The 288,358-nt window shown below is 41.0% G+C and overlaps 2 protein-coding genes across 2 annotated transcripts; one reads left to right on the top strand and one right to left on the bottom strand.

The window, feature by feature from the left end:
- Nucleotides 1–116,792: 116,792 nt before the first annotated feature.
- snd1 (staphylococcal nuclease and tudor domain containing 1) lies at nucleotides 116,793–282,967 on the bottom strand. The gene is made up of 24 exons (XM_051392438.1): nucleotides 282,706–282,967; nucleotides 280,150–280,299; nucleotides 278,719–278,839; nucleotides 278,045–278,126; nucleotides 273,530–273,690; nucleotides 271,768–271,859; nucleotides 270,707–270,865; nucleotides 270,497–270,603; nucleotides 269,964–270,054; nucleotides 264,366–264,470; nucleotides 254,755–254,856; nucleotides 246,450–246,550; nucleotides 244,705–244,815; nucleotides 243,081–243,153; nucleotides 238,955–239,096; nucleotides 228,398–228,507; nucleotides 178,215–178,403; nucleotides 154,498–154,639; nucleotides 141,769–141,892; nucleotides 139,886–139,955; nucleotides 137,410–137,523; nucleotides 133,284–133,487; nucleotides 119,755–119,799; nucleotides 116,793–117,811 (listed from the first exon to the last, which is right to left on the bottom strand). Exons 1-24 carry the CDS (start codon nucleotides 282,778–282,780, stop codon nucleotides 117,746–117,748), a joined length of 2,736 nt encoding a protein of 911 aa, XP_051248398.1. The 5' UTR covers nucleotides 282,781–282,967; the 3' UTR covers nucleotides 116,793–117,745.
- On the top strand, nucleotides 203,091–208,357 carry lrrc4.1 (leucine rich repeat containing 4.1). Its single transcript, XM_051392437.1, has 2 exons — nucleotides 203,091–204,514; nucleotides 204,640–208,357. Exon 2 carries the CDS (start codon nucleotides 204,926–204,928, stop codon nucleotides 207,788–207,790), a length of 2,865 nt encoding a protein of 954 aa, XP_051248397.1. The 5' UTR covers nucleotides 203,091–204,514; nucleotides 204,640–204,925; the 3' UTR covers nucleotides 207,791–208,357.
- Nucleotides 282,968–288,358: the final 5,391 nt, after the last annotated feature.

The following is a 288,358-nucleotide window of genomic DNA, read 5'->3' as shown; positions in this document are numbered from 1 at the left end:
GCACCCCATGGTTCTGGGTGCAGCAAGTAACAATCTGTTTCAATTGACAGCAACCACTTAGTACCTGGCCAGGCAGGAGGGAGAAACAAATTGGAGACAAAGAGCGAGAGGAAAGGAAAATAGAAGTTAAAGAATGCATAGAGCAGTTTCTGTGGCCCCTTGGTTTAGAATTACTTGGCTTTTGCAGTAGGAGGTACAGGCAGACCATAATAAATTTTAGAAGAAGGGGTTGCTGTGACGACAGCCCCAGGGTGAAATGTCCAATAGAAACAACAGCCTAGTGTGTTTACTTCCTCCGCCTCTCAATTCAGCGTCATTACTCATCCTTCTCAGCGTGTGCCTGCCAGCCTCACCACCTCCAAACTCACACAAAAAAAAATGCAGATGCTCATGAAATTTTAACCAGTGATTTATCAGACCCCTGGAAACGTCTATATACTGCTTCTGTTATTTAATTTCAATAAGATAAATTGATCATGGAGTGTAAAGGGCATAATCATGTGTTTCTGCAGATATGGTAGATAAACGTGTTACTGTTCTGTGAAGGTGCAATGTTTTATCTGTTACTGAAATGTCTCTATTAGCAGCTTAATTGACCCTAGACTCTGAACATCAGGGCTGCAGTCTACAGAGTAGCACAGGTTTCAACATATACTAATGTGGGCAGTGGCTGCATGCAAGCAGAATGCTACCAAAGATTTATTCATTACAAATAAATCAAGTCAATGACAGTTCCTTGTGTCTTTATGGTGCTTTTTAATAATCCTTTTAATTAAAACACCATCCCAGATTAGCTCCTCAAAAATAATTGATGCATGTATGTACATGAACTAGAGCACACATCAGTGTCTATTCACATTCATCATATGCATTCATGATTATGCAGGCTTTTGTTGACATGTAGCCTTCTGAAATGTAATGATTTCATGTGTGTGCATGTTTGCCGCACATTGATCAGGGGTAACAAAGACATCTTTTTTCTTTGCACTGGTTAAATAAATGCTGCATAATCAAAGTGAATGTTTCATTATTCAATGTTGCATTCTAAAATTATTTGTCCCTCACAAACTAATTACTATTATCCAGACCACTTGAGATGTTAAGGACAGTCCTCCAGGCAATGCCTTTACTTGTGTCCTTATGCCAAGGTCTACAGGTGCTTGAACTAAGATATGACAGCTAATGCTTGCTTGTTAGTACTGCAGAGTCAATATAGCAGGGGCTAAGTGTGTCCCAAAACAGCAGAAAGGAATCAGCGAAAAACCAAGCAGCAACCTCAGTCATGTAGCATCAGTGTGCACGGTGAAGTGAGGCCACCAGGTGATCATGAATAGCTAATGAGGTCTGCGGTGGAACCTTGTAGCAAACTTAACAAGTTGCTGCCAGACTCACTGGGGGCTCAGCATGCTGCCACTCACTGCTGCAGGAAGGATGAAAGAATCTGCAGGGAGACCAAAGATGGCAGCATAGTCTTTGTGTACAAGTCCTAATGAATAGAAAAATACAGCAAACAGAATAGGGAAGATAAGAGCCCCAAAGACACTGTATATGCATTACAGAGTGCACGTGTGCAAATGTTACAAACATATTATCATCAAACTATGATATCATTTATTTTTGTTTTCAAAATACTGCTACTGCTTCATTTATCAATTAAAAAACAGTTACCTAAACCTAACTCTAATTTGTTAGTTTGTTTGTTGTATTTGTTATTTTAGGAGTCTTATACAGATACATTATTATTTAATGTTGAATTATAGTTTTATGTAGTTTGTACCATGCTAAAATACTACTAACCTTGACCAACAGAGGTCAGACCTGACCTTAGGCTTATAGATATATTGTATCAACCTAACTTTCAAAGTTTTATACTTGCTCCTCCTAACACTGACATGTCAAAATAATGGATTTGAAACTGTGGGGCCCATTGCAAAAATCTAAAGGCCTCTCTGCACCTGGAATGAGCTCTATATTCCACACAAGCTTATTGTAGCAAGGACACAACATTTTCTTGCACTCACCAGGCACAATGGCAGGAAACTGCTGAGAGCTGGTTTAGTTTCTTCCATCAACAGCAGCCTACCAGCATAGCCAGGGGTGGGAGAGAGTCAACACGGAGCCTCACATTGAACTGCTACTCTGGCTTGATTGTACTGGAATAGCACCTGGATTATCCAAACCTGCTGATCTATAGGTGCATGAAATGCCTTAACACAGCCAATGACCATGTAGTTGTTTTTGCATACACCTGTTGTGAGCTGTATAGGTACATGCCAGACACAAACAATCCAGGCCCTCCACCATCTACCCCACGGGGCAAAAAAAACAAACAAACAAAACATTGGGCTCCACAATCCTTGACCTAAAAGTTAGTTTCTTCTGCCCAACATACAAGGTCATGTTGGGCCAGATTAACAGACGTTTTCAGCCGAGGTCAAAATGTGTGAGAAGGAACAACTTCAAGACTTTGGCACACAAAAAAGGAAAAGAAAATGCAATGTTCTTATGTACTGTACAAAGAAGGGGCTTAGCTGAAACATTTTGCCACTTTGGTTCTAAAACGAGCAGCCTGAGTAGACTAACAGGGCACCTAAATCACTCACCCACTTAACTAAAGTCAGTGGCAGCAACAATGCTATCTTCAAACACAGCAGATTAAGGAGATCCCCTCAATGGACTCATACAGCTCATGGGAGAGAGTCCTGAGCACCACAGGAGGCTTCTGTTGAGGCACAGCTAGACAGCTGGTGTGGATCATCATGGTGATTCAGGACAATCTGTAGGGAAGTGAATGTTCTGCACTGAGGAGAATAGATCCACTTCCACTCGCCTGATTCGTGCTCTAGATCAGACACTACTCATTTGAGGGTGTTCTGCCTCTGTACAAAATGCCATTACTGACCTAAGAGCCTGAACCCCCCCAAATGTAATCACTCAGAACCTGAATGAAATCCAGGAAACTGACAGATTTGAAGCTTTAACCTATGAGCTTGTCTGTCAGTGGCCTGAGGCACCTACAATCAGGGGGTTTGGTCTTAGTGGAGAACTGGGCAGCAGCACAGGGAGGCTTTGTGTCAGACTTGAACATTTGATATGAGGATTATTTAAACACAAGGAAGAGACTGCACTTTCAGAATTGGGTTGATGTTGGACAAGGTTAGATGCCTAGAAAAGCTAATTCATGGATGGATAACTGGCCAGCCACCAAATCATTTAGTTCATATCCAGCCTTGTTTATCCTTTGCTGTTTTGTCTCAGATGCTCTTGTTTTTCACACGACTACTCAATTTCCTGGCAATACCAGCACAATGAGGAGAAAAAAAGCGTGTGCCAAAACAATATGAATCCTCACAGGATTAATTTGCAGCTGATCATGTCTCTAGCTTGGCAAATGGTCACATAATCTTCCAACTTCCAAACAAAAAACGAACATAATTGACTTTGCTGACTTGGCAGGCATTGGATCATGCTTTGCATATACAGGCTACGTCATTTGAAGGAGGACAGGGAGAGTAGTAAATAGTCAACATCAGCCACAAATAAAACTACAAACAGACGGCGGTTGTCAAACCGTAGTGACCGCTGTTAATGGACACTCTTGTGCACCATTGAGGCTGTTGGTTAATATTAATGAAAGGCGCATGCTATGCAAAAGGCCATATTTATTCTCATATTTGCTCAGTGAACCAGGCAACCGCAGACAAGCCTCCATCAATATCACTTTGCCCCACCCGCAGGGCTCCGCTCTCTTCTTATTGGATGTTAACGATGTCTACACCTGCGCCTGTGGCGGCAGACCCCCGCTTTGGACCGCGGCCATCGCTCATGATGGTGCAGGCCCACAGGCCGGGACGCAACTGGCAGGCCAAACCAGCCGGCATCTGTTGGGGGTCGGCTGGGCCATGGCTCTGAAGAGCCCGGCTGCCTGCAGCGATTTATTACTGGACACAAGTCGCTTCTTTTCCTCCGCACCTCTCCCCTCACCCAGGAACTCTATTCTCCAGGCTGAGTGCAGGCTTAATCAGAGCTGACATGCTGAGTGTCCTTGGGTAGACTGACATAGCTATTGCAGGTGTGTGTGTGTGTGTGTAGGTTGCTGTGGCACTCTGGAGGCAGTGAAAGACGCATTCTGTATTATAAGCAGCAGAGTGAAAAGATGCAGCAACAAATGCCTTTATGCAATCCTCACAAAGTCCCTTGACTGGGCCAGGAATACAGCAAGTTGAGCAATGACAGGAAGATAACGTAATGCAAATGAGACAGCTTTTTGTGTCTGTGTTTGTGTGAATAACCCATCTTTGGGCTCATATATATAAACATGTATGCAAATGTGTTTACATCTGCGAGCCAGATTAACATAAATACGTGCACTTCATTGATAGCTGAGCTCTGCCTCCATCTATGTATTTCTTGTCTGTGTCTGTTATCGTTGTACTTTCTCTCTCTGCTTGGTATGGGAGAATCACACACTGCAGCAAAGAGAATACTTCTGGGACATCTTCTAACATCTGCCTGCATTTCTCTGACCTTCCCCTCAGTGCTCGAGGACTTTGTCTCGCTCTCCATGTCTCTCTTTCCTTCCCCCTTTCTCTCCTTCAATGGCCATAATTGAATGTTCCGTCAGTTATGCCTTAAAAATCATACAAATTCTTTTTGCATCCAATTCCTCCATTTTGTCCATCCAATTTAATCTTCAAATCATGTTTTTATTGTCAAACGAAAAGTCTGATTCTTTTCTGAAACTTTTTTCCACTCACCTCATAAGATATAGAAAATGTGTCTATGTGAGTTTTATGTCTTATGACCGTGGTCCCTGAGGTGTTTTTCTAGAGTCTAAGGTGCAGGGATGCTGTTGTTGTTGTTGCTCTGAACAAGACCTGAATCTGGCATTAAGTCAAGCACGTTGAATGTGGGCTCCGCACTCCAACAAGGGTGTACCCCTTGTCACCTTTTTATGTTTGGTATATTTATGCACAGGATATCAAAATGTTGCAGGGGTTTGGACATTGTCCAGTTGGATGACATTAAGGTGGCATCTCTGTTGTTTGCTGATGATGTTGTCCTTCTGGCTTTGTCATATCGTCACCTCCAATATGCACTGAAGTGGCTTACAGCTTGTATGTGATGCAGTCAGCATTAGAACTAGCCCCTGAATGTCTGAGGCCATGGTTCTCTCATCTGAAAAAGGTGGATAACCTCATCCAGATCAGAGGGAAGTAGCTTCCCTGTTGGAGATGTTCAATTACTGTTGATTAAGACTAATGTGGTTGTAAGGGGAACATATGTATTTTCCCAGGGTCCTAAGTTACCTAACCTCGTAACTCTGACTGTATCTCTAACCATAGAATTGGGGAACATGGAACAGTGGGAACAAAAGACCCATAATGTTCCCTTTATGTGTCATATAAATCTGGAAAACTTTGGTCCCTGGGAACATAGAAATTACTCCTTTCCTTTATTTCTTGTTTTTTTTCCTTGTTCATCACTATTGGATGTGTGTTCTTTTCTTCAGCTATCAAATTAATTAGTTTCAACTTAACAGCCTGCAGTGCTTGTGTTCTCAAGTCTTTGGGGATATTACTTAGCCTGATGGGCAGAAAACTGCTTCTCATTTGGACATTTATTTCACAGCCATTTCAGTCTAGAAACAACCACACTTTTTTTTAAATTCTGTCAATTGAAGTGTTTGTGGTAGCTCTACTGGCAGGTTTGTAATATGCAAGCCTTGCTTGCTGCCCAGGTAACTATCTTTTGGACTCCAAATAGCAAAATTCTGTTAGACCTTTTTTATGAGACAGTGACTTGAAAGACTTGAAAATGTATGAATGAGAAAATTATCTCACTGCAGATGGCAGATTTTTTTCCCACTTTATTTAATTTTATTTAAATAACACTCCCTCCTTTATGCCTTAACCTTCTTTTCTGAGTTGAGTGAGTTAAAATTGTCTAGTCCCTTTTATTAAAGTATTTCATTGTTTCCTCTGTTTCCCCAACATATTTTCTCCCCAGTGCCCCTCTGCTCTCTCTACACTGCTTTCTCTACACTCTTGCAGTATTTTGCTGATGTTGCACGTGTTTCCTGCCAATATGGGGCATAGCTATCAGCACAGCTTGATTGCACTCATCTGTTGTTTTTTTACTAAGATCTCCAAGATGTGGACAGAACATATCCAGTGTAAGTGTTCAGTGTAAAAAGTGAATATATACAAACCCTTCCTAGCTACTGCTTTGGGTTGTCAAGACTCTTATATAATAGCTCCCAGATGACGTGAACGCAGCATTTGTTTTCTAAGTGGTGGCTTCCTCACTTCTTTCATTAAGATAGATCAGCTTTCACTGGAAGGTCATTCCTTAGGGGCGTTACTCACTAACTCTGGGTAGGAAGGTTGGAGGGAAGGAAGGAGAAAGATAGAGGAGGAGTGACTGAGAGGTAGTGACAGGGGGGTGGCTCTGAGATTTTGCCACATCAGCCCCCTGGTTGTTAGTTTCATGTTCTTGCTGTAATGAGGCAACCGAAAGCTTGGTGGCCATTGAAGGACCACAATTAACATGTATGAGCATGCTGGTCCTGACGAGACGGGTGTCAAACTGAAAGACGCTAATTGGCTCTCTGGCGAAATAGAACAGCATCTTGCAAGCACATAGAGAAACACACACACACACACACACAGAGTGACACTGGCAATAACACACACATTCACAGACATTCACATAATGCACAGACGCATAACATCTCAGAACTCATTTTCAGGCCTGTGGGTGACCACTGCAACTAAACTGTGCCTCATATCAGTCAGCATTGTAGAATTAAAGAAAAGTGGTTATAGTCATTCTGTAAGCTTCTGTAGCTTTGTGCATGCCCAAAGTGTACTGAAATTTTGGTTGTGTGTGTTTCTACTTTGTGTATGTGCATTTGTGTGCACCAGTTGAGGGAGTCTCCCTCACCCACCTCCGCTCATATTTATGGCACCGGGCAATCCTCCATTAATTAGAAAGAGTGTATCACCAAGATTAATGCCGCTGATAAAGAAGTTAAGCTGATGACTCTGTGCACAAGGGAGGCAACGTGGGTTTACACGGGGCTTGAACTACACCCCTGAGATAAATGAGTATTACCAGGACCAAGATCTAAAGATGCCAGCAGTAACAAATCAAGGCAGTTCTTATTTAGCCTATTTTGGGAGATTACTGAATCTGGGAAAAAGTAGAAACAGCTTCAACTGCGATGAAAAGCTGGTGTGACATGAAACTAGTAGCTTCAGGTTACTGTGACAATCCTTTATTAATAATAATATTAATATATAAACTTTATTTATATAGCACCTTTCAACAACACAAACAACAGAACACTAAAGACCATAGCAGCATCAGTAACAATATATAGAGATATATAAGATAACACAATAAAAGAGTAAAACCACAGTGAATATAAGGTTAGAAAAAGGGTCACAGGAAAGCAAGAGTGTGTTTTAAGAAGAGACTTAAAAGAAGTGATCGAATTTGCCATCCTGATCACCTCTGGAAAGCTATTCCACAGTTTGGGGGCTCTGGTGGCAAATGCTCTGTCATCTTTGTTTTTTAATCTTGTTTTGGGAACCACCAGGAGAGCTCATGGCCCATGGAGCCACATGGGGAATAAAAGGCCAGAGATATAGCTTGGGGCCAGCCCATTACGTGCCTTAAAAGTGATAATTAAAATTTTTAAATCTACTCTAAAACTAACAGGCAGCCAGTGCAGAGACGAAAGGATAGGTGTAATATGCTCTCTTTTTCCAGGACTTGTTAAAAGTCTGGCGGCTGCATTTTGAATCAGCTGTAAGGAGGAGAGAGACTGTTTGCTGTAGACAAAGAAAAGGGAGTTGCAGTAATCTAAGGGAGATGAAATAAAAGCATGAATGACTGTTTCCACAGAGAAATGGCTTAATCTTGCAGATTTTCCTCAGTTGAAAGAAGCATGACTGTGAAAGATTTGATGTGGCTGCTCAATGAGAGACTGCTGTCGAGAAGAACACCAAGGTTTCTGCACTGTGAAGTAATAAAACTGGGAAATGAACCCAGCATGTTTCTTATGTCCGCGTTGGATGAGTCAGTACCAAAAAGCAGAATCTCAGTCTTTTTTGAGTTTAGTTGGAGGAAGTTCTGGGCCATCCATTTATGGATGTCCTTGGGACAGTTTATGAGTGAATGAATGTCACTGAAGTTATTGGGATCACAGCTGAGGTAGATCTGGGTGTCGTCCACATAAAAATAAAAATGATCAGATAGCCTAATGGCAGCATGTAAATGGTAAATAAAATCGGGCCAATTACAGAACCCTAAGGAACCCCACAATGTAGCGTAGAGGTTGAAGACCAGGATTCACCAAAAGGGACAGAGAAAGTCATCTCTGTCAGTGAGGGCTTACACCATTCAAGGGCTGTGCCTCTCCAGACGAGGCAGGAGGATGGTGTAGTCAACTGTGTTAAACACTGCACTGAGATTTAAAAGAACTAAAACAGAGTGACACCCAGTGTCAGCAGCTAAAAGCAGATCATTCATTACTTTAAGGAGGGCAGTTTCTGTAAATGCTGAGTGAAAGGATTCAAACATTCAATTATTGTTCATAAAAGCTAAAGGTTGATTGGCAGCAATCTTCTCCAGGACTTTAGCTAAAAATGGAAGCTTAGAGATGGGTGTAAAATTGTTAAAATCATTTCGGGTTAAATCAGTCCGGGTTTCTTTAGCAGGGGGTGAACAAGGTCATTCTTGAAATAATAGGGTACAGCACCAGAAGAAAGGGAGTAATTTAAAATGTTCAATATAAAAGGAGAGACTGTATTAAAAACTGTGAGTGTGGAGTCAAAAGAGCAGTAAGAGGGATTAATTTTGTTAACAATATCTAATAGTGTATGATGGGAGACAGAATGGAAGGAAGTAAGACAATTCTCAGGCCTGGCAGGTAAACCGACTGACAGAGAAGAGAGACACTGTGCCTATCATGGATGTTTGCACTCCACTCTCTGTATACAGTGTTCAAAAAACATACTGGTGTTTTTTTTACTGGCTAAAAAATGTTCAGTTTGTGTTTTCATAAGTTTTTGGAAAGTCTCCAGTTTGAGTTTCAGAGCAGGGCGGTGCACTGAAAAGTCAGGGTGGCGTAAACAGACTTGACTCTTTCTGACTTTTTCTTCCATGTTTGTTTTCATTTCAACCTGAATGTTTATCCTTTTGTCAAGTTTATTTTTATTCTTAGCTGTGTCATAAGGTCAGACTTTCAAATTACTAGTTCATACTGGAAAATTTTATGGACAAGGCAGCATGTGGGAAATGGACTATCTCTGCACACAGATTGTGCTTACTATTTATGTGTGTACGTGTGTATTCATGTTTGTGGGTGTGAAGAAAAGGCGGAGCGGCAGTAAATACAGTATCTGTGTATGGTGTATAGTGTGTGTGTGTGTGCTTGCACATCTATAAAAGAGACAGATGGCATGGTAAAGAGAGCTGGGGAAATGAAAAGTGGCCTATCAAATGTTTCAGTCATCCATTTCCAAAATGCTGCATGCTTTGATGCCTCATCCCAAAAAAAACACGCAGTTTCCACTAAAATTCAACATTTACTTTTATGGAACCCATTACAAGTCGATACATTTTTGTGACTTAGCAAGGCAATAACTTGTCTTCTAAGATGTGCTGCTGTGTGATGTATTGTTTTATTTCCTATTGTACTTCTCTCTTGCTTTTGTGTTCTCAGCTGCCCAACACGTCTGCACTTATCTAATCTTTACTCTCCTTCTCTTCATCTTTTTTTCTCCCCCTTGTTCCCTCCTGAAGCCGAGCGACCTACTCCTACTTCTATGTCTCTGCAGAGTTTTAAACAGATAGCTACGGAAAAGTTTAGTGTGCCTTTAAGGGATAATTATCAAACAGTAAAACTCCCACACAGCTCTCACTGGGTAATTACATTTCCCCAATCTCTCCTGTTTTTTTCCTCAAATGAAACCATCACTTTTTAAAGCCTTGGCAATCAACAATTCCCCTGCGCTGTAGCCCCTCAGACTTCTGAATGAACACTGTGAGAAGTAAGTGTTGCCCATTATGCCGGCGCTTAAAGGTTTTCCTCCACTCGCATATTATGTTTTTCTTTCTCTTTTTCTCTCTCTCTCGCACTCTTCTTTCGCTTGGTCTCACATTCACACAAACAACAGCCCAGCCCATTTGCATTCTGGGCAATTACATTCAATTTGTAAACCGGCGCTGAACTTTAGTAGAATTAGATTTTGCTAACAGGCCTAATGACATTTAATGGAGCATGATTTATTCATTTCTCTTTCATCGGGTCAAGATATGGCACAACTGGGAATTGAATAATAGCAGATGTTTTTGTTTGTAGTATTTTCCCTGCTGTCAAATGCTCTGCCTGTTGTTCAGGGACCTGCAAACTTGTTACTAAGACTTTACCCAGGTTGCACCCTAATAACCTCCCGTTGTTTATTGATTTGACAATCCAATATGCAATAATTAATTCACTGCAAAATGAATCTCATTCTTGGGCATCTAATGCGGCATGGAAGCCTTGAGGGGAAAGACTTAAAAGACTCTGCCAGTCAAACCCACAGATTATTTCTTACTTTCATTCTGTAGCCAAGAACTATGAGTAGGCTATTGTGTGTTACACTGTATGTGTTACTGGCAACTTTCATTTTTTTGAGTACTCACACACATGCACTTGCTTCTCTGTTCTGTCCTTACTGTAGATATCAATCTGGCCCATTCAGCACAACAACAAAGTTATTTGAATTTTAAAAAAGTGTGTGACTGATCCTCAGTGTGTCATTATTCATATGAATTGTGATCTATCATTCTCTCTGAAGATGTTTTCTCTTTCACACACTGTCATATTGTCTTTGTCCTTGTGGAATTGTTCAATTACTCTTGCAAAGACAATCGGTAGACTCAGCCAGCTACACATATATTAATCTCTACATCCCAATACTGCTTCCTTAAGCACATTTTACCTCAGGAGTGAGAAAGCTAACAGACAAACAAAAACAAAGTGTTGTTTAAAAAGGAACTGCACACTAAAACATGCTTTTTGAGCTGTAAATTCTTTTACATGTACTGTTTGGGACTACTTTATGTCACAACATTTATATAGAAAAACGTTAATGCCCTCTAATCAGAGGAGGGTGGCCCACCTTCCCATCAGTGGGAGTACTCATTTTCAAATGTATTCTGATCGAGACAATCATTCACAAGAGTTTATGCTTGTGTTTGCTAACCCTTTACTTAGTAATTTGATATTTTGGCACAGTGGTTTGGACTTGTGCTTTAAACGGCTGTAGTCTTTACTGCAGTCTTTTCTTTGATCCCAAACACTGACAGCACACACACAAGACAGCTACCAACTTAGCTACAACACAGGTACCACAACTTTTACAAACCACCTGCGAATGTGCTTCTAGTAAATGTAAAAAACTCCAGCGGACTCTGACATCATCTGCTCATTGCTGGTTAGCTCTCACTGCCAGCTTGCTGTTCATGCTATACAGCTGTAGTCAGTCTGTCACTCACTCGGGTCAGTGTCAAGGCAGCTCCTGGTCAAGGCCCGCAGGCTGTCCTTTGCAGGGTGATGCATTTTTTTCAATTTGCTGAGAAGGAGGGAGGTAGCAGAATTGAAAGGTATAGTTAGATTTAAAGAAACAAAAAAACATAACAGATTGACGGTGGCTGACAGAGTGGAATAAAAAAAACGTAATGATCAGGACGGGGACTCTGTGCTTGGCCAGCAACAAGTGCCAGCTTGCTCGTCTGCCAGGCCAGTCAGCACCCAAGTACATTCAAATGATATTCTAGCATCTGTCTTTGAGATTTTCCAGCACAAATCAAGTATATTAAAGACGGATAGGCCTCCTTCACTTACTGTTTTGGCTTTGTGAGTCTCTCCCTGCACACACACACACAGACACACACACACACACACACACGCACACACACACACACACACACACACACACACATTCTCCCTCTCTGGTGTTTTGTGTACACATTTCAATTTAGTGAAGCTGCTTTCTCTCTGAAACAATAGACTCTTTCAGATATGTTTCTTTTCTCCTAGCAGCATCCCTGCTCCCCCAGCCTCGTCCTTCATTTTCAGAGGTGTTCTTATTTAGGGAGACGATTGCACCTTGGGACACAGACAGGCTGGGAGATAGAACACGTGTTTTTTTCCCTCCTTCTCTCTTTCTATCTCTTACTTTCTACTAAAGTGAGTGAAGTTCCTCCCCACATATCATCACAGCACCTGTCAGCGTCATACGGATGATGAAGAGGCGTCAGGTTGTGTCTGCAGTTTGCTATCTCTATTGTGTTTTCTGGCTGTTTGTGGAACTTGTGCTTATCAGATCCGCAAACAGTACCTGGCCAACATCTGAGGCGGCAGTCCAAAACTCAAATTGATAGCCATCATAACAGAAAGTGCAAACTCCAACAGTGGAAATGGTGCACTTACTTTAAAGGGACATTTGTTTTCTTGTTTTTACTGATCGAATTTGGTTTTCTTTTTATTCATGGGGCTTCACGCAGATACCTTCAGTTCGCTCATACACTCTTGACTTCACTTGCATTCTGTTTCCATGTTCTTTCCCTCTTTCTCTCTCTTAACACCCACACATACACTTACATGCACACCATTAATGCACATACATTAATTCACTTCAGACCTTATCCCTGTAGCCTCTCATGCAGCAGTGCAGAACATTCATCTACATTGATCAAGGCAGTCTATCTGCACCACTGTTCGTCCTTCCCCTCTCATGCTGCTTAATGAACTTGCTGGGGCTTAATGCAGCTGAACAGACCCCTATGCTCATACCAATGAGCCACCTCAGGCCCCTCCGCCATCAACTTTTGATGTAGTTATTTCTTGATATGCGCAGGTAGAGTCCTTCTGGCCAAGGATTCAGGGTCTTAAGGCAGCATGATTGGCAGACGAATTTAAAGCCGCTCATTAAGTCCACATCAACGTGATTGGGACAGTTTAGCTTCGCCCCATTCTGCGGGATTCAGCGGACCTCCGTGGAGGGAATATTTGATCGTGGCTAAACTATTTTATCTCTGCCTTTTTCTATCTGATTGTCTTGTCTGAAATAGAGATGCCATCACAGACAGATTTTAGGCTGTAGGTTTAGATAACACCTGTTTCTCAAGGATCTGTGTTCTCATCACCGCACAGGTGCACAAGTTTTTTAAGTAATTTACAAGAGTATTCGTGTAAATTATGGAGACCAGTAGGGTTTTTCACAATTTTGTCATTTTATTACAAAACAATTAATTGAATAATTGAAAAAATATGATGAAGTTGGAAATGAAGTTACAACTTTATGTGAGCTATTGTGTAAAATCAATAAGCACAGCTACTTTAAGACAATATTGAATGAACATAACTTTACCAGTCCATTTTTAAGTTCTTAAGAAAAACTGTTATTTTTATCAATTATGGATTATAAAGAGGCAAAGTTCTGATAGTTTAGTTTTAGTAGTTTTAGCTTTCTAAACCTTCAAGGGCAAATTACTGATTTGTCATCAATGCGATAATGCACCTTGAGTTGTTTTTAATATTTTTAATATTTGTTTTTTTATTAATCTAAATCACCAATAACAACAATTTCAATGTAGTTATTTGATGTAGAAACTGTCACCCCTGGAGTCCCGCCACCTTAGCAGCATCAAATGCCAATGACCTTCACTGACATCAGGCAAAGCCAGCAGGAGTCGATTTGTCTGATTGAGGAATGTCGGTAGGAAGGTGAGACCCATAGCACCTCATCACTAAACCAGTGACATAATTACAACATATCTCTATTGCTCCCAAGGCAGTGGCAGTGTCCATTCACTTTAGTTATGCAGTTGTCAGACTTCTTAATGTGTGGCCTTACCTAAGCATTTGTTATCTCTGACATATTGCAATTAGCTGTGTCCACCACAGTCATATTAATGCTGCATGCAGATGGAGAAGGCTGTGTTTTTTCTTCGGTCGTCCACCTGCACACACAGACAGATTGTACACGTGCACACAAATAACGCATACAAACTGTGCTGTCATTCTGTGGGCAGTAACTGCAGTGGATGATGGGTCTTTCTTTCTCCCACTGTCTGCCTGTCCATTTATATCTCCCTCCAAGACCACCTCATCCATCCATCTTTGACTTCTTTTCTCTCTGTCTTCTACTCTGTCACTTTCTTTTCTCGGCCAACATGTAATAAGTCCAGCACCCATGTGTTACTGCGTAACTGTGGCAAAATAAATTTTGCACGTGTGTGCACATGCATCTGGTTCAGTGGTGTTTGTCTGTGGGGGATTCTGTGGGTTAAAAAAGAAGGGAGATTCACTCTGTTCCTTTTCCATTATCGCCTCATTACAAAACTGTGGGGTACTCTGAGTGTACGGATGAACAGCGGCGAGTATTCCATTTGAAAATGGAACTAATGCCCTGACTCAGACTACAAATTACCCTGCAGATTCTCATCACTGCTGCCTAGCAGCCAGATTTGAACCAGTGAACTCTGGCCAGTTGGAGGAGTTCACATTCCTGTCTTGTTTTAAGATACACTGACATTTGATACTGGAAAAAATGCAGGAAAAAATAGACAATCTCACATGGTCCCAGTCTAGTTAGGATACAACTCTATACACAGAGTTTTATGGACAGACCTCTGCTGCAGATTTCTGATACAAATGTATCTTTAGTTATGAGCCAAATACTTGACCAAGAAAAATGAAAATCAACATGTGTTTTCATCTGCAACTCATTGTTATTATAATATAATACATTATATTCTTGATTGCTGGGCATTCAAAATTAAGAAAATAGGTATTGTTGTCAGTAGGAATGCTTTTTCTATTTTTTATTTCTGTTTATTTGGTCATTTATGTTAAACCCTTTTTAAGCTGATATTATAACTAATAATTATAATATATTCCAGTGATTGCAGTTCTCAGACAAAAATTGTATGCCCTCTTTTAGATCTGTGCTTATTTATTTCCATGCTGTATCTATTCTTTTCAGTGGTAAGGACCCAATTTACCCACAGGGATCATTAGAGTTTAATCTAATCTCAGCGAATGCAGCCATTTAGAGCCAAGGTATTTAGTCCTAAACCGTTTTGGTCTCATCACATGTTTTTCAATTGTAATTGTGTGGAATAAATACACTGAACAAATTTTCATTAAAAAAAAAGGCTTAGCCATTTTACTATGTGCTAAATAATCATGGAGTGCAAACAGTGGTGCACATTTTCTCCTTAAACTTAGGACCATCTCAGGTGCTTTTGCTCACACCCAAAGCACAACTGATTTTACCACCCAGACTGCTGTCTTTGTTCCACACTCCACTGGAAGCAGGAGGAGGACTAAAACGTAGAGTGGGAGAAAGACAAGAAATAATGCCAAAGACAGCGAGTTAAAGTGCACGACTGCAAGAGAGAGCAAGAGGAAGATATGTGAGATAAGGACAACTTGAAATGGTGCTGGAGACCAACAGAAAGAGAGTGATGGAAAAGTGTATAACAAGCAGAGTGGAGCAGAGATAAGGGAAGAGACAGTGAGATTGTGAAGGGGGAGAAAAGCAGGCAGGTATGAAAAAAAATGGACAAAAAAGGGGAAGGAGGGGCAAGAGGGAACAACAGTGAAATTCTGATTGGGTCAGAGACTTTTGACACAGGGAGGGCGGAGTGGTGGGGATGGCTGTGGGGAGTTAGCAGGTGATTTATAGGTAGGTGGCCGGGCGCTCACAGTCAAGAAGCCTTATTCATTCCTCCTCTAATCTAGCTCACACCAGCCAGACATGCTTAAGGTAATGGGCACAGCTAGCTGTCTGCAAGGCCACCGGCACCGACTCAGCCAGGCGAGACCACAGCGTAACAAGGCAAGGGGAGAAGGGATGAGAAACATCTGGGGGAAAGAGGACAATAAAACCATGTAAATAATTGTTTCAAAATCAATAGTAACCAAAAATATTCTAAAAGCATATTCTATATGAATGTAATTTGCACGTACAAATGGAATAAATCTCCTCTCACAGATCTTTAAAGGTATTTTGATGTGTGTACATGAAATGTGTTTTGTGCAGTAGGGAGGTAACTGTTAGAAAGGAGACAAGAGAGGTGATCAAGGAGAATGGCTCAGGAGAGAGGGAACCAATTTGAAGAATGGGGGTTAGGATGGCAGAAGAAGAGGGCGACGGAGTGAGAGAGAAATTGACGGTGGATAGATAATCAGAGTTGGAGGAGGAGTGTTGGTAGGAGAGGTTGCTCAGAGATGAATGCAGTGAGAAAGGGATTTGCTTTTAAAGGTGCATGCAGACAGTAGAGAAGATTTCAGGCACCTAACTCTGCAGCTGAGATCTCATAAATGATGATTCTTTGGCTTTTTTATTCAAGCCTTTCACTTTAGTTCAGTGTGTTTTCCGTTCACCTGATTGAAGAGGTTGGCAAAAGGAGTCCCACTGCTTTTCCTCTTTGTTCTGCTTTCCACCTTTTTTTTCTTCTTGCTCTCCATTTGTCCTCTTGTTTGTTTGATTTGCTTCCTGCCAGAAGGAGAGACAATATTCTGGATGAGCCCAGTGCTGATAAATTGATGCCAGCGGCCGCCCTGTAGCGCATACTCTTGTTCAGAGTGGCAGATCATTTTGTGCCACAGAGAGTGTGTGTGGAGGAAGAGAGAGAAAGAGATGTTGGCTGCCTGTCTGTCCTTGCTTGTGGCATCTGTGATTGCAACAGCGAGCCATTTGCATCGATCCACTTCAGAGAAAGTCTGGCATCTGGGTGGTTACGTTGTCCAAATACTGCTGGAAAGACAAACCACAAATGTCCAGACGCAAACACACGTACAGTACAATATACATACATTTTTGTAGTGCCTTTTATTACAAAAACTTTCCTAAAACCAATTAATGTTTTTGATATTCCTATGAACCCAGCAGTTTTTTGTTTTTAACAGGCTGTGGGAGACAATAATGGATATGCAATTTAGGGCTCGCAGTCAGAGATGAAGCTTGGTATTTCGATTACTTTGATTTTAGAAGGCTAGAACAATACCACTGTCTGAATATTATTTATTGCACAGCAGTGCTCATTATACAGATTCTGAAGTGAAAAATAACAGTCTTTTCACAACAATGGAGCCGACACTAAATTTGCACCTCCATTGTCTTCTTAATTATTATTTAACACAATTAACAACTAGAGATTGCATTAACACGTTGCTGCTGTGTAGACAAATTATTGTGCTTAATCATTTGTAGCTGTGTGTGATTCATATTTTACAATCTGTGATTTGCACATTTGATAAATCATGTGTGGAAACACATTTAGGAATTTGCATTTGGACCATAATTGTAATTTGTGGATGTCAAATAAATTGCCTGGCAGACCTTTTGTGTGAGGTCAGTAAAAGATGGAGTTTGTACATCATTTAGTCCAAATGTATTGTTTTCCAATTTGGTCACTGATAGGTAAATACTACAATAATACCTAACAATAATATAATCTGTGCTTGAACAAATCCAAATAAGAAAAACATAACTGATTGTTGCTCAAAATAATAATAATACAAATAAATGATGTGTGATGAAGCTATGTTAAGCTTTGGTCTCTGTGTGTGGTTAGGAAGACAAGAAAGGAGACTAATTCATTGTCTCTGTTGCTAAAAACCTGGGATCCTTTTGAAGGGCTTCCTGCCTCTGTGTCATGCATTATTAAAAGCACATCTCATTGAGTATTATCCCTTAGAGTCCACTTATGAAGCACCATGTCTTTAAGTATTACCAAGGAGCAATTAGGAAATTGTTAAAAAAAAGTTAAGGTTTTATCTTGCATGCCAATTTTTACAACACAGCTGTAACGCACAGAAAGTGTTTTAGGAACTCACCACCATAAAAACATGGCAAGGCACTTGGTAAATGGACGTGTACTTGTATAGCGCATTTCTAGTCTTCCGACCACTCAAAGCTCTTTTACACTGCGTGCCACATTCACCCTTTCACACAGTGATGGCAAAGCCCATCGAACAGAAACTAATGCATTCATACACATTCACACACCGATGCATGGTATCGGGAGCAATTCGGGGTTCAGTATCTTGCTCAAGGATACTTCGACATGTGGCACCAGGAGCCGGAGATCGAACCAACAACCTTCCGATAAGGGGACTACCCGCTTTGCCTCTGCGCCACAGCCGCCCTACTTCCTGACCTTTACATATGATCTAGTTAAACGGGGGTACCCTGTGTGGGAGAAAGTTTTAAATAAAAATCACTACCTAAATTAAATAAAGTAAATTAATTTATCAATTAAAAACCTCACCACCATCCTGCTACCAAAGCTTGATTAATCAACCTTTCATTCATGAGACAAAAACAAAGTGCAACACTGTACACTTAAAACAAGGGCTGGCGAATAAATCATGTTTTCATAATCATCGCGATATGAACATTCGCCAAAGACTGCCTGAAACACAATGAATCAGAAAAAAAGATTTTATATAAGGATAGGCACGGAAATCCGGCATTAAACTGGCCCCAGAGCTACCGGAGTGTTTATAATAGCAGCTGTAGCTTCTCTTTCTGCTCTCTGTTGGGGCTGAGCAAATGACAAATGGAGCGAAAACAGCTGATCAGAGAGTCCGCGTCGAGACACTTAAATTAACAAAGTGAAGTGAAGTGAAGTGATGACAACTACGCTTGTTACTGGGAGCGCAATAAAACTGTCGCTAGTAAAAAGCCACTTTATCAATACACTGTTCATCAAGCATCAACATGTAAACCTGTAGGTAGGCGATATCTGCTCTGTTCTCTTTCTCTCATCCACCTCTGCTATGTTCTACACAAGCTCGGCTAATAGCAAATTGCTGTCTGTATGTTGTCTGTTTAGTTTGCCGTGTATTTTAAAATCTGGCAAATTAAGACAAACCAGCCCCTCGCCTCTCTACCCACGGTACCTGCAGGCAGAGAGTCACATCAGAGGAGGACAGAGGACAGGATGACTGATACTGATACTCAGTTTTCTGATGTCAGGAATATGATTTCTTTTTTCATTTTAGATTTGTTTACAGTGAGATAGTGAGTTTCTATAGTGACTTTGCTGCTGTAAACATTACTTTTGCTGCTCTACAAACATCTAGTTTTATTTAAAATATTCTTATCCAGTTCTGAATTTAAAGACAAACTAAACATGTGTAATGTCACAGTACTTAAAGTCAGTAGAGACCATTGTAATACCCTACAATTAAATATAATGTACTTCAAGTGTTTTCTGATCTAATGTCCCTACTGGCAGGACATCATTTGTTTGTAACTTCCAAAACCATTACAAGCTACTGTTGAAAAAAACATCTGTTTTATGGTGTGACAACGCCATGATCAAGGTTTGGTTTAGGGCACTTGCTGAAACAACTCTTCTTTCATTCTTTTTGGGAGGACAGTGTCTGCATCCCTACAGCCTCTTAGTTCAGATCTTGTATTGACCCTGGTTTAGTGCCTGGATTGAACCACAGGAGTATCTGCCTTGCTCAGTCACAAACTGCTGCACAATGAAACCCATTGTACCACAGGACCTGAGGCAGTGTTCATTAAGTCAATAACTTCAGAGTGATAGAAAAAAGAAGGATGGGAACGTGTGCGCAAGCATCACACTAAGTTGTAAGGGCTTGGGGTAGGAGCTGAAGTTATTGTTTTTGTCGGTCTGTCACAGTGCTTTTGACATTTTCAAATCCTAGACACAGACAAAGTCTTGAGTGCCTGGAGTGACATATGGACAGATATTGTCTTAATACACTGTAGAAAGACCAAAAAGTGCAATAAAAAATGTCTATCATTCAAGTTGTATATTTAGAAGTTCTAAGTGAAAAGTAACTGGGCAACATCTCCACTGACTAATTGGGAAGTCCCAGACATTTTGTATGAGGTCACATAGCAGTTCATGTGAGTCATCGGAGTTACATGAATGAAGGTGTGAATTGGTGTGAAACCACCTGGGAAGCGATGATAGGACAGCAGTCTAAGTTGGTGATAAGTGGTGTTGCAGCCTCCTTCTGCTGAGGAGTCTTTTAACATAGATGACATTTATTCCTTCAAACTAGCCTTTTATTAACTTCTTTGACTTTGTATACTACATTGCTCTACTTATTGGTGGAGAATGATCTTTAGAGTGGATGAGTTTCGGTCTTAGTGGGTGTTCAGACTGAGAACAGCTCTGCATTCCAAAAAGAGCTGGTTGTGCTGTGTTGTTTCCGGTACTGGAGAGACCATAAAGTATGATCCAGGAAGTACAGTTTGAGTAACAGATAAATAAGTTTGAGGGCTTATTAGAAGACAAAAGACTGCACAGCAGTTTATACAAGGAAAAATTCTCTAGAAATTTTGCACAGAGAGAAAAATTGTATCTTTCTGTTGTGGTATTGAAGTTAAGAGCAACTACTTGGACTGGGTATCGTTTACATTTTTCGATATTGGTTCCCTGACTTTGATACTGGCTCCTAAAAAATACTTTTTAATACCAATTTTATAAATTTAATTTTAACCAAAGAAAATGATGTTACACATTATGGTATAATTACTCACTTAAAGGAGGAAGCTGTTCAAAGAACTAGGAAATGAAGGAACTGATTATTTGAATATTAACTGAATATCTGTACAGTATTGGACTATATAAAAAATATAAAAACTGTAAGGTAACATTAATAACAAACAGTAATGGCAAGATGCCATCGTGGTGTCTAGTTTGCTTAGTCCAAAGAAGAACAACTGGTTGTACTGTGATAGTGAGTGAGACTTATTTTCCCTGCACTGAAGAGCAACTTGCCTTACATTTACTCCTAAAGTATTGAAATTTGTCACAGAATGCATTTTCTGATACCTGGTACCCCATCTGGAAACAATTTGGTCGGTGCAATAAAAGTAGTTTGGTACCCAGCCCTATCAACCATATAGTGTTTTTGCAAGTATTTGATTGGCCAACATACCGCTAGACGTTCCATTGGATTATGGTGAAAATTGAGCCAGTTCCAACTTTTTTGCACCCCAACTGTTCTTGTCACCACCCACTGAGAACAACATACAGCCATGAATGGGATGACTACATTTTTGTGTCTCCTTTGGTTCCCTTGTCTTGTCAACTCTCATGTGAGATCAAGGGGTGAATAACACCAGAGGTTGAAACCTGGGACTCCCAACCAGTTTGTAGAACTGATGTAGAATGTTGTGTTGGGTATTTTTTTGCCTCTGTGTCATCCATTATAATCTTGTACAACGATTATCCCTTACATACCACATTTTCAGTCACTATGCAGTGTCATTGCAGTAGCGGGGGTTCGGTTTTTCCACTTGCGTTTATCAAGCACTATTCATTCACTCCCTGAACTCAGACTTTCTAGGTTGAATAAGACCGTCATTCTTACAATACACCATTTCTATAATCTTTCTTTCTTTTCTCTAAGGCACAGTACAGTAACTACAGCATTTGTGCTTTTGCGTATTCATTGTCATGCCAGTGTTCCTCATACTGGATATTCCATGAATGCGTTGATTCTTCCAATTATTTAATGTGTGTTGAAGACTCATGTATCAGCCTTTATTGGGAAAGCAATAATGCTCACTGTATGTACACATAAAGTGACAAGCATTTAGTATTACTAACATTATAGAGAGAACACTAAAAACCTTTTATGTAGCCTATGCATATATCTATGTCCATCAAATGTAAACCAAACTCATCTCTCTACTGGAGAATGATCTCTGTTGACATTTGCCCTTAGCTATGAATAATCCCTTTAAACATCACATATTTCCCACTTTAACAGTCATCCAAACTTCTGAAAACTTCTTTACTCAAATGAACAATAGTAATTTCTGGAATGATGGTGAACTTTTTTCCTCTCCTGGCTATTGCTATTGCTTAACATTGCAAAACAGTTGCTCTGTCATCTAAACTGTCAAACTACTCTTTTCCCCATTAGCTTCACATGTCAATACCTCTCAGCATGGTTTATATCAATTGTTCCTAAATTAGCTTTCTAAATCTTCTTGGTCTGATTTATTATTTGAACAAAAGCTTGTTTATGAGGAAAAAAAGTTGTGCAAGCCTTGCAATGAAGGTAATGAATCTGAGATGTGTTTTTGTTAATAATAAACTTTAGAGGATTTGATGATTAGCAAGCACCCTGCAGAGCAAAAGCTCACAATCCAGACAAAAGCAAAGATGCATTAGGTTTATATCCAGACAAGTCAGCTGCAAAGCCTTTATACCTATTTTCTCATTTTTCTGCTTTATTATGAGGGACTGATTTTGTGTTCCGCTTTGAAAGAGAGGCTTGCTGCGGATTGAACCTTGTTTGATAGTGAGCCACGAAGCTCAAAGAAGTCATTTCAAAACTTGTTTCCATGGCATCCTTATCATAGGAAGACAAGGGAAGCAAAGGTGGATAATGGAACAGGGCGGAAACAAAATAAGAGTCATTCTATATAGGACATGAAGGTCCAGTGTGTAACATTAAGGACTCTATTGGCAGAAATATAATATTCATAGGTATGTTTTCAGTAGTCTAGAATCACCTGAATATAGAATTGTTTTTGTTACCTTAGAGCTAAAAAAGACTAGTTAAAGGTTTGTTTATGCTTTTACTGACAGGTCAGTCTTCTCTGTGTTAACCAGCATACAACTGACAATCTTAATTTACATAATCATATGATTTACATCCTAGCAGACACTGGCTTATATTTAGCTAAAGCATCTCCTCTCATCCTGTTCTGCACAATTAGATGAGCAAGTAAAATGTATTTACTGTATAAGTATCTCTTTCTGGGTCATAGATAAAAAGTGATGGTGGCTAATTAAACAGGACACGATTTTAGCATTACTGCTTCTTCGACATAAAACTGTTGAATATGACCGTAAAAAGATTTCACTGGAGAAATGAAGCAATAGAGACTGTTTCAGGTCTGACTGAGTCGACGATCCACATTTAGGAGAAGTTATACAATTTAATTAATTTGATTAATCTCATTAATTTTTACTTTAAGGCTCTCTATCTGCGGGCTGCAAAACTGAATGTGACATCAGACTTATCAGGTGTGCCATTAAGGAGATCATTTTGGAGGGAAATGATTAATCATGGAAATTACAGGGTACAGATGAAGATGCTGTGTGTATTAGTGTGAACTTTTGTGTGGTTTACAAAAAGAGACAGAGAATCTTAGATATTTACTGGCCAGTGTGCTGCTTGAATAATCACAAACATGTTTACCGTTGCTGAGAGTTGCATGGTGCAGTGTTGCACCATGTCCTATTTTCAGACACATAGTGAGTATTATTATTATTATAACAGCCATGGCATCCTTCACAACCCAAGGGGCTCTCATTTTGTCATAGGTACACAGCACATTCCATTACCTCCCTCAGCGCTGGCACAAACACACTATCCATGTTTCCCCATAGAGCATGCTGCCGATGCGTTAGCCTGCCTGAGTGTAACCTAGCCGGCCCGCTATCGCGCGTCTCATCCGTTACACTCTGCTCCCATTCAATCAGAGCCCCACGCCTCAGAGGAGCTGCAGATAAAATTCTCATTATCTTAGCTCACAGAATTAAAGGGACCAGGACCGAGGGGAGGGGCAGGGGGAGGGGGGGTTGGGGGGGACACACATACAAACATACACACATACACACACTCAACTCTCAAGAATGCAAATCTCACACAAAGAAGTACAGTAGACTGCTATCTCACTCATGCATACACACAAGCACACATATGCTATAAACAGGAACTTCTAACTCATGCTGAGTCTCTTATCCTAATTTGTGCACCAAGGGAGGCTTTATTGCAGGAACAGTTTGTTTCCATCTCAGTGCTCTCTTAAGGAAAGTCTGCTTCAAATAGATTGTAACAAAGATCTCTGCAGTGGTGTACTTTCAGGCTGTTTGCGTTTCGCACTGTGTGTATGTGTGTATTTTTGTGTAAGACCATTATCCAAATTTGTGTTCACAGCAGTTTTTACTGTGACACTATACTCTGCTGTGAGCAAATAATTTTGTGCTCCCTATCACCACCCATAAAACTATGTGGTTGCCAAAGTCTGTGAGACAGCATGTGTGTTTGTGAGTGTGTGTGTGTGTGTGTGTGTGTGTGGGTGTGTGTGTGGGTGTGCGTGCGAGTGTGCATGTGAATGAAATCCAGCCAAAAAAATTTTTCCATTTTACTTTATATGTGTCACAGTATCTCTGTAAGGGAAAGTTAGAGATTTGAGATATTGTGTGGGCACAGATATCTCGCATTATGTCAGTGTTTATGAGACCAAATATCTGTATCAGGATCCGTTCCACAGAGCCCGTGTGTGTCCCACAGACTGAGCGTGAGTTCCACATGTGTGCAAGAGTATCGGCTATAGAGTGTGTGAGTGAATGTCGCCAGGGGAAATTTCTGCAGCACATAGAAACCCCATTGTTTATTCATGCTTTCTAAATTGAAGTGTGCATCCCTGTATTCTCCAGGCTGTGCTCTCTTGTGTATAACAGACAGTGAAGGAGGGAGCAAGAGGAAGGCAAAGGAGGGAAGAGATGGAGAGCCCTCTTGAATCAGATTTCCTTTCTTAAAGGCCTACTCCAGTAACTGGTATTCAATAGAGAAGAAGATAATGAGAGTCATTTGTCCATATTAAAGGTGATTCAGGGAGGTTCTCTCTACTCCAAATAAGAATCCATTGCAGGCTCCAATTCAGCCCCGCTGCACTTTTCTTATAAGCCCTCTATAGCTGCAGGTATTGAATTGACACATACCTCAATAGCAATCTGAGCTAGACTGTGCATTGGAGTACTTTCTCTCATGACCCCTCTTTCCAGAATGTTACGTGATATTGATTGTTTCCATTTACAATCGTATTGATGCCTTGCCTTCCATTGTCTCTATCCGACGTCATCTCTGAATTGTCAATATTCATGCTGTGCTGAGCCCTTGATTTCAAGCCAGCCTTTTTTCCACTTGAATGTTCAATCAATTGATGATAGCTGCACTCATCAGTGGTTCAGCGATGGAGCTTTCAGAAGGTGTTAGGTGATGAAAATGTTCATCGGAATACCATAATATGATTAGGGTTATAAACATCGTTTGGTGTGACAGGGAAGCAAACTTAGCTTGTTCACTGTGTGGAATGCAAATCAGGTGCTTATGATGAATGCCTTTGTTACCGTAGCTGACATGGGAATTGAATAAATCAGCATCAGCGTAATTTAAAAGCATTGCTTTCACCTGGGGATGCCGAGGGCTCTGAAATATTTGTATCACACTATCTACTGAAGGCACAGCAAGGACAAATGGTACTCTTTGGCAAGGCACCCTTTTAAACCCTCCTCACATCCTCCCATTCCTCTATTCATTAAAACAGAAGTAGGTCACCTACAAAATGGCCGCCACTTGGCCACCCTCTCTGTCCCCCATCCTGTCAGCATATGTTTCTCTCAGGCCTCAGCCAACAAGAGGCTCCTAAATAATACACTCAAACAAAGCACCCTAAAGACAGACAGGCAGGAGATTTATTGCCCATATTTGGGGCTCTTTTCAATATTCATTCCTCAGCCAATTTTCCTTTGCGCCGCTTTTAATTACCTGTCTTAATAGGATCCCTGTAAGAGTGGCGGGATGTCTTCACTAATGTCTACTTTAGAACGGAGGGATAATTACACAGCCCTGAAATTCGCAGAGATGCCTTTCAAGAGCAAGAGGAGTGCAGCGAAAGGGAGGGGTGTAGGACGGCGAACACGTCCTTTTTTTTTTTGTCCTCACAATTTGCATTGTCCAATTTGCTGAGCGTAGCTTTTAATTAGGTAAGTCATATTGCCATTGTTTTGTCCTGTGGTGCGAGTGCTCTTGGATTTGTGTAGTGTGTGTATGCATGTGTGTGTTACTTTATTTGTGTTTGTGTGTCTCAATGTGTGCATGTGTGTGCCTGCGTACTATCAAGGATCTCTTATAGCTCATTCTTTGTTCCCCCTCAAGCAATAACCTAAATTCAGACTCTAAGTAGCAGAAACATGGCACAAAGGCCTTCATTTTTTTTTCATAAAATAAGATAATTTTTATTTTATCGATATTTACTTTTTTGACTGAGCCATGTGCTTAAACTGTCTCTTCTACCATATAAATGACCCACACATGGGAAACTACAACGTTATGCTCTGGAAGTACTGTGTAGTTAATTCACGGACCATATGGACTTTCTTTCTATGAGCTCATACTCTACAGATCTGATATAAAGTGTCTTCAGATTGCACACTTTGATGTAATAAGAGTCAAAACTGTGGCCCATGAAGTCAGACACCCCCAAAGGGAAGTCTGTGGCACAGTGGCAGGGCTCTGTCGGCACACAGAAAGACAAAGGCAGCCTGTTCCCCTCATCCTGACACATTTTGGTTTTGTCATGGCTGTGACAAGCCCCAACATCCCCTTGCCAGTATGATCAGACCATGGCAGGCCTGACCTATGTCTGACTGCTCTACCCACTGGCTGGCTGACTGACTGCCTGGCTACCCTCTGAAACTTATTTTACCTTTTTGTTTATTTACACCAGTAGACTCCCACATCCAGCAACACAGCATGCAGAAATGCAAGGTGTGGGTACCTGTGCTACTGTATGTTTTTTTTCTATTTTCTACAGTAGATTAAAGGCAAATACGGCATAGTGAGTATTTAAATATATGAAAAAACCTCCATGACCCTCATGAAAATATTTACACATATAGTAATACAAAATCAGGCATAAGAATGTTGAGTTTTTTCAGTGCAAGTAATTTCTCTTCAAGTCTCACACTTGGAAAAAGCATCTCATCTGCTTGTGCATAATCACCCTGTCCTCTCCGCATATGCTCTACACATTAACGCAGAGATTCAACGTAACCAGCCAGCCTGCAGACAGGTGCCATGTTCCTCCTGCAGCATGAATATGTATAAGACACTGTTGCGGCACTCAACCAATTTGCATAAAAGATGATGGCCGCATAACGTAAGCATGATTTGCAATGCATAGGGAGCATATGAAGGTTGCGTGCCTCATCTCTCTTCTGCACACCCAACATCATTCTCATTTTGTTATTGTCTTTCTTTGCCCAGGCTTACTTTTCCTTGCCCCCCACCCCCTCTTTCTCCTTTCCACTCTAACATGTTAGTAATGACAGAACAGATGGACAGGAGATTCAGTCTTGAAATGCATTGTTGTTACATTTTCAATTTGTTGCACCTTGCATGCCGTGTCATGACTTTCCCCCATATAGCTGTGGAAGTATGGAGTGTTTTTTTATTTTATTTTTTATCTCTCTTAAATATGGAAGGAAGTAGTTTAAAAAATTGAGAGAACAGCTGGTAATTCACAATAAATCTGGGGTTGAAGAAAGCCAGCTGGGTAATAAATGAATGTATGTATGTATGTATGTATGTCTTTATGTATGCATGTATGTGGAGCTGACCAAAGGTCCCCACTGGTCAGTGACTGATCTGCACTCTGCCATATCAGGAGTAGATGCACACTGAGGTGGAAGTGTGTATGAGTGTCTCAGTTTGCTGGGGTTTGATTTCTACTTTAGATGTATTGATTCTGTCAGTGCTCCAGAGGCATGCAGAGACTTGCTAGGATCACACCTCAGCTTTACAAAATAATCGCCTGTATCTGGAGCCTTTGCTGAGTGCCGTCAGCAACTGTGAAGCCCCCTGTTGAAGGTATACACGCAAACACCAATACAACACTCTTAAAACAGCCTTAGAACTCCCTCTATCTACCCAAACCACAAACAACTAAAGCAAAGACTAATATCGACAATCGACAATAATATTTGCCACCTAATGAAGATGGAAGGGGGACACAAATGTTTCGTAGAAAGAGGAATGGCATAAAGTATGACTGTTGTATAATGTATATCGGGACAGCTGTTAGTTGTAACTAGTAACTTCTTTTTTCAAATTTTTCTATCCTGCCTTATTTCTTCTTTCTAATCCTGCTTTTGCCCAATTTTGAGTCATAAAGAGGTCATATTTAAATGTCCTTGTTCCCCAACTTCACTGGTTGGCGGAGGCATACAGCTGTGGGGCAGTAATACTAGTTTACATTTAATGAAAACAAATCCTCAGGCTTGCCACATATTTTCTGCGAGAGAAACAACCAAGACAACTTCTTCAGCCTTACCACCTGGGCGCATAACAATGATTTACGTGATTCATTTCCTGTATTCCCTTCCAGTCCTGATAGTTGTCACTTCCTTCCTGTACTGATGAATGTCAATTGTTAGGACCACACACATAATTGACACAATCTGACAGTTTAATAGATCAATCTAATAGAAGACAAATAATCAAAGGCAGAAGAATATGAGTCTTTAAAAGCTGCTTCTAAAGTTGCCTGTTAATAGACATGCCACATTATCAGAGTTGGACTCGGATGAACCTGAACACATTCATATAAATGTCAACAGTAAACCACAGGGCTGCAGGGACACAAAGGGATGTTGCTAAGCATCAGGCAGCTTTTTTTCTTCAGCAGATGACCTAAATAACAAGAATAATGTGTTTAAAGGAAATCCTAACCTTTTTAACCTAAACCTAACAGTTTTCAGGGGTAGAATGTAACTGATTAGATGTAACTTTACTCTAGTATTGTACTACTTTTCAGATCAAGATTTTACATACATGTTTTCAAATTACAGTGCATTGTTAAAGATTAATGCAGTGGCTCCCAGCCCTTTAAGGTCTGTCATATTTGAGATGGAGGAGTTTGTTAGCAGTTCCACAAAAGAGACATTTCCCTGCTGAAGTTGGGTTCATTTAAATGCTTATCTGATGCCCAAAGATGTACCATCATCTAGCATTTCACCAATAAAGCACAGATCAGAAAAATAGTCCAAAAAAAGAATACAAAGTGGTGTCGCATACCTTTGTTTTTCTAGTGAGTTAGCAATAACAATAAATATTTTAGCTATTTCTTTCTGTTAGGAGCCAGGGGTTTGTCCCATCCTGACACAGCACATCATTTCTTTATAAGAAAATATGTCAAATCATCGTCTCCATTTGGATTGTGGCCAGAAGGTTTTCTGTGGTTCCCCTCAGCAGCAGATGAGCTCCCTGTGGGAAACAAATTTAGTGCTCACACGGTACATAGACGGTCTCCCACCAGGCTATCTATATTATTGGTTGTATTTTCTCTCCCTCACTCACTCTCTTTTCTCTCACATGCTTCAGTGGTCTCCAATCTGTCTGTTTCATTCTTCTCTAGCTTTTTGTCTTCTGTTCTTGTCATGGCATATTGCAATCTCTTCATCTTGATTAGAATAAGTATTTTTAAAGCTATACTTATCAACACTTTTCGCTCTTTTGTCAAACTGAAGTATTTATGTCTTACTTCACTCGTCTCGTCACTTCTTTATGTCTCTCTTCATCTCTCTGGTTCTTATTTTTTCCGTCCCGCAGTGGCTCCACCCACCATCTCTCTCCCCCCGTTTCTCTCACTTACTCAGTAAGCAGCTTGGATTTTTAAACTCTAGGCTATGGCAATAGCACACTGTCCATCTGTCACGGCAGAGAGTTGCCATGAAATGGCCAACTCCTCAGCATCGCCGTGTGATCTTCTTATATGCTGTGAGCATGGCACTCACCCATCTCCCTCTGGGAAGAGTGAAAAAAATTCCCCTCCTCACCCTGTAAGGCAAAGAGAGAGTGTCAGATTTAGACTGAGCAGTGAAGAGATGGGCTTTCTCATCCTCTCAGGCTCATACTAGAGGGCACAGCTTAAGGGGAGCAGGCAGCCCACGGTTATGGAATTATAAGAGAGACACCCAGCACATCAGGTTAAGTCTTTGGCAGAGGATTATTGGTAAACAGGAAGTGTCCCTTTTCCACAGCAACCAGTGCACAGTTTCATTTCCTGGCCGGTAAGCAAACCCAACTCTAACCCATAAAGAACTGCATACATAAATAATCTCAAAGTACATGCAGATACACAACGCACAAACACCCATTTCAATCCAAGATGTGACAAATCTCACTGCAGATAAACCGCCGGGTTTTTCCCCATGTGAATAAATCTGACTAACATGCAACGATTTATGGTTTATGACTTTTAAAGTTAACTTCAACTCTCTGCTCACATGGCTAAGAAAACACGATTACCCACTTGTGTATCTCGACTGGAATAAATTGAAGTAGTTTTATGTGCATGTGGAGAAAACGATTCAGAATCAAATTTGCGCCCTGATTTTTCTCCGTTGGATACAGTACAAACACGATTCCCAGCTGGATTTCTACTCCTTTAGATGAGATGATTATTCGGTTCCTACTTGTCCTAGTTGCTTTTGTTCAATTTGAGTGGGCACCTGGGAAAGAATGGAAATGGCCTTGTGTGATAGGAGAAGGAAACTGAAATGTAGGTGACATCAAAATTATTGGCAATGAGTCAGTCAGTAAATACAACAAAAGATAATTGCCTATTTGAGGCATGGATAGTTCCCAGAGTTCAGAGTTGGCATGTTTGCAAGGGCCCACTTTCCATTTTCCATCTCTGCAACCATACCCGGTGGAGTGTAAATTGTTTGTCCAGAGAAAATTGATATAAACATATTCAGTTAGCTCTGAATTGTGTTCACATGGCATTATATGCACTATTTTAGGGAGGTAACCTGGAATACTGGTAATGTGGCTAGAGCAAAATTACCACTTCACTTTAGCACAAATATCCATATTTTTGAATAATTTAATTCAAGCTGGTATTTACACAAGGTCAATAATATCCCAGCTCCATGCTCTGGATGCCATTGACCTTTACATCAGTTTAAACTGTACATTGAATTCTACCATTAGGTGCATTGCAAGTCTGCCCAGGAGATGCAGTCTTCATCTGTTAGCTACTCCATAATTTATAACACTTGTCTTGTCGTGAACTGTGGCTGCATCTGATGTGTAATCTAGGGAGGATCGATGCCTGACAGCTGAAGTTGGGACAGAATACCTGTCCTGTCTAACCTCAAATGTCCAGTGGGAAATACGGAGGAGACATTTTGAAACCGCAAATAAAATTTGTTGGCACCTTAATCAAAATGTCAGCTCGTTCCTCTCTGTCTGTCTTCTCTGTCCTTCTATCCCTCCCTCTAATTCTCTGCAATAAAATTCTCTGCAATAAAATTGGGCATACTGTAAGTGATGTTTAGCACGTACACCTGAGAATCAGACACAAGTCTTATAGTAAGTATCTGTATTGTATGTCACAAGGTTATATAAGCTGCTTGTAGGTATTTTTGTATGCTCTAGTTGACACAGTTTAAAGAGGAAGATATGCACCACTCAAGGACAGATGTACTTACAGTACTGGGCCAGGCTATTGGTTTTAAAGACAATAGTTCTACAATAGATATACAGTACAAACCTTGAGCACATGGTGTGCCCAGATGATACACTTTTCTGTGTTTTTTCACTGTTAAAAGGAAATAAAATATAACTAGGGCATTGGAATTTCTTACCGTAGCCCTTCTGTGGCGTTTTCCCCTGTGACATAATTTGGTTCTGATGAAATACAAAGGGCTTGTGTGTCTCCACCCTTTGTTTGCATTGTTCAAAAGCAAAGTTTATCAGGTGGACCGGCAAGTTTGGGGAATTGGAGCACTGCTTCTGCAGCTTCCAAACTCACGAAGAAAGCAGTACCTTGAAGCTAGAACCCATACGCTCAGCCTCCTCGCTTTGTAGATGTATTCATATGTTAATCCATATTTGCCTTTTGTTTTTTCTACCTGTGCAAATGTGTGCTGATGCCCAGTTTGAGTGCTTTCCAAGGGAGAATTCTGGAAAATGTCCAGACAAGTTTGTACAGTTTTCTCTATTCAAAGTCAGAGCTGTGTGTAGAAATGTCCTATGAGGTGGTACAGTTGGTGTACTATAATGCTTCCAAGCTTGGCAATGGTAATTCGTGCAGGCCTGGAAAAATATAGCATGTAAAGTTGCAGACACAATATTGAAAGATGTACTAAAACCCCAAATATGCCTGAGTTATGTGATCTAATTAAGTGATATTATTGAATATATCATGTACTACCATAATAATTTTGTAACCAAAGTTCTGTAGTTTTTACTGTACAGTTTTGTATGGCTTTCGCAACACACTCTCCAACATAATCCATACTTACACTGCTCTAGAAGCTGTGCCTCTGCCATAAATGCTGTCTTTCGACACAATAACATATGAGAATGTTTTTTGTTTGTAGCAGGATTGTCCGATTTTCTATCTCAAAAGACCCTTAATGCTTTCCACCATGTCTCTGTTTCAGCCCTTGTTGGCAAAGGGCTCGCACTCATAGCTTCAGGCCTCACCACAGTACAGCCGTAATCTCCACAGTTGCTTGATCAGGCCCAATTTCAAACACACCACGTTCTAAGATGCCACTTAATCATTGCCAATTGTCTGTCCTGGGCACAGAGCTTCTGATGTGACGGAAATGAGAGGAGCGTTGCCAGTAGGTTGCCGAATATGTCTCCTGATGCTTCCTGTTGTTGCTCAAGTGTATATTTCCTGCCCAAATTTAAAACGTTTATGTAATTTCTCTTTATTTTATGGGTTTGAGCTTTAGTCAAACATATATGACAAAAAAGAAATCTTTCTGTCTAGGAGGGCTGTCCCCAACGATTCAAAGCTTCAAAGCTTCTACTGTCGTCGTGATAATCCATGTCCAAATCAGTATTCAAATGCTGTATTTTTTTTGTTGGGTTTTTAAAAGACAGGTCGAAACCGGATCCCAGTCCTCTTGAGTGGTGGAGACAAAATGTGGACTGTTATCCGTGGCTGGCACCTGTAGCAATGTGCTTCCTTTTCATCCTTGCCTCATCAACCCTGTCAGAGCACATATTTTTCAAAACACATATTTTTCTCATATCCAGACAATGTCTGGAGAATCAGGTCGGAATATTGTCCAGAGTTACCATTTTGCAGCTTAAATTCTCTGTTTGGTTAAGGTGAGGGGTAGAACTTTAGTAGAGTGTACACAGGTACACGTATCTACATTATCAACAAAAGAGTGGAAAGCAATATATAGGCAAGCAGAAAAAGTACAAAGCATCAGTTATTCGCAGGTCATTCTCACTGAAGCTTCAAAGCCCCAAAAATTGTATTCTAGACAGCCCTACTGTTTAGTACCCATTCTAAATACTGGTCCAATATACAGTAGAATCTGTATACTGTAACACCTTTGCAGTAACACTGCGAGGACCCTATTGAAACTAAAGGAATTATTATTTTGTCACCAACATGCCCCAAAACAAAAAATTCAATGGTAGGAGAAATTTACATATGATATGCGATGGCAAAATAGCTCGATAGTGCCCCCTAAGGTTCAGCCACTGCGGCACGTTTCACCGATATGCATGAAAATCAGTACATGCGTAGATCATGTCCAGACATACAAAAAAGCATCTTTGACCCATATCACAAAGTCAACAGGAAGTCAACCATTTTGGATTTAGCAGTTACACTTACATTTTTGTTGTTATATCTGAAGGACACATTGTCCAATCTCTTCAAACAACTTCACATGTCTGATAAGAATCCCGCATTGAACACATCTTTATGCCAATATTTAGTCATACTCATAGCGTTACCTACTGGAAAGAGGAAATTGTTATAACTTCAGTGTACATGGTCCAATCTCAACAGAACTTCATATGTCTGATAACACTCCTGAACACATCACCATGCCAATATTCAGTCATACTCATAACACCCCTTACTGGAAACAGTGGTCTGCACATGATAATAGCGCATGAAGTGACCCCAACATACCCCAGTGCACACGGACTTCGAGGACCCATTCATCACAGCCTGCAGCTTTAATTTACTTGTTTTTTGTGATTCAGTAACAGCCATACTCTCCAAGCAGTACTACCTCTGAACCTTCTTATCTTTTACTTTGCACCTTCCAGTGTTACTGTAGCAAGGGGTAACTGACCATGCCCTGTCTTACATGTGTGCCTCCTCACTCTACAGTACCTCCTCTCCCTCTTGTCTCTTCTGGTTACTCTGCTCTCCAGTCCTCCTCCCTCTCCCTCCAAGCTAAACTTCCACACCTCCCTATTCTCTCCCTCTCTATCTCTCTCCTGTCTGCCATGCTTGGGTAGCTACTTGCGTCCCCATGGGGTGGTCCATCAGCTTGCACTGCTGAGCCCTGACTGGGCATCAGTGCATGGATTCCTCACCAGTAGAGTTCAGGTATCATCTGTTAGCACATCAGAGCCAGAGTCACCCCCTCCAGTCCCACAGCTGCCGGCCCAGTGAATCAATAAGGAGACCATGTCCTGGATCTGCTTTACAGAGCCTATGAGCTCACACCAATGCCAAACCAAGGTAGATGAAGTCTGAAATAATATTTTGGAGATTCATTAACTGATGACTTTAGATTGGTGAAATTATGTGACTTTGTAGGGCTTTTAGTTAACATAGGACAGAATTTGATGATGAGATTTAAAGTTGTGTGCTGAGCCAACTTCATTCTTTTTTTTTTAACAAATTAGGTATTCATAATGAAAAGGGCATGGGTTTTGTGCTTTTGAATAGTTTATGGTTGCACGTTTACTCCTAGTGACACAAATATGCCGAATGGGAAGAGATGTTATAAGGACATCTAAACTTCAACATGGTTTATAATTTCTTGCATGTGATGTGACTCCCATTCTTTACGTTGATGACAGTCAGTTAAATGACCCAATTTCCCAATAAATTATTCCACCCACATATTGTTCACACACAACTTGTCATCCAGGTGAAGTATGTACCCCACAAATATGCTAAGAAACCCATCCAGCTAAGCCTTGCTTTTGATAAAACCTACCAATAGAATGTGTTGCAATTCATCTGCCACAGCTCCCTGCTCTTGACCCAGAGCTAAAACCTAACAGGGTTGCCAATACTTCTAACCTTGCAGCGCAGGTGGAAATTCCAAATAAGCAGTGTAGTAGAAAGGTCTTAATCAAAAGCTGCCCTTCCTCAGACCTTGTCTGGTACCTTTCACTTTTCCCACAGTGCTCATACCATCCTGCTGTGCCCAGCTCCCCTTGACCCACTAAATCCACAGAGGCAGCACTAACACAGATCTGAAGGACTCTTGGATGTCTTTCACACTATTTGGCTGGGCTAAGTTGACCTGAATTGCATCAAATTTGCATTTTTAGTTTAGGAGAAAAAACATTTTAAAATGTAATTATTTTATGTTGACATTTTAAAATGTACTTACACAAAATGTGCTCATGACTCATATTTTGAAATAATCCTTTATCTGAGATTATCAGCAATATCCTAGACTTTCTATGTGATCATTCATGTTATCCCCTGATTGATTCCTACACGACTGTGTGTTCTGATAAAACATTCAACATGGTCCATAAATTTCTTTCACATTTGCATGATTTCAGCTAACATATCTGTCATTTTGGTTAAACCGCCACATGCCATTACTCTATGCCCATTAAAGAAACGTAGCAACAAAACAAATCACTTAAAAAAATTGGAAATGATCCAAACAAATGCATTCTTTGCTCTTTTCTCTCCTCTCGCCATCCTGATAAATTATATTTCATGCATGATAAGCTCCAGCAAATGATATTATGTTTGTATATCATGTGTTTCTGGCGTGTGCTCAGATCATAATGACAGATAGCTCCTTAGGAATGCCAAGGCTCTCTCTGCTCGCCTATTCTCCAGGCTAAGGGATTTTTCTAACAGATTCATCTGCGGGTGTCAGTTTGTTGGCATTGATTGGGCCTAACGGGCTTTACGTGGAGATAGAAGTTTGTTTGGTAAAATTGCAAATGCAGGCTGACAGTTTATGTTTACTGCTTGCTATAAGAGTGTGAAGTAGTTTCCTTGGGGAGATGAAAACAAGAAGAAATCATGGATGGTGTAATTTTCTCAAAGTCATTTACATCATTTTGACTTCACAAAACATTCATACGTCTCAAAATGTTTCACAGATTCTGCCTTTAAATGATGCTCAACATCATTCAGAAATCCTGTATATATATTTAGCTATGCTCATTCCAATCTTCAACCTCCTGAGATGAAAATGCTTCTTCCTTCAAAATTACCAGTGCAAATCATCTCACCTGACTTAATGTGCAGAGCTCAGCTCCATTAAGGGTGCATCCCATTTACCACATTAACCACATAGTATACCTCCCTGCTTATGAGAGGTCATTAAAACATTCACCTTCACAGGTCAATAAAGATTTTAAAGCCCTGTAAGAATGCTGAAGGCTGGTCTCCGCTGACTTGCCACTCACTTACCCTGGGCTTCATTTAAACATTCTTACCCAAACAACAAACACGGAGGCACAAGATGATTATTCTGGTCTTGCTGGGATCAAACTCAACTATTCCAGTTCTCCATGGGAGGCTGTCCATTACGCGAACAGGTTGATCTCATTAATTCTGCTGGGATCAATGAAGTGTACGATTGGTGGCTATAATGACTTGACTTCTCATCTGCAATGCAGTAAATGATGGCAGACCTGATTTAAAGGCACAGGCTGCAGAAAATTTAGATTGACTCCCTCATACTGACAGTGTGAAAAATGTAACAGAGCTCCTCGCCTTCAAACATCTCTTCCATAATTCACTCAGTGTGTCGCAATGTATTTTTTATTTTTATTGCAATTTTGAATAATCACTAATGCTGATGAATGGCCTCCCATAAACATATTTAAGATTATGAGAAAATCATTGCATGTATTACATTTTTTTTTTTGATGACTTACAGTGCTAGGTTATCTTCTCGACAGTAATGCAGGCGTGCATTTTTCATCTCCCTCCACAATGCCAAATAATAACCATCACGGGATAATAAGCAGCTTTACAAGTCTTCTGTCTAGTGTGATATTAAAATTCTCAATATTGGCAGGATGCAGGACTGCAGGGGAATGTGCATGTGGGCATTAGTGTGTGTTAATTCACATTCATACCGCCTGTGATTATTTTTGTGCAGGGATATAATATTAGAACAGGGATGTATACAGGTACGTTGATAACTAATCAGTATTTTTTTTTTCTTTCTTCCATCTGTCTGTCTGTCTGTCTGTCTGTCCACATGCTCCATATATGCTAAGCTTGCTTGCATAAGTCTTTATGTGAACATAAATGTTTTCAGTCCCGCCAGGTTGCGACACCGGGGAATCCATCATGCTTCTTTGTTTGTTTTGTGCGGCTGGACTCGACTAATCATTCACCCCTACCTTTGTTGTCTAACCTTGGTGCAATTGCCACGCTTCCCATGGGAAGCATTTAATTGATCTGACGATATCAAAGAGAGATTGTGACAGCACTCCAAAAAGGTCAAAGGTCATCAGCTTTGATCCCCTGACAAAAATGCAGATCATGTAGGGTATTCAGTTGGGTCAATGATTCACCCCTTAATATCATCTCATGTGTGTTAATTAGCATTAGACTATAGCAATGCTCTTTTCATTTTCTTACATTTGAACAGATGACCGAACAAACAATTCACTACAGTGTAACATAAGGACGTGCTAACTGCAATGCTCGATGTTAATCAGCTCATATAAGGTATATCACACATTAATAAACCAGACAAGAACTTGATATTGGGAGATTCTGCAAGACCTTAAATTCAGTCCTAACGGCTACTAAAGCACTTTATAAAAACATATATTAATTAATTAATTGCAAGTCTGAGACAGGACACAAACTCTTGCATTAAAGTCAGACATTCTACATGTCCATCAATCACCCTGAACTCCACACATTTTTCGCCTTGTTAAAGGCACACTACTTCCAGCTTTGGCACTGAACATTGGATTTGGATATTAGATTTTTAAAAAACAAATTCGACTGATTTACAAAAAACCTTGAAACTAAGTTTCAAGACTGATTTTTAATTAACCAGTAACCATGACATGTGACACATTTTCAAGACGAAAAGTGAAAACAATATTTGAAATGAGACATTTTTTGTCATGCCTCCTTCTACTCTTCTTAGAGCTCTCTTTCACGGTTTGGACTCCTGTCCAATGGGCCTGACAGGGCCTGAAAAGAGACCCTGCTAATCTCTCCTCTAGTGTCAGTTCCCTCCTCTGTTCTCCTTCTGAAAAGATGCTGTTTATCTGACCAAAGCCCTTCGCAGTGCCATTTGCGCTGTGGGGTGCTTATCGACCATGAGATAATTCAAAAAGCCCCTCAGCTAGCTTCTTGTTCATTAAAAGTTTCCTCAGACTCCTCTTCAAAAGTGCATCCATCTGTCTGGTAGGAGAGACGATGGAAGAGAATGTGAAGAAGGATGTGTGTGTGTGGGGAGGGGGTGTGGACATTATCTCTCTATCTGAGTCCTTGTGTTGTTCCCTTTGATTTAATTTCCTTTGACGCTCCTCCTCTCGTCCTGTTTGGATCCCTGATGGATTGGGTCTAGGCCCTTGGTTTAAGATTTGTTTCCCTCCTGCTTGAGTTGGCTCGTTATTTGATCAGCTTTGTTAACTCTGATCAAATAACGATGGTGGATGTTAAAAGGGTGTCTGTGACCTACATAGGCAGTTCTGCCACTAATTTGCTGCGGTAGACCTGACCAGTTTTTACAGTCAAAACTTTGACTTTAAGGACATTCTTTGGCATTAATTTCACTTAGATCCACTGGGTTACATTTGATTCCAGTGAACCAAGACATCAAAGTGAACTAAACATTGGCTCTGAATTTAACAAGAAGTTCCAGTCCAGTGACTCAGTGAACTTTGAAAGGCTTGGGTTTTTTGCAACCTTGAATTGCTGCCGAATTCTAATCCCAAACTGATACTTGTAGACACCAGTAAAACAAACACAGACTGAGAAGCTTCCAAAGTGACAGTACTTCATACCACCACTTCAGATTAGCTCTGAGGAATGCTCAAGGATGGAAAAAGCGAGGATGGTAGTTGAGAGATTTATGCTTTTCATGTGGCCATCTGTTTAATTTATCAATAAAGCTGTCAGTCCTCCACTAACCTGGGCGGGTGTGCCTTGGCATTAATCAACACAACAGCATCAATCTGTGGGTCCAGAGCTGCTGGCCGGCACTCCATTACATTGACCGTAGCAAGGTTGTCCCTAAGCCAAAGTTTGATGACTGATGCCTGAACAAGACACAATGAGGGGGAGCATTCAAGGGCTGTATCTATAGCAAGAGGTGGGCATAACAGAGACTAAAAAGCATGTTCCAGTGTAGGGACTTCCTCCCTTGGTCCACTGTGTTCTCTCTCCTGTTAACAAGCAGGTAATTATGGATAGTGGTTTGGGCCATCCGTCAGGGGCAGGCAGCAGGCAGATTGATACCAGCAGAGTCCCATCCTGTTTTCATCCCCCTTGCTTTTAAGATCCTCAGGACGTGATTTGGGAAATGGCAAGTTCCAGCCCACTCATCCATCAATTTCCTGCTTTTTTTCCCCCAGTGGAGTGAACCAACATAACCCTCTCTGGGAAGACTGTGTGGAAGTGGAGGAAATAGTTAAAATGTGGAAAGTGGGAAAGAAGGAGTTGTTGTATTGTGATAGAATGTACAGCACAGCATCTATGAAGGATTTAGGGCAAGAAAGGGGACAGTTACAGTACATAGACGGAAGAAAAGGATGCTGCTGATGGTGCTACCAGAGTAGAGGGGGAGATGAATACTGACTTAGACTTAATAAGAAGATAATAGCCAGTTGCAATTTGCTTTACTTAATTACTAGCAGTACAGTAGCATGATAATGACTTCCCCTATCTTTCATAAGTGGATTTGGCCCAAGTTGACAGCCTTCCAGTTAGCTCTAATTGAATGTCCAAGGTGCTGCTTTTAAACAATAATTTGGCCATCACACAGCTGTAGACAGTGAGATGTTAAGCAATGGCCAATGTCAAGATAATGTTTGCATGACAGGATAAGCTTCTTACCTGTCAAAGCGTTCATGTGAAAAACAATTAAGTCTCAGTGAATCAGGAAACAAACACAGCTTTGGTACAGTTTTCAATTAACAGAAATGAAACATCCGTCCGTCTGCTTATTACTGCCTTAATGCTACAGTTTTGGGGCTCTACTGTCTCCAAGGCAACAGGATGCAGCAGAGCCTCACCATGGAGGCTGCAGGGACACAAGGGAGTGAGGGTTGATGAATAAACTACACTTGAAAGCCATCATGTTTGTGGATTATCCGCCACAATCATTTGCAGGTTTTGATTTTTTTTCTGATTCAAAATTATTTTCAGTTTTGATGAGATACTTGTTTACCTAATTTATTCAACATCCTTCATTTCGGAGTATTAATTTCCCTGTCAAATAATGCAGATACTGGGACAACATTGTTTACTGGCATGGCTTGTTAGCTCACTGTGAGTCTTGGCATTCTCTCACATTTCACGCCTTTGTTGAATGTCCTTTTTGTCCTTGTCAGTGTTGCTCGATTGATGACCAAGACAATTATAAGCCAGTCAATCACCAACTTGCACATGAAACCCATCTGAGAAGCTCCTGAGATCTATCTCATGAATATTGTATGTGCATTTCTGTCACCATGTTAAATCTCCTTTGCACAAATATTACCGCGGGTGAATTGTTTTGACACCGGCCTGTCATTTTCTGACTGTTTTTTTTTTTTCTGTTTTTTTGACATCTCTTTCATTCTGGAATCTTTCCTCAAGCAAGAAAACTGTGGGAGGAGGATGAGCGAATGAGAGACAGTAAGGAAGATGGACTCTGTTTTTCCACCCCATGAATCACCAGTGAGGAAAGGAGGTAAAAGACTGACGGCATGACGAAAATTTAATTAATCGCAATATCTGGAGCTTCATAAACGAGTATTGGATTTTCAATTTAGGGCAGAAGTCCGTGGTTGATAGACAGGAATGCATTGCAGCTCAAGCCGAGGCCCAGTTTCTCTGCAAGTGCTGGCAGGTATCGATCAGTTATCATTTACATATGCCCTTAACTTTGCCAGCCATCAAAACAAGTCAACAACACAGCATTGACACTGGAGAGTGAAAAAATGCCAAAATCTGTGGATGTCACGACGGCCCCCGCATGTCTCGTTAACATCACACTCATTTTCACAGTTTTCTATGTCTGTGTGGGGCCCTCCTCTGCCAAGTGGATTTGATGCAAAAGCTCTATAAACTTAACTAAGCCCTGACAGAAGTGTTGGCCTACACCCAGGAGAGTCATGTCCAATTTTGCACTTCATAGCCAGTAAGCTTCACAGATAAGGCTGTATTCAGTATATCTAATCGTCTGTCAAGAAATGACTTTGTACTTTATGAAAACAACAAGCTGTAATAAGAAAAGCATGAAAAATCAAGACAAATACAACATGGTGTAATCCAAAGAAATATGGCAATAGTTTGAGAAACAATTGACAGTTTTTTTATGGATGCTCAATCTGTTTGGTTTAATGGTTTAATCATTTTATTTATGGCAGTTGGTAGTGAAAGAAAAAATGCTATAAAAACCTTGAGAAAATCATGAACAGTTAATCAAGCCCAGTGAACACAGATTCTATCTATCTTCTCTCCCAAAAGTAGACCAAGGTTTGATATGGAGTCCTCATAGCAGTGGCCAGCTCACCTGTCAAAGACCTAAGTGGAACTGAAGGCATCTTGTGTTTTTATTTGATTATAGTTGAGGTTATTTCCCAATGGCTAGTCTCCTTGCACTTGTCAAACGCTTCATGAAATCTGCATTTAGAGTGGATGTAAAAAGTAACTTCGCTGATGACAACAATCCTTATTCCATGAACACAGCATTCCTCCTAATGGCCACCAAATAATTCACATACCTTGGAGTACAGGAAGTGCTTGGTATATGACTGCATTTGCAGTGATGATGAGGCATGACAGGAAAGTTCAAAGCAGGAATCATGTCAGAGGGCTCCAATGTACAGAGGCTATCTTGTGTGATGACGATGTGCACTGCTTTTATTTTTACTCCTCATGGTGGGTGACTGAAACAGATATTTCTGGAAATATGACCACAACATGAGTGCGTGGACTCATTCTCCTACGGGCATGTGATGAGTCTTGCATTGCTACAAATGACTGGACACCAAATGCAATATTTCCCCCAAAAATCGGAACAAATTGCTGTTGAATTGCTGTCAATTCTCTCCTGGGCTTCTTTTGTGGGGATGCCACTCACAGCGGGTGACTCACTTTTCAGATGTCAGTAGCTGGACAAAATGCCATCATAAATTTGGGCACAGAGTCCTTTCACTGTTTAGGAGTGTCTCCCCTCATGCTGCGGAGTCCTTCCCTGCTAACTTTTGCTCCAGTGTGTTCCTTTTATAGAATACGACTCTGGTTATGCAAGAGTGCTGCAGAATTGGTACAACTTAGAGGAACTGATTGGCATGTTCTATGGCTTTCATAACCTCACAAAGTAGAATAAAAAATAATGATGTACTGCATTATAGACTACTTACCATAGTGCGAGGGTATCAGCTCCACTCGCCCGATTAATGAAAACCAAATGCACACATGGGGGATGTATGTATAGCAGCCATTTTGTAGCACAGCACGTAGTATATGATTATGCAAATTAATCTTGATCCCTACAATGAAATTACAACTTCATGTTATTTGAGCTCTCCTAATCAATAAAGGAGACATCATTTTCATTCACAATGCAGCCAAAGTCACCCATGCATAACTGACACTCAACCACAAATTTTCAGCACTCCTCTGAACTTCCCACTGTAAAATGGCTGTCGTTCATTTTCATTAACTGTCATAAATGAGGCTGACATCTGCTGTATTAAAAATGTAATTATCAGAATACATAAATATGTAATTGCTGCCACCTGCATAATTGATGTGCACTAATGCACAATGTTGAAGGTATAAACCTCCACTTAGCAGGCGCATGCCACCTGAACAATAGGTGGGCTCCTGAGTGATAATTGAACCCACAGACAATTCCCGGGCCTGGGAAAATGTTAATCACAGAAGATGGATCCTTCATTAGCCGGCTCATCCATAAAAGCACCATTCATATCTGTGAAGTAGAGAGAAATGGAGGTAGAGAGAGAGAGAGAGAGAGACACTCCCAGTAGAAGAGGTGAGGGATAGCCCCTAACATTTCCCCAAGCACACATTCCTGCTGGGGGATCAGAAGAGAGAGATGACCTCAAATTCACACTGAGGAAGCGAAATCAGGCATGCACTGGGGGAAAAATCTAATTATATTTGAGTCATCTTTATGGTGATTAATATGTTAGCTAATGCATGATACATGACATTGCAACCAAAGGACAGCCAGTTCATACTGAAGAGATGTGTCTCTGTGTCTAAATGCAACTAAGAACTGGGCCACAGTCTCTCCGGTTCTCAATTAATCATGCCTTGCATTAAACTAATATCACTTCATGTGCTTGATGGTTGTGCTGGTAAGCATTTCTGAGGCTTTTGCAGAAATCTGCAAGGAGCCCAAGGTTATGAATGTATGCATGCTTGCAAGATGATATTATTGAGTAAGGAGAAGGCCATGTACTGGGAATAAGACCAAGGTAAATGTGTATCTACAGTATGTTTTTTTTTAATTTTTTTATATTAATTTAAAAAAGTAGATATTTATGGGCACGGATGACATGCTGGACTTAGAAAACCTTCCTGAAAACATGGACATGCATAAATGCATTCATACATACACAAACACACACTGCCACTGTTGCTGTTACACTGCTGAGTTTAAGTTTTTTTTTTGTGAATGTGTCTAATGACTGTATTTGATGCCTTCACATAATGATGTTACTCAAGGAAAGTGTTGTGTTTTTAAAATTTCCATGGAGATGATTTTATGTGTTTATTCCCTGAATACAGTGAGTGCTTTTTGTTCAGAGTACATGCCTACACCCGTCGACTGTATATTCCTGCAAAAACCTCCTTAGATAATTTGATGACCTTAAGTGAAATAGTAAGATTTTGTAGTGAGATAAAAGATAGAGGGTGTCTGTGTGGATACAGAAGACAAGATCTTGTTCAATTTTAGTGCAGGAATGGAACCATGATATCGCCTGCTGTTGATAAATGCTGTGTAGCTTAGTTTCCGCTGCTTATCGACCTTAGTCTGAGGGCAAACCTACATAGGCTGAAATCTCACAGGCTGCCTCCAGAAACACTGCATCCAATCAGAAACCTCCGTCATGACCCATCCCTCCTGTGAGCTTGTCGGCCCAATCAGGGCAGCCAGTCAGGGGGCCACTGAGCTGTGGCATGTCGGACCGCATTACCCAAAATTCCCTGTGTGTTCCCCTAAGGCTCTGCTGTGTTGGGAGTGTGGTGTTGTCTGAGGCCTGTCTGCTAGGAAGCCTCATTTTTCATCTGGTGCTCTCTTGCTCTCTCTCTCTCTCTCTCTCTCTCTCTCTCTCTCTCTCTCTCTCTCTCTCTCTCTCTCTCCCCCTCCATCCCTCTTTTTACCCCCTCTCTCTCTCTCTCTCTCTCTCTCTCTCTCTCTCTCTCTCTCTCATTGTGACCTCTCAGCCTGCATCTCTCTTGCTAAATTTGGCCTATATCCATTTTCTGTATGTGTTTGTCTGTGGCCTGTTGTCCTTTCGCTTTCCCCTACAGTACCTTTCTCCTTTTCCGTCTGACCCCCCACGGGAAACCATTTTTAGGGCATGTGCGCATGTACATAAACACCCCCACCCCACCCCCACTTCCATTTCCCAATTATCTCTATGTCTTAATTAGACCCTCATACTTTGCGGAGACGCTCCCTGGTGACTGTGTGTAGGACTGCGACTGTGTATGTTTGCAGGAGTAGCTTCCCTGGTCTAATTCAGCTGTAGTTGTCCTCACTTGCCATGGGATGTTCTGTCAGGCTGACTAATTACTAACTGGAACGTGTGTGTGTGTGTGTGTGTGTGTGTGTGTGTGTGTGTGTGTGTGTGTGTGTGTGTGTTCTTGTCTATGTTTTTTTGCATCTGCTGTGCAATAATGTAATTCAAGGCACCTATTCTGTATTAGTGAGCTCTGCTCTCACTGTAGCTTGGGACATCCATATTGATCACTGTCCTGTCAACACACCCAGTCAACTTGGCCACGGTCAATGATTTCTTATTTTTGAGGAATCGATACATGGAAGAAAGTGCGTGTGAGAGTTTGTGACATGCAAGTTTATTAGTACACGTGTGCACAGCGTGTGAATGTCTTTGTATGCGTGTCACTTTGTGGTTTTGCTCTTCGGATACAGCTCTCCTCCAGGCAGCTGATTGACAGCAAGTCGCCTTCGTGGCAGAAAATCTATTTTTTTGTAGGCCTTCTACCCTCACCTTTACTCTGACGGCTGTCTCTCTACTGCTGATTTATTGTGATGCTAATTTGATTTTGGTTCCCTGGCCTCCCAATCCTTCTGCTATCACCTTCAGGAGGCTTCGATGAGGCTTGTTAGGCCAGTCTAGGTATTATACTCATACAGGACAGCCTGACAGTTTTGGGAAAGTGACATGTTTTTGACATGTTGGTTCTGTACTTAAGTGCATTTGATTTGATATTAAACAATAACTTGAAGTGCAATTGCAGTTCTTTTATGCATGAGTAATTTGATGAATTACCATAAAGTTAAGTAAAGAGAATTAATGGTAGAATGACATTCAACAAAGTCACACCAGACATAAACCAGGGATGTTGCAGTTTACGTCTGCACTTTAGACCATAGGTTACAGGTTGACCCAAAGTGATTATATTTAATATTTGGTTACAAATCCTTGTCTGATGTCCCAATACATTAGCAGATAATTAGTGTGTTGCTGGGTGAGGCTCTACCAGGCCAGAAATGTTGCCATTTTCAACTATTGTGTTAAGTTTAGACTTCAACAAGTGAAACACATGCCCAAAATTACTTGGCTAGTAAAAAAACATTCTAATGAATGAGCCTGAATATTTGCTTTGGCATTTTTTCAGGATAATTGTTCTGCTGCTTTGTCCCTACAGTGGGAGACAATGTATATAAATGCCCAACAGTCCAAGAGTTGTCATCCAATATGGATGTGAACACTCTGAAACACCCTCAAAGCTAAAAGTCAGCACCTCCTTGTCATTGTTTCATTCCAATTCCAATGTGGTGGAGTAAAGCCAAAATAATGAAAGGAAGAAAAATGTTTAGCTGTCCAAATACTTACAGACTGCACTATAAATCGAACACATCAGGAAATAACAAAAAAACGATTGTGTTGTTAGTGGGCTACAAAATCACTTTGTTGTAGTGACTCGTGTTTTGAGAGGTTCTCTTTTTTTGGGTTACATGTAACAAGTGATATACAAAACTCCCTGCTTGGGAAACTTGCCGCTTTTTTGCCCTCCATGCACTACTAGTTTGTTACATCATGTAGCTCGAATGGAAAATCCCAGTGGGTGATAGACCTGCAAAAGATTACTGCATGATATTATTCATGTCTGTCCACATTTGTATTCTGTACCATCTGAGCTATGCTAGCATTACTGTTTTCAGATAAGGACATCTATGATGGGGGGCCAGTATAAGAGGCAAGTACAGGGTTCCTCCTCTTCCTCTCCATCACCCAGTATCTCTCTCAATCTTTCTCCCATCCTCTTTGTCAGTCCTCCAGTGGTTTGATGGGTGTAGCTGACAGATGACAATCTCATTTCCATTCAGGCGTGGTTCCCTGCTATCTGGGGGCTAAGCCATGCAATAGCTATAAGTGTCACATTAAATCCCAGCCAGGGAGATGGGAATGGCAGAGTGACAGAGGAGCCATTCACAACTGCCATTATCTATGTCTCTGTGGGTGACACCCACATATAGAAATGTGCAGCTGCAGTGTGCCTATGCAGAAGCTAAGACATGTTTAGGTAGCCATGATCTTTACAATGTCCCAAAGCAATCTCCTGCCTGACACTGACTCTGATTCGCTTCACAAGTTTAAAGTGATGTGAGTCCCGCACGCGACAGCAGCAGCAATGGTGACAGTGGTGATGAAGACAATGATTACGATGGTCATACTTATACCAATATCAATGATGATGATTACAGTAAAAATTATGATGATGACGATGGCAATGATGATCAGTGTTGGTCGCCATGCTGAAAAGATGATGATGACCACAACGATGTATGTACAATCGTGATGGATTTGTCAACGAAATTGCCCCAACTATCAAGGGAGTGAAAATGAATTTGAATATGTGCAGTCCAAGTCCATTACATTAACAGCAGGGTGTGATTACCTTTGCTCAAATGCACAGATATGGGAGGAAACAAGAATTTGAATGTTCACACAATGGGCAGCTTGGTTGGCAGTGATTAAATCCGCCATCCAAGTGAAGAAACTGAAGGACTCCTATAATTATTCCAGCCAGTACACATAGAAATCCAAGTCCTATCACTCATCCACTTACAGACTGCAAGCATTAGGTTTCAGACCTCTAATAGGCCCCATAATAGCCATGGGGATAAATAGCATGACACCCTCGTTGTCTGGCACCCATACACTCAACGGCCAAAGGCTCCTTCTCCTTCCTAAATTAACCAGCCCAAAAGAACAATACCAGCACCTGGAAAAGGGCAGCAAAAACTTCACATGGCAGTCGAAGACAATTACCTCAAGAAGAATGCTCTCCTCTGCATTTAGCTGATGAGATTTTGGTGAGGTGCAAAAAGAAGAAGTGGAGGGGAAAGAAAAAAATCCCAGTCCAATTACTGTGACCCTGAAGAGATTTGGAAGCTCTTTCGATAGCGAGGAGTTGTTTGAATGGAACGGTGGCAGAAAAGGGGAAAATGAATTATCGATTCTAATTACACAGGCCTGCGATTCTCTGCTCTCTGTTTGACAGGCCTCTTTTCGGTTCTGTCATTGTAGACCCTGTTTATGGGAAAGGCTGAGACATTAACATTGTGCACTGATTGGGGTTGTTAAGTGACTCAAGTTGTTAACATTGATTATTTGGTTAGTGTTTGAGTTGCATGATGGTTCATGGTTTTTAAGGGTAACTTTCAAGAGCATTTTGTAGTGCCTCAATATCAAATACTGTCACAGTTGCTATTTTAACCAAAGCTTAACACTGTTAGTACAGTACATGTCCCAGCACGTACTACTTGTGAAGAATACAGCATTTCTGCAAATAACTGGTTAAAGTTATAGTAACGGCTTGAGTATCACTGTACTGTTGAGTTTTACAGCTGAGTTCAGCTGTGTCTGCCTTGCCTAGGTTATTAGCATATGTATAGAACATATTTGCATGCAGTGCCTTTCAAAAAGTTCACCAACAAACTGCCGGAGAAACTACCTGGATCTGCGTTATATAATCCTCAGGCTGAATCTGAAAGCAAGAAATTTAAATGCAGTCCACTACAGCTTTCTCATTCATTCAACGTAAAAACTTAAACACAAGGATTATTTTGTATATTAATAGCAGAAATCAAATGCAAAACATTGACTTTCCTAAATGTATTAGTATAAATTGCAATTCTGGTACAAATTATAGTTACTATATACTTTGGGCTTTTATTGTTGTCAACATCTTGTTGTAGGACACACACATGCTTTGCATCAAGGAGACGGGAATGTAGGGTGGGCATGAGGTGTCTGATGGAAACAGGACACACTCATTCAGAATACTGATGAGATGCAGTGCAGATTCCTCAGATGCACAAGTCAGACACATACACAGCCAACTGCACATATACACAACCTCCACCTTTGTGAGCCCTGTCATGACTTGCTCTCTCTTGCATTTATCGCTAATATACTTTGACATAAAGTTGTTTGTGTCATATGAATGCAGACTAAACTCAGAATGTCTGTAGTAGTCTCCTATACTGAGATAGCAGAGAAGAAGACAGTTTTACTCGATTTACTCACCATAGCGTGATAGAGCTTTCACCGCTTTCTTTAAATAGGGGTAGTAATATTTTATAAGCCAATAGAAGTTATCCTCACTACATACATTATTTTTAAATCTTGATACCATTTCCTTCCACAGAGAGCAGTGTTTTAGAGCAGTTGAATAATATAAACCCGTTAATAATATCTTTAGTGGTGATGTATCTGCCTCTTCAGAAGTTGTATAGTAAATCTCAGACCTCTTTTTCTTCCTTATAAGTGCCAAACATTTGACCAAGCTTCTGTGTTTGCTACACAACCACAGTTTTTTTTTACATATGTAAGTGAAACTGTATGGAAAATGCAAGACCTCTAAATGATAGTATGCAGCAATAAGATATTAACAGTATATTCCTCTTGCCACATTCTTTGTATATGTTGGTATCTAACCCTTTTCCACAGGAACTATATATGTTTCTTTTAGTGATATACAGGTCTAAAAAGTCCCTGCTCTGGGACGAAATTTTGATTTCAGAGGTGGGGGTGACACGTCCGTGCACACACACACACACACACACACACACACACACACACACACGCACACACGCACATACGCACATGGACACCGATTCAAACGTTAATGTAACGTTAATGTAAATGAAACCTCTGATATTACAATCCTTCTAGCTGACGTGACCCAGGCAGAACAAACGTCCAATTTACAGTGGCAGATTAATAAGGACTCCTGGGCAACTAGCAGACCGGTGTGCAAGCAAGATGGAGTGACAGCGGGGGCGGCCAATCACACAAGAAATGGCAGAGCCAATCGAGGAGCTTGTGGGCCGTCTAAACTTAGGGAAACAGGCTTCAGCTTGAGTGGCCGTTTTCCGCTTGGTCCTAGTGCTTGATGTGTCTCTGTTTACTAACATTGTTTTTGGACGGTAAAAACTGCAGGGGACCAAAACGGCCTTTTGAAAAAGTGCAAGGGACATCTCCCCTGCCCCCCCCCCACAAATTACGTCCGTGTGCAGCGCTGAACGTCACCAAATGGGCTAATACAAATGTTGGTGGTACAGTTTGTGTACAGCCTTCATTCACAAAGTAGACAAGGACTGGGTGCCAATACTATTCTTATCAGGATTGGAAATTGTAATTTCGTTCAATGTTTATTGATGTTTAAACAAAGTTGTAGTAGACTTTTCAACAACTATATGGAAAAAAGTGCTGATTGTCAGTATTCCTGTAAGTCACTAAACATATACTGGTATCTTTACGATATTCAGTATATATATTTTGGGGGGATTTATTATGATTAATTAGATCATGATAATCACCTGCTGTAGAAGGAAGTGGAGAGACAGAGTTGACTTGAATAAGCAAGTTTATTGTCTGTGTAGAACATTGCATTGGTAAAGTCTTGGACCCCAGGTTACCTCTCCATTGTTGCCATGCCTTTTTGTTTGTTAAAAGTGAAAGAAATTAACCAAAATGAATGTAATAGTATCTGAGACTCTGGTGATGTGATTTGGATTGTTTCAGGTGTGAGTCAAGGAGCAGAACCCCATTGCGGTGGCGAAGATAGGCCAACATGCTGGTTTTTCCAATCTCTTTTCCTGCCTCTGTCCAACACTGCAAGCTACAGTAAATAACAATGGGGTGTGTATCTCTCCCACTCAGATCATTCAAAATCTATCTAGATTCAAAGTCTGCAATGTACCATACAAAAAACGCTTCAGATAAAGTTTTAACGATACAATGCACTCACACATACAATCAGAGCCAGGGAGCCGATGGGAGGTTGGTGTCAATAAAATCTTTTACTTTTTAAATAATAAGAGTGTGACTAATTTCAACAAATTTTCTTTTTTCCAATACATGTCAGTTAATCTCTACACTACTACAATACAACAATTCAGTGAGGTTGTCCCTTCATGTTAAAATAGTATTTGATGGTCTAATTTATCTTATCATTCCTGTATTTAGAAAAAGGGGACAGGCCTGACGAATTTCAATACAGACCAACATCACAAATCACAATTTGCCACAAGGTGCTTTACAATATGTACTGTGTACAACACCTTCTGCACTCAGACCCAAGATTTTGATAAGGAAAAATTCCCACCAAAAAAACAATAAACCCCCCCTTCTATCAGGGGAAAAAAAACTCCAGGAAGAGCCAAAGACTAGGGATTCCTCTCCCAGGATGGACAGACATGCAATAAATGTTGCATATACAGAAAATACTAACAAAATGACAGTATATGGTCTCTGCTGTCCTGATGTAATAATGTTGATTGTAATAATTTGGTCACAGGTGCTCAGTTGTATGCATGTGCTCTGATGTATGTGTGAGCGTGTGTTTCTGTATCTGTGTTTGATTTCTAGTCAATGAATAGGGAAGCAGAAACAGCAAATATAGCATGGAATGTGTGTGTGTGTGTGTGTGTGTGTGTGTGTGTGTGTGTGTGTGTGTGTGTGTGTGTGTGTGTGTGTATGTATGTGAGACAAGGAGCCATAATGCAGGACACCATGCAATGATAGGGGAAAACGTGTGTGTGTGTGTGTGTGTGTGTGTTGAGGGGTGTATGATGGGATAGGGTGGATAAGATCTCATTTCTATTTCTTGGCAGAGCATTGTTCGAGATTGAGCAGAGCAAGCAGTGCGGGGATGTTGCCAGGGGTTTGTCAGGTCGCCAAGCACAATTCCAATCCCATATTTACTGTACCAGCTGATTCATTACATCACATGCAGTACTGTATAATCCTAGAATGAGAAAGGGAGGAGAAGGAGGTAAAGGGAGATATGACTGAGGAAAAGCAGCCCTTCTGTGTTTCTGATGGCCCTTTGAAATGGGAAAAGAAGATAATACTTTAAAAGCATTAAAGAAATTTTGAATATCAGCAGCACATGCTTTATATTGTCAGATTTAATGTTTATTATTTCATTTTCTGTCTCCTTTCTCTCAGTCTGTCTGTCCTCACATGTCAATTCCCTTAAGAAATGTGCAGAAGGGGGGCATATGAAAAGAAATCAAACATCCCCTGTGCCAGCACGCTTACATGAACAGATTTACTAGTTTCATGACCCCCCACCCCTCACCACCTACTGCCTGCTCTCTCTTGCTCTCTCAATCTTTCTATCTATCTCTCTGCCCCTTCCCCTTCTCTACCCCAAAATTCAATCTTGTATTTGCTAGTGATGGAGAGGAGCTCGGCAGTTTTATGCCAGGCGCAGTAGAATATATTAAACTGCAGGAAAAATATAAATAAATAAAAGGGGGGATCTATCTGTCCTAGTTTCTCTTCATTGAATGAGCATGATTTGGTCGAGCAGGCGGTTTCATTTACTTATTTATTTATTTTCCACTGAATGCAATGCGGTGTTCAGTACAGTTTGTAGCCGAATATTGATATTGACTGCCTGAGGCTCATGTGGAAGGTGATGATGGGGGGAGGGAGAAAAGTGGGTTCACTATGCTGTCAGGTAAGAAAACTTTAAGTTATGTAACATAATCTATGCTTCTTTGGAAATATTGGGTTCATTTTAGGTGTGACAGACTAAGTAAGCTCCTAGAACATCAGGTCAGTCAGTGACTAAATGTGGTCATCCCTAGAGAGATATATTCTTGTACCTTTTGTAAGGTGGGGAAGTGTTGGTCATACCTCACTCTATTATCAGAAAACCCAGGTTTATGTTAAATTACATTCTTTTTTGTTTTTTTTGTTTCTGTAACTTCGCTTGGTGTAGCTGTATGGAAAATGTATTATTACTGATTCTTTTTATTATTGATTAATTTGGCAATTATTTTTTGCCAGATTAATCAATCAGTCATTTAGTCTATACAATGGTGGAATACAGGGAACAATGCCCATCACAATTTCCCCTAGAGCCCAATTTTTTTATATTTTTCTTGACGGACTAGCAGTTCAAAACCCCAAAATATTGATTTTACGATTAGTCCTCACATTTAAGACACTGGAACCGGTCTGTCTTTGACATTTTTCCTGTCTGTTATTTTTCTAATTTTCCACAAATCCCATAAAAAGACCTAAACCAACAATTAATCGATCCCACAAGCATTGCCTGTGTAGCCAAAGCCTGATATGGCACATTCCTCTGTGCCACAGACCTCCATTGTTCGTCAAAAACACATCAATGAATTGATTGATTGCAGATTGTTGTATAAGCCTATAAAACCAAACCTGTGTGTGTGGCACTAACTAGTTTGCACAGCACAACACTTCTCTAAACAAGACCCACACAGATACCTCTGATGAATGAGCTTTTAACCCTTGCTCCCACAGTAAAGTTACAAAAGATCACCTTGACTGGAGAGTGTAGCAGGAAACGTGTGCCCACTTTGTGTGTGAGTGTGTCTTTATGTGTTTGAGGCTTTCAGAGAATTTAGTTTGCACAATACGATGTTCTTCTCACTCTTTATTTGAATAGCAGGATATAAGGCATGAATGAACAGGTCACTTTTGCGTGGGCCGCTGTCTCTCTGGCAACAAATATTGAGCTGTGTAGAATCTTTTGCTGTGGATTGGACCAGCGGATACAGTGATGGAAAGATGAAAAGAGGAGGAGGGAGAGCAGGAGAGGAAGAGATTGAATAAGGGTGTGAAAGCCAGGCAGCAAGGGGAGATGAAAAGAAGCTTCTGAAGCAAGAGAAGCCACTGAAAATCCGGTACGGGTGTCTGAAATGTGTTACAGAAGATGGAGAGAGCATGTGAAAGGAAGAAAGGGAGAAAGAAAAAAAAGAAGCAAGATGGAAAGGCCAAAACAAACAAACACGGAAAACCACAAACACGGCTGACAGATCTGATTGATGGAGACGAGCTAGAGGGAGATGGGTAGCGGTTATTGAAGGAGAGTGCAGCCAATAACCTCCCGTGGGTCCGTTGTGTCAAGTCCACATCCACAGCCAGCAAGGCAGCAACTGTAATAGGCATTCCCTATTGACGGGTAGATAGGAAGCAGGTGGGAGGCCGGGGATCTATTCTCCTAGCCCTGGTAGAAGGAGAGCACCAGCTGACAGCAGCTGCATTTATCAGATTTTCCCATCTTGCTTTCTTTTTTTCCTTTACTCTTCCTCCTAGTCATCCCTTTTTACTTTTTTCCCTTGCTCTTCCTCCCTGTCATCCCCTTTCTTCATTTCCCTTGCTGTTCCTCGCTGTCATCATTTCCTTGTTTCCCTTCCGTTCTTACCCCTGACATCCCCACTCCTTCTTTCTTTTCCCTCCTTGTCTTTCTCTCCCCCCTCAACTGTCTGTTTCCCTGCCGAGATGCTGCTATGTTGAGATTCTATGATCAATACCTCATGTGTCTTTTACCGCCTTGACATTACTGCAAAATGGGGGAAGCAGCAAGACAGTCAAAAGCTGCCGGTTGTTTTGATTCAGGTGAAGAGTTGAGAGTGTCGTGGGTATCTATAAAAGGTGTCACAGCTTTGAATAATACTTCAGAGTTTGATCTACCTCCATTCCTGAAAACCCACCTTTTTTTTTGCACTGCATCCACCTGAATGTTTCATGATTCCCTCAAGTCGAGTGTCAGTCAGACGTCAATGTGTGCCCACTCACTTCCTCCCTCTCAGGTTTTCTCTTCTCTGCCTGCAAACACACCTTCCCCTCTGTGTGTATACATGCGCACGGAACCTTTTGTTGTTCATCTTGTGTATTTGATAGCTTTTCTGAAAAGTCCACCAAACTTCCGGCACTCCCAACAGGGAGATGCATTACCTCCAGTGTCATCTCTCCCTGTTGCCGTGGCACCCAGACGCAGCCTAGAGATTGTTGATTGACGCACCGGCAGTATCATGGCTGACATGACAAGACAAGTGATGGGTGTGACACTCTTGACATCCAAGTCTCACGCCAGCATTGACAGCACCTCATGGATGACAACACACTCTCCCTTTTTTACTCGATATGACACATACACAAATGTAAATTTTTTAATATAAGAGTATAGATCATCACGGGTCATACACATACTACACACACATACACCGAGCCCATTTCTCTTAGTGGAAACGTCTCTGATGCTCATATGCACAAGTCATCTCTCTCCTATACTCTCATGCGCACACACATACACACACACACAAACACCATCCCATCTTCCAAATCCGTCTTTTCCACGGCTCATTTCCTCCCTCCTCTCCTCTAAAAATGACAGTGGCAGATATTTCCACTCACTCGGAAGGAAAAAGAGCAGATATATCTAGTTGAGTCACAAAATTGGGTTCAAATTATATTGCTCTGTCAAGGCAGCCTTGACTTCTTCTTACCAGACCTGACATTTGGAGTGTATCCGCAGGATACCAATTTTGCTCTCTTCCTCCCATTCAACACTGGACTGACTCACTTTGTTGTGTATTTGGATGCACTCATGGCCTGTTAGATATTGTTTTACTGGCAGGATGTTTCCTTTGAGCCGATACTACTGTTTCACACCTCTCCTGAGGTCATAGGTAGTACATTTGATAGACTGCGGATTACTACAGCACTAAACAATCTATTTTATACTTTTGTCAGTCTATCAAGGTGTTGGTCATATTGTGACCTTTACATACAACATTTGAAAAGATTGGATTTGCTGAAACCTCATTGATCCTTGTGGGTTATTGCTGCAGCAAAAGCAAGGATTTAATACAGTAGCTATATCACCCAGCCGTAGGTGCTTTTTTTTCAAGCTTGGGGAATATATTAAGAGCTTAATTTGTTTTTGTTCTGTGAAATGCAGAAAGACCACATGCATCATTGTAATGCACATTCATGATATCAGCCTGATAGCCAGCAGGTAGGGACAAACTGAACAAAGCAGAAACTGCACATTGCTTCACTAGAGACGTTGCCGTGGCAATAAACACAAACCAGGAACACAGATAAGTGTGCAGTCTTTTTTCAGGCTGTGTCTCTCATAGAAGTGACCTTTAGATTCACTAATAGATAGCAAAAGCTAGCCATCCTCCTGGAGTCGTGACAGTCCTTTAAACGTCAGCAGGTGCACATATAGGCAAACTACTCACCTCGCAGTTTCATGGTACTCTTGTAGATTAAGGTAATGTAGCCAACTAATATCTACATTATTTTATGACTAAAAATAATAAAATTATACATTTTGTTCTTTTTCCCAATGCAGACATACACATTGTGCAAAAACAAAAACTGATCAGCCAGCCCTAGTTATGATATAGGAACAAACTACTATAGTCTAGATATAACTTAAACAATACATTTTGATAATATAAGAATGAAGAAAAAATACTTGAATTCACAACTTTTGGAAATATAGATCTTTTATTATGCTGCATATGTTTAAAAGTAATGTATGCCAACCACTAATATACGTACTTTTGGCTGTTTATGCAAGAATACATATTGCTGACACTGACAAGCCAAAGTAGAAACTCTTGGAATGACTCTGCAAATATCCCAAATATCCAAACATATCAGATTCTCTCCACAACAAGTGTTGTTTATTGCTCTACAGACTTTCAACATGTTGTCACACACAGTCATTGTGGAATATCCTGCCTGCCAACCTGCAGTGCTACACCATGTCACCAACTTTTCACCAACTTTCTGCCAGTTCAAAACCACTGCTAAATGCTCTTTTCCTAAGCTAAGATTAGTGTCAGTGACACTTCTGAGCCTGGTTGACAACACCTAAAGGAAGGAGCCTAAGAAAGACAAGCTAATTGAGAAATAGTAGATCCCCTCCTCAGGATAGGCTAATGCTAATTCTTGCAGTTTGAGTTCAAAAAGGAATAGATGACATTACAGAACTGATTCCACCTATCTTTTACCCCTACTACCACTCCTCTAGCTCTTGTTGGACTTTCTGTAATTAGTATTATGTGATGATGGTGAACTGCACCTAATTTAAACTATAATAATCATGTTTTAGTGTCAACTGAGTGACATTGAAAGAGGTGGGAAAGGAAACAGAGAAATGTTTTGCAAATATTAACCTGATCAAATTTGATTCTTGAACTTGTAATTAATAAACCCTGAAAGACAAAATGTATCCACACATGCACGCTGAACTGCACATGCACACACAGAGAAGCTTCTTTTTTTCCAAGGACGAAAAGCAAAACAAGGTGCTGAAGTGGTGAAAACCACCTTATATAAAATCCCCAGGCTTTGACCTGGTATTGAGAGGCTGCAGGGACTTACTGTACGGCGCCAAGGCTGTAGGCTAAAACGTACAAGCCTCTTTTGATTTTGGATCTGCTCCACATAAAAACAAACTTAGAGTTAAGTAGGTAAAGGGTTTAAAGCATTCTTCTCACTATTACCTTCAGATGAAATACAGATAGAGAAAGTAAGGTTCTGCACTGTATTTCCAAACGTTTAGTCCTCCTCCTCCTGTGGAAACAACCAGTTGCAATATAAGAACAATTCAAATGTTCCTCCTACAAAGCAGCCTTAGGGACACAGGACAAAATGCTGGTTGTGACTGGTGTAACACAAATCTCTGCCCTGTATAGTGTTTTGTATCTTAGCAAACCACTGTTTCACTGCCTTTCATGACCTTAACAGATTTCTGAGGTCAAAGCATTGAACACATGATGGAAAATTTCAACGGCTCTATTTGCCTTTGAATGTTACTCTATTTTTGCATCCCACAGAGATGACAATGTTTCGCCTGTCCGACACAGTTGTGCCTTTGAACTCTCTCTGGTACTGACTCCAGCTAAGGAGAAACTGCTGACTCTTCGAGACCAGTAAACACTGTGTCTGTGTGTGTGTGTGTGTGTGTGTGTGTGTGTGTGTGTGTGTGCGTGATCTAAAACTGATGTGTGTGTGTGACAGCAGAGGAGGCTGTTGGACAGCAAGGACGTGGCATAATGACAGCTCCATTAGTGGTCCTCCTGGGGCTCTATAGGGGCCTTCTGATCAATCTGGCCCCTGCTTGGCCCTTGGCCTTGCTCTATCTGTGGCCCTCGACTCACCGCTGTGCACACACACGCTGTATTGGCAAGCGTTATTGATACAAGGGCAAACACACATATACACAAGGATATAGATGCATTATGCATTCATAGACACACACTTGAAGGCACCTGTATATGTGCAGACATAATGGGTATCATGAATATGCACATATACATTTCCATGGTAATTATCATGTGCAAATATAGGCCTTTAGGTGTACACACACACACACACACACACAAACACACAAACATCTGCACACATAGAAACACAAAAAAATAGAGCACAGAATTCCCAGCTGGCTGAACTAGTATGCTGGAAGGTTATTCACACTCTTGCACATTGTTTCAGACACACACACGCCTTTTACATCTGTCAGTATGAGGCATTCACAAATGAAATGTAGATGAATCATTTGCATTGTAGATGATTCACTTACAGGGCTGTTGTTGAAGGGAACTTGCGGGGGATTCACTTACAAACACTTTTTGTATGAATTGTACTAACCAACCACCAGGTGCAGTTACCCCTGTAAGTAGTTTTATTATTCTCTAGCCATCCATCCATCTATCCATCCATTGTACATATCTGTCTTTGTAGAAATTACTTTTTATAAGTATTCAGGTTCTTTACTTAAGTAACACTAGCAATACCACACTGTAAAAATTCTGCATTGAAAATCTTACCCAAGTAAAAGTGTTATTCTTGAGTTTCATAAGAAAGGCACCATATTTTATAAACTCATTGTATGTTTTGTATGTAAAATCTTGATTTGTAAAGTAACTAGCACCTTATTAGCTGTCAAATGAGTGTAATCCATCCATCCATTTTCTGCTGCTTATCCACAAGGTATTTTTTCCAGATTTGTCAAGCTGCACTTTGTAATAACAAGGTCAAAATGTACAGTTCAGAGGTTAGCTGGATCAATAACCATGTGGTTTCCTGTCCCTCTCTGATTGTTTTGCCCATGTACGGCTGCCCTGTGTGTGGCACATTGTGCTCCAGAAAATGTGAAGTTGTCAACTACTGTGTCCATCAAATTGCCTGTTAGAGCCATTTGTCTTGTTTATTCATGTCAACAGGGGACACTTGTAGACTAGCCAAACCCACAGTCTTTGACGTGCTTGAGTTCTGGGATCTCCTGTGGTGGACAGTTGTTTGCCGATGTCTTTTTATTGATCATTCTTGCACTCGGAATGGCCAGTGTATATGAGTGATATAACTGAGTCAATGAATAATTACTTGCAGGAAAGGTATAATGCTCTCAACAGGTATATGCGTAATATATTTGCAACTTAATCACATCTATCAAACACCCAAAACTTGGCTGTTCGTGCACTAAATCTCTTGTGGGCTTAGTATCTCATTACATTTGCTTCCCCCATTTCCACGACTTTCCCAGGTTATGGGGCTAATTCCTCACGTCTCCTCCTATATCTCCAATCTCCTTCCCCGGGTGTTAAATTATGGATGAAACTTACCTGACAAGGCACCGAGTTACATAAGCCTCCCTCCGTCCTCTCACCTGGATCCCAGCGGCTTCATTATTCTGTGTGAGGATCATTTGCCTGTGAGTAAGCCCTGCCCCGCCACATGGGAGCTGACATTAATATTTATTAGAAAGGCTTTTTGGAGAGAGGAGATACTGGGGTAAAGAGAGAATGGATGGGCAGAAAAAGAGAGAAAGAAAAAGATATAATGTGTGTAAAAGAGAGAGAGAGAGAGAGAGAGAGAGAGAGATTTTCAGTGTATGAGTTTTTGTGTGTGGCATGCAATTGTGAAAGGTTCAGGCCACAGCCAAAGGTTGTGAGAGCTGGACAGACCTGACATATAGAGGACGATGCAGCCATCTGTTTCGGGCAATGGTGAATAACAGTTTTTTTTATTATTATTCTTTTTTTTGGGATAGGGGTGGGGCTGGGGGGTGCTAATAGTGTGTGTTTTATCCCCAGGCTAACAGCATGTTGGGTTATTTATTCATAATTTGATACAGAGTGCCAAGAGTGTACCCTATTTTTTTCTGCAGAGGCTGGCACTCTCTTGGCTTCTCTCCTTGAACTGAGCATATGGAATAAATACATGGAAATTTGGTGCTGCAAGATTAAAAAGTAAAGTTACATTCAATTGAAATAAAATAAAATGGAATATGAGAGAAAAAAGAAATGAATTTTCCTCTTGCAGAATGTACATTATAAAACTATAAATCTTCTTTTGTCTTTAAATTATTTAACCTAGCTCATAATGAATGCTTTCATCTCCTTTATACATTATCGTAAAGATGTATAAATAGGAATCCCATTACTTTAAAATGTATATTATATTTATGTATTTTCTTTATAGCAGTCTTAGAAAAGAAGCTGTGCCCAGGGATCAGGTCTTGTTTCATCTTGTCTGAGCAGAGGTTTTCATTGAGGTCTTGGATGACAAGTTATCATGGGCAATCACTTTAGCTCTCTCACCCTGGCTTCTCAGTGATTCATAATCACCTCATGTTGGGAGGCGTAATCATATGTTTAACCGCAATGGCATTGAGTTTGGTTCCAATGTGTTTACAGTGTCTCCAGACCGTATAATCTCATTTGTTGTTTGGGCCTATCAGCTCTCCGGCCGGTACATATTCAAAGCAGACCTCTTTTTAGTCCTGTTGCGCTCCCTTTGCACTAACAAGATTCAATTACTGTGCACAGAGAGCATGATTACATTTTAGTATGTTAGTTAGGAGCTCCTGCTGTGGCTGCATCCCAACCAGGTACATATGTTCATGTAGCGCTGTAATGTGCAGTCTAGGTGTAGAGCAAAGCTTCTGTAACCTTCAATAGGATCATCACATGAATGCAGACTCGAAGTGGGTGGGACATTAGTTGGAAAACAGGAGCCTGTTAACCACAATGTATTTAACAAAGGAATAGTACAACAAGCGTACATTCTGTGACCAATTTTAATTCTAACATATTCCCAAGTTCTAAAATTGTATTTATTAAAGAAAATCTATTGCAGGCTTTTTGCTAATAAACATTGATACTTCAGTTTAAATTTTTCCCAATTTCCCAGTTTTCTGGCCAGCAGCTTTACTGCTCTGGTTCATTCTCATCGTTCTCATAGCTTTATTTTTTGGCGGCAATAGGCAGCTGTTTTCAGCAAGAGCTGTAAAAATTCACTGTACACTACATGTCCATCCCCAAACAACATACAGAAGTTTGCAATTAGCTGAACATAGAGATTTAAGTTAACATTTTTAAGAAGTTTTAGTTCAATCTTGCCAACTTTACTTCAGTTCTCATCAATTATAACCTTGATGAATAAATCTAAAAACACCACAATTCCCCACTTGGATCACAAGACCTCTGAATATACTCTAAATGCAAGTGATGACTCATTGGAAAACCAAAGGGGGGCACGCCAGGACAGCTTTTAAATTAAGTCTCTGGACCAAACTCTGGCAGCAGTTTTGAACAGAGTGTAGGGTATACCTAAAATTTATACGACACGTCCGACCCTGCTGGTGTAATATTTATATCAAAACAACATTAAAAATTCATGACATAAACTATTGGATGTAAGTTTTAAGAGCATCATGGAATAATTATGTTGAAAATTCAAATGTGATGTATTTAAAAACATAAAAACTAATTTGTAAAAGAGCAAGCAATCTGTGTTGGAAAAAGATTTTTTTTTACAAAAAAGAGAGAATTGGTTATTGGGATTTATTTTGTCATACACAGAAGCATTCATCCTCAGTCACAGATGCTGAGGCATATGTGCGACCCAAGCAACAGCCATCTTTTCTCAAGAGTGATGTGTTTCTTCTCTCCCAGCTGCTTGGCATAGCACCCTCCCTAAAACTGCGCATGGAGATGACAACAAATCAACACTGAATCGGCTCTTATGGAACAACCCTTGTCACACAGCCTTCAAAGAGAGTGTTGAAAAGTCATTTTACCACTTTGCCTATAATTCCAGGTCCATTTAGGCTCACCTTTTTAAATTCTGACACTCGAAAACAGATAATTACATTTCAAAAGTTTATTTTTTCTCTACGTGAGTCACAGAAGGTACAACAACAAGCACTCAGGTTTGTGGATACTGATGCGTGACTCATAGTTTTAGAGGGTGATTTGCTTAATAATTAGTTGGATATCCACCTGTCAGATGTCTTTTAGCGCACAACCTGGCAGAGAAAACGAGCTTGTTCTACATACATTTCATTAGCATCACCTTCTCTCTCTTTTCTTTGAAAGTGACAGTTGTAGATGTAATTCGGTTTGTTAACCGATAATGTTCTACATGTCCTGCACTAACAAGGTAGAAATGATGACTTATTTGTACAGTATTATAAATACCCCCTGTCTTTAGCTAAGAACTTAATGGTTTTTAAATGATTCATTCAGTCATGTAGTCAGAAAAACCTTTGGTTAGGTTGAGACTATGCAGCTAAGTGAGAAGTGTTTTAAAGTAAAGCATTGAAACGCTCACTTGCTCTTTTCACTATACTCAGAGGTTTTGCTGCTAGTCTTTTTTTGGTATGGTATTAGCTGTAGCTTATGCTGGCTAACAAACTCTAAAAGAATTGTCCCACTGGGGATTAATGAAGTTTATCATTGTCATCTTCTTCTACTGCAGTGCAACTGTTCGCAATGCAATGCTATGTTTTATCATGTCGCAGATAAACATTTCAATGGTTTTTACCTCAAGAAATAGACACCTTCTTTACTGAAATGTATTGACTTGAGCAATTGCGCAATTTATTGCTTGTAAATTCAACTTTAAATTTGTAAGAGGAATAATGTGTTATTTCTCCATATAAAAATTGCATAGTCTTGCTTTAAGAGACATTTTCAGGCATATCTCATACTGTACAATATTCTCAGCCCATCAGTACCATAAGAAAGTTTGTAAATAATTCATATGCTCAGTGCTTTAATAGTTCTATAATATATAAAGAGCTGTACCACCTGGGGTTTAACCCATATTTATGCAATATGATGAAGAGAAATTAATATGGATTTGACACCAACCTGACAGATTGAGGTTAGACCTTAAGCTATGGCTGAGCTAAAGACTTCTGCAAAACTTGCAGTTCAATTACTCGTATATAATGACACTGTCACAGATGAAAATAGGATTGCCAAGAAGTGTTTACATTACTGAATAGACTCCGCTGTGCTACATGTTGATATAATGTATGCTGCCTATTGCATAAAATCCCTGGAGCAAGTGGGGAGTAAATGGAATATGCACTCAAACACCTTTGCCAGGTTGAAATGAATACAAATGCAATGTGGTGTGTTGGTTCAAAGGTCCTCTGTTGATACCTTGTGGCTTGTGTCAGTGCACCTTGCAAAGCCTTTGCTGCACGTTTGTCAAACTGGAAAACTCTATCCCCTCCAGCCATCAGCCTGGAGGCCTGTAACACTCAGAGTCTCATTAAAAAGATATAGTAGGTTCATGCCACAGGGGTTAGGGGAGCACTCTCTCCACTTTAGGACTATAAACCTCCAGCTCTTCCCTATGACCACTCTGCCGATGCTTGAAGGTAGCCTGGGGACATTTGTGCCAGGCTTTGACTATGGTTACCTTCTAAAACACTGCCAAACACTGGCAAGTGGTTGTGTGGAAAGAACTACAGTAAGTTTAAAGGAGGCAAAATAAAACGAAAAGAAATAAACATGTTTTTGTGATCAATCAGGCCTCTGGTGAGTGCGAGCAGAGCTTAAAAGGAAAAGTTATTTCTCCAAAGGGACTCAAACAATCCTCTGAAATAAAACGAAACCACACACACACACAGTGAAACAGAGCGAAACAAGCACACCCGAGTTCATATATGTACTGCACAAACACACAGCCATACTTCACTCAAACTGATGAGCTTACCAAGTGGTAATTTGTGGCTTTCTATCAAGCTGCTCATCATAACACCTGTGGGTTTATTATGCAAGCACTTTCCTCTGTAACTACAGACTCCAGTCAGTTCTCTTCCTGTCAGATATCCTGTGCAAGTGTTTATTTCTACCGAGGATAAATTAACTGGTAATTATTCAACATTTTTGTCTGTCACTATGGAGGCTATACAAAAAGTGCACAGTTTTACCTGGAGGAAAGATCACTAGTAAAAAGAAAATGTAAACACAAGTATTTGAATTGACAAGATGTAAATGTGTATGCCTTCTGTCCTTTTTTCTATTAAGGTTCTTTTTATTTCAAACAACTGACCATGAAAGCTTTATGAAAGCCTTATATACTCTACTGTGCCAAAGCCAAAAAAGCACCTTATTGTTGTTCATCAGCATGTAGATGAGAGGTAAATGTATTCATCTCCTACCGAGAGGAAGCCTGATCTGTATTCATATCCTCATTTGCATATTTCCCAATGATCTCTCTTCATCTAAAACACTCTCTCTCTCTCTGTCTCTCTCTCTCTCTGTTTGTTTTATCACAGAGGACTGACAGCAAATTTACTTTTTCCTCATTTTATCCTATTTAAAATGGAATAAAGTTTAATATCCAGGGGGCATGGAGTTTCTTTGATAGAATACATGTTAATTAAAGTGGTAACAGTTGTAGCCCAACAGTGCTATTGAATATGGAGAGATGAAGGTGTCACAGTTTCTACCTTATAATTTTAGTATGCATGAAAGTTTGATCAGGCATCTGTCAAAGAGAAAATGTAACATTACAGCCAACTCAGGAATATCGATTTACACCCCAAGGTCTGATTTATGCATCATTACTTATATACAGTATTTCCTTTATGTTCCCTTTTTAGATATTGGATGGAAGTAAGCCATTCCTACTGAATGGACCTATTCAATAGCCACTTTCTCCAGTTCCACACTAGCCCCCCTCCTTTACTCCACTTTGAGTTACAGTAAGGCCTCATTATACATTTATGTGGGCTCCTTATCCCTATTATTTTACTTTTAATAAATGTACACTTTCAGGTGACACTACAAAATTCCCACCGCTCCCACATCTGTGATTTCTTTTTTTTACAGATCTGAGGCTCTGGATTCACATCAAAGATTGCCACTGTGCCTGACAATGGGAGCTCCACCACCATAGTAAATGTATCTGATTCCGTTACATTATTCAAGACTCAATCCTATACATATTCACCAATCTGGAGTCAATTGAGCTGCAAGCCTACAATTGCAGGGATTTTCCCAGTCAACCAAATGAAGTATATACAGGCTATTGGAGACAAGCTGCTGAGAACAGTCAAACAGTGAAATGTTTGACTGTTGCGTAAAATTCTATTCAGAAGAAGTTAGTTTTTTTTTCCTGTGTAAGGCTTTTTTAAACTACTGGCAATGGAATATTTTCATTTTCCAAAGCTACTAAAGTTTCAGTTATGAAGTCAGGAACTGCGTTTATAATTTGTCCTTGAAGGCATTTGTCTATTCTACACTTTTTCTTTGGAGGATCATTCACGTCTGTGTACAACACAAGATACAATGCGGTTTGGATGAATAGGCGTATCATAAATAATTGTCAGTTATGAGACTGTAGCACGCTTTAATGAAAAGTTTCCACCTTAAAAAGATCCGCTGACTGCAGTTTGTTCCCATTTTGCACCCTCTACCTCACACTTCAAGTCGTCGTGTGTATATGCGCTTCACTTCCCAGCATAAATCAATATACTTTGAGCCAAATGTCAACATTGGTTAGAGAGAAAGCAACGGGCAGAGGAGACAAAAATACAGAGAAGGTGCATTGATTCATTATATAAGGTGGTTTGTGACATTATATAGTGTATCTCTGGTCAAAAGTGTAAGTCTCCAAAAGGGCATTCCAATTCATTTACCTGTACGCTAGGAAAAGTTTTGGTTATTTTGGTCTGTGTGTTTCATACATCATATATCACATATCACATCCATCTGTCATTTTAGCATGACTCTTTTTAACTTATATATCTCAGACCAAACTGATACTGGGCTCTGGCTTATTGATAACTTAGTGTTCAGCAGACTTCATTAGAGCACTTCTTACTAGTGGCAGCGTGTTTTGTTTGATCAGTCATTAGCAACTAATCATTAATGTATCTGGACATTTCCCTTTTATCTTTTGGACAGACTTATCTGGGGAGGCATTCAATAAGTTGAATCTGGCAAGGTTGAAGAATACACTTGCACTTTTTGTGATCAAAACATACTATCTTCCATCCAGCCGAGTGTGTTCTTGCAGTATAGCTTTTGAGCAGGTTGAGATAGAGCAAGTCAATGGAAAGGTGTTGAGAATCAAAGATTATTTAGTCAGGAGTGGAAGAGACTGAGGCTCTTTGTGCCTCTTATCAGTAGAGGATGAAATCTGTTTCATATGCCATCAGATTTTCCAAATGGTACTTCTAAGCCAGACAATTGATTTGTATCATAAACCTTTTCTCTTTGTTGTACACAGCATATCGCAGATCAGTTATGCATGGTTTCTGCTCCATATGTGTTAAATGTTCTTTTGTATTAATCAGTTTGCATACATATGAGGTGAGGCAGAGAAAGACGTGGAGATAATTGATTGGATCTCAGTTGTTGACATTGACACACAGTAAAACTCAGCATTAGTAATGTGACATTTTACATCTGTAAGTAGGATCATGCATGCATTATTACATGTTGACTACAGCTACCTCACCTTAATTGGCTTATGTCTCAAAATGACAGCATCTGGAGCACTGTGTTGTATTAAATGCATTCACAAATTGCTTCCTTTAATGATTTTTCTCTCCGGCTATTTCTGTCTTCTGTTCTTTCTTCTGTTTCGTTCTTCACTCCAAACATTGTCTTTCCTCTGCAATCCTTCTTCCTCTCTTGCAGCTCTTTCTCCACACCTACTTTCATCATCTTTCTTCCTCATGTGTTCAGATATTTTCCAGATATTTACATCCCTCTTACATACCCATTTACTTCATCACATCTTTCTCCATTTTTAGAAAAGCACAGGCAGTCTAAGTGAGCAAAAGCTGCAGCCAGAGACTCTGTGATTGATAAATCCCTCCTTGCCAGTGACAGGGGGCTCCTCAGATCCAATCACTGTACAAATTGGCTAAAATGCCTGCTGGTGTTCATGCACAGCCACAGTTTGTAGTCTGCTCTCTGGCTTGACAAAAAACAGAAACCATCAGAGGGTAAGAGTGAATGGAAACGTTGAAAACCTGAGCCGGTTATGTCAACATTTTTATTTTATTTGTCTAGTTAGAAATATTACATTCAGCATCTCCATTCAAAAATGGCTAACACTAACTGCATGGTTAACTCATGGTCGAATGCTGATAAGCGTGCAATCATAGTGCAATATGTTTGATGGGGCATCATTAATAAGGCCACAGCAACACAAAGGACCCACATTTTCCATAGTGAGTGTGCCTGTACCAGAACAATTGCTACGCATCCATAAACTGGCATGTTAACAGAAAGCCCTCTGCTCTGCCACACAATGATAGGCTTTATGGAAAATTTAATAAGCCCCTATCCGTGTATTGCCCACATGCCTTATCACTGCCAATAGAAAAATATCCATTTGGCCTCTGACATCTTCAGAATTATGAGCCCTTGCTATTTATGAGCCCATCCCTATTCTTTACCCCACATCCTGCACTGCCACACATCCAACTCACATTGTGACTTATTGCATCTGTGTTTCCAAACCATTTTTTCCCTGCCTCTTCTCCTCCCTTCTTGCTGTAAGGGCCAAATGTGAGCATTAGCAATACAGCCAGTTAAGCCGAGGGCCTCAAAGTGGGGTGCCTCTGATCTGGATCTGCTTTAGAGAAGAGGTTAATAATATCTTTGAGAACAGTCGCTTGCAACAGGACCTGGCATGGCTTTCTCTACTGATCAGTGTTGTAGGGGGGTGCGGTTGGGGCAGGGTGAAGCGGGCATAAGCACAGGCAGGGAAGCAGCATTTACATACTTGTGTGCCAAGAGCTGATATTTAATTACCAGCCTGCCAAGATGGTGGGATCAGTTTGCGTGTTGTTCCATTTCTGATCATTGCCTTCTCATGAGACTGTTGCCTTGCAGGAAGGGCCAAGGACATTGGCAACAGAATACCACAGCAGACATGGGTTACTGGTGTGCACATGTGTACGTACCCAACACAGTGATTTTGTAGTGTTATATAATTATGAATCACACCAGACCCAAGTTTTCAGTTCTGTTCCATTATTGAAGCACTGGTCTTTATTTCTTTCCTCTTATGTGTCACTACACATTTTGTCCCTCAGTCCTGAAAAAGTAATGAAAATAGTCTCTGGTATTTTGAATACAATTTCCCCAGCTCTATGTCATTGTCAGTTCATCAAATCAGGTCTCATTGTTTATATGTGACAGCAGCAGGTTTGAGCTGTTGCCTTTAGGGCGGAGTCTCTTTGGATGAAAATACACACACACACACACACACACACACACACACTCACTCACTCACTCACTCACTCACTCTTCCCTCTGTCTTGCTCAGCTCCTTTGCTTGTGCAATGACGCACAGAGCAAAATACCAAGAATAGAACAGATCAGTTGCATTCTCACACAGTCCTTCCAGGATTAATGGACTCAATAGGGCAAAAAAAACCAAAACAATCACGTTATATATTTCACGTTAGCTAGCAAGCTAGCAGGCTCACACAGAACCATGAACTTAATGACTTCAGTGGCAGTCATTAGAAAAGAAAATTGATGAAGGGTTTAAAAACATGATGATAACAGACAGCATGGGGTCTTCAGTTATTTAGTGCTAATTGCTCCTTCTACCTGAGTAAGGCATCAATCCAAACTTACCTTCAAGCTAAACTGTTTCCTGAATGAAGTAGTCATGATACTCTTTAAAGTGTTAAATGTTTTCCTTTCTATTTTCTATTTCTATTTTTTTTTTTTTCTATTAATACCCATATCCTGAAATTTGACTTCTGAATTACCGCCCAACTGCTCAACATTAATTGACATTGGGCCAATCACTTCAAAATCAATTCTGGTGCTGTGCCCATTGACTCCTGTTTCCCACAACTGGAGAAACAGTAAATCATTCAGAGCTTTGCACAGTAGGTGGTGGGATCAAGAATGGGGAAAATCTTGGATAAGACACTACTCTTAAATTTGCATGTGTTTGACATCATACAAAAACATTGAGTTGACTGCTCCTAGCAACCATTCATTCAATTCAATTCAATTTTATTTGTATAGTGCCAATTCATAACAGAAGTTATCTCAGGACACTTTTCAAATGGAGCAGGTCTAGACCGAACTCCTTATAACATTTACAGAGACCCAACAGTACCACCATGAGCAAGCACTTGGCAACGGGGGCAAGGAAAAACTGCCTGTTAAGAGGCAGAAACCTAGGACAGACCCTTTGGCTCTAGGTGGGTGGTCGTCTGCCTGTCTAAGGTTAAGCTAAGCTAAGCTTAAATCAAAATGTCACCGGAGGAATATGTAACTTATCACTGATTGGTTTGGCCAACAAGAAATCAGTTCACACAATCACAGTGTCAAGCTGAATGAATGGAATGAAACACTGCTTCCTGTCCTGCAGATTTGCATTACCTCAATTAGATTAAAACCATTAAAAATGCTTTCAGAGATGTAATGCTGCCTGAGTAATAAAACATGTGCAAAACTTGCATCTTCGCTTTGGTGAGCTTTGACCGGCGGAGCTGCAGCCTCAACCAATAGCAAAGAAGTATGTGTGGCTGACAGTGTGCATTTGCCTCAGCAGGGGATAGTCACTTACCTGCATTCATGAAATGTGTGATCATGCCCTTACAGGGCTGCAGGTACTACTCCTCCATTTTTTCAGGTAAAGAAAAAAACATTTTTAAATCATCTGAAGTGAAGATAGGACAGTAAGGACTTTTTTCCTGATCTCCCCTCAGGTGCCAACAAGCCATAGCCCCAGGAATAGACAATACATTTTTGGGCCGGAGCTAATGCATTTTGGAAGCGAAGAGGGTCAAGGTCTGTAATCATGCAATAAAATCTCTCAAACATGACAAGATGGAAGAACAGTGAGAAGAGTTGCTGGGTTAGAAGGGTCAGGAGGATGGGAGGCAGGCAAGCTGGCATTGACATCTTGAGTCTCATTATACCAAGGGGAGTTTTTCTTTTTTCATCCAGTGACATTAGTGACTCCCTAAAGTCAAAGTGAGAAATTCAATTAAAGTAATTTTAATTTAGCAATTAAATGGAGATGTAAGCAGAACTGGGTGTAATTTGACAGACGAGTGAAACTTCAGTCGAGAACCCAAAGCATGACATTTAGGACTCGCAGGTTCATACTCGGTGGGATGCAGAGGGGGTCTGAGATGAAAATGCGAGGTGGCTGGGGAATTGTCCACATTAAGCAACATTTATCATGATCAAAGTGAAATATCTGTCATTAGTGTACTGAGTTGAATCTGCTTAGCTTTCACTCATTTGCTTTGACATGTTTTATTTATTTTTTGTAACTGAAATCTGATGCCTTTTTAGTGAAAAGAAATATATATGTAACATACATTGTCCTTTTATGTAGAAAATTGATTTGCTTTAAATTACTTCAGTTATAATTAAAAAAAGGTTTTTTTTTTTCTTTAAGTAGGCAGAACAATTTTTGTTAAAGGAACAGTGCATAGGATTTAGTGTTATCTAGCAGTGTGCTTATAGATTACAACCCTCTTGCCTCACCCTCCCATTCTAAGCGTGTAAGAGAAACTACAGTGGGCGTGAAACTGGCGCAAAAGACCATATCTAGAGCTAGTGTTTAGTTTGTCCATTCTATATTGCACCAACACTGTGAAAGATTCTACAGGAAGTAGTTTAAGTATATGAAAGCACTCACATAATTTTGACATGTTTTTGTTGTAGGGCATTTCTACACTGCAAGCTAACATTAACAAAATCACATATACTCACTATACTACATTGCTTTCTGTCCGTTGATTAGTTCACTGATTAGTTGTGTGAGGACAGACGCATAACATGCTTAAAAGTGTCAAGCCTTAGAGAGAAGAGCATCAGTAGTTTTCCTGATTAATTTGCACTTTACACATGGTTAGCATCATATTCTATATTTCTTTGCTTATCATATTTCCCTTCTCCCTCCAATATGATGGCGGTAGAAACAGTTGGAAAAATGTATTGGTATTGATTTCAGCCCCTAAAACCCACATGGGTTAGATGCTACTGCTCATTGATTTTGTGTATGTTTATTACACCAGCTCTGACTTTTTTTTGGAATTTGTGTGTACGCACACATGCAGATGTCTGCCCATCTCTACATCTCTTGTGTATGTGCCATCTCCTGATTTGCGCTCTTTCTGTTATTTCTTCTGAATAAACGTGAGTAGGCAGATCTGACAGGGCCGGACAGAGCTGGCAGCTAGCCCGTGTATCTTAGTTAAAGGGCAGTGTGTGCATAATGCTGGCGCGGCGGAGTATCAGGGTCTATAATCTCTTCTGGAGCAGTGTCATCATGGCGGGGTCAGAGTCCCCTCTCTCCAGCGCAGAGGGAGAAGGAGAGCGGAGTGGAGTTGACAGTCTGGACACTATGGGTCATACTCAGTGGAGCTGCAGGCCAGCTAGGCACAAGGACAAATGACATATTGCAGCACACATTAGCATTTTTAGTCTGGCATAGCATTTAGTGTTAGAGTTAGGAAATGATGCAAATGTCCTATATGCATGTGATTGGTGCGGTAGAATTAGCATATTAGCTTTGTGTGCATCAGGGTACATTTCCTCAAAGGCCACGGTGACTAACCCTTAGCACAGTGACAGGCACTTTTCAAAGTATCAAAAAGAATCAGTGAATTTCCGCTATCTGCAAATGTGGGCCTATTGTGAGTGTTAAACCATTACACTGCTTAGGGTTGCATTGAATAGGCTACTGTTACACAGCTTACTCCAGCAGCTTACTCTAGCACTTAGCTCAGCGCAACCAAGAAAGTGTTCTGGAAATAGAACTGCAACAACTGCAGATGTTGTAACAATGTCGAGAAACCGGCCCCCGGTTGCCATATTTGTATTTTCTCTTCTTCAGATGATTGCCCCAATAAGCTGATGGTGCACTCCACCAGGCAGGGGGAAATGTACACAGAGGCAGGCTTCAACAGATGCCGCCTGCTTATGTACACCAAAAAAACTCCCCTTTTTGCAAGTCAACAGTTTGAACCGTCGCTACTAGAGCTGCTTGTCTTTATTCTTACTCTTACTCATCTCTCTCCTCCTTGAGAGAGCTTGCATCTTAAAATATTCATCCCCTTTTTTCCCCCTCTTACTTCTCAACTAACTTTTTGTCAGGAGAACAATTTTTAGAGACCCTTTTTCTCTGTCTTTACAGCTCTCTCTATCTCTCTCTCTCTCTCCTTCTCCCTCTCTCTTTCTCTCTCTCTCTCTCTCTATCTTTCTCTCTCTCTCTCTCTCTCTCTCTGTGTGTGGACTGTTTTGTTTGCCCCTCCAGACTTCAGCTTTTTGTTGTTCTTATCTGGGTCAGTTTTGCGATCGGAGTTTCTCCTTGGCTTTTTCTTTCTTTATTTTTTCCCCCAAAAACAAAAGGGGGCTACATCTATTCTTGGAGCTACACCAGTGACAGGGGTTGTCCTCCTTTCATTGTGCTAGGTGACATGAATATTGCAAACAAGAGGACTTACTTTGTGGGAAATGAATTAGTGCTATTTTTCCACATGAAAAAGGCCTGTCACTCTCTGTTACACATGTGCACCTGATTTTCTCGCGCTCCTTTTCTCCTTCCCGCTCTCTCTTTCCCTTTTTCTTCAACCTCAGCATTACAAAATGAATGATGAATGTTTTATTATATTATTTTCCTGTTCCCATAGTTGCCAGGAGGTATATGCAGGAGGCATTTCGACAGTGCCTTTGTGACATTCCCCCAGGGTTCTACAGAGGATTGAAGCATAGCAGACAAGATTAACGCTTGCATGTTTTGTATTATTCCTCTAAACCCTGGAAGGTGAATGTGGAAGGTCACTATTGTATACAGTATAATATAAAGTACGCCTGCCATTGTTAAGGATTAAGGCTTGTCCAATGGAATTATAATGGCTGCCACAGTGTAACATACTCCGGGATGTCTCAAACAGAGACCATAGCCATAAGGTTATGTTGGAACATAATATGCAAGTTAGTTGTGCTATTTTTGTATATATTGAAAGTGATAAAGGCTTCATTGAAGTGTTCATTTTGTTAAGTTAATGGCATTTCAATCAAGGGAATTGGAAAGTGATTTAAAAACAGTTTTATCATCAGGCCTTGTAATAACTTAAAACCTTTGCATATCTCTTGAATTACCTTAATGAAAGGTCAAACTTCAAGGTCAAACAATCTTAGATTAATTCCACTCTGTTTCAGTGTTTCGCCTATACTGTAGTTGATCAAACTCACATCCAATGCACAGCACCTAAACCCGGGGTGACGCTGTCCGATTGATTGTGCTTATCTCTCTTTTTTTTTTACTCCAACACCCTCCCTTATTGCCTGATTGCTTTGCCTCACTTGATAGGTTCTGTGTACGTCAATATTTTAGTCAGAGATTAATTTCACCACCGAATCTAGGCATTGGAAAGCTCTCAGCAATCAGATAACATTTATAAAGCCATGCTTGACCCTGAATGTGGAGGATGAAGGGAGAGAGACAGAGAGGGCAGGAGAGTTAGGGGGGGAACATTATTGAGTCTCGCAGCTCATCACATTCACCTCAGAATTTTTCAAGCTAATGGGATCCTCATCCTCTGGTTTGACAGAATGACCTCGCTCGTCCATGTTAACTCATTACAGCCACATTTCCAACCTGTCTGGCCCCAAAGTTCTTGTCATGCAGATCCCTGAGCACCCTCCCCTAAGGGTTCCTATTTCACCTCTGTTACATACCTATAAGCATAATGTTGTAATAACTTCTCTTGTTTGCAGGGAGCATACGGACAACATCGCGTTAATCCGTTGCTAAGACTGCACGGTCAATCATATTAAAACCTAATACTTTCAAGGTGACCCTGTGAATGGATTCAGTGGGCATATGGTCTCATTTTAAGCCTTGAAACAGCAATGTGCCTCGGAAGAGAGGGGGATGGAGGGGGACTTTTATCTTTTCATTAAATATACATCAACACAATTTATTAACTTAGAGCTGAAGACCATTGTGAACATTTTTTTCCCCTTTTTCTCTCTCTCACACTGATTGTGAAAAATGGTGGCTCTAGTCCAGGACTCTACTCCCTGTGTTTTTGCCCTTTATACTTCTTTTGTTAATTTTTTTCCCCCAAATTAAGCAGCGCTTGGATGAACTCAAAGATCACACAATATGTCGGTTGACAAAAAAACAGTAAGCCAATAAACGAACACACCCTTCCAGCCACCATCAGCCTCAATTAGTTTGCTTTGAAATTGAGATTTTCCTCAATTAGGGCTTTATTTGTCAACCTGGAGCGGAATAAATGGGATTTCAAAGAGACCTATTATGACAAGAGAGTGCATATCCAAACAGGCGAGCAAAATATACTCCCATTACTGTTCTTTGACTCATTTGTAGTGGCTACGGTGTTCGTAGCACACTTTACCCAACGAAAATGCTATATGGCACTGCTAAGAAATATTGATTGCATAGGCACCTATATATCATCTAGTTTCATTATTGACAATTGTTCAAGGAGAATTGTCCATATTTGTGGAGTGTAAGGCCCAGTGTGGGGTCTTTATCCCATCGCGATGTGGATGATTGAGGTGTTTTTCTGTACACAGTACAGATGAAGCCCAGGGTGCTCCTATTGGCTGTGACTAAGATGGTATGGTGTTGCCGAACCCACTGTACCGTTGCTGTATTTATTGATTTACGAACATGATTTATGCTCATTCTGCCTTACATAACCGTTAGGAGACACTTGAACATTCACAGCCTTTCAGGCTCAGTAAATTAGTTCTCTTAGCAAGCTGCAACATAAGCCTGGTGTTATTCTCCTTTCACAATATGTCATTGATGGTGTTGCTAGGCAAATTGTGTTCCAAGAGCACATTTTAAATGTTACAATAATTCCATTGCATTCAACATCTTTTTCTACAAAGATGAACATAGTTGTTGTTGTTCACATGACCAGGGCTTACAGCCGTAGCCACTCAATGTCATATGTGCATTAAAAATGGACAGGCTCAACCAATCAGGAGGAGCTTATTTCACATTATGGGCACTGCACCTATAAAACAGCACTCCACAGATCCAGATAAAGATAAAGAAATACTTTAAATAATCATCAATTTCTACTAAAGAGAAAAATTACATTGGTCTTTAATGGTCATCAGGCAGCATTGCAGTTGCACTGACACATCTTCAACAACATGAGCAGATATGGACATTGAATCAATACTCAGTTGAACACATCAGAATGCTGTCCCACTTATAAATCAATCGATGGCCTACAAAAGGCCATCACAGAGAGCTTCCACTGTATAACAATTCCCAGTCAACTTTCAGTAGACTGACTAATCAATCACTTCCCTGCAGATGGTAGCAATGACCATTGAGAGGATGGCATTTGTTGTCCCAACAAACCACATTAGAGGAATTGAGTTGAGAGGCTCAAAAATGCATTATTCCAAACTATTGATGCACAGCTGACAACTAGGCCAGAGGTTATGATTTCACATCATCACACCACCGTCACACAGGTTCTGTCACTTGCGTATTGCTCTGTTTTTATGTGCTGCCAGTTGTTAAATGTGAATACCTACCTGTATCTTAGTCTGCATTAAGTAGGGTTAGTTTCCACTGATGATAACGGAGGGGACTTAGTGAGATTGTACTGCAGAAACACTCTCTCTTATTATATTTAGCCTGAACCATAATCCTGTTTATCTGATTTTCCAAACCCCCCTTTTTCCTGAATGTCATTCAAACTTTACCCAACTTATTTACCTGATGAAATCAGGACTCACTGAGCAGAAAGCGCTTGACATTTTGTTTCTTCAAAATCAATGAAGATTAGAAGGAGATAAGTAAAATGGCCCAGTTTGACTACAGTATGGTCGGATGGGGAAAGGAATTTCTCACGTTCACATTTCTAGTCCAGAAACTCTAGTTGATGGTTGATGTTGCAGGACTTTTTAGTGCTTGTTCCAAAAATTCTTTTGGAATTGAATGGTTGACTGACATCTATCAGAAGCTATAATGATTAGCCTGGTAACTGGGAAATTAAACACTAATTATTAAGTGTTAAATTTCATTAATTAGTTTCAGCTGTTAGCTCTATGAACTGTCTCCAGAACGAATGCAGGGCGGATTCAGTCTAAATGCTTAATAGGGGACAATTAAAATGTCTACATCTGCACGTAGTCCTGTAATTCTTCAAAAATGGACCAGGAATGATTGCATAGGTGCACTGAAGTTTGGTCTGGGGGATTCTCAGGAGACCTTTTAATTATGTGCATGCATATACACACACACACACACACACACACACACACACACACACAGACACACACACACACACACAGACTAATAGAATAATCTACACCAGCAAGTAGATGACTGATTGGCCTTCCCATCACCCCATCAAGCTTTAACAACAGCCCATAACTCAAAAATCTCATATACATCGCCTAAATAGCAGATATGCATGACCATGATACATTAGACAACCATTAATGATTACTGACCCACAGTGATTTAGATCACCGAAAGAGTGATGACTCATCACACTGCTATGATTGATTAACTAGTTGCATTTAGATCAGTACATTGTTTGGCACTTAGAATACACACACCTTATGTTGATATATTTAAACGCTATGTAATTTAGTATTAAAGTAGTAATTACAGTAAGTAAAAAATGTGATGCAATTATTTTTTAAATGCCTTTAAGGATTTATCATCCATGTGTGATAGGAAGCTCAGAATTGTCTATGGGATAAAAATGGGACCATTAGCTGTTTGTTACTGATATTTCATGGGGTAGTTTTGTTCTCCACAGTGTTATTTATGCGGCCGGAATTAAGGCAAAATTGCCATCACTCAAGTGACTTGAATGAATCACACTGTGAAGCCAATAATGCCCTGTGGTTGTAGCAAACTATAGCAATAGAAAACAGAAAGCTTTAGAATCACACAGTTGGCAAGGAACCCGCCATCACTATGACTGGGCCGCCGCTGCTCCCCTCTCACTATGAAACGCCTAAGATTGATGTGTTCATTTAACATTAGCCTCCAGCACCACAAAGAGGATAAGCACCTGGGCTCTAAAAATACCTCCTTTTCAGATTATGTGAGGAAGAGAAAATCAGATGAGTGAAATTACACTCCAAATTGAACCCCATTCATATTACACTGTTCTCCTTGCCAGCAATCCACTGTATTCACAGTAACGCCTCGCTTGCTACTGAAATATTGATATTCATATGGAAATGCTACCCTTTATTAACATAATAACATAAACAAATTGGGGATTTGATTTGGGTCCAAGGAAAGAGGCGGTGGGGCACTTTTGGCAAGCTTACTAATCAACAGCTGTGCGTCTCAACCCAACATGATGTATGCTTATACAGCTTCAGTAGAGAAGCTTTTTAAACTGCCTTTTTGTCTATAAGAGAATGAATGTATGTGTGTGTGTTGGTGGTTTCTTGTGGGGGTGAGTGGAGTGTGATTATATATCTATAAGCTTGTTGTCATAGTAACAGTGCCAGGCAGGGCTTACTCTATTTTTTTCTTTTATAGTCTAAGAAAAACAGCCCCTGGGAATCAAAAGCCAACAATTAACTGAGCTGCGTCAGCCATTTAAGGCTTTTCAAAATTGCATGTTAATGAAAATAGTATCACAGGGGGGTAAAAAAATGGCTACTGTTCAAGACTTTCCTTTTTTCTGCAAGGGATTTGCATTTATGCAGATAATCCTTCTCTAACGTCACTTCATTTACATTAAAAGTGTGCATGTGTGTATATACACAAATCCATGTGTGGGTGATTGTGGTACATACAGTAGTTTCACCGCAATTCAACAAGAGTACAAGTAGCTACTATTTTGCTCAATAACCCTCGATTCCACTCGCTCCACTAGAGATGAGGTAGCTGGTAAAGGTCACACACTTAAAATAGATCTTACCTAGTATGGGCAAATCGTGGTACAAGTTAGAAAAAAAGAAAAGGTATAACGAGTCTAGTGTCACTCCTTCAAACAGCATGTTTTTATCTTTTTATGGACATATTATTCAGCAGCCATGTCCCCTCTCATCACTCAGTGCTTCTCTCCATGTAAGTGAGATGGAAAGAATGGGGATGTGGTCAGTCAGTCATGTCTAAGAAGACCTTGGAGGACCAGAGAGCTTTGCCGCCGGGACTTGACAGCACGAAGCTGATAGATTGGTTCGCCCAGCGGACAAGCTCAGGCAAAAAAAGCAAGACACCATGACCACACCTGGGACATTAAATCACACTGGAATATCATTAGGTTGATTCCTCTTGGGGACGGGCACTAATAGGTCCATTTCACACTAAAACAACTTGGCGAGAAGAGTATATCATATCAAGGTAAAATCAGAGGGAATTGCAAATGCATGTCATGTGCATTCCTGAAAGAAAAGTGTTGAAATGCAGTCAGACTGAAGATGCACTCCAGGAGGAACATATGTAGAGAAAGCAACTGCATGTCTATACGACAATGCTATGATAAATGTGCAGTCCCACTGAAACTAGGAAAATAATTAGAATAAAGCGGTGAGGTTTCAGACTAGCTCTCTCTATTAGGGCTGCAACTCCCAATATTTTTTGTTAATGATTGATTTGTCAGTGTTTTAATTGATTTATAGCTTCATCTTTTTCTGTAAAATGTCAGAAATGTATGAAATATGTCAGTAATCACTGAGCCAGTAGTGACAGATTAACATTGCTTGTTTTGTCCGAGCACCAGAAAAAATTCACAAGGGAGAAGCTGGAACCACACAATGTTTGACTGGCCTGAGCCAATTAATTGATTTTCTGTTATATGACTGAGTGACTCATCATACATAAAGTATGTATCTTAGTATGTCGTAGTATGTCATGTTTCATGTCAAGAATTACCTGTAAAATTTAAATCACCAAAAAAATAAATATTAGTTTTTAATTTTCAAAGAGCGTTCATTTCTTTGTTGCACATATGAAATGACACCAGTGACTTTGTAGTCAAGCCACCCCGCAGCTTCTTCTGTGTTCCCATCATTCTTGCATACGATTATTCGGCGACCATCAAACAGGCAGCAGCAGACGCAATTCCATCTGCCCGATGTGAAGGACAAATCACAGGGGTGTGTTTGATTCATGTACCCTCTGGTGAGAGAAGCCCCTGCCGTTCCACCATTTATCCTGTATCATGAGCTCCAGGGGTACCACTACCTCTGCAGTACTCATCAGTGCCCCGTGGCATCTAATAGGAGGAAGAAAAGCAAGAGATCAGATTTGCTAATTAGGCCGATTTTTGTGTGTTCGTTCTAATCCAAGCAAGTGCCGTGCTGCACGCTCCACAAGCTCAATGACCTGTGCGGAGGTATTAATTGCAATCTCTTAGTTATACATCTTAATTAACCTCCACCTCATCGTGCACCACCACCAAAATAGACCCTGTTTCCTGATAAGATTGAATTTATAGCTGAAAGTGCCTCTTTTGTACTGTGGGTGAGCATGTTTTCTAGTTAATTGGGAAATGTTTGAGAGAGACACCGCATCAAAAGTAATAAATATAACAGCAGGGAAGGGTTTACTCTATCCTGAAGGATCATAATGAATATGTAAACTAATTTGGCTATTGCAATGATTTTGCTCTTAATCTGTCTGATTACTTTCTAATAAAGCATAAAATCTACTTCCTCGATCACAAAATTCAAAACATACTTTGTATTCACTATTTATTCACTATATGTATTCTAAACTCAATAGGCGTGGTTGCTGAAAGAAGTTCTACAACACTAGTATGTGTTGATATAAATCACTTCATATATTCTTGTTGACTGCACATAATCCTTGTAGTAGTGTAGAGTCTTGATACTTCTTTAGCACCTTCAACGTAAGTTTTAGTACCAAATCTGGACCCATTACTCTAGTTAGGAGTTGGCAATGCTAGAGCCATGTCGTTTTTCTGATTTGGAGGATAATCAAAGGGCTGACGAGATTAAGGATTCACTAACCTAACCTAATTATTCCTGACACAGACAAGCAAGACGAGGACTTAAGATTTGGGAGGAGAACAACAGAGTTACGCTGTGCGATTGCAAAAGAGATGTTTCCTCATGCAGCTGTGTGGACAGGTCAAGGCTCCTGTCAGAAAAGAATGCCAGGACTGGTATTCAGGCTGACAATATGAAGTCCTCTTGACATTTCTGATGGATCTGTGTTGTTCCCTGAATGTTTAATCACTCACCCCCCGTGTGGCACAAAGTAGATGGATGACAGTCTTACATTTTATTGAAGCCTCTGTAGTTAAATAATAAAAGATTGATTCAAGAGTTGCGCTTGAAAATAATTAATTTTTAAAAGAAAACGGCACTGTGGAGCTGAATGACAAGTACCACACGGGTTTTTTTTTTTTGTTTTTTCTAGTTGTCACAAGTATAGTACTGCAATTTATTACGTTAAATTGGAATTTATCAATCCTCCCCAAAAAAATTTAATTAAAACAGATTGCACACAGTGACAGTGGAAGCATCTTAAGATAAATATTTGACAAATGGCAATGATTTATATGGTTCCAAAGAAAAAGTAAATGACTCATGAGAAGAAGGGAGTATGTTTTGCAGGGACCTAAACCTGTAGAAAATCGAAACACGGCAGAGGGCAAAACTCAGAGGCACCAACTAAACATTCCAATGTTAAAACGCTTTCAACCAATCATATATATAAACAGTGCCGTATGATCTTCACTTTGCTGTTGTTAACTGAAGTTGAGTTAGCTTTACAAAGCAAGCCTTGCATTGAAAAGTGTATGTACTGTATGTAAGTATTATTAGCATAATGTAGTAAAGTATCAAAATTAGTAAAAAGTAGAATGTTTTTGAGTGGCATAAAATTTAAATACTCAAATAAAGTTAAAGTACTTGGAAAGAATCCATGTGACAAGCGTAACTTTACAATAACAGATGAGATTAAACGTTCAGAAAAGAAAACAAAATGCAGCATTCACAAGAAGCACATAGCGTGTAAAAACAGGAACTTAAAACCTATATCAGGCAACCAATGTTACATATGATATATAGCAGCTGGATTTGATACAGATGTGATATAGAGTATCATATTAGGGTGTAAATCAGGCTAAATCTAAATGGCGATACTACTGTAAAATTTACAAATCTAGGTGGTAGTTATTATTCAGATGACTTCTATTGGTGCAGCAGGCTTTTTCGGTTCAACCCATGTTGGCGTGCATCATTCCTGCTTATGTGTCCTTGAGCAAGATACTGAATACCAGGACTGATTTTGTACAGCTGAAGCTAGCCTCTAAAATCCCTATGCAGGGAGAAAGTGGAAAAAGACTTTCTCTGTAGGATCAATAAAGTATCACTTTTTATGAAAGTTGCCCTGGGCTTTTACACTGGCAACTTGTTTTCAGCATCAGTTGTAATAGAATGTTTGCTTGGTCGCCCACATTTCTCTGGCATGTAACAGCAGTATGCACGGTAAACTCCTCAATATAAATGCTTTAATCAATTTCCTCTCTATTGCTGTAGACCTTTTGCTTAAAGACTGCACAAACGCACTGTTGTCAGCCAACGTTTACCAAGTACATTATTGTGAAAGAAAGTGAAGTGGAGAGTTAGAGGGAATATACTGTGGGACTGTCTCTGTAAAACCAGATCACTATTTGTAAATGGTAACAGCTTTCCAATGGTAAAGTACAAAACAACAGCCCTGGCAACACTTTTTGATGTTGGGCCAGTTTCAGCCCACAGAGAGCAGTGCAGTTATTTTCCTACCATATAAGTGAAGGCAGGACTTAGAGGCATAATTTGGCTTTTAGGGAATTGTGTTGTTTTTCTGAAGCTGTAGTTTAAATAGGTGGGATGTTTTTTTGTTTTTGTTTTTTAAAACAGGGTTTTCTTTGAATGAGTTTGCAATGAACAGTCAAATCTATACTAAAACTGTGTTATGTGAAGTAATTACAATCCTTAATGTTTTTAGATACACTTTTTCATTTACACCCTTTATGTGTTTCATGTATGTTGACGTATAATTATGCCCTAATTAATGCATGGGCAAGGTAGATTGCCTTAATTGACCTCATTAGTATAAATGGTTACGTTTAATGATGATTATGGCAGCAGATCAGGCAGGTCAAGTGCCCCTGTTTCATTTTTGTGAGTCATACCCTGAAGATTCTGCCTTGCAGAAAGTGTTTATTATTCGAGGGAGCTCAGATTACTCTCAACGACACCTGAAACTGGAATAGATGACAGTCGTGACTGCTGTATTTTGAAGAAAAATAAAGAATAATTATGTTCTCTGATGATACAGGCTGGAGCATAATAGGCATTTCAAATAGTATTTATCTTCGGGGCACTTTTTCCGTGTGTGTTTGGGCACCGGTGTTATGTGCAAAAAATGTGGGCGGATGCATGACTGTGTGCGTCCCTGACTTTTTTTGCCTGTTTTTCAAAAGTGTGAGATTATATGTGTGAGAGTCCTCATATCAGGCTGTAACTCAAGTTTAATAAATCGACCTTCTCTTTCAGACTTATTTCCCGAGTAGGCACAGGTTGCATTGACAGTCATCATTCTATCTGTATGGAGGGATACACATATGCACATGGTTGAGTGTGTTGAAACGAGGACTCCTTGTCCCCTCAGCGGATTGTCGCTCCTGCTTAGACCACATTTGAGCTCAATCCAAAGGGAGCAGTGCTGGCCGATTCTGCAGCCTCAGTTCCTCTGGTAAATGGCTGGCTGAGTGGCGGTAATTGCCTCCCACCCTGCCAGTTCACGCTTGGAGCAACCGTACAGAATGCAGCGCTGAGATTCGAAACCATAGCTCCCATTGGATTACACTAAGCAAGGTGGGGTGTCCCGGCTACCACCCCATACCTCGCTCTCGCAGTCTGAGGCTCAGTATCCTAATACGTGGAGACACAGGGCTGCAGACATCAGGCAAGGTCACTTTGCAATGAGACGCAGAGTTAGGAGAGAGATGTTTACTTATTTAAACAGAAAGGTCATTAGCAGCAGACATAAAGAAGCTCAGACAAATGAAGTCAAGCCCAGTTAATGTTCTTTTCTTGGAAAGAGGAGGAGGTAGCTAAAAGAAGATGAAAAAATAAATGGAAAATTGCCCTAACTCTATCTCAATTCCCTCAGTAAGACTGGAGCTCCTGAACCAGAGCAGGCATCTTGAGAATGAAGGAAATAAACAGAAGTATATAGTGTATATACACAATATTTTCCTTTCATATGCCTCAAACTGCCAGCATATCTCAAACAGCCCTCAGGCAACAACTCATTTGATTTCTAACCAATATTGTATTCTCAATATATGATGGTATTATGTGTCTTTCTTGCAATTCCAGCTCAGACATCTGTTTGTATGGATGAACAGATGGGGGGAGAATACTCAAGAGGGTCTTGGCTATTGAGAAAAATGCTTGCGTGACTTCCCATCCCCCTAACACTTTTGCTTTCTCAGTACATCTTGCCCTGGAGGACACAAGTGCATAACTGGCACATGTGGCTATCCCACCTACCGTGTTACACTATAACACACACACCCTCTCAAATATGCATATGCATACACATACATGGCTATACGCATGGACACACATACACAGGCCGCAGGCCAAATTCACATGCTAGCTGGTGGCACACGGTCACATGTGTGGGTCAAAGATGTGTAAAAGCACACGTGCATATGTCAGGGTGATTTCTTAATTCATGCAAAAAAATCTGAAACTGTGTGACCGCGGGGAAAGACAGGGAGATGGACAGGACGATGAAGAACCTAAGTACACCAAAATGAGGCATGCATGATCCTGTTAATGTGCAGATCTGCAGTATAGAAGTTTCTGCTAACCACATGTCTTAGTATATAAGAAAGCTGAGAGGAGATGATTTGTGTGTGTGTGTGTGTGTGTGTGTGTGTGTGTGTGTGTGTGTGTGTGTGTGTGTGGTCTCAGGGGAGTCCCCCCCACCACAAGCTCATCAAAGTAGCATATTAAAATGAGATGACTCAGACTGATGATGACGCTGTGAGATCCGCTGCGCCAGCAGTGTAGCAAAGGATAACATGTTTGTCTCATTCTTGTCTCCCTCCACCCTGCTGTCATTCTTGGTCAAATGAGGAGAGGACATTTTTTCTAGTCTGAACTTACACACTAATACCATACTCACACAGAGATAACAGGATATTCTGACCATATGCGACACAGACCTGGCCTTTTGCTGCTTGGGGTCAAATGTGCCTTTATTTTAGCTTTCAGTGAAAATACAGCCAAAGTTTAGATTGTATATTTTTGCCATGATGGGAAGGAGCAAATAATCATCTATATTTACAGATGCTGTCATTGAATGGGCTACAGACAGTTTATTGTTGACAGTTGACAGTTTATTCCCACTATTATTATCAGTATTTTAAGTAAGGGATAATACCATAATAAGGAATTATTGGATAAAAATTTCTACAGTTTGACCATTTCTTTTTCACACGTACCATATTTTCCGGACTATAAGTCGCTCCAGAGTATAAGTCGCATCAGTCAAAAAATGCCTCATGAAGAGGAAAAAAACATATATAAGTCGCACCGGACTATAAGTCGCATTTATTTAGAAATGTATTTCACAAAATCCATGACCAAGAACAGACAGAGACTATGTCACTGGACACATAGAGGCCAAAAAGATTGAGAATTCTACCGGGAATGTTAATGAAGACGAAAGAGTGAAATGAGGTGAGCTGGGCGATATGAAGGCGGCCACTTTACAAAAAATTCACTGAACAAAAATGCTGACGTGGTACATGAAAATTAAGCTAAAAATGTGGAGAATGCAATGCAATCAAGCATTTTGGGCGATGTCTAGGCAAACGCCGGTAGCAGAGCAAATACTCGAAAGGCTACCTTATTTAGAAATTTATTTTACAGCATCCAAGACCAAGAACAGAATGGAACAGGAAATGCAAGTTAAACACATGGTTTCGGTTGTCACTGAAGTCCATGCTGTGTCGACCCATCCAATGACTTGCTGGAAAGTTGCATGGCGCATCCTCCCGGTTGCCATGAAGCTGTGCTCTCCATCCACCATCCACTCCTCCCACAGGCAACGCAAGACTGCCTTAAAGCTCCGGTTCACTGAGATGTCGAGTGGCTGGAGTACTTTGGTTAAGCCTTAAAACATGTTAAATTTCATATATAAGTCACACCTGACTATAAGTCGCAGGACCAGCCAAACTATAAAAAAAAGTGCGACTTATAGTCCGGAAAATGACCAACCATTTAAACAACCGACCAGCCCTAGGTGCTTAATGCAGCCAGTGGTGTCAATTGGTCACAATAGCTCTAATACATGAGCTAATTGCTTTTCGTTGCACAATAACCAATTTTCTAAAATTTCTACACATTACATACACAATATACATTGCGTGAAGACTGATGTTGTCCAAAGGCACCTTTGATGCAAGCTAGTTGTGTCTTGCTGCTTCCAGTACGTGTAGGACCAATCTGTACTGAAAGCGCAGTATAAACTTGGTATTTTCTAATCCGACTTCTGCTAAGATAGCAGACGAGCGTTCCCCAAATGTCAAGTTGTCCTTTAATCGTGTCTCTCATCCCATATTAGAATCTGTGCAAAACACAGAGAGTAATCCACGATTACGTAACGGCAGCTGCATGGCAGATGTTGTGACCCACTTGTTAATTCACTTGAGTGTCACAGAGGTGATTGGTATGGATTTAGAGTGATTATTCAATATTTAATCAGATTTCCATATGTGATCACAGACAGGTGTGAAAGAGAAATGGTCTGCCAACATTGTCCCTGAATGTGGTTCACATGTTAGCAAAAACTGAATTGTGGCAGAATGAGTTGTTGGTCATGCTTTTCTCCCAGAATGAGTCACCTTTTGAACAGCAATGCTATTGAATAACACTGTGCAAAAAGACACCAAATTGTTTGACAGATGCTTGTTAAACTTTTGATGACTCTGGGAAACCTCTAACCATCACCGAGCTGTCACACTGTCATTTTCTCTTGTTAAATCTGCATGCCTCGTAGCATCATCGCTTGGCAGAATGCTAATCTTGCACAAAAGAAAGCATTTCTGATATACAGTCAGAAACATGCCCTTCCAAAGAGAAATTATACTTTTCTTGTGGTCTATAAAGAAAATTGCCCAAGTATTGTGTGTGAGTGTGAAAGATTGCAAAAATATTGTACAAAGGTAATCTTCTAAAAGAAAGCAGGACAGATTTTATGGTTTTGAACTAACCATGGCTGATCAATTTCTTTATATTTACGTTTTTTTTTTCATCATTTTCAACTCATCTAACCTTCTATAAGCGCTTCAAAAATCCACTTTGAAAACTTTATTTTTGCCTGTTTTTCTGCATGACTTCTGATGTTTGCCACCAGCATCGGGAGTCTCTAGCAAAGCCGTCACTGAAATAAATCATTAATGACCTTTAGTGCCTAAGAGGGTTTCCTAAACACGGCCAGGGACCAAGGGTGATAGGCACTGAGAACTGGAGTGAGTGCAGCGGTTCCACACTGATAGTGCTGAATATATATGCCCTTGACATGACAAAGAGAGGTGGAGGGCTGAAAGTGGTCACATTGCATTAGCATCGAGTAGGCTTGACTGGCTGACAGGGCAGTCTGACTGGAGCACAGTGGTGGTAAAGGCAGTGCCGAGGAGGTGAGGGGCAGAGGGTCTACCATCCTTGGGGCATTACACAGGACAGTCAGATGGGGTCAGTCAGCAAAACCAAGCAGCCACCCATCAATAATTAAATCAGTCACAGTCAATATATTTTGGCATGAGCGCCTGAGCACTTTGATCACAAAGAAGACCCCATAACTGGCATAAAATAGGAGAAATCAAGCTGCTTGTCTGACAGAGACTGAACTAGATTCTACATGGATGTAGGGATCTGTGCACCTGCTTTAAGAAATTGGTGTCCATATACACAAGCAAGAAGCCCTTCATCGGTTATCTGCTTTTTCTCATTTCAGAGTGATAGTGTGCACAGCGAGCAGTCCATTGCTCTTTATGGAGAGGATGGCTTTTCAGCAGAGCTGTGGCCCCTCTGTCAAATTAGATTAAGGGCTGCTTACTCATTATTGACAGGATCCGCTTGCAGTAATGACCCATAGTGAGAGAGTCATTTACTTTGATGGTAAGAACACAAGCTACACTGGACATTTCCCACAGCACATCTCTGTAGGGGGAAAAGAGCCCTTTGATGGCCATTAGATTTTTGTGAAATATTCCACATCGCAATGTTCATTCTACGTCTGACCACCTTTGATCTAAAAAGCGTCTGTCTGATATGTTTTTTTTCCCACTCCCTTTCGTTGGCCCACCCTAAAGTCAGTTGACAGGGAGGTTAGACTTCATAAAGGCCCCTCGGAGTGTGTGTTGGCATTTCATTTGTTTGAGTTGGAAAGATGACAGAAGTCACATTTAATTACGGGGTTCCTGTGTCAACTGAAGAGATAAGGGGGTATGTTGTGAATGCATGATGCATACAGAATGAGCACAATCTGTTCTCTTCCATTTTCAAAAATATAATTAACCATTAGGCTGTACTGTATGGCACAGTGTGAGTTTTTGTGCATCAGAATTAATTTCTATTCACCACACTGACTGCAGACACATATGTGTGCATCCATGCTTCATGTGCCATCATGTGTATCTTTACATTATCTGTTTGAATACCTGCTTCAATATGTGTTGTGCATTTCTGGTTGTAGACCATTCCAGAAGCCCCAGAGCTGTGCAGCCACCGTGTATAAACAGCAGGTTGTCCAGTCAGATGCCAAAGAGGAAGCCTGATATTGTGTGCATCACTATGTTATTAACACTAGCCAGTCGGCTATAGGAAGCAGCTATCTGCCTCTGATTAGCTATTACTATTAGAGTGTACTCCTGAAAAATACCAGTCCACTTTTCCATTAGAAGCGACGTGGTAGGCCATTTTTTAGTCATTGTTAAACTCCTATTCAGATCAAGTCTACAGAGAAAATAGTGCAGTATTGGTCCTGACAGTTAAGCAGAAGAAGAAGTTGCTAATCAAGGTCCAGCATCCAGAGCTGACAGTATGCTTTACTACCAGTGACAGAGACTGATCTGTTGCACAGCCTTGGTACCGTGAGTCTCTGCAGCTGTAGATTTAAATGTGAGATTTGAGATGTCCTCCCTGTAAGCCCTTGGTCTGCCCAACCTGTCACCATGACTTCAACTCTGAGACTTGAGTCATGTGCCATCTCTCTTCATATCAGTGCATATGTTACCACTGACCTTTATAGGGCATGTGTGATGGTAACATTTGTCATGACAGCATGGTAACATTTTGCATGATTTATTTGCTTACCCGTAATGTCCATCTTTTTTGCCCCTAAGGTGTATTATTGATAAAATCTAGCATGTACAGTACAGGAATCTTTCCCATAGGATTTTAAAATTGGGGATGGTACTATTTTGCTTGCAGCAAAGCATGTTAAAATACCATGGAAAATGACAAATTGTGAATTAATAGACGCTTTCAGGATTATGCAATCATCTGCTTTACTAACTGCTGATGGGTGTGGCCTGTGTGGTTGCTGTAATCGCTGACCCACTTACATTTACTATTATGATAGTTTCAGGTTCTCATCCCATATTCAACAAAATGTTTTAGTTATTATGTGTATATGTATGTTACATTGAACAAGTTTCCTGTCTGTAGTCTGAGGCGGAAACAGATTCTGCAAAAGTAGGCGGAAAAAAACTGTCAATTGCAGCTATAGAACAAATGACCTGGCCCTGTTTTTTGCCCCCAGCCTCTATAGCTGTATCCGGTTCTACGTGCCCAGTTCAAAGCAATCTGGCAGGTGGAGTTAGAAAAGAGCACAATGTTGTCAAACAGAAATCAGATTTGCTCCACTCTCCATTAGCCTTAGCCCCTTCATTCTCCCCCCTGGAGATCACATTAAATGACATCTGCTATCATCAGGAAAACCTGTGTCAGCTCCGTGACAAGACTGCAGATGCCGGGCCACAGATTGTGAGAGGACGGAGGAAAGAGAATAGCGATAAAGGAGATGCAGCTAACTTAGGAGTCCTCACACTTACATTAGAGCTTGTTAAATCTGTCCCAGGATATAATTAACATATAAATCGATGCTGGTTCATAAACCAGGCATGGTACAGTTGAGAGGAGTTTCATACCACTGGGAGGATAGAAAAGAAGGATGTATTCAGGGTGTATAGCTCGAGCTCATATCGCCACTCTAGTAACGTACTGTAGGACATGGAAAATGTGATCAGCAATCATGCATGTTTCACAGGAGCATCTCTGGGAAATGTAGTGGGTTTCCACAGTCAGGCTTTGCCCGATAAGGGAGTCCACTGAGTGACAGCAGCCTGAGCGGTTGTCAAAAGTAGCGATGCATGACCCGGCTCTGGAGCATCAACCACAACCAAATAGCTCTCCTTATCTTCTGACAGTACCATTTGGAGAGCTCACACTCTTCTATCTGTCTCTCTTTCTAGCTCTTTCGTTGCCATTGCCCCTCCCCTTTCCTCTTGGCAGTGCAAATGGGCCACTTCTGTTGACTCCATAATGAGAAGATGGGTCTCTTTGTCACACAGCTTCTGTAGCTTCCACTTCGTTTTATAAAGCTCCCTTTTTGTACATCTGTTTCCATATTCTGCCTTTCAAAGGACTGTTTATCTCGTGTCACCTTTTTAACAGCAATCTTAGCAATGCAGGTTTTATCTTTGAAACATGTATGCCTTGTGTTTCTGTTGAATCATCAAAGCTGCTAACCTCTTAAAGCCCTCTTTGAACAGTTCTCCTTGCAAACGCTTGCTAATTGTATTTATTGTGCAGTATAGTACGCACGCTTTTTGGCTCACCACTGGATATAACACTACCTCCAGGCTTCTGTCCAAGATGCTCCCATTGAGCACTAATCATCTGGCAGAATGTGAATTCTGCTTTTCTGGAGGAAATCATTATAGAGCCTCACAAAAAAAAGTAGCCTCCAAAAAGCAGGGCCCAGATATTGTTGGACTAAGGCGTCTGCACAGGCGCCTGATTAAAAAAGAAGCATGGGCATTAATTGGCCAGCTGATGTTAGGTTGTCAGCAGTAGCTGATGGCTCATTATGCTGCTTGAGCAGAATAGGAGGATGAGAGATGAGCGCGCCCCCTCACACATTCCATTTTGGCCATCCTTAAACCAAGCAAACCCTGTAATTTCAGCATCAACACATCACTCAAAGGGTCTTGGGTATTAGATAAATAAAATCTGTCATTCCCATGGATACAAGCTTGGTGGGAGCTACAATGGAGAGATGGGTATGACTGTGCATGTGTGTCTGTTTGTGAAGCAGAGATTCATGGGGACAGTTTGCTTGGCTAATGGGGTTGGCGGGCAGCATGGTGCTCTCTCAGGCGAACAGCTAATTAGCAGGAGCAGATGAGAACATGGTGAGTGTGTGTCCAGGATCCAAAGACACACTGCTCAACCAACCAGGAACACGCTGTTTCCCCTTTGCCGAATCAGAAGCTCTGAACTGATATCTCCCTTCCTTGTTTAGTGTCCATCCAGCCAATCGCTGACATTTTAACCTTTTAACGGACCATCCTGCCTTTCCAGTAAAGCTTCCATTTACCATGGCAACGGCATGTGTCAAATGGCTACTTAGCCCTGAGGGAATCTCACAAAAACAGAATCCATCAAGTTCAGGGTCATTTAACGTTCATGTTCCCCATAGCCGCTGTTGCAGATGAACAATTGGAGTGCGAGGAGGACTGTCCTTGAGATGGAATTGAGATTTTTGTGCAATAAGAGAGGATGTGGGAGCACAAAGGCTGAATCTCTATGGTAGTACATGGCCATGATGGACTCCTTTCTTTTACATCTGAGATGAACAAGACCTTGTAGCTCCAGGGAGAAATGTTATTCTAGTTTTACAATTAGCTTGTGCCTTAAAACAAAATGAATTGCAATCAATAACACAAAGGCAAATAGTCTGTGGAGAATCTAAAATCTTCCAAAATCAGGTCTCTCCACTGAACCAAACTCACTGTTGGAGGAAATACAATATTTTTAAATGAGACTTCTAATACAGCCTCAGCACTGAGATGGCAGGTCATGTCTCAGCATCTTTCAGACACAAGAGTGAAAAGGTGGAATATATCTTATATTTCTTGGGTAACCATGGCAATGACTGCTGTTTCTATGAAAGACGGAACAGTTTGTACAGACCACAGTCTGCTGCAAACATACATCATCATTTCTTGGTAAAGGGGATGATGCTAGTGCTGAATGGTGCAATTACGATAATTGTTATTTCTGTAATTGTAAAGATATTTGGTAGATGAGGAATTGGAAAGGTCTTAAGTATTATACATTTGCTGGAAGTTTTATTGTTCTTTTTACTTCTGAATCACAGAAATCCTGTGACAGTAGCCACACTGACAGTTATGATATGGATGAGGATTGCACACAAGACCTCGGCTTTAACAGCTCATTTATCATTCAGGGTTGGTCAAAGCCAGGCAGAAAAATATAGGCGAATGAGATTTCCTTGGCCTCCTGGCATGCTATCTCACCGCATGCACAAGTCACAGTCAGCCTTGCAGCGTTAGCAACACCATTTTTATCCCCTTGCAGATATGAACAGACCTCATCACTACACCTTTTATTGCGGAACTCACCCGGGCATTGAGCTGGCGTCCTCTAGTTTTTGTGTATTTTTAGGCTAGCACACATGAAACTGGCAGTGTAATCTGAAACAGAAATCTGACCATATTCTATCCATTTTAAAGATAATGGATGATAGAGGACATAGTGCATCATATGATTCACCAGGTTATTGGAGGTTCTACTGTTAAAAATAAAAATTTCATGCGCTATCTTGCCTTGAAATAATGAAATATGTCCAGTTGCCTTAACTTGAGCAATTCTCTGTAAAACAAGCTACACTGGCCCTAATTAAAAATCACATCATTACATTCTGTGTCTGGCTTTTCTCTTTTCTGTATCCCTCTCATCTTTCCTACTATCTCAGAAAGAGAGCATGGTTGAGAAGGTTAGGCTACCCACTGTCCTGTGAAAATAGCTTTGATTTTGAACCATATCTAAAAGTAAAAAAGTAGTACTCATAAAGTTAATGAAAAAGTCTTGCGTGTGAAGAAGTCCCAGCTTAGATGGAAACTAGATAGAAGATACTGTATATTGGCAAGTACTGGCCCACTCATGCATCTTGAAGTTGACCGATACTTAAAAAGTATAAAAGAGTGAGTGAGAGTGGGAGTGCCTTATTTCAAGCCTGGTAAACAAACCAGAGTACGTGTCAGACATTCCCCAACAGGGTATGGTGACAGGGGAAACACGGAACAGTAGACAGTGTCTCTCTCACACACACACACACACACACACACACACACACAAACTGAACCGTAATGTCAACACACAGCATACATACTGTACACTACATCTATATTTAACCGGCTGAGATCCTGATGTATATTTCAGCAGTGAGAGGTTCTTGATGGTAACTTTCGCAGCACAGCGGTCAAAGCAGTTCAACAATGTATCACCCAGCATGTCATCCAATCATGAGGCCGGGTTTTCACTCCCCTCCTGCTCACACACTACAGGGTGAAAATCAGAGCTACTTCATCCGCCCTGAAGACAGAAAGATAGAGAGACGCACATCTATTATACATGGTATACGTGGCTATGTGGAATGAACCGGCCGCAGCAAATTGGTCACATTTTGCTCCGACGCAAGCCAGTCTCCGAGGGGAGCCAATTACAACGTTTCTCCTTCAGAGCGGGGCCAAAATAACCAAAATTCCCCCATCTTCCCCAGAGCATGGACAAGGTGCACTGAGGAAAATGTCCACTCTCTATTCGGTTAGCCCTACAGACACTTGCTGAAATCACACATCCCCTGCATTCATTACCTGCTAATGACTCTCCGTCCCTCAGAGACCATGTGGAGGGAGAAAAGTGAGGGGAGGGTTTTAGTGATAAAGAAGTATAGATGGAAGGAAGATGGGGAGGCCCATCATCATAGAAAGATGGATGTGTCCCAGGAGCAGGTGATTTCCAGACTGGAACACTGAACATTGGAGACATGGAAATATCCGATACGGCTGGTTAGTCCATGTCGGCTGGTGGCTGAGGAGCGTCCAGAGAGCCTGGCACTGAAAACTGAACTGCCCACACACATGGGCTGACCTTCACCTTGAGTGGGAAACACAGCAAGCAGGTGCTTAGCTTAATGTTTCAAATCAGAGAACATTTTTATGTATAATTACAGAAAACATGCACAGAATTTACCAACCAATTTTGCCAATTTTCCCACAACAGGCCGCTGCGACCTGGAGAAAATCCATCCATCGATAGCTGCTTTTTGCTTTAGCTGGACTTACACCCATTAATTCACACTCACAGTGAAACATTTCCTCCTCCTTTCAAAATAATGATTATGTAAAGTGCTTCACACTTTGGCTGCATGAAATGGGACCCTTAACACACTGAAAGACCTAAAGATAAGCCAGGCCTGAACATATCGGTGTGGTCACACCATTAGAAATACTGTGCGAAATGAGAATAATTCAACAGAAAGTTTAGAAGATGAATAATTATACCTCATGTCTGCCCTCCTATCGGTCAGGCTTTACTTTTGTTTCTACCTGCTAGATATTAATTCTAAGTGTGTCCAGTCCTGTGACTTATTTTTCATCCATGGTAGCAACACTGCTCATACTAATTATCCAGTCTCTCATATCTCTCTTTATATTCCAAACAAAAGAGCATGCAGTGAGAAAACGTGTACCACCAGGCATGCCTTACGGCATGCATATATGGACTTACATTAGTTATCTTAGCTGATGTGTGCTATTAAAATCTGGAAATAAGAAGGGTTAGAGTAATGTCAACTACAGTGGGAATTTATGTGTTTTTATTTGACATTATCAATCATTTTAGCTGATCAGAAGTGCCTACAAAACCAGAACAACTTATGCAACATGTAAAATAGGTCTCACTATAGTTTATAACAGGTCTTTTGACAACAGCCATGGGGGATATTGGCCTGTGGAACAACTCAAAATGCAAAACAGCCGACCAAAACATGCCAGAAATCTGTCTGATCATCTGAGAGCCAGATTGTTGATTGTTCAGGCAATTAATGAGGGGTCCTGACCCCCCCCCCCACAAACTGCACATCAAACGACAACCAATCTGGAAGAAATTTGGCCCGATTCTACAATTAGTCACGTGGCACCAATTCGGGGCTAAAATCAGGCCGAATTCATACTGTGTCTGCCCAGCTTTAGACCAAACTTCCCTGGTTCATGTCCAATTAAGGTCAAACCTGGGTATGTATTGACAAAGGTGGAAATGGGCATCAAGCTTGTGACACATTACATTACTATACATTACATTCATTTGGCATGCTCTTGTCCAAGGCAACTTAAATAAGTGGATTCAAACTACGTAGGAGTAAGAGCTAGATATCATCCAAAACTGAGAGTGTGTCTCTTCTTAAGAAATGATAAAATAAAGAAATATCTAAAAGCATTTGCTTAATGATTGAGATTTATGACACAGAGTAATGTGTCTGCAAGGGTTTGGGCATTTTGGGCAAGAGTTGTGGAAGCGTGTTTCTGTTCTGGGGCATGTGCAGACTTTTAGGTCCATCTACATTTATGGCAGTATAACTAGAGGCCAGCTTAAGGTAAATCTGACAAAGAAAATACTTTAAATCAGTCAATTTTAAGGTATTCCTGTATTTTTAAGATAATGGTGGACTCACTATTTCAGTGTTCCACTTTGGTTTACAGTCCAGAAGCTATATACATGCTCAGGTAATTATGATTTGTTTTGTTCTCGAAGCTGATTGATTTTAGAACCTTAGTGAGCTCAAATGAATTATTATTAGTTGAGTTCTTTAAGGTTCATGATATCAGAAGGCTGATAATGCACCCTGCTTATTTTTTTAATTAGACCAAACTATTTCAGCTTATTTGTGCCAGCTTCACCGATAACCACCACTGCTGTGGGTCAACAGTTTCCCCGGCCCAACACATTTAACACTGTTGTTCGCAAACATTGGCTGCAACAAATTATTATTTTCATTATTAATTAAAAACAAATAGTTTTTCTCTATATAAAAGCAAGAAATCTGTCTGTGTGTGTGTGTGTCTCAAATATCTTTGCAGATCAGGATCAGACTGACCTAAGAGTTTCAACTGCTGTGTGGTTTAGGGGTGTGCAACGTTGGCTTTGTTTGGACTACAAAGATACTGTTAATAAATTATTTCATAAATGATTTACGAATTCCGCTAGCATTGTCAACCATAGCCATCATAGCCACGTGTGCACCAGAGCCAATCACTGCAGAGCCCACCCCCACGACACACTTTAAGAAACACGCTGATCTATACCTGCAGCCGCGCCAGCGGCTTTATACCTTCAGCGGATTTTGCCGGCTGTTCGGTCCCGTTCTGTCCATCTAAACTGACTGTTGTGGATTACTGAGACTGAACAAGTCCGGACCGAGTCTGTTCTGGTCTGAGGAGATCCGAATACGCGAGGTCAACAAACTGGAATCGGAATCTGTAGATGTTCGTCTGTAGCTAGCTGCTACACCTTCAAACACAACTCATTTGGCCATCCATGAAAGAGCTACTTAACCTCCCACTTTTCTATAGCAATACATACTTCCTACGGGCACTGCACTAGTATCATAAAAATGCTGATTATATTTTCCCAGAGCACACATTCCTTCCAGTCCAAAAGATTGATTTTACTGTTATGGGACCATGTAGAAAGCATTTGAAAAACTGAAACAAGAAGATATTTGGCAATTATGCCTGAAAAATAACAATCTAAATATATATATATATATATATATATATATATATATATATAATGCTTATTCTTTTACATACACTAAAAACAATTAGTGCTGAGTGTGCTCACATACACCGCTCAGTCATAACATTATGAGCACTGACAGGTGAAGTGAATAACACTGATTATCTGGTTATCATGGCACCTGGCAGTGGGTGGGATATATCAGGCAGCAAGTGAACATTTTGTCCTCAAGTTGATGTGTTAGAAGCAGGAAGGATTTGAGCGACTTTGACAAGGGGTCAAATTGTGTCAGAGCATCTGTAGAAACTGCAGCTCCTGTGGGGTGTTCCCGGTCTGCAGAGGTCAGCACCTATCAAACATGGTCCAAGGAAGGAAAAGCAGTGAACTGGAGACAGATTCATAGGTGGCAAAGACTCATTGATACACGTGGGGAGTGAAGGCTGGCCAGTGTGGTCTCATCCAACAGACGAGCTACTGTAGCTCAAACTGCTGATAGAAAGCATAACAATATGGTCATAATGTTATGGCTGATTGGTGTATATATGCACTTTTCTGCCCTATTGTAACATAATCATGATATATTTTCACGTGTCAGTGTATAGTGAAACCATTGTTTTTCTCCATTCCCTCCTTAGCAGTAAACTAAAAGGGAGCCAGCGAGTATTCAGTCTTGACAAATTGAAACACAGACTGCATCGTGAACTAAAATCCAGCCAGCTGTGTTTTTCTACAGGAGCAGAAATGAAACGTGCAGATTCTAATTACTCTGCACTCCACAAAAAGTATGAACCACTTGCTCACAATTATTGTTAAACTCAAACCCCCACAGAGGGCAGAATTATTGCCATGGATTTTCTGTATCGTCAAATGAGTGTGTTTAAAGAGCAAAATTTTCTTTTTTTGGTGGGGTTGACTCACACCCTGTTCCCTACAGCAAGAGATAAGGTCGGTGTTGACTGTGACATGATGAAATGATTATGTCTTTTCTGTAAGAGGTCCGCAGGGTGACTCAGAGAGACATATGAGCATTTATTGTCTCTCTGTCTGACCACCTTTCTTTCTTTGTGTTTCCTGCACACATAGACACACACACACACACACACACACACACACACACACACACACACACACACACACACACACACACACACACACACACACACACACACACACACACACACAGTCTGAGAAAGTGTATCTCTAAATCCCCCTGTGGTCGTCATACAATAAAGTATACTATGTGTGCGGGGTGTAAAACTGTGGCTATCTCAAGACTGGAAAGTTTGCCCCTGGGCTTTTCTCTGTCCACTGTCATTCATAGAGCAGCTCTAACCTCTGAGAACAGAGAACATTCTGACACCCTGATGCCCTTCACTACAAAACCCACAACTGATAAACTTTGACTGCTTCCTTTGTGAACAGTTTCTCTGAAATTACAAAGTCTGAGAACAACAGCATTCTTCACCATATCTGTGAGATTGGAACATTTATTTTTTTTTCTGTTTCTGTTCATTGCAACACAATACGTCTACTTTCTGAAGTCCCTTTCAGAAAGCACGCATAACATGGCTTGATACATCTGTTAAAGTGATGGACAATGCTATTTGGCATACGATGCATGAGAGAGTGGTGACAGTGAGCTAGAAAGTAATGACTTTCAAAAAAGTTCTTAAAGTCTATAAGGGAGTTTTATAATATTGGACAGTGCAAAAGCATAGACTAGAGCCAAAGTTAATAGTTGTTTAATCAATATGCTGATTGATAGAAATGTAATCAACAACAATTTTGATAATCGATTGAGATGTAAAAACCTCTGATTCCAGGTCCTCGAATATAAATATTAACTATTTTTCTCAGTTATATTATTGTAAATTCAAAAAATTCAAAAAATCTGCAAACCTGAATATGTGTTAGGTGTGTTAGGGGGATAGCCCAATTTGAAAATGTTGTGAGCTGCTGGGACATTAATTTATATGCAAAACTGTAAGCAAGAGTTTTACCATTTTTGTATCACTGTAAATTGTATATATCTTTTGGTTTTGAACTGTTTGTTGGAGAAAACATACAATTTGCAATGGTGTTGTGGTAGGAATGTTTATTCCATCATTTTTTGATATTTTAATCTTTTTTTTTTACAATATATTTATTGATATTTTCTTAAGCACAGGTCAGTTTACAGGAGAAAATACAGAATTTATTTGGGGATTTGGGGGTGAATTATTATTTTTGACATGATATTTGTAAATGTTTTAGTGGGGTTTTATAAAACAAATTAATTATAATGTAGTAATCCTCAGAATCTCCGTAAATAAAATAAACCAGCTTTTAGATAGCCTCAATCACAGTATTTACTGGTTTATTCAAATTAGTTTGGGGCATAAAACCTCATAATTAAGTGATACATTTATTACAGGGGTCTTAAGAAGGTGAAATACATGCATGCCGTTTCTTTCTATTTGTATTTAACCATGTTAATATCGATGCGTCAACCTGATGGAATTCAAATCAGATTTGTGTCGTGTTGGATGTAAGGTGGACGTCTGAGAGTTTTGTTCAAACCCGGAAGTGCTGTTTTTAGTGTGGAGTTGCCGTCTGTTTGTCAGAGTGCATCTTTTCTTGTGTGGAATTTGGCGTTAATACATTTAGCCTTGCAACTATAATTCCAGTCATTTTGTTATTATTCTCATACGCCATGACACAAAGCTTTTATAAGGTTTACTGTGTGCGTCACCATGTGATGCAGTTACATAAAACTTCCGGGACACCACTTAAACAGCAAAAACCAATAGCTAATACTAAAGGCAGAGCACATCTTTTATTCCCTTTTCACTCTTTTCATCAAAGCAGCTGCAGTACCAAGTGTAGCAGCCAAGGTGAAACTGAGAGTGGACACAAAAGACAAGATATCTTGCATTCCTGCTCCTACCTTGATTTTCAGCGAATCAAGCCCATCTGTTTAAACAATATGCAATTACCAGCATTTAAACAGCTAAACTCGTTAAAGTGATTAGCCAGTGTTTACCATAAGCAACATTTTGTACACAAGATAACGGTTCTCATTTGCATATGCTAATGCTTGGTAATTAGCTATGCTCCGCCGGGTAATTCCTATTCAGCCCCAACCTACAGGCGTTTTTTTTTTTTTGCAGATTAAAAACAGCCAAATAATGAATTAATTCAATCAATCATGTAAAGGCTAATATATGCGTAACAAATGGCAAGGGGACAGTTTTAATGTCAGAAATCAAGAGGCAAAGATCCAAGGATACTCTAAGGCATGAAAGACGGCAAAGCCGCCGAGGTAGATTTAATTGTGTTTCTCTGACAATTTACAATAACACAAACACCTTGTTTTGCGTATTGTGGGATGGTGGTTGTAATGCTTAGTGTTCAGCAGGGAACAACAAGACAAGCACTTCCTACTCTGTAATCGCTTGCCCACACAAACCTGTTGAGGGTGTTTTTACAATAGACGAAGAACAAAATGGCTTTTGTGCGCTTCTGGAATTAAGGTAAACCTCATTCGCCCTCCAGGGAGACATGGCTTTGAAGTAGTGACGAGAGAGAGAGAGACGCTGATCTAATTTAAGTTTAATGTGTGTTTGCACTCCTAATTTTCTCTCGTCTCAGACATTGAAAGGCATGATAAACTCAGAGACTGTTAGCTGTGAGGCAAGCAGACGGCACCTCTGCTCATCTCTCTTGTCCCATTACCTCAGACTGCACAGGTGTATTAGGACACCCAGTAATATATCCATCCCCTTCAAAGCTGAGGCCAGATAGAGGGCAGGAAATATGTTACCCTTGCAAACAAATGCCGACACTGTTAGTGGAATTGAAGGGAAGTAAGCTGCGTGTGTGTGTATGTGTGCATGACTGAAATTTTGTTCTGAGTTTTAGGATGTCCTGCTGAGACAGAGGGTATAGTGGCAGTTGTGTGTCATGAGGCAGTCAACGTAATGATTTATAAAGGAGATTATCTGCAGCTAGATTGGAATTGCAAATCATTTTTCTTGTCAGTTCACCACCTGGCAACAGTGTCCCCTCTAAAAGTACTTTGTTGGAGTGATGTCCTAGTCTTGTGCAGTGATGAGAATTCGTTACTGAAAAAAGTAACGGCGTTATTTATAACGCCGTTACTTTTTTAAATAACGGGTAATCTAATTGATTACGCTTCCCATCTTAATAATGCCGTTACCGTTACTGCCAAAAAAATGCGGTGCGTTACTATAATTGAAGCTGTTTTTTTTCATCAGACCAAGTAGATCTCTGAGCCGAGAGGCAAAGACTTTTTTTTACTGTTCTATCTACCAACTGTCTGAAGTTTTTTTTTGTTTTATTTGCACTACAAAGAGTGTATATATTTGTTATCTATTTTTGGTATAGAGCTTAACAAGCATAATTTAATTTTGCCCAGTTGTGGCCTGTTGAGGGGCAATAAATATCAAAAGTTCCAAAACATCTATTGTGTTATTTGTATCGATCCACTATATAAACATAATATCTATGGCATTTGATTGGAGGCTAGTCTCACTTTGTCCCACAGCAACATTAAAATAGTTTATATTTGTGTACATTGTTTCTGTTAATAATGTATTGTATTAAGTGTCCATCTCATTATAATATTCAGATTTATCATAAATAATTGAACAATGGAACTAAGTTCCGTTAAAGAGGGGTTGAGGTGGGGTCACATTTGAGCATTTAAAAATGTACTTGAAAGTAACGCAATAGATACTTTCTGAAGTAACTAGTTACTTTTATAATTTGTAACTGAGTAACTAGTTTAGTTACTTTTTGGAAGAAGTAACTAGTAACTGTAACTAATTACTTTTTAAAAGTAACTTGCCCAACACTGCTCTTGTGTCTTCAGTTGTGTTGTTGGGGTAATGTTACTGTTTCTAAAGGAAGCTCAAAGCCGCCCCTTTATTAAAGATTTTTTCCGTCTCTGGTGCAAAGTCCAAAATGCTTCCATGCATTACTTCCTGGGTGGTTTGGTTTCATGATTAATCTGTTGTGCAGTGGTTCAACTGTACACTGTAGATGTGTACAATGTAACATCACCCTTCCTGGTCTGGTGTAAGGTTGCTCTTTAAAGAAGATAACTGCAACAACAGGGCAAGCTTCTGGAATACAAGGCATGGCATATAGTATTTAAATACTGTACCTTTTTGAGTTTTGGTAGGATCATCAGTATACTAAGTGGAAGCTGACCACAACGATAGCAGACATTGTCCCCATTTCCCAAACACTGTCAGAGATGGACATGTTTTCTTTCAACACACCAAAGAGAGTCAAACCAGAACAAACTTAATCTTTTTCATTTCAAATTAGAGCCACATAGACCTCTACTCCTCTCTCAGAACGACAAATAAGCGAATGTATCACTTCTTTAAATAGTTATTCAAGCCATATACCAGACAGTCAAGAAAAAGGACAGACATGGTTGTCATGGATACACCAGAAAAATCCCCACACACACTTTGTTACTTTCCAAAGTTCAATGCGAGTTTCACAGCACCTATATCCTAGTTATTAAACTACAAACAGAAACCATACACCATTCACTTATTTTTCATTTATTATGATATTTAATTCTTGGCATTGACATTGATGTGAGACCACTACCCGACTCTCTCAACACCGCCTCTCAGTACAGCACAGCACATCTATCACAAAGGCTTTCTGTTTGCTTATCATGTTTTAGCAAGATACTAGGACATTAAGAGCCCTTGCCAAAAATTAGACAGTGTACTGGTTTTTCTTGGAAATGTGTTTTAGTCATTAACTTGACATCAAAACCCATCAAATTTAAAATTCACTTTCACTTATCTCAGGTCTCTTGTGTCCCCAAATGAAACCCTGTGTGTGTGTGTGTGTGATGGATATAATTCCTCAGAAGAACAGAGGAATGAGGAAGATCTGCTCCGTGGGCAGAGGTTGCCTTGGAGAATCACCTGGTGTTACCGGGGAAACAGTCAAGCTGGTGGAATGGCTATTTATGTAAATTGGTGATAGCCATGGGTGGGGTGCGCATGTTAACGCACACCTGACAACAGAGCTTGTTTCTATGGTGACCAAGAATTAGAAGTAGATCAAGAAGGGGATTACTGCAGCAACACAGAATAAAAAAGACACATGACCAGCTGTGGTTGGTCTTTGAGAAATGAGGAGACATTCTTGAGGGTTCTGGGTGAAAGTATCAAGGAAATGAGCAAATGAACAATTTAATACACATCCACAATTGGTGCCTGGTATCTGGGTCTCAGTCTGTCTGCGATAAGAGCTTCTGGTGCTCCATCATACATTCTGACAGCGTATCTGGTTGAATTAGAAGATGAAGAAATTACAATGAAGCCACCATGACAGGATAAATAAAATAAATCTAAAATGCTTTTTGTCAAATTCATGGCTGGCTAATGAGTTCGGGGGGCTTTAACAGTAAACAGCAACTTCTTATTTCAAACAAATAGAATGGTATGTCCTCACATTACTGCCAAGGCACGGTGAGTGATAACACAGATGGGAAACAGCAAAGAAAATTTCAGTTTGTTTCCAACTTTTGTCAAGTCTGGAGATTAGAACATGGCCATATGGGTATCGGCATTTGCTGTTGAGGTAGAAATGCTGGATTTGAAAAAAGATACAGTCTTAAAGTTTCAGGAATCAGAAAATAAACCAAAAAAAAATAAGTTTAGGATACAAATCTGCTATGTTCAGGTCACACTTCTTCGTGGAGTATCACGAGCATCAAGAACAGTATGAATCAGAGCGTTTCTGCTGACAAGTGTTGTGTAGAACCTGTTATGTAATCGCACTATGTCGGCACGCTACATTTCAACATGCAGACTTTCAACTAACAGGCTCACTTGAAGGCCTGTGATGTCCCCAGCTGCCACCTGCCGCAGCAAGTGCCATCTCCAGAGTTGCAGGGCATTAGCATGGCATGAAGCTGGCACAGCACAACGAGAACTCGCACACAACCCTCTAGGGGGTTGAGGGTGTTCCTGGGCAGCGGGCACCCCCAGAGCAGTAGGATGTACAACAGAAAACTTGCAAACCACAGCAGGCACCAAGGCATGCCACTTGATAACGCTGAATCTCTTGGGTGGCCTACGGGATTCGGCAAGCACATGCAAGCTTGTAGTGATGGCATTCAGTGAAGGGATGTGGAAAAGCTGCGTACCTTAAGATAGCTATGTAGGGAGGATGCGTTACCAGAAAGTGAGCGTGTGGTGGACTGAAGTGAGAGGAGTCACACATGTATGTACATATGGTGCAGTACATGCCAGTGGATGTGTGCATGCTGGAGGGGAAGGAGAGAGGGTGTACGTGTCCTTGTGCCGCAATGTCATCGGACGATATTCTTTTCTAATGCGTATGCATGTACGTGTGTGAACGTGTCCTGTACTTGCATTGTGCACGCTTGGCTTGCCAGTGTACCGGAAGTACCGCAAGGCTTGGGTAAAGAGACGGGCGGTGTGCTCTGGCGATGAGGCTCGCACCCTCTGGTGTGTGCTGTCACTTCAGTGGAAGGGTTTCTCCAACAAGGTGCTAAAGAAGAAGACAGCAGAGGAGAACAGGCACTGTTTTCACTGTGTGTGTGTGTGTGTGTGTGTGTGTGTGTGTGTGTGTGTGTGTGTGTGTGTGTGTGTGTGTGTTTGTGTGTGTGTTTGAGATGGCCTCCTTTGTGCTTCAACCATGTCTTCTTCCTCCTAGTCCTCCCTCCTTTCTCGTGTTTTAGTATTCAGCACAGAGCGCTTACAGCTCTCTAATCAAACAAAGGTTAATTTGTGTTCTCAAGCCTGAATGTCTGTACAGGTGCTGAAGATATATTGTTTTAAATTATAAATGAGGCAGATAATTACATATGCCTCATGAGATGTCATGGAAACCACTCTAATCAGATGTGCTGCATATTGACCACTGAGCTGCTTTTAAGACACCTTTAAAATGCAGCAAAATTATTGTGCAAAGAAATACTTGATTTCTAATTCATACGTATTAGTGTACTGAAAGTCCCTGAAATAAGTTTTTTTTAAATCAGCTTCTTAAGTTGTTAAGGGGCTGTTACATTAATGCACATGCACAATGTGATCAAAACACAACTCAATACACCTGTTGAAGCACAGTTTCTTAAAACTTGTGTCGAGTGTTGTTTTTTCGTCATGAATATACACTGAACAAAATTATAGACGCAACACTTCTGTTTTTGCCCCCATTCATCATGAGCTGAACTCAAAGATCTAAGACTTTCTCTATGTACACAAAAGGCCTATTTCTCTCAAATGTTGTTCACAAATCTGTCAAAATCTGTGTTAGTGAGCACTTCTCCTTTGCCGAGATAATCCATCCACCTCAGGTGTGGCATATCAAGATGCTGATCAGACGGCATGGGTATTGCACAGGTGTGCCTTAGGCTTGCCACAATAAAAGACCACTCGAAAATGTGCAGTTCCATCACACAGCACAATGCCACAGATGTCGCAAGTTTTGAGGGAGCGTGCAATTGGCATGCTGACTGCAGGAATGTCCACCAGAGCTGTTGCCCGTGAATTGAATGTTAATTTCTCTACCATAAGCCGTCTCCAAAGGCATTTTCAGAGAATTTGGCAGTACATCCAACCGGCCTCACAACTGCAGACCACATGTAACCACACCAGTCCAGGACCTCCACATCCAGCATCTTCACTACCAAGACCGTCTGAGACCAGCCACCCGGACAGCTGCTGCAACAATCGGTTTGCATAACCAAAGAATTTCTGCACAAACTGTCAGGAACCGTCTCAGGGTATCTGCATGCTCGTCATCCTCATCGGGGTCTCGACCTGACTGCAGTTCGTCGTCATAACCAACTTGAGTGGGCAAATGCTGATATTCGATGGCGTCTGGCACTTTGGAGAGGTGTTCTCTTCACAGATGAATCCCGGTTTTCACTCTACAGGGCAGATGGCAGACAGCGGTCCATTCGTCCCATTCTTGTGATATCTCAGGAATACCTCATTTCTTCAAATTTGCATAGACTTGGACTCAAGCATGAAGTCATTTGATTTTGGTGATCAAAAGTCAAGGTCACTGTTACCTCCCAAAAAATGTTTTGGCTGTAACTCAAGACCATATTTCACAATTGGCCAGGCAATGAATTGATGGCACTTTTGTTTCAAAGGTGAAAAGTCACTATGACCTTGAGAAACATGTTTTTTTGGTCATAAAACAAGAACTGATGCAGTAATATTGCAGATTTTAAAATTCCACACAGATGTTGAATGGGATACAGTGATGAAGTGATGTCATTTTTTACCCAGAAGGTCAACTTCACTGTGACATCATAATGTCCTGGAGAAAATTTTTTAGCCATTACTCAACACCATAATTCAGGAACAGAAGGGGAGATTGTGGCCATATTTCACAACTAGTCAGACACTGAATTAGTGACCTCAAAATAGGTTTTTAACCATAATTTAAGAAGATTTCCCACACATGTTGATAGGGACCAATTATGTGAATGCAAACAACGTATTGGAGTGTCTCTAGATAATCGTCTTGTAATCTAATAATCTTGTAAGTGAGCTAATGGAGAGGTGTCATCAATATAGTGTAACTTCCATTTAGCCATATACCCTTGATACCATTTATTCAATTCCTCCAAAGTATTCATCACACATGAGTCTGGTTAGACACTGCTACTTGACTGGTTGACGGAGGCATAAAACCACAGAGCGGTAATTCTAGAGACTTCAGCTTTAATTGCAATTATGATTTGAAAAGTAAAAGCATGGTTTTATTTCAATCAGAAGAGTGAACAATAGTTATTGATATGTGCACCATAAAGATGAGAAATGTGAATAATCTTTGGTGATTAGACTCCATTATGATATCATTATATTATAAGGGGATAGTGAAGCTGTGTGTGATAAAGAAGTAATGCCCATAATCAGCTGATAATGGAGAAAGCGGGAGAAACGTGAATGTAGCATAGTCTTCCTGATTTAACTTATACTGAGCTTCATATGTTTCAGAAGTCATAATGGTCTGAGAAAAAAATATTTAATTTAAGCAAAAACCTGAGAGTAATTGGTTTCCCTTACCTTGGCGCAAAACACTGTGTGGTAGTAGGTGATACTAAGTCTGTCTGTCTTTCTGTTCATTGTGGCGAATTATTGTTGTTTGTGAAAGCTACACGAATTCCAGTACTTCAGGACATTGAGTCAATAGTTTTCCCCCAACTGTAATGTGGGGTTGGTCTGACAATGCAAAACACAACTGACTTATTGAGATGATCCTTCCATATTAGTTTTAGTTAGTATGCTTAGTTCTCCATATCTCTATTGGTAGAAACAGAATATCATTTGCATGTTTTCATTAGTGTATAATCACCTGAAAATAAGAATTGTTGTTTCGTTACCTTAGAATGAGCCTCTGATGGAGTCCACCATGTTGAACCACCATGATTGTAAATTAGACCAGAACAGACTAACTTAATACTGGCTCTAGATTAGGCTGTTTGCATTTTTCGTTCCATTTTTCGTGGCTAAAAAAAGCTCAAATTTGTTTCTCTTCAAGTCAGAACATAAGGTCATCTACCAGAGAGAAGGGAACCTTTCTTATTTATATTACCCACAGTGTGTAAAAAGGAATATGAACACAAAAATAAATACTTAAACAGATATGCTGTGCTGAACAACTGCCGCCTTTCGAATACAGATAAAGCACAGCATGAGTGTGGGAAATAACTGGGAAACAATATGTACAGACAACATGTCCTGACATACAGGTTTATATAAGTGCATACTGTACACACACATATACACCTTTAAACACACAAAGGAGTTTAACAACGGTGTCTGGGTGATGTCTGTAGCGTCTGGAAAGCAGTGCAATCTGACAACTATTATCAGGATTATTATTGCTTATCAGGGCCTCAGAGGAATCTTTGCCCTATTGGATACATGATTAATCTGTAAGCAAATTATCGCTCAGCATCCTGGGAGACTTCTTTTTAAATTGCAGTGCAATGTCCCCCTCAGAATACCAAACCTGCAGTAGGCCTGTCATTTATATGAATAAGGCTTCCTTTCAGAATTGAGTTATTCAATCACACACTGAAGACCTTCAGTTTATTCACATTAAAAAGTACCTGTCTCACTCACTGCACTGACAGCCGATGGTACATAAGTGGATTATGTAATGTCCAACCAACCAGTGCATTAGTGTCACAGCCATACAATGACAGACTACTGTACTGTACATCCAAGTAGATCAGTGTGTCTATGTGGCTCAGCGCTTAATTGCTTGGTGAAGACTCTGGAGTTCCCCACTCTTTAAGTTCACATCCAAATGATGCAGGGTGGATGGGAATGACAATGACAGCGTGGCTTTTTAAATCACTGCTTTTTCCTTCCCCTCTGTTACTCACCAAGTCGTGGTGAATTGGCACAATACTGTGTTGGCCAATTAAATATGTGCAGAGTAGAAAATCTTGTTTGCCATGTAATAATGGGCTATTTGTAGTTTTTACCTAGCAAACAATCAACATAAAAGAAGCTAATTTGCTGGTGTGCTATAAAACCTTAATACTTTTTAGTACCAACCAAACTATTTCCATAGCATAGAGTTTTAAAACGTACTGAGAGATGAGGGGAAGAGGGATGAAAAAAAAAGGCCCCCAGATGGACCTAGACTGGGGACATGGCTTCTTTTATTAAATGGGAAGTAAGAGGGGGAAAAAAGTCCTCAAAGTAAGGTATCAAAAAAAGTATTGTTGTGGATTAGGGTTAGGTATCATATCTGCACAACCACAGAAAACAAAACAAGACACAGACCCAGGTGGGCTAAGCTTGCATAGTTGTAAATTCCTGCCTCAAACAAATATAAATGGCTGGAATGAAGCATAGCGCTGGTTCAGACAGTTGCACTTGCATTAGCTAATTGGCTTTAGCATCTGCATTCATGCTTTCATTTGTCAGCTGTTTGGCTACCAGCTGACTTTTCAGCATGGCCATTATAACCTGACACTCAGTATTACTCAGCTGATGCACTCATGGCAACACCGTTTGCTGCTGAAGCCTCCTCCTCCTCCTAGTGGGCTGTATTTTTGGTCTTGTTGATTTAACTTTGATTGAATGTTCATGTATGGTTTTACTAACAGGGGATTAGATCTCCCAACAGAATCTTTTTTATGCTGCTCAGATCCTTCGAGAGCTTCCTCAAAGAGCAAAGCCTTCTCCGGCAAATCTAACTGTATACCCATGTGCTATAAACTGTAAATTCCTTGACATTAGTGTCTCTGCCAGTACAGTGCATTTGTATCTCAGAAAAACCTTCAAACTGGACTTCTAGTTTCATCAAAAACACGCCTACACCAGCGCCCACACCAACGCACTAGTTTTTTGATTCTGCAGTTGGTCTGGATATGGCCTTTGGATGTGAGGTGCAGCCAGATGGGTCAGTTTATTGATTACATGAGTTCAAATGCCCGCCTTATACTGGGCAGCTGCCATCTGACCCTCGCCTTTTTAAGTGTTACTAAAAGAAATACAGAAATAGCGGTTGAACAAATTTGCATTTTACTGGTTGCCTTGAGTGTCGCTAATTCTAGGTACAAATCCCAATCTTTGCTCAGTGATCACACTTGAATATAATGCACAAAAGCAAGTCTGATAGCTCAACGGCCTTAATTAAATTAGACTGCAGAATCAAATCCCCATTTCTGTGTCCACTAACAATAACTTCATCACTATCTGGGACCTACAATGGAATGGACCCGCGCTTGTAATAGGAGCTTACAGAAAAAAAACACTCTGGGGTGTGGAAATGTTAAGAAGCTGGATTACACTGAAAACTGAAAAGGAATTATATGTAAATCTATATATTCTGGACAATGACTACCTAATTAAACTTGAATTCTGGCTCTCGGGGGTGTCTTCTGCAAACTGGCAATTCTTCAAGTAAGTTGTTATTGCACAGTATTTTTAAGGATTATTTTAAGGCTTAACCTGCTTCTTCTCTTCCTCCTTTGTGTATTCTAAACAGTACATTCACTTTATAATAGAATAATTAGCAAGTAGAGTAGAGTAGCCTGCAAGAAAAATGGTGTTATATCAATAAATCCACTTCAATGAGCAGCAGTTAAGACTACTGGGTAGGAATTTATTTAAATATGATTAAGGACAAGGTGTACGACAAGCTGCAAAGCTCAATGGCTGAAATTTGGACAGCGCTGGCCCAGTGGGAACATTCATAGTGGACTAGTATCCCAGGGGCTAAGACCAATACCTTGTACTTTATTAACATCAAGGGTGTGAGGATGTTCAAATATAACAGCAGGGATAGAAAAGTTCACAGATGGCTCCCTGGAATATTACTGATGAGATTGAAAAGGCAAACACCTATCATGAGTTCTATGGATTTGAATCCCATATGTGCATTTTTTAAGCCAGTTTAATTAAAATATTTAATTGATAAAGATTATAAACAAACACGAGAACCTGCATGTTTGAAGCATTAAGACCTGGTATTAGTACTTCCAGGAAAATAATTTTTCCTGATTAATATGCAGATTTATAATACACGACAAAACCGACAATGTCTTTAGAGAATCAGCTTAGTGGTTAGCTCAGTAGATGAAAGCAGCTGCACATTGTGAGAAAGATCCCTTTAGAACAAAATGTCCCATCACTTCCTGTACAACACGTCCTCATACTTACTGAATTGGTAAATTAGCAGTGACTCTCCAAATTAAACACGACCATTGGAGAGGTATAGGTGCATTGGACCTTTGTCGTTCCGGACCTTCCTCGTCAATCACGTGGTCGACATTTTGAAATGGTTGCAGTTTGGTTGGGTTTAGGCGCCAAAACTTCATGTTTAGGTTTAGGAAAAGATTGTGGTTTAGGTTAAAATGAGAATGTAAGCAACCATTTATTTTTCCAAATTGTCAGCAATCATTTTTGTAATACAGTCCAATCTAACTGAATCGAACTTAAATAATAATAATAATTATAAGAAAGACCTTAAAAACATGCAAACAACTATGTCCCGTTTTTTAATTGCATTTTTAAAGTTAATAGATTTGGCAGCACGGTGGTAAGCACATGGTTATTGTATGGATCTCTAAATTAATAAATAAAACTGCGCACTTTTCCCAACGGAAATCATGATGACAGTAGGAGCTTTAACATGTGAATCCAACTAGAAGAAAGTCATGTATATACAGTAAATATGTAGACAGATTTAAAACTTTCAAATCAACGTTCCAGACAGTAATAAGTTTCCTCTGAGAAAAAACTGTCCTCAGGATTCCCATACTGTCGCTATGATGTGACAGTCACGGCCAATCATCCTCTTTAGGGGACGAAAGTAGCGAATGTTATTTGCCGTAATTGTCACAGCCTCTAAAGCGTATGTATGTTTGATAATGTATTCTTTCTGAGCTCACTCTATATCCAAGTGCGCCCAGCGAGCCTGGCCATGAAATTACCACTAGTTAGAGCGCACTTGACTGCAATCTGAGCAGCGCCACTGGGTTTTCGAAAATAGAGGCCTAAGTGTAAACTACATTAAATTAGTCCGGTTTTCTAGATACAAATGAACTTTGAAGTTGACTTTCAGTAAAATACAGATAAAATATATGTCAGTGGCACTGTCAAAAATGAAATTAGTTCCATGTAATGTGTGGTGTACAGCTTTCACAGTATTCGCCTTCGATGGAGTAGAAAAGTACTACTGGGCCCATTTGACCTCCTCCCAGACTACTCTGTATACTTGATGAACATCAATGTTAAATTGATGCTTTAAATAGAATAACAGCGGTGTGTATTTTCACCTTTAGTCATTTTTATATTGAAGGTAAAACCAATCTGATTCAGATTTGCGGGCGCGGAAGTAATTTCTTTCTATCGCCGTGGTATTAACACTTAAGGATCTTATGAGAATTCTACTGACATGAACTGAGAGTCAATTTACCCAGTTCACCTAATAAAGGTAAACCCATTCATGATCAAATTGCTAAAGCATGAACAAATAAACACGGAACCCAAGTACATTTCCTTGTCTGATGAAAAAAAATATTTAGGATTTATTTTGAGTTTACAGAACATTTCATAGGCTGCAGGCACTTCTTGTAGACCCCCTGTTTAAGCCCTAAACTACATTTCCCTGTGTTCATCTGCACATTAGGCATTGGTTTTTCAACATATTTTGCTTATTGACAGTGAAACTACAGGGGGTTTGGTGATTCACACGTCTGATGCCAAATAGCTCTTTGTTGCTCGTACTTCAGTCAATGACTAAGACGACAAATACATGGCAAGCTGAGGTTTTATGAAGCTCAACCAGTCTGACAGATACAGCATGTGTTGCATGGCAATATGCTGATTTGAATCTCACTGTGATTTAAACTGTCAGAATAATGGAATATATGAGATGATGAATAGTACAAAAAGGAGAGCTCACTGGGAAGGAAACAGTTACATGTAACAGTTGGACTCTGAGATTTCTCACTCTTGGTAAACTAACTTTGAATCAAACGGTGATTTAATCTAAAGACTGCGCTGTTTATGCAGGCAGGAGGGAAGAAAAACATGAGAAAAATACAAAGAGGCACTTGAAGGTAGCTTAGTGGCATGTTGAACTGCTTGTAATACACAAGGGGTGAATCTCCTCCGATTTGTACAGTTGTGTGTTATCATTGTCTGTGGTGTAATATGATGATGTGCGAGTCTAATGCTCTTGAAATCGCTCAGGGATGAAGCGGCTGGCATCCCCCCATAAAAAGCTTTTTCAGGGTAGATTTCATCCCTGATGGTGGAAGAGTTGTGTTGATAAAAACGTCGTGTACTGCAAGTCAACAAGATGGTACATTATGTTTTACTGCACTGGTATAAAAAAATACACACACATATACACACACTACGCTCCAAATATAGCAGATGTACACTCTACAGAAGCTCATTAGAAAAAAACACTGTTTTTAGGCTAATGGCTTCTATTCTTAACTTTCTTGTGTTCTGGAGCATGAAAAATTATACTACCATATTTAAAGAAATCTTAATTGTCCGCCAGCTGTGCCTTTTTTGTATTTCATAGCAATATTTCCAAATGCTTTCACATCACTCCTGTGAATACTTTTTTTTTTACTATAGTAAGTAACACTGCTTACAGTAAACAGGAGCCATTAAATTAATGATCCACGGTGTATTTTAAACCATATCAAAATGACACATTTCAACATTTAAATTCTGTGTAAGCTTCATGCAGATCCACTCATCAAAACAAAGTTGTTGCACCAAAAACAGGATATGTTTGACTGAATTCCATAACAGCTTGTGATGAAGGTCAGTTATAAAACTGACTGAATTCCACAGATTGACTGGAGTGAAAATGGCAATTTTGTTCCTCATGATTAATAGCTTCACCCACTCATTTATTAAAGTAATTTAAATCTCATGCATAAATAGTATTTTATTTTTTCCATTAACGTTTTTAAACTGTACAGTAAAATATCCAAATGCTGAGTCATTTTACAACACCATCTGTTCATGCACATTAAAAGTCAGATTTCTATGTAGCAACGACTGATACAATGAAAGGCCAGTGTGACACAAAGAAGGCAGGTTTGTCTCGGCAACACGTCTCTCAGATCTGACTCATGCTACCTTTAAAACAATGTGTAATATATTTGATTATTGTCAGTTTTAGTGAACAAAAACTGAAGGTGTTCTCATTCAGGCAGGGATAGCAGAAAAAGGTACTGTTTACTTGTTTCAGGCAGGCTCTGATACTTCACACACACACACACACAGTGCCCATGTCACTCCACTCTGGGGTAATACAGAACCACTCTCCTCAGTAAATACATTTGTCATTTGCAAACTCTTGACTGTTTAAACATAGTTGGTCACTTGCTGTCATTCTCACTCTGCAGCTGTGCTTTACACCGCAAGGCAGAAGGTCTGTTCACTCGCGTGTTCGCTAAAATACTGACAAATGGCTAATCTGTACATTACTGCAATAATATACCTTCAGAGAACATCACTCCACCATCAACCAAACTGCTTAAACCTCCCCGTAACTGCAAGATGGCCCTCCTGCAACGTGCCATATTTGTGTAAGTGCCAGACATATCTGCCGGACAGACGGGAGAAGCCCCCCTTTTCGGACAGAATTCCATCCCTAAAATTATAATTTGATACAGGAAAAAGCTGATTGCATGTGCGCTGGCCAGTGTGACAGAGGCTGGGATCCTGCAGGGGCTGAAGCAGGTACATTTTGGACACAAACTGCACCACTGGAGGACAGAGGGCAGGACATGAGCGCGTGTTACTGAGAGATAAGGAAAGACATGGGAGCGATGCAATATTTTTTGAAGGGTGGAAGGCATGAAATTAAGTGGCATGAACAATAAATTAACAATTCAGAAGAGCGGATTGACATTATAAATTGAATAAAATTAACTTTGTCTGCCAAAAAGTGCACATTTTTACCGCCTGATCTCAGCCTGTTAAAATAGGAGTTATGCTTTGAAATGATCCGTGAAAAACTTCTTACCTTTTAAAAAAAAAACACAATAAAGTCCAAGAGTGACACAAAGCAGAGAGGTTTAAGGGGGAAGTAATCGACAATTCTGATCTCTGTGACCAGTGGTGCGTTCACTGATACTGCACACAAACTGTATACAGCAAGCACAAACTATGCTGAAATATATCCTCCATTCATATCAACCCGTCTGAAATGTGTTTAAAAAGCATTTCCTTTCTTCTCAGGTTCGGGAGTTATTGAGATGGGTTTCATTTCCTCCTCAAACCCCTCAAAGGGGAAACACGCCTTAGGTTCATAAAAAAAAGATATTTTCTCTACTGTTGCTTTTTGTTCGCAACAAATCACTGATTTTTTCCCGTTTCTCTGGCAGTCTTGTAGCTGCACTGCTAACACGTGGATGGATCACAGAAAAACACCATTTGACTAATTGAAAAAAAAAGGACCTCGGTGATGGGTGCTTTTCTCTTACAAATCCCTCACAACAAGGCAACATTTCATGGTTTAATTGCTGTTGACACAGTTTTGATTTGGCTGTCTCTGACGCCGTGGAACGCACCGAATAACCGACATTTCTAAGCAAACAATTTGCTGACAACAGCTCTCTGTAATCTGCGTGTTTCGTCTGCTGGGCGTTGTTTCAACTATGACAGCTTTACAAACAGAGAGGAGATGAAACCAGAAGGCTTAGCTTACAACTCAAACAGACAACCACTTTTCATATTTCCCATGACCGCTTTCTTTTCCCTTTCCTCTTTTTCCCTTTAGTAAAGTAGGCCCAGTAGCTATCTCATCAGCTCAGGGAGGGAAAAAGCAATGAGGCAAATAGGGAGAGATACGGGGAAGGAGGGTGGAGAGACGATGGATAGTTTATGACAAAAAAAAAAGACAGAGAAAGGACATGGATCTATAAGACAAAGTCGTCTCACCCAGTCCATGAGTCAAGTGACAGGACAGACAGGATTCTTAATTGCCCTTAGAGCATATTCCTCATCCCAACCTCTGGTAATTGGACATGAACAATGGTGATAAATTGCTCGGGCCATCTTTGATTTGGTGGCTCCTGACTGCTGTGTGGCATGTGTGGAATTAAGACTGGCATCCAGTGGGGAGGGATGTTGGCAACAGTTTCTTTTTTTTCCTCTTCTTATCCTGTCTGACTTTTATGTCCACACATACATTTTTAATCATTGAATGACACCTGCTTTTACCTCAGCATGAGCTGCATAACATACAACACAAAGCTCAGTCATGAATAGTAATTTATGCCCTCGGTTCTCCCCGGGATCATGAAAAAACCTACTGTCATCTATCAACCACAGAGAAAATCATAAGAAAACAAAAGTACTCCTGCCATGTCTAATTGAAAAACATGTCCTCCAGGCTGAAGCTGTTTTTTTATTTTGTTTTGTAAATCTGAATTTGAATTTTAGTACGTACATTTTTTTTATCATGCCGTCCCTCTTTCAAGGCAGTTTGCAATAACAACCTCTGGTCCCTCCTTCAGAGGGTTTAATTTCAAGAGGAAAACAACCAGGCGCCTCTTTGTTCCCATTGCAGTTGTTTTTCACATTACAGTGAAATTAAATTGCTTGTTAAATATTCTGCTACATTATTCAAATCTGCTCTGTAAATCACATCTCTTGTTATTCTTTGGGTTAAAACTCAGCAGCCAGAAAAGGAGAAATATGTGTTTTATATATTTTTTGGTTTCCTGATTGTAAATGTAAATTCGGGGGCTCAGCCAGCCAGTCACACACTGACATTGACGCTTGTTCACATGTTGAGAGGAAAAGGAACTTTTATATTACTCTTTACCACAAAAGAGACAGTCACAGCAGTGCAATATTTTGCAACGATGAGCATTTTTATTGTACTACATCAGCAGCTGATGTTTGTCCATATGGTGCATAATGTGGTGATTTCTAATGTGTATTTAAATTATGAACTCTCTCTGGAATGTTTCATCATGTAGTTAAAATGTTTAATTGTAAGGCATCTAGTTTGGTGTGTGCTTCTTTTTTTTTTTAGATCTATTTTTGGAGATAGTCGCCGAGGACGCCTCGCACACACTGAGCTGTCATTCAACGTACTTTTGAACCGATAGATGTCCACTGTGTTTTAAAACATCTGCCATCCAATGTAATGTCATTCATGTCAAAAATAACTCGCAGAATCTGAACGTAAGAACACTGCAGTATATATCAGTATTCTGTCATGGCTGTATCCTCTTTGGGTTCAACCAAGCATATATTGTTTCATGAAGTAAGCTTTAAACTATACAAGTGATGTTACAAGCAGGCAACGATGTGCTTCATGTCAGATTTGGCAAAGCACAGTTGCTCTATGTTTAACAGTCATTTAATGTGGAATGGAGCATTTATTTATATGGCAGGCGATATTAAATGTTTATGAGCACTTCGTTACAGCCCTGTTTTTTTTTTTTTTTTTTAACCATACCATGGTGGATATAGCTGCAAAGACTGTGACCCAGAAAATAAATCAAAAACTAGCACTACAATATATTTAAAAGCATGCCAGCTGAACAAATATTAAAATACTGACAAAGAAAAATCACAAAAAAAGACCTTGTTACAATTAGCTATACTTAGCCAACCTTAGTTCACTACCACCAAGTAATGTTACAATACATCCTCATCAAATTCAAGTCCGCTTTCAGCAAAGAAGAAATATGCTCGTATCCACCCCATAATCCACTTTATACTTTTACCACTTTATAAACGTTGACCGTGTAGAGTTCATAAATTGTCAATGATTGTTTCTTTGCATATTCAGATAAACTTACTGTAGGGATTACACTGTAGAGGTTTGATCTCTGCATATCAGCATGCAAATATCTGCCAAACTAGCAGATAAATGAGTTCATGCAGTGTAAACGAGTTGAAAAGAAAACCAAAAATTCACCCTTTGGTCAATCCCATCGGAGAGTTTGGTTTTATTTTGTTTCCTAGCATTGAGATCACATCAACACATTTCAGACATGCACTCCTCAAAACCAGCCCGTGGGAAAAAAAGGAAAGTTTCACCTCATGTAAATTCAACAGCTGCCCTTCTGCACAAGTTGCATAAAGTGTAAGTGAAAACAGTATTTTACACTATTTATTTGGTTGTAGTAGATAAGAACTACTGCAAACTCATGAGGTGGAGGTTAAATTAGTTCAAACTGATTCTGGTCTTCTAAATATTATCTGCATTGCTAATTTCAAATTCATTAAAATAACTGCCAAGCTTTTAGTCAGAGGCCTTCGCCAGAGTGTTTTCGTTTTACAGGTAACAAAACCTTTTATGTTTTTTTAAGAGTACCTTTCTACTTTGGTACAAATGGTTTATTAAAATCAAACATCCAAACTCAAATTCTGAGAAGAACTTGTAGACCTCATTGTCGGTACCTGAACCATGGGCCGTCTATTCATTTGAGAGAGAGAAAAAAAAAATTAAATCATAAAATTAAAACAAAACACTTTTAGTTTGCTTATTTTTATTCAGCAGATTTTTAATAGAATGCAAAGGTCCATTATGTGGAAACAAATTCAAACACTGTTTCTGCTATGGCATACAGAGACAGAAAGAGAAGAGACTGCCCAAGACAGGATCATAACCATTATTAGGATGTAAACTTTACAGAAGGAGATAGAGAGATGATAAAATGCCACGTGATGGCATCAATGTTTACTGGTCATAAAAGTGTGACATAGTGAATAAACGACAAAACACTCCCCACAAAAACATCTGCAAATGTCATCATCACACAGATATACATTGAAGACAAAAATAAACTCATCCTTTTTTTTGTCTGTGTGGCTCCACCTACAGTATTTCTCTAAAATAAATCCATTTACACTTTTCAACATATCCTCACATTTACATGAAATTTATTAGGGAAGCATTTGTTTTTCAAAAATCAAGCGTCTCCCCCAAACACCCAGTCCCTTCCTGTACAGAGGAAAGCAGGGATTGGGCTAGAGCATAAGAGAGCAAAGAGAACATGATTGGCTGAAACACATACGCAAGTAAGTATCATAATTATTTTCATTCACACAGGAAGTCTGCTGAAAAGGTAACATGGCAAATAACACAGATTGGCAATAGTGCAGGCTGCTTGAGCTGGCAGTAGCCCATTGGGAAAGTAAAGGATGAATAGAAAGTGATTCTCACATGATTCTTTTTTTTCATTTTTTATTTTAGCATTGCATGCTTTTTTTTGGAGCTACAGGGGCTAGCTGGAGAAGAGAAGTCAGGACCATAGGGATGAAATGTCAAATAAAAAAAGTGAGTCAATGCTTGTCGTTTAGTTTTTTCGTCATTTATTTATTTTGTCTTCTGTCCAAAACGTCACTCGCCGTCCATGTTGGTCTTTGGAATGGTGTTGATAGGATGGTCGGTTTTGTGTTTTGCCATTTTTTCAAAAAATTTTTTAACGCCTGTAACCGAACTCGTCGGCATCGTCAGCGCGGAAATCTCCGTAGCGCCAAATGTTGAGCTGGTGGGGAAGACAGAGACAGATTTTATTGACCATAATGAAACAAATAACCATAAAATGCGGTTATGTTCCCAATTGCTTTGAATGGGTCTTCAATAACCTCTGTAGCACATTAACGTTAAATGGTCAAGAGAAAAAAAAAGGGGAGAGTGGGAGGGGGACAGAAAGCCACAATGCAATGCAGAGAGAAGAGAGAGAGAGAGAGAGAGAGAGAGAGAGAGAGAGAGAGAGAGAGAGAGAGAGAGAGAGAGAGAGAGAGAGAGAGATCACTGCTTTTACAGCCGGGTGCAAAGGCGCCCGCATCATCGTCATCATCATCACCATTTAATCCAACTCTTTGTGCTTGCCCATCCAAGCTGGAGGCCCACAATGCCTCAAATACCACCCAGACTATTACTTCTCCTATTCCATTACATTCACATTCCCGCATCGCCTCATAAACCATCACATGCGTTTTCTAGCTAAATGTCGCCTTTATTACAATGCTGTTGGCAAAGTGTGTGTGTGTGTGTGTGTGTGTCTGTGTGTATAGTTTGGAGCAGCATCCAGTGTGGTATTAGTTATTTAAATGTGATAGAAATTGTGCAGTCTCAGGGGTGTTAGTGTGCGTGTGTGTACAAGGGTCTGTGTCTGTGTCTGTGTGGAATGTTTCTTTTTCTGGCACTCAGAAGCATGCACGCTCAGCTGTTAATGCTGTGATTCATAGCTAATTAGCGACTGTGCTAATTAGCACTAGTTATTAGGATGAATGAATGAATGAAGCCATTTGTACGTATTGCCATTTCCCGTCTCTCACTTCGCTGCCTTTTTTCTCCTCCTCCCCGACACCCTGAAAACATGGTAGTGACTCCAATTGTGATTGGAGTCAATTCCACCTCTGACTGGCTCATTGTCTGAGCATGCTGCATAACTAGCGGGTAAATAGAAGAGCACAGGAGGGACGGCTTCCTCTAGGATTTTGAGCCATCTTGCTTGACATTTACATGGGTAGAAACAAAACAAAATCCTAGTGTCTGTGCAAGTTGGCAGGGTTCTTATGAAAGGCACTGCAAATATGAACAAACACTTTCCTGTCAACGAAAAAAAAAAAGTTATCCGGCTTTTGTCAACAGGGCTCTGACACTTTAGTCTTTAGCTCAGGCTATAAGACAATGACGTCTATTATTATTTCTTAAAGAATATCTTAAAAATAGATCGCAAACATGTCGTTTTATTTAAAAAGGCTAAATAATTTAGCACGTTACTCAAGCAGCAGTAAATGGGAGATTTGCGCAGCAGGATGGTGATCGACACTCTTGGTGACGCGTTAAATTCGACCAATGAAGGAACATTTTACTCAGTGTAAAGGTGCAGCTCGTTCATGTGTTTCCAATAGTTTTTAGAAGATCTTTCATGTACTTGGTATTAAACTACCGATGCTCTATTCCATTATTATGCCGCCAGTTTCAGTCTGACTGCCCAGACAGTTTACTAGGCTCAGACAAAGAACGGTGTTGTGTCAAAGCTCTGTGACTAGTGTGTGTGTGTGTGTGTGTGTGTGTGTGTGTGTGTTATGTGCTGCCTTCTATTTATTTTCCATATTTTTCCCATTCTCTCTCTTTCTATCCCCACTGTACACATTTGCACACATCCCCACCCCCATTTTCACAGTATGGACCTGCACAGACTGTGGGCAGCAATCCATATGAGACAATGGTGACTGCCAATGTAATGTGTCACATCTTGAGAGAGCGATAGAGAGAGAAAGAAGCAAAGAGAAAAGACACTTTCTCCCTGGTAGTTGGTGTAGGAAAGTAATTAGTGTTGTCATGTATTCTTGTTTTGGCAATATCAGATTTCTTACTGAGAGGCAGGCAAACCACACACATTATAAGGAGGAGGCGACAGAGGAGGCGATGAAAAGAGAGGGAAAGATTTGGAAGGATTTGGATGAAGTGACTTACCCTGGCACTCTTGGCAGATTCTTGACTGTTCAGGTACTCTGTCACCTAGGGCAGAAAGAAAAGAGTCATTAGCATATCACATCACTGCGTCACATGTAGGATTTTAAAGGATTAAGGTGAATCAATGCATCCTTTCAACCTCCTCTGCCCCTGGAGACATTTCTTTTACCTGCTTACATGGAAATTCACAAGTTTTTTCAGAAGGGCACTTGGTCCCCCCCCCCTAGCAACACTGGATTGTAAGGAACACAGTGTTCTCTGAAGATCAACAGGAGCAATATAACACACATAGACAGAGTGGTTATGTCACTGCGGGGGATGTGGAACGCACTAACATGTGAAGGGAGCATACGGAGCGCAGAACGCCACATTATGGCTCACTGTTGGGGTCATTGCTTTATCCGTCGTGTGCAGGGCATCACTTTGCGCTTCATGCTACACCTCACACTAGCAAAGCCACTCGAGATGAGAGGCTCTCATACCCCCCTCGTGCCTGCTGGCCTCGGGCCAACACCTTGCTGGTTTGTAGCAGCGATTTATAATCAAGTGCATTCACAGGACGCCTTAAGGGAGCTACTAGCTAAAAGGGGGTGAGCCCCAAGTTCCACCTGTGTTTCACAGAGAAAAAAATGAGTTCTATTGTACAGTAGTAAACAGGTTGCATGTTTGTGAAATAGTCTTCCATAGAAAGTATTCTGATGTCTGCCAGTAGTATCCTATGTAACTTCTGAAAGAACAAATAATACACACTTCCTATTATAAATGAAAAGTTGATTTCAAAGCTTCAGATGGTCTGATATAGCACTCCAACTCATGATAATTTTCATTTTTGATTAATCAACAGATTACTCATTTGATTAAATCAATTAATCATTTGGCCTAAAAAATGACCCAAATTAGGGAAAAATGCCCCTCCCAATCTCCCTCAGTCCACGGTGAGACACCAACTACCTTGTTTTGTTTTTTTTCACCAGACAAAACCCAACCAAGATCAATAAGCAATTATATTAAACAAAGAAAAGCAGCAAATGCTCAAATTTGGAAAGCTGGTGCCAGTGAGTGTTTTTTGCTTGAAAAATGACTTAAAATATTTATCGATTCGCAAAATAGTTGCAAATTCTTATTTTTCAGTTCTGATATGACCAGTAGCTTACAGTTACATGTTAGCACACTTTAAGTAGATTATATATATATATATATTATATATATATATATATATATATATATATATATATATATATATATATATAGATAGTATAGTAATATACAATTGACATCACAGAATCAGTTTTCTAACTTTGACTCTTTCTACTTATATGCTATTGTTACTCAGCATTTTAGAATTACCTTTAATTTAGCATTATCATTACTTGCCTTTTTGTTAGCAATGGTTACACAGGCTTTTTTTAAATCCTCATTATGTCTCCTTATCAATCTGTCTATAAGCAGAATATCTAAAAGCATGGAACTATAAAGCTATTACATATTATCCTGAGTGACAATATAATATATGTAATTGTGTAATGTATAAGCACTCATTTAACATTTCACAATTGTGCACGTCCGTTAGGTTGTCGTCATGTTGGCCAGTAACTAAACCCACACACATTTCATGTAATGTGGTCTTATTTCATACATTTTAGTCTAAACTTTCTCTTCAAGGGTCTGATAAAGGAACTTTGTATAAATATATATACACACAAGTGCAGGAGTTTTTATTCTTATTCAACGTATGCTGCCCCCAAATCCACCTGCCACATGTATACAGATGTGATACACACATGCTAGTTTTTCCATAATCATCAGGATTACCCGCACTTTAGGAAGCATTCAGTTCTCTAATTAATATTTGTTCAGTAAAATGCAGTCCTTTGTTTTAGCTTTACATGAAGAACTGGACCTACATAATATGGACATAGTGAGTACAGAGAGGATATAAAAGAGTTGGAGGAAGAGAGAGGAGGGAGCCAATGTGCAGTGTTGAGCATATTGACTGCTTCTGCTAGAACAGCCATTTAGCCTCGTTGAATGAACCAGTGATGAGTCATAGGGCAGGGTGTGTGTGTGTGTTTGTGTGGTGGTGGTGGTGGGGGGGAGGGTGCAGAGACAGAGTGTTGAGTGAGGCAGTGTTTGGCTAGATAGGTACAATGTAAGTGGATGTATGGACCTTGGAAAGCTCAAGCAACAGACCCTCTGAGTGGAGTTGGAGCTGGAGTGGATACAGAGTGAAAACTCTACACAGATCTCACAGAACTCAAGGCCTTCACTAACAGTTCACCTCACATCGACCATGTTTAACCCTGTCCACCCACACCACTCACATCCTACCTGTGAATGAGGGAAGTATAGTTCTGTAAGTTGTGCATAAAATGCGTGTGCATTTGAATGTGTTTATAGTTTGCTGGATTTGGATAAGCAGGTCAGACTTCACAGGAAATATTAGCATGACGGTCAAAAACAAAACAAGACAAAGAAAGTCACTTGAAAGAAGCAAAGAAGAATCTTTGTGTTCTTGCAATGGATTCAACTGTGCACCATCTTTTGTTTCCTATTATAGGAGCAGATGAGCTAGCTTTCACACTCAGACGCACACACACCAGAAACAAGGATGCCAGATGTTGAAAACTGTCGAGGGTAGATGGGGCTCTGGAGTTTAATTGCTTAGCTAGCTTGTGCACATAGGTTGATTTGATAGCTACGCTGCACATGGCACCGCCAAGATAACAGACCTGCAGCTGGATCGTACAGCCACTCTGTCTAAGGCGGTGCACGTGTGAGTGTGTGGCTGGGGAAAGTGCAGTGGCTGCACGAGTCATCCATCAAAGCCAACTAAAGGAGAGATTTTTTGGAAGGCATTGGGATATGGCATCTTGGTCCCATCAGGCAGATGTCACCATATGGAAGACCCAGCCGACGATATTTCTCGGATGCACAAAAGGCCAGTGATGCCATTTGGGCTTTGGAGGGGAGCTATCAGTGCCTGTAGGAGTTTTAGCTGTCTTTGCTAGTGCTGCTCTTGGAAAGCTAAGAGGGGACTAAAATTATTTGGAAGAGAGGTTTCATATCTGCCAAAGTGGATATAACAATATTTGAACTGAAAAGAGAAAAATTACATTTGAGAGAAAAATGGCAAACTAGGAATATAGACCCAAGCTCAACAAAGGAAATATAAAAATATATCCAGACTTCACTTTTGCCAAACTCTACGCAGCCGAGAGCCTGCATCCAAATGCAAAGCATTCTGTGAGAGATGCTAAGTCAAGAGCACTACAGCACAATATGCACAGATGATACGCTGCCATATTGGAACTATCGCGGTGAGCCTCTTTGTACTCTGGTCGGGGGGGTGCCTTTCCTGGCTCGCCCTCATCTTTCACTGTTCTGCTCACTTCAGCTCAGTGTAACACAACAGCCAATCAGTGTGCAGCTGAACACCGATGATGACTGCCTTTGGATTCTGAACAGCTCCATGTATCCTGTCCCGGATCTTTCTTTCATAGCTTTTCTATTGGCTCCAGTAGGGAGGCATAATGGCTCATTTGCGAGACAAACAGAAGCAAGACTCATCTGGAGATGACTTTAAGTGGCAAAAGGAAAGCAACGTTAAATACGGAGGGGGTATGATACTGGATTGTCAGGAAGAAAAAAAAAAGTTCCAGCAAAGCAAAGGAGAAAGATCAACAAGGAAGACGCTTAAAGCTGATTATATGGAAGAGGAGAAGACTATGAAACACAACACAAAGGAGGATAATGAATGAGGGGACAAGGAAAAGAAGATGCCGTGTTTGGAGGGGGTTTGGGTGGCAGAAGGCAGCGGGTGACAGCGTGCTTTTCTGGATGACCCTACAGAGCTCCCATATGCCAGACAGATGCCATGTTTGGTGAGCAGTGGCCATGGACACTGGCAGTAGTGGAGAATATGCTGTTCGGCTAAGGAGGATTGCTGCTTGTGTGGGAGTGTCCCTGAATGCGTGTGATTACTTCCCAGCATCCATTTTACTGCGCTCAGAATCTGCAACGTGCAACAAAACTACTATCAGGATTTTTAACTGATTACAGAAGTCAATTTATTGTAATTTCACACCAACAGTTCACGTTTTAATCAATTTATCAGTGCATTCTGAGAAAACAACTCTCTTGACACTCCATGCACACGCAGGAAAAATAAATGATTTACAACTACTGTCTGAGTCAGTTTGTATGCCAGCAGGTAACTTTGTAGTTGCAGAGTTGGTGGGAGACTTTGTGTACGTGTGATGCTTTTTGTAAGATGAACGACAGGTGGTGCGGGTCTGGTGTTTTGGCACTAGTCGGTGTGTCTGCCTGGCTGTGAATCTGTCTGCCTGAGAGTGAGAGAGTGAGACCGTGCATTTTACCGCGCTGGCCGGCACATGCCATGCCCAGGTGGTGTTCTGGTAAGCATGGTGTGAAAGTGATCAGATCTGAGCGATAGCTAATGTGGCAGCTTTTTGACAGGTTGTGCGCGTCTGGTGCGTAGGTGAGCCTCTCTCTCTCTCTTTTTTTTTTTTTATTTCACAGCATGCAAAAAATGCTAAGTGAAACCAGATTTTGGATGGCGTGCATATGAAAAGCAAGTGACTAATCAAAGTTTCAGTGCCTGGTGTGCTCTCTGGGTCCTTTGCTGCCTAGATGGGATGTCAGACGACGTAAAAACCACTCGAGTGGAAAGGGAACAATGAGGCTTGCCCTCCATGCATGTTGAGCTTTTCTCATTAACAGCAATGACGATCAGACGCAGCCTCCCAGACACGAGTAGTCACACTACAACCACAAAAAAAAACTACCACTAACTCCCTTTTATTTCTTTGTTTCTGCATTGTTCTTGTTTTGTTGTACTGTTCTCTCAATCCTCATTACATCTCGTTTCACTCTTTCTCTGACTGCCATCTCTGCCGCCTTTTGACTCCACTGAAAGCAGAAAACTCTGCATAAGACAGGTCGTCGTTGTCAGAGCGTTTGCTGGAACATAATGGCTTTTATGTCTGTAACTCACACTGTTTCAAGTTGAGTGTACTTGGCTGAGCTTTGGATTGTAGTCCTAAGAGATGTCTCTTATTGAACATGCCAGTGCATGAATACTGCATGGCAGACAGAGAGGAGGCCACGGTTTTGGGAAACTCTCTTCAGAGTTTTCATTGTATAAATGGTTTGATAGGGAAAGGCTCGTCACATAAGCACCATAGCTAACCAGGCAGCGAATCCTCGAAGACTTGTGTGTGAATGGGAGGGAGAGACAAGTTTGTGTGTTTGAGCAAATTAATGATTAAAAGATTGACATTGACTTCAGGGATTTATAACTTTACATGCCCAAAAGAAAAAAGAAAATCCAGGAATGAACCAAAAGAGGGTGCTAATTGAATTCAATAACAGAAACATTTGTGAGAAAATGAACCATCTTTTTTTAATTACTTGTATAATCAGCAGCTGATTTGCATGCGCTGCCCATTTTTCTCTTCACGTTCTATCGCTGGAAGCATTTTCTGAGTCGATGATGCAAGAGAACCTTGTTTACTGTAAACTGCCGCGATCAGTCTTCTTTTTGCAGAAAATAACTTTTGGATACGCTTGGACTTCACTTTAAGTTAAAATCAGTTTACAGCAGTCTGCTCCTTCACAGAAAATCTGGGTATTTTTTGTGGAAACCTGTACATCATGTGTATGAGTGTCACTGTCCCTATCTGAGGTACACTGGGATTACGCCATGTTGCACACTGGTCCCCCCAGCATGGCTGTCGGAGGAGATCAGGCGCTTTGGAGGGAACGTGGCATGACAAGCCCACCAGCATGAGTTCATAGAGTTAAGGAGGACGCACACATGTAAAACACGTGCACACACGCACACAACAAATACATGGGCTAACAACAGATATCACCGAGAACATTCTCCAGTGCTATCCCAGGGGCACTGGAAAGAAAACAAGTCTTATGTAAACACTAATGTATCGTAGAAATACATCTCTCACACACACACACAAACACACACACACACATAAACACACACTTTTATATAGGCTGCATTAAGAGTTTGCTCTTCTTTTTCTCTCTCCTGTGAGGTCACACAACTCAAAATAATCTAAGTTTGAACAATGTGGTGCCTCCACTCCCTCCCCAACTGTCCTCTACTCACCCCCGGGGTGTGTGTGTGTGTGAGGGCGGATATAGTGTGTAACTGTGTGACTGTATGTGTGTGTGTACATCTGCAGAAGATGGAATGGCATTTGGGAAGTGGCGCGTGTCAGCTAGGACATGTCAAAAGGGCCCTCAGAGCAGTGGCAGCAGGGGAGGCAACCGTCTGTGCAAGTGAGTGTGTATGTGAGTGTGTGTGCAGTCAATAACAGGGGAGCAGAAAATGTCCATTAAAAGGCCCCATCTCTAACTCTACTTGTAAATTAGGTATTGAGCCATTGGCGGGGAGCGGTCATGCTGTCACACAACCATGAAGCTCAGTGAGTGTGTGTGTGTGTGTGTGTGTGTGTGTGTGTGTGTGTGTGTGTGTGTGTGTGTTTATATGTGCCCTGTGGTGTTTTTTTGGGATGAGGTGGGGGGTTCTTGATGGGGTGTGACAGGCGTTGAGGGTTGAACAGTGAGGGCAGTGACCTAAAAGTCAGTCAATTGGTGGTCTGGATGCGGCTAAAAGCCATTTACAGATGACACGGTGAAGAATTTTTGGGTGGAAACAATGAGAACCTGATCAACAGGATACTGTCACTGTTTCTACCCGAACACATGAATTCCAAATTGTTTTGTTGATTTTTTTTGGATGCAATTTTTGTTGTCTATTACTTTGCTGGATGTGTTCTCTCAGATATTGCACATTTGCATTTTTCTTGTTTTCCTCCTCTCTTCATTTCAAATAAATAGTTAAAATTGAAATGAGGGACCCCCCACATACATGTACTATGTTCGTCCTCTCTGCTTGGGGACAGCTCATAAGCGACCACAGTGATGCTACTACATGAAATGCTGTTTGCCCACGAGGCCTCATTTTGTTACAGTGAACCCACTGTATGGAAACACCAACATTCCCACGAGGCACATCATCAGAGTCCAAACCAGTGCCTTAACTGTATGACAACAGCAGACTGCATTACATGAGCCACCTTACTGGGGGAGTATGTGTACCAAACAGCACAATTGCACTTTGATAAATGGAACAACCCATCCCTGGAGGCATCCTGTGTATGTGTGAGCCTCCTTCCTGATTTCCTGTATGGATTCCCCACACGCAGCTGTAGGTGTGACTACACTTCTAAGCACGCCATTTCATCTTCATCTACAGTTTCAACCCTCATTAACACAATTACCGTGCAATGCAATCAGCGACACTGGGGACTCTAACTGCAAGCTGGAAGAGAACTACACTACCCATGAGGCAGTTTATGTGAAAAGAATTGTATAAATAAAAAAATACCTGAATCTCATGTGAGGCACCACTTAAAGGATGCCCTTCTGGCTTCTCAAAGCTACTTAAAAGGCCTCTGCTCAACATTCATACATAAAAAGCAAGGCCTCAGTGTGAATACAGCAACAATACAGGGAAAGAAGATAAAAGAAAAGAAAGAAAACTACATTTCCCAGGAGGCTGCCGGGTAATTAAAGATTCCAGGACTCTCATCTGCAGTTTTCACTCTTAGGGAGCAACCTCACAGCTGTTTTCCCCATAGCCCTCTGCTCTCACACACACACACACACACACACACACACACACACACACACACACACACACACACACACACACACACACACACACACACACACACACACACACACACACACACACACTTTAATAAAGATCTTAAGCATGTCTTTATAAACATTTGCGTAAGGTGTGTGAATATTCTTCTTTATCTCTTCAGAAGGGAACAAAAAGGAAACTAGGCATAGGTCGATACAGCAAACTTCATCACTGTTGGTGATTGATAATAATTGCGCTGGCGAGGGAGTGACAGACACCTCCGTGTTTGTAATTGACTTATAATTAGCAAACAGGAGATTATTAGCTTGTAACGCTAATGCACTTTGGGGGGCTAGCACCGATGTCAGTCGAGTTGACTGGGCGAGACGCTTTGCACCCGGTGGCCTGCCAGAGTTGGAATTAGTCATGTTGTTGGCGGCTGCTGACAGAAAACACTGTTGAGGAGCAGCAGAGCACAAAAGATAGTGCTTCCAACCACACAGCCATCTTCCAATTGAGCTGTCATGACAGACTCATTTCAGCTACATCTGCGACAAAAAAATATCATGTCTGAGTCTTTGTGTGTTGGTCAAAGATAGCTGCTGCAGGCACTTTTTACTTGTGTGCCCAATCAGGTAGAAAGACAAATCTCTGGTCTATCTCTTTATCTGTTGAGTTCCCTACCCTTTTCACTTCTTCTGAAGAAACATACACAAACACAATGCACGTCTCTCTGCTGTATGCCTTCACGTAAAATTAGAAAAGACAGGCATTACTATGAACCCAGTGTGGGTTCACGGGGTAGAATCGGCTAATGCAAGTTGCAAATAATTGCAGATAACAGCATTTTAAATCATAGCTCATTATGAGGCCAACACCAGGTCTGATCTGAGTGCCTCTCCACTTTAATTCCTAGGTATTATTGTTCATCATGACATAGCGCTGAAAGACAAAATGCAAATCAAGCACAGGCAAAAGCCAAATGAGCCGCCTCCCCATCACTGTCTCAATGAAGTGCTCAAGTTCAATTTGGATAACATGAATAGCAAAGGTTGAAAAAAGAACATGGGGAGTGGAGTAAGGGTGTATGAGCGAGTGACTCTGAGTGGGAAGAAAAGTAATAATGACAGTGAAAGTGAGGGGGTGAGGGAGAAATGGAGGGTTTTAGAGGGATGGAGAGTGGAGGGGCAAGTAAACAAGAAAGAAATGATGGAGAGGAGAACACTGTAAAGATAAGAGGCGTAACAAAAGGAGAGAAGTAAGAAATGGCAGAAGTCAGGACTCTAATCAATGAGTGGAGAGACGTTCGGAGGGATGAAGGAAGAGAGAGAAGGTGTTTTAGTGAGTGAGTGCGTGCCAGTGTGGCAAGTTGCCATTCGAGCAGTGGATAGTTGATGGTGCCAGGACAATTTAAGGATGGCTTAGTATATCTACTGTGCCTGGAGGTGGAGAAGGCATGAAGTCAGTGTGTGAGTCTCAGAGGTCAGAGCAAGATAGAAGAACTCTAAATGTGGTGTGTAAAAAAAAAAAAAAAAAGAAAGAGAGAAAAGACAAAAGACTATGCCTAGTCTGTACACACACACACACACACACACACACACACACACACACACACACACACACACACACACACACACACACACACACACACACACACACACACACACACACACACACACACACACACACACACACACACACACACACACACACACACACACACACTCCAACAGGAAGTTTTATATTCCAAGTTTGGCAAACAGTCATAATTTTTGGTTGACAGAGTTGTCATATTTTAAATGTATATAACTGGAGAGATAGTTCTTCAATATGACTATACTTATAATATAGTATATATATGTATATACATATATATAAGTTATACAAGTTTTGATGAAGTCTTTACTTCTCAAATCAGTACTTTCCTGTGCTTGCTGATGCCCTATTGATTAAACTCTACACTTACTTTCATTCTCGCCATTTGTGACAGAGAAAATCAATGCACTCTTATTCATGCATTTGCTAGATGTTAAACTGAAGGGAAGAAATACTGATTTTCTTTCTCAACTCAAGAATAGCAGTTGCCAACAGGGGTTATCAAATATCACCAAATGACATGGTTGACTCTGCTCTAAATCTGGCTGTATAGCCATTAGTGTCGAGCTTTACAAACAGCTGATGTATGATACTAACATGATGGCAGCATGTATTGCACAATCTACAGAGGACAGCGTCTCTGTGCCTTAGGGAACGATAAAATTAAACAAAAAAAACAAGACACAGCCTTAAATGCTAATACACTCTTTGTGACAAGTTGAAATCTAAGAGGAACAAAGAGATGGTAGACACCAGAGATGTGTTCTGGGCCATGATGCCTTAAATACTGTAGCTACTGTATATAATGTAAAATACGTAATGTCCCTTCTGTTTCCAGTGCTGTGCTGGTGATAAATCAATGATATTGCTCACTGATGATAATCTAAATATCATAGCCTCATAAACAACACATGTCAGCTGTATGACAGATTAAAATTTATACCTTAGCATTAAATCTGCTTAATTGTCAATACAGATACAATCTGTGTGTGCACACCAAGTATGTTAAATGGGTATGCAGACATATACACTATATGGGCGCTTTGATAATAGTCTACATTTTTGGGTCATCCCATTCTGTAGGACAAAGGGTCAGTTGTACTTTAATCCCATGCTTTATCGTCCATCCCCACATCTGGGTCACTCTGTAAGTTTCCCCTCACTAAGTGCAGTATATCAATCATAATTTCCATCCACCTCCTACTTCCTCTGTTCTGGCCCTCCTCTTAATATGCCACTTCCCTCCAATCAGATAACAGCATTCATATGATCATCTATTTGCATATACTCTCACAATGGCTGTTTATCTTTTGCCATCATACTGTTGTATAGCTGCAACAATAGCTATCCATATGGTGCGCATATAGGGATTAAGACAGAAATGCACTTGAAAAAAGAAATAAACCCCCCAAATGGACGAATATCCCTCTCTACTTTCCCTCTCTTGGGACAATGCCATCCTCAAAGACTGGTGTTAACCTTCAGTGCACTTATGACTGACTACTGATAGTCAGTGAAGTGCCAGTGAACATTACAGCCCATCTGTTACGCAATGCATAGCACTAGAGTAGAGATTACAATGACCATGTTCCAATCCCCTGGAATGGATAATGAATAAAGAATAGAGCTAAAATGGAGCAGATAGGAAGGACAAAAGTCACTTTTACAAGGAGGGTAAGAGTCTGGATGAGTGAGAAGAGAGAAAGAGTATGGGGTGAGCCAGCTGGGATACTACACTATCAAAGGCTTGAGGGAAACTTTCTATAAAAGAGGGGAAGAATAGGGGCATGGATCCAGAGGTCAACAAAAGGTTGTATCTTAGAAAATGTTTTGGCTCTACTGCCTGCGCAAGATAACATTTTCTGTTGTTGCACCAGCAGCCGCTGCAGTGCAGCTCATGAATCTTTGAGCCAGAAATGCACCTTCATCCAAAGCAGCATACAAAATGCACATCAAATAGAGACTGGTGACACTGAAAGCAGCACCTCATCACAACAGGTTTAATTTGTAAGGAAAATAATTTCACTGTCCATTTTAGGTCTGCCATTCAATTCAGTTAAACTATTTTCTAAATCAACCAACAGTTATAAAATGTCTATAAAATGTGACATCTTTAAATGTATTGTTTTGTCTGACCAATGGTCCAAAAGACAAAGTTATTAAATGTACTAGACAAAGAACAGCAGCAACTTCTTAAATTTGAGATGCTTAAATGTAAATTTTTTTAGTTTAGCTTGAACAATGACTTGAATAATAATTTGTCAACACTGTAACATTAATTTCAAAAAGTTTTGTCATCCTTAATAATAAGTCCAGAAAAAGAACACACATCACTGTGTGTCTGATAATATAAACTCACACATCCCTTAGCTCTAATATTCAACTTTGAGCTGGTTGATGTAGCTAGTGTATACAGCAGAACAGCAGTCTATCGAATAAGCCCACACATTCTATGAATCAGAAGCACATTCATTCTATTTAGAGGTTTGAAAAGTGGCCTAATCACACTTCAGCTTGTTCAGCTTTGAGCTGAAGCAGACTTGATGGGTGGAATTATCAACAAGAAATGCTGTGGAGCTTACTTTAACACTCACTTGTAAGCACATTGGCAACACTGTTGCTTGTTAAGCTTTTGCCAGATCAAAATATTCGTCTGTAGCCAGCAAGGAAGAAGCAAATGTTAGAGACACAGCTGTTGAATACTAAAGAGAAACCATTTGAGCCAACAACACCTACATCTGTGCAGTCTATAACCCTATTAGTTGAACGGCTGGAAGGTTTTAATCACTGTCCTTTGTCTATAGGGTCCATTACCCAGAGACTGCATTATGGTCCTTGGCTACTCTTTACAGGTCAGAGGTCAAAATACTCTTACAATGATGCACACTGCTTTATTGACTGACTGTGAGGTGGGAAGTGCTTTTTTCGGTTTAGTGTGCAAAAATGAGTCTCCATGTGTGAGAGAGTAAATTGTGTTAGAAAGAATGTCTTTACAAATGTGTTCTTCCTGCCAGCCTTTTTATGAATATACATTTTGAATGAATTATACTCTTGCGGACATAATTCTCCGTTCCTTTGTGCGTTTCAGTGTTTAAATAAATAGCAGAGTGACTAATATTGGGGTTGTGTGGAAGCGGTAATTGCAGCAGGAATAAATATCCTCCATTTTTCTTTATCTTTCATGTACAGAGTCTGCTGGGAGAATTAGCATAATGAGAGGAAAAGTAAATGAGCGACGCTTCATGGTCTGACAAAATGGCCGCCATCTGAGGCAAATTGTAGAGGTGTGCAAGTGTATATTATGTAGCTGTGGATTGACAAGCGGGGAGAGGTACGACGTCTCTGGTGCTACAGTGTTCACAATGCAAAAGCTACAGGCATTTCCTGTAATACTAGCTTTCATTTATCAAAAATAATCTATACATGACAAACTGAGGTGGAAACGAGTGGGTAGATGCATGCTAGCATGGAAATGGCAATTATTGGACTGTCTGTAAGACATAGGCGGCATATGGACCTTTTAACATTAAATAATTCACAAGGGACCCATTTGCCAATAAGAATGCTAAACATTTACCATGTGCTTAAAGTTAAGTAGCACCTGCTACCATTTGATCAACTGATGCCATTATTTATTTAGAACAGCGGTGGCAGAAATATTGATCTAAACTGTGCACTTCAATAACACCGTGAGCCACTGAAGAACAACAAGTAGGCAGACAAAAGTAAGTGTTTTGGAAAAGGGATACTCTGTTTTGCTGTTTGGCACAGGCCCAAAAAACAGTCAGAGTCCAGCTGGGAAATCAATTGAAAATGTACCTAAACTGACATTATGACACTCTAACTGAGTCCCCTACCTTTAATGCACCTGGAAATACAACAACAATTCAAATGTCACCCCAAGTGGAAACAACAAATCAGTCAGTCAGACTTGTTTACTAAGTGAGGATTCACAGCAAACAGAAAGTCGAATTTGGATTTTACCACAGCTTTTGGTGATATAACCAACCATGAACGCCCAGTCTACAGCCCCGGTGGGACTCAAAGTGTCATTAACTTCGACAGAGAAATGTACTTGTGGCCTTAATGTAAAAAGAAGCAATCTAGTCAGGGAGAGAAACCGCACACAATGGCATCCAACATTAGCTTTTTTGCCCTTCCTAATTCAAAGTCTTGAAATTACTTTATCTAACACTCTCTACCGCCACCAACTGTATATCCCCGTCTCTTCACTTACCATCTTCTGCAGGTGCTTCTCCTTGCGGACGTCCACCATGACCAAGCCCTCCTTGACCAGGCCCAGGCCCACATCGTCCTTGGTGTCCCCAAACTGTATTGTGACTAGTGGGCAGGTGACACCCGAGTATTCCACATTCAACAGGCACTGGCTGTTCTGGATGTCCCTCACGATGCAGTCCACCACGTCCGCACGGGCATCCTCCTAAAGAAACAGGGGTTGATAAGAGAAGAAGACAGAGGAGATGAGAGAAGGACAGACCATGGGGCAGTAATGTGTGGTTGGATCGAGGCATGAATAAAGAAGATCAAGGAGATAATGGAGAAGAAAATGAGGGGGGAAGAAAGGGGGAAAAAAAGGATAATTAGTATGTGACCACTGATGGCTCCTAAACGGATATGCATACACACACGAACATGCTATGCAGTGTCTGAAAAAGACCCTATATATTCCTCTCGGAGGAAAAACAAACCCTGTCCTTTCAGTAAGAACACATTCATACACAACATTCACCAATCAATTACAATTACATGATCACTCACATAGTAATCCATCAGTCGTGTAGAAGAGCAATTATCTACTCAACAAGTTCAAGAGATTTTCAGTTTGCCTGAACTATCTAATGTTCTGACTTTTTTTGTCCCCTTTTTCTCTCATTCTTCAGTTAGTTACCTCACTCTCTTATTCCTAACCTTCTCAAATGTGAAAGGGCAGTGTTTGATTGAACAAATGGTGGAGAAGGAGGTGGAACAGCTGCAAAGCAATCCTGACCTCACGTCCTCCAGCAGTCAGGGCGAGAAAAGCAGAAAAACAAGGGAGCTGCATCTTTAGAGGGAGGAAGACACTTAAAAACAAAAATCAGTCCCTGGCCATAATCCATCCCTCCCCTACACCATCCATCTCTGCGCTTCCCTTCTTTCTCGCCCTGGTCTTGTCTCCATGGCAACCCCCTTCGAGCTAGCCGCCCTTGGGTATGTGCGTGTCTAGTGTGTGTGTGTGTGTGTGTGTGTGTGTGTGTGTGTGTGTGTGTGTGTGTGTTTGTGTATGTGTGCGTGCGTGTGTGGGCAGGGAAGCTTGTTCAAGGCACAAAACTAAGGGCCTTTTTTGTCCCTGCTCTCCCCCTGGTCAACTTGTCACAGGCGCTGCAGGGGAGCTCAGGGCGAGAGAGAGAGAGAGAGAGAGGGAGGAAGGGGGGGAAGAGAGGGAGAGACGACCATCGCAGGAGGAGAGATGAGACAGTAACGCAGGGAGAGAGTATTATAGAACAAGAATGCTTTGACACTCGTGAGGAGGCAATACAACATTAATGAGAGCCTTCTAGTGACCCTCTCTTGTCTACCATATGTGCAGAACAGACCTGGTTCAATGTGTTAAGAACAGGCTAAAATATTTGCATTTTACTAACTGTAAATCAGTATAATTGCATGTGCAGCTGGGTATATAATAGCTTAATTTCAGTGCTATTATAAAACATTGGTGTGTGGAATATTCATTTTTCTACTTTTTTTCTATTTAACAATACTTTGCAACCTTACTGGTACTTTGCCAAGGTAAAATACTGATTGATGAATAAAATTATAATAACTTATTAAATTAATCTGACCAGCATTAACTGCAGATATTGAGAGTATGTTATACTCTATGCTATAACCACATTTATGAAGACATTTCACATGAAAGTAAATAAATAAATAATATACCAATGTTTGAATGTCAAATAAAGAAGAAACAAATAAACAGAACTTTGACAATGGCAGGGTAGTGTTTTTCAGCCATGTCCAGTAATTTTTCAGCCATTATAAATAATGCAAATGACTAAAAAGATGGATAGAAAGATGCATGACCTTAGTGAGTGGCTATTGTGTGGCTGGACCTTTTTTTTGTGTTTTTTTTTTTTAGAATTTATTTTGTTTAATTTTTAGTGCCTTCTTAGCATAAACTGCTTTTTTTAATTAGCTGACCATGCATAATAAAGAGGTGGCAGTGTTTCCTCAGTGCAGGCAGCTGAGAGTTCACAACATCTGTGGTAAATTGAATTAAATAGTGCTAAAAATGTGGTAGCAGTAGTTGCTCTGGTGGAGGTAACTGCTGTAGCTGTGATGGAGATAACATGCACTTCTCCTACTTTGTCAAGTTACAAGTACACACCTCAGGTAAGGGAGTTTTTTCCTACGAAACAGCAGAAAAGTGAGAGTGCACCTCGATCCTGCCGTTTTTTAAAAGATATTGTCACTTTATGGAACATTTAAGGAAAGTGCGCTGGAGAGCAGCAGATTGATCTCGTTCTACTGGCAGGAGTTTGGTGTTAAGAAAAGAAAGATTTTAAGAAATACTTTTTGTGTAGGGCGTCGGGTGGCAGGTTTGTAAGACAAAGGCAACAACCTTTCCTATGCGCAGCACAGTACAAGTGGGGCACCATGCTGACAGGGTGAGTGACAGAGTAAAAAGCTTCAGATAAAGCAGACGGGAAACACATGAAAGGAAAACCAAGAGAGAAATAGAAAGAACTGGAAAAAGGTTAGACAGATGCAGAGTGATGGAGGGAGAGTGAGAAGGAGGGGTGTAAGGTGCGTGTCAGCTTCCAACATGTGGCAAAGCTGTCCGTGTGTGTAGGTGTGTGTGTATGTGGGGGCTGTGAAGTGTAGGTGACGCCTTTGTTCCCAGGGCTGGACCAACAGATGGGCCACTTCATCCTTCAGGAGACACTGACTCATGAGACAGGTGACAGCATCTCTCTCTCTCTCTCTCTCTCTCTCTCTCTCTCTCTCTCTCTCTCTCTCTCTCTCTCTCTCTCTCTCTCTCTCTCTCTCTCTCTCTCTCTCTCTCTCTCTCGTGTGACTGCGTGACACTTTAACACACATGTCCAATAAGAGGCCAATGGGTCCATATTTTGTTCTAAACATACAACTTGTTACACAGCCAATGACATGACAGATAACAGTTGCTGGTCGTCATAGTAACACAGCATGCTTTGCAGCTCACAGGTAAGAATGACAAAACGTTCCCTATGAAGGGGTGCCATGAGAACCACTGGTAAATACACTAAAATAACACTTAATATTAAATAAATAAGGATAGACTAAACAACAAGTATGACACAGTACAGTTCACTGACTACAGCCTCTAAACTAACAAACCACTATCAACAAAAACTGAACAAACGCAGCAAACACACAATGTCCATTGTGAAGAGAAGTCACTATTAATTATAGAAACATCAGACAAAACAAACATTCAGATGCTGTGCACCTTATCTAGGCTAAAAGGAACAGCCACCCTTAAACTAACACTCGCAAAAATATGCACGCACACACACACACACACACACACACAAGACACACGCACGCACAAGACACACGCACGCACATGCACACACACAACCAATTAAAGACAGGGCTTAGCACAGTGCCAATCAGGCACATACCAAAAGAAAACATGTTTTTATCAGCACAAACTATTCAGGATGCTGCTGGCTCAGAAGGCTACCAATGAGTTGACCCCCCTGACACACACAAAACACAGTCACTCACACACGCAGAGACAAACACGCACACAAGTGGTCACTGGAGGTTGAGTAAACACACTTGGATGTAAACAAGAAGATTAGGGCTGCAGAAAAAAAAAAAAAAGTAACTGCTGCTCGGCTATCAGATAGACATTTATATGCAGTGACACATGCACATAAAGTACCTGGATGGTTTATATCTATCTGTAGGACGTGTGGGTGTCTGGGTTGTTGAAGAAATATAGTATACCTTATCAAATTGTTCATAAAACATTAATGTCTCTCTGCTACTGTGTCAATTATTCTCTAATTTATTGCAACCAAGTAAATCAATGGCTTGATGTTTGTCATTGCTCTGTCTGCTTTGTACTGCATGCATTATGGATGAGCATAATTTTCACTAACACTTGCTTGGAATGAAAACTCGACCCTGTCTGTCAGTTACAGACTTATCACCTCGTGCGATAAGTGAAACTCAAACAGTTTTTATGTCTCGCCAGAAATCAACTTTCAAAAGCTGGCAGAAAATGAGACTGGAGAAGTTGATATCGCAAAAGTTAATTTTGAAGCTTTCAGCTGCAACACATATCTCCGCGGGCGCGTACTCGTCCGTGCACTTACGTCCTGTGGGATCTGGATGAAGGCGAAGGCGTACTCGGTGGCCTGTGCTGGCAGGTTCCTGGTACTGAAGGCAGGGGGGATGGCAGCCAGACGAGTGGACGGCACAATTTCTCTCTGAGGGAGGATGAATGGAGAAATCAGACCCAATACAGAACATGTTCCAAGACAGTCTTCACGGTGTTTATCTGAGCAATCATACATACACACACGGTGCCATTTGTTTTTCTGTATTATCAATACTTAGCCCAAATATTGTAACTGTAAAGTCTGGGTTTAGGGTCAAAAAATACAAACTCTTGGGAAATTATTTGGTTTATGATTTTTGAGAATGTGAAGTGAAGCAACAACAATTGTAGAGCGTGTTTGTGATGATGACTGTGTCTAAGCAAAAATGACAGAAACATACATCTCCTGCCACAACTACACTAAAGGAAGCCAACAGAGATCAAGGCAAAAATGTCTCGCTTGTTCAGTTGTGATACATACATAAAACAAACATGTAACAAGGTTGTTAAAGGCTTATGATGAAAGTTTACTTTCTAAATATTTGACATTACAGAGTCCATCTCTCAAATCAAATGCCTCTCCACATGAAGGACATCTTCTAACGAAGCACAAACTCTGGCTGTAAATCCATCCATCCTGTAATGTATTACTATTTTTCCTTGATTCTGAATCAATTTTGGGATCTGTATGCCACTTTAACGACGATAGTTTACAACTGTGAAAGAAGGACAGATGCCATTTCGTAGCTTAAGGGCTGCATGCTTGTATATGTCACCTTACAATCATTTCGCAGCTGTTTCTACAGCAGTACTGAGGCCTCTTTCACTAAGCTCCATCTGCTCTCTAGCTCAGCTACAAGCTAAGAGTTAAGACAACAAAAGACGTTAAGTTGATAGTCATTTGATTTTTGTCAAATTATAAAAACACACCAAAACCAGTTAAAAGGTAAAAACGGCAACACTGCTTGCCGGTGTGCATTTGAATAAGATTATGATTGAATTGTTCACTTTTTAGGAAAAGTAACATTTCCTAAAAAGTGAGAATAACTCAACTAATTATGCAGCAATTATCATTATTCGTGTGTTTATCTGAACTTATAGCATCATACGTATTTGGTTATTAGACTTTAAGGATCCACAGTCCAGTAGTCAACATGGCTTCACGCTCACAGGCCTACAAATCATTGTCATCTTCAGTGCTAATTGCAAGTTCTACACTCTAGTTTGGCTTGGTTCCAAAATTTAAACAAAATCCTTATTGCTATATAGAAAAAGTTTGTACTACATTTTACTGATGAAGCAATGAAGCAATAAAGTTGATACATCCTGAAAGGTATAAAACCTATGCCAGCAACGGCCAATCAGTGATCTCCCACAGGCTGCCTAAAGGGAGAACATGCTGATGGAAAGTCAGACAAATACAGCCGTTAGAAGTGGGGAGTTAATTTAATGACCCCCATATCTTAGGTTAATGTGTTCATTGGACTGTACAGTCTAGACAGAGGATACCTTGAACATTTATTATGGATTAGAACGTTAAGATTTATCAACGCCATATTAGATTTTGACATCACTGTAAATGTGGGCTTTAAAAATGAAAGACAAAAGCGCTCTGCTGTGTTTGCTAACGATCACATAATAATTCAGGTACTGACCGAGACAAGTAGCAAAATGACCAACTAATAGCTCATGACACAGAGGCATGAAATCAAGGCCAGAATGACTCAACCTGAAATGACGCAAAAACTACAAAGACTGAGGTAGATATCAGCTTGATTTTTTTTTGTGTGCCAGGTTGGGCTCGGAGAATCACACTTTCAGCAACATGCCAGGACGCATCGCGTCTGCAAGCCAAACCTAGAGCTGTCCCCCCACTATGAGGTCAGTCACACACTGTGCTGCTCCACTGCATCATGGGAAATCTCCCGCAGGCCGGGGATTGGCTGCATGAGCCACTTGGTGATGCAAGCGTGTGTATGCACGTGGGTAGAAACACACACACAATAACGCACTCCCAAGGATGTAGTGCCTTCGTCATCACAGAACAAAAAAGATTCAGAGAGAGGGGGAGTTATGCTTTTGTCATTGCTATGAAAAGCAATAAAAATGATACACTCAGTTGCACTCTTTGCTTCAGTCATAAACAGTGACAGGAAAACAAACAAGCCTGCATCATATTTATGAAATGATGATGAGCTGAAATGATACATAAAGGCTGTTGGGCTGCTTTGGTGGAAATAAAGTATAGAGTACAACTGCTGTCTGAATAGGTGCAAGAAATGCAAAAGAAATCCCTTTTCAGATACTACATTCTCTCTGGCTGTGGGTTTAACCGTTACAAAACTTGGCTAACGTGTGTGTGTGTGTTTTGAGCCGCAAATAATAGTTGAAAATAACAATTGACATTTCAATGATGACGCTGCAACATTCAACACCATCACAGTCAAACTCATGGTCGCAAAGTTACTCACGTTGCCGTAGTCAATGTAGAAGACATGAACCTTTGCCGGTGACTCAACTTTCTCCACTCTGGCTCTGTACCTGCAGCGGCAAACAAATAATTGAGAGAGAGAGAGAAAGACAGAGAGAAGGGGAGAGGGGGGGAGAGAGAGAATAGAGCAGAGGGAAACAGAGATGAAGACAGAGGGCACAAGAGGAAAAGGAGATGAGTAAATGATTCCATGCTTATTTCCCTGAGGAGAAGGTGTTGGAGGATCTGTCTGTTGTGATCGCGGGAGAGGAGCAGGAGAGGATGAGCAGGCCGGGGGAGTGAGGGGGGACAGAGGGGATCTATCAGGACATGGCAGGGCTGTGGAAATTGCACAGAGGCCTCTTTGCAATAAAGGACTGAAATTTAAACCTATTTTTGCCTTGTAGCAAATAACTTTAGTGCATTAGCGCTAATCACAAAAAGCCAGCAGTTTTATTGTGTAAAGTTTGATTTTTGTGCACATTTGGCGAGCTGAATTTGAACAAAAGTACACTTTATATTACAAGGACATACAGAAGCAAATTAAAGGAAACACAACACAAAGTGTCTGAGTAAATGTCAAATCCTACTCATGAATTCATACAGAAGAGCATTTTTCTCCTCAGATTCAATTCAGGAAGCGTCTCTTCATCTGACCGTCACTCGTCTGACTCTCAACTCCAATAAACAAATGAGATGCGGGAGGACAAATTGGCGGAGAACCAAGCAGGAGAAAGCCAAATAATTAAGGCCACATGGGCAAACAGAGAGACAAGAGAACAAAGTTAAAACCAAATACGTGATTAAAAGGAAGACGTAAAGAACAGCAATCAGCTCAGAAAGGAGGAGAGAAAGAGTGAGAGACAAAGTGTGAGTGACTAATGAACAGAGCTTTTTCCTTTCTATTTACTCTCACTCTGTGGTGTTCTAAAAGGCCTTGAAAGGCGACGGATTTCTAATTAGCCCCTTAATGAAACAAGCCCACATTCCACATGCATCACAGACTACAAAGATAGGGACATAGAACAATGCAAACTTGAACATAATTAGCTCGTCAAATAATATAGGATTTGTAAGAATTAAAAAACAGACAAAAATCTTAGACATTTACCACCTGGAGCACGATTACAGGAAAGTAACAACAGACTTTACACAAGAAAAAGCTGAAGAAAGTGAAGTTTAACAACAGATGGTCTGTTTAAAACCTGCATTGGTGGCTGGGGCGAGAGGATAACTTTTTTTGTCCCTTAAAAACCTGGAGAGGAGGATGGAGTGAAGGATTTAGGAAAGAAAGAACAGCACCTGTGTCTTGGGAACATTTGGTTTTTTAATCAGTTTTGTGATCTTTTTTTTGCCGTCACCTCCTTGACATGGACACCCTCTCTCTCTCCCTCGATCACTGTGACTTTTATATGTCCCCATGACCATCTGTAAACCTCCAACATCCGGTGAGTAGACTAGATGAAGAGGCGCACGTGTGTGTGAGTGTGTGTGTGTGTGTGTGTGTGTGTGTGTGTTACTGACAAGCGACTGCTGATTCTAAGGGGCCAAAGCAGTGGCAGTGAGCTAATTACACCCTGTGGGTGTCTGCAGTGAATGCATCAGAGGCTAAAACAGAGACGAGATAAAAAATGAAATGTCAGGTGTTCTGCAGAGGGAAAAAAAACATCCCAACATATGTGTCTCATGGAAATGGAGCTCATCAAGCTGGTAGAAAATGTCGAGAGTTTGTTTAGGGTAATCATGAATCACCTGAGAGAAGCTGCTTAATATGGGTTAGGCATGGGGTTCAGGATCCAGTTTACAGCCTGAGTAAATTGCTAATATGTTAAACTCACTGTAAAGCTTTTAAATGTCATCACAAGTATCAAAACGTTTGCTTACCATTCGCCATCAGCAAACTTGGCTATGCAGTATTCCCCGCGGCGTGCAGAGTACGATCCTTCCAATGGCGGCTGGGCGGCGATCTCTGCTCTCATGGTCTCCATCAGACTCTCCAACTGGCCTCCTGACAAAGACACAGACATGAGAGAGACAAACCTCAATTTACCATTCCAGTGTGATTAGAGGGCTACAAGTTACATTTCATTACATCACTATGGGCTGTATTTGTCTTACTTTTACAGTGATGGGTTTGCCGTTTTGCCTCTATTATCATTTTAATTTTTAAGCTGCAATTGAGTGAAATGGGTCTAAAATTCCATTTAATTCTATCAACTAGAGCATGTTGCTTTGGATGTTGTTTTGGCTGGGAGGTGTGATGGACAAAGGGCGGGGTCCTAAGGCAGCAGCAGAAAATGAGCACACTTGCATTTTACCCCTGCAGAGATCCAAAATCAATGCACCAGTATCATGAAATAAAGTCTGATGCACAATATACCTGTGTGTCTCTTGTGCACAAACACAGAATGAGTGACTTTTCTGAAGGTTCTTTATGCTTGTTGAAACTGAATGGGTTTGCTTCTCTTAATTATTTTCCTTGTGTTATGAAAACAATAATTAAGCATGGTTTACCGTAAAAAAAACCCTAGGTTCTATTAACTTTGTACTTCAAAACAACGTACTTCAAACCTTGATTAATACAAAAAAACAAAAATAATAAAACACGTTCTTGGGTAGGCCATGGACATCAGTGAAGTTCATACAATGGGAGGATGGGAGAAAAAAATATATACAGTCGTACAAAAACACTAACAGTAAAACCGAAAGAAAGTGACAATGACTGTGTCTAGTTTCAGCTTACTGCAGTTTTTAAAAACCTAAAGTACGCAGGAATCCAGGTTTTCTAAATTAGGCTAAAGTATTATGAGAAGCCCAACAAAAACTAGGAAACCTGAGAAAAAAAAACCAACAGTTATTTCTTGGTCATATATACAATGTGGTCTTACAGGGTCTTTAAATGTTGCAAGTATGTTTTGGGAGACAAAGACTGGGAAAGCATCAACGTTGCTGCAGAGAAGAGAGACGAGAAGACTTACCAGTACATCCATGTATCCAAAACCATTTGATTGAAAGTCCCCTTCCAAAAGGCAATAATTCAAAAATGATATAAAACATAACCTACAAGACTTAACCATGGAAAAATAGGCATTTCCTCTGAGGAATGTGAGGTAGACATACCCCAGAAATGGAAGACAATGTTCACTTTCACTGTAAACTACATTTATATCTGGATTTGGATAAATCTGAGGAAAATTTGGACATTAAGACTACTACTGCCCTTTTCTTTTGTAAAATATCTTTGAATTTTAACCCCCAAAAAATAGAAAAATCGAAACTAAATTGCACAAATTGATTATGTGCAAATAGATGGAACACTGTGTGCTCTCTTACAGCAGAGCATGTCCTCTCACTGTGCAATCACTCAAAATGCTGTTATTAGAAAAAAAAGAACACTCTTCAAGGTGCCCACTCCATACAACAACAGTACATGTTGAATATGCCAGCCCTGGGTGAAAACAAGGCAGAGGAGAAACCTAATTACTGACCATCTGCATGTAAACTTGGGTTTTACAGTAACCAGGTTATTGCAGCTAAGGTATTCTCCAATTTCCTCTCTTAACATGATTTCTCCCACTAACCTGGTTTCTTGTGTGCATGTAAATGCAGTCAGTGTGTGTGTGTAAAATTAGTCAATTCTGCTTACTATGCATGTTACTGTACTATCTAACAAACAGCTTGGAGGCAAGCAGTGCAGCACTATAGCTTCACCTCTAAATACGCAACTTTCCATGCTCCTTTACTGCTGTGGTGAGTTGTCAGTAACACCTAATATTATTTATGCTAGTGGAGAATAACAAAATATAAATAATGATGCTGTTTTTCAGAGGGTTATCTGTACTGAGAGTCAAGCAGCTGCCAACCAACCAGCAGCAGCAGACAGAAAAACCTTCATTAGCATGATGTCAAACTTAAAGAAAAACTCCAGTGAAGAGTGCGAAGGGATGTAGAGTGTGAAGGAAAAGATAGTTTAAATGTGGAGGGGGTTAGGGCAGGAGGTGGGGTGTCCAAACACCTCATTGGCCACCCACTGCTACACCAACTGCTGATGAATGCAGTGAGGGGAATAGGAATATAAATACACACACACATAAACACCAAACAGACTCATCCATAGCGTTTTGTAGAGAAAGCAGTTTTTGACACACAGACACACACACACACACACACACACACACAGACACACAGACGTGGTGTGGTTACATGATTGTTTCAGCTTTGCCACAGTGTCTTGGTGCAGACTTACTGGAATGGCATTGGGCTACAGCCGTCACAGCCAGCCACCTCCTTGATTTATTAATCTAATTAAAAAAAGTTAGTGTGTGCCTGCCTTCCTTCCTTCTCAGAGTGTACTGGTGTGCATTTATGTGTGTATATTTACACACCGACATATATATCCATTTCCGTTCCTGGACCATGTTCTACTTCGGGTCCGGAGAGAACCGAATAAATGACACATGAGCTTTAAGAAGGTTCTACCTGCTATATATACACACACAAAGCCTTAATGGATGGAGCTTCTTAGCCCAACCTAATTAAATGCTTTATTCATGGGAATGGTATGGAGGTGTAGCTTTAAAATGTGATACATTAAACAGGAGAAAATTCTAACGCCACATCAGAAGGCAGACAGCCATTCCTTGTTATCAAATCAGATAGACTGCTAAAACGCTCTACTATGCCAACACGCTGCTAGCTATGTATTACACTGTCACATTGCTGCTTTTTATGCTTAATTTTCCTCCTTGCACCATGCAAGGTGCTGTTTGCTTAGATGTCTTGCTCATAACCAGACGAATCTCTGAAGGCATCCATTTCTACTTCTATCCCCATGAATAAGGCTTGTTGACTTTTACTGAAAAATAAACCTTATCAAGGATTATACAGAATGCTTCAGCGCATCCAAAATGTGTTGCGTTTCCTCCTGCAAGAAGACCACTGATCACTGCAGTTTACAGGATTCATGGTTTTCCTTAAATAGACCAGCTAAAAACATTCTTGCAATGCATATCTGACACGTACAGACTCACATTCACACTGATATACCATGGTTAACTAAGACAAATATTTTTAACCCAGTATGTAAGGCACTGATGAGCTCCCTACAGCCTTCATTTTCACTGGTGCACTGATGTTTGGTGCAGCGTGTTACAAATACTGAGAGTTTGTTTCATCTAAATTGTTATCTCCCATGTCACACAGCAGGCTGATAAAAATAAATTGCACTTGGAATTTCTATAGGTTTACTTAATACACACCCTGCTCTATATAGGCTCTAGTCGGGGTTATGCAGTCAAAGGGCACTGACAGTGCAGTGTTGTGGATCATCAATTTTAACAAGATGATTTATGATCTACTGTGACCCATAGATTCACTCCAATTACTTCCAAGTCAAGTCCAGTCACACTTTAACAATACATCCATGTCTATCCCGTAACTGGCATGAATCCTAGCATGTTCATTTTTTTATTTAAAAAACAAAACAAAAAAAAAACAAACATGTAAACTTGGGTTTTACAGTAACATGTCAAAAAACATGTCCCCTGATGTCCTAAATATAATACATCCTTATTCACCAGATACCATTCGTGTAACACACAGCATATTATAACGTGAATGTCCACATTTGAAAGGTGTGTTTAATTAGTATGCAGAGTGTGCCTCGTGCATTATCATTATTCTCTGTTGGGATTTACAGGTCCAATTTGCTGTGCAGGCGTCTTGGATAAAGGTGAACTAGCTTTGGGGTTACAAATTTATCAGGAACTTATCATCCATGTGTGCAAGTTTAAGTCTTGGTGAGTAATTGTCTATGGAGGTATGGTCAGGAAAATATTTGTGTAAATATGCATATCACAACACTAAGAAATATACAGAAAACGCAGGCATGTGGAATCTCACAGATGACCATAATAAAAGATACTACTATGAATAAGTATGGAGGATAACTGAAATGAGCTTTATATGCTGCAGGCGAGCACAGAGAGAAAATCTGGGCCCTCTGGGATCAATTGAGCAAAGTCTTATGCAAGTGCAGCATCCCAATAAAATTCTGAATGAATGTGAACATTAGAAGAAAGTAAAGCTAGGACGCTCTGCATTACAAAGGCAGATTCCTATTTAATGTTGGCATAAAGATAACTAAATATCTGCGTGCAGAAGGGGTAAACCATGTCGAGCGTGAGAGCTCATTTTGTGTTGAAGGGAGAGCCAAAGCGATGATCCAAAAAGCAGCCAAACCACTGACTGCGTCTGATGCTGGCCAATTTCTCTCCGTCTTCATCTCTTTATTCCTCTGTTGTTTTTTTTCTCCCTCGTTCTGTAATTTGTTTATACACCATTATGGCTGCAGCTGTTTGTAAATCATATATAATTACATTGTGAATGCCCAGTGCAGAGTGAGGGAGCGATTAGGCTTAAAAACAAGAAAACAATGGAGAAGGAGAGAGTGAGAAAGAGAGAGAGGGTAGAGAGACTGACAACAGTTTTATAGGTTGGTTATGATCATATTTGATTATATTGTGGCACACGGTGTGTGAGCAGAGACAAGGGGGGTAACAAAAAGCCAATGGAAACAGTGAATTGTGCCCTTTCGCTACGCATCCCAAGGCCGAACTGAATTCTATTAAGCCGTTCACAAAATCCATTAAACCACAGAAGGGTAAATAATCACAATATGACAAGAGGCAGAGGCCAAGAGAGCAATGGTTGCTTATGAAAGCATTCTAATTTCCTGGCTTATAAGAATGGAGGAATTAAGAGTCAAAGTGGAGTACATCTATGAAAAGGACACCTGCCCGGGAAACAAACAACCAGAGAGGATCCGGAAACATAAACCTGGCCATAATTGATAATAATTTCTGGAGGAAGCACGAAGGCACCATTAGAAGACTGAGACAGTCAAACTAAAGCGGACAGGCAAATCATCAAAATTCCTGCTGATCTTAGAAGTACTGCAGAGGATTTGCTGTGTGCCCTGGTCGACTGGTCAAAGACCAGGACACATGGATGGTGCATCATCAACCATCTGAGAGATTCACAGCCACTGAACAGAGCTTTGTGCTTGTACTCACCTGTTAGTTTGGAGTGTTAAATATGCATGAGGTTTGGACGGGGCTTTATCCTCTGGGGGTAGAGGAATGGCTGCGTTTCAGGACATGCAAGCAACACTTCAAAGATAAAAAAGGCCGAACTGACAAACAACAAAAACACAGGCTTGGTACAGTATGTACTGGCTTGGGAGGCATGCATTTTTGTGTGTGCGGGAAAACACACACAGCTGCTATGAGTCTAATGCCCCCTGTGGTTGGTCAACAAAGAACCAGCGCTCACCCGGGGATATTTGTACACTTTCTGAAGACACAGTGTGACAAGAAGGGAGCTAAGACAAGGGAAAGGCCATTTACTCCCCTTCCTGAGTGATGTCTAAAGTAGTGTCAGCATCTGCCGAGCGTTGAGGGAGGCCACTATAAAAAACAAATGATCCCTCTGCTTGACTAATGCTGCTCCACTCCCACTGGAGAGTGATATGGATTATATCTCATGCGATACCCCCCCACCACCACCAATTACCCTGTTCCATTCTACCCTTCCCGGCAGTCTGGAGCCTTTTACAGCAAATTACTGTTTCTGTAATTGGAAAAGCCATCACTGAAAAATCTAAACAGAGACAGCATCTGCGGCTCCCTTTTTGCATCATTCTCTCCTGCTCCTCTCTCTGCCACCTGTCGAGCCTCATTGACTACAGCTAATGCCCTGTTTTGATTGTGAGGGGTCCAAATATATTCATAAGACGGCCCTGTGCACCATTTGGAGAAGAGGACCATGGGGGTGAGCCTGGCTTATTCTATAGAGAACCCCATTTGGACCTGTGAGTGGCTCACCACTGTGAAAAGTGTCATTCAGCTTTAGGTAATAGACCAAGAAGTTGACATTAGTGCCAATCATGCTCGCTAGGATAGTGAAGAATGCGGATGTAGACGCTTATTTTCCGCCTGAAAATCAAAAGCACCTCGCCTCAAACCGACAGGTGAGCTGACCTTTTAGAAGCTAAGTTGCGTATCTGATTTAATAAGGAATGCCTTGGGGGTGGGGGGGGTATCATCTGGGCAGTGTCTGACCTCTAAATATTGTATCTGCTGTAGTTGCAGGGTAGCTGGGAAAGTGAAAAACAGCATCAGCGGCTCCTGCGTCTACTGCAACTTTCATTCGACTGCTTGGTTACTTTTTCACAATAGATATGTGGTCGAATGCCACCGCAACAAGGCCCTGGCTTGTACATACTTAAACTGAATGAGACATGAGACATAAAAGATGTATGGACAAAGATACATTGGGATAAATTCTTCACAGAATTTACTACACAGAAGTACTTTTGTTTTTCAGCCTGCTAAGGTATTGAGACACAGTGTGCTCTAATTATTGAGATGAATGTTATTCGGCCTGAATTTAAAATTAAACTAATATGGTGTTATAGACAAGCAGCTTTAGCTTTAAGATGATTGCATCCACACTGGGAGAGCAGTATAGTAATTAAAGCTATTCTACCCCTAATTCGATGGGTCCATTAAACTATTCAATGTAATCATGAATACAATTGTCACATTTAGCACTTTGTTGCATTTCTTTTGTCTTTTGCCAGCTAATTTTTTTTCATTTCGCAATTAGTTCCTTTACTTCATTGTTTTAATTGGACGGTTCAACAAAGAACTGACATGATTAACAAAAAATTACTTTCTCAAATGCATTTGAAAAAAAGTAGTTTCATAACACACTGGTGTAGGAGTTAATTATCTCCACCCCTGACTGACTTTGGCTTGATGCCCACAGTGCCACAGAAAGATATCTCATCCAAAATGGGAAAAAATAAGAACGAATAGTGCAGGCAGTGTTGCAAGTACCATTTCTAAATATGCACTTTTTTAAAGCTCTTTTTCAAACTCTATTGTATAAAGTTATCATCATTTGGCCACCTTGACATGACATCCAATTAGCGGACCACTCACCCTGATCAATATGAAATGCTACAGTAATTCCCATGTCGTCTTATTGGAATCAACACCCTGAATACAAGTGTTACTGTGGCCAGATGTTTCCACTTAATATGGACTTTGACTTGAAAAGTAAGATACTGATGCTGTGATAGTATCAGATCACTGTAGGGAGGCTATATTGGCTGAAGATGTCATTATGTAGGACAGGATATATTAGAGAGGTAATCAACATAGAGGGAGAACAAGTAAATAAGCCAATATGAAAATCTCTACTGGCAGTAAAGGAAACAAGCCCATTACAAAATAAGATTGAAACATAACATTTGAAAGAAATGTTATTCAGTTTCAAAAGACAGAAAAGGGCCCGGTTTGAAGTGTAGCCAGAGCGAACAGCTCACTGCCTGCCTTGCTCCATCAGTAGCTGGGTCCAGCATCATTAGGTGATGAACAGCTGCTGTGTGTAAAAGGTAGAAGTGTGAATAATGTGGACGGAGTGGCACCTGGTTGGGGGGAACGACTCTACTCATTATGAGTCTGTATGGGTGCCAGGAAACAAGCACCAGACAGGATGTACCGCCAACTGCTCTACAGCTGAGGCTTGGGCTGGGTAAAAAAAATGTGTGTTTGTCAGTCGGGGCCGGGCTTACCAATCCAGTCCCATGGAGGTGACAACTGAGTTAGGTCCAAATCAGGGAGTGGCAGCTAGCTAGGCAAAAAACCCAGCAGGAATGTTGCCCAGTGATACGGTTTGTAGGCGAGGACAGCCCATGCAGGCTGTCTCCAGCATGTCTACAACTAACTCATGCACAGGAATCAGGTGTGAATGCAACACATGGAACAGGTGATGATAAACATGCTTACATAAATGGAATAAAATCATGCTGGGGATATGGAAAGGCCAAATAATAAATGAGTCCATACTGTAACTGTCATTATACTTACAATACTAAAAAAGAAAGTGTTTATTTTTAACATGATCTTTTTGTCTTTGCAACTTTACTTACTTGAGCTTTAAAAATCAATGTCAGTGGTATATATATATATTATCAAACACATATTTGGCATTTCTATACTGAAATTATGTTACTTATTGTATGTGCCAATATCTGTACCAAGTGTCCAATTTCTCCCTATAGCTTTATTATAAACCTTCCTAAATAAGTACGTACATGGAATTGGGGCACAGATTTAGTTTTAAGGGAAACCAATAATCCTGTAATTTTCATTAACATTTGAAAAGTGACAGAGCATCCAATACTCAGATCGGAGCTATTAAGGCAAGGCACCCATAAAGACTTCAGGGTTATATTTAGCAAATTTTTAATTATGTCGACTCTCCAGCATAGTGGCAAAGCAACAACAGTGTACAGCAGAGAGTCACTTCCTCCCCCTGTGCCTGAAGTGGCCTCTGTCTTTTACTGTCCAAGGTCACGCAGATCTATGCAGGTCCCCCTCTGACAGTAATTACATATAGCCTCCGGAGAGAGTGCAACACACACAAGGAATATAGGGAGAGAAAAGGGAGAAAGTAGTACCAGGAAGAGACAATATGTGTGGGGAAAAAAGTGAGACAATGAGAGATAACCGCATACAGCAACAGATAAAGACCCTTAAAATAAACTGAGGATTAAAGAGCGCAATCCCTCAAGCTTCTCAGTGACTTGGAACAACCATTCCTAACGTGAAATTAATCACTTATCAAGCTTGTGTAAAGAATGTGAATAATTAAAATGGGAAAAGGGGTAAAATACAGAGTGCCTACGACCCCCAGAGAATAAAAGATATTGCAAACCACAATTTCTCCTCAACATAAGAATCGCTTAGAAGGTAACAGCATACAGATTATTTCCTGGGTCTACATATGTTCATTTAAGTGCAACCACAACAAATAAATACATCCTGCTCTAGAAGATGGCCTTCGACAGGCTTAATGGTTAAGAAAGAGCATATGAATATTAATGGGTGTAAGCCTACTCTGTTTATTTTTCGTTCTTTTTTCTCTTCTTTGTTCTACTGTAACAGATGTACTGTCCACTTACGTTATGCTATTTACAACATCTGGTATCTTGCTCTACTCGACTGCTCATTATTACTACACTGCTGTATTTACTGCCATCTGCCTCAAACTGTATATGCATCTATCAATTTTAAGGTCAGCTGGCATCATTCCTTTTCTGTACTTTTTCTGACCCAATCTACTATAACTTATTTTTACTCAGGTACTAATTTTATTTCTTTTTCTTTTCTTTAAATGTTATAAAACATATTAAATGTATTAAAAAACCTCATGGACCTTACGGTTATTATTATCCTGCTACCTGGAATATTTCACTGCTTTTGGTCCCCTCTTGCTGCTGTGACACTTTAATTTCTTTTTACGTCGTATCAATTAAGTTCATCTTATCTTACCAAGGCAACAGTTACAAATGGGTGCTCAATTGCAGACGGAAAAATTACTCTCTGCCAGTCCCAGCTGTATTTTAATAATTTTGTTTCGATGAATACCTTCTTACCTTTCAGGATTAGTTTTACAGCCACAATAAAAGCTTTGGATCACTTAAATTAAGTAAATGGGCTCGGACCTATCATTATGATGTCAAAGGCAAAGCTGTGGCAGTATAGTTTTGTTCTCTCGTTCAAAGTTACTTCAGTGAGGCTTGTTCCTGGATTCAAAACTTATCATCGGACAAGAGACAAACCAGGAGAAAGCCATTTAGGCCTGTACCCCATGTTGTAATTGTGCTTTACCCCAAGAATGGTCAAGTACTCAATGAGAGTAGCAATGGCTGCCAAAGACACTGACTAAATTGCGACTCTGATCTTAGCCAGTAAAATTGGACAAGAGAAAATGGCTAGGTGTTGTGGTAGTGAACAATCCAACCTGTAGCAAGATGTGGCTCTTCAGAACTTCAGAATAGCTCAGCTGTTTGAGGTGTTGTTGTATTTGAATACGGGGCGAGTGTTAATGCAACCTCTTGAGCTGCATAACTACTACACAGTGCTGCATCCATATCTTGCTGTGTGTAATTTAAGTGAGGTGTTTAAGCATTTGTTTTTGTTCTGAGTCAGTTACTTGACAAACGTGATTTGTTAGAGGTTAATTGGTTTGGCCAAAGTGCTCCACACATTAAATAAGAACAATCATAACATATACTGTACAAAACCTATTTCACATGGTTTGGAATATGAATAGTGGCACGCACATTATAACCACTCTATCGTTTAAGGGAAGTGTTATGTTGTCATCACTTGCAATCACAAGCATATTTATGAAATCCAGCCTTTGCTTCCAACCTTATTTGACTATATAAATTCTTATACTTCAGAAATTGGGGGAGAGGGAAAGGAGTAGGCGGGGGGGGTGGAACATGTAATGATATTGCAAAGCACTCAGCTTGTATGATTTTACAGGCCCTAACACTTTGATGTGCTTTTCAAGGGGCTGGTATGACTTAATGTAGCTTTGAGGAAGCGTCAGCGAAAATGAAAGAGACCAAGGGAGAAAAAAAAGAAGATGGAGGAAGGCGGGGAGGGGCAAACAACGTGATATAGAGAAAGATGAGGAGAGGGAGGCAGGAGGTGAGGACCGGTCAGGTTTTACCTCCCTGCTGAGAATAACACTTTTTTTAACTAGCGCGTAAGCCTCTCGGTGGAAGAACACGGGCCAATTAAAGGAAAAAATAAATAAATAAAAGGCCCCAGCATTGCTGGATCATCTAAAATCAGGCCTTTATATGAGAAAAGATTAAATAACTCACAGCTCTCCTGTCAAAATACACTGAGAGCAGCAATATAAAAAATGCAGTTTGTGTACAATTTCTTTAAATGCAACACTTAAGTTGCTACTGAGAAAAAGTTGTAAAGGCTTTGCATATTGCTGTTTTTCCAGGTCCCTTATAGATATGGAATTATGAGAAATATGCAAAAAAATCAATAAAAACTCTTTGATTTGCTCTTTCATGTATAGCTCATGCACTGTTTCCCAAAAGCCTAGGCAACTCCAACTCCCTAAGATACTTATTTTCACTCCACATTTCACTTGCACATTTTCCCTGCTATCAGTAACTGATGCGGAAGGCATTTACCTTAACTTCAGGTTAACACGTGCCATGTGCTGCATATTTCAGCCTCTTCCCAGTGACATGTGATTTCTATCAGTGATAAAACCTTGCACATAACCTCAACATCACTCCTGACCTGAAGGGGAATGAAGCTGAAGTCGCCAGAAGAAGCGTATGGGTCTTTAGATTTGAATCTACAGCTCATGTCAAGAAGGTGAATAGCAGATTGTTTGGGCGCACTATGTAACACTTGGAGGATTTCAAGGATTTGAGGACAGAGTCTTCAAAAGAACAATTGAGGGCCAAATGCTTTTCACACTCACATGTGATTGGATTGTTATGGTGTGAGTGATGCACGGGCTCAGATTGGAAGTAAATGAAGGCATAATAATTAATTATGGCAGTGAGGCAAATTAAGAGGTGGCCAAAGTCAATTTCATGGCCTCTGACAATCAACTGCTAGTGAAGCCAGATGTGGGGGGGAGCAGCTTTGAGAGGAAGACGTCCGCATCCTGTACTGCTCCCACCCACAACCTGGCAGATGATGAAGGGACAGTGATTGGCATGAAGGCTTCGAATCTGTTCCAGCTAGTTTGTGAATGCAGGTTTTTTTCGTGTAATGTTGTGTTTCTGAATTTGTAATTTTCCATAACAATAATTAAGTCACAAAATCCAAGATGTCAAGGACAGGTTGGTTGAAACATTTTAACACTACTTGAAGGGTCATAACACAGTCATAAAATATTCACGAAAGGCCAAAACACATGATTTTTGATTATACCATTCTCTAATTATGTGTGCCTTAAAATATTGACCGTGGTGGCAATAATACCAAAAGTGGTGCTCAATGAATTGTATTCTTAGTTACTGTCTCCGATAACTTATTGACAATTAATCACAAATACATGTACACATATACTTGATTTTGATATTGTAGAGGATGGCTCATTAAGTATACTACCTAAGCGATGGACCATTACCTGGCACAAAACAGAATAGGGGGAAGAGCAGCCATGTGGGAATACCAGGGATTGTTAGTTTTCCCATCTCCGAACTTTACTTTCCTTGCCTCCCCCTGTCACTGTTGACAAGAGGGGATGGCGTGATTTGTTCCCGTCATTCAATAGTAATAACATGTAGGACGTCCTTTGTTTTGTCTCTGCTGGTGGGAGGAATGCTGCAGCTAGGGATGAGGTGAATGTCAGAGTGGTAGAGATAATTGACATTCATAAAGTCAGTGTGGTGTTAAAAGGGAATAAAAAGTGAGAGCGCCTCTCGCTTGCACCTCTGTGTGGAGAGATTGTTGACAGTGGTATTTTGTGTAGGAAGGCTTTGGATGATGAAATAATCACCATAGCATGAAGTAATACAGCAATTTCAACTTTAACTAGTTCAGATCCGTTTTACCCGTATACTGGTAAATTTTGAGTTCATCTGAGTTATACATCTATGTAAACAATTGAATGAGTCATTACTTATTTGATAACCAAATGTTTCATTCATCAAGCCATTGTCATTCAAGCATTCTTGCACACACAGACAACACAACTTTAAGTTACCTGTCTCGACGTCTTGGGCGTAGAAGTGCAGGGTGTCGCTGATCTCGGTGACGTATACTGGTCTGTAGTTGGCCACTCGCTCCTTCTCCTCGGATACATGCACAACCTCCTCGACTGGTTTCTCCTCATAATTGGCCCATATCTACAACAACACAGACACAGACAGGTTAGTGAATAAAACAAATAACAGACCTCTGCAATACAAACATGGTGCTTAAGTACTTATCATAGTATATTCTTTGCTTACATTTTTTTTTGAAAAACCCATATAAATAAGAACAATAGATTGTGTGTCATAGAACATGACGGAAACAAATGAACAGAACAACAATGGAGACCATAATATCAGGCATGATGCTACCAGCATGTTAGACAGTCTTATGTTTCTACCACAGCTTTATGAACCACCATGATGGTACAAAGATGTTTCAATTCAGAGAAGATAGTTATAAAGATTCTGTGTGTGTGACAGTCTTATCAACAGAGGATATTAATAATAATAAAAGTAATATATCAACATTCCCCACTGATGATTTGAAAGTAATAATGGCTGTCATAGAATTGGAATAATACTCATGGTAGAGAAGTAAAGGTAAAGAAGCCAAATTATATCAGGTCGGACTCAAAGAAACTTTAAACACTGTTAGAATTACAATATAGCTGAAACAATTAATATATTAGTTAATCAGTAGAAATGTAATTGGCATCTATTTTAATAATTGTTTCGAGAAACAGTTTGAGTCAGTTTCAATGAAAATACCAAACATTTCCTGGTTCAAGCTTATCAAAAGTGAGAATTTGATATTTTATTTATATCATCTAGGATAATAAACTGAATATCTTTGGGTTTTGAACTGTTGGCTGGATAAAACAAGTGATTTGAAGATGTCACATTGAGCTCTGGCAAATTATAATGAGCCTTCTTCACAAGATATAATCAATAATGAAAATAATTGTCAGCTGGAGCCCTGAATTGCAATTAGTCAAAAATGTGAGTATAATTACAAGAAATTAGCTTTTGTTCATAATTGAGTGTGTGTTCTTGATAAAATGTGACAATGATTGATCTTAATGATTGTCTAATCATTTCCAGTGATATGGGGTGGGTGGCTACACTTTGCTTGTGCACAAACAGGATGCATGGGACTCAACTATGGATTCTGTGGACAAGTCAGGTCCATCAGTTTCACTTGTCCTTCACATGTGAGATTGGATGTGAGATTTAGACCTTCAGAGAATGGCAGCTTTGTAAAGCGACAACACTTTGGCTGGTTGTCACTTCTTCAAGAGGCTATCTTAGGGTTCAGTCTTGGGTTAAGGGATAAAGATTAGGGTTGAGGTTAGCCATGTAGTGTGTGATAACATCACGAGTTTGGGAAATAATGTCGTCAGTGAGGTTCCTCATAAGCATAGCTCTGTGTGTGTGTGTGTGTGTGTGTGTGTGTGTGTGTGTGAGGAGTGAGTGAGTGAGTGAGTGAGTGAGTGAGTGAGTGAGTGAGTGAGTGAGTGAGTGAGAGTGAGAGAGAGAGAGAGAGAGAGAGAAAGAAAGAGAGAGAGTGTGTGTGTGGTGTAAGCAGGTTACATCCTTTCTATGCTGCATCAAGGTTAGTTCTCTTTCGGCTCCCCGGGAGAAACAGAGGGCAGGAGGCTCATTAGGGAGAAGTGCTTTGCCTTGGGCCACATATCAAGCTGCATGGATGTCAGTAGGTGTGTGTATGCATGTGTGTGTGCGTGTGTGTTTATGTGTTTACAGAGAGCAAGGGATGCGGAAGAAAGAGTGGGTGGTTGTCAAGATTGAATACAGAATGTTTGTATACAGCTTCAAGTAAGTACAGTAATAGTATTAAGCACGTGCACCGACACAAGATGGTCGGGATGAAAGGAAGTAATCAACTCCCTGCAGATGAAATGCCAGAGAAGGGGAGTGAAGGAGACGTACAGGAGGAGACGGGGAGTCATGATGGGCGGGGAACTCAAAAGTCAAAAAGTGCAACGAAGCTTCCCAGTGCTCCAACTTCTTGTGCAGCAGTGGCACAGCTTGTTACCGTTCGTACTGCAGGCTATTTGGGAAGTGTTTACTTTTAAAGGTTACAGAAAGAGAAGGAAAAGAGGCAGACAGATTTTATAACGGCGCAGTGATATTAGCCAATTAGGTTCTGCCTAATTATTTAACTGCATGGTATCATCGAGCTAATTAGATTAGCTAGTTTTAGTGTTGTCATTTTTTCACTCTGCCTTAGCTCATCTGCAGAGCTATGCTAGCGTTAAGGCTTAGTTAATTATACCCGAGGCTTTTTTTTTTTTTTTTTTTTTAATATGCTGGCTCTTCAGCATGCTAAGATTATCCTTTTACCTCATTGATGTGGTGATGTACAGTCTTATAGGAGTGAAGAGCGTGTGTGTGTGTGTGTGTGTGTGTGTGTGTGTGTGTGTGGAAAATTGGTGAATGAGATTTGTACGAGAAAAACAACAATAGTCATAACCATGAAAGAAATGCTTCCAACTGTTAGCAATGAAACACATGACCGAAGAACTGTGCTGCCACTCTGCCTACCTACCAACAAAAGACAGGGTCATACTACCCAATTACATTCAATTATTCATCTCGCAAACGCTGCAGAAAAAAAGAAAATAGCTGGAGAAGAGAAGGGGAAAAGGAGGGAAGGAGGGGGGAAAGCAGGTAGAAATTCTGGGGATTGAGGGCGAGCAAGGTTAATGAAGACCGAAAATGCAGCCACGCTTCGTAAACCCCGAGATCAACCAGGATCTTTTTTTTTTTTAGACGGCATTAGACAGGCATGTGCATTATTAGCACATCCATATACAGCCATATGCACACATTATATGCACAATCACAAATGCTAGGATACGCAGTGTCTGGTAATAAACATGCATCCCACATTGCAATTGAGCTGACATGGCCTGGCTTTTAATCAAACTTGCAGCACCAATTAGGGATTACAAAGATTAGAGTGTCACCATTCATTAGCCTGGTGGCTATCACTGCAGCACCTTTAGGGTGTTGGCAAGTGGGTGGGTTTATGGTGGGATTGGACACCGAGCACAGCCACAAGGCATCCTCTTGACATCTGACTTTGTGTTGAGTATGGATGTCACAGCGACAAGAGACAGGTACAAAGATGGAGAGAAAAACATATTTGCCTCCCCAGTTTATTTTTGGGGTTGGGGTAAAGGTCCACTTTGCTCTCACATTCAGCTTTGACTTGGACAATGGGAAGTTACAAACTGAAAAGTGAAACACCTTTTAAAAAGGGTTGTGTTAGCAGGTTTCCCCTGAAAACGACTGGAAATTCTGCTTCTTCTACTCTTTGGAGCCGCATGTATAAATCATGGCAAACTTTGTGTCAGCACAGACGTAGTGTGAGCAGCACATTAGCAGTCCCCACTGTGTGTTGATATAAGACATGTTCAGGCACAGTATTGAGCTGTAGGTAACCTATGTTTCGGCAGCGCTCAGAGCCCAGCACACAATCACTGTAGTTAACTGCGTAAAATGGAAGAAAATAGACTGGATGCATTAAAATATGAACAGGGTTGCGGCCTGGATTGATTAAAATAGAAGTATAGCTGTTAGCCGTCAGACATGCATGAGAAAGGACGACTGAAAAACCCCGCTGAAACGCCTAATGTGTAAACATGCCGGAACAAGCAATAATTTTAATGCCTGAGTTGAAAATATTTTCAAGAAATGTTTAAGCAAAGACCCCAAGTCACATGATTCTAATTTCCAAAGAAAGCCTGGTGAAAAAAAAGTTAAAATAGTCGTAGTAGTTACAATATTTAAATGTAAATGTCTATTGGCTATTTGTGACCAAGACTGCTAAAAGTCTCCAGTAGTCAGTGTGATAGCAGCAAGGTGAAAATTTGTTTTGCATTGTCTGTACACACACGCACTATAAAGAAACACTATAGAGCTTCATCTCCTTTTAAAGCACAAAAAATGCTAAGATACACGCACACTCACACACACACACACACACACACACTTTATGCCCAGGGCTGATGACCTTCCGTGAGCAGCCAACCATCCTGTTTGTTCCACTTGAATGCAGGTATGTGACTGCTGCTTCTGCTGCTCTGCAACTGCAGCCAGACACTAGAGCCACCAAGCTGCCAGAGACAATGAGAGGGAGAGAGAGAGCAAGAGAGAGGGGAAGAGAAGAGTGAGATAGAAAGATGGGGAAAAAGGAAAAAGCGGCAGGCCATTAAGCTCAGGCTGAAAGGACAACAAGTCCTAATAATGGAGGCCAAGCTGAGAGAGATGGCAGGTTAGGTTGACCTTCACAACTCCTGAATGACAAAATGCACTTACACCCAAGTGAGTCCAGTGTGGTAATGTGATGTGGCAATGTTGCTCTACTGCTGCACATGGTGACTATCATAAGCACATGAAGTGTTCAAGCATGTGTGGTAAGGATTAGGCTTTTTTTTCTATTATCATTTTATAAATCTGTTCTATCCCCCTCTTTGTTTCATTCTCTTAATATTCTATCCCCCTGCTTTCATTCTCTTTGCTAAACCTTCGTGATCTTACTGATTCAGTCCATCTTTTAGTAATCTGATTTTTTTTTCAACAACACTACAATAAAATAAATGATCAGTTAACAACTGGAAAATATTCCGTTTTTTTAAGACACCAGCCGTTGTAACAAAAGTGGTGTCTTACACAAGTGAGAATTTGATGCAAAATGCCAAGCCCTGAAGTAGAATTACCTGGTTATAGCCAAAGCAGCAATTCTCTAGTGGCGAGTCTCAATTTCCCAGCCTGGCACAACCGATACCTCGCTGATGGAAGAGTAACTCTCGCTCAGTCGGTAAGTGCAGCTCTGCTTTGGAGAGTTAAGTGGGCTGCTGATTAGTTTAGCGTTGATTTGTCTGAATATTTCTTAATTTGATGAAGAGTGTGGCAGCCTAGAAATACAAAGTAATTGTGCTACATTCATAGATTCACACATACAAGCACAGGTGGATGAATACACAGACAGATGGATGACTGAACACACATGTAGTGCCAGCACGAGGGGGTGAGGACTGGTTTGAACACTGATTAAAGGTGGCATTGTGTCAATTCTAGTAGTGTGTGTGTGTGTGTGTGTGTGTGTGTGTTTGTGTTTGTGTGTGTGTGTGTGTGTGTGTTGAGACAAAAATTGCCACTGCTACCTAAAATACACACACTGCTCTTTGTTAGCAGGCAAGTGCCTCCAACAGTAATAATTAAACAGTAATAATGAATAATCGGTAATAGTAGTAATTCACACTTCTCCAAAACTTAAATTTGGTTTGTGATTTGGACAGAATCTCTAAAACAGTTAATAATAAATAAATAAATAAATAAAGTTCTATGATTTGAGAAAATGTGTTTTATTTTTACTTTATGTAAGGGTGTTATGTTACACCTCTCTTATGATTAATCTGAAACTCTCAGAAGAGAGCGCTCCTTGAAAGGAACATTATGAGCGCTACTCTAAATGCAGTCCATCTACACAATCCCTCATTAACCTGTCTTCACATACTGCACTCACACTTATAAAGCACTTGACAGCTGCAGTATGTGCATGTCACTGCCCTCTGATTCAAATACACCACAGTGGAAGAGGTTGCTCAGCTCTCGCAATGTGTCCATACTTGTGTAGTTCTGAAACAATGCGGCTGTCGAAAACTAGCTGAAATATGAGCAAGATAACATAGAGTGGTGTCTCTTTCTTACATGGAATCTTGCACGGTGCCATTGTTAATTCATTACCCAATAACACTTGGAGAACAATTGAAATCAATAGCAGCATGTTATTCATAAGAGTGCACTTTGTAAATCAATTTAGCCCCTATTATATCCCTGATGAATCCCCTTTAGAGAGACTGGTTAATTAATTCAGTTGAGGGCACGTTTTCCTCTTTCAGTCTCTCTGTGTTACTTGTAGCCTTTTTTTAGAACCTCACATCAAAAGGCTTTAAGCTACACATAAGAACAGAAAGGGAACGCATTTACTTGTGATTCATTTTATCCTGTTTAGATGCTAGGTGCGAGCTTCACTCATACAATACAACAAGAGTGGTATCAAAGGGAAGTATTGGAAAGTCAGTAAAGGATGCATATTCAAGTGAAAAGTTAAACACTGCCTGAACTCTTTTTGCTGTAAATCCAGTCCCTCTGGTACTCAATGTAGTACAACACTCACACTGAGTGCTAAAATCTACCCAAAAAGTGATGCTTTGTACCTCTGCATTTCCATTCTATGTCAGTATTCCTGCCTGATATTATGTACACAAGAAAAACAGGCACTAGAATTTTTTGTGGATTGGCATACAAAATGAGAAAAAGCTCATTAGAAATCTGCATTGAAGTCACGTTAATGAGTGGGACAGGTTGGCATGGCAGAAAGGTGGACGACCCTGGATTTCCCGTTACTCGATGATGTTGTCTGTATTGACTAAACCATTAGAGGTGGTGAATGATCAACAAGACGGACAATTGCTTCACTGAGGCCCAATCTGCAATAACACAGCTTCTATGACTAAGCTGCATCCTCTTAAAGTCATAGATCACAATTTTTCATTTATGTTTGTATATACTGTATGTATGAGTATATGTTATTTACTTTGTAATATACTATATTTATAATCAAATTTAACTTTTAAAAATCCATATTTTAGGATGCATGGGTAGTATACCAATACCCGAAACAACTCAGGGTTATTTGGAACTGTACCTTTGAATTTGGATGCGCGGTCCACATTGTGTTGGAGGCAGTTAGACCTTGTTATTGCTATTATTATTAGGCCTGTTAATGAAACCAAACAAAGGTACAATATCCTCACGCAATAAAACCACAAAAAACAAAAACAAAAATCCGTACATACATAAATGACAACAAATTACATGACCAATTCAGTAGAGCAGAAATAACAATAACTATAATTATCAAGGATTAATATTTACACGGTTCCCTTGACAGACAGTTGAAAGGTTAATGGCTAGTGAATGGTTGTTTCTATAAATACAAGTAGTGCTGTTATTAACTTAATACGAGGTTATGGGGGGCTGTCAGTGAGAAAATCCCCCTTTACAAAATATATATATATATATATATATAAATAAAAAAAGAATATTCTTCATGTGGCAAATTCAATAACAAAAAAAAAAAAAAAACCTGTCTTTCCTCCTCTTTGCTGCTAAGTGCATGTGTTCCCTTTTCAGCTCAGGCTTTTCAAACCAGTATGACTCCATGCCAATAACTGATGTGACGAGAGGCTGGTGTCAGGTAAATCCTTGGAGCTGATAAAAAGGTACAACACAGCTTACCTGACTGACAGGCGGGATACCGCGGTTCCCCCCACTTTAGTTTATCAACTGTATGTGACACAGTAGACCAGAGGCCACTTCAGTTTTCTTGACAACCCCCAATTCAAATTGAGTAACCTCCATGTGGAAAAAAAAAAAGTTGTCTCTATCGATCTTCATTGGACAGTGAGTTGAGTGACAGGTGTCAGGGTAGCCCAATCACTCTTGCACAGTAAAGAGGAAAGACATGAACCCAATACAACAGCCTGTCCCTAAAAGGTTTGGCTCCAGGGGGTTAAGAGGGGTGGTTGATGGTAGGTTAACCCTGATCACTCACCTTGTCGTGGTAGGATAAGTAAGGAAGTGAGGAAGTAGAACTGATTTACAGAAGGTGCGTTTGTGCACAGGCTTCCACGTCATTCCTTCCCCGCTGTCCTCATATTTAGATTTATTGCATGGCAGCCTTGCATCGTAAAACATACAGACTGGGCTAAGCACACACAAATATGTATGCGCACAGAGGCACGGTTGTGGCCTTGGGAAGAATTGGTCCAGGTTGAGCTACGATGTGGTGGCGACATCGTTCCTGCTACAGTGGGCTAATACAGCACGACTGCTTATGGGCCTGCAAGGCCACACACGTGGACATGGTAACAAAACATGTCAGCTGCACACAGGCGTATTTGACGAGCTGTAAAAACTGAAATCACACAACACCAGTATATCATGTTTGGAAAGGCAATTGGTTTACCATCAAACATCAAGCAATTTTTATCTCTTTTTATCTTTTATCTCTATGAGAGTATAGCACTTCCTACTTTGCAACTGTAGGAAGAAGCAAGAAAAAATAACAAGACAGCAATTTATTGCTTTTGTATTGGGTATTTTTCACAAGAAAAACAAAACAAAAAAAACCACTGGATTCCATTAAGGTTTCTGGGTGCTGACTTTTTCCAAAGACCAATTTTAAAAAAAGATCTAGGTTCAAGCTGAGGTTACACTGACTGAGGATTTCAACTCTTGGATACACTGCCCACCACTGGAACCCAATCAATCCTAATCCTCTTAAATAAGAATATTAGAAAATAGGTGTCCACTTTCACGTCCCAAGTCAAACACTGAGGGGAAGAGAGGGAAAGCGGGAGAGGGCTGGAGGAATGAGTCTCTTGGATGTGGTTACTTAGCAGATAAATTATGCATTAAAACTGCACAGGTGGCGCGGGACAGGGTTTTTAGGTGAAGGGAGGGAGCCGAGCAGCTGGGGAATTCATAACAGAAACGGGAGAGCAAGCGAAGGAGAGAGGGAGAAGAAGAGAGAAAGAGATACTCCCTAGCTCCATATCACAGCCAACAGATGTTCTCCCATCACAGAGGCGGCAGGCAGGCGGCGAGGCTACTCAACCCCGGCTTACACGGCTAATATGACCCCCCCTTATGCTGCCCCACCCACCCACACACACACCCACACCCACACACACACACACACACACACACACACACACACACACACACACACACACACACACACACACACACACACACACACACACACACTCTCGAGGGCTTGGAAACGACCTAAGGCTATCATGGTGGCAACTTGTTACACTTTTTAAATTGGCACAAATTGATCCACTTAGGTGTGTGTATGTGTGTGTCACGGTGGGGGGTGGGAGCAGGTCTGTCGGCCTGCTGACAAAGTACTATTAGCGACAAGTAAGTTTATCTATAGAGCACCTTCCGAAAGCAGACGTCACAAAGTGCTTCACAAGAAAAGACAAAACGGAAAATTAAAGACAGAAACAGACATGACACGCAGATATAAAGGAATGGACATCAAAAGCATAATCAAGTACTAACTTGCACCTGATAAAGATTGGTGGTATGTGTGAACTGAAGGGGGGCATGGTGTTACCATGGAAACATGGAAGAGTGGGTGATATGTGCACACACAAACCCACACCTGTACTGCCGTCCTCATGGGCGCCACCCTACTCAGCCGGTATGGAAAACCAGAAGGCTGAGAGTACGTACCAAGCATTGCTCACAGATCACACACACGAAACCACACACATCGTCCCTGGAGGCAGTCACTCCAACATATGCCTTATGTCAAGGGGGGGCCGTTTTTTTTCGTTTTGTTTTTGAAGCAGCGAGTGTGTCTATCTGCAGTCATTAAAAGATGATCAAGCCGAGCAAGATGTCGTCAGAGCAAAACAAAAGCAGCACTGGGGAATAAGCATGCAATTAAAGCCGACCAGCTGCAAGCGTGAGGGCACATGATGCAAACACTCAATCTTCAAATGGCGTAAATAGAGAGGCAGAAAAAAACGGGACAGAAGAGACAAAATAATTAAGCTGTAGCTAAGAAAAACACCTTGTCTGGTATCATGATAACCTTGATAAAAAATGAGGTGCTGTCAGAAGGAGGGTACAGAGGAACACGAGCACTCATTTAGAGGTTTGCTTGATTTGTGTTTGATCAAACTCGGAAGTCATCAGCTATCGATGGCAATTTAGCCTCTGGATATCCAAATAAAGGATATGCGGGCCAGTCATTGTTCACAGTGCGACTAGCAACTTCAGACACAAACAAAAAGAACGACTGATATCTGCTTATGAATGCAGATAAATTACAAAAGTTAATAGGAAGCTAAATCATCATCAGGCGGTAGCTGATGGGTTCCATGATTGCTCCCAATCTGTCTAGTACTTATTACTTTTAAGTACTTTTTAGAGTGCATTTTGCCTCTTCTGCTCCCCACATGGATTGTAAACTTGCATGCAACCAAAGCCCACTCAAATGTGACTGGTCAATAGTCAATACTACTCCAATACAAACAGAATCTTGTCTCTTGCCTACAGATTCTGCCTTAATTTGTATATGTATATTTATAGAGACTAGAGGTTGATTGGTATTTTGGTATTATTGGTTTGCTTTTCCTACACTGATTTTGCATTTGTGACCCGCCCCCCCATCTTTGTCCTTCAAATTAATTCTGTGTTGATTCCGCCTTCAACAGCCGTTCCCATGACCTTGATGCCAAATGGGTGAAGTTCCGTCTCTTTTAATAAATACGCCCACCTGACTAAACAGCATGCAGGATGAAAGTGGGCTGAAATTAACAATGAATGCACAGCATTTTAGCCCACACCCTGTTCCTTCTGTCCTCCGTTTGTCCCTTTCATCCTCTGTAAGATATGTTATTGTTTATCAACGCAGGCGGATTATTGTCCGTGAGAGCGCGCTCTCTGTCTGATCACTGGAAATGATAGGAGAGCTTAAAGTAACAAAGAGAGGAAGAGAAAGAGGAAAGAAATGAACGGGTAAAAAGTAGAGTGATTATGAAATAGGACTACCTCAATGTTACAATGTATAAGTATGCAATTAAAAGGCAATTAATCAACTTTTTAATTAACAGCCTGGTCTGTCCCGGGTTGCCACAGTGTTGCCATGACGACTGGTTTTCCAGGGTGGCGTTATCTCTCCTCTTCTGTCTCTTTCTCTGTAGAAGACTCCAGATCATTTTTCTCTCCGATCACACCTTCCACTCCATTGTTTTTCCACTCCCCATGTTCTCTACATGGTAGAAGCAGCTAAATATAATAAACGTACGAAAAGGAGGTAGCGATGGAAGGAGGAAAGCAAAACTGGTGGGGGATTAAGGGAACAGGAGATATGAAGGATAGAGAGTGACAGAGAGGTTAATATGGATCTGGCAATAGCGAGGAGCGGCGACGGAAAGTGGGAGGGATAACTAGACGAAAGCGAGAGAAACAGAAAAGGGAGGGAGAGAGGACTTAGGGGAGAAAAAGATGGCAATATTATCACATCAGAGGTAAAGCCCCTTAAAAGTCTCTGGATCGCTTCCCACATCTCACAATTTGTACAGTGATTTAAAAGGTCTGGTGTTGCTCTTGTGAATAACTGCTTTAACTAGGTTGAGAAACAGCTACAACTAATCAGCATCGTTTTTGGAGGGACGAAGGTTGGCATCGTCTTCTACGTGTGCCAGAGCAAAAACCCAAACACACTATACTATAGTGACCCCCTCAAATACTTATTCCTTGATTGCAATCACAGATGTGGAGAAAAATAAGCTAAGAGGCTGGGCCTGATGATCACATGGCTTGCAGTTCACCGCAGCAGTAAAATAGTAAATGGATACATAGGCATTGATCAGCATGTTATATCTGGTAGAAACTTATTCACAAAGTAAAACACGTCCCACTTCCTGTAGGGATTGAGGTATCCTTGTATATTGTTATACAACAGTGACTCAGCTGTTTCAAGTGTCAATTTTGTCAACCACTCTAAAGCCAAAAGCTGTGCCCCAAGTACTAGTATAAGAATATTTATTTATTAATCCCCAATGAGGAAATTTTTTTTTTCACTAAAATTTTTATTAGGCTGAAAGTAACATTTCGGAACCATGTAAAATTTTCTGCCGAGATTTATACTGGCACATAGAGGAAGTAGCACAAATAACCGAGAACAGAAAGTAATGTGGCAAAAATTTGGGGGAAAAAGACAGAAACTAACAAAAAAAGAGACAAGGAGGCTCAGGGAGACTGGTACAACAGCGGGAATCGGAAGCGCAGTGATGACGAGAGAGCCTGTTTATGTAACTGTCTGTCTCTCCCTAAGGCATGAGAGAGAGAGAGGAGAGAGAAAGAGAGAGAGGAAGAAAGGGCGACTCTGTAAAATGCACAAAAACACACTTGCAAAACTAGCAGAGTAGTCCCATTCTCTAGATTTAGAGTGTTTTCTGCAGGCTACCCAACCAGGAGACTGAACACAGTAAATGTGGACTGACCTAAATTACTAGAGGAAATGCCTAAGAATTCAATCAAAAATTCTCTCAAACCTGGATCTTTACCAAAAAAAAGAAATTGTCATGTTGGTGAAAAAGGCAACTGAGGAGGAGAGGCAAAGAGTTATTTCAGCTTCCTTGCCCACCCTGTTAATAAACCCTTCCACTTCCCTCTTTAGTTTGACTGATGAGACGGAATAGGCCGGGCACACCTCTAATGGTCAGTTAAAGACAAACACGCAGAGTGGAGAATACAGACGTGAACACATTAACGGCAACAGACTCTGTCCATCTGCATACAAATGCTTTTCTACAAACCAGCAATGGAAATCTGGCATCTTATAACTTAACTAGGGTCACAAGAACATATTTCATTTTGTTTGGACAGTGTGACAATCACTGAAGGGCCACTAAAGACACTAAAATACGAGTCTCCGATAAAAAAAAAAAACTTGAGCTGACAGGCAGGGTCCTCTGCGGTTGGCAGGAATGTGGCTGGTGGAGCATGACGCACAAATGATACAGGAAAGAGCAGATACCAGAATGTAAGGTAACATACAGTACGTAGCCACTGCTAACAGGTGACTCATTCAGAGAAACAGCAGGGATTCCAAATTTGTTTTGGGTGCTTTTATTGGAAAACACACTTCGAAGAGGTGCCTTTTGAGTGACTAGAGGACAGTAGAAGCAAAAAAATTGCATCGAGGAATCAATGTACTTTGCATTCTCCTCACACAGAGAAAAGCATTAGAGAGCATGTGAGGTAAGGGGAGAATAATAAATAAGATGCCTAATTCAGGGCTTAGATTGGGAAAGTGCAAAAAGGAGGAGGGGAATAAGGGAGCAAGAAAGAGAAAGAGGTTGAATTAAAGATGAGATGATAAGAAAAAGGAAAAAAAGGGGATGATAGGGGTGTAGGCACTGAAGCAAGAGCAAATGAATGAAAGGAGGAAACAGTGGAAGAGTTGAAGAGGGAAAAAAGTAAGAAAAGCAGAAGAATGAGAGGCGGTAAGCGAGCCGTCGAGAGACGAATGAAAACGAGGAAAAGAATAAGCAAATTCATTTAGGAGTGGAATTATTTGCTCAACCAAGACCAGTCTGCCAATGTGTGGAGGACTCGGTGTCTTTGAGCAGGTAATAAAGAGAACCAATGAGGCATTAGCATCTTCTCCCGATTATGGCCAAGAGTAGATTGTCCTGATCTTTCTTAACCTAAATGAGGCTAGAAGACCCTGAGTATATTGGAGTAACAGCAGCAACATAATAATCATAAATAATAATGCATATTTCAAAAGGTCAGGGGTGCCAGAGGCAAAGAGCACATGTCATGCCTTTTAGGTGACAACAGGCCAGTGGGGCAATGTCAGCAAGGTCTAATCTTAATGCCTTGTAACTAATAAAACCGGAAAACCATTAAACGGGACAAGGTTTGAACCACCAACCAGCAGAGAGAGCATTTAAATGGTGCCCTCAAGACACAAATATTTAGCATTTCATTAGACAGAAGAGGAAAGCAAGGGAAGCAGGGAGGGGTATTTCACTGCCGACCCATATTAAACGGAGCTAAGTGTGGCTCCGAGCAGGGGCCCTAAAAAATGTCAAAGTGTGTGTAAATGACTATAACTTGCGTGTCTCTTATTTTCTAGTGTAAACGCGGACAGCGCACACTGTTTTCTTTCTTCCCCTGATTAAACAAGGACGATTAGAGAGGACACCTGAAGCAGGGCGAAAGTGTGCAGACTTGATGTTTTCACAGCATCTGCCTGATGACTCCAAAAATAAATAAATGTCAGTTATCTGCGGGGGGAAATGTCATCACTGCTTCCACCCGTAATGGATGTTCACATGAATGGAGTGGCCAATACATCATGGCAGGGTTGTGTGTACAAACTGCACCAAGGTGAAAGGAATGTCACCAATACAAGCTATTTTGAGGATAACTAATCAAATACTTTAAACATTTAAAAGTATTTAAAGACTATGTTAACTAAATTACTTTTTATAAAAGGACAAACAAGAAGGAAAGCACATCTATAAAAGGTATTCCATAGAGAAAATGTTCAAGGATAAGTACTTTTAGATAAATATGTACACCATTTAAGTAAACACCCAGAATACTGCATCAATTAATGGCCATTGTACAAGGTAATAACCTTTGTAGCAACTGACTAATCAAAGCTCTGCAGTCCGAGGTCAAATGGGCTGGTGTTAAAATTCAAGGCTGGCTGCCTGTATTCCATGCACTCATTCTAGTGGAGGTAGAAAGCAGTCAGCCACAACCAGTCCTCAGCAAACCAAGTGGAAAAGTGTCTCCTTACAGTGTCCCAGGAGGGACAAAAAAAAAGGAGAACAAATAATCTGCTAGCCCAAGTCCAGTCAGTACATGTCCTTCACACTCACTTTCATCAGCAGAGATGGGGGAGGAATTGGGGCAGAGGAGGAGAGAAAAAAAGAACAGGGAAGCCCCAAGATATAAGAGGCAGGGGGGGACGGAGAAAGGCAGACGGGCAGACCTGGGGGTTTGTGTTTTCTATTGCGGGTGGCGGAGCTGAGCATGTGTTAATCAGCCATAATGCAACGCACTATGTCATATCACATTATGCTCTCTGCCAGCATTTCACCTCCTTTCACTTTTTTCAGACTCTCTCTTCTCCCGTGGCTTCAACCCTTCATCCCAAGAGCGGAGCGGAGCGAAGGGGTGGGTGGGGGGTGTGTAGAGGGCTGGGGGTGGAGGGGTGGGGTAGTAGAGGGGACTGCCTGAGTTTTTCTGCACTGATGAACCAGAGGCAGCCGCAAACCTGCCCCTAAGGACCTCTGCTAAGAGCCCGCAAGAATCCTGTGCATGACTGGAGAAGGGAAAGCACAAGGCCAAGGACATACAGACAAATGCATATAAACACATGAGCAGGATCATATACGTAACAATAAACATGCACACACGCAAGTTAAACAGAACACACAAACAAAACAATGAACGTGGACACCGCACAGTGCTGCAACGGCAAAGCAGCCCGAGCACACAAACGTAGACCTAGACAAAATGTGGCGCTAAACTAAAAGGCCTACTTCCTATTTTTATGCTTCATCAAGTAGAATATTTCATCCGAGAGTGTGTAGTCCTCAGGATTGTCCTGGTGTCCTTGTGGCTGGATACATTTTTCAGATGACATTTTCAAAGTCAGCGTGTAATCCTGCAACTCATGTAAATCTATAATTCAGCACACAGAAGGTGAGACTGCTGAGACGGACTCGCTTCATTGAGCGTGTCTAGTTTTTTAGTTTCTTGCTCATCAAAACGAGTTTGTATGCGTCACTTTGCAGGTGACCGGCATGTGCACGAAAGCGCAGCCCGTGTGTTGGATGGAGAAAGCAGCTGATAAAGATGGAGAGGAATGTTTGTATGTGTATTCACAAGACTGCAAGAGGAGCTGACAGACTGCTGAATTTGCAGCTTGGAAATGGGGAAAAGGAGGATGAAGAGAGAGAGTGAACTGGGGGTTGGGGTGTAAATAACACACACATCACTGGGTCCACTGATCTCTTTCTCTGTCTTCCTGTCTCTCTGCCTCAGGGCACTGAGGGTCCAGCTTGCCATCTTAATGGGGGGGGGATTGTCACCGCAGTGTGTGCATGTGTGCGCCTGTATTTGCAGTAGGTCTGCACATGCTCAAAGTGTGTTTGAGTACGCAGGAGAGAGACAGTGAGAGTATGGTGTGTGCACGTGTGCCGCCTCCCTCCATCTGCAACCAAGTTTGGTGTGTGTGCAAATGTGTACACAGTGCACTGAGAATCATATTATGTAATCTTTTAGCCATATGAAAAAGCCTCCGTCAGCTTTTTGCTTTTGTGTGGTAGGTGGCTCATTCTGTGCACACAGTGCTGAGAAGAAAGATGAAGGCAGGAGTAAACGCACACACTAAAAGGAGGCATACAAACATTACGCCATAGTAAACAAAGAGAAAGGAAATGGTATGCAGTCGCACACAAAAACACACATCTGTACACATTGTGCAGAGAGAAATGCAAAGGCACAACGCGGACACACAAAACTTAAGCCTGGGAATTTGTGGTAGGTGGTAACAGAGTGTACAGTCCTCTCCATCTTTTCCAGAAATGTGAGGTCTCACACGGGTCACCTCTCCCATTGTGGCCACCCTGCAGGCAATAATATCCCCTTGCTGTGATCCCACTGTCCTTTCACACTTGCCAACAAACCCTGCAACCTTCATCTTGCTTGTGTATTGACACGCTGGCAATGAGGCCAAACGTTCCCTCACTGAACATGTTGATGATTTCCAGCATGGGATGGGGTCCCCTGAGCCACTGATCTGAAAGGTGGTAGGCCATCACAAAAGCTTTAGCATTGTTAGGCTGTCTTATAGGGTGTTGCTCTGAACTCCCTACTTTAGTTTATTATAAATTTACTGGATTGTGGTTCAACTTTGATTAAATATTGCCAATATTATTATTTAGCAGTGATTCTGAACAGATCTATAAATTATAGATTAATAAAAACTGAAGATGTTCTGCTGTACTTTAATAAACCGATGCAAAGTAATAACCCAGCTGCGGTATTAAAGTTAAAGTGCTGGAGGCATATTCATTACATTGCACCAGTTATATTCTGACACACTGTTAGTTAGCTTGTGTTGAGGAGGGATTGTGCTGTATTGTACTCTGGTTTCTAATTCTATTTGTGAAGATTAACACAATCATCCTCATAATAACTGTCAGTAGTAGTGGCAGTAGTAGCACTTTGCTTAATACCTTAAATAAAACATAGGTAACATTGTTTTGAAAACAGCCTATAAATAGCTGGTACCTCAAAACCTGGGCACGAAAGATGATTTGGCCACAGCAGGCAGAGGACTGCTGCACCATGACTCATCGAACTGTACTAACCTGTTCATTGCTACTCACAGCTACAACACTGTGTTCTAGTGAGCCAAAGAGATAATGTTGGCGCAAAAAGAAGCCAAGACCTTGGAGTTTAGTGGTTATTTGACTGTTGACTGCTGTTGTGCTGCACTATGTAATACTGTGGACGATATATCTGAAACACTAGCAAGACTAGCATAAATAGATTGCCCAGGGGTGAGGTGATGTACTGTGACTTCTGGCACAGTTTTAGCCACTCATCTCCTAAAGGGCAAGAAAATGCAAATCACCAGTGACATAATGATTCTCCTGGCCCTCCATCTTTGAAATAGCTGAGCAAAATGCTGCCACTGACACCATTTCATTCTCCCATTAGTTTTCTGGTATTTGAAAGGGTCTCTGCACATATCTGACACTATATCTATCTATAGATATATAGATATATCTATATATAGATATATATATATATATCCTCTTAAAACTACCAAGTAAGACAGAAAACAAGATCTACAGGCATTTTAATACATGTGGAAAATGTATTATTCAACCCTCATTTACAGGTACATCACATGTCTGAATAACTGTTGGTTGCTGTGAGATTAGTTACCTTGAATCAGCAGTTTTAAATACAACACCTGCATTATGCATGGTCTGCAGGATGCACGCAATATGCATTTGCTGAAAGTCTTCAGCAGGACTCCAAGTGTATTAAATTAAGATGAAGGAGTTTTCCGGAGTCGGCACTATATGACCAGACAAGTGCCTCTCTTTAAATCCAAAGTTCACCCATTTGAAGCCGCAGAAAGGACAGCTCCGAAACTGTTCTAAAAACAAGTTGTGCAAACTCGTGACCCCGAGAATATAACCAAAGCGGCAAAAATATATCACAGCATATTAAGTAAAGCTTTTCTATTATCTCATTATCCCATTCCAACCTACAGGGGAGAGTGTGTTGCACACAAAGAAACCAAGAATTCAAAGAAGCAAATCATTCCAGACAAATCCAGTGTTAAGAAATGTTTTGGGGTATAATGTGTAACCAAAGAAACCTCTCTGGCATTACCTGGCACATTTGAAAAGGAAGTGGCTTTTATCTACCCACAGGCCACATAACCTCAAATTTTAAAGTGACAAAGACTGGAGTTACAAAGGATTTTAACACAATAACGACGTGGCAGAAATAGACTAGACAACTAGACCTTTCTGTGATGACTAGCATTGTATTTATCCTTTTCACCCCTTTTACCTGCATTCCAAAGAAATCTCAAAAGTGGCTGATAAATCTTAGAACTTCAGCATTGTGCTTAAGAATAACTTCTCCCTCAGCTAGGGCATTTCATTTTCTTCCAGGATTGAGAAGCAGGTTCTTTACCAATCATTCCTCAAATTCCTCAAATGGACTAGACATGTATCTAGCCCGGTCATTAATTTAATATCACTCTGTGTGATTGTCATGGACGTTTTACCTATCTAAACGCCATAGAGCCTCCCTCCATTTGTTAAATCACAATGCAACGCTGACAGCAGTAAGCAATAGATGGGAGAGATAGAAGAGAAGGATGACTGGAATTGTAATACTGGAAGGTGCAATCATCCTGTTTACCCCAGAAAGCCATTAAGGCTCAATTCTTTACAAGGCGATTTGAGTGAGAAAGGTAATAAATATAATGATTTCATGTTCGCCAAAAATCTCAAAGCAAGGAAAGCCAGGGACTAACACCAAAATGGCTAAAGTTAAGGAGATAATTCGCAGGACCAGCATTGGGATTTGGCCAAAAAAAGACCTAAATTAGTGCAACAATGAGTATAGCCAGCAATGAATTAAATGAATGAGACAATTTTAGAGTTATTTCCCTCAAAGCTTCCATAGATGAGCTACTTTAATATTAATCCCCAGCATTTTCCCATGATATTGCCTGGTGACTGCCACAGGTCATTTCACTATGAGAGGCCAAGATTGCAACCCTGAAAGCATTTCAATGGCTTCAGGGTTTAGGAGAGCACTGAGAATATGGTATGAATAGAAAGGGACTGTCATCCATTAAAACCAAACAAGGCTGCGTGTACATAATTCTACAAAGACTATTTACAGAAGACAGAATCCACATGCCACATACATAACGAAAAATTGTCCTCCTTTGTATAAATTATTCTTCTAAATTTATTGAATTGAAATCAATCGAGATAAAACAAAGAATACCGTGTAGATTTTAATAGAAATGCTATTATTGGAAGAGGACAGAATGGAAACCATAATCCTTTTGAGTGAAACTAGTCTACTAAAGGTAAACGTCCTCCAGTCTGGACTCAAGAGACACAAACCTATTAGCTTTGCTAAAAGCCCAATTATCTTGATTCATCCACAGCGTGTTCCTGTTTAGCCAGGTGTGTGATGTGCTGACTGCTGAGAAGACACAGCTTAGATGGGAGGACAGGGAGATGTTGCTTTCTGCACACTCTTTGAAAAACTGTAAGAAATCATAGGTAAAAAGCCAGTGGGTCGGGGGTGGGGATTTCTGGTTAGCTGTCGAAATGTTTGGCTTGCAAGGCAAGCTGCCTGGCCCTTGAGAGACTGAGCCAGAGGCAACTGAAGTGAAATAAAGGGACAAAAATTGCAACATACCAATATAATCAGACATGCTTACAATGCTAGTCAGCCAATCACAGCAAATCTAAGCGCTGTGATTTGCTTTGCAGTACAAAAATGGTCGGTCTGAGCCATGTGATAATGTATACTTGTCAACGGGCCCTTGATCGAAGTCAGTCATGTGGCTGGACTTGCAAGTCTGGATTTCACCCAAAAAGGAGAGAAAGCTGAAACAAGATTATGTACTTCAATCAGGCTCCACCAAGGACACGCCACCGAGCTCAATGTCAAAACGATGCTCGTTCAAGTGCTTTGACAAGTGTCGTTGATGGACGGGTGAAATATAAGGAACAGTGGTACCGGATCTTGGGTTTATGTTTCCGAAGGCTTTTTTTTTTTTTTTTTTTTTTCTCCCAGAAAGGGTACAAATAATGCAGCTGCCTGACTCACTCGGACCACAGCACAGGCTTAGGAAGGAACCGTCCTGCATGATACAAAAACTGTAAAGCAGCAAAGGGGAGCAAGGGCATGACACATGGCATCTGAGAAGACATTAATCCGGTAATTAGGAAGGGATTCAAAAATGATTAGTGAAGGAGGAGAGAAAAAAAAAAAACAGGGGGTGGGGAGGGGGCAAGTGAAGAAGGTGAACATAAGGATTCAAGAAGACTGAAGAGGTTAAAAGAAAGACAGTGGTCTGTGAAGGGGGCTGAGCAGGATTGAAAGAAAGGGGCAGGCAGTCATAAAAGGAGGAGAGTCTTGTGACATGAAATATCTTTAACAGGGGTTGTCATATCCTTTTTCTTTCTCTACTCTCTCTTTTTTCCTCTCTCCCACTCTAAGACCCATCGGAGTGTGTTAATCTCCTTCAAGGTTGGGTAATTACAGCAAAAAAAAAAAAAAACCTTGCTCAACAGGAAGCACACTGGTTATTATTGAGGGCCGATTGTTGATTCACCTTTTCATAATTGGGCCACTACAATTACTAACACGTTTCTTTACTCTGCCTGTTATTAGGTTGCGTTTCTTTCGAGTAAATGTATGGCTTAATATTGACTGAAAACACACTAGCAAAAATCATTCACATCGGCGGATGGTGGAAAGCTCTGAGAAGAACCGAGAGCTTCCAGGAATGTCAATTGATTTCACTCTCATTACTCCGTCTTCATTTCTGAGTGTTTCATCTATTTTTATTTCTGAATTAAAAAAAAAAAAAAAAACCTGTTAAATCTTTGGGGAACTTAAATAACAGCTATAGCCATATGCCTCTGCAGTCAAACTTTGCTCCCAATCCCCTTTGAGGCAAACTGCTACAATCTTGTCAAATTTATTTCTCTCAGCTGCAGCATGGGAATACGGGAACATCATATGAATAACTGCAACGAGCCCTCTCATATTACAATGACAAAATGCAGTGTTTTTGCAACAAGTCTTGTTTACAGAGATGCCTGGTAAGCAAGAATTTGTTTTTCTACCCCTCGGAGAATCCAAATATACACAAGAATGCTTTGCAAAACCAGTCAAGAGATTTAAGAAGAGGGCCTGAGCACTGCTTGGCAACAACTGACTCATTGTTAAAACATGAAATAAGTTTATACAGTGTCCCGGGTCTGTCTTGTAGCTGAATAGTGTAAATGTTAGCACTGAAAGCATGACAATAGGTTCTGACAGGGTGACACGCTTTAAAGAGATTTATGTAAACAATAGCTTAGCCATAAATAACCATAATTGGGAACAGAATTAGAAATGTGCCCAGGCCTACAACGTGAGCTTGTGTGGAGAAATTGGGTTTGCTGTGAGGACTGTTCAAAATATTGTTCCAAGAGATGCTGATATGCAAGATCAAAACATGCTGAGCTCTAAGAAAAGGCTCTTCTTCAAACCCTTTGGAATGCTTCATTTAGAACACAATCACTTTGTCCCACTGGTCTCATTGAAGCAAAAACTCATATTCACTTAAGTCACTCGAACTAAGCAGTTTTGGTTCAGGATGCTACTGCAGAAAGCCTCAATCCCCTTGCTGTCCCGGGTCCCTGCTGGACCACCAACGCAAAGTTTTCTTTAATGAGTGTGTGTGTGTGTGTGTGTGTGTGTGTGTGTGTGTGTACAAACGCACACCCTGACTGCACTTCATTACGACAAACCTTGTTTTCTTGTAGGGACGCCTGACACAGCAGTACCACTGATGTGTTCCATATCCACAGCCGTAGGGACAATAAAGAGAGGGCAATGAGGAAGAGAAGGAAGGAGATGGGAAGAGATGCAATCTACCCTACCTAGCCTCAGCCTACACTCAGACAAAGACCAGCCACAACTTCAAAAGAGAAAGACAGAAAAAAAAAAAAAAAGCCAGGCTCTCAGCTTTTTTCTCGAGATGGTCTCTACGGGTTAATTAGAGCAGCAAGTCCCACCTCATCTGCCTTCAAGTTGCATACTATGCATTCACACACATACAACCAACTGCCCTGTGCTCCATTAACACATAAGATTATCCACTGCACACACCCACACACAAAAACAAATCAGGCTGTGGTTGATCTGTGCACCGGTGCCTGTGGCAAACTAACATCAAACATAATCACTGTCTGTCTGGTCTACTCAGGCCCCATTCTGTCGTCTTTCCTCTCGGCCCTGTCCGCACTCAGGTTAGCTCAAGTCAAAACCTTGTGGTGAAAGTCAATCTGTCTCAACTCTGCAAAGGGGGTCGGAAACCGGTAGTGAAATTGTCATCAGAGGTGTCAGGAAAGTGCCTTCTTGCTGCAAGTTAGATTTAACATGGCAGGGCCGGTGTGCTCACATCGCTGGCAAGATTTCTCTTCTTTTTAAATGCAGACCAAAAAGGTTCACCTGCGTGGCCCTCTCTCGATCATTAGCTCTCTCTTTCACCATTTTGAGAAAAGGAAGACACAGCTGGAGAGTATCTGTGAGAAAAGAGCGAAGCTGAGAGCAAGAAAGACGAGGAGAAACACACTGACTATGAACATGATAGATTCAGAGAAGAGAAACACAGCCCCTCATGGCTCCTGCAATACATCACGTTTATATGGCAAGGAGAGGCATTTGTGTCTCCTAAAGGACCCAAATAGGTACAAGTGAGTGGAAGAGAGAGAATAAAAGAGAAAGAGAGGGGGAGAGAGGGTAAAAGAAATACGTTACAGAGATAGAGAGAAAGAGGACAAGGATGACAGCTGGCCGGGCACTTCATGCATCTGGCAGGGGTGACTCCTAGAGCCATAATGAAAATGCAGGGCGAGATCAGGATCAGTGTGAGAGAGGCCTCCATCCATCAAAGGACTCCCATTGAGGAGAGGAAGCTTCAATGATAATGGAAAATGTGTGGCTATTCTCAACCCCAGATCGAGCATTTCTACATTATTGTAGCTTTAACTAAAGGTTCCTTCCTGCATCCTATCAATACATTAATGCACACTTGCTGTTACTTGTCATGTCTGAATGGGGTGTCATGCTAGATATATTGATGTGTCCTCCTCTACCTTCATGCAGATGCATGCTAAAAAAGCTCAATTTTGTATTAATGAAAGCCAAAGGTCATGGCACCACCTGTCCTAATTGGCTGCCAGGCTGGTGAGGGGGATGGGGATTTGCCTTTGACAAGGGCAGTGTGTGGAAGTTTACAAGACAGAATAGTAGAGTTGCTGTTGAGAGAAGAGTTGGGTGTTGCCAAAGGAAGCATCTGGTTGCCAACGCCTGGAAGAATGTGTTTGTGTGTTCTCTTATTGGAACAAACAGCTTTTTATGTTTTCTCCCCTCACTTCTGAAGGATCGTCATTGCTATTGACTGCGTCCTTATTAACTTATCTTTATAAATCCTGATAGAAACCAGGCTACTGTTTTCTACAAAGGTCCCATGAAACATGACATCTTGGCCTGTGCTGAATGGTAATACTATAAGAGAAAAGTATTTGTAATTAACTTGATGTCATGCTGGATATCCAAGTTTTCCTTTAGTGTATGTGAGTATGGGATGAATGTAAGTAAATAAATTCAGGTGCAACTACCATCACTCGGAAGCTTTATGAAGACAGTTTTATGTCAGCTAGGAGTGTAGTCATCACTCACAAATATAGTTTAATAGGATGTACGGTAGTTGAAGCTCTTGTACCATCTAAATTAGACATACCTTCTCTTTCCTCAGTCGGCATGCCTCCTCCGCTGAGACCAAGGTTTTGTAGTAGGCGCTGCGCTCTGCTGTAAAGTGGACCTTAGACAGAGCATTTTCTACCAACGCCACTGACAGATTCAAACCCTCAATGTGCAGCCAGCCAATGAAGTTCCCTGCTTTGTCCATGCTCTCCACTTCAACTTCCACCTGGAACAGAGGGATAGAGGGGAGGGGAGGAAGGAGAGGAAGTTAGTTTTCTGTATCAGAGATTAGGTTTGGGATTCCATTACAGCAATGAAGTGTGTGGGTATGTGTGTGTGTGTGTGTGTGTGTGTGTGTGTGTGTGTGGGTATGTGTGTGTGTGTGTGTGTGTGTGTGTGGTGATCCTGTGAGAAGAAATCACTGTTCTTAAATAGAAACATCAATAGAGGCCTGTGAGCTTTATATTGATTCAGAAGGACACACACAGATCCTATTTCATTCCTGTTTCTGTTGTGGATTTCCCAATCAGTAGTATCTGGTCTAGGTGAGCAAGGCACACATTTGTTTGAACACCGAACTTTTGTTGTGGCCTCTTATCGTACTGTACAATATAACCGACCTGTCCTTGACATTGTCAGTAAAGCACTACTGTCAGCTTTCAATCAAAGCAACCTCTGTGTCTATTTGCAAACAATAAAACTCTTCAGCATACAAATCCCAGGGCCTGCACAAAAAGGATGAGTGGCTTTAAAATGCTGTTGCGTATGCACTTCAACATTAATTAAGACTCTAAATATTGTCATCCTACTTTTTTGCAATGTAAATCACTTGCAATTAGTGACACCCAAGTTGCAATTCCCTTAAGTTAAAAAATGAGGGCACTGAAATAGCTAACCCTGCTGACAAAGTAGGAAAGATCTCACAACATTTCCCATGATGGACTATAACCAAATTCTGCCTATTCAGACTAATTATCTATTCATTACATTTTGTTTCATAAGTGATGGACGACCGGGGAAAGAAGAGGGGGAAAAAAATCAATCGATTTTTTTCCTACTCTAAAGCCTCAGTCAGCGAGAAAGTGAGAGGGCAGGTGTGCTGAAGAGATAGGGAGAAGTCGAGCGATTAAGACTTGGGCTGCTTAGCCCTGTAGCCACAAGGGAAATCTGAGGGGAATTAAGTTTGTAAACTGCTCTGCCTTGTTCTCAACTAAAGTAAAAAGCTTTTATTAATGAATGCATAATCTGTTCTATTATTAAGCATAAAATTGACAACCTAGGAATACAGCAGTGAAAATGTGTACATACATTTCAAATTTCAGGATCCAGTTACCATTATGATCAAGCCACAGCAGTATGAAAATGACTAAAAAGGTGTCCCACAATGTTGTCATGTACAAAAGTAGTTGTTTTCTATGATATGATAACCTTAATAATAATTAATGTTTTTGTCTCCAACATGTGAAAAGGTAGGACACTTATCTGCCTATCCAGGTCCTGACTGTGATATAATCTAAGTTCACTCATACTTCATCTGCTTTCTCCTACTCTCCCTTCTCTCTTCCTCCGTCCTATCTCAGATACTCACCCCATTTTATCTCTCTTTGTCTCTAAGTGCAGAAGCAGTTACATAACTAGGCTATTAGAGCACCACTGGTCCTCCGAGCACCCAAATGTCAAATGGGGAAGTGGGCGAGTGCTGGAAAAAGGCTAGAATGGCTAGAACCAACATAACTGTCAAAACTACCACTAAGACAGCAAATGCATAACAAAAATAAAACAACACTGGCAACTTAAACACTTTTAGCTGGGAAAAATTCCAATTCGGAGGAGAAATAGAAAGCACCACTTCCGGACTAAATCTGTTCCACAAGATGTTATACATTTTATGCAAAAATTAAAACAGAGTCTGCACACTGAAACCTCCAACATCAAAAACCACTATCACCTCAAAAAACAAAGGGGGAAATACAATAATAACTCTAGCAGTCTTTGTAGAACCCAAATCATGACAGAATAAAAATAAGTCGGAAAGCGGGAAGGGGAAATTACACCCTCAAAAAATGTCGTGTTTAAGCAAATGTTTGTTTCCACATTGCTGATAACTGACAATCGTCCTGTAAAATCTCTCCAAGTCATTTCTGGTGCAGAAAGTCATCTTGATGTCAACGAGATATTCTCTAAACTACCCCTATTCCGGTATACCAATATATTTGCTGGAGGAAAATAATTCTTGAGCCCATGTAGCAACTAGATCAATGTAATGCATGTCACAACCGTGGAGAAATCACACAGCAGGACAAGTCAGATCAATCATGCTTTTATGAGGTGGCCATCCAGAGATGACAACAGAGGAAGGGAGGGCATTATTAAAGTTAAATTACTGGCATCACAGACACGTGGTCTTATACTCTTTTTATGATTATGGAAATTAGTGTTTTTCCCCAGATTATTTCTTGGGGAAACTTCATTTACCACATACTGCCAACCTTATGGGAAGAAAATTAGCCTGCTACTGAAAATGGCACAATATGATTAGAGGGGTGGTGTGACTGCACCCAGCATTAATAATAACCAATATGCCTACTGAGGGATGTCAGCAATATACTAGAATACACACATAATTACATGACCTGATTGACAGCAAACTCAACAGGCTACAATCATACCAGCTAACCCGTGGAATACACACTGAGAGTAATAAACATGAATATCACAGTTTTTAACTTTTCGCTTGTATGACTATTATATTCAAAAATATAATAACTTTTAGGACCAGTATGACAGTAATATGCAGATTGTATTAAATATGTGTAAACTGTGCATATTAGAATTAATTTTATGTTATAGTAACAAATCAGATGTAGTAAAAACAGCCAAACTACAAGGGGACAATTGAAGTTAACCAATTAATTATTCAACAGAAAATGAATCATATCTGTTGTCATATTTATCTTTGGGAGAGTGCGATACCCAGACTGAAGCAATACTATATATATATATATATATATATATATATATATATGTGAATTATAAACCTTGGGTGACCAGGATCCTGAAAGCATCATTAAATAAAAATAAAACTGGCATTTCACCGGGCGAGGAAGCAGGGAAGAGATGAAAGAGGCTAATAGAGAGGTCAAATGTAAAATTAAGGAGGACAAATTAATTCAGAAAAAGTGAGCACAGGCCCAATTTTCCACTGGTAGAATATGATCAGCTTGGAGAGGCTTTAAATCCATGGCAGGAGTAATATTAGCGTTGGTACAATATGTCGCACTTTATATGGAAAATGGACTGGTATCAGCTCGTATATCTACTGAGCTATCATTTCAAACAATAAGAACTTCTGTCTTGGTGATTCTACTTTTACGTTGTTTTGACAATTTTTTTTATCAATTTTTTGCATACTACATTATTTTACATTACTTCACACACTCCAACATCAATTCTGTACTTTGCATGAATAAACAGTGCTACCTCAGAGCTCAGGAGTTCTATCTGAAGATTTAATTTCAGAGTTTCACAAATACACACGAATGACATTTAAGTTCCTCGCTTTAAAGTAAATAGCTTTGTTCACAATGTGGAGAGGACAGGGGAGGCGGGGTGGAAACTGCTTTGAGTAGAGCCCAGATGGTTCCCAGTGGAGGCCTCCTCCGAGCCAAGATGGCTCCCGCCGGAACACAAATGGACTCTGGTAATCTTATAAACGCTGGGATTGTGTCGACACAGTGGACGGAAAAAGAGAAAAAAAAAAGGCAAAATACACATACACTCAAAGCCATGCATGTGTGTGCGTCATTCTCAAGTACAAAAGACAAAGCCATTTGGTACTATTGAAGTGAAACCTGGCCCGAGGGCATGTTTTAAGACTGCAGCAGATTTAATTCACTTAGCTGTTTGAAAGTGAGCAAAAAAAAAAAAAATCAAAAAAAGACTGCGGTAGGTGACACGTCATGGCAGAGCCAAACCCTGCACTAAAAGAAAATGAAAGAACACAGTGGGTTGGCAATTTAAAAGTTGGCAAGCAATGGGATTTCCTTTTATCACCAAAACAAATTTCGAATACCTGGCGGGTAAAAAGCAAATAGATAAATATCCAAAGGTTAAGGAGAACAGGGTTTGTCCATTTATGTGTCCAAGCCATTTCAGAACCAACAAGGTCCAAGCTGGCACAGAGGTTAGAAGCTCAATTCAAGTATTGCTTTATGCATACATTACGTGCTATGCTATCTCTCATCGGGAAGAGAGAGCAGGCTATATACATAATGCAAGGCACAGAGGAGATTAATCTGTCAGTCAGTGCTTTCAATCACCGCTGACAGCAACTGTGCCGCTATTTAAATCTGAGTTTTACTGCGTATTCCAATTACTGAGATCAGAGTTATCGCCATAGAGATTTAAGTTTGCATGAGTCGAATTACCAGTTCTAGTCGTAAAAGTTTACAGGCAGACGCTTTGACGGTGGCAAACGGAGCATTCGTTCAGAGAGTACTCCAGACTCCAGAGCAAGAGCGAGAGCGAGAGAGAGAAAGGTGGAGACGTTTTGGCACATCTTTATTCATTCTCATTAAGCAACAAGGAGGCGGCTGCTTTTATGGCCACTGTACTTTGCCACTTAGCTGGCTGCTCTCAAGTCTTTTCTTTAAAAGATATCAATAGTTTTTGAAGGAGCAAGTCAAACGATGCGGGGGATGATGTTTATGTAGGTGTTGGTGCCTGCTCGAGTCCACACTATGCATTTCAGTGTAACAGAATCAAGTGTTCATTACATTAATGAATCTGGCTGTGTGCGTGTAAATGTATAGTATGTTGGCTGATATGCCAAGGTTAGGGGAGGCCAGAAGTAGCCTACTGTAAGAGTACGAGCATCAGTTTTTTTCCTTCTCTGTCATACTATCTGCTCATCTCCCTCATCACCCTAACTTGGAGAAAACAAATAAGACTGACAGAAAAAGTCAGAAAAGGGAAAAAAGAAAGAAAGACTTGAGTCACTCCCACCTATAGTCCATTGCTCATCCAGCAGAATAAGCCATTTATCAAACTGAGCCTTGAAGAAGATTGAAGGAGGGATGTGGAGGTGTGTGTGGTGTGCTCCTTTGTGTGCTTTGGCTGAGATCAAATCTCTTCTAAGCAATGAGTGATCCTAAGCCCTAGGTTGAGGTGCAAACTGGGGAGAAAGGCGAAAATGGGGAGAGCAATCAGATAATCTCTATACCTTAATTCATATTCCTAACCTTCCCTATTCACTTCAAAAAATAATCAAAATCAATGGACATTTAATTCAGAATCATGAATCCCACATGAAAAGGAGCGTTTGTCCACATGTGGATTTAAGTAGAAAAAAGCTGAGCATCGACAGGTCAGCCTCGCTGCTCTAAGCCCAGTCTTGCGTGAAAAATTCCATTTGGGGGTATGAACAGCCCCATCAAACAGAAGTCCATCATCTCTCAATATTGCCCCTCATGCTGGCTTATATGGACCATTTTTTCTAAGTGGACACACACAGTTCCTTCAAATGATACATTTGTACCCCCGAGCAAGACAAACGTCCATAACTTCGATCAGATTTCAACCAAAAATCAATATTGTGTGAAGGTTTTCCCAGTGGGCCAAGATAATTAATCAAAGCTAAATTGAAAACTTAATCAAACTGTCCGGGACGACAATAAGCGGACACCTACTACTAGGTAATACATACACTATTAGTGTGACAGAGTTGCTACAAGCCATGACAGCTATGTGAAAGTGAACTTGCCCGTCTCTGCAAGCTGTTGAAAGAAAATGTGCAGTCGTGGGCCACATGCACCCTCTAAAAATCTTCCCACAGCCCATAATCAATAGTCCATCCATTACTAAGGTCCATAAACTGCTGTTAATGGAACACAGTATAGCACAGCATGGCCAGGAGACAAGGGCATATGCTAAATCCATCAAAACAAACATTAGCTATTTGATTATTGTAAGAGGCACTTTTTCAGGTGACGTCCTAGTGATAAAGAGACCTAACTCTAATAGAACACCCCTCTTTCTTAAGTACCACACTTGTTTAGTACCTATCTCACCTCCCTCACAAGAGTGTTGGCTGGGTTTAAAATGACTAAATGTGTTAGCATGTCACTGTGGTCGAATCGAGAGGGAAAAAGGCCAGTCGGTTCCGGGAGAAATCTATAAATATAGATCACCTTAAAAAAAGAGAAAGCGAGAGAGAGCGAGACAGAGAAGAATAAATGAATGAATTAAACAAACTGCTATTGATCACTTAATGGCATGGATCAGACAGGGATGTAAATAGTGTGTTAATGGGGCCTGTAATTTAAAAAAAAAAACACATTGGGAGAATAGCTGCAGCCAATATTAAAGAGAGGTGAGCCAGCAAACTGATGACTTGTGTAGTCACCACTACAAAAAACAAACAGCCAGAGAGGGTAAAACAGGTCACCAGTCATCGAACTGTGGGCAGTAAAACTGATCCCGTTTTTATTGATCAGCTGAATTAGCAATAATGACCTATTTTCTTTTTTTTTAAACACATAAAAACTAAAATAAAACTAAAATAAAGTGAGACATCTTCAGGGTAACAAATACTGCTGTAAAACACTGGGTGAGCTCAGAAGACAAGCACAGAAAAAATCTCAGAAGAAAAGACAGTAGTGTCAGGGACAAAATAACATTCTTTCAATCAGATAAACACTGCAGAGAATGCTGCTGGCATTTTAATTTTTGGCTAGCAATGGGATTTTGTGTTTATCATCATGTCCACACAAAACACATTTTAAAACCCTGCAGGAGATACACCCAACATTTCAGAAACACCAAACAGTGGAACTTTTAGAATGAAAAAGGTTGGATGAGGTGAAGCTTCCCTGTATGCTGTACTAAGCCGGTAGGATACCTGAGTGTGCGAGTTATTGACTGTCCCCGCTTTGGCGCGCTAGCAGTACAGCTAAGCTCTAGGCCAAGGGCCAAACCTCTGGCACCAACCAATTCCAAACTAGGTTGGTTCATTAACTATCGGATCACGGGGTCAGGACAGACAGCGATCTGTCAGACGTTGATTGAGTTAAGCCTGGGAGGGGGAGGTTGTTAAATATGCTGGAAAAACCATCCTGATTCATATGGAAGCAAATGTTTCTCAACATCCTGAAAATTTGGGATAAAAAAATAAAAGAGGAGTAGACCTGAAAGGGCTGCTCTGAACCAGAGCTTTAAATAACTTTATTTGAAGTCCCCCTATTTAGTATTTATGAGGATTATACAAGATGGTTTATAACTCTTTAAAAGTGTCCTTACATCGGCTTACAACTACATTATGAAGTGTTTATTAATGTACAGTATTTTCAGAAATGATAACTATATTTTTAGAAGTTTGTTTTACTTTATTGTAATTTCTAACCATTTGTATAGCAGCCTCCGTTTAAGGAGTTGTTAAAGTTGTTGACAAATGCATTAATAAACACTGCTTAAAACTACATGTATAATAAACCATTTATTAGATATTTATGGTGAGAGGTGAGGATTGGTCTCACCTCAGCAGGATATTGCTGTCCACAGTGCTCACTGCAGAGCTGAAGTGTGTCTCAATCTCACTGTCTAAACAATTTAGTGGCAGAAGGACAGTTTTGGGACCCACACTGCTACTTTCTCACGTGCCCACAGTCTACAGTTATAGCAGCAGGTGCATTGTGGAAAACAAATATTTTACTGGTACTAGGGCGAATTAACTATAGTATCCTCCAGTCTTGTAGCTTTGAGTGCTTTATACCGGCCTGTCCACATGTTGCTGGAGCAAACAGTTCATCTCTTTTAAGTGAGAGGAGAAGCAGTTGAACTTGGATCGCCAGGTTCTGCCATCTGAAATGATTTCTTATGACCTCTCCACCAGCTTCTACAGTTATGCTACTAGCTTAGCTGTGACACAAGAGTTGAGCGTCGTTTTTTTTTTTGAGAAAAACATCAACATCCTGAAGGAATGAAACACTCAACTTTTGTGTTGACCAATTTCAGCTTGGTGTTACCAACATTGTAAAAAAACACCATGCACACTGGACAGGAATGTGTTTGTGCGGGTGCCTATGTGTGTATAGACTCTCCCAGGGTGATCAATGTGACTCAGGGGGTCCCATGCATCACTGTCAGTGGCAGGCTGCTGTCTGTCGGTGGCAGGGTGGGGAAAAGTCAAACGGCTTCTCTAATGGCCAGGGCCATTAACGGTCAGACAAACAAGCATGATCCCCACCATTAAACCTGCCTGATGCCCATTAATGAGTTTTTCTTTTATCAATAGATAATTGATGTTTGCCCTGCATCACTGTTCTGACAAAACAGGTGAATAAAGGAAATGGTGGAGAGGGTTAAGGGAGAGAGACGGAGAAGCGGGCAAGAGCAGGCTGAATACGTTGGATATGCTTCCACTTAAGGCAGGTGGGAGACAAAATTATTTGGCATTGTTATCTGGTAGTCTTTTTCAATCTGTTAAAATACCCTGGCATGAATTGCCTTTCAAGCGCAGATCAAACTATGTTCGTTTGACGCGTCACAGGGGAATTGTTGAAAAGAGTCCAACAATAAAAACTGATACAATAACTCTGCTGGTATTTTAACTGGTCCTCCTCAGTAAAGAGTTGTTGACACAGGGACCATAAGACCATCTCCAACGAACACAAAATACAGGCTATTTGCTACAGCCAGTACATTGGTGATTGACATGGTGATCCCTTTATTGTTTATTTACAGACAATTTTCATGCCGTTTGGCTTTCATAACATAGAAAGCCAAATAAGTTGGCCAGATTTGATGTGTTTTTGCATAGCTAAAAACGTTGGGGGGGCTTTTAAGGATGATTTATCTATTATGTTTTATTAATATATCTGAAATAAACTATATAAATATAAACTTTGTCAAACCTTGCATTCATTTCACAGACAATGCACACTGCCCTATGGACCTTGCATCATCCATTAGATTCATAACTGTATACAGGATTTATCCTTTGATGAGCAAACTCGAGAGTCAGTTGTCTACTTTGACAACTAAAATATTGTTCAATCGCTGCTCAGTGATCTCTGTAATTTTGGGGGACATCATCTGTCTTTTAACTCATAGGAGAAAGAAGGAAGAAATTATTCAAGCTACAATTGTGCAGTCCATGAAGTCTACAGTCTAAGCTGCTGTCAGCATTGAGGAAAAGCATAAGTGAAACAGTTAAACACCAGGAGGACCGACTTTCAAAGCAGAACACTGAAAGACTTATGAAGCCTTCACAGAAAATGAGTTAGAGCAAAGATGGAGAGAGAGAAAAGGCAGAGGTCAATAGTGAGTCGATCAGAGCAGGAGTCGCTATTGTCCTCTACAAATGACCTACAGTAGACAACCAAACTAAAGCAATAAATTATGGAGAGCTCTCCATAAGTGGGAGTGGTGGGGGTAAAGGCTGCATTAGGCATTTTAACTGGGGTATTTTTGAAAAATGCATCCCTTTGCGAGTGACATACAAACTGAAGAGCTGCATCCTTTTATTATCTGGTAGCTGTTTGCTGAGAGGTATGGAGAGTGGGAGAACGAGCCATTAAAGTCAATGAGCTCTTGAATTTAACAATTATATTCAAAGATTAAAGCTTGCAACATTTTCAGCATGTATCAGACAGTAAATTCCCATTAAAAAGAAAACATGAACAAGGTCATGCTGAATCGTGAAAAAAAGAAATGGACTCTGGTCGGAACCTTCAGGCTTTTGTGATGCTCACTGACCTTTGTGATCTTACTTTTCTGTCATTCCCCCCCCAAAGCCACAACATGTACAACAATTGGCAACCATAGGGGTTTGACAAGTCCCAACACAAGGAAAGGGTCAGTGACATCGAGTAATGCAAGACCTGTGGTGATGTAATGACTGACTTTAACATCAGTCAGTCTCTCTCTATCTGCCCAAATGGATCAATAGTGTGGAAGCTTGATCCTTCCACCAACACATTGTGCATTGCTAAGGCCTCCCATTTGAATCCATTCCCCAAATAGACCTGCGATATCCCATTAAATCAAGACTATACATGTATCCATGGTTAGAAGGTTTGATTGGAGAAGAGGTACCATGTAGGTATCATAAAACCTACTCTATCTGGGAAGGTTTGTAGTCAAATATGAACAACTGCAAGAGTCAGCAAACCTAATCATGCTTAACCTGTAGTTAAATTAGTTTATAGATCCTTTGCTATCCTGATGAAAGAATAGCACAGCCTCCACACAGCATATGAGGTAGCTGAGCAAGATCAAGGCCCTGCATTGGGCCTTAATAGCCTGGTTATTAAAATCAATAGCAGCAATAACTACAATCCATCTCATTTTTTAAAAGAGGGCGACATGGCATGCCGGTCGATGAATATTGAGCTACATTTGTAATATTACTAATATCATATAATTCCCCTTAACTGGGTAGTGTGAAGGTGCAGGTGGGAAAACACAAATTGAACTGGGCTGTAAGATATTGAATGGCTGTTAAAAACAAATGTCACAGCTCCATGAAAGTTATTACTTTTGAACCGTTTTCATTTTTTGTCAACACAACCTTGCTACTACAGATCTAAATGGAGACAAAAATTAATACAGCTCTGGATATATTGGAATGACACCGTAATTATATTCTTAAGCATTTTTCTCTTGGTTCCCAGAGGTACATTGTGTTCTGGGTTGAGACACCCAGCTTCTCAAGGCCCTAGGGTATTGGAGAGCAATGAGAGGTAAGAGTCCAAATCTTCAAATCGCTGCCTGAAGCAGTGAATGCTCGGTGGGAGTAGTCAAGCCACATTGAGCACATTCAGGGGTGGTCAAAATGATTGGAGAGGGCATTAAGCCACATTACCTCACAAAATGACAGCGTCGCTTTCCAGCATATCCATTTACACATATACCTTGGAGTACATAACCAAAAAGCCTGGCCATTATTTTGCAATCACTGAGAAGTACATCGGCAACAAAAACATGGACAAAGAGGAAATAACAATGACATGTTTTTACTACCAATTTTGAGCACAGCTTCAGTCAAAGATATTCTCCAGTGAAAAGGAGAGCACAACTTAAACGTGAAAACAGTTGTTATTTTGTTCAAATGGCTAGTATCGTACACAGTATAGTGTGGGGAGCTAATCTTCGGGTCACCATGTTACCATCATTAATATAATTTATTGAAATGTATTCATTTAAATCATTGTGTATTTTTCTCGTTTCTAAGTGCTCTCACTGCTGGATTTAGTGAACAAGTCGCAATGGGACTGAGATATTCGTCTCGCTTTACTACTGTACAAAAAGTGGGTGTTACCCTTTAAATGCGGTTACCAAAGGATACAGGCAGCCATAGTGATGCGGAATCAGAAAATCATTGAAAGGGCAACTACTGCCTGTGATTATTGTAATGTAGTTTACGAGGTGGAGGACTCACTAACAACTAAAATAATCCCGTTTAACTATTCCTATTCAAATGAATTTATTATGACTGTTTAGGTAGCAACTCATTTAAAAATGGAAGACTGCAGTGATATCCACCACATGGCCAGCTATCTCTCCACTCATGCTCCACTTTCTACAGCTATATGAATCAATTTAAGATTTCATAATGGAATTTTAAATATTAATGATTCTGTGGCTGCAATGACCAAACTACAGCAGTGCGCCGTAGATTGTTCTATGTAGGGAAAACAGTGCGGATACATGACTACTTACTGGACATTTCACTGAGCTGACAGCTGTAGCTGATGAGGGCATTAAAGAACCCTTAGGGAGAGGAGTTGGACAAAACCCAGCTGGAGTCTCGTCAAAGACAGGAGAATGAAGAGTAAGGGCTGATTGACAACATCGGAAACTGGATTACACTAAAACAATTTAGAATTTTTTTTTCTTCCATTCAAGAGGAAAATGCTCTCAAGGGAATAATTGGGAAAAACACTCCGAATTACACAGACAGACAGGAATTGTGATGGGGCTCAATACATTATTCACTACTGGCTTACTACTTTAATTTCCACTTACTTCAAGAGATATTTAATATCCCATATGACCATTCTGTCTATGGAAAAATAAGTGGGGAAAAAAAAAAAACTTACATAGCACTGTGAAAAACATTTCTACACTGGCACTGGGGCAATGTTATTTGGACTTCAATGACCTCGGGGGGGGGGGAAAGATGGTGGGCGAAAGCGAGAAGGGTCGCAGGACAATCATGGCCGGGCCATCATCATTTGTCTCCACCTCCTTTTCTATCCTCTTTCACCAGTTGACACGGCAAATGGCATAGCCAGCCTGTGTCACTCAAAAAGCCATTTCTGTCCTCCCAGACCCTGCCTGTGCTGACAGAGTGAGAGAATGAGGGAGAGAAAAAAGGGGAGGAAAAGAGCCGACAGAGGCATTTTTCAACATGGCTTTTTGTCAATTTCTGTGTGCTTGTCAAAATGAGAGGCAGTGCCCGGTTGCTAGGCTGGAAGAAGTTGAGGTTCGAGTGTGGGAAAAGTGGTGGAGACGAGGTACTGAAGAGGTACTCCATATGTTGGTACAGTAAAGAGTCACTTTTGCAGGCTGCCAGGAGTCTGGTAGACAGTGACATTCTGACGTCATCTGACTCAGGACTTAACTAATCGAAATATTATCAAAACTGCAATAGGGCCGAGTGCAATATCCAAATAACCGGAGCTGCAATATTTTGATAAAATATATGACAAAATGGCACTAATTGGGAAATATACGGTGCCTTTCTAGTCTTCTGATCACTCAAAGCGCTGTACAGTACATGCCACATTTATCAATTCATACACCGATGCACAATTTGGAGAACATTTGGGGTTTCGTATCTTGCTCAAGGACACTTCGACGTGCAGCGGAAGGAGCCAGGTATTGAATCGGCAACCTTCCGATTAGTGGACAACACGGTCTACCCCCCGAGCCACAGCCACCCCTTTTTATGATGAAGTACACCATAGTGCTGCAGAGATGCCCTGGCCTACAAATCTCCATACAGAAAACATGCTTGTTGGGACAGACCCCAACAAATCATCATCATCACATTTTTTTTCCCCCCCATTTAAATTTAAATCGGGATGTAAAAAAAAAAAAAAAAATATGTGTGTAATTACTATTGATCATAAATCATATTGCAATCACAATATCTGTCAAAATATGTCTGTCTGTTTTTTTTAACCATATCATGGAGCCCTAATCACACTGAAGTTATCCTAGTTACACATGTACTTTCTAAAGGGATTGCATAAAAGAATAGCAACAGGAGAGGAATATGCCTCCTTGTTTTAAGTGGAAAATTATGTACAAGGCACTTAATGTGACTATGAGGGCCACTAAGAAAGCATATTATAGCCAGTTAAAATTAAGCTTTCATGCCAACAGATAGTCAGAGATCATATAATAATAATGCTGTTCTGACCCCAGTCAGTGGCATACAAGATAAAAACCTTCAGACAAATAACACTATAATCGTTCCTCAGTTTTGGCAATCCAATTCAGCCTCTCCTCACATTCAATCACATAAATGGCAACTGATGACCAGCAAATGAGATCGAGGCTTGAGATGGTTGGGTGTGGTGGTGTGTGGGAGAAAGACAGGAGGGGAGGGGGACTGATTGAATCAAGTCATGCCTCCTTAGGAGCCATGCAGTTAGTCTGTTGCTGGACTGCAAATGGCAATTCATTGGCAGATATGATCTGCCTCTTATTTTCTTTCTTCAGATGCAATGCAGTGTGACCATTTTAGATTCTGACATGCTAATGTCATGATGATGTACACCATATACGCACGCATTACTGACCCAAACTCCTAAACATACTTTACAAGTATCAGAAGATTGCCTGTGTTTCATTTGACTTAAAATAATGTCCATGTACAGGAGAGTTTGCTTCTTCCTTCATTGTCAATATTTGAAGGGAGCCTCCAACCTACAACAAAGTTTCAAATTTGACACCCTCAGTTTGTTATCACTTTTCTCTGTGACTTTGTTCCAATCATCCCCTTCCTCTGTTTTTCTCCTGCCATTCGGGGAAAGGAAAAGAAAAAAAAAAATCAGTGTCAAAAACAAGACTGGGCCTCCAAACACCTCCATAATGAGGAGACAAGGGAGAGAAATGGGGCTAACATTTGTGCAATGAGATTGAGAGCAAGGAGAGAGAGAGAGAGAGAGAGAGAGAGAGAGAGAGAGAGAGAGAGAGAGAGAGAGAGAGAGAGAGAGAGAGAGAGAGAAGGAAATGTAAGTATAAAAGTGAGGGATGGGAGGAGGAAGACAGAAAAAAGATGAGAAACGAAAGAGAGTGATGAAGGCCCAAGTTGTTTTTTTTCCTTCCCCATTCCTCCTCCTCTTTCTGCTACGGAAGCGCAGATGCTGCTAATCAGCACTACCTCAGAGAGGACATGCTCTGACTAGAGAATCATCACAGAGAGAGAAATAAAGTTTAACTTATCTATTCAGGGTTGGGCTGTATGACCTAAAATGTATATCGAAGTATATTTCAAAATAAAAAAATATATACAATTGTACTGACATTTTTCCTCAGTCGGATTTAAGCACATAAAAACACTGCAATAAAAATAATAAACATCGGAACATGATTCAAATAAACTTCAAGTATAAGCTTCTAGATTACATATATTACATCAAATACATTCCTTCCACAGCTGGGTTCTCTTAGCATAAGGAGAGCGATGAGTCAGTCATGAATCACTCAACGATGTCAGTGTTGCATTATTTTATTTTTTTATACAGCGTCTCTAGGGCTACGGCTTGTGTCAGAGCTGCAGCACGTTCTTAACCGTTCCTTTAACTCGTGGACTACCCATGCAGGATTGTGAAGCACATGTGCGCAATAGACCCTGGCTTATTCACAGCTCAATTCATTATAATACAAGCCAGTACAATGTGCAGGAAGGTTGAGTCATTCATGATGGCCACTAGAACAAAAGGGCATCAAACACGTCCTTAAGCCAAGTGATGTCACTAGACACTATCGGTGTGGGTTTATCACAGCTCGCCGGATACATGTATTATCTTTTGTTGTTTAAAATCAAGGTAAGAACTAAGCCGACTGCGGTCACAGTCTTTAGAGAGTTACTGTCACTATGGTTACAAGTGTTCTCGTCTATCACAAAATCAGCTGGGAAGTGCCCATTCGATTATGTGCCCATTCGATTATGATCCTACGAGCTACGGATCCTTGGGGCGGCAGTAGCTCAGTGTGTAGGGACTTGGCTTCGGAACCGGAAGGGTCGGCGCTTCAAGTCCCACAGACCACAAAATACGGAGTGTGGACTGGTAGCTGGAGAGGTGCCAGTTTCACCTCCTGTGCACTGCCGAGGTGCCCTTGAGCAAGGCAACCTCACCCCAAAAACCTGCTCATGGGGCGCCGGTAACGTTGCAGCCCCCATCACTCCACCATCTCTCTCCCCTTTGCATGTCCACATACACGCATGAAGTGTGCATTTCAGCCTCTGTGTGTGTATTTAAAAAAAAGAGTGAAAATATCTTCTTCTTCTTCTTCTAATGTACAGAGTAATTATAAGGCAATGACAAAGCAAGTGTGGTGAAGATTATCAAGTGCCTATACACGAGTGTACATGCATATGACTAAACACAAATGTGTAAAAACCTAGCCCACCTTTACTGTATCAGATAAAATACGTTTAACAGACGGACAGCCAAAGCAGAATACAAACAGCATGTGATCATGTTCTTGATACATTTGGCTTAGAATGCACTATTTCCTGCAGGAGTGCTTTTAACACCACCAGGTGTGCGATATGACAATTGTGCTTCCAAATAGGATGGATAACACTCTCTTCAAAACAGGCAGCGGCACACACACACTCTACAAAATTCAATTTCGACAACGTGGCCACAGGCAAAAGCAGACACCACACTACTGTATCATGGAGTTACAAGCTACAACAATCTTGTGGGCAGCTCAATGCTCATGCTGCCCAGACTTACTGCCTGAATACCGAATGGGGCACCTTTTAAGAAGTAAAGGCCCATGCCCACAGGCTGTTGTCACATGGTATTTCCACTGAATGAATGTTTCCTCAAAAGAAAATTCGAACCAATGTGTCTCAGTGGTTTCATCAATTTTCAGTCATTTATTGCTGTGCACAGCTGAGCCACAAACAAATGGATGGCAGGACAGCGATAGGCAACAAGAAAAAAACAAAAAAACAAACAAATGGCAGCCCTTGAAGAAAGGAGGTCTAGACAGTTAAGTCAGCAAAGCTATCTCCAGACAAAATGTGCATATTAAAATGAATATGCAGGCACTCAATTATTTGCTAGCACGGTGTTTAACTACAAAACAATCTGACTCAACACTTTAGGGACAATAGACAGTGGAGAAAAACATCAAATGCCTGTATCTATCAGAGCAATGGCATGTAATCCCTACACATGTTCACTGCTGGACAGTGAACACACGGGCAATATTGAGACAAAACAGAAATAATGTGTTTCATAACAACAATTCAGTTGCTATTACCTGTGAAATGGTCCAATTTGACTAGCTAAGAGAATTTTCTTATGTTTGCTCAGAGATTATAGTAGGCTCCATTATGAAGAGGTGTTACAGAGGCACATACTTTGACATGTTACGTGGTGCATATCCAAATACTAGGACTATCATTTTTATTCAAGCACTATTGCAGCAATTACAATCAATGCCATTTGTTGTTTGGCAAAAAAAAAAAAAAAAAAAAAATCACCCCTCAACACTATCCCTGAATTTGTGTCCCTCGTCGTTTGTTATTGTCGGTTATTTGAAATGAAAAATGGCAAAATGAGCCATTGAAATGCAGAAATAGGTTTCAAGTCAAAATTATAATTTTCAGCAGGATGTCAAACAATGAGTGGCAGGAAAATGAAAGTGAAATCAATGTCTGCCTTGGGAAATTACCACTGTTCATCCATGTGTCAAGCCAGTCCTATGTGAGGGGTGAGGGGGTTATTATGGAAAGAAAAAAAAAAAAAAACAGGCCACACACCAATAAGCACAACTAGAGTGTAAGTGACCTAGACTGATGCCACCAGTAAGAGAACTGACAGAGAGCATAGGAGGACTAGTAGGCAGTGGCCTGTGTGAAGCACAGATCTATAAAATATCTACCAGAGAACAATGACAGATAACAAGGTACAAAAGCACAAGAGACATAATGAAGATAAAACATATGGGATGCACTTAACTACTAAATGTAAAGATGACAGCTTTGAATGTGTTGTTGTGCAAATGCAATGGAATCGCTCTATGTGTGGGTTTAAAAAGAGCCATGTGGAAGAAGAATAGCTTCACACTTCATTTAGCCTATTCCCCTGATATCATCTAAAATTTAAACATTTCACTGCATTATAAAATCACAGATGTGTATCTGAGCATGAACATATGAACACAAGTGGTATTTATATACAGGCACTTAAAATCCTACCGTTTCTAGAACTGAAACGTAAATGTGTTTCTATCATAAAATTGCATTTGCCTGTGAAAAGCACAACACACACACACAAGCACGTCAGCACACTACTGGGAACGCCAAGCATCAAAACTGCAGCCGATTTCCTTTTTTTAAGCATTCGGCTCAGCAAAAGTAAGCAAAAAGTGCTCGCTCCCAAACAAATCGTGCCTGTTCCATGCTGTGCTGATGTGTCAGTAACCATTACATAGTCGTCATCAGATTCAAATACAAAGTATGTAAGCTCACCGCACATGCATCGAGACACAGGCGGACTCATGTCAGCCGGATGCCTACCCTCTACCAGTCACTAATTTCCTTTCCTACCCCTGCTCAGGGCAGGCCAACCACACCAGTTTTAATCCCCGAAGCTATGTAGAAGTGCTAACATGCGAAAAGGGATTAAAGGCAAAATAAGGCTGTGTGTGCATGTGTCTCTCAGATATGCCTGCATTAGCAGGATTTCTTACAACAGCTAGATGTAGAATAAAAGCACTTGTAGTAGGCTCATGGCATTTGCTTAGGTTTGTTTAATTCAGTGTTTCCATGTTGTTGATGTATTTTTAATTTTAGATCACTTCCTCCACTTAATATTCAATTCTTGTCATAGAATTGTCAAACACACTTACATACGGAAAAGAGAACAACAATTATTGTCAGTTTTTTGGGGGTTTTTTTTGTACAAGTTTATGAGGTGTTCAGCCCTGGTACCACACCTCCCTACCCTGACACCACTATTTCCCCTCGTGTGTTCACCCACACAAACACATGTTGCCATGCGTAGTGGTTCTTTGGAGAACTCAATCGACATCCTACCCTCAGCTCTCCTTAGTGACTGTAAGCGGACTGTGTGGGAGGACTAGCTCTGATAGAATGGACTGCTGTGTTATTGACTTCAATTTAGAAAGTGCTGCCTGCTGCTTTCCCCCCCCCCCTTCCTTCTCATAGCCAGGACCCTGCTGGCCCCCAACCACAGCCTACCTCCGGGGGATATCCCTGATTGCACTGCTACAGAAAACACATTTAAGCAAGGTCGCTGGGTCTGGAGTTAAGGGGAGGGGGGTAACTTTTTCTGTTGACCCATATTCCATTTCCATATTTCTTTGCTCTTTCCTTTACCCCAAACGTACACTTTTTCTCAAATAACTTCCTTCCTTGAGTCTTTTCCATAGTCATTTATCAATAATGTCCACTCTGGTGTCTATTTCTCAACCTCCAGCCCTTGCTATCCTGCATTGTCTCCTACCTGCTTGGGTGGACAGCTGCTGAAGTGTTCTATTGTTGGAAGCTGCACGTACATCGGCACCAAAACATTTGAAGCTGTGCTGGCTGCGCTCATAGATTAGACACACTTAGCTTGGCTTCTCAAATCCCCCAGTATGGGAAAAAAAATGGAGGCAGAGAGACAGCGGATATTACACAGGAAAAATAACTGGCTGGGAGGTGAGTAGTCATATTAGAGAATAGGCACACAAAATGAATCTCCTGTACAAACACACATACAAACTCCCACCCCCTCTCTGCAGCATAAACAATTAAAATGTTAGTTCAGGTCACAAAAAGGACCCGTCACACCTCCTAAAAGTGTACTTGACTACTGTGTGTTTCTAGACTACACCCTCACATTGGGAAACAGATAGTTCATTTGAACACAGATAAGGTGCGCAGGGAACTATCAGTAATGAAATCCAAATTGGAAGCATATTTGAAAAATGCTCTGCTGGAAAGTCTTCGGAAAGCAGTTTTGCAATATTGTGTGGTGTCTGTACCAAGATAGCTGGCACAAGGCAAAATACACAGTAAGATAGATGAATAGGCTTACCATCACACACATGGAACTGGAAAACAAAGATTGCTGGCATTCACAAACAATTTTTATCTGCTGGACAGTGCTGCCGTAATCTGGGTGTGGCCAGGTGGCCACATAAAAATATGAAAAGCGGTTTCATTTTTTTCTATCATCCCTGAGGTGTGTGCAGTAGGATTTGTCCTACTGATGCCTAGTAGGACAAATCCTCCCCTACATGAAGCTTGATAGAGATTCTGGGATTAAAAGTTTCACAGAAAAAACATGAACACAAAGAAGATTTTTTAAAATGGTAATGTCAATATCTTTGGATATATCATGTTTTAGAGGCAAATTAAGAGCATTTTGTACTGCTAACATGATCCAATTACCTCTAGCAGTTGACACATATGTCATTAAGGCTACACAAAAAGTAGTATCAGTATCAAGGCAAAACAATACAAAACATTTGTTAGTATTCCCAATAAATCACTGTTCAATTGTAATTGTATCCTATAACAGCAATTAAGTGAACTGAGACAAGCAGAGGTAATGCATAAGCCCAACGTGGGACTAATGCCACATATAATGTTGCTGAGTAAACAGCTCAGCGGTTAGGAATTTTGTTTTGACCAAGCCAAGGATATAAAAGCAAAAAAAAGGAGAGGGAGGGGTGGATCTGAATGAAGACAGCATCTTTACTCCCAAGGAGCTAAAAGTCTAGAAGATTTAGCTGCTCTCTCTACGGTGAATTACTATGTTTTTACCTTCACATTGCTCAGAGAAAGAGACATCCATTTCCTACGGCCTGGCAGTTGGCAAGGCAACATTGTGATGAACGCACATACAGGGATGCTCCATGAATCCTAATGAGGCCAGCTGACCAATGGCGTGGCCAGGGCAAGACATGGGGAACATTAGGATACGGCAAAAGAATATAGAGAGAGAAAACTTATGAAGGGCATTGTAACGTCCTCTGCACAATAACATACAGTATTTTTAATTAGCAACTGAAAATCCAATTCTGGTAAACAAATACGGCAGGTAATTAGTGAAAACAAACTTCAAAAATGTTGAAAATGTAAGAGAACAAAGTAAAAAAAAAATGAATGAAGCCTTTTCTATCTTGCGATCTTGGCTTGTGCTGATGGGTTAACAGTGCTAACGTACTTGTATCTTTCTTCTGCTTCCAGCTAACATGGCGCTATGGATAATCCCTGCTCTGGCAGTCAGTTTGAACACAGCTCAACATAATGAAGCCCATTAGTCTAGAGACAATGGCTGCTAGCAAAGCTCAAACACTGAATAACACAGGATGAGAGAAAAAAAAAGAGGGGCATAAACGCTCATCTTTTACTGTGTGCCTTCAGTTGCTATGACCTGATATTGCCCTCATTTGAGAGCGCACACACTTTGTCACACACACAAAAACATATGCTGAATGAGCAAACAATTAACGTGAGACAGGCCTGCAAAAAGTAGACCAGAGCAACACCGTAGGAAGTAGCAATTTAGAGAAGGAGAGTAAGGGCAAGGAGACAGAGGAGAGGACAGAAGAAGAGAATGCAAAAGAAAGGATTGAAAGAGGGAAACTGCAGCAAGAAAAAATTAAGGAGGAGGAAAAAAGATAAGGGTCAAGAACAAAGGTATTGTAAGAAGCGTAACAAAAATGCAAAAAGGCAAAGGGAAAATGAAGCATAATGCTGAAAATGTTATCAGTTTTAGTACACTGTATTGAGCAGAGGTCACACAAGGTCAGTGAAAGAAGACTAGCGAGAATGAGCAGGTATCGGGATGAAACAACTGGGCATACGGAAGCCACTAATATACCCTATTGCTTATTATAATCTCTTGATACGCTGGCATGAGATTGGTGTGTGTGTTTGTCTCTGTGCGTATGTGTGCGAGTGTGTGTGCGTGATGAGAAAAATGATAAACAGAAAAAATCCCTACCAAGCAGTTTAAGCCTTTACTGGGACACTGATAGCAGCTGTGTGTGTGTGTGTGTGTGTGTGTGTGTGTGTGTGTGTGTGTGTGCGCCCGCATGTGTGCATGTGTGTTAGACATAATCTCTTGCAGAATTAATTCCTGGAAATTGAAATGAAAATGGGAAAGGAAGTGTCTAGTAGCAGGTCCTTTACCTCAAGGTCAGCATCACAGAGTTTGGTTTTCTGTGTGTTTCGGTGTGGTTACACAGGTTTAAAGTACGGTGGCCTGGAGAGATTGGTTTAAGATAACACCGTGCCAGGGTGGGCACTGGTGTACAATCGGCCAGTGGGACCGTACTGGATACTTAGAGGACATGGTCGCTCACTCACACTCACAGACGCACATAAATGCGAAAAATTTGTAATAGCTCTCCAAGCAAAAGACAAGCTGAAAAATAGCGTGCCTCTTGTCTCCTTGAGAAAATATCTATCTCTGTCTCTGTTATAGTCACAGAAAACCACATGTGGAATGCCAAAAGGACTATACTGTAATATATACTATACTGTAAATCCTTGATCCTGGCAATGGCAGAGGCAGTGACATTATCATTAGATCTATCATTCGACTGTACATTCCCTCAACTCTGATTGTCATTGCTGCTATACCATACTGCAGGCCATTCACCCAAATGGAACCACTGACACGCACACATACAAACAGACACAGGCTGCTGACCTACATGTGACTGGCTGTAGCCCAGATATGCTAGCATTCACCTCAGGGGATGGGTTCTGTAATGTTTGCATATACCCGCTGAACATGTTGGCTGACTGGCGGACAAGCCACACCAAAGTAGGTCGAACGGTACCCCCAAACTACACCCAGTGCCCTCCTGGCTTGGTGCGCCACAGAGCCTCGGGTGAAGCAGGGAGGGCAAGGGGTTGCACAGCAGGGGCACGGGGCTGGCATGACCGGATGAAGGTCCCACAAATCTGACAGCTCATCAAGCCATCATCAGTTAGCGAGTCCTGGAGGTAAATCCTGACAACACTCTTCTCATCAAGACAGTGTATGGCATGACCTAAACCTCCAAAAACACACAAATTAACAGTTTAGCCAGGTTTGCCAAATTCAGCACTGGCCTGAACCACCAGAGCAGATTCGACTTGGAATTCAGGTACATTCCTAAAAAAGGTCACTAGCTTGGTTCCAGTGTCAGGAATGCCCTATGAGAGACACGCACACACGCACACACGCCTTGGACCTTGAGAAAACCTTGTCGTGATCACAGAGTTTGGCTGACCATCAAGCCATGTTGGCCATTCCGGGCCAGGATTAAACTATAACACAAGCGGTAGACCACATTTGGTCAGTGGAGCATTATAGAGTTTGGCAGGCCATGACCCAGGCTCCATCAGTACAGGAAGGCAGAGAGTCCACTGACAGACAAAAATAGAGTGGGAATAGAAAAGACAGGAAAGAAAAAATAAACAGGGTGAGGGCCAAAAAGAGAGCGCTACCCTGGCAACGTTGGTCATGTTATGGGTCAATGGATGATTTTGGTTACATGGTAGTCTGGGATGTACTGTGCTGGGTGGGTGAAACACAACCTGAACTCATTCTGGGTCACTTGCTAATCAAATGGTGGCACACCACACCTACAGAACAGTGCACAAGCACCATCTGACTCACAAACAAAGCTAGTATCGCCAGTACGCACACTGCACTTCATCAGATTTTTGGAACCATAAGCCTTCATTTGCAGTTGGCTTAACTGACAATAGATCAACAAAATTTTGTTTTGCAGCACATTTGCAGCACATCCTGCATTTGTATTATAATTTGCTTTTGCCTGATTGAACATATGCCTACATTGTCTTGTGTTTTTACGTTTTACATGCAGCGAGGAGGATGCAGCAGTGCAGCACACCTTTGATATCACCCTCCACATGGCCGCGGTGCTAGGGAATCCCTGTGGAAAGGAGAGGAAATAGCCTCTTTCTTAACAAAGGAAACCCCCCCCATACTCCTGTGGCTGCCACCTCACTGTTACATGTGCTTCATTGAAGCCCATTCGTATTCAACTGCAGTGAAGTCAAGGAGAAAGTCTGTGTGTGTATGTGTGTATATAATATAGGAGTTGGCTCTATACTCCTGTGCCGGTGGGAATAACGTACTGCGCTACAGGCAGTGTGACCTTTTCTAGCTGGCATGCTTTCTCTCCTCCTTCTCTCTTTCACACACTTACTCTCTAGCTCACACACACACACACACACACACACACACACACACACACACACACACACACACACACACACACACAGCAGCACCGTCACAGCTACCTTTACCAACCATCAATTACCCACACTGCTTCCTAGTTTAATGGACATAAGGCTTGTACTAATCATTGGAGATAGAGGGCTGATGGGACAGTAGGGTGCGTTTGCTCTGCCTCCTCTCCTGCAGCAGGAAGGTAAAACACGTCTTATTTTCTCTTGTTCGCCTTCCTCAACGTGACCTTTATGGTTGTGTGCTTCTCGAAGCGACAGTTTGTGCTCAAATTGAGGGTTAAGGCCTGCCTGTTTAGAGTGCTCTAACTACCTGCAAAGGCACACATGGAGGGGGATTTGGAGAGTGGGTAAAAGGCAAAAATGTGTAGACACAGAGAATGAAGTGTTGCTCTGTCTTTTGATTTTATATCATTTACTTCACTTTTTTAGTATTCAAACAAAATAATTTTTCCACTTTATCAACTATCTTCTTAAATCCTACTAATCCTGTATTGAAGTGACCTAATTAAATTCTTAAAACCTACACTTTCAGTTCAGGTTGAGATGGATATGGCTTTAATCGCACTTGATGTTCCAACAACCCAAAAAACAAAACTAAAGGGGGGATTTTGTGACATAAGCAGTTAACCAATGGCAAACATGGATGCAAATGTGAGCTTGTAGGAGATAGTATATGAAGAGAAAGCCAGAAATGAAGTGAGTGAGTGAGTGAGTGAGTGTCACAGTGACGGACGAAGAGTGAGCACAGAACGAAAGGCAGCGAGGAGGGTGAAGGTTGAGTGGGTGGGGGGAGTTAATGCAAAAAACACACTGCATCAAACCAAAGCACTGCTCCGAGCAGGATGCGTCAGCAGTCCATTCATGTTCCTCTATTTTCCACTAAAGGACAAAACGAATAGAGTGAGAGAGCAAAGGCAGATAAAGTAAAAGAAAATCCAAGATAAAGAGAGTGAGAGAGCAGAGAAGGGAGAGAGAGGACATCGTGATAGAGAGGAACCGAGAGAGTGAGAGAAACAGTATCCCATCTGCCTGCTTTTGCCACCACAGCAATGCTGGAAAGCTTTGCCAGACTTGTTGGAATGGCTGGATTATCGCCGGGGAGGAGGGGGTTAAAATCTGGTTGCTGTGGGGATGCCACTGTCCATCTCTGCCTTTTGCTTGGACAGCCTGTCTATTCCCCTAAGCCACACAAAGCCCCAAAAAGCCACAGAACAAGAGACTGTGAGCATTAAAAAAAAGAAAGTGGAGGAAGAGCAAGAGCAAACTGGTTTTTGAAGAGGTAGATCTCTAAAAAGGTCTGAGTGCTTTGAGCTCACCCAACTACCTTAGGACACTGCAGAGAGAGCAGAAGGGAGGCAGGGAGAGAGAGTGTGTGTGTGTGTGTGAGTGTAGAGAGGAGAGAGAGAGAGAGAGAGAGAGAGAGAGAGAGAGAGAGAGAGAGAGCAAAAGTGAGCGAGAGAGGGAGAGAGAGGAGGAGAGAGAGAGTCAGAGAGGGATCCAAGCAGGCGCACGCTCTCTCTTTTGCTGCTACAACGGATCCTTTCCACATCGACGCTACTGTTAACGTCACGCCTGTAAGCCGCGCGCTTGGACAGCGCTTGCCTTCCCTGTCTTGCTCTGCTCCCCAGTCGAACGCTGCATTAGCGAGGGGGTGCTGATCACCACGAGGAGAGGAGGGAAAAAAAAAAACTGGAAAACAAGAAGAAAGAAGAAACAAACCGGAGAGAGGAAGGAGAAACTGCGCACCACCCCTCCTCCCTCTAACCCACCTCGATCAACCCAGCTAGAACACCCCCACTCCTCCCAGCACCCCCTTCCATCCCCCACCCCACTCCCTCTCTGAAGAAATTGACGGATTATTGGGAAGTGCAAGGGAGGCAGGCTGCAGCTGCTGCTGTGTGTGCTCGCTACTGCTGCTGTGTGCTTCGCAGGGATGGTGTGTGTGCGTTTGCAACTGCTGCTGTCGCCACCGCGGCTGCTCAGGCTGGAGCGTGTGGCTAGTTAAGAGGAGGAAGAAGCCAATGAAGGCAGAGTGTGTCGCCTAGCCTTTTCAACCCCTGTCGAGCACTCTGGAGGAAAAAATATAAATAAGAAAAATCAAGTTGACACGACGTAATATTGAGTGGGAAGCAAGAGGAAGCGAGTGAATGAGGGAGAAGGGCTGTCAGACTGAGCGACCTACCAACTGATTGACCACTAAAAAGTGAACAGAGGAATACAGAAAGGAAGGGGTCGGTTTTTTATCCCGGCTTGTCAATCTCCCCTCCTAACCATCGCAAACAAAAGGCAAAGAACATTAGAAAGGACTGTGGAATTTCCATTCAACCTTCTCAAAATCCCACCCCCACCTACCCCCCTCTTTTTGTCCTTTCTGTCTTGGCTTTTGGTGCACAAAAAATTGTGCATGTGTGTTTGTGTGGTCGCCTGTGCTATGGAGACCTGGGTAAGGTGTCTAGCAGGGGGATCAACTGTCGGATTCCAAGGACAAGCAAGAGAAGAGGAGCCGACAGTAAGAAGCGAGCAAGGGATCACTGCTGCTTTGGGAGCCTGACTGGATTCCTATCTGCAATCTTTTGTTTTTTGTTTTTTTGTTTTTTCTAATTAACAAGGAAAGGGAGAAAAAAAACACTCACAAACGGCCTTCGAACCTTTCTCTTTGGATGTGTGGATTTACAAAATAGCTCTGGTTAAGCTCTTTGGCATTGATACCTGTTTTGACAGAGCAAATATAAAAAGGCTTTCTTTGCTGCTCTTGGGATATACATACATCTGATGTGAATACCACAGCTCTTTCTGGTTGCAAACAGGAGGGAAGCTATATATCTCAGTTCAAGGACCTGTAATAATAACTTGAGGTAGGTGTCTAGTGTTTCAACCCCTCTTTGCATCAATTTGTAACACTCTACCCTCCCTTCTGTCTTTTAATACGGTTTTTGGTTGCTTAATTTACCATCATGTCCTTCTCATACACATGTTTCAGAAAGGCCAGCCCTCTCTACCCTCCCCTCTCTTTCTGCCCCTGAGCACAGTTCATGGAAATAAAAGCATTGCTTAATTGAGGATAGGTCAAGCCCCTCTAAGCAAGCACCCAAAACCCACGCTCTCCCCTTGTCCTCTTCAGTTCCCTTAACCTCTTTACTCTGGTCCCCTTAACACTACTATCAGCAAACCAGCTACTTTCCCTGTTCCCAAAGCCCCCCAAGCAACACCCCCAAACACCCCCAACCTCCCCCCCAGATGATGCTGAATTATGAACGTGCCACATCATGAGTCTCCTGGGGCGGGTAGCTGTGCATCGTGCCAGGAAAGCCGCCCTGCTCTGTGTAGTCTTCCTGATGGCGCGAGCGTGGAGCAGCGCCTCCCTGGCCTTGGCGGGGGCGGCGGTGTCTCAGGGACCCCAGGGCTGTCCACCGCAGTGTTCCTGCAGTAATCAGCAGGGGAAGGTGGTGTGCACCCGACGTGGCCTCACCCGTGTGCCCCCCGGAATTCCTGCCAACACGCGACACCTCAATCTAATGGAAAACGCCATCGAGGCGGTGCAGGCTGACTCCTTCCGCCACCTGCACCACCTTGAGGTGCTCCAGCTTGGGCGCAATGCCATACGGCAGATTGAGGTGGGCGCGTTTAATGGACTTACCAGCCTCAACACCCTGGAGCTGTTTGACAACCGGTTGACGGTGGTACCCAGTGGGGCCTTTGAGTACCTGTCCAAACTAAGAGAACTGTGGCTGAGAAACAACCCCATTGAAAGTATCCCCTCCTACGCCTTTAACCGGGTGCCCTCACTCATGCGACTCGACCTGGGAGAGTTACGGAAACTGGAGTACATCTCAGAAGGAGCTTTTGAGGGCCTACAAAACCTCAAGTACCTCAACCTGGGCATGTGCAACATAAAGGGTGATATGCCAAACCTAAGTCCCCTCAAGGGCCTGGAGGAGCTGGAGATCTCTGAAAATCACTTCCCAGAGATAAAGCCAGGCTCTTTCAAAGGCCTGCGCTCACTGAAAAAGCTATGGGTGATGAACTCACAAATCACAGTAATAGAACGTAATGGTTTTGACGACCTATCTTCACTGGTAGAGCTTAATCTTGCCCATAATAATCTGAGCGCCGTGCCACATGATCTGTTCTCCCCGCTCAGGTACCTAGTGGAGCTTCATCTCCACCATAACCCTTGGAACTGTGGCTGTGAAGCTGTATGGTTAGCACGCTGGCTAAGGGAGTATATCCCTACAAACTCAACTTGCTGCGGACGCTGTCACTCCCCTGCCAGCATGAGAGGTCGACAACTGGTTGAGGTGGACCGAGGTGAGGGCGCTGCAATCCAGTGTTCTGCACCATTCATTGCTGATGCACCAAGGGACTTGAACATCTCAGCAGGGCGAGTGGCTGAGCTTCGTTGCCGTACAGCCCCAATGTCTTCAGTACGCTGGCTCCTACCCAATGGGACTATCCTGACACATGCCTCTGGTTACCTGAGAATATCAGTGCTCAATGATGGTACCCTTAATTTCTCGAATGTCCTGGCAGCAGACACAGGCACTTACACCTGCATGGTGTCCAATGCAGCTGGGAACTCCAACGCCTCGGCCTACCTCAACGTGAGTGCAGCTGAGCTTAATACATCCAACTTGAGTTACTTTACCACAGTGACTGTGGAAGTCTTGGGGCCAACCACTGAGATGCCCAAACCTAAAACCACCACGACCACAGCAGCTGCTGCAGGGGCTGGGGTAGCTGGAGGAGGAGGGGTAGGCCTAGGGACAACAACTACAACTGCCTCTCCTTCCGTTTTTCAGCCAGTCTTCATCTCCACACCAACTGTGCTGCTGCAAAGCACGGATAGCCCACCAGGCACAGCTAAGCCATCTGTGGTGACAGGACTCCAAGGTGCCACTAGCAAGCCAGGCAAGTCTGGCCCTAGCCTGGATGAAGTGATGAAGACCACTAAGATCATAATAGGTTGCTTTGTGGCGGTGACACTGCTGGCTGCTGTCATGCTCATCGCCTTCTACAAATTGAGAAAGCGCCACCAGCAGAGGAGCACAGTGGCAGATGCTCGCACTGTGGAGATTATCCAGATGGATGAGGAGGACCTTCCACCACCAGCGTCTGCAGCTCAAGAGACGGCTCTCACATTACCTGAAATCCGGGACCATAACAGCATACACAAACTGGACTTTATCAGCCACAAGACTGACTACAGCTTTCACAAACCCAAGGCCGAATACAAACCCCAGCCTGATTTCACCCTTCACAAGCCAAAGGCTGAGTATACCACATATAAGCCAAATATGGACTTCAGTAGCCACAAATTCATCCCAGATTACAGCACTCACAAATCTACACCAGATTTTAGCCTTCATAGACCAAAACCTGACTATAGCCAATTTAGACAGGACTACAGCACTCACAAACCTAAAGCAGAATACAGCCCATTCAAACCAGACTTTGGCACTCACCCAAAAACTAAAACAGACTACAGCCCATTCAAACCAGACTTTGGCACTCATCCTAGGCAGAAAACTGACTTCAGCCCATTCAAACGAGATTACAGCACCCAACCAAAACCTAAACATGACTACAGCCCATTAAAATCGGACTACAACACACAGCATAAACCTAAGGCTGAATACAGTCCATTCAAGCCCGACTTTGGCACTCACCCAAGACCTAAACCTGATTACAGCCCATTTAAGCCTGACTATAGCACTCAGCCCAAACCCAAAACAGACTACAGTGCCCAGAGATCTAAAACTGACAGTACCTACAAACCCAAGGATCCTTACACCCCCCATAAGACTGCAACTGATTACAGCGCCTTCAAGACTGACTTCAACCCCCACAAAGCGGATTACAGCGCCTTCAAGTCTGACTTTAGTCCACATACTCAGAGACCTAAACTTGATTACAGTCCACACAAAATGGACTACAGCCCTCATAAGGTGGACTACAGCACTCTAAAGCCCAAATACAACACCTATAAACCAACTGGCCATGGGGCTAAATGGACAGACAACAATGTTGGGAACTCTTTGCCTCGAACCTTGCCCAGCACCATCACAGCGATGGCTGAGCCCTATGTCATAAAAACTCACACCAAGGAAAAGGTACAGGAGACTCAGATTTAACAAGGACGCCCAAAAGGCTCCCACTTCTTTCCCTAGGTCCCTAGCTCCCACTCACCCCTGTCCCATGCCCCCCTTCGTCATTTCCTCATAAAATCATGCAATAGAATGCACAACGAAAAAATGGACAGGAACTACTTTTTTGTACAGAGTGCAAACTTAAAAAGACTGATGATTTCTTGTTGTACATGCTTATAAATAAATATATATATGGACAAATTGAAACTACCATGGGCTGGTGATAGAGAAACATATATTAAAAAGAAATTGAAACTATTTTCTAACTTGTAACTTCTATTTAAAACAATGAGTTGTTTAAGATGCTGTCTTGACTTTGACAAATGAGGGTAGTCTTGTTTTAAAAAGGGGCATTCTGTGTGATTTTTACACCATGCTACAGAGAATGCAGTGATAAGAAAAAATATTTATACTGAGAAGACTTTCTTTAACAAAAACCGAAAAAAGGTCAGTGTCGATCTTTACAGGTTTATCTTGTAAAAGCACCAAGAATTTGTACTGTGCCAAATGTTATAAAATGCAATAAAAAGGATTTTTGGAAGAAAAAAATAAGTATTAGAGAGAGATGTTTTTTTCCCCTCTGCTTCTTCTCTTGGCGTATACTGTAACGATCAGCCAAATGCTTTAGACACTGCAGTAAGACGCTGCAGCTATACTTTAACCCTATGTGTGCTGAATGACTCAGGCACAATGAATTACGGTGCAGAAGTGGATGGGGCTTTTTTAAATCTACCAACAACTTCTATTAATATATTCTTTATATGTAATGAAAAAGTTTGTTCTGTTTATATTTTACATTACCAGTGAGCGTCATGGTGCTTCATCAAGGTGTGGCTCATCAAAAGCATGTGTTTGATCTAAGTTCTACAAATGTGTTATGGTGTTAAAAGATTAAGTGGTATGTCCACAGACAAGTACTGTATAGCAGTGCTATCATAACATCTAATGTTAATCAAAATGTTCATTACATAATGCTTTTCAATGATACAAGTTGATTGTGTTACCTAGCTCATTTTTCACATTATTTTATAAACTGGTATTATTAATCATGTATCTAATGAGTGAAAAAGGAGATAAATTAAGGTGAAATACTGTTTGGGTGTTGGGGACTGTCTTGCACTTTGCCAAAAAATATAGATCCTCATTTCACTTTTCCTTGCATTGCCAGCTGTTGTGCCTTCATCAATCAGTATGGGGGCTTTTTATGGTGACAAATGCATTCGGGTCTCACTGTTAACTGTGCATTTTTCATCTTTGACAATATCACTCCTCTCAATCATAATATAGCCTCACCGTTCTCTGCCTAACAAAGAAAGATAACATACAACATACACAGTGGTTATTAGACATGTATTAGATAGGTGAGCCAGTTTTGTTTTTAGTGTGTAGAATTGAAAACTAAGTAATGCTGTTGCCGTTCTGTTTACTCTCTCACTTAATGGGGGATAGTATCTCAAGCACACTGGTTAATTAAAATGATGAGAGAGAAAGGTGATGTGAACTACCCTGGGAGCACATATCAGCAAATAACAGAACAAAATTTGCATTGGGCAACATGTGGGTGAACGATGGCAAAGGGAATACTACAAAACAACTCCAGGGGAGTGATTGAAAGCTGTGTGTGGACCATAATCATAATGGCTATTCGGATACGCCTTTCCCATTAGCTTCTGTAAATCTGTACGATTCTAAAGTCAACTAACATTAATAAAAAAATATGATAACTAGCCTCTGGACATGCATGACGTTATCAGATCCACAGTCAATGGCCTGTGCAGGCAGGCAAAGCTTTGGCCCAGTAGTGTAGTTCATGACAGTTTACACAACCAGTAAAAAAAGTGTGGCAAATGGAGACCTAGTTAGGGAGAGTACCTGCAAGGGCCAAAATATCAGGGGCTGCCTTTCCAACACAGTAGTATTTCGACATTTGAGACAGAGGCAGTATAAAAAGGGAGAAGGCTTGAATATAGCAGAGAGAAAGGTTGACATAGTTCACCACAAAAAGAGTGTTGCAGTTAGCTGAGAACGTGTGATGTGTGTTTGTAAGGGTGACAGTCCAGCTCTGAGAAATTAGGAAGTGACAAAAAAAAGGGAGAGAGTGAGATGGATAGAGTAAGAGATGGAGGTCAAAGAGGACAGCTGAAGAGGGAGAGTGAGCATATTGTGAAATCTTTCAATTTTGCCATTTTAGATTACATCTTGTGCTTGGAAACATGTCATATATTGTAGACTAAGACAGCATTTGTTGTAAATGTGTAATTTAAATATGTCCTCTAACATTGCCAGGCTGGGGAGGATATGATGAACCAATTTGAAGACTGCTTTTGGAGTAAAAACATGAATGGCAAAATTGTGCAGTGAAGCAGAATATAATATCACAGAGAAAAATCATTTAAATCAAATAAAAAAGGAAAACATAAAATGTTCTTCCTGAAAAACATTTAGAGGAAGCACACTGGACTATGCGTGTGATCTTAAGGAGCAAGGACATCTGGCATGTATAGACAATAAGGGACAGAGAGAAGAGAAAGCTAAACTTTTTTTATTTAACTCTAAACTACATTACAACAAGCAGCATTTTGTAGGCCCACATATAGGTGTGGTTACATACCAAGTGGTCACGACTGCAACACTGTCTTATGCCAAAAAGAACATTTTACAATAGTCTACCAACTGCCATGAAATTAGGGTAAAAATAACCTACTGCAGCATACCAGGGCTGTCACAACTGGTCACTTAGGCAAAAATCAGACATGATCAAATGAACTACAGTTCTCGCTGTCCTCCCCTTCTTGCCATGTCTGCTGATGACTCAGCCTGCATCTTAAATATTGAGCATTTTCTGCGGGTACAAGAATGAGCTAGATGGATCAGGCATGCAAGTCTGTCTGTATGTGTCCATGTATGTGTGTGTCTGGTGCCAGCTATGTTTTCTGTTGCGTGTTGGGCTACATTAAACAAGGAGGATAGAAACAATAAGTGCTGCGCAGGGCAGGAAAGGTAAAATGCCAAAAAGGGAATCGAGTGTAAGGCAGAAGGGTGAGAGAGAGAGCGAGCAGGATAATTCATCTAAACTTCACATTTCCCAGAATGTCCTGATTCTGGCTGTGGCCCTGCCCTCTACTCTCAGCTTTCCAATAAAGGCAAAAAATGTAAGAGTCTTAATAAACCCCCAAAAGAAAACATGCCGATTTCATACTGTACTGACCATTTGTCATATCACTACGCTGACTCATACCCCAGGCAGCAGCATGCCTTTGTCTCCCACTCCCACTTGTTTTGATATAGCTATGCAAAGCCAGACAGCGGTTTTCCAATAGTCTCTGATGTAAAGCAGGTGAGAGGAACGTTTAAACAAGTGAAAAAAATGGGGTACCTGTATGTTGTATATAAATGGATAGTGTAAATGGGCTAGAGGGATTGTGAGCAGTTGTATGAACAGATGTAAGCACTGTATTAAGCATTAAGCTGTGTTATGGCATTCTATCGTAAGCTTGGCCAAACTGTATTGCACTTGCTATGCCTCAGTATGGTATAGCAGGATGGGCCTTATGTTGCGTGTATGTTGTGCTATGTGGTCACATATTAAGCTGCACTGTGCTATAAAAAGGCTCCCTCTTACTAATCAGACAACATGGCTACAGGGTCATCAATCAGCCAATCAGCTAGCCAGCCACTGAAGGGCCCGTCTCCATGGGAAACACTCCTTCCCTCCATCCCTTCCACCTCCGCATCATGTTTTTCTTTCTGTCTGTGTGCTTCATTAGCAATCATGAAGCCATTTGAAACAGGAAGCAAGGCAAGATGCACCTACTTACCCACAGCTCACAGAGCCTGGGGAGGGAGGGAAAGGAAGGGATGCGTGGTAGTAATTATAGGAGAAGATAAAGTGGTATAGAAATTGAGATGTAGGAAAGACACTTAAAAGGGGGAATGGATGCATGACAAATTGCTTGAAAGAAGTTATCAGGGAGGTGAAAAATTTTGCCCAAACAGAAAACTGTTGGGGAAAAGATCTACGACGCAGACAGCAGAGGAAAAACAAGACTTACACAAAACAATGTGGCAGGCTTGGATAAGGTGGCTGATGGTACACAGAAGTATTTCTGGGAGACTAAAAGAAAAAAAAATATGAGAACAAGAAGTGAGAGGAGATGGGGAGGGGAATTAAGGGAGAATCAGACTGACCGTGAGAAGGAAAAAGCAAAAAACAGAAAAAATAAAAAAATAAACAGAAGAAGGGAAAATTGATTAAAATAAAACTAAAATGAGAGAAAAAGAAGAAGAGCTAGAGCTACTAAAGAGCGGAAGGCAAAGCAGTGAGAGAAAGAGAGAGCAAAGGCGCTTAGGAAAGGAGTAAGCAGAGCAAATGTGATGCAAGAGTGCCAGCTACAGATGGAATGGGGGATATATAGCCTGGCCATCATGGCTCCTGCATGATTGGTGAATGGCCTGGACTGCACCACAAGGGGTGTGGTGTTGGGGGTGCACGGGGGTGGGGATAGAGTGTAATGTTACCATAGCACAGTGCAGCAGATAAGAAGTGCTGATACCAGTAATGGACTGGACCACTGGGGGTACTTGAAGAAGGGAGACTGGCAAATATGAAGGCAGAGAGAATGGAAGGATCAGGAGGTCACCGCAAATGGAACTGCAGGGAACGAAAACTGCCACAGAGCAACCATGTGCACGTATATGTGTTTTCAGTGTGATCAACAGGACACTGAATTTAACAGGTCAAAGCCCTTAAACCAGCAGCAAAAAAAACAAACAATATACTTTCTCTCCCATTCAATTTAAGAAAGCAGCTCATTCTCAGCTTAAAAGGGTTCGGAGGACATTTTGAAACCCAATTATTTTGATGCAATCTCTTAATTAGATTTTTTTTTCCTCACTGTAAATTACTATGCACTGAGGCGCAGAAGATGGCTGTAATAAAATGGTATTCCATTAAAATGACCAATAGACTGTAATCTCAATTGCATCAGTCATTTATCAACTAAAGCCCCTCACTCACAGTCATGTCAGTAGAGCAAAGAGAAGGTTCACTTTTGGAACATTTTCTACCTCTGTCACAGGCTATGTGCATTCTAATCAACATCTGCTAAAATGTGTAGAAAAGCATTAATCCTTGAATTTCTAATGATTCATTTGCACAACTATATTTACGTATTACTGGAACTTTGGTTCCACTCGTGCAGGTGTTTTAATGGGACTGAATTAAATGCTGAAACATCCATACACTTCCGTCACCCATTTGTTTTTTTTTCCTGCTTGACACATGCATTTTTCTTTAGGATGCCCGACCCATTGTCAAGAAGAAGCGACTCGCATGTTCACTTTCATGTGATTTATGTTTTTGAGAAAATGCCGGCACTTTGTTAAATTATTTGTTTTTAATGGCAGCATTATTGTATGATTAAAATACCTAACTTACCCTAGCTTTGCTACAAAAATAGCCCATGCCAATGGCTTTATTTTTGTTTTCATGCATATGTATTTTCTAAGCTTATTATTAATAATTAAACATACTGTAGCCAACGATCAATTACAGAAACTGCCTTAAATCTGCATCTTTAGTTTAAGCTAGGGATGTGTGCATGTGGTAGTTTTTTTGTGTGAGCACTAGCCAGTGTGCTAGTGGAGCAGACAGGAGGCTATTCTAAGCAGGCCTGGAAGCATGCTGCCTTGTGAGTCAACATGAGTCAGAGCCAGAGAGTTGTTTGGTCCTAATGTCAAATAGAGGGACTGGACGGGATGCGGAGTCAAAGGTGGAGACTGCACCTCATCTAAGCAGAGAGGGATGCCATGCTCATTTTGACGAGAGAGAAGCTAATTAGATGATTAAATAGACAATCTATTCTATACTGAGGATACAGTTTTTACAGTGCATTAACCATGTTAATTTTATTGGGAATATCAAGAAACAAAGCAAGAAGGTAAAGGTGTGGAAGGTGCTGATGGACTGGAGGAAATGGTGAAGGCAAGTTGATGTTTGCTGGTGCATCTGACTTTGACTGTGTGAAAACTGATGCAAATAGCCATATTCGGTGACCAGCTGGTGGTGCAATTTGTTGTTACCGAGGTCAACGGAGGAATAAGAAAAATCTTCATCACAGTATACTGTTGGCAATGAGCCCAGTGCCGCCGAGGCTGTAGTGTTGAATAGGTGCATGCCAACAGATTTTACTGGAAATATACTGTGGTCAACTATTACAGTAACACAGATTTTGTTGCTAAAACTGAGACTGAATGGCAGGTAGGTTGTGTGAGCTATTTTTGCCATGTAGAAGGGACCACTGAAGTGTGTTACTCGCTGTGAGACAGAGTTTATTGCCCTTTTGGCGGGTGAAAAACATCCCTGTGTTTTCTTAGCAGCCAGCGACGATGAAGCCTTACTTTTATGAGCCCGTCTAGTAGTTGAGGCTGAGGTGTGTGTGTGTGTGTGTGTGTGTGTGTGTGTGTGTGTGTGTGTGTGTGTGTGTGTTTGTGTGTAGTAAATCAAGTCCACTGAGAGCAGCAAACGGCGGGCTGGGACATATGTGAGGAGGGGTTGTGTTGAGGTTTTTGTGAGCACACAAACAAATAAAGAAACAGATGCACTCACACACACAAAGCGTGGACATACACACAGAACAAAAAATGAAGCCATTGACCATTAATTTCACTGCTTTTGTTGAGATTTACAGCCTGGAGAGAAATCATGATCACAGGCGCAGCATCACCAAGGATACTGTGCTCAGTATCAGCCCTCATTCACTCACCTGCTAATGCAACAGAATAAATATCCAAAGCCAAACAGCTAAAAATGTCTATATGCCATCTTTACAATTCAGATGTACATATTTCTTACAATATATACATATCACTTCCAACTGTAATACGCACAAGCTCCTAGATTGTGTGTCTGTTTAAAAGGAACTTAAGCAGCTTATTAGTGGGCTTAAAGAGAGTGCAAATTAGTCAACTGTGCTAACCATCAATAATCATGTCATATAGTGAGGTGTCTGTTTATGTTCTTCTGAAAATTTCAATTTGCACTGCCTTCACTGAGTGCCTCTTCCTGCCTTGGGTATGGACTGTGCAGTGAGATGCTGCAGCTGAAGCCAGGTTTTGTTATGTACAATAATAAATATTAAAAAAATAGGGTCAAGGATGGAAAAAACAGTGAACTAATCCTTTGACAATATTGCCGTTTTAATTTTTTTTGCTTCTAATGAAGCATTTCTTATCATCTAGCCACAGGAACAGCAGTACGCTGTAGTATATTATGCAGTTTACTGAAGTGTATGAAACCTCCCTCCCTCCTTGTATATTTCTCAGCAATTCAGACACTTACATCCATGTTCTCATGTACACTCCTCTACTGAAAAGGTGCATAGACTATTTTTGTAGTTTCCATGGCACTCCTGCATGTTCCCATGTAAACGCAGAGTCCAAGAAAGACACAAAAAGGCACATACACAGTGTGCTGATAAGGAAAGCTTTGCTTCTTTGCTGCATGCACAGTAAAAGGAAAGAAGCAAGGAAAAAAGAGCTTCCTTGCAAAGCTGGAGACGGATATTACATTTAAAAAAAAGCAGGGCGAGTCTGGGGGGTTACAGGGAATGGTTCTGAGATTTCATCTTTTCTAGGATGAGAATGAGTATCTGGGTGTAGACATTTTGGTGATAGTGGAGGGGTGGAATTGGGGTGACAAAATGGCCTCCTGCATTGCTCAAGACATTAGAGAAAGGAGGCAGTGAGAAAAACAGACAAGGGTAAGAGAATTAACTGAGGTGGATAGCAAGGGCGACACATTATCTATGACACCCTGATTTAGTATGTCAGGGGATAGCAGTGCTAGATGGAAAAAGGCCATGTAGAGAGAGAAATGGGCAAGAAAGGAGAGTGAAGAAAGGGAGACGATGGGGCAAGGATGATGAACAAAGAGCAATACAGATGGGGAAGAAAGAGGAGAACTGAAAAGGTGATTGCGATAGGAAGCCCTTATCTGACACATTAAGGGGAGCGCTCAGTATTTGCTGAATTTACACCGATGTGGACTTCAAGATGACAAGCAGTGTGCTAATGTTAAAGACTTGCTGAGGAAACGTGCACCGCTGAGCACAGAACAGCACATGAAAGCAACGCCAAGATGAAAGCTCTGATGAGCTTCGTAAAGCATCCGCGAGTTGAAACACAGTTTTCATGTGGTGGCAGAATTATTCAGCCGCTGCAGCAAACTGCTGTGTGTGTTTAAATGTGTATGTGCAGTTAGGTCAGCAGTGATCTTTAAAGATCAAACAAATCAATAGCCAACCTCCTGTTTGCAGTGGACAAGTAAAGCCTGAGTGCATTGTAGGTAGTGAAGACTTTTTGCTCCCACTTGAGTTTTTATTATTTAGGGGGCATTTGGACATTTGTCAGGATTTGTGTAATTACTTCATCTAAGTGGAATCAAATGTAGATGCAACTCCAATAAACTCACAAGAGGAAGAGAGGGAAAATAAGCTCAAAAGCTCTTTTTATGAGGCGGCGGGGTCCGGGCGCTGATCCCAGCCACAAGGTTTAATGGATCCCACACAAATGGTGTCTTCAGAAGTGCTTGTTTAAAATACAGTCCTTAGTCAATAGTAAAGGATGTGGGTTTGCTGGCAGATCTAAGCCAGCAGTGAAACAATGATTGTTTGCAAACATTTGACCCATTCCTTTTTCTGTATAATTCTCACTTCTCACACCATTTTAATTTGCATACATATAGCATTTATTGTTGTTGAGTCATTGTCAAATGTTTTTATTTTGGTCATGTCTTTAGTTGGGATTCAGCCCTGTGAAAACACTTGAAACACAGATGTGTGACTGCATGCTGTCCATGTGAAAGAGCTTGTGTGGGAGTCACTGCAGGTGAACCTGTGTCAGTCCAACTCTGCCACCCCCGCATAAAAACTGATCAAAGCCATCCCAGAAAACAGACAGCAGAGAGCATTTAAATACAGAGGCTGCTTATTTATGTCAGACAACGAGAGAACACTTTGTGAGATCCTCTAAAGCCAACTGGGACAACCTAAAAATTAAGTCACTGGAAGCAGAAGAATAAATTATAAATATGAAGATGTAGTTATTTAAATGGGAGTTGGAACTTCTAAAGCTGTAATTTATACATAAACAATGGCTTAAGGATGCAAGAAAAAAAAAACAATTGGGTTGATTGAACACAATTAGAACCGATTTTTCAGGGTCAGGACAGATCTTTCATCACCACATTAATGTAGAGATGTGGGCAACGGGGTGAATTTATTTTACATACTTATTTTTACTAGAAGAATAATTGCTTGCATGGCCATGTAAGGCATTTTAGAACCAACAACTTTTCAACAAGAGGTGAATCAGAGGCACTGTGTGGCCCCAAGCTGAGCGTGACCTCGTCGGCCTGGCTGATATAAGAGTACCTGCCCAACGGGGGAGCCGATAATTAGACAGCCAGTTATACTGCTCTTCTCCCCTCACCACTCTCTTGTCCCTCACTGCAGCTAATTAAACATGACCAGGCACATCAAAGACATATACAGTATGTGCAAGCAGGCTTGTGTTTGTCCATCAATTACAGATTTGTTGTTGCTGCTGCAGTAAAATTACTTCAAACCAAGTTGTGAGCCACAGTTGAAGATGTACGAGTGTAAACATGAGGGATTAGTCAGGGGAAAAAAAAAAAAAAAAGGAGCAGGTGGCAACCTGCAACAGTGATGAGAAGGCGGCGGCCTATGGAGGTACTACTCTAATGGGAGTTGAATACTATGAGAAAGAGAAGACGAGGATGTGCCTCAGCCCATGGGATGAGCATTAAGAGAGAATGGAGGGGAATGATCGAAGAAAAGAAGAAAATACAGAGAGGGGAGACAAAGAAAGGTGGCTGGAGGAGAGGAGAGGAGAGGAGACTTGGCAAGCATTCACCCTCCCACTCTGTTGGCAGCAGAGGCACAAACTGTTTGCTCACAGCAGTACATGCATCTATTAGTATTGTTCCAGGAGATAATAACTCTGTGTGTGACTGTGTGGACGTACATGTGTGTTTGAGTGTCAGTTCGCAGCCAAAAGTGGCAAACGAGTTGCTAAGAGGTGGCAGACAAACAATATGGAGTCGAGATACAAAATGTATGAGGAAGCGAGCGTTTTGTCTGTCTGTGGGTGTGTCAGACTTTAGTGCTAAATGTCAGCACTATAGAAACGCCAGAGGCCACGGTGCTAACAGCAAAAGCTTCAATGAGTCTTATCAACAGAGGACAGGGCAAAACCTTACCTGTAGCTGTTGAATGCAAAAAAAAAAAAGTTTTATCCTCGTCAGAATGGAGAGGTGTTCAAATTTTACAGACCGACACGCTGACGCATCAAAAGGTAATGACATTTAATGTAGGCCTTGGAAGTACTGATCCTCTTTCAGACAAGCCTAACTAAACACACTTATGCAGCAGCAAACACTCTCACTTTAAGAGAGATTCAGCTGGCAACGAAAGCATTTTAAGAAACTGCAGTGCCCTGGCCAGCCTTTCTTGGAACTTCCCCTGCAAACACCCCTGCACATTCAGAGAGAGATTCAGCCAGCAAAGGGGTTTAAAGAAACTACATTTCTATAGCTGGCCTCAATTGAAGCTATGCTTGCTCACATATACACACAGTTCTCTGCCTGTCGCCCACTTCTGCCATTAGCTTTATCTGTCTGAATTCAAAGCTGAGAGCCCAATCCCCGTTGGTTTTTTTTTTTTGAAAAGATTTTGCCAGGCTTGTTCTTCCCTTTATGCCCCCGACTCTCCTCTGGGAAAACATAGAAAAAAGAGGGAGAGGGGGGAAGAGGGGAAGAGATGCCGATCGCTGACACAGCCGCTGAGATAGCTTCTCTCTTGTTGGTAAGGGATATAAAGAAATGGAATGAGAGAGGAGTTAGATGGAAGGAGATGCTGAGATGGGGATAAGGGTGCGGGCGTGAGGACATTATGCTGGGGTAAGCTGGTGAAGGATTACTGCCTCAAATCTCTCCTCTTTTTGGCCTTCACTTGGCGCTTATTTATTCAAATCTTTGAGGCTATATTCCAGCTCACGCCAGGTATACACACACACACATACACAGATAAAAAGAGCGTTTTGTGAAAGCAGAGGTAAAAGGTGAGAGGAGAGACAAAAAAGGACAAGACAAGAGGAGATGGGAGGTCTAGGCAGGTGTGCCCTCCACGCAGTAGAGGCCAGACATTGACAACTCAATAAGTGAGCAAGTGAAGGAGGACTGACATGACACACAGAGACACAAACATTGAAGACGTGGAAGGGGACAGGTGAAGATGTTGTGTGAACATCAGGGAGTGTGTGTACATTATCTGCATGAATCACATGTAAATTCTGCCATCGTAGAGGCAGAAAAAGAGTGGAGACGGGAGAGTTGGGGGGGAGAGAAGGGACAGAGACCAACTCTGTTTTATCATGACAGCTCAGTGTGTTCACATGCAAGCCCGATTATGTGTGTGTGTCTTTGCAGTATGTGTTTAACCCTACAGCCAAGCCAACGACAATGTGTAGCAACTGCTGTGTTGTCAAGGGAACCATTAGCACGACTGAAAGGCTGGTATCTGCTCTGCGCTTGCCTGTATACACACACACACACACAGGATGTATGTTAGTGATGATAATAATAATAATAATAATAATGATAATAATAATTCCCATGCATAGGATCCCAGGATGTAAGAAGCTACAAGTAGTGTTACGATTGAGGCTGCCTACAAAGTGATGTAAATGACATATGCTGCTTAACGGCATGTAATCTACCTATGTATTTGATGTATGCATGGTGGAGACACAAAGAGAGATGAATGTGTATTTGCCTGGCAAAACTGTCAATATGTTGCACTGTTGTGTCACGGTCATCAAGAGAATAGGATCAATCTGAGCATCAATAAAGCATAGATGCCTAAAGCCATCTCCTCAAGCGAGCTCAGAGATTCAACTAACATATGGTGAAGGACACAGACTATATACTGCTCCTAGTTCTGTGCACTATTCTAGGTCAAACTGCGACAGTAAGAATTCAGTGAGGAGACATTAAAGTTCTATTAATATTCTGGCATAACATGTCAATAAAACATGCTTTCATACAGAAGTAGCTTGAACATTTTCACCAGTTGAGGACAGCATTTATTTGACTGTTAATTTTGCCTGTGATGCCAATCGCACACCATTTCTGTTTCAGTGTCAAGCAGTGTTCTTGTTTAGATAACAAAACACCTAGCGGCCAGCAGCTCAGAAGGCGACACAGCAGGAGGATTTGGGTAGGATGTGTGTTTGTGTTTGCCAGAATTTGTGTTTGCAACAGTGTGTTTTTTTCCTGAAGACTGAAAAGAGGAAAGTTAGACATGTACACAAAGTCACAAAGTGGGTGAAGGTATGTGTAATGAAAGACAACCGTGCCAACACGAAAAGGAGGATGGAAGTGTGTGTTTGTGTGTGTAAAAATACTAACATTAATTTGGGAGGAACATAAAATGGCAGTCAAGTGAGAAGAATGGTGAGGCGAGACAACAATAAAAGCAACTTTAGAAATAAGCAATAAAAATGAAGCTGCTTCATGGGCCAGAACAACAAATAAAGGAGAATCAGCTGACCAAAGGAGGATTAACAAGACAACGCTTGGAGAATAGACACTCCAAAGCTGGGGAATTTTCAAACTTGCCTTTAGACTCCAAGATCTTATTATTAGACTCTTAAAAAGTTTCAGTTAATCCTCAAAGTCTCATTTTTTCCTATGTTGTTTCAGCTGATATTACCAAAGAGAAATTAATTAGTAAGACTTTAAATCAGCCCTTTAAGCAACTAAAAGCGGGCATTAATAAAACTACTTTGTTTGTGATAGAAAGCCAGAACACGACTAAAATTGTGGTGAAAATTGAGCTATTATATATATATAGTGTGCCCTGCAAGACTGGCCTCATTCAATAATGTCGTCGAAATTCCACAGTAACTGCCCAACTCTCTCTACCATGAACTATTTATTTTAACTTTATTCTTTGTAATCCTCTTCCTCTATTTGTCATCTCTGGCTATCGCAGGCTGAGAGTGTGCTGACTGATGGAATAAAGTAAACACGCTGCGCACAGAACTGTTTGTTATTAGCACAATAGAGGAGGCGAAAAAAAAACAAGAGCCAAAAGAACAGAGAACAGCAGCCAAATAATAAGACAGGTAATGACGTGTCTATTGACACAGCCACTGGCTATCTGGCTGGCTGCCTCCAGTATTTTCAGTTAGTTTGACCATTTTCTTTTTTAAGTGAGAGGGACCAGAGTATAACCGGGGGAAAGACAAACAAAAAGGCAAACAAAAAAGACAGCAGAGACATTAAATAGAAGCATTTTTCTCCTTTTCCTGCTGCTTCAATCACTGATGAAACATATTCAGAGATCTGGCCTGGGGTTCAACTATAATTTAAGAAATGTGAAGAATTTAAGCAAACACATTGATTCTGCTCTCTCTAACAGCAAGTTTTCCCCTTAAAATCGAGCTGAAAAGAAGTGAAAAATGTGGACTAACAAAAAAAAAAGGAGTGGAGTGCAAAAGGGAAAGACGCAAAGAAAGAGAATTAAAAATGAGATGAATACAGTGAGCAATATACTGTGAGACAGTACAGTGCAAGTGCATGTGCATGAGCGCATTATACTATTGCCCTCATTGATGTGGAAGAGTACTGCAGTGCCCTTCATGTAGGGGAAAAGGCTAAGAGGATTCAGCTGGTCCCCAAGCACAGTGTGTGCCTGTGTCTTTGCACTTTTTCCAGGGTATGCTTATCAGGGTGGATGGTGAAGTTGCAGTTCCATCACACAGGCGCACACACACACACACACGCTAAGCACAAGGTCGCCCTCGTAAATGAGTTGGGGCGATAAAGCGGTGAGCAGGTTTCTCCCTTCCTCTCATCACTCCATCTCTATTCAGACCCATCTATCTCTCCGTCACTGCGATGGTGTGAATGCGTTTATGTGGGTCGCTCTGTTCACCTTCGGGCTATAATTCATGATTTTCAAGGAACAAAGCTGCCCAACTGTGACACTGATACACACAAACAGGGCCGATTAGTCGAAAGTAATGTAGACAGGTTAACTGTACTCAGTACTTAACCGAAACTGCTATTAATGGCATTACGCTCGCAAGGTGGGTTTCAAGGTCAAACGTAAAATTACAAATTTAATCTCTATTTAAATTGCAGACTAGCATGGTTTGCCAGTTATCTTGCTGCTGCTTTATTTTACCATGCAACAAAGAAACGCAATCAATTGTGTGCATCAAAAAGATTGCTTCTTTTCCTTTGAGCGCCAATCAGGTTTGTATCGACTTCAGAATAAATGCACAGATTAGGGCTCATCTGTGATTGTTTGGCGGGGGGGTGGGGTCCACTAACAACTGAGCTACAAGATTTACAATTTCAAATACTTTATTTTATCAGCAAATGAGGATTTATTTTAGTGTTGCTGCCCAACTGAAATCATTAAAAAAGGCCCATCTGGGTCGTATCACTCAAATACAAAAAGCACACTTGTAACTGTTGGTAACACCATCAGAAGAATTAGCTACCATATGATCATAAAAAGTATTAAATATTTCTGGTATGGGTGCAGTCCAAAGTGGTCATGCTGTTCAGCTGGTGCTGGAGTTATGAATGGATGGGGACAGATCCTGTCTGTGGCTATAAAGCAGCAGTAATCTGGACATGGGGCTGCCTCCTGCACTCGTGGTTTGTTTAACTACAGTATGTGGTGGGGAAAAAAAGGACCCGGGGGGCAGTTCACCGTCCCCACCGTCTGCCTGTCTCGCTGACCAGGAAACCACACCATGCATTATTCATTATGTGTACTCATTCTCTCTCACACACACACACACACACTCTCACTCTCTCACACACACACACACACACACTCTCACTCTCTCACACACACACACACACTTTGCATGCCAAAGTATGAGAAAGAAAAACAAGTCAAAAATAGATGCAAGAAACAAAGACACACAAATGAATTCCGACTAAACAGACCAACACAAACAACAGAACGTGAGGCAAGGAAGTGAGGGAGAGAGGGAGGAAGGGGAGGAGAGAGGAAGAGACGTGGTCAAAGACTGCGAGATGCAGTACTTGTGTAATCGGCCTCACGCCAAAATAATTCAACCGTGATCGGAAATCAATGTGAGAGCATGGAAGCTGTGGAGAAATCCGATGCTGTCCTGCGGCCCTGAAAGGCAAAATAAGACGTATAAAAGAGGCTCAAATGCATGAAGGATGCATTCTGCTTGCATCTATGTGTGTGTGAAGAATGCTAAATGAATTGATCCGAGTTGCACTGACCACAGATGTGCCCGGAGACAGATGGAAGAAAAGACTGACAACTAGATAACACTTCAATTATCCAATTGTCACAGTGTGCCTATTTATACTGGTGGTAGTGGAACAGAAAGCAAAATCCTCTTGATATTTCAAAAGGTGTTGGATGCATTAGCATTTAATTAAAATGCTTACCAAGAACAGTTATTATTAAAGCTAAGAGCGGGGCATTCGTGATGCCACGCTGGCAGAGTGACTCACCAATCCTCCACAACACAACCTCCTGCAGGTCTGAAGGCAGCCTGTACTACCCCCACCCCCCAGCTCATGGCACACAGAGTTCATATCACTAGGTAAAATAAGTGGCTGCAGGGGACCCCCTTTTAAGCGGGTCCAGGCAGGGTTTGCACAGGGAACAACGTGCAGGCCACTTGATATCGAAAACTGACACTGCACAGAGACAGAGGTAAGTCCCTGTGTGTGTGTGTGTGTGTGTGTGTGGGGGGGGATTTATGTTGTGGGGACATTGTTTACAGTCACATTGCGGGGACTCGCCTCCCCTTTGCATACACAAAATGCAAGTCATCAAAAATTTAGGGTGAAGACTGTGTGTTTGTGTGTGTGTGTGTGTGTGTGTGTGTGTGTCTGTGTCTGTGTGTGTGTGTGTGTGTGTGTGTGTGTGTGCGTGCATATTCATTTGGCAATTATGTTAAAATGCTATTCCAATTTTGTTTGGTTTTTTTGCCTGATTACTGCAATTATCAATTTGTTATTGTTGCCATTGTTTCAAAAGTTAAAATTTAAGGTGAATGAAGGGTTTCTAAATGGTTGCTGGTTGCTGCAAACGATGACAAACTACAAACTGTATTAAAACTAAAATGGTCACTCAACCAAGGCTTTTCTTGCATTGTATGACAATATTGTTTCCTTCTTAATCAAGTTTTCAGAGCCTGAAAGACTTGGCTGGATAATGACTGGCTACTACACTCCATTTGTCACTTTTTCCTCAGGTGCGGTCAAATGTAAGATAATCCATGGCAAATGTACAAATTTAGTCTCTTAAAACAAGCCTAAGCCTTGGATGTCATCTTCACTAGCTTTATGAATGTTAATATAAAAATAAAAAGGAGCTTAAAATGTAGAGAAAAACACCCAGACCTGACATACAGTGACAAAGGCCCTCTTCTCTCTTCATGTCCAAGGTTTTGCATGGTAAACAAGTGAGTGAGAGAATATAAGCTACGAGCACCTCTGTATGTGAGCTAGAAAGACAAATTGGTAGCGAGTAGACAGTCAGAGCAGTGCAGTAGATGAGAGACCACCCAGACTGAATGAGGTCAATAGGACTGACAGTATACGTAGGTGGATCAGTACACCGCATATTACTGTCCACTTAGCCTGCTCTCGTCCATGCTCAATCAAACACTCCATCTCTGCTTCACCCTCTTTTCTTATTCTTGCTTCCTCTCCTGCCGGGCAATCAGTTATACAACTGGAAATCTATACAGCAGTGGTTCCAATCAATAGTCTGTTCAGTGTGTATTCATAATAATAATAAGGTTTATATCTCATTATTCCAAACCATTTACTCTAAAATAAAAGATTACAAACACTACAAGTAGATGAAACTGCATTTGCAAAATATGAAAAACAAAAGCTTAAATTAAAGAAAACACAAAAAAACAAACGTTTCATCCTCGGAACAAATATTTTTTGAGCAAATGTATTAAATAGCTTGTAACTTTGAAGTATGATTTGCCTTACTTTGACGCGAGCATCACTCTGTCAACGTAGGCGTCACATTTTTCACATTGCAGCCATCTCCGTTTGGAATGACGCTCATTAAAAACTCATACACGCTTTAATGAGGCTTTGGGAATAGTTTAAATATTGTTTCACTGACTTATGTCTTTTATTAACTAACACTACACCAGTAATTACATCCTGTCTCTAGCTGACTCATACTAGATAAACACGTCAATGCAGTACAATTCTTGTGTCCTCCTCCCTTCTGGTTAGGCTGAGCTTTTGAAGTTGCCACCCAAAAGCATAAAGAAAAATCAACAGAGTCTCAGTGACTGAGGTTCTGAATGGATGTTTTTTATTTATTTTTTTGTCAATGGAAGGTGGGAGGTGAGAGAAATTAAATGGAAGACATCAAAACAGAAAAGGGAAATGTCTGGGGAGTGGTGTTTACCAATGTGTTTTCTTTTTTCCTCAGAATTTTGTGCTGCTGTTTTGGTTCCACGCTGGGAACAGGAGCAGTGTCTGTCAGAGATTAACACTACACAGGGAGAGCGGGAAGAGAGAGAGGCAGACAGACAGTAAGAGAGACATAGAGAAAGGGGTAAGGGAGGGAGGGAAGGATAAAGGAAGACAGAGCCGATAAACACAAAAGTGATTTTTGAAAAGAGGAAGTCTGAAAGTGAAAGAATCCTTTAAAAAAATGCCAGAGAATCAGCAGAGACATGGAGGGAATGAGGGGTGGTAGTGGGGGGTGTTATAAATAGAGGAGACAGAAACCAGGGCCTCTCCCCTCACTGGATGCCACATTAATTATGCGTGTCTGCATCAGGAGAAATTAAGACATGGCTGTGTGTCAGTTTAGAGGGAGAAATTGAGGAGGGAGGGGATAGGGAGAAATGGCAGGCGAGGAGGGACAGAGCTGAGAGCAAATGTCAGTCAGAAATGTAAAACTGGACACCATAGACAATGAGGGAGGGCGAGAGGGAGGCACAAATGAGTGGGAAAGAGGGGAGAGCAGAGAGAGTGGGAGAGAGAGGGGGGGGAGAGAGAGAGAGAGAGAGAGAGAGAGAGAGAGAGAGAGAGAGAGAGAGAGAGAGAGAGAGAGAGAAGGCTATTAGCTAAAGACCAAAACAGTGGCGCAATGCAAGAAAAGAAGAAAGTATGCTTGTGCCTGCACCCACACTCAATTTCAAAAAAGGAGACAAGAAAGACAGAACAGCTAATTACAGAGTAGTGAAATATGAAAGTGTGTGTGTGTGTGTATATGGGACCATCGAGTCAACATGTCATTTGATCAACAAAGCCCTACAAAACTCAAAATGACTGTCGAGCAGGGGAAGCGAGAAAAATATTTTATGAATGCAAATAAATACGCCACCAAAACCCAAATCAAATGTGATTCACGTGAGGCCATCTTCTGCACATCTTAAAAAGCTCCCGCAATCAGATGCCATTCAGACATGAATCAACAGCAGAATCTTATGCTAATGAAATCAAATGATACATATTCATGTTCGAGCGTGACACACCTTAATAACCTGTTTCGGCACGCTCGCTACGCTGCACAGGGACGGAGGAGGAGGGGGGTGGAGGGAGGGACGGATTCAAGGGCACAGAGCAGTTTCTTCTTCTCCGTCCTACATCGCGTCTTTTGTTCTGTCGCCACTAACTCGTCTCTTCTTAGAGCCTCTGAACTTCCTGTCACCTCTTCGCTCTGGCTTTCTCTCATGCAACTCTATCCTGCGTCAGTGTCAGGCACTGTGTATAACGTTACACTATCAATTGACTCTCCGGCTAGATGTGTGTGTTTCAGAGCAGTCACTTGTTTTTTTCCCCCATGTTCCAATTTGTTTGGTAAACATCTTAACAAAACCGGTGAACCAGAAACCCAACCTGATTTTCTCCACAGATTTTTAAACAGCAACTTTCTTTCGGATATTTTTTTTTTTTTTTTGGAAAAGTGACAGCTCTTACGTGTGAATGCTTAACTGTGTTGTAATCTACTTGAATGTGTGCATTTGAGTGTGTGTGTGTGTGTGTGTGTGTGTTTGTGTTCATATTAGCCCATAACAGCAGGTCAGTGCAGCCAGCCAGCCAACCAGCCCCCGCACTGGGCTCAGGACTCATTATATGGCTTGGTCCTGCCTACTAACTCCCACCTACCTGTGAAAAACTTGCTGACACCACGATGACTGGCAAGGGAGAAAATGTGTGAAAGAGTATGTGCGTCAGAGTGCGTATAGAAGGAAGAGGTTATGTGCACGATGACAAATGCTTAATTTGAGCGTATAGGAAGAGTTTGGTCTTATAAATCGGATTAATTATGCATGTGTGTGTATATATATATATATATGCATCTGTAAAAATAATAAAAATTCATGTCAACGTGTACCTGCTAGAAAGCCTCTGCACTGACTAATAATGGGAGGTTTGCATCCCTGTCAATCAAATCCCCTGTTGCTTGCATCAATTATTTCACAGCCACGGCTTTCTTGATCTAACCTCTACTCAGGGCTCGCCACACACACATACACACACCTACACACACACACACACACACACACACACACACACACATATGCACACACTAGTCTTCCTCCAACGCTGGCCAAGGCTACATTTCCATGACAATTAACCACCAGAGGACAGTGGAGTCAGCCACCCTACGCAAAAAAAAGCCCTTTAAAACGGAGATAGGAATGGAGAGGGGGAGTAAAAGAGAAAAAGAGAGGGAGTGTGTGGCCTGGATAAGTGGTGGCAGGATTATAGCTAGTTCCATCATGGCTTTGGTCCGTTCACTGCTTCTTATAAAAACCTATTAGCATGTGAATGAACAGGCACACAGTGGATGGGAGTTTTCTAAAGCCCAGGAGCACTGATCCACTATCAGGTGAGCCTTCCATAAACTGGGAGTAAGCGGGGGAGGATGGTGTGTGTGTGTGTGTGTGTGTGTGTGTGTGTGTGTGTGTGTGTGTGTGTGTGTGTGTGTGTGTGTGTGTATTTTGGGGTTAGTGTGCTTGATTGTGGCCACTTTTGTCTGGATTTTTTTGGGGGGGAGATTTCACAGCTCTCAACGTACGAGTACAGTGCTTTAAATGCTGTAATAAAGGCTCATTTGGGAGTAAACAATTTAATCAGCTTATTACTAGCCAGTGGTCTTTGTACAAACTGCGTTGACAATATAACAGTCAGATATTTGGTTTGATGGCTGACATCAGAAACAGACAAATTGACAAGTTCAAACGAAAAACATGAATTTCTATGGTGGAAAAATGTGGATTTCAAGCTAAAGTAGCTTCTGTGGTTAGTGTTAGTGCGGTTCTTCTCACATCTCTGAACCAAAATGATCTTGTGTTCAAAGCATACTAAACTTGGACTGAGAGTGTGAAAATATAATGCAGAAATGTAGGTGCCAAAATAGCAGAACACCAAGAGTTACCAACATGGGATCGGGCACTGAGACACTGGGAAATGATGAAATTAGGGCCATAATGCCCCGCTGTACTGCTTACCTCTCTTTGCAGCACCAGCTCTTTGGTGAACAGCATGGCTTCGTCACTGAAGGGTTCAGCCACCTGCATCCCTCCAGGCATATTCCTGGAACTGCGTGGACATTCAATACCTAGCCAAAGACAACACAATTGCAGGAGTTAAAGGTCAGCACAGCAGCCAACCAACAAAACAGCGTGATGTCCTAAAATAGTTTTAAATATTATTTGGCTTAATATTCCCAGAGACATAACTGGATCTGTTTGTCAAAAGAAATGCATAAATACTCTGGGGAATTAATATAAAACTATTCACAAGTCAGTGAACAGACTTGCATACATAACTTTAAGGACCTCGGGTGCTCCTTACAACTGATGCCACATCGAGCATCCTTCTCATCCCTCTTAATAGGTCAAGGTCAAAAAGGTTTAAGCACACGATTTCACAAAGGTACGTCAGTGGCATGACACAGATTAGCCAACTTCACTATCGTCAGCACTCAACGGAAAATTGGTCATCAAAGGGGCAACCCTGAGTGCATAAAGCGCTTCTGCATAACCAGTTTCCAATGAAAATGGGCTTGTTGGAATTTGTGTCTTTGGGACCCTTTGACGTCAACTTTGGTTGATTTTCTGAGGCTTCAGGTACGAATGGATAAGCTTCAGGGCAAAAGTTGGGGGTGGGGGGGAATGAGGGGGTATATAAAGGTGCTGCAAGAAATGCAAGATCCTTTCTATGTGTTCATCCTGTTTTTAAAAAAAATACGGGGTATAATAAGGTATATACATAAGAGAAGAGAACGCAAGAAGAAAGAGAATTTCTGTTGTATTTGAAGGTGAGAGCGACCGGGCTGTAAGGTAGTGAGAGTACGTGTGTTGATCTTACCCTTAAAGAAAGTTTTGTGCAAAGTCTTTACACATACTATATTTTTTCTACATGTACAGGCTCTATTGAAGGGACATACCTTGTTTGAATTGAGACTCACTTATTTTGTCTCTTATACTCCTTAAGAATTTATATACGGTATATTCATGCAATGTTTGCTAGTGTGTACATAAAGGCATGCCTGTAAATACCAGTAGCTGTTAAACCTCTGGCATTTTACTAATAAAGTAACAGCTCTCTCTCTTCCTTTCTTCTCTGACTCCATGTTGAATCTAGTACGCTTCATTGGCATGACAGCGACATGTATATACTTCAGAATGCCTCAAAATGGCCTCCTGACATAGAAATAAGATCAGATCTGTTAGGGCATCCAGTTGACTCAATGCTTAGCGTGGTCGCCTCATAGTAAGACGACCCTGGCTTTGAAAGTGACTTATTTTCCACGCAAGTCTGGCATGTTCCCCTGGGCTTCCTTTGACTAGTGATGTATTCATATAAAGAGTGTTTCCCAGACTTTTCGCTTAAGGAAATGCTGCTGAGCTCTTGCTCTACTGTGACATTGTGATAGAAAAATAAAGTGCCTGGAGTAGATGTGTGTACTTAACATAAATCAATGTGTTTCTTAAATTAGAGGATTAGATTACATAGTGTACACAGAGCCTTGTTCACACATCATTCTTTGATAGCTGCATCTTAAAATTTGTCGATACAACAGTGCTTTACAGTGACTTTAATCTGGGACAGGGTGTACCGGCTGTGTCTAAACCTTGGCTGCTGTTCTCCCTGTAAGTTCTAGCAGAGAAAATCTCTTCAGATCTGTTCTACAACCAACATTTGCATCACTTTTTTCCCCTTTCTTTTTTTTTTTTTTACAAACTTAAATTGCAGGCTTCTTATCTCAGACTCCTTTTGAATGCTTACGTGGGACAGAATGAATAAAAACTTCTTTGAAACTTTTCACAGAAAGGTTAGCTATTCCGTGTGATTCTCTGGGTGTTTTGTGCTCTAAATGTTTTTCGTCTTTTTGTAAGCAGTAAAACGATCAAGATTAAGTGAGTCAGTCTGAGATAACTGTCAAAAGCTATATTTACTAAAAGAATACCACCAGAAGGAAAAAGCCATTAGTCTTAGTATAACAAGTCGGCCAACCTAACTAGCAGACATTAGTTTGCATATTTCCTTGCATGGGTTCATAACTATATTAAATAACCTACTGCTTTTTTTTTTCCTGTTTTTGTTTAGTACATTCTGTTCCCTGCAGAAACCTCTGCCCATGTCTGTCCCATTTATGAGAACAAGAACAGGAGACATCAGCGTATTCACACTGGCAGAGAAGAGAAAATGACCCAGGAAAGGCAAAATGAGTTCACAGGACAGTCAGCACCAAAGAGTTATGAAGAAGTGTTGAGTCAACCGTCTGTAAAACATAAAGGTCTTCAGTGTGCAGCAGGGAGCATTAAAACCAATTAGACATGCAAATTTCCATTTTGTACTAAACTATTTGCACCTTTTCACTCTAGCAGTAATATTCTGCAAAATGGTGAATGTAAAATGCCATGCAGCTATAAAAAAGATTTGTACACAGTAAATAAGAAAAAAAAGGATGAACAAGCAAAGCTTGTAGTATTAAACTGATTTAATAAAAGGTTTTATATTACGTACTATATACTATATTTAAACAATAACAAATAAAATACAATAGCTTCCCAAAGAGCAGAGAGGAGGACGAGGAGGAGGAGGAGGAGGAGGAGGAGGAGGAGGAGGAGGAGGAGGAGGGGGAGGAGGGGACACTGATGGCCAAGATCATCTGAAGGTATTTATAGAAGTGGACCAGGACAGGGCTTCCACGTGGGACACTGTGGCTACAACAGTGCCAGAATAAAGAGAAGAGGAGGATGCAGAATAAAAGGAAGAGAGAGAAAGAAAAAAAACAAAAGAGGAGGGGTGAGGTAAATACTGCACACTGCAAACATTGGTGTATGAAGTAATTGCGGAGAGGGAGATGGGTTGGCCGGAGCTACAATAAAGGCTGGTACTGTGTTATTCTATTATAATCCACAGAAAAGACTGCATAGGAATACACAAAGTTGTCAAGTTGCTTAAGTAAAAACAGCAACAATTTATAACCCGGCCCAAGCTCTCTTAAAAAGACTACAACATCCCAAAAATACAGCTCTAAGACGACAAATATGAATGTAATAATCCTATATAATTAGTCCAGTGAAATTAATTAAAGACATGGGTGCAATTGCACATATGAATGCTCTCCTCAAATGACCCACAACTTTTCCTAACTGCACTCACTATTCTGAAACACACACACACACACTTTACTGTACTGTAGCCTCCTCCCTGCAGTATTTAAACCAAGCCAAGGAGTCAATTAGCACAGCCAATTTTAACCTGCACCACGATACATAACTCACGCCTGACACCGAGATAAACATCTGGGTCAAACTACAGGATATCCATCTTATCTGATCTCGGAGACAAACAAGACATACACTGATCACTACTGACATCACACTACACACATAAGCAAACACACACTGTTGTACAGCATCTTGCACGTGCTGTTCTTCACACTGGCCTGAAACGCACATGTCAATGCACCATAAATCACACCAACCATCATGTTTGGTCTGCAGGGCGTGGATGTTAGAATTGTCATTTTATAAATGTGTGTCAGGCTTTTGGAAACAGAACTGAAAACAGAGTTAGCATGGACTGTTTTTTTAACAAAAGAACGCATAGCTGAATGAACAGATTAAATAATCAATTCATGTTGTTTCCAAATTCTGCAACCCTACACCGAAAAGACCACAAGCTATCAACCGTTTCATTTAATAATGCTGTGGGTGTGTATCGCTTGTCCCACCATGCTTCTTTCCCCCTTCCCCTGTGTAGAGCTCAGGCTCAGAGAGGGGTGGGGGAGCCCTGTGGAGAAGATGTAACATTTTAATCTGTGATTCAGGGTGAGCCATGTGCCTGATGAAATACTGCCTGTGCGCTTAGCTCAAACACAAACACAAACATTTCTTGCTCAGTCATATACACACCCACACACAGAGTACTTCCTCCTCCTCACCCCCCAAAAAACTGTCAGTTCCTCCATCTGCATAGACTCCTAACTCCCAACTGTCCTCCTCATCAATCTCAGGCTTCCTTCCACAATCATTCTCCATATCAAAATATAAGATGATTAGTATCGATCTTTTTATCCAACTCTCGGGCAAGAAAGTAAGTAGACGCATTTTGCAAAATGTCCAAGTGCTCCTATAAAGGACCAGTGTGTGGGACATATTGGGATCTAGTGCTGAATTTGCAGATTTTAAATTTTGCTGAACGAATACTGCTCGCCTTCCAAGCGTGTAGGAGAAACTACAGTGGCCGCAAAATTTGTCAAAAATGTGAAAGGCCCAATCTAGTGCCAGTGTAGATACCTCTGTAGATAGGACCTGCTTATTCTCAAAGGTAACTAAAACAGCAATTCTTATTTTTTGTGATGAAACAATAAAAATATGCCTGTGAATATTATATTCCATTTCTTCCAATAGATCCTCCTAAATGTTACACACTGCACCTTTAACTGTTAACTGTTAACATTATCTAACCGCCATACTATTCAGCTGGAGTAATCCAATACTCAGTCATTAAGGCACACTTATAGGGAAAAAAAGCTAGTAAACGCCATGCAAATAGACGAGTGGCACAGCAAGGAATCTTCTTCATTCTTTTCAGAAAACAGAACTAATTGGATGAATTTATATGCCTTCATTTCCTGGCGTGGCGGCTTCTTTTCCAGGATAATTTTTTTGCATGTTTTCAGTCGATCTAGCATATCACAGGAACAGGATTGAGTCGACCTCTCTTCCTCTACCAACCATGCTGAGATAATGAGCTTCATCTTGTAGAAGTGGGTCTGGAGGGAGAAATGTTGCGATGTGCGGCTGCTGTGCATTAATGTCATCTCTGCAATTTATACAAACATAAATCAAGCCGCAAATTCCTATACTAATAATGTCCATATTCATTAGCCTCTGACTTTTTGCTTATATCCTGTTAGACACGTTGTGCTCTCACTTTGGTGTGTCTGCAGGTATACATGGATACTTGCAGGATAGAGTCAGCTCAGTATGCATGCCATTAGTGTATCTTTTTTTAATGTTATTAAGTTACTAATTCTTGATTTTTGACAGGCTGTTGACAGGGCATAATTAGCACTGCAACAAGCAAACAAAGACCTAAAAGCTGGGGGAGGGGGTGTAAGTGTGCACATTTGTGTGTTATTTCAGCTCTACGTCTTTCATCCATCACCTTTGTCCCTATGATTCAATTTAAAATTATTATTAATCGGCTTTGTATGTAACTGTAATGTGTCTATCCCTCAGGGCAAGTAATATGACATGTCGGGCTAGTAAATCTGGCAACTGACTTGCCTGATTGGGCAAGGGATGAAAAATGTTTTTTCCAGAGCTGATGATGGAAGTAGCTAAGGAGTGAGCCATCGGTTATTTTCATCTCTGCTGAGAGTTACACATTATGCAGTCCCAACCACGCACTGGCAAGAAAATGGCGGCAGGTAAAGACAAAGAGCTAAAGCTGAGTTTAGTTTGGTGGGGTTGGAGGATGTGGACAAAACTCTGACTATGTAAAGCACAGTATGCTGTAAGTTTAAGAGCAAGGCAGATAAAACAAGGAATTTATTTTAAGGTTTCCAAAAACTCTCATTTTTATAACCGTTAAAAATGAATAAATGAACAACCTGGACAAGGCTTCGGCAGCGCTGCATCCGTTCCTCCAAAGCACACCACAGTGCCAAAGAAATGTTTTAAAACATCAGATCTGTTAATATTTGATTTGTAAAAATGAAGCGTGAATGTGGAATGTCGTGAATTTAAACATCTGTTAAATTTTCAAGAACATAGTCCTTTAAATTAAAAACTACCCTATGGCCAGTGTTGGGCAGTAACTTATTACTAGCAATAATATTACTTTCTTTTACTTTAGAAATACATTTCAGTTATAACAGTGCGGTTCATTTTTGTAAGCATGAAGGAAACTAGTTTGGAAGATGGAATGGCTTAAATTCAGCAGCAGGAAATATTCCATTACTTTGATTTTAACAAAACTGTATTTCAATGGGCATTAGTCAGAATTTCAGGGAGAAAGGTAACGATAACAATTTTTTGTGGGGAATAACAGAAAAGTAATATAACTAGTTGTGTAACTAATTACTGCCTATGGCACAGTCTGTCGTCTATGCAAAGCTTGTTGGATAAAGCTACCTAAATAACGAGGAAGGCCTCCGACAAGTTAGTAATGCTTAGAAAAATGGTTGTTTTCCTGCAGGCCCCATTTCACTGAAGGGCATATTTGATGCCACCTTCCTTTGAGAGCAATAAAATAATCTATAATGAAATTCACATTTAATTATTTTGCATGCACAGCAAACTCAATTTGTTGTTTATTAAAGTTAAATATTAGTTGTAGGTCAGAAGTGAGTATATTTCCAGGGAGAACCAGTGGCAGTAGCTATGGTGGACAATTGATTGGTTGTATGCTGATGCAACTCATAGCCCATGCTTAAGTTCAGGATAGCTTATAGTGTAGTAACTGTAATGCCAATAAAGTGTTAACAACTAAGGTTATTATTTCTTCCTTATTGGCAACTTTATTATGAGGCCTTTATGTGTCTGAAGGCCTCAAAACATCCTGGCCCCAAGTTCCTAATAAATGTGTGAATCTCAATTAGATGCAGCACTGCAGTCACACACAAGGACACCAATATGTGGAGGTCACAGCAGAGCACAATAACATTTTATTTGCCGACTTTTCCTGACTGACTTGCTACTATGCTAAACTTTTTTTTTTTGCACACAGACATTTTTTTTCTACAAATTTTCTGCTCCACTTCACCGTCTTTCCATCTCATGCACTCACACTGCAGGAAGTGTACCAGCACAGGTTTACACACACACACACACACACAGCACACACAGCACACACAGCACACACGGATATCAAAAATCAGACAAATGGCACAAAGCCACACACTGTGATGGCTAATGCTTCTTGCTGACACAGTAAATCTTTGTGTCCGAGTGATGGGTGTTTCATCTTTTTGACAGACTGCTGCTCAACATACCTTTCTGAGTAACTTTGAAAGTACACTTCACCTGCTGTGGCCTCCGTCTGAAACTCTGTGAAAGCTATTGAAGCTAGTAAACTTTTACAGCCTCTTCACTGCTTGGTCTCCCTTAGCTTCAACAGGCCTTTATATTCATGCTTCAGATCAATTGTATTTCTTTTTGCCTTCTCTTTACCCTCCCCTGTCCTTTCTGCTTCTACAGCTCCAACTTCACCTTCTTCTCCTTTCATCATCCTTCTACTCCCCCCCACCCCCCACCCTCCACCACACTCTCAAAATCCCTTTCCTGTGTAGAAAGCCTCCTTTACCCTTTAAGAAACCGGATGACTGCTTTACCCTTTATCAAACTTGCATACGGAAGTGACACGATGCAGGCCAGAGAGTGAGAGGAGAAGAAAGGAGAGGTGATGTGGGTGGAGAGGAAAGGGAACTTCCCTTCAACTCCTGAAGCACACCTCCGGCCCTCTTTGAAGCATGGGCTTCTCTCTTCTACCCTTTGTTTCCTCACCCAACGTTTTTCTTAAAGCACTGTCTTTATCCATCAAGGATAAATCTGAAAAAGGAAGGAGACTATGTGCAGGGGAAGATACCGAAGATTCGAGGTGCCTCACTGGAGAAACGGTATTAAAATCAGGACATATAATATGTCTGAAACAAGGGGGGAAAATGCTGCAGACTGAGCTAGTAGTTCAGATTCAACTATGCCTTTGCTGTGTTTTTTGCATTATCATCTTGACTTAATGTGTTACATCACTTACTGCCTTGGGATCATTTCATTTGCAGCTCTACTGTAAACAGTTTGTTCTTCAATGGCCTCCCACAACATTGTTAAAGAATAAAAATTTGGCCATGATGAATACAGTATGAAGAGAGCACGGTTAATGAAAACAGATGACTAATGCAAGACTTGTATTAAGAGCATCATCCTTTGAATATATTCCATATTTCAATTTGTCTGAATGTTGACAATCCTTACTCAGAGCAACTTTCAATAATTCAGCATGAAGGAGCTCAGCTTACGGACCTTTAATACAAAGTGAATGGGGCAATTATGAGCAATTTTAAAGCTTGAACTTATAAAAGTAAGATCATACTACATGACTATGGTTATAAGACAATATACATTACACTGTCAATTGAATGTTTATAGTGTTATTTAACTCAGTATATCTACAATACTGTTGTATGCTGCTACTTGTATGATGAGAGGCCTAATTAACTTAAAAAATAAGCGCATATGTCGAACATGTATAACTTACATCTGCTCACACCTCATTATTGGTCACCTTTATATTAGAAGAGAAAAGGTCCAAAGGGGTTCTGCGGTTTTATACACAGATAACCATGTATGTGTCATTTCAACACAGCTCCATGGTGCAGATGGGTGAATAAAAACATGGAAAGATAACTTTGACAGGAAACAGAAAGGGGAAGGAGATAGAGAGTGCTTGGAGATTAGAGCTAGAGAGATAATAAGGGGCCGTTTGTGCCTAAGGGGCTTCATTTCATGTATGGTTAAAAGTCTAATATCAGTTATCGCATAAAGGAAACCGTGCATACAACAACATACATGCACAGGAACACTGAGGCCATGACCCACCAGACATGATATTTTATATCATAAAAATAAAAATAAAAAACAAGATGAAAGAAAGAACAACAATAAAAAGCACTCACACATCTATAGGGACACGGACACACACACACACACGCACGCACACACAAAGGAGCTTGTCAAGAGATGCAGAGGACTCTCATTGGAATAGAAGTTACAAATACACAAAATTGGAAACGGGATCATTTGTATCAATCAGGGCTAATCCAGCCTAATGTGCATATTAAAGACAATACTTGTCATCTCATTTTGAGCAGATGAATCTTTTCTTCTGGGGACGACCTTAATCAAATACACTCAAGGGCCATCAGCTCTAATGTGCTTCTTAGGATTTTCTAATAACCTTTGATTGAATAAAATCATTCAGAATGTAGACTATGTAAACACCATCTCACACACACCTGACCTCATTTGTCGAGAACTGTCAAACACAAACCTGTGCTAAAAAAGAAACAAACTTATCTAATCCTTTACTGTATGAAGAGTGCTTAATGGCAGGGGTCATGTCAATACATCTTGTAGCAGGCAGTGGACAAAAAAAATTTAATTACGAAAACCATCAGTGGATAGCAAAGACAAATTACAAAATTAATTAATGCATCGACAATTTAGCCACGCATAATTAAACAGAATCTGAGTGTTTGTCAGAAATATATGGTGTTTGTCCGACTGGAAATGGAGAGGAACTGTACGGCTGGCAAATGTTAGACTGAAATGGAGATGGATTGAAACTGATTTTTATTGCAACTATAACAAAAAGTATCATCAGTTGTGGAAGGGATAGGGATTCTCACCATTCTCATGATCTGGCAGGATGTGCAAATCATTGTTGGCTGCCAAAGATACAGTCTCAGTGTTTTTATTACTAGTGCAAACTGTCAAGACAGTCGAGGGAGCTGAAATAAATGACTAGACCTGCTATCAAACAGCCTGTATTTCATCCCATCTGCATCTTGCCCTAAACTATCGTCATTTTCTCATGCTCAAAATGGAAAAAGCTAAAAGAATTTGACTCAATATGTCAATAAAATGTCAGAAAATGAAGGGGAAAAGCCTGTTATAACATCCCACAACGCAACTTGATATATTTAACTTGGTTGTTTTAATGGAGCATCAAAAAAAAGCACAGAATCACACATTTGAGAGGCTGGAACCAATAAATGTTTGAACGATTGGGAGTATAACTGCCAATTAATTTATGTTAAGAGACTAATTGATTAATCAAATAATCATCGCAGCTCCATTTCTTTCCAATGTATCATCTGTCACCTGTGCCCTTACACTGCTCATCGGGTAGGAGACAAGCAAACACGCTTCCTGAAGATTGTTGTTGAATGCCAGAAAGTACAACTGTACTGTCTGAAGAACATAAAGTTTTGACCTTCTCAGATACTTTGAGAAAAAGAAAGAAAATCCATTTCTTTTACCAAGTTCATACAATGTTAAAAACCTTACAATACCTGGCCATCCACAGGAGTTTAAACCTCCCTTAACCTCGACACGGTGGCCAGTTTCTAATGAAGATGACCACTGCGGTAAAACAGAAAAGACGTGGAGAGCAGAGCATGAATCCATTTCGAACTTGGAAGAGAGCCAGAGAGCGGAAGGTGAGGTTAAAGGGGACACATGCTTCACGCCAACCCTGGTGTTTTGAAATACTATGGGCTGTGGTTGGTGTACGATACCCAGCTACCTCATTTTTCAGTAAGAGTTGTCTGCTGGGAGGTGTGGGGAGGGTTTAAACTCTGATATCTAAGATGGCAGGATTTTCAGTTTGGCAAATATAGATTTGCTCCAATACACAGACACTTTGGATGTGCCAATGAACTTTTACATGGCAGCAACTAATGCCTATAGACAGAAGAGTGCTGGTAAGAGGACTCTGAAGGAAGTGACCTTCGCATCAGGAAGAGAAAGAGCTTTACCCACCGGCAAGGAGGAATGTGATGAGGCAGGTTTCTTTGGGCATGTACAGCTTGAGGCGGGAGCCGCTGAAGACGTATTCTACCACAGCTTCTGACCGGCCAGCCCTTTGCAGGAAGGGCAAAAACTGCTTGGCTTTCTGTGTCTCCTGATGGACAAAAAGAAAGAGAAATAAGGTTGAAGAGTGCACGATTTGATGCTGGGTAACTTTCTTATCATTTATTGAACCAAATGTAATGATATGGCATTCCAATATTTGTAAAGCAAATAAACCATCTATAATCTAGTGAACAGGAGATTTTCTGATATGTGACACATAATTCAATATTAAAGAACAGAACTGGGATACTTTTCATACGGACTTCAAGTTATTGGCATCAGTGTATATAAAACATTAAAATGATCAGATGTGTGACAAAATCAACCTGGATACAGCATCAAAACACTCAGCCAAATGAAAAGTAACCAAAATAAACAAGGCGGACTGAATAGGTTTTATTGACGACGGAATCTGTGGGCTTTTTCCAGACATCTTTAAGTCTGACCTAATGAAGTCTGCTTGGCTTCTCCGTGACACGTCTGGATACTCGTGCAATCAAAAATAATTCTCTCTCCCCTCCTGCCTCCATCCCTGTCTGCAAGGGTGAGTCACTAGCTTATTGTTGTGCCCCGGCCAAAATTACAAGCAGAGCTAAATCATGTGAACTCAAGCAGGGCTGGTGATGCAGTGGCAGTGGAAGATTCATAAACGATTAAAAGAAATAATTTAATATGTGCCTACTCCGAGCAGGAGCATGTAGGCACAACAGACCACTCAGTCATGGACCTGTGTGTGTGTGTGTGTGTGTGTGTGTGTGTGTGTGTGTGTGTGTGTGTGTGTGTGTGTGTGTGTGTGTGTGTGTGTGTGTGAGCGTGGCAATGGGAGTAGGAGCAAAGGCTCGAAGGGAAGCACGGAGTTCAAACAAGGAAGCATTCTCCATTTTCTACTGCATGCCGATAAAAAAAACTAAAATAAAACATTGATAGAACATGTTCTACATTAGCTGACATTTTCTTTCCTGTTATAGGGGATTGGTACATCATGTAACACATGACATTGTGAACAAAGGGTATGTGCTTTAGCCATAAGATGCACCACCTGAACTCCACCCACTGCAGTCCAAAATAGCCCCTTGAGTGGGAGACGACAGAAGCAAACATTCTGTCGTTCACACAAACACATTTGCAGCACCTGCAGTGAGTGGGCTGTGCAGTCCAACTTGGTTCAGAAAAAAAAAAAAGAAGAGACATGAGAGAGGAGAGGACCTCATTATGCAACCTTTAGAGGTACGAGGTGAGTCAAGTGCTTTATCCATTCTCCTCCCACCACCTCTGTTCATCTCCTACACTATACGTTTATAAACCTATCTCTGCTCTATTTGTGACTGCATCCCACTCAATGTACATAATCCCTCTCGGCAAACCTTTACCGCCGAGCTAAAAGGATGCTGACGTATGGGAGTGTGTATTTCCATGTGTGTGGGGGTGCGCCTGTGCACGTGTACAGCTGTGTGTGGGCGTGTATCACAGAGGAGAAAGGGAAAAGAAAAGGAGGGGAGGGGAAGGATGTGAAAGGGGCAATGATGCTATTTTGGTCCTTTAGAATGCTCATTACATTAGCCTAGGCAAACAACTGGTGCATGCGCGTGCGCGCATACACACACACACACACACACACACACACACACACACACACTGAGTGGCAACCATTGTGGTCTGTGCTGAAAATCCTGTGTGTGTGTGTGTGTGTGTGTGTGTGTGTGTCCCCTTATTGAAAACTGACAGGAATGCTAAGAGAGGGAGGGAGTTGTAGCTGCATGTAACGGCTCCGATCTAAATCACTGACACGGTGGCGCTAATAAGGGAGATGGGCTTCAGAGTGCTGATGTCACACACAAATGCATGACGCAGCACAATAGAGTTAAAATATAAAGACCACCACAGCCTTAGGAGGGTTACCGGGACAGTTTTTAATGAGTGTGATGTGTAAAATCTCCTGTTGGAAGTAGGGTTTGGCATATATTTCTTTTCTTTTTTTATATTGTAAATTAATTATTGAGCACCTCCCCCCCTGAAACTATCCCCAAGTCGCTGCACACAGAATGTGGTCAGTTTAGCCAGTTAAGTTTGTGGGTTTATAATTATAAAACACACTAAAACCCCTGATGAAATAGCACACGGCTGCTCAGTCAGCACAACAATTCCCTGTCATAATTATTTTTACAGGACCCAATAATTTATCTGTCCTGCTGACACAATAAGACATAGGGAGGTTACAATGATGACAATGTGGAACAGTACCATCTGAGAGCAGTTATGCGGAGCAATGTTGGACTTATTAGCCAGACTCTAAAGTCCTGTTGATGTTAAAGAGCTTTAATAACTTGGCAGAATGCTTCTGTTCTCCACCATCTCTCTCTCAAAAAAAAAAAAGACTAATAGAGAAAAAGAGGGGCTGATTAATTTATCCAAATGTCTCTCTAGAGCCTACAAGTGCAAGTACTCCAGAAGAGCTCAACTGAGGAAGACAATGAGGTGCTAATGTTTCTGAAGCTCACAGTAGATCATGTAGTGGCTTATCAGAATTCATATGAGATGGCTATTCTACAAGTAAAGAGATAAGTAAATGCACTCAAACAATTCTGAATAAAAGAATGTAACTCGTTGGTGGTTTGACAGCATTTGGAGTGGTGAGATAAAAAAAAGATTAAAAAAACTGGGTGTGCATGTTACATGGAGGTTCAATGGACCCAGCTGAGGGACATCTGAGGGACTATGTACTTGTAGTTGTACTAAATGTTAGTCAGGTAGGCTGTGTGGTGAAATATTTTTTTTTTTTTTTTGGGGGGGGGGGCCTTATAATAAAATGTATAATAATAAAATGAACAGATCTAATATGAAGAAAGTTATGCAAGACTTTATCACATTTTTGTCCCAAGCACAAAAGGGTGACTGACTGACCTCAATTTCCCTCCAAGGTTGTGCAAGAATAATACAATGTTAAAAATAAGCCAACAGTTGAATAAAAAGTCAGAATTATTCCAATAATAATAATAATAATAATAATAATAATAATAATAATAATAATAATAGTAATAATCCCACAGCAACAACAGTATCTAGCGAGTAACAGTGACCTTTGTAGTGCCAGCATTTTATCTTCATATCAGTGCCATCAGTACACATTTCAGTTGATCGCACTTTCCACTGCTCTGTTCTCCATGTTAGCTCATCCGACCCAGCCATTCAGTTTTGGACAGCTACAATACTACACCGTATAGTGATTAAACATAGACTGCGTTTGTGTAAAGAAGTGCACTGTAACGGCCTGTGGTCATGTAGTCCTACATTGCCTGGATGTAGGGTAAGCTCAAGAGATGGATTTGCAGTCAGAAAAAAAATAAAAAATAAAGATAAGATGTAAAAAGAAGTTTCCCATTAGGCATAAACAGGACTCTGTACAATTAATAATGCAACAAAAACATACCTGACTTTCACAGAATTACAGACTGAAGATGCAAGTGAGCATTGGGTGAAAAGAAGACACATCATAGGGATCAAATTTAAAAATCAGTTTCCAGGGCTGTGAGAACAAAAACATGCTAAAAAGGAATGTGTACCAATCGCCCATTACTTGTTACTGAGAGGTTTTATGGGTTCCCCACGCTAATGTTCATTTGGTGAGCACTCCCAATCAGGCTTCATTAGCTAAATGATGCCTCTATCAAGCCCCTGGGTACACGTAAACAAGCTAGGACCAAGCACCACTGATGGTTTTATTAATGGCACTGATTATTTTTAGAGGCCTCTTCGTTTCTTTAAGATGAGGAAACCGGCTGTGAGAATCGGGGATGGGTAAGGGGAGGGTGAGTCGAGGATTATATATCGTGTTCTGAGAATTAATGTGCGTGATAGAACAAGTCGGTAGCTTTTGGGCATTGATGGCACCTATGAGTGTCAAGGGGAATGTGTGTAAATGAATCCACAGTTAAAAATATTCAATTACATCAAGGCATTTTGAGAGATGCCCGTCCTATTATCCATTACCCTTATGTCGGATCGCCTGCGTACACAAATCCAAAAGGATACTTACCCCAGAGATATCAGCCACTCTGTGGATGGGAACCTCCTTCTTGCTGTGCAGCCCTTTCCCGTTCTTGATGGCCCTACAAGTCAGTCAAACCACAAACACACACGTCACCCTAAATAGCTTGAGCACCATCATAATACATCAACAAAGCGTAAGGCTGAAGGCTTAACAGACCTGGAGAAATAGGAGCTCGTTGAGTAATCACTGTACATAGAAAAAGGGAGCCATTGTGGCTTTGTGAAGTAGGATGTAAATTCATACTAGTTTCTTTTCCCTGAACTGCCATTACGGCTCAACTGGAAGTGCTAGAGGGCGGAATTTTTTTATCCACCTAGAAAATCTATAGGTTTGAGATGAAAAGTGGTCGTAGAGAAATTTTAATGGTAGAGATATTATTGTTAGAATGGAGGGATGAGGAGAAACGGAGAGAGTTCTTTAGAGCCAGCAAGGGGTTTAGCGATGATGACTGGTTATGGTGATCGCTGCCTTAAAAAAGCCTCAGGGGCCGAATGAGATGAAGATGACCACTGAGGTTGAGGCTGTGGAGTGGAATTATGCCACCTACGGGTCACTGTTGCTCGTTTATGCAAGCATGTATACATGTGCATTTAATAGCCAAGAGGAGGTTTCTTGAAGGCTGCGGGGCGATTGGCCTCGTGCACTGGGAACTAAAAATAAAACCAAGGCTATAGACAGAAACCTCTCATCAACTCTAATAGGACTCCATCAGGGACACAGAGAGAGAGAGAGAGAGAGAGGGAGAGGGGGGAGAGAAGACACAGAAGAGCAAGGCCAAAGAAGGACAAAATTGAAAACAGTTAAGGTGGAAAAAGAAGGACAAAATGTGCAAAAGAAGAAGGAAGGAAAGCAGGAGGAGAGGGAGAGAGTAGAAAAAGAGAGCGGGTGGGCAGTGACATTGCCTGAAAGACAGGGGAGTGAAAGAGTTAGTCCTATAAAAAGAGGCTGTGGCTGCATCTGCTCTACCTATAGCCAGCAGATCTTAATCTATGGCAGAGTAATAAAGCTCCTACTAAATCTCTCTACTGCACCTCTATATAATTATATTCATAGGGCCTGTGTAAAGAGAGCCTCTGATTTAGCATCCAGTGCTTGGGAAGGCGTATGTGTGTCCAGGCATGTATGTAAAAAAAAAGAAAAAGAAAAAAAAGAACATGTATGAGAGAGAGCAATGAAATGTTTACTGGGGAAAATGTAGAATCCGCTGTGATAGGCTGCGACTTACGATGCTGTCATTGCTCAAATAAATTTGAAAAACAACAAGTGAGTTGCTTTACCTGTGCCATATTGGATGCAACAGCAAATGTGAAAGCAATTTAGAAAAAAAAAAAGCCTCAAGGTCGGATTCAATTCCCTTCCACTTCCGATAACAAAATCTGTCAAGGTCATGCACAACTCGTGGACGGAAGAGTGTGTGTCTGTGTGAAAAGAGGTTGTGTAAGGGTAATGAGTGTAATGAGTTTTTATCCGAAGCACCAGAAAGTTCCTTTGTGAGAATGAGCATCCGTTGTGTAAAAGCTGTGTAGGTTCATGTAAAAGGGAGATGGAAGGAGTTAATGTGAAACAGTTTTGTGTGAAAGTGTGTGTGTACTACGTGTGAGTTCCTCACCGTGCCTCTGCGGCAAGCAGCTCGTCGTAGTGGGAGGAGCGCTGATCGTCATCCTGTCTGTATCTGATGACTGTGGCCAGGCCTTTACTAACCAGAGCCTCTGCTATGTTACTGGAGGAAACGGGGGGGGGAGAGAGATTACTTTAATAAAAACAAGCAAAAACCCCGTTGGCTGAGCACAGAATTCCAAGTGAGCTAGCTCAACAAAAAGAAAATAGGGGCATGACAAATCCCAAAGGTGGCTTTGCTGAGGAACAAAGGTCACGTAATTGTTGACATTGCACACTTGACTAACCACTTCCTCGCTGTGTTACTGATGTACAGAAGAGAGGATGAAGGGCAAGAAGAAGGGAGTATTGTTGTTCTTAATGCAGCACTTAGTGGCTAGCCCTTGGACATCAGTGTTATGGTTGAAGTGTGGGGAGAATGAAATGAAGGGCTGGGAGGAAAAGTCATTGAATGCATTTGTCTGTCCTCATGTTGCAGACATGGTACCTGACGCAATATTACAGCCCTTGTTGTCACCAATAACACACCTACATCAACACTTTGATAAAAACTGAAGGCGAAACACACAGAGCCGGCAAACAGCATTTTTTTCTATAAAAGTTTATCTTTAGTTTTCTTTTTACAAAATTTAGACACATTGTGTTGTCATACAAGGAAGACTTCCTGTACCAAGCTTTTTCACCTCATAACCCCCACACAGATTTGAGTATAGCACAGCTTTATGAGTCTTACAAAGTCTGAAGCACAACCCGTTTCTTCTTTCTTACCACAAGCGGGAATATTGTGAATAACACAAAACACCATTAGACAAGGTCATACAAGGTCGAAAACATCCACCCAACTAACTGCCTCGACCCCCTGACCTCTGCATTCACGGGGGGCCATGCCAACTGTTATCTGTGGAGCGGAGCGGCTGGTGTACTTGGCTAACGCTGGGATGTAATTGGCAGTTCATGAGGTCGGGTCCTGACCTCTGTGTACACACGTACTGTCAGATACAAGATGGTTTGATGAAGAAGAGGAATACATGTTTCCAGTAGTACAATGTGCTTTGTGCCATACAGCCCCGAGTTATACAGACAGAGAAAAGCAGAAAATAAGTGCGGGTTTTCAACTGTTTTTTTTGGGTGAGAACGGACTTTATTTCAAGTCATGTGGCATTAAAGCTCCTCTATCCGGTTTTGATTAAATCTGAACCTTTGAGTACTTTAATAACATTTATATCTGTGGTACTGTATGAAATACATGTTTTAAACAGATAAACCAAATTTCTTCAAGGCAGTGTCTGTAGATAGAAAATAATTGCTTGCACCGAGGCAACCCTTCTCATGAAAATTAAAAAATACAAAGAAGTACTTTCAGGTTACTTTGTGATTCATGGTGAGATTATAAATTCCAAGCATTTACAAATGATTATTCTGAGTTATCTCACATCAGATGAACCCAACTTTTAAAGTTTTACTTAAGGAGAAAGTTAGTGTAATAATTGTGTGTGAGTGAAGCCTCCTACACTGACAAATTACATACTGTATGATCTGTCAGTAATTTGTAACAAACTCCTAGCAGATGATTAGTGGTGTGTACTGCAAATGCAGAAATAAAACGGCATGTTTCATTCATGCAGCAAGCTCATCTTAACTGTTGTATTAACAATAGGAGAATAAACCAAAATAGAATAGAACAGACAAAAACGAAAGCAGACCATTCAGTGTGGTATAATGTGGCCAGTTACTTACATGCCGCCAATTGTGACTGTAGCACAGGTGCGTTCTGCGAAGGCTGGGGTGCCTTCTCCTGGACCGGTAGCTGCTCTGATGTAGTCAACTGTCACATTGACCTAAAGGGGCAGTAAGCAGGAAAAGAGGTTAAAAAAAAACACCCCAAGAGTACTGAGACAAACTGAAAGCAACACCAGTTACAGTAATAATTAGTGTAAGGAGTGTTCTGACTTGTGTGTGAGTGTGTGTGTGTGTGTGTGTGTGTTTGTCCCAGTTCTCAAGGTCACCCCCAGTCAGTGTGAATCACATCAGGCAGCACAGTAGCTCTCCCCAGAGGAGCAGTATTAACACACTGTGGGTGTTTGGGACAATACACACACATGCACACATACAGATTCACAGAGGGAAAAGTGAGAGAACCCAAATGACCCTACGCTGTGTGTTCTCAAAACTGCTCCCTAGGGACAGACTCCAATCCACCCACCCTGAAGATACAATGTTGTCACTCAGCTGTGCGTGTGCGCATATCCACAGGCATGTGATTGGGAAAGCCTGCTTTGTGGGCCAGACACAGGCAGACAGTGCCAACAGCAGGGATGCAGCCGTACCGGTACAGACAATCGGCAGTTTAAGAGCTACGTGTCAAACGGTGTGTGATGGGAGCTACGTGTCAACCAGTGTGATGGGAGCTACGTGTCAACCAGTGTGTGATTGGTGGGGGAAAAAAAGTGGGAATCTTTGCATCACAGTGTCGTAGCGTAGACACAAGTCAAATAGAGACAATGCAGACAGGCCTATTACAGGGACATGAAAGAGACGCCAAACAGGACATGGAACGACATCGGCTTGTCATTAGATGGACAGGATGAGGACATGGTGACGTGAGGAAGAGAGGCGCTTTTGTCAGGGCAGAATGGATGAGTTGTAGTGTATTGTTCAGCAGGAAGTGCTGCCTGCATTTCAAGAGCAAACGAAGAAGGACACTAGGGGCGGGATAATGATTTTTGGAGGCCACCAATGGCTGTGCTGCTTAATAAAAAGAGAATGTATCTAAAAATGCTATAGCACAAAAATGGGGGATTATCTGGAAGAAGAAATAGAAAATTAAAATCTAAAATAAAGGCAATCATACTAGGAGTAGTTTGTCTGCAGTAGCATCTGTATACCAACATGAATAATTGTATTTATCCTTTGTGACACGATTTCCATTTTTTCATTACATTGGAAGGATTGATATTATGTTAAAATGTCAGATGTTCATGTTAAACATGGCAAGAGTTTCAAATAATGAAGTAAATATATCTAAAAGTTACCCCTGTGAGCAAAAAGCTTAGACTAGCTTTAGACTGCTCTGAATGCAATGTTTCCAATGTTTTGTGTGTTACTCGCAGAAGGTGCTTTTTCGGTTGTGAAGGAAAGTGGCATTCTTTCTGGTTTTCCCTGCAATGCCCTGCAACTTCTCTGCCACAACTCACAATGATTTGAAGAGTCTACTGAAGGACATATAACTTTCCTTGTTAAAGTAGCTAACCGCTGGTGCTGACTACTAATAGACTGGGAACTGGGGGCATCGGCACTCCCAGTGGACCAAAGCTCCTGTACTAGAGCTGTAAACACCAACACTCCCCCGGTGCCCTGAGCTCCAACTCCGGGAATTATTCTCTAATAGGATGGCTAGCTGAATGGCTAGCTAACTAGATAACAGCAGCTACAGTTAGCAGCTAAAGTAGTTAACCGCTAACAAAAATCCCCAAATATCAGTGAATTAAGTTCTAAAAGTTGCGTACAGCAATCAGTGAGGCCCGGTCTCCAAAAACACTCTCTGCTGGCCGTCTGTCTGCGTCTATTGATTTTCCGAACCCAATTCTTGTCTCATTTGTGGTTTGATTAACAGTAAATTCATCCAGTTCCGTGCCCCATTTCGCTATTTTTCAAACTAATTTACTGTAGCTGCCGTATGCTGTCAAGCACGACGCCAAGAGGATGAAGCAGTGCTTACAAGCACCAGCTGCTCTTCCTCGCCAGACTTCCGGGAAGATGGCCAATCAGTAGGATGTGGGCTTAGGGACAGTGGACTTTAAAGAAACAGCAGCTAAACGGCTTGTTTCACAGAGGATGAACTGAGACGCTGCATAAAAAGGGACAGTATAAGATAAATAATCAGGTGGTTTGTTTTTGTTTTTTTACTGTGTCCATAACAACTGAGAAGTTACTCCAAATGCCAGACATGCCTTGCTTTATATTTGTAAAAACCCACTTTAATCTTTTTCTACAACTTCATTTGTTGACTCAGTCTCCATCCGTCTGGTGTGTGTGTGTAAGCTAAATCCTGGGACCCATAGTTTATTTTTTGACTGCCCACTTCCACCCACAGCAAAGTCAAACCGCTCGTTCCTGCGAGATTTGCGCTGGGTCCTGCGGGACCCGTGGGATCCCAATCTCAATGCAGTCCTCTACTTTGAAGCATGCAAAGCTACTCTACCAATATCCCAGAACAAAAATACAGAGCTGGAAATTAGCATAATGGGTCCCCTTTAATAGTATCCATATCCTGACTAACAGTCATTATCAGCAATATAATTGGTTTGGGATCCTCCCAGGCATAGAACATTATACAATATCCTCGCTTTTAAAACACCCCCAAATTTCATCAATTTTTGTAACCATGCAAATAACCCATTCTCATTGTCTTGAAGGAAATTATTTTATCCTCACTCCCACATTGTAGCTCTTCATTTCCTCATAGACCAAACATGACAGAGTTTCATGTCTATTGAGCCTCACTGAAAAGTGAAGCCATTTAAATGAAGCCAAAAAACTAAAAAAACAACAAAAAATCATTATTGTTATTGGTTACAATTTTGTTTAATGGCTACGCATTGCCAGGCCTGGGTATCCGAAGAACAGTGGGTGAACAAAACAATGAAAAACAGGAAGAACTGAAGTTAGCTAGAGAGGACACAAAATTAGATGAAATTAGAACAGGAAAAAAACTCACAAGCCAAATATAATACTAGATGCCATAAGCAGTGAAACCAGAACACCAGTAGTTCCCCATTAAGTGAGGTGATAACAGATTATAAACTTTGACCAAGCGATGTTAGATTAAAGTTCCAGGACCATTTTCCACGGGCCATCTAACCGATTTCCTGATAAGGCAAAGCTATCTGCTATCTGTAAGACCCCCCTACCGCTCCCAGAGGAGAGTGAGACGGAGGGGGAGAGGCAGTGGATGGATTAGAAAGTGGGGAAGTGATAAGGACAAGGACAGCAGGAGACGTGTGAGACAAAATGTTTTTGTTCTGCTGAGAAGATAAGCAGCATGGGGGAGATTTGGTTTACTCTCCTAAAGGAATCATGTTTGTAACACATCTTGCTTGTGTGCAATATCTTTGGTGTTTTTTGTGAATACACCAGAGTATATACAGACTTGCTCATATGCATGTGAGTGTTTCTTTTGTGTATGTAGGTGTATGCATGCAACAGTTACAAATAATATATTTTTGCTAAAGCAAATAAAGCACTTGCTAAAAGGGGTTTCATTTGAGGGGGTCTTAATTGACAAGACCTGCACAGACAACTTGAGCTAAGCTATGATATAATAAGGATACCTGTACTGTGCCGTATTGTGAGCAACAGTAATCATAGCCCAGCATGGGCTCAGCCTGAGAGGTTTTTCCAGACAGGAACATGGTAAAAGACTGCTTACCCAGAAGTGTAGGAGGTTTTTAGGTTTGTTTAAAATGAAATAAGCACCTGTCACCTGCACCTTTTCATCTAACCCAGCTCCCACATGGTTTTGGGGTTTTTTTTGTGCAATATTTTAACCATTCAGCCAACAAATAAAAAAGGAAGTATACGAACAGACTGTGCGATTAAAGGGTTTTCGGTGAAAATGCATATGATCACAATTAAGATGGTACAGCTAATAGGCAAGAAAGAAGAAGATGTGATGGTTAGGAAAATGAGTGCAAGGTAAAAAAAAAAAAAAAAAAAAAAAAAAGGTATAGCAAAAGTGTGTGAGTGTGTACGAGAGGTGCTTAACTTGCTGCTGTGGTTTTAGCAGGCTGTAATCACAGCTGGCTATCAATTAAAGAAATGAGCTGTGCTAGAAGGAAAAAACCTCAAGCCGGGACAGCATAACAGAGAGGAAAAGAGGGAAGTGAAGGAGGAAGAAGAGGGAGCCCCATCTGGAATTTCAACCATGGGACCTGGTGACGCTTAGGTCTACATGCTCTGCATCTGCTTGGGTGCACACACCTCCAAGTCCCCCCCACCCCACCGCCCCTCACCCCAAAATTCAGGTCTCACTCTCACAAATACTAACAACATCAAATACCACACTGCACACAAGGCATTCTCTGTGCATGCACGCATTCACATGCATAGAAATAAGAGGGGAAAACTCTGGCGCTAACAGTACTACACAAGCAGCTGCATAACAGGAGCCACTTTGAGCACGCAGGATTATCCGAATGTGCTCAACCCTGATAAGTGGCTTAATGCAACATTTCCACTGGACTTTTTTTTTCTGCTGAGGCTGAGACCCAGGCGCACAAGAAGCACTACTTATAAAGTTAGCCAAATCGAGCTTTTTGGGATTATGTCACCATGCAAACGCTGCCGTTTAAATGGGGGTGGGGGATGTATATGAGAGGGGAGAAGGGGAGACAGACAGACGTAGTGTGACAGGAAGGAAAAAAAGTAAAATGCCTCAGTGCACATTTAGCTAACCTTAAAGTGATAGTTCAGAAGAAGTTTTTTTTTTTTTTTTTCACGTAAGGTAGAAGGACTCGATGACAGCAACACACGTCCTGTTACAAGAAAATCATATACTGCAACTATCGCTTTACATCCCAGGTGATAACTAGTTCTTACGTCTAAAGTAGCTGGCTGGCAAAAACAATAAAAATAATAATAATTCTATTAAAATGAAATTGATCAAGATGTATGGTTGTTGGAGTTAATGTTGTGAATAGAACAAGATATCATCACCACCTGTAGAAGTCTTCTTTCAAAGACCAGACTAGGTAATTCCTTCTGCCTCTGAGAGCTATCAAATATAGACTCTGCTTGGCCAAAAAAAAGAGAAAAGGGCAGTCTTTTGAATATGGATATTAGATATGCTTTATAAAAGATCAAAAGCACCATGCTCTCCTTATACAGATGAGGAATAGGGGGTTTAATAGAAAAAAAAGCATTTAATGTAGCTTTATTCTCCTAAAGCGGAGCGGTGGCATTAGGGCTTTGAGCTTTTGCTGAGCACACTGAGACTCGTAGTTAATGCTTAGTCACATCCTAGAAGGTTTAGTCAGGGGAAAATCTGCTTGTTTCCAATTCACGCAATGTATTGCACTCATAGGCAGTCACTGAGCTTTGTAGTGGAACACTGTCAAGGGGAATACCTGTAAGGTCAATCTGAGAACTCAACCGTGTGACTGGATGGGACAATTAGCTTTGATCAAGTGCAGTTTGAGCTAGATGATGCGAAGGTGCACCCCTTTGCGATCTCATTCCAGGTCTGCAGTCACACCTCTGTTGGGGATTCAAGTTCTCTTCTCCTTTTCAGGAAAGACCCAGACCAGACAGAGTATTCCCTTTTTAATCCACCGGGTCAAGGCCCAATTACCCTCCTGTTGAGGTAAAACCTTTGTCTTGGTTTGTGTCAAAGAGGAAAGAAAGAAGATAAAAGTTGAGCTCTCTGGAGCAGAATTTCAGGGAAAGCTGTGGTCTTAGAGTCTTCTACTAATGCTTACTGCTCCAAATCTGTCTCTATAGAGCTTAGTGTTCGGAGACAGGATGACAGTAAGTGGGTCGACTAAACTCTTCTCCTTGTTGGAGTGCAACATGCATCTGTACACTTGTGCACCTACCTGCATCCAACTTGACAACTCAAGTAGGCCAAGGTAGTATAGATTAACATTAAAAGCTTTGAGGGTTAAGTATTGTGCTTGCAAATAAACATTCACCCACAGAGAGCCTGTGATCATTTCATCCAAACTAATTCTTTCTTGTTGCCAAGGCAGCAGAGGGGTGATGCTTGTACCTTAAAAAAAAAAGAAGGGAAAAAAAAACCTGCAGTTTTTTTAGGGCCTCTAATTATTTAAAAAAAAAATAAGATACATGGCGACAGAGGCTTTAATTCAAAGCATTACCCTTGTGTCCTAGCAACAATGAAGGAATGGGAAAGAAGAAATCTTCCAGAGCAGACACATACACAGTGAATATATACACAGATACATAAATGTATATATACACATACACACGTGTATATATATATATATTCATTATAAATGAATCATTATATATGGCTTAATGATGGAGAAGGGAGTCTAAGCGAGCGATAATGTCTGGATATTGTTTGTGTTTGAGTGTGCTAGGCCATTAATGCCAGCACAAGTAACCAGCTAATGGCCTTAGTAGACAGGTGTTAGTTTGCATGTGTATGTACATGTTTCTGAGTAAATGCACACACACACACACACACACACACACACACACACACACACACACACACACACACACACACACACACACACACACACACACACACACACACACACACACACACACACACACACACACACACACGAGAAAAACAATGATTTAGGTCTCTATAGCTAATACAAACAAACAAGCCCCAAATGGTACTTTATACTCATCATATGGCTTAATACGAGGCTTGGTGTTGAGCTACTCACACACAGACACACACATATTTTAGAATGATGCTAATGCTATATTTTGCACTGTATTTTTACATCTTGACAAAGTTATAGTCGCCCTATTCCCATCACACACGCACACCCATTATCCCAAAATACAAACAGCACAAATAAACAGCAGAATCATTATTCTCGCTTCACTTGTCAAAAGCCAGCTTACGGCTGAATTTTCTGTCATTAAAAAAACATTAATGAGGATGAATAAAATGACTGTGATGAGAGGCTGGGACAGGGATATGAATCTCACTCCTGCACTGAATGCCAAAAGGAACTTGGCTTTTGGCTTTGTGTGGGTGCATGTTTTTGTGTTTACCAGGCTGCAAATGTTTTTGGGTTTTTTTGTAACTCTGTACACTTATGAAAATGTGTGAGATGGGGATGTTTGTTCCATCTATTGTCTGGGTGCTGTTGTTTGGAACCCCAGTATTTGTGCGTTTGTTTGGTACATTCTCAGCCTGTAGAGAGACACTGGCTGAGATTAAAAAAAAAAAAAAAAAAAAGCACACTGAGAATTGATTTGTGGAGGTCTAAGCTCCAAAATCTAATACTTAGAAGTCAGCTGCAAAACAGCAGTGAATTTATGAGATAACCTCTGACTGGGGAAGTCATTTTGTCAGTATTATGGTGCATTTATGCACAATTTTGAGTTTTCCATCAGTCTGCACTTTCAACTGCATTTCCGTGTAGATTTTGGGAAGAAAGATTCCAATCTTTTTCAACGTGGTTCCCATTATAATGTGGCCCCACTGCGCTTGACAAGTGTTAAGAGTTAGCTATTTGAAAAACATGAACCATCATTCAACTGAGGCAGTGGACAACAGCCCTGGGCGTGCCTGTGAGCAACAGCCGCCTTCTCTCCCTATGCCATTACTGCTACTGGAGGCGTCAAAATTGCCACTGTATGGACAACAACAACAATGTAGGCGTCATTTTACTGATTTACTGAAGAGACCCTCGTGTAAAAGCAACCTAATATGTGCGGTGAAAACTTGTTTTGATTTGTAAGGCAAAGTTTTAAAACTGGTAACAAGTGAATACTTATTATTTCAAACACTGAGCCTAATTTAAGTTTTTTTCCTCTCTCTATCTCTCGCTCAGACTCATACAACCAACCTCAATTCAAAGTTCATCTATTCAAAATTAACACAAAAAAGGCAGATGTGCAGGCGGTGGTGTGTGTCTCTCGAGTGCTCTCTAGCTCAGCTCTGGGTTCTGCTGGGTCAGATGTGTGTAAATCATAGCAGCCCCCAAGGTGTACAGACCCGGTAGATCAATAGACACAAGAGGGGGAAATCAACACTGCTTGTTTAAAGGGTGCGTCCGGGCCAATACCAAGCCCCAGGGCATCTACAGAGAGTACTTGGTATTCAAACAGACAGGGAGAGGGAAATGGATACGTATTTAGCTTAGGGCTTCAGAAATGTGTGTTTGGCTACCGGTGAAGGGGAAAAGGGTGTTTGAGCGGATGTGCAGCCACTGGGGGAATCCGTGTTTAGCACAATTGTTTAATTCATTAAATTAAAGGCAATCAAGTTGATTCACATACTGGCATATGCAGAGAGTCGAAAGGTATTTGGGAGTCGGTAACTGGGTCTTACCTTTTTACCAATGAGCTTCTTCCTCAGGAACTCACGGGCCTCGAACATGTAGGGGATGTCGTAGAGCGGACGGAAACGTTTGTCTTTGTCCTTGTTCTTCTCCTGGGAAGAGACAGAGGGAGGACGGAAAGGGAAGGAGGAAGTTATTCACATTGCACTTTCAAAGCGGTGTGGCTTTACAGACCTCTGAGAAATATGCACACACATAAAAAAAACCCACCTCACGCATTCAGACATAAACACAGACACGCAGATTTGCACACAGTCAGTTGTTTGTTCCCGCTTTCCCCCTCTACTTCAGTCCTGCACGGGGAAGATCTGGACTCTGAACTCGCCGTGAAAAATTATAGTGTGAACAGCAGCCTTTCACGCACGTGCAGTCGTGCACATACCTTTCCTCAAACATCTCTCTCTTGTTGTCAGTACTGACATATCGCACCAAAACATAAATAAATAAAAAAATCAAAGCACGCAGTTACCAAGGACATAGGTGCAAAGAGCCAAGGCAAAGCAAAGACACTTTGTGTTAAACAGATGCACAACAAGATGAGCTGACACTATGTGCATACACAGATGTAGCCACATTTACACTCACACAGCTGCACACAAAAACTTCCCTCAATACACTCACCCACTCTCTGACAGGAGCAGGCCACAAATAGAACCTATTTGCATTTTCAAAGGAGGCTGAGGTTTTGTGTTGCTCCCAGTGTGAAGAGACAGAGACAAACACAAACACACAGACACACACAGACACACATACACACAGTGACAGGTGCCGTTTTTGTAGGGGCGGGATATAAAAAAAAAAAAACAGCAAATGACAATGACGCAGTGGGAAAATAAACGACAGGCACCAACAGGGGGAATAAGGCTATGAATGACAATACCAGTGTGCTCGCCACCCCTGCCCCTCCCACGCTCTTCTATGAACGCCATCATTATCTGTCATACAAACAGAAGTAACACTCTTCCAAATGAACACACAGGGTTGGATTAATTCCTCATTTCCTCTTCTCTTCAATGGTTTTCATTCATTTTAAATGCCTCTCCCAGTTGTGCGGAGCTGCCAGGTGTTGCGCACAGCTGGGCAGATGGATGTGGATGGAACACAAGGGGAGCAAAGGGTGTGTGAGCATGTGTTCCGATGTTCGTCCATGTGCTTATGGCTCCAGTGAGGTCTTTAGGAAAGGTCTTGTAGAGACAAACTGCTAGTGTCAAACAAAAAGAAAAAATAAATCACTAAGCATTGTTTGAATAACTTTTACTTAAAATACTGTTTTCAGTAAGTCTCATTATGACTGCACAGAAGGCCTGTTGGATTGACCCTGGTAAAGGTGCTCTGGCAGAATCTACCAGCCAACAGAGGTCCTTTAACCTTGGCAGGAATGTAATAACCTTTGAGTTTAATAGCTTTCCATCTTTCTTTTCTTACTCCCTCACTCCCATCTCTCTCCACTTTCACTAGCGGAGTCAGCACAGCATGGAACCTCGGAGGTGAGTTAATCTCACACATGGCCAGTGGAAATCCCCCACCACTCAGCCAAGAGCCGATGTCCTCCATTTTGTGTCAGTCGGGGCTTATTGTCTGGGTCTCTCATCCCTACCAAGTCAGTTGCGGTGGGATGATGGGGCCTTTTAGGATCGCCGCCAGCCAGGAATCCTCCATTTTGTACCTGAGCTGTGGATTTAGTTGTTCACTGCTGGGGATGGGGATAACTTTTAGCAAGCTGACACTGCTTGGATGAAATCCTTTTTTTGGAGCATTTTTCTTAATGTCAAAAGACAATTACCTGATACTATGTTTGCATTATGAGGAGCTTTTACACATACTACTGGTATCACTCCATTTTGGAGGCCATTAGGATTCTGATATACACAGGTCAAACCAACAGCGTAGCTTCCAACAGGGAACAAAAATCATTTCTAACTAATAAGCTGTTTCACGGTGGAAAGGGAGCCATGTCACTGAGGGCGAAGAGTGTAAATGTCAGCACTCTATGCCAATTAGGCACAAGGAGTGGAGAAGCAGACAAGGAGGACAAAAGGTACTACTCCTCCATCTTTTGGAAGGTCTACGGGGAATGGAGCGAGACTGAGTGGAACACGGCAAGGTGAAAGAGTCAGAAAACAAGAAAATGAGACAGTGAGAGGAAATGTTACAACTAAAAAACATAGGCTGTCAGTGTTTTAGTAGGAATCAAAGACTCAATGATATGAATCAATGCTTGGCGTACATTTCACAATGAGTCTGGTCTACTTCGTGTTCAACGGGAGGTCCACGCTAGTTGAAATGCTATTCAATGGAACATAAAGCAATTTAAAGGCAGAGTTAATTCCAATTATTTGACTCTGAAGGCGATTCCAACTTCAGGCCTCAGACAACAGATAAACTGACAACATTAGAATCATTAAATTACTGAGACAAGACAAACTCAGTGTACGCCATCCTTAAACTGTTATTATGCAGTAGCAGGAAGGTTACAGAAAAGAGAAGAGAGTCACTGTTATGTCTCAACCGTGACCCAATAACAACAGTTTGCTCTCACTATCCTCAGGGGGAGTTCTGTTCTATTTGGGGTAAATTCCCTTCATTCCAAATTACCGGCTGAAGCTCAGGAATCATCTTTGACTATTGCAGAGGCATGACGCTAGCTGGATTGTACAGTGTCGCAGGGCTGCAGGGGCTGAGCTGCAAATGTGTGGATGCTACTGCTGGAAGCCTTTGCAGCTTCTGGAACTTCAAGGGTGAAATCATGACTCAGGAGCACGTCATGCTTTCTGATGTGTGGCTGTGGTGTTGGGGGGGGAGTGTACAGTATTAGACCTTAGTTTGGCAATTAAGTGATTGAGAAGAGTGTGTTATTTTGCGTGTAACCTATATTTTGAGAGAAACACACTGCTGTGTGCATGTGTGCCAGACAAGGTGGACATTATTTTTTGATTAAGTGGTGCACTGGTAGCCTTAGACAAACAAACAGTCAACATTTAGTATAGTACGCCTAACAACATTACTCATTCGTGCATGCACAAACATTAAATGGCTGCACGGAGTTGGGGTGGAGAGAGTGAGACGATGCGAGAGAAATAAAGAGAAAGACAGAGAGAAGGCATACATTTCCTGAAGCAAGAACATGAAGAATATAGCTGATTATGGTGCTACAATACGAAATCTAATATATCTAATCTAATAATCCTACATTCACGGTATTATTGCCCATACACCAGAATACAAATAAGTCATTACTAAACCAACTTTAACTGATCCCACAATACACCCGACAGAGAGAAAGAGAGAGAGAGAAAGAGAGAGAAAGAGAGAGGGAGAACCTGGATTTCAGAATGAAATTACCTGTAGCACCATTACAACAAACAGCCACTCAATTTGTGATTAGCTACTACCAGACTGGTGCAGGTAAATGCACTGGGACAGTTATGACAGGTTGTAAAACACGCTCTCATTGTGTGATTGCTAATAAGGATGTCATGCAAAAAATATGAGCTAAAACATGAGACATGTTTCTAATTTTGACAGATAGACTGGTCCTGTAGACAGACACAGTGATGCAGTGTTAGACTGACTGCAGTGCTGCCTGCTAAGAATTCTCCTATATGCTGAATACATTCAACTATTGAAAGCACAGAGCAAATCTGCGCTGCTTTTACAGATAATATCAAACATACTGCACCCATCTCGAACACAAAGCCACATTTATAAATGGACTGTACCAAAACAAATTCAGTTAAAAAATGCTTGCAGGTGGTGTGTGCGTTTGTTACTTTTGAGAGACATGTGTGACAGTATTGTCAAGAGCACAGTCACGTTATCTTGTAAGACAGCCCTTTGTATAACTTCCTCTGCCTGCACACAAACACAAGCAAGCCAAGTCCTTGCTTTTTCAACAGTGTCGACCAAACAGTGCAAAGGGGCCAAAAATATTCATCCAGTAGTAAGGAGGGACACTAGCTACTAATCTGCCTCGCCCAGCCAATAGTGCACTAGTGAATCACGAGGTGGGCGACCCTCCTCCCTTGTCATCGTCCTCCCAGATTTGAGGTCAAAGCAAGTCATGCCGGGCTAGGGGCGGGCTGAGGGCACACACATGGCCAGACATACGATTTGGAGGATGGGGACAGAAGTGAGGGAGGGAGGGAAGAGACAAAAACAAAGGAGGAGCGGAAGTTGCAAATAGAGAGTAGGGGAGCAGATGGGTCCGTCTGCTCAAAGACTGACAATCATAAAACTGTAACACTTCATTTCACTACTTTAATTTAACAAATTTTGAGTGAAGATGAACAAGTATCAAACTTTGATTATTATATTCCAACTGCCACATTTGCATGATGAAAGCGGCCGATTGGGTTTTGAAAATCAACAAATATATTAGGTTACTGTATTTCACAAAACATGAGAACCAGAATTCCATTAACACACTGCCCCAGCCCTCTTCCAATTTATGTCTTTCACATTGCTGTTTTGTTACTTGCTTGTTAGCTGTCATCTTCTTACCCGTCTGCTTGTCTTTTGGTCCCACGTGTTATTGTTTGTTTGGCTTTTTTTTTTTTGTTGCTTAGTATGGTGTCAGTTTTCTGTTTGACAGCATTTGGATGATGTCAATTTCTTTCTCTCCCCCCCCACAGTATTTGAGCATCCAGCCCTACACTATAGTTGATAATAAGCCTACTAGCTGTAACAGCAATACAACACATTTTGTATTTCCATATTCTACCACCTTTTCTAAGACCTTGATGTCTTCACTGCAATTGTAGATGTGAAATAGACTTCATTATCATGAGCAAACAGTAGCTACAAAACCGTACTACAATAGCGATTGTTCAGAATAACAGTATGTAAAACAATGGCAGCTGTGCAAGAACAAAAATATATAGTCATATTATATTTTTTGACAAGACTTCCAGACTAGACTAACCTACACAGTCTAATGTACTTCACATAGTTACGAAGATGTGAGAAATGTCAAATTCTGCCCACAGGCTTTGCCAGACTTTTCAGACCTGCGCTAAAACTGCCATATTTACAGAAATGCTAATCAACGAGCAGTGCTCCAGTATAAAAATAAACCCAATAATGTGAAAGTAAAAATAAGGAGGAGACGAGAAGAAAAGAGAGGGGGGTGAGGCAGAGAGACAGACAGCAGCAGACAGGACAGAGAAAGATGTACTGGGAGACAAAATCATCTACAAAGTCAACACAAATCACACACACACACACACAGAGGTGGACTGTAGGGAGGTTAGACGAGTAGGCAGGGCTGTATGGAGTAGCGTGGGGATGAGCCACAGTCATTGTGTAGCCTTATATAAGGACAGTGAGTTGACCTCTGTGTGCTCCATCAGCGCTGTCCTTAACCCTACTTAAACCATATAAGCACACAGATAGATTACAATGTATGAAGACACACACACACACACACACACACACACACACACACACACACACACACACACACACACACACACACACACACACACACACACACACACACACACACTTGAGTTGCATGTGCATTGTCAAAGCAGATACGCACAAACACATCCAAACACAGTGAGTGCGAGTGAGTGAGTGGGTGTAACAGTGAGTCACCGAGAAGCATAGACATCTCGCCCCACTCGTGTTTACGCTGGGTTTGTCCTGCTGCACACGAGAGAGAAAATGGAGAAAGAGCACAAAAAAGGGGGGAGAAGGAGAAAACAGGGAGGAGGAGAGAACGAGAGAAGAAAAAGCTGACTCCAACTCCCAAGCTCAAAATAACTCACAACTTAAGATGTGCTACAGCAGTAACAGTAGGGGGGAGTGCAACCAAAACTAGAGAAAAGGGAGGGAGAGGAGGGAGAAATTTGTGTCCTATGTTTTGCTGCAGCCAGATACCACTGGTCCAGCAATCTGTCAGTCTGAGCACAATTATTAAAGTCATGAGAGGGGAGGGGGGGTGTGTGTGTGTGGCGTTGGGAGACTAAAAGGAACCAGAGGAGATGGCAGGAGGAGGAGAGGGCCTTGGCAGGAACAGTCACAGTTCATCAGTGCACTGGTACGTCGCATCTGGCCTTCGTACCCCAGAACAACACACACACACACACACACACACACACACACACACACACACACACACACACACACACACACACACACACACACACACACACACACACACACACACACACACACACACACACACACACACACACACACACACAAATAGCCTTGTTTGCAGAATGCACGGTCAAACAGTGCACAGACACAGACAGAAATAATAATGACAACTGGCACAAGAAAATCCCTGCAGACGTCTAGAGAATGCAACACACACACAAAAACACACACAATTGTCACAATACCAAATTTCTGAGTTTGTTTTCTCTGGAGATTTCCTGGGAGGTTCATAGATGGGCAGCAGTGCTAACGTGCACACACCTAGAGTGGCTCTACGTACATGCACATACAGCACATGTCTGTGTAATCCATGTTTATGCACACGCTGACACCAATTTCCAAGATGTTTCCTGACATAGGCTAATGCAGCTTAACCAAGCATGTTTGTGTGTGTGCGTGTGCGTGTGTAAGATGTGCTGCAAACCGTGACCATGTCTTTGTGTCTGTCTGCTGCACTGCAAGCAAGAAGCCAGCTCACTCGTAACAGTGTTAGCCAACATGATGTCAGTGTGTGTGGAGCTTCTGGCTGAGAGATACCTGCTGTGACCTCTCACTCACTTGACCTGAAGCTAAGAATCACCCCTGCTGCTTATTCAGTGTGTACATGCTATCACTGCATGTATGCTTCTTACATGTGTCCACTGATGCACTGTTTGTTTAGACAAGGTGGAGAAAAACAATTCCTACACACAACTGTTCGCCATGGCTGCCAAGTGTTTCTTCTTTACAAATACTTTGGCAGGTGAACGCCAAAATTTTGAGGTGCTAAATGATGAATCTGATTGCCTTTAAAAACAGTTAATGCAACAGTGATAAAAGATCACAATGTCCAAAATGGCCATGTCATTATGTGAACAACTATATCTGCATCTGTAAAGTAGTGCAGACTTGCATAATTAAGTGATCAGACACAAGCCCTGCTGGCCATAAAGACTGGGTATAAAACTCTCAATTCCATGCGTTAAAAAAAAACCTCATAACAATTGAGTTTAAATATCAAGAGTAATTTCAGTGCTTCTCTGTCAGTTGCATTTATTCTACCTTAAAGTCCAAGGGCTCATCACAACTCTGCATTGCTGCCATAGCGACAACACTCAAAGCTGAGGCAACAGCATTACAGACAGACAGGCAGGCAGGCAGCTCTTAAGCGCGCAGACAGAAATAACTAATGAAAGAAATATAAAAAACACCATGAACAACCCTTATCAAAACCTCCAGCAGTCACAAACTTCTATAGGAAGCTTTGGCTATGACATCTATCTCTGATTTTCTTAAATATTTTAATTGAAATGACATGGATACTTTGTTATCATTCCACTCCAGTCTTAACTTGATCATAATGTAAATTATTCCCTTGTGAATTTTACACAATCAGCTAGCCTTTTAACCAGGCTACTACAAATTTCACTGTACCAGCCCAGGGAGCTGGCATCCATGCAGGCCGATTTTGATATGCAGAGTATTTACATGAAAAATCAGACGAACAACAACACAAGAGCAATTAAATATGCATGAAGTGCAAGAACTAGCAATACAACACTGTGCCAATATAACACCAATACAATACACACAAACATTCACATCTGGGATTGCTCTCCCGGGCTCCCTGTAACATACGACAGTGTAATGAAGCACAAAACACATACTGTTGAAGCATCTGGTGCAGGCAAAGACAGAGCGACAGACAGACTACAGACGGGCGCTGAAAGACAGAACGAAATGTAAAAATAACGAAGGAAGAGACAAAAAGAAGAGTGGAATAAAAGGAATATAAGGAAGTGGAAAGGTATATCAGGAAAAGTTAACTCTGAGAAAAGATGAATCTCCAAAAGTGGGAAGGACCAGGCCAGAAAAGAGTTAAGAGCTAAAGCTATGTAATGCAAGGAACAAGAAAAAGGGCAGAGAGACAAAATGGAGAGATGTTTTTGCCCACAAGCTTGTTACAAACAGCTAAGGAGAATAAACACACACGAAGGGCAACGGTACAGGTCAACAATCTGACCACAGCGTGCACACCCGGAGGGAAAGGACAGCAGGAGAAAGTGACTGTGGATGGGGAAGGGAGAGCAGGACAGAACAGAGGGAAGGAGGGAGGCAGAGAGAGATACAAAACAGTCACTTAATGATGCGAGGCGCTAACGACACCAGGGGAGAGAGAGAGGGAGAGACAAAGACATGGATGGAGGGAGAGGCTGGAGAATAAAAAACTAGACAACAATAAAAGAGGAAACGATAGCAAAGAGTAAACCATAAAATGAAAAAACAAGCAGAAAGAGGGAGTCAATAAAAACACACGTAGTCAAAACAGAAAAAGTAAAGGGCTGTTGCAGTCATTCTGCAATCTAACTTTTACAACCGTTTCCTAGACAGAAGCACGACACCCTCTGTCTCATACCTCTTTGAATAGGGAAATGTGAGAAATGACTCGCTCATAAATGGGTATTACAGTAAACAGTGAGTTGACTAGAGGAATGGTTGTCAAACAGTCTGAGACATGTTAAACAAAGGGAGAGAAGTTTCATTTGAAATGTGAAACTCTGCCTCTGACAAAAAGAAAAAAATCACTACTGTCGTAACACTAAAACTTTCTAATTAATGGGAGTGACATTTCCAGACATCTTGAGCCTGTTATTTACAAAATGATAGCAGTTATGGAACGCAGACACAGAGGATAATAAAGAAATAAAAACTGATCACTCATGTCTGAAAAATAAATACTTGGTGTTGAAATGAGACCTCTGGAAGAATGAGATATTCAAGTTTCAAGAAATGTGTGATGAAAAAAAGCTTAATTTCAGCCAATAAATTCAGTTTCCCCCCCCCAAGACACTGCCTACTGTGTGGATAAATATACATCCCCCCCTGTTGTGACTAGGTATAAGCACGTATATGTGTAGGTTTATGTTTTCACAGTCTTGAAGTGATTCTCAGGGAAAATGGGGGAGTGTGGAGGGGAAAGACTAAAAAAAAAAAAAAAAAAAAAAAGAAAGAAAAATCGATCTGCCTCACTCTCTGCAGTGCTGCAACCACTGGGTGTGTGCAAGTGTCTCACTGTGTTTGCATGTGGCCCAACTACAGGGGCGCCACCAAGTGGTCAAAATGATTCCCACGGTCATTTATAGAGAGAGAGGAGACTAATGTCTAAGGGAAGAGAAGTGGGCATGAGAGAGAGATGGATACATATTCAGGAATTTGTGCAGGGAGGTGTAAACAGCTTGTGTTTGACTTAAAATGAAAATAAACTCTGTCAAGACATCCGAGACAGCAGTGACATTAGTTGTCTCTGTGGAGCTTCTAATTAATTGGATAGCCCTGCAAGACCACAAGCTCTCCCACGTATAAACACATTCAGTCACTTATTCACGCCCAAGTGGCCACTCACTGAGTGCACGCATACGAGCAGACAGACACAGACACAGACACACAGGTTTGCTTGTACCTCTCCCTCAATTCTGGGGGGCCGAATGCTGGACAGGTGGATGGTCTTGTTTTCTCCAGAGTTCAGCTTAACCACCATGGCATCAGCGTTGACCACCTGCATCACCTGGAGGGACAGAAGAAGAAAGGAATTGAGTAAAATAAATACAGAGGAAGGACGGAGAAATTAAATTAAGGGTCCAAAAAACACGGGGGGGGGGGATCACCCCTGCAGGATAGAGCTGTGTTGGAGCAAAAAGACTGGCATTGCATTTTGGTGAGTGAGTGAGCAGATAGACCGAAAGAAAGATGGGAAGTGAAGGAGCAGGTAAAGGATAAATGGAGAGGAAGAGATCTATTCAAAAGCGGAAGGAGAGTGACAGTGCAGATCGTGTGCTGTCACGAGCAGGAGGCACTGAGAGCGGGGTAAGAAAGAGTGATCCTTGAGTGACTGAGTAAGTAAGCGAGCTAAGTCGTCCCAGCAGGCCGGCGAGGTTTGGAGGACAGAGCGAGGACGTTTTGCTATCTGGGGGATTGGCACCAGGAGGGAGGGAGGGACGGAGGGAGAGGGAGATAGAGTGGAAGAGACAGAACTTTATAAACACAAACATCCTGTTAAAGATAGACTGGTAGAGGCATTACATAGCCCTCTGCCACAACAACTGGCTGGCAGCACTTTGCTCTGGAGACCTTTGCAAGTGTAACTTAAGACACTAATTTATGTTTGGCATTTAAATGTTATTTCTGTGTACCAAAGGTAGCAAACACAATTGAAGCAGGTACCGTTCAGAAGAATATGTGTGAATGTTCAGAGTTACAGCTTTTTAATTTACAGTTGAAAGAGTATTAATAACTAGACCATGGGTTCCCAATGTAGAAAGCCACTGACAAAAGCACTCAGATCTGTATATACGGGTCTGTATACAAATCTCAAAGGAATTTAGACTCATCTCAAGTCATGAATAATAATGGTGTGGAATAACTAATAGTAACTCAACTCTAGTCTATGTATGTGACTTTCCATGTGGCTGTGCCCTCCAAAGTAAGAGGACAGATTGGGGGTATAATGTGACTGAGATGGAGGAGGCATCCAAACCCAGAGCCTTTAAGTAGGCCGCTTGCGAGAGACAGAGAAATCAATCGCCCTACACATGTTGCCACCCACACGTGCGTTAAATTGCCTCATCATCACTCAAACTGCGGCTCGTATGTAGGCTGTGCTCAAGCTGAAGTCCTAAAAAGTGAGGGATGCAGGTCTGAGCCATGTTTTGAAGCACAATTTGGGCAGTGTGGGTGTTTGTGCGGCTGACTGTGTGGTAGAAAAACAAAACAAGCAAAAATCCTTTTGAGTTATTAAGATCGAGTTTACCGCTTTGATAGCGTGTATGGCAGACACAAATCCAGGTGTATTAGGCTCTTTGGGAGATTCATTATTCCATGAAAACAAATCAGCCATTGCATTTGCCACCAGAGAACAGAAATTAGACCAGCCCACATGCTAAATAGGCTGCCCACAACAGCAGCCAAAATACATCATATACTAATCACTGAGCTGAGTGGGAGAGATACAGAGACATAGGGAGCAGGAGGGAGAGAGACAGAGAGGGGGAGAGGTGTAATGAGTAAGTGCGAGGGGGGGCGCATGCATGCACACGGCGACATACACGCATGCAAGCACACCAGCCTACACGGATTCGCACCGTAACAAGGTCATTTTGTGGCCTGCCCAAGTAAATAAAGTGCAAGAGAGAGAATGTGGCAGAAGCAGAAGAAAATGGCTCAGCATTTACTGGCTAATTATCAGCCGGGGGAGGCGAGACGAGAGAGGCGAAGGAGGACAGATCAACACGCACACACAGAAAGAGGAACAGAAAGATGGAGCGAGCCAGGGAGACGGAAGTGTAATCTCTCTGTAAATATCACACTAGGAGAAGACAGAGGAAGCGATGGAGAATAGATAGAAAAAATAGAGCAAAAAGTCTTCGCAAAGTAGCTGCCATGAGGGTCGAGTGAGCAGGCAGAGAAGACAGATAGGCGGGCTGCGTGACTCACTGGTCTAAATATGATACTCGAGAGGTAGGGATCTAGTGCCACCCGCTGTCCGTGGCGGACATGACATCTGCAGTGGCCAGAATCAGTCACAGCTAAAAGAGGATCTTGGCTACTGTCAGGGACTGTTGCTGGTTGTCAGTCGAATCCATTAAGTTTGTTTTAACCACAGGGCCAAGCGAGGGCTTAGCCAGGACTTGCTCATTACTCATGTCAGATCATCCTTCTCAAAAGCGACACCTATGGCAGTGTTTCACTCCTGCTGCCAGTGGAGATTATTTGTCTCCCAAATTACATGGTTTCAAATAAAGTAGTGGTGTTTCTGATGCTATGATAAACACCTTAAGCTGGCGTGTAGCCCCTGGGTTCTATTGAAAAAGAAAAAAAAAGGTGGCTGATGAGTATGTACTGCTTTGTGAGGATATTATCCTGGGTACCAATAATCTAGAGAGACTTTTTGAACTAAACGCTTGACTGATTTTAACTGGGGCACGAACCAATATACCCTTTTCTCATCATCTTCTACTTAAGTGACTTTTTAATTTCTTAAAGCAGCTGTCTGACTTTGTAACCATTATGTCTGGCTTGTTCTAACTAGGACATACGGCATACTAACAGTCAAAAGAGGCCCTCGTGTCATCTCTTTCCCTCTTAACCATTGTTAAGGTGTACTGTTCTCCCACTGTTTAACAAGACCTTCAAATGCTCCTATGCGCCAGTACATAAGAGCACTTCTCTACGTGCTCTCAACATAGACCAAAAAAATCTATTCATGTACAGTAATTGCTATACAACTCAACAGTATTATCCTGTAAATCAAGGGGAATATTGAACTTCATATGGATTTTCATCCAAACAAAGCAGTGCTGAACTGCACATGTTCATCAGTATATTTTTATTAGCATTTTTTAGTTTCAGTCCAATATTATGCTTAATGTTTGTATGTCATTCTTTACCTTTATCATGGCGTCTGACAAAAAAGAAAGAAAAAACACACCCATCCATTTGGAAAACGTAACCTGTTTTGCACTTGCATTAGTACTACTACATAAATATCTAGCCACTGTATTAGCCTATATGGTTGGTAAAATATCAGATATCTGTATCTGCCTCAAAAAAAACATCTTTACTACTGCCGAACACAGTCACGATTCATGTAATGCTCAGACATTACAAATACACGCTAGTTCCGCATTTCGACTACCGTATTCTCGTGGATTTGGTCAACCTAAAAGCAACAGTGGCAGTGTTCCTGACAAGCTAGTGATGAGGGGCTGGTGAAGGAGTTCACACCACGTCACCTTTTATCCATCATCCTCGCAGGTCGGTGGTTACCCAGGGGAGAGGAGGGGAAGGGGAAGGAAAGGAGGGTAGAGGAAGACTATTGGGACGTGGCCTACATCCACTTCGCAGGTCCCAGCAGAGGTGGGAGGAGAGAGGCGAGACAGTCAAAAAGGAAGATGCGTCAGCAGGATTGACTTGTGGGGATTGGACCTGCTCTGCTCTCTCCACTCTATCCATCACTCAGATAATAAGAAGTGAAAAGTCGAATGGACGAGAAGAGGGGTGGAGTGTACGATGATGGGATTGATGGATAGACATGTCCCTGGGAGAGTCAGTGCATTGCAGTATTAGGTGCCGACAAATGTCACAGGGACAAGTATGGAGGGGCAATGACAGGAATGAGTAACCTTCGCCTGTCCAATATGTACTTAGCTGTAACGGCTCAAGCAGTTGCAGGGTCAGCATGACATTTCCCCATCACAACTGTGCCACTTTTAACAACAAGTTTTTGGAGTCGGAGGGTCCTAACGCCATTTTAGAGGTCTTTAACTCAGCAAATTTTCAAGCTGTCTTAGAAGAAAATTGTTTTATTTTAACCAATAAACTACACAGAAGGTGATAATCTGGACAAATATTTTGCCAAAAGGCATGGTGTCCCTGCTGATGGCTTTTTATTCCCTAAACAAACCGACTAACATAGCAGGAGATGACGTGCAGCAAGCCTCCTCTGTGGCTTGTTTGGGGGAGAGCAGTTGCAAGGGAAAAGAGGACAGAGAAGAGTCCTGCAGAGAGCGAAAAGTGCACCATGGCTTAACTCGGGGGCATCAGCAGTGCAATGCCGTGGCAGTGCAAAAAAAACAAAAAAAAACAAGTGCAAGGATACCAGAAAGAGGGCATGCATAGTCCCAGGGATCTTGATTAGGTGGGGCATTTTTTTTCCTGACTCACTTCACATGTCTTTTCATCCTTCTTCTTCCAGTCTCCCTATACCCTTTCCACACAAACTCAATCTCAATTTCTTCTTCAACCCTCTACCTCTCTTTTTTTGCCATCCTCCTGCCTTTTTCATACACCCTCCTGAGCTCACCACCAAACATTTCCTCAATCCCCCACTGCCCACATCCAACCCTCTTTTATTGAGAGGGTTCAGGGAGATCTGAGGGCAGCTCACACTGATAATATAAATGTTTTATCCTTTCTCTAGCCTCTTCCCTCTGACTCAGGGAAAAATATACATACAGTTTCTTTTTGCGCCTTCTTTATGTGTGCAGTTTATCAAATTCATTCTGTAAGCAAATTGTCAAAGCAACACCTCCTATGCAACCCTCAGGCTAGCCATGAATTTTTCAGGGTCTTAAAAGTTCAGGGTCTGGAGGGAGCAAACCCAGACAAAAATCAAACTTTTTTTTTCATTCCTAGACAAAAATATATCAACTGAAGGGAAGGGTGGGGTACAACTCATCATCAAAATGCACACAGTGGGGACCAGATTTAAAGCTGATGTTTTAAGACTGGAGATGCTTTACTACGTTAAAGCTACAATTTGGACACTATAATATGTCATCTCATAGTAAGACTGTATTACTAAAATGTATCAAGGAGTCCATCTCACCTGATTTGAACTAATGCGTGCTGACAACTGGGAGGGAGTGCACTCCCTTTGTTCTTGATATTAAGGACACTTCTTTTCCCCTGGGGTCCTGGCCAATAACCTCCAAAGCTAATATATATATAGTTCTTGGCTTTTGGGGGTCGTTCTGTGCTGCTGCTACAGCATACGCCAGCGATTTGGCCCTAATTTGACTGGGGAGTGCTTCAAGGTTGCTGTTAAGCATTCCTCCCAGTACCTTTAGTGAAGGGATTTTTATTTTGTATTTTTATTCAGTGGGGTGGGGGTGGTGGTGGGGAGAGGGGGGTGAAAATAAGAGGTGTCAGGAGGATATAATTCGTTACAACCCTCAAAGTGGCTCTGCTTTTGCTGCACTGCTGGGAGAAAATTGGAAATGCCGCAGTAGACATCAAGTGATGGAAGCAAAGGAAGCGACCAGCCTCCCCCTTAGCACTGAAGCCAAATCTTATTCATGCTGGATAATGTCTGCATGTCATGCTGAAAGTTTTATACCTTACTCCTGCTTTTTATCTGTAGTATACAGATAAGTGAGGACTTTCAATGGAAGCAAGATGACCCAAATTGAAAGACATTATGTTAGGGGCTAAAGTAAAAGTGCCAATTTGAAACACCTTCACCAATGGGACATAGCTTATAAAAGCCACTTCAGGACCTTACCTTGGCTACAAATTGCCTGTCCTTCTGGTCCAAGTTGGCAGTGGGTGCCACGTAGTCCTTCCAGATGCGGACCTTGCGCTCTTTAGCAGATCTGGCAAAGAACAAAATCACATCATCATCACCATTTGTAGTCCTCAGCAGCCATGTTGTATTGAGACATTAACGTGAAGTGACAAAAAATTATCCATTTGGCTGGAAAAAAAACGACAAAAGCTCATTAAAGTGAGTAAATGAGAACATAGTCACTGCTGCAATGATTGTAGAGGATGAAAATCATTGCAGCAGAATAGATTGCTCATCTCAAGCAGTGGTGGCATAAATTTGTATACTATATAATTTGCACAATTATTTTCAAACTCAAGAATCTGCATGTACTTTGTTTATTCATTATGTCTTGATGTCCTGATTTCCAGAAACAAATATACTGTTCAGCAGAGCAACAGCGGAATTTAATAATAACAAGACTTTTTAATAAATGTCCATTTAACATTCAACAAAAACTATGTTTTCTGCGTGTCTAAAGTTGCACACACCGTTCAGCAGCTCTGAGTTTCTCTGCTCCCTGGGTGTAGACAGCCATGGACCAGTCCACGCAGCGAGCAAAGCCTTCCTTCAGCAGGAGTTCTGTTATGTTGCCATTCTGACAGAAAAGGGAACACAGATAGTCAAAAGAACAATTAATGAGATAGAAAGTCTGAATTCTAATGACCGCAAGCTGGGTCTCGCCTCCTGTGTGTTTTTACCGGGTGGAGGATGGTGCCCAGTATGATCTGGTTGGGACAGCTCTCCAGGATGATCTGAACATCTCTCTGCAGAAGACGGGATTCAGTGAAGAATTTGGCCTCTGCTGCAAATGGCTCTGGTGTCTCTGTGCCATCCGCTTCCCGCTTGAACGTGGGACACTGGAGAGAAGGAGAACACACATTATAACACAACAATACTCACATCTCAATCAGTAGGGTAGTTTTGAAAGCCTTGGGAAACATGATAAAATGTGTCCAATTTGATTGATTACATCGCCATTGTGAGAGACATTTTTTGTCTACTGCAATTCCCTGTAGCCAACCAGTGCCTCTAGGAGTTTTTTTTGTGCACACAATCTTTTGATATAATCTGCTTTTGTTCTGTGTACTACTATTATCCACTTTTAACCGATGTCACCTTGCTGCACGTGCTATCTGTATTCTCCTTAGAGTGTGGCAAAAACACCTGACAGATATAAACACAATGGGCACGACGAGCAGACAGGCCTTTGAACAACGAAACAAAGAACACCTTGAAATGGATGTAATATCTTCAAGTGGGAGATGAAAAAGATTAGTTATCTTGAGTGGTCCATTGGCAAAGCTGGGCTTGGTGAAAAAGATTGATGGGGAAATTTTGTTGAGCGGATATGACACTGGTGGAACAAACACAGGCTTAGGAGGAGTGACAAAAATGAGTCTTTACTCTTTTAATGTCTTATTTATATATATATATATATATATATATATATATATATATATATATATATATATATATATATATATGTGTGTGTGTGTATTCCTAACAAGGCTGGACTGTCTGCCTTAAATACTTTATTAATTGTTTTTGTGACGGTTTTCTCCACAGCCGTGGAAGCCGTTTCGAACCACAGCCATTTTATCTGCACGTAGGTGGCCAATTGTGCTTTTATTTGTTTACAACTTAGTTTATTGTACTGTGCTCCTGATTAAAAGAAAAAAGTTTAGCAAAAAAAAGAAAAATCAGCTTAGCAGTTCACATTTAACCACATCTGTATTTGCAGCAAGCGAATGGTGGTTACCTTAATTCCAGACAGCATGACAGTGACCAGGTAGTAGTCTGGGAGCAGCAAGGCACGAACAACACTGCCGTCACGCACATGCTCGATGATGGCTTGGGGAAGGAAAGAGGACAGAACATAAAACGTTTGAGGGAGACAAGAGTGTGTTAAATTACAATGACCATACATACATCAAGCTCTCAGATTAAACTTGCTTATTTGTGGGCTGGACAAAGTTTACATTTACCTTATCAGCACAATATTTTATATTAGAAAATATGGAGTGAGGATTGAGTGATTGGCCATCCAGAATGAAAAACAACATCTCATTCTCTCAGGAAAATGGCCACAGACGAAGGAAAGTCTGAATTTATCTAATTTATTTTAATCCTGGGAAGATTGTCATAGCATCTATTCCCTGTTTCAGCAAGGCCCTTCATGGCACTCATTGAACTTAAATCAATAACACCTGTGATCTGCCAAAAACAAGCAGTGGAATTAAAGTGTCTGGCTAAATGCTCACTCTCTGGTACTTCTCGAAGAGGAGCAAATGACGGCCTGCTTGGCAGACTGTGTGATACTCGAACAAATTCTGTACCATACACTCACTACCGTAGGCTCAAAGAGGTTGCTGGAAAAAGGTTTGCCGCTTCCTTCCTCACAGCATAAAAAGGCTGTGGTCAGCTTCAATTACTTTTGGTTACAATTAATTTAAAGTTTTCACAAAATGTCAAGAGAACTTCTGAATCCACTTCTGCAGCATAATCTGCTGCTCTGCGGTCAGCATGTGAAGTACGAAACTAGTGAACCAAAATAGAGCTAATACGGTACTTTGGTGCCAACTTACTATAGCCATTGTTCTCTGGGAAGACGGAGACTACATATTTACTGTGTTTGTTTCTTTCAGCCACCTCTAAAGCCTAAAGATGTAAGTACTTGATACTTAAAAGATAGTTTTTCTGAGTATCAGTCAGTCTTGACTATGCTATATGCAACATATGAAAGCTTGAGACAAGGTCAATTTATTAGGAAAGCTTCTGAAGTATTACATGGTATTTTTCTCCAAAATCATATCACTCAAATGCTGCTCCTCCTGACCTTGAAAGTACTTCAAGAAATTGGACAGGATGTGAGTCACCTGTGTGAAAGGCATTTCACGCCTAAATGGTGTTTTGATGATGGGCTCTCTCAATCTCTATATGCCTTCTGTGTGCGTGTGTGCGTGTGTGTGTGTGTGTATAAGCAGGTAAGAGAGAAATTGGTATTCCCGTTTTCAACTACAGCAACTCAATGCACATTTTAAAAAAAAGAGGGCTCCGGCTCGACTGCTGCCTCCAAATTTAAAAGGAACCCCGACTGTCTCTCCTGAATAGTAAGAACAAGAAATAAAAGAATGAAACGGCCTTCCCCCTGTTAATTTTCCCATTCAATTAAAGGGTATTGAAATGAGCTGAGCCACTGTTAACAGCAGTCGCCTGGAAAGGAATTGAGCGGCACATTACAGCTCGGGCAGGGTCAGAGATGAAAGACTGGAGGAATGAGCTTGTGAAGGGTGATGTAGTGTGTGCCATTACATGCACTGAGGTGAACATTCAGAACAGAATATCTTCAAGCAGAACAGTTGATTTCTGACACAGCCTGCAAATGTGGCTTTTATTGGAAAATAGAGGCTTATGTATTATTGAGTGTTTTTATATGCCATGTGTCTTTGTTTCTTAGGCCAAGCTTTCTCTGTCTGAGTGTGTCAAGTGTGGATGTTGCATGCCCCTCCCAAGCTCATTACCGTTGATAGGTTTCTGGTGCAAGGAGTCGACAAAGTTCCGGGGGTTCTCTATGGTGTACTTCATGTCGCGGATGGTGTGTGCGCCGCCACCCTCACTCCACATTCCCTTCTTCGAAGCCTTAGACTGGTCTTCCAATTCACAGAGTCGGGCCTGCTCTGGACTGGTCAAACACACAAAAAGGAAAGTTTAAGACAATATAAAAGGATCACCCACAAAACACATTTCAAACTCTGGACAGCTGTTAAAGTGAGAAAATCAATATGTTGCTCTCTATATATGTAGTGAATAAAGGTTAGCTGTACAGCATGACTGTTTGACCTCAATCCAATCCATTTGAGTTTTTTGCTGCTGTTTTTCCAAACAATGAAAGCAAAAAAAGTTGAATATGGCACAAATACTTTGCTTCTCTTTCCAGGCAACATCCTTTAGACCATCCTAGACAGATGGCTGAAAACCTTAAGATGGGGATTTCAGTTCATCTGTTTTAATTTTAAAACATCGGGGTATTTAAAAATGAATTTACTGAGTAAAATTAGAAACCAAAAGGAAATCTCTAGAGCAACTTTATTAAATTCACTTAGTTAAAAATCATGCAACTCCTACTGTAACCTGCAGCTGAGTGAAACTGATACTGAAACCTTCACAGATGGGCTGCTTACCAGCTTTGAAAAATTAAAATTCTGTTAAAGAACACTGTTGCAATAAAGCTGTGATAGCTCAAGTTAAATTATTGCTCTTAACTAGGTTAAAAACACATCTATAAAGATCAAAGGGTCTTGAGTGGCATAAAGCTCCTTTGACAACATGCTATTAAAGAAATATATAAATATATAGAATTACACCGCTAGCGCTGCCTGTTAACAAGTTGCAATTAATTTCACACCAGTCAGAAAGCAGTAGTCACTATACCTAACGAGGAGAAAGGTTTTTATTGTAGAGTCGCACCACTTGTTAACTTCAAGTTCTTCATGTTCTAATTGCTCTTATGCCCCCCCCAACGTCTTGTCACAGTACGCAAATATTAGCATTACAAGAACTATAATTACTACAACCTGCATCCAATGCAAAAAGTCTTTCACTTCTATTATGTTGGGTTCATTACAATTCAATCAAGTTACAGAACCGGTTGTAGCTTTTCGGTGCAACAAAACTGTCATTGGTCGTTAACTTCAACACGTACAACAAGTGCTCATTAAAACTATAGAACTGTATAAGTAAGGGTTTGGTCAGGCTCCAGCTTTGTTGAATTAAGTGCTGCATAAAGTGCCGTTCCCGACAAACTGCACTGCTGTTTTAGTGGCAACCAGCTGATGACCAGATTATAACTGCTTAAAAAATGTATCCGAGCATTTTGTGAAGAGACAATAACAGTGTTTGACAGCTCCTTCAAAAGCAACCACGCAGCTGGCTACAAACGCCACAATTAATTCCATGCTGGCTCTCTAAATTGTGCAGCCTAATGCTTTTTGAGGGCCCTTGTACAACTTTAATTATTCATTACTTCAAATGGCCAACAGGCTTTTGTTTTTCCAAGAAGCAAAGGCTGCCCGATTGATATGGGAGTAGCGATGGTGACTAGAGCTTGCAGAGGCAACAAAGTGGGTCTCAATTAAAATGCCACACACATAAACACACATGTAGCCTGTTCTCCAGCTGTGTGTCCCTAATTGGGCTTTTGGACTTGTGCCCAAATCCGTAAAGTTCTCTTTTCCCTTTACACTGATTTAGCTACAAACTTCAAATTAAAATCGAAATAGTTTCTTGCTTACTGAGCAACAAAAGCGAAACTTTCTCTAAGAAGTCAATCGTGTTTAAGCTACTTAGAATTTAGGCGCTTAACGGGAACAGAAAGCTACAAAGATAAAGTGAGAGAAACTAACAATGCAATCAAGGAAAGCAGACATTGTAAAGCTTCAGAAATAAATGGAAAGCAAAATCACAGGCAGAGATTGGTATAGATATAGAAATAACTTCATGTGTGGAGGCAGATGATAGTGAACTTAGCCATGTCTACAAATAGACTGGTTTCTTTTTAGGTCAGCAACTCCTTCCAACCAACACATTGCTTCAAATCAAAACAGATATTGATAGGGAAGAAGAGTGCAATACTGAGCAAGACTACTGGAGAAACAAAGGGCCAAGGAAAAACACTTTTCAATTCCCTTATATTTGAACATGCTGTAGGCTACATCTTTCATCTCCATATGGCTCCCTTGTGCAACCAAAAATACTTTAAATAGATACAAAATGTTGAACCTTAGCAAGCCATTTTACAGCTCCCCGTTGTGTTTGCACAGTTGAAGAAGATGTAGGATGTCAGGTTCCCCAGTGTACTTGACTGGAAGGGTTCCACTCCTAGTGAGCAGCGAGGCCCAAATGAGCACAGTTCATCCCCCAGACGTTTACACCCCTCAACCAGCACTCCTCTGGGGCTCCAGTTAAAAAGGAGCAATGAGGGAGGGGGGTTATATAGCACGATCGGTCTCCATGTTAATGTGGCTGCTCCCTTGTGCTCTGGTGGGTGGGTGTTATATAATCAGTCAAACCCCCTGCTTTTGGTTTTAATTATTTAAAAAGGAAAGTGTAATGCCGAGGAATCCGACCAATTTTCAGGCTCTATTCACCTCAGTGAATGGATAAAGCATTTTTAAATAAAAGCAGTCTGACTGAGTGGCAGAGACTAAGATGCAAATCTGAGTAGAGGAGATTGATGAATGGGTCTGTAGCAATCACTGTATGGCTCAGCAGCAAGGACAGATTTTTTTTTTTATATCGATCAACTGAAACTCAGTCCAATTATGAAGCCTCCTACAGCAAACAAAAAAAACTCATCTGCGTGATTTAAATAAACATGAATCTATCTGACAGACAGCGGCAATATGTAGGAAGAATTAATTTGGACAGAAATTGGGAAAAGTGGACCATTTGCATAACTATAACCCTTTAAATACAGAATAACTGGAAATATAAATGCATATTCTGCACATGTATGGTGCTTTGTGCTACCGTCACATTTAGCTGAATCCAGACCTAAAAATCCAGTGAGAAATAAAGTACTAAAAGAATTCCACACTAGCGTATATGTGCAGGAACGCTACCTCGAATCAATCATCGGTCCTAATGTGGCACTTCAAGGTGAATTAATTTGCTTTTCTTTTCAAAATTTGTTCTTTAATAGCATTTTCAAGCTACATAAAAATGGCCATTTATATGCAAAAAAGCTGCTTGTTCAAAATACACGATTGTTACATATTTCATTATTTAGTTCAAATTAAATAACAAACCAATAATAAATGTGGGCAGACACAGAAATCTGCATATTTGCATTTAAATCTAGTATAGTCAGAAGATTCAGCATTCAAACATATTCAAAAGTTGAATACATAAATGGACAGATGTGAGCATTCAACCCAACTTGTGTGTTTTCATAATGCTTTAATAAACCAATGAAAACCAGCCCCAAACAACTGTGGCCCATCCTGCTCTGGTGCACCGCTGAGCACTGGCCCTGGCCCTTAAATTTGTGAACCGTTTTCCCAAGCCACAGTCAGCTTCTGAACATGTTTAACTGCACTGTCCAGAGCCATCATCATTATAATCACCCCCATAATTATGATCACATCATTGTTAGTGTGATCAACATGGCCAGTCACGAGGGGTAATGATATTGGAGGCTAGTGCATCGAGGGAAAAACTAAGGCCTAAAGTCATCACTGAGTAATGGGCCTCCCCTTTGGCCAAATGATGCCCGCTTACACTTAAAGCATCATTTACATTAGTGCTTGTTCTGGGCCATTGCACAGAATGCTCGAAATGGGTCATTAGTGGCAAAATATTCACATCATCTCTGTTCATGTTGGAAGATACAAATGTAGCAGCATGAGTCAAATTGCGTGTAATGTGTGCAATGTGCAAATACTGCCACTGGGGGGGATATACAGTACTTTGTCATATAGCGCTGGGTGTGCAAGTGTATTTAGGGGATTACTGCGTAAGGGCAATGTAGCAGAAAAGGGTTTCAGAGGGACAACATTGTAGCAGCAGGGTAATACTGCCACCATCTGGGACGCCACGGGTCTATCTCAATTCTCTACCAATTGAGGACTTATGTATATCTCCCTGCAGATTTACCAGTGTTGCAGAAGATCCCATCATGCTGCCAAAAGTGATTTCCTCCTCATTCAGTGAAACGAAGTATAGGATTGCAAACTGAAACTAGCTTTGACATCCAAAATTAAACCACACTGACCGAGCACACGATTTGAGGGAAAAGCACTTATGATATCAGTCACGCTCAAGGTCAGTCATGCCAACGTGGGTGATTATGGTATCATAACAAACATAATACATAACACAGAATGTATATGTAACGATTAGACATCTCAAAGATAAACTATGACACATGGTACAGTCACACATATTGGGATGTGTCGTCAATATATCGGTACACATAATCTCATCCAAATGTATTTACTTTTTGAGTCTTACCAAAAAAGAAACAAAAACAATCTTACTTGTTGCCTCTGATTCCTTCCCTGCGGACTGTGGCAAGGCCCTCGTTCACCAAAACCTCAGCAATGTTCTCGCCTGTTGTGTCTAAAAATTAGAGGAAAAAGAAACTATCAAACACCACAATGGTTACAATTACGCAGCAGTTAGTTCCGATCAGGTCATTTGATTGGACAAGAGGCAACAATGAGTGCGGATATTCAGTATAAGATGAACATTTAACTATGGAAAATCACTTTTTGCAAACAGTTGTTGGTTAAATCATACCTGCAGTTAATAAGCTAGCAGCAGGTATAACTTCCATGAAAAATACTATTAAAAATAGTAGTGTATCACCACCAAAATATTTGAAAAATATTGTACTGTAAAAATATTGTATTGTAAAAATATACACAATAGTTTGGTAGCACAATCATGTCCCGGGATTCTAGTGACGCCCAGAGTTGCCCTTAATAATTGCTGCATAACTATGTAACAGATTTCCACATCACAGATATGTCGAATTATTTCAGTATAATATGTTTCCTCTCATATGATGTGGCTTTATTTCTCAAAATATAAACTGCAGAAAGATAAAAGGGAAAAGGAACGTTTATGGTGCGAGTATTGTTCCCTATCCATTAAGTATGTGGACATCATTCAGACCAGTCTGTGATGTTAGAAGTGACAGTCCACTCACCTCTCCCCAAGTAGACCATGCCGTACTCTCTGCCCAAGGCGGTCTTGATTTCCACAGTGAAGCACACTTCTTTGCCGATTAGTTTCTTCCGCAGGAACTCTCTGGCTTGAAAGGCCCATGGCTGCAATACAGACAGGAATATTAATGCACATTTAAATAGGGCGATCAAACCAAAACTTCAACCACAAACAACTTATCAAGATGCATTTGGACTTGTCAGTATCACTGGAAGTAAACAACCAGTAGAAAAATACTGCTGCAATAACAAACAATTTTTCATTTTAAATAAAAGAGAAATTGTGTTAGTGTATTGTATTATTGTCAGACCAAATTACAGTGTGAACACAGTTATGCAATGACTGTGTGTTCATTCTTTTTTATGCAATGACTGGGTGTGTATGACTATGTGTGTCTATGTATGCTGCAAATGATGTTATATGTTTCTTAAACTTTTTTATATATTTCTTTTTTTATGAATGATGCACTGACTGGACAGCACTTTAAATTTTGTTGCACCTGTGACAATGACAATAAAGATCTATTCTATTCCAGTTAGTTGTCCCCTGACTGAAGGTTGTGTCCTTTTGCCTCTTCACAGCCACCAGACGCACATAATAGCCCACAGTAGTAGAGTAAAAAGAATAGCATCCATCCACAAAACAATAATTAGCAGTGTGATTATCATGTAGACTGCAATAAACACGCTATTCAATATGATATTATTGTGGTCAAAACAAACTCTCTCTAGTGGTTGATTTAAATTGATTTTTCTTTCTTTTTATCTCATAAAAAGAAAAAGGCCATGACTGTTTGTCAGAGGCCAAATTGAAAATGTATTTAAAAAAGCAAACATTTGAGTCTTGCAACCTTCAGATACTAATATTTTCTTTTATAAACAGGCGGCAGAACAGACGGCAGTAACGTCTGGCTGTGATAAACAAATTGATGGACTTTTCAAAGGCTTGATAAGAAAATGTCAAATTACACCAGTGGTATCTTAAAGCCTCGAGCTCAATTGAGAATCGACATGTTTATCTCCAGGCTACATCATCATTTATACAATCAGTCATGCTCTGAATACCAATTCATACATAATCATACTGCTACTGTTCAATGGAAATGAGGACAGCAAAGCAATGTGACAAATATTTCAAAGCTAATCAGAATCAGAAATACTTTAATAATCCCAGGGGGAAATTATTTTTGTTACAAACTCCAGATATACAAACAACATATATATATATATATATATATATATAAAAATCTTCTCCACACAGTGAAAACAAAGATGCACAAATCGGCATTCACCCCCTTAATTGGAATATCACAGTGTGCGTGCTGCTGGGCTACTTAGCAGGACCTTGTTCTGCCTTTGCAAAACACACACACAAATATAAACAACAACAAACACAATGGGATAGAACTGCTCACCTCATCAGGGGTGTCCTTGGTGTCGGGCTGGGCCTGAGCGGCTCGGCGGGCCATGGCCCCAGCTCGGATATTACTGAGATTGATCTGACGCTCTGGGGGAGGGCCACCTCGAGGCTGGCCCCGAACAATGATGGCACAGCCTGACAAGACCTGGGGAGATGACAATAAAGACAGTCAACTGCAGAAGATGAAATCGGCAGTAAAAGTATTGGCCACAGTTTAATTTGGCAAGACATTCTAGCTACTTAAAATCTATTCATCACACAAAAGACAATGCAATTCACTGGTCACAAATACCAATCCCCGCCCTTTCAGTCACCTGCGTGGAAGGGGAATATTACTGGTAGTTTTCAGTTTCTTTTTCCTCTCAGACAATAAACACGAGGGTCACGCAGGATACATTTGAAAATATTGTAAGATAAACAAGTAGAGAAGGTAGGCAAATAAGGAACTCATCAATTTAGGGAATTCGTCCGAGCTCATTCAAAAGAAATCACAGTAGCTATACAAAAGCGCAAAATCCTGTTGAGATGTTACAGGAACATGGAAAAACTATTGTAGAGCTGGAAAGCAACTTCACACTGCACGTTGCCATGGTGACAGTCTGTCATTCAAACGCAAGGTGAGATCACGCCATCTGATAACGTAGCTAAATACAAAAAAAAAAAAAAAGATAACCTACTCTTGGGTTTGACAACCATGGCATTTACACGAATCTGAGCAAACACCTTTTATCTGCGGACTCTCCAGTGTGTCTGTGGGGAGCATCACTGGGGGCTGTTGATCTAAGATGTGGTCTAGATAAAGTCTTTCATCTGATCACCATTGTTCCCCACTATCTGACTCAGTACCTCCAAGTATAGGCTAACCAACCAGGCATGGGGAAGAAAGAGTACTACCCCCCTCTTCTCTGTTTACAAAAGGGCCAAGTTCCACCTGGAATGTACTACAGGGCTTTGCTTGACTCCCTCATCAGCTTTCTTAAGGCACAGAGTTGACTGTGTGAGATGAGGGTCATTAATGAAGAGTCTAATAATATTACAAAATGATGTATACTGTGTGCATAATAAATCAAAGACAAGGGTGAAACAGTGAAAGTTAAGAGCTCATTTGAAATTCCAAAATCATATTAATCCAACTACTCTCTGCTGCACTAAGAGACACTATAATTATTCCTCCGCAAAACCCTCAATTCCATTGGTAATAAACCCACAAGAGTGCAACCTACTCACACACTTCCTTCTCAAGGGAGGACGCCAGCGCTTACCTGTTTACAGTCGTTACCACAGGTCTAAAAACAGCCCGTCTTCAAACGCGTCGGGACATGTGTAATTATGTGTTGTGCTCACCTTTTATAACTAATCCCAACATCTAAAACAACTCAACATACACAACAAGAGATCTCTGAACCTTTGTTTAACCGAGTGTTTGTTTCACAGTCATGCATAAGACTGTGGCTCTACTGCATCTACTTCCACAGGACAAACTACGGCATCCGTTGAGGAATTGTTAACTTTATCTAGATGAGTAAAGGTTAACTAGCCGCTGGGACAAGGTGACAGGTCCAATCTGAGATGAAAGGGAGGTGAAGTACCATGTGGACGAACAGAGACCACACACATCCAAGATGAATGGGAGATTATGGGGGCAAGAAAGCTATGGCTACGTGTCAGTTTCCCGTGGTTGGCTTTAAACAGCACGCTGAGGAAATGCTGCTTAAGTCTGTGACTTAAAGGATCTGATCTGAACACATTAACCCGCTTGGCTACTACAGAGTCTGAATAACCATACGATAATGACGGGTACTTTAACCGCTGAAATGTGACACACTGGCATTTATAGGAAACGCTGAGGGGGACAAAAAATGAAACGATATGACGTTAACGTAGAGAGACGCTTTTGACGTTAGCTTTCACGCTAGTTGGTCATTTACGTGGGGCTCAGTGAGATAAATGAAGTCAACTTGCGTAAAGACACTGTCAACTCCGAGTTCAGCACCACCGCAGACCAACTTTCTTCATACAGCGGCAAATCAACACTTTGCTTGCCAGATACTAAACCCTAGTTAGCTTACAGTTTGCTAGCCGTTAGCTGGGAAACTAAACATCTGTTACTAACGTTAAACGACAGTAGTTTCCAGCCAACTTGGCTATTACTTACACGTAAATCTTTTTCTTTTTTTCTTTTTTCTTTACACAGTGAACTTATTACAGCTTTGTCAATTACTCCTAAGTTACTTATGGCCAACTAGCAAGATAGCAAACATGTGCTAACGTCAAATGGCTTCAGCTTATTAGCAGGCTAGCAAATGTTAGCTGGCATGCTACTGCAGCCAGGTGAGCTGAATGTCAGTGACAGTCGTTAGAGACACAGTGCCAACACCGGCTTTTAACCCACACTTGTATTCATATCGTCAAATAAAACTCAGTTTAAGTTGCAAGACAACCGACAATAAGTTGAGCCTTCATTTACGTTAGCTCTTGTCTCACTAAGCTAACTAGCTGCATCCCCAGACTCACGTAGTGAGCACACAGATTCATATGTTAGGACTCCTACCATTTTCACAATTCCTCTCTGCAGAGCAGCAGCCGGAGAGGGGGCTGTCTGACTTGGTGCCGAAACAGATGCCATGTCCACCGGTTTAAAGATACAACGCCGTTAAGGGGTGACCAGGTCAGGGAGCTGGGACTCTGAAGTGAGTGACTGTACTACTGAAAGCCAAGAGAAAAAGGCTGAACACCGATCAACACACACGTTATACCGGAAACACACTTTGCCATGCATACACACGCGTCAAAATCTTTCCGGGTCTGAGGGGAGCGGAATGAATGGGAGCGAATGGAGCCGCTGCTCGACCGCGTAGGCAAATTGAAATAAACTCTTCCGGTGCAAGAGGTGCGACACGTCAGCATAGTGTTAACACAGCTAATGTTGCCTTCAGGGTCTGCCGGAAATGTTCTATTTCGATTTGAGTCTCATAAAAACGACGGTACAAACGGACACTTGAAGTATAAATATTGAAACAGTTGCCAGAAAGAGGTATATTCATGTTTAAGGTTTTGATTTCACATAAGTTGTCCAAACAAGTTATGTTAAAAAATGTTTACTTTGTTTTAAATATATGGTGTAACTAATTGAAGTAATGCTATATATTGGCTAATTTTCACAAATTATTATTATTTTTTTAAACAAATACATTTACCCCATCATCCTTAAAGGTCCAATAATATTTAGGATGATGTATTGGGATAAATGGAATATAATATACAAAGGTATGTTTCCATAATCCAATAATCCATTTTTATAATCATAAAAATATAAGAATTGTGTGTTTTTGTTACCAATGAGCTGCTTTTATCTACAGAGAGAGTGGGTCCTCTTCTACAGAGTCCGCTGTGTTGAAACCGCCACGTTTCTTCCCACTGCAGCTCAGAACGGACAAACCAAACACTTGCTCTATGTAGGGCCTTTTTGTGCTTTTTGCAAGTTTCATTGCCACCATAGTTTCTCCTACACACTTGTAAGGCAAGCAGTATTCAGTTGGTTGCAATCTAGAACTTCACCACTAGATGTCACTCAAGCCTACACAATTTTGTCCTCATCATTCCTCCCCTGAAGCATTATTACTTTTTCCACAAGATTTTAAGAATAAAAATGATAAACCAAATAAGACAAAGTTTTAGTGAGTTTTTTAGTGATTCTATTTAATATTGATAAGATGTCACACGCAAAAATCGAACACACAAGCTGGTAGGATGCAAAATATTATTAAATCTTCAATGTTCTCCTTTATAGACCAGAACTATACATTAACCCCTAGACCCTTTTCACATCTGGACTTGACAAAGCATGAAAACCACAGGCGGAATTAATAATATTAATAATGGCCTCATTTCATTTAGGTGAGCCAGTTCCAGAGTTAGAGTGCTTTGTCAGGGTGCTCTGGTATTGTATTGTATTGTCACCCACTGTTATGTCTTACTGGGACACTTAATGGAATGGAGCCATTGTTAATATTACTAGTAAAAATTGTGCTTATCAACATTCAACATTTTAACATTTCTTCTGTGAAAAGAGTCTTCGGAGAGGTTACATTACAAAACGTGGGCATGTGATGATATATGGAAAGTAACTTGAAAGGTGGTACCACTTCTACGTTGATTCACTGATGAGCAGGCTGACTCATTATGTAAATGTTTGTCAATTTAAACTCTAAGAAGGTTTTTGTTAAGCTATGATGCAATACTAAATATGATTATGACGAATCCTAAGTAATGGACAGCGTCACCAAATTGTGGTGATTTAATCATACCAGAGATAATCTTGCATCAGATGAAAGCATTTTGTATTTCTTTTGATTTTTCTGTTCTGCTGCTGCTCAGTTGTTCTTGGCAGCTTGCAGATATGAGTAACTGTGTGAGTGGGAAGCAGCGCATTGCTTAAAAAGAACCTTAATACTCAGGGGAGCTTCTCTAAATATTTGAAGGTTAAATACCTTGATATGTTTATTTATATCATGACTCTTTAAATGATTTGACATTAAATCCCTAACTTGTAATGACTACTATTAACTGTGTGTGGCAGAGAGATACAGGCAGACTGGGTACCCTTTATCAATGGAAAAAAACATGTTCACATTGTACATAAACAGAGGAAATTGTTGAATTTTTCCATAGGATACATGCATGGCTAACCCGTCAGTGAGGCATCCGTTGGGTCAAGAGCTGACTAGGTGACTGGCATTATATCATGGGTGAAGGAAAACCCATTATAAAATGTCTCACTAAAGTGTTGGGCCATCACAAGCTGCCAGAATACCTTCAGTGCTCCTTGGCATAAATTCTTTTTCTGTCTGGTTAAATTCTCCGCTGTCTGTAGATCTGCCAGAGCAGTTGTTGAGCAGTTGTCACGAAGCACAGAGTTTGTATCAGCATCTCTGCATGTAGAAAATATGTCAGTTTAAAGTAGAAGAAGTTATTTTAACAGTATAGTGAAAGTTTTCTAGGTTTATTCTTGTATTTAATTATATTTCTAATCAAGTTCTAATGCTGCAAATAACCCCCCCTTCCTACATTCCACCACCTCTGTCCATGCGTATGTGTACATGCTACAAATTATAGTGGCTTATGCACATATAAACATATGTAATAAGCCATGTATGGCCTTCTGGCTGTCACATCAGATGTCAACCCTGGCAGAGTTGAATGACTTGCAGGGTGGACATTTTGGCTCACTATAGCGTTTGTGATGATGCTTTAGTATGTTTGGATGATCAGTGGTTGCGGAGGGGATCTGTCAACAACTAAGCCTTATCCCACTAATATATTTCGATATTATTGTAACAGATGCTTTCACCATATTAAGCTATGGCAATTCAAATACACTGCCTAATACCAGAACATCTTCACTTTCTTATTAGTCTGTTCCCATCTTATGGAACTTATGGACTTATTTTTATTTATTTATCATTTTCATTTTAATAAAATAGTCATTTTCATTAGTGTTTCATCAGCTACTCACTTACTTAACCAGTTTTAGGAGAGAAGCAGGCATCATGATATCACTGCAGAAAAAACAAACAAAAATATAACTTACATTCAATTATGAATGAAACAGACAGAAGAAAACAATGACAAAATAAAATGTTTTTATTTAAAAGAAGTGGTTGTGCACTAGCACTCATAGCTACTTTTGTATAAAAGTAAAAAAAAAAAAATTAAAGTAGGAGACGTTTTCATAAATGATAATAAAAAAATTGCACGAAAGCTAATCATACGTGGGCGTGACTTACGCGCATGCGCCCCGATACAGACCGTCAGTACATTAAATTAAAATTGCCAAACTGTGTTCCTGTTAAATTCCTGGTAAAATCTGTCATTGTCTTTGCGACAGACTGTGCGTTTACCTACAGTAAAGTTCGTTATTGAACAGCTGGTAAAGATTAACTCGGATTTGCCACAAACTATTTTGGTGATTGTCGTACAACCTTACACACTCTTTGGCTAATGCGCATCATAGGACCACACCACAACTTTACACCACCACTGTAGAGGAACGCGCACTGGATCTTCAATGTTCCGTGGACGTTATTATTAAGAAGGCGGTTTAAGCAACTGTTAGAGCTTAGCTGGGTAATGTAGTTCAATTAAAGCGCAGCGCGCAAAGTTTTGGGTCAAAATAAACCGACAATCCTCTTCAACAACAAACCTAACGGTACTTGAGAAAGCAGGAATATCGCCGGCCAGTTTGTTGTTTTGTGTCATTTAGCTTGTTTAAAGTCATTTGTTTGTGTGTTTGAGTTACAGTGCGCAGCAAATACTATATCCTGCAAGGAGTGACGCCAATTTTCACATACATTTTGTAGATTTGTATCAGAATCAAGAGGAAAGATCTCCGCCGTGGGCATGCTATTTCACCTGTGTTATGAGAAGATACGATGAATAAACAGATTTTAAGATAATATCAAAATCAAAGGATTTTCTCTTCAAAAAATGATGTAATTAGTTCAGAACGATGGTAGAGAATAAATGCGGGGATGTGGAATAGGCAGTAAGCGTAAATACAGGCAATCTATGCAGCATATAATGTGTACTTAAACAAGTCAATAATCCAATTTTGAGTCTTTAAATATTTAAAAAATAAAATAACTGGAACATTCCAAATAACCTTAAGGACACATTATTTTGCGTGTTTTAAAAAAAAACAAGCATTTAAGACTCAGTTAAAACTGAATTGTATGTTAAGATAATGATTTATATTTTCTTGCCTACTGCTGAAATCGGCCCATTTAGTCACGGATATGAAAATGCACAGGTAGGAGATCTATTAATAATAAAGGACTGAAAGACGCGTCTGTGTTCACGGGAGGGAAGAACATTGACTAAAGTCAAAATCAAAATCAAAAACCTAGACAATACATAAACCTCATGACCATGCGGAGAAAACTGCTGGACAAGCGACCATGTAGGCAGCTCCGTTGCGCACACAGCACCTCGGCGCGCTTTGGAGAGGTTTTGGTAACCTTTTTACGCGGATGAATTACCCACATTTCTCAACGCTTCAAGGCGCATTTAAGCACCGACATATGTGTTTTATGCACAAAACAAACACATAGGATGTGCTAGTAAAATGTCCACTTATTTTGTGGCACGATTTAGCCACTTAAGATGCCACCGCCTCGTTTGGCGAGCCCAGATTAAAATTTACGCACCACGAATATGTGGCACTGTCTTAAACAACACAATCTAAGTACTTTAATCAACCTCGTTTGGCACACACTGTACGTGCAATAAAGTACTATAAATCAATGACCACATCAACTGCCCGGTAATAAATAAAAAGGCTTGCCTTATTTGTCCTTTGTCTCGGTTGGCAAGGAGATGATGGTGTCCAAAAATGGCTGTCCTCTATCTAACCTGGCTGATTGTACACAGAGAGTATTATTGTCCTCTAACTCATGGTTAATGTATAATTTGGGCCATATGGCATTTTAAAATCTGAGCCTTTATTTCGGTGGCACTTCGATCTGTGTGGACCCAACTAATGATATTCAATTAGTCATTAAACAGGCCAAAAGACGAGCCTTGTGTGGGTTTTCACATAGGCTAATATTTGCTCGTCAAATATTTCCCTTTGAAACGTTTACAACGCATTTTTATCTGCTGGCTGCCCAAGGAACATCTGTGAGGGTTATTTTAGCCTCCCTCTTCTGGATAAACGAGGTCCCCCAATTGGCCCTTTCCTTGCGCCCATATACGAGTCTATTTGTTCACGTTTTGAAAGAAAATGTAATAAAGAGAGACTGGGTGATGGATTTATGATTTATCAAAAGCACTTTACCATATGGCAGTCGTCATTGGCGCAGATTTCCAAATGTTTGTTTTATGAAAGGAGACCAGAGATCCTTTTAATCTGAGCCACTTAACCTGGGGAAGGATGCTCAAGTCACGTGACCACACGTCTGGAAACATACCAGTGTTGATCATTTAGTTTCTTTGGAAGAATTTGTACGATCATTTTAGCGGGATAACGTGCACCGAAGCAGAAGGTTTAAGGACTGAATTGTGTTGCACTAAAGAAAAATGGCTCGTCTGATACTGTAGAAACTGTATGCAGCCACTGCGCAAAAGGAAAGCAGTCTGAATTCCCAAACTTGAATATTACCATATTTTTTCACTGATAACAGAAGTACACAGACATTCTGAATCAG

The sequence above is a fragment of the Dicentrarchus labrax genome, unplaced genomic scaffold, assembly GCF_905237075.1.
Source record: "Dicentrarchus labrax unplaced genomic scaffold, dlabrax2021, whole genome shotgun sequence".
Classification (NCBI taxonomy): Eukaryota; Metazoa; Chordata; class Actinopteri; family Moronidae; genus Dicentrarchus; species Dicentrarchus labrax.
Note: the sequence above shows the minus strand (reverse complement) of the source record. Positions and strands in the feature narration are given on the sequence as shown.

Excerpts from the sequence above, each read along its gene's own strand:
- lrrc4.1 (XM_051392437.1), top strand. The coding sequence starts at position 204,926 with ATGAGTCTCCTGGGGCGGGTAGCTGTGCATCGTGCCAGGAAAGCCGCC.
- snd1 (XM_051392438.1), bottom strand. The coding sequence starts at position 282,780 with ATGGCATCTGTTTCGGCACCAAGTCAGACAGCCCCCTCTCCGGCTGCT. Across the intron at positions 271,860-273,529 it reads GCACCAGAAACCTATCAACG|CCATCATCGAGCATGTGCGT; the intron begins GTAATGAGCTTG and ends TCCTTCCCCAAG. Across the intron at positions 264,471-269,963 it reads ACAGGCAATTTGTAGCCAAG|GTGATGCAGGTGGTCAACGC; the intron begins GTAAGGTCCTGA and ends CTGTCCCTCCAG.